This window comes from Silurus meridionalis, chromosome 24 (genome assembly GCF_014805685.1).
Source record: "Silurus meridionalis isolate SWU-2019-XX chromosome 24, ASM1480568v1, whole genome shotgun sequence".
Taxonomy (NCBI): Eukaryota; Metazoa; Chordata; class Actinopteri; order Siluriformes; family Siluridae; genus Silurus; species Silurus meridionalis.
In genome coordinates, this window is record NC_060907.1 from 9,432,994 (window position 1) to 9,721,351 (window position 288,358).

A 288,358-nucleotide genomic window follows, 5' to 3' on the forward strand; every position below is an offset into this window, starting at 1 on the left:
AAGGTGGAGTTGAACATGTGGTTGTTCCTGGTGATAAATTACCAAAGTTTAATGATAAATAATAGTAAAAATAAGTGTAACCACTGAGTAACTACTGTGATTTTCGAAAATGGTGGAGAGCGTACACTAATAAAGTATTCAAGCCAATTTTCAAAGACAAAAAATGAATCATTACAAAAGCTCCCAGATTTGTAATAAAAGCATTTTTTTTTCATATGAATGAAGCAGATCTCTTATTTTGTTGCTTATTCTATTTGATTGTGTAACATTTCTTAATAGAAAAAAGGTCATTGTTTTGCATGACATATTGCAGTTCATTAGAATAATATCTTCATTTTGTTTGTTCTTTGCTCTCAGTATTTCCATTTCTGAATCTTGTTTAAATAACAAGTGTTTTACTAGACACTGATTTTTTTTTAAAGCAAGAATTTTTTTTCTTGACGAGTTTTCTGTTTGTTGGTTATATATAATGTTCAAAAGCAATAATTGATAACAAGGTCCAGCAATACATTTGGACAATTTGTAAGTCATGACAGAGGCATCAGACAGGTGCTGTAACAAATAATAACAGAGAATAACTTGTCTCATGGATGTTCCACTATATTAAATGCAGAGGTTGAAAGTAATGAAGTACAAATGCTTTGTTACTGTACTTAAGTAGATTTTTCTGGTATCAGTACTTTACAGCACTATTTATTTTTCGGACTTTTTAATTCCACTCATTACACTTTTTACACAAATATCGGTACTTTCTACTTCTTACATTTTCAAACCAGACTCGTTACTTTAGTTTTAATTTATTTTCTTAACATGATCAAAATGTTTTCTTCTAATTGCACGGCTTTTTCAACTTACCACTGGCTATCACACACCACAGACGTGGGCTGGTTTATGAAGCTAACAAAGGCAGAAGGCATCAAGACGTCTGGCTAACGTGGATGAGACAGAGGGAGTCAGAGATGTAAACATGACTGAGAACAGAGACATTCCTGATCACCTGATCAACATCATCTTTTCTCTGCTAGTGTTCTTTCCAAACATTCACCAAATATTGGTGGCAAAACCTATCGAACTTGTATTTTTTATAAAGTTAAATGTTTTTACTCATGGTCCAAGCCTGTTCATGGCTCTCTAACACAGAAACCACCTCAAACCCTGACCATCTTTTCTTCTGGCACATTACTCTTGACAAATCACCTATTCGGAAGTTAAAAGCGAGATATGCTAGATATGCTGATTCTAAAACACATTAAGCACTTGCTTCAAATATCCTGAATTGTAATACATGATAGAAACACATAATAATGCAAAAGATTAAAAGGTAAAATGCGTCATAGTGAATGTGTGGTGTCCACTAGACACGGCAGGGGTTCCCTATTTACACTAATGCAGGGGTCACCAACCTTTTTTGAAACTGAGAGCTACTTCTTGGGTACCAATTAATGTGAAGGGCTACCATTTTGATACACACAGTTTTCAGTTTGATCTGAAATAACAAATTTGCTCAATTTACCTTTTATTATATGTTATTATTAATAATTAATGATATTCATCTATGTGAAGACACTGATCAGGTTAATGATTTTTCATAATAATTATCAACAATGATTTAACAAAGTAGGAAACAGCCATTTTTAGAAAAGACCTCATGTGGTCCTTGCGGGCTACCTGGTTGGTGACCCCTGATCTAATGGTTGACATTAATCACACTGGCAATCATCACTACTGTATTCTATTACTTACATGACATTTTAAACCAGTAACCCTGCTTATGAGAAAATGGTGTGATTATGTATTTGGTTGATGGTTCATGTATTGCTGATGAATTTAAAGTCAATTTAATACGGTTTATTGCATGTGAGGATTAGAAATGAGTTTATTAGAGGGACAGCCCATGTAGGATGTTTTGGAGACAAGGTGAGGGAGGCGAGATTAAGATGGTTTGGACATGTGCAGAGGAGGGACATGAGTTATATTGGTAGAAGAATGCTGAGGATGGAGCCACCAGGTAGGAGGAAAAGAGAAAGACCAAGAAGATGTAAGGATGTAAGGATTATTGTGGTTTTGTTTATGCACCATGACTCACAACAGGCTTCCAATCAAATAGCCTACAATTTACTTTCGTTTTCAACTGGCGGAACTGAAGGGGGAGCAGCAAACGGCCTGGTTAGACGTGCAGTCGTTTTTCAAGCCTGGGATATTTTGATAGCTATTTAATCCTGTTGTGTTCGAGTGTTCTGTATCGAAACCGCTGATGATAGTGTTTAAAGTGCTGTTGCTTCGCCTCAGATCGAGTTTCTCACGCTTTCTGTTCTGCTCCGGTGTCGGTCGGGTGTGTTGTGTGTGCGATACTAATAGGTGTAGGTGAAGCTGATTGAAGGCTAAAGCAGACATCATCATCATGCTGGAGGAATCTACATCGCACCCAGACTGGTTGAATGAAGAAGTCAAAACAGGGGTAAGAAGGTTTGAATCAGCTGTTAAATGGTTTTTATGGTTAAACGCATTTTTAATTGTTATTTAGTATGCAAAAATGAGGCAGGCTTCTAAACAGGTGTACCTCGCTTGTCTAGCTTGCTATTCATTTAATGTATCTATAATTATTATAATGTTATCTAAAATAATTGTGTTTTATTTTCAGACTACAATCATAGCTGTTACGTTTGAAGGCGGAGTTGTCGTCGGTTCAGACTCACGTGTGTCTGCTGGGTAGGAAGTTCATCCCAATCTGTTTAGCAACCTTAATAAGATCTGAGAGATTTATTTGAATGGGATTTAGTGATGCATGCATGCACTGGTGAAATTCTTGCTCTTTGGGATCTAGTTTTTCATTCAGTTCTGTCATGTGATGTCTCTGAACATTAGAAAAAGAAATCTATTTAATATATTTAACTTTACTGTCAAGTACAGAACGGTTACTGTATTTCTTTTTTTTATATATTACTTCTATTTTTATTTTTATTTGTAGGAGTCAGTGGTAAATCGAGTTATGAACAAACTTTCTCAGCTCCATGATAAGATCTACTGTGCTCTGTCCGGGTCAGCAGCTGATGCCCAGACCATCGCTGAGATAGTGAACTATCAACTGGATGTGCACAGGTACTGATCACCTCTTATACACTGTATCTCTAATATCCCTGGGCCTGACATACACACACTAAGTGTGTCTAAATATGTGTGAAATTCTAGCTACATGGACAAGTAATATGCTGTATTTTTGTGTGAACCTCGTATTATCTTGGGTCAAAGACTCTTGGAAGGTGCATTTAGGTAAAAGGGTGTAAAGCAAGAAAAAAATGTTCAAAAGGTGGCTTTTGTCTAAAATACTTCTAGTTATTAAATATGATACAGTGATATGGTTGAAATGAATTTGCTTGTCTCTTATATTTAGTTAGACTCTTAGTACAACAATGCTTGTATGCTCACAATGTCTTTTATGTGCATGCATCTACCATATTAATAGATATTTTTAGCAGGAGCTAAGTTAGAATTCTATGTTCATACCTTTGTAACTCTAATATATAATGCTTCTTAGATATTTTTTGCCAGATGGTCATACATTTGAATGGAGAAAGGTACTAATGATAAATTCCCAAAAAACGATTTTCTTTTGATAGATCTTTATGTAGTTTATTTGTGCTTATCTACTAATTATCAATTAATTGGTGAGTGGTAGCTCAGTGTTTAAGGTGCTGGGTTACTGATTGGAAGGTCATCCATGTTATCACCAAGCTGCCACTCTTGGGCCCTTAACTCTTTGTGCTCCAGGGGTGTCGTTTCAGGACCCTGCGCTCTGACCACAACTCATGAACAAGCTGGGATATGCAATGAAAGAATGTCACTGTGTTGTAATGTATATGTGACAAATAAACCCTATACTACTACTATTAATCATATTTGTGTGACAGTATTGAACTGGAAGAAGATCCCCTGGTTTGCTCAGCTGCCACATTAGTGAAAAACATTACCTACAAGTATAAAGAGGAACTATCTGCACATCTGATTGTTGCAGGTTGGGACAGGAGGAGTGGAGGACAGGTTAGTGACAAACTACTGACTTGAATGGTGCAGAAATATTAAAATTGTAGTAGGAATCTATGCTTAATATGCATACTAAGTCCCCAAATTGCTGGTGTGTTTATACATTTATAGGTGTACGTGACGTTGGATGGTCTACTGTCTCAGCAACCGTTTGCTATCGGTGGCTCTGGTAGTTCCTACATCTATGGGTTTGTTGACGCAGAATACCGGACAGGCATGACACGAAAAGAAAGTCAGAAGTTTGTTGTAGATGGTAATTTTTTTAACCTATACATCAAAAAGGAACAGAAAAGAGATATATACAGACTAGCTGATTTTTTAATTGTACATCTTTTCTGTTGTTTTTCCTAGCACTGACACTTGCTATGAACAGAGATGGTTCTAGTGGAGGCGTGGCTTACCTTGTTACCATTGATGAGAAGGGAGCAGAGGAGAAGTGCATTCTGGGAAATGAACTACCCAAATTTTTTGATGAATAAAATGGAGGGCACAGAAAAACAATGTTGCTTGAATTGTTAATCATTTATCTTTATTATTAAGCAAATCAGTGATGTCACAATTGTTAATATCTTTATTTCAATCCGACTGAACCTGGCAGTAACATTGAGTTGTTTAAAAACCCTAGCAATGCACTTAAACTTGGTCCACTAGTCAGAGCAACAAACACTACCATGTCAGTGTCACTGCTGCACTGGAAACCATAGCTGTATTTTCTGAAATTCAGCTATGGTCCTTTGACATAATACACTGGAAGTGTTTCATGTTGACAATAAGATTCATTAGATTCATAAGTGACAAATAAATGCAGCTTCAAAACAATGCATTTTTTTATATTTTTTCTTTATGAAGTTTTAAGTTTCATTATCCTTATGTTTAGATTCCTCATAACAAGATATAAGTCACAGAAGGCAATATTGTTTATATATGGCAATATCAAAGGATCTAGGTTTAGCTTCAGTAATTTGTATGTGTGAAGTTTCGCATTTTTGTTTCATGTCCTCTTGGGTTTTCCTGCTAAAAACATGCAAACAGTTGGATAAGCTATGATTAAATGCCCATGAGATTTAAGGAGTTTTTGTTTGTGCATGATGCCATACATTGCCCTGTTTCCAACCAAGTGTTCAAGGGATGAACCCTAACCACGTTAAAGCACTTACTGGGGATGAATAAACAAAGGGTGGGACATTAAAGTGTATGTGAAATTTGTGCACTCTCTGCACGTTTTTAGGCAAAAAAAGCTACTAAAGATGCAAAAATATATACCACTTCTGAGTGTGCAAGCATTATGATAAATAATTAGCAAAGGGAAAGACAACTCAAAAGTTTTAGTATCAATATATAACCACTTAACAAAATAAACATGCAAATAGAAAGAGGATTCAGAGTAACACAATATACACAAGGGACAAAAATGTTCATTAATATGATTGGAAGTGCAAAGTCATAATGCAAAAAAACAATGTACTGTGTCCAAAAATATTTCTTGAAAAAATTATGCTGTCACTGACCTACTGAACGGAAATGAATGCTGTGTTTAAAAGTGTTAATGAAAAAGTCTAATTGGTGCCTTTGAATGGATTCATCAGTTGCTAGGTAGAACTGAAATAAGCAGGATTTGCTCAGGTTTCCTACATTGATGCAAGTAAAAGGCCAAAGTTTGTCGCCTCCCCATGGTGAAAAAGTGAAATGATTTGATGAATATAGTAGTTTACCAACACGTTAAATCTGAATACTATATCTATATATTTTTATAATATATTTGTATAATATGTGCATTTCATTATTATAGTGACTTTATTGTAGGCTAACATTAAATGTAAACGTTTAATTATTTATGCTATTTAATTCTGAATTCAGACATCATTTGGAAAACCCCTAGTAAAGAAAGTGAAAATGAAAACAAACCTTTAGAAACATCAAGGGAAAGACTGGGGAATACATTCACTGCTGTTAAAATGCATGCAGGATAAATCGATTTACTCATAAACTTTGAATGTGAGGAGTTTCGCATTTTTGTTTCATGTCCTCTTGGGTTTTCCTGCTAAAACATGCAAACAGTTGGATAAGCTATGATTAAATGCCCATGAGATTTAAGGAGTTTTTGTTTGGGCATGATGCCATACATTGCCCTGTTTTCAACCTAGTGTTCAAGGGATGAACCCTAACCACGTTAAAGCACTTACTGTGGATGAATAAACAAATGGTGGGACATTAAAGTGTATGTGAAATTTGTGCACTCTCTGCACGTTTTTAGGCAAAAAAGCTACTAAAGATGCAAAAATATATACCACTTCTGAGTGTGCAAGCATTATGATAAATAATTAGCAAAGGGAAAGACAACCTAAAGTTTTAGCATCAATATATAACCACTTAACAAAATAAACATCCATATAGAAAGAGGATTCAGAGTAACACAATATACACAAGGGACAAACAAAATGTTCATTAATATGATTGGAAGTGCAAAGTCATAATGCAAAAAATAATGTACTGTGTCCAAAAATATTTCTGACCTGTCACTGACCTACTGAACGGAAATGAATGCTGTGTTAAAAGTGTGAATGAAAAAGTCTAATTGGTGCCTTTGAGTCGATTCATCAGTTGCTAGGTAGAACTGAAATGAGCAGGCTTTGCTCAGGTTTCCTACATTGATGCAAGTAAAAGGCCAAAGTTTGTCGCCTCCCCATGGTGAAAAAGTGAAATGATTTGATGAATATAGTAGTTTACCAACACGTTAAATCTGAATACTATATCTATATATTTTTATAATATATTTGTATAATATGTGCATTTCATTATTATAGTGACCTTTATTGTAGGCTAACATTAAATGTAAACGTTTAATTATTTATGCTATTTAATTCTGAATTCAGACATCATTTGGAAAACCCCTAGTAAAGAAAGTGAAAATGAAAACAAACCTTTAGAAACATCAAGGGAAAGACTGGGGAATACCTTCACTGCTGTTAAAATGCATGCAGGATAAATCGATTTACTCATAAACTTTGAATGTGAGACAGTTGAAAGCTGCTTTTTTATTGATTGTAAGATGTCCAAACTTCTGGTGTGTGTTCTTGCTGTGGTCACGGATTTGCTGGTGGTGTATGTGCTGGATTTGGCCAGCACACAGCTGAGAAGTGAAGAGAGGGGTTTAGATGGTGGAGATGCCTTGCTGAGGCAGTGGACTGAGGCTGTGCTGAGATGCTCACTGCTCTGCACAATCTTCTACTGGAGTGATGTTAGAGGGTCCCTGGTGAAGCGGTGGATTTTGGCTCACTGTTTTCTCAATCCTGTGTATGAAACAGGTCGTTTAACTGTGTTTGGTGGCTGGCCGCTGGAGAAGTTTGCTATGTGGCTGGTCGGCAGTGTGTCTGCTGCTTTGGGATGCCTGTTTTGGGAGACCCTCTTTCCAGAATCTAACGGGGAAAGCAGCAGCAAAGAAAACAAGCAGAAAGCTCGAGTGCTCTTCATGAGAGTGATCCGCCTCTACAAACCTGACTATCTGTTCTTAATCGGAGCATCTGTATTTCTAGCCTTAGCTGTCCTCTGTAAGTAATGAGTGAATCTCCTGTAAATGATGTTTGAATGAAACATACATGCTCAGCTAAGATGTTCTTGTGTTTTCAGGTGAGATGTTTATCCCACTATACACAGGAAAGCTGATTGATATCCTGCAGACTGAATACAGCTGGAATGAATTTTTTTCAACAATTATATTAATGACATTTTTCTCTTTTGGGAGGTCAGTAAATAACAAAACATTATGGATGTTTTTCAAGTTTTTAGATTCACCATTCCAAAACTAGTTTTCATTCATGCATTTACATTTCCTAATTGTATCTTAAACAGTGCTCTATTCCAGTGTTACTAGGATAAATATTATTTTAAAATCATAATGTTTCCTCCCCATCTTCAGTTCTTTCAGTGCAGGTTGTCGTGGAGGCCTGTTCATGTGTGCAATTGGCAGATTTAACTCCAGAGTGAAGCATCAACTCTTCAGCTGTTTGCTTAAACAGGAAATTGGCTTCTTTGAGACTACAAAAACAGGTAGACTATTGTGCATTTCCATCATGCATTTAACATGCAAACCCCCATAATATTTTTACAATATACAATTATTCTTTTTTTGTAATGTTTTTGGTTACACACTTAGTTGTGTGAAATAGCTACAGTTAGAACATAACTAATGGTACACTTGATTCTTTGAATGCCTTCAGGGTACTGACTTTTTTAAACTACATTTGTACCCTAGGTGACATCACATCCAGATTGTCCACAGACACCAATCTTATGGCACGAGCTGTTGCACTAAATGTGAACGTCCTTCTTCGGACCATGATTAAGACCCTGGGGATGCTGTACCTGATGTGTAGTCTCTCCTGGAAGCTCACTGTATTAATGCTGTTAGAGACACCTTTGACTGGACTGCTACAGAATATCTACGACACACACTACCAGGTACTGACCTAATAATTTAACATATATCTTTTCTCTTAGAGAAACTCTGGAGTATGAAACACCGTAAATTCAGCACTAAAGTTTTTGCTGTGTATGTGTGGAGCCATATCACTAAGACGTATTTTCGTAAGAGTCCCTACTTTATTCCTGGGTTCAGGTTACTAACTGCATTGATATTTGTTTGTTCTACAAGTAACTTGCTTGTTTTTTCTAACCCCCTAAATTAACCTAGATGTAAACATACTGTATGTGTGCCATTAGATGGACTAGTGACACTACAGTGCTATTAGATGGACTAGTGTATTCTTAACTTATGTCCATTGTTCCCAAAATAGGCTTCAGTTACACTATGACCCTGACCATGAAACAGCACAGACCGGCAATCTAACTCAATTTTGTCTCTCCTGAAGAGACTCTCAAAGATGGTGCAGGACTCCATCGCAAGAGCAAATGATGCTGCAGGAGAAGCTGTCTCAGGCATTAGGACAGTAAAGAGCTTTAACGCACTGCAGAGTGAGAAGTGTCGCTATGATCAGCGGCTGATGGACACACATAATATAAAGACTCGTCGGGGCACAGTCAGAGCAGTGTACCTGCTGGTTAGAAGGGTATGAGAGGAACTTCTTTCTTCTGTGATTTCTTTTTCAAAGCTAAATTTCACATTTCAGGAAGTGCTTTTTAGACTCCCAGCTATAATTCTTCATTTTGTGTGTTTCTGTGTGTTATTTATAGCTTACAGAGTTGGGTGTGAAGGTGGCTATGTTATACTACGGTCGCCTGTTTGTGACTTATGGACAGATGACAACAGGAAATCTGGTCTCATTTGTCCTCTACCAGACAAATCTTGCGCAAAGCATTAGGGTATGTGTACATTTGAAAGAGAATGTTATAAAATTACAGAGCTTTATAGACGAAGATCTCTCTTTTAGACTTTGATTTACATATTTGGAGACATGCTGAACTCTGTGGGTGCTGCTGGAAGGTGTTTGAGTACCTGGACCGCAAGCCTGAAGTGAGGACTGATGGGACCCTGGAGCCAAAGGATTTGAAGGGACACATCAACTTCCAGAACATCACCTTCTCTTATCCAACACGTCCTGACCGCAGTGTGCTGGAGGTGATTATTTCAACATTGCAACTCTAATAATTTGATGACACTTAAAAATAACAGTGAATTTTAATCAAGTCAAGTCAAGTGGCTTTTATTGTCATTTCTACTATACACAGTTGTACACGGTACACAGCATGGAGCTACAACACAACACAAAGCTACATAAAGTGCATCGAGTGCAACCTAGTACAAACAGTGCAGACAAACAACAGTACAGACAGACAGTGCAGACAGATAACACAAGACAAGACAAAAAAAACCCAAATATCACATGGACAAACACCTGATCAATGTTTTGTTCGTCATCAGAAATAACATTGTGCAAATCTATGTAAGATGGGTGGTGATTACTATGACTTATATTATGCATTCGTGCACCTGTTTTCATTCTAGTGGAAGATTGTGCTGCTTAAAGCTATTATGTTTCTAATTTGTAATTTTGTGAAATTTCATTAGTGTTTTTGGAGCTACAGAAAACTGGAAGCAGCATCTGCATCTACAAGAGAATGTACTGTAGTCTTGTGAAAATATAGATTAAAATGATTACTTTGTACATGTGCTTGATGTAGGACTTCAGTTTGGAGCTGAAACCTGGTAAAATGACTGCTCTGGTGGGAATTTCTGGTGGTGGGAAAAGCACTTGCGTCAGTCTGCTGCAGAGGTTTTACCAGCCACAGCATGGACAGATACTGCTAGATGAACATCCTCTGCAGAACTACCAACACAAATACCTGCACAGCAAGGTAATGTTGGATATTTATAGTAAGATCCTAAGTGTGTGTGATCACAGAGTTTGCATTGAAAATGATTTTCTTTTGCAGATTGTAGCAGTGGGCCAGGAGCCTGTTCTCTTCTCAGGTACCGTACATTACAATATTGCTTACGGACTGCCAGACTGTTCACTAGAGAGAATAAAGGAGGCAGCACGCAAAGCTAATGCACATGAATTCATCTGTCAGTTACCGAAAGGTTATGACACAGGTAAGATACACTAAAATGACGTTTAGTGTAGTCATGACCACATGAGTTAATTGTGCCTTGTGCATACAGTGTCTGTCAAATTTTGCCACACCTAGTCTTTTATTGTTTTTGAGAGACACATTTATTGTTCCAAACAAATGTATAAATGTTAAACTTTATTTGTATTGAAAAATCCCTTAGCATGAATAACAGCTTTACATGAGGACATTTGGTTTCTTCAAACATTCAGCTCAAATACTTTGTCATTCCTCTTATAAAACTCGCCAAAGTTGGCAAAGTTGGCAAAGTTGGCAGATGGAATTGCATTACGTTGAATTATGGAATGGTAGCCATGTTCGTTCAGTATTTCTTTCACCCAGAATAAGTTTTCAATATTCCCTGCTTCAAATCAACCCCAAACCATCAGACTTCCTCCTCCATGTTTTACTGTGGGTATAGGACAGTCTGCTAACATCTTCTCTACTGTTTTTCAGCTTAGTTACATTTGTCTTTAAGGGCCAAAAATGTCAAAATTTAACTCATCTCACCATCTCACTCATCTTCATTGACCAATTCTTGTGTTTTATCTTTTACCAAATTTATTGAATATAAACAAAAGGAACATGCATGAGTCTCAAAAACCATAACAGACTAGGAGTTTTCAAACTTTTGACAGGTTCTGTACAGTAAAAGATGACACTTGAAAAATACAATTCTTGGTTAAATGTTGTTTTGCAGACGTAGGTGAACGAGGAAGTCTTCTTGGTAGCAGTCAGAGGCAGCGCATCGCTATTGCCAGAGCTCTAATCAGAGAGCCACAGGTTATATTACTGGATGAGATCACAAGCTTTCTGGATCCTAAGAGTGAACAAACGGTACATATACACACATACAGTATACACACATAAATACAGACTGCATCCACAATAACACAAACAATAACGTCAAACCTTAAACCTTAAAATTTTTACTCAGGTTCAACAAGCCCTGGCCAACTGCCCCAACCAGACCTTACTGGTGATTGCACACAGGCTGAAGACCATTGAGAAGGCGGATCAGATTATTGTGATTGACCAGGGGGTTATTTTGGAGCAAGGCAGTCATGAGGAACTCATGAGGAAGGAAGGACATTACTACAAACTGAAAGAAAAACTCTTTACTGAAAATAACACCAACAACAGTAATGGCAACAATAACAACATAAATTGACAACTCAGTCCTCGATCAGGAGTAAATACCATAATAATATATTGCAATAGAAATTATTGATGATCCGTTTTATGTGTTCTCTGTTTGTTTGTTATCATTTATTTGACTATATGCACCATTAGATTTCTGTATTATTGTGTTCTAATTTTATTCTGCCAAACTGGCTACTGTAAAAGAATATGATGTTAATTGTTATGCATTGTAAATAGTGTAAATATGAAAATAAATATTGTTTAACTGGTCAATTATAACGATTGAACAAGACTGTATTAATGCCTCAGGAAACACAACCAAACGTCATCAGATTTGACAGTTTTCATGAATTTTTAATGAAGAATTTTTAATCTCAATTACTATCAACTTTATCGCATATACTAATGACATATGCAAGAAATTTTTTACTTTGTGCACTTTTTGAGAACATAGGCAAATAAATAGTAAAATAAGTATTTTTTACAAAATGTTTCTTTCTAAAATCAAATTATGATGTTGTGGAGTCATGCTAGTTTGATGTCAGCAATGTGTCCGTTACTAAAACTGCCCTCACGAGTATTAAATCTGCTCCTTATATAAAACTATTTGCTTCTGTTATTTCATATTTATTTTTAGAAGCAGCCTTTCAGAATAAAGACTTGTACAGCAAAAGGTCCAACTAATCTAAAGCAGCAACTACTACTACTTCTGTCTTCTGGTTGCATAATAATAATAATGAAACATTTGGGAGCTAGCCAGCTCTGGTATATCACGTGACTTTTAAGAAACAACCAGGTTGGCAACCTTGATTGAAATGGCATTTGGCAAGATTGATGTCATGGTGGCCATTTTGTGAAAGGAAAAAAAAATGGTTGAGAATAAGAAGTAATACAGGATTAGAAAATGAAACACATAAAATAAAATCGTAAATTTCTTTCTTTAATTTTACAAAGTATTACTTAGTACAAACATACTTTAAAATTATTATTAATATTTTTAAAAGTTTAAGCTTGGGGGAAGTCCCTGAATGTTTTCTATCTGCCAACATTCAGCTCTCAGATACCTCACTCCACCCCACCCTACTAAAACATCCTGGAGAGAAGGAGGGAAGTAAAAACTGCCTACAAACAAACCTGTTTCATTTTATAATGTCATACAAAGGTGTTCACTTTATTTTTCACCTTAATGTTATATGTATGTGTTTATATTTAAAAATCTATATGTTAATTTTCTTAATGAAATTGTCTTTAAAAAAAAGGTGGAAATCACTAAAGTTCAAGCCAATAAGTGACTGTCAAAATTCCTAACAATGTGACATACTTCAGATCAGTGTTGTTGTAAAACTTTATAACTGGTTAACCAAAAAACTGTATAGAGCAGTGCTGGATTTTGGATGATACCCCAACAACTCTCTGAGCCAGAGCAAGTAAGAAAGCTAATTTTGTTTAATAGAAAGCTGTGTTCAGGTTGGGGGCTAGACGGGCTGTCGTGTGGATCTCTGCTGCCATCATGAGGTCTATTTATGTAAAGCACGAACACATTTTGTTATGTTACAGCCTTATTCCAAAAAAATATTAAATTCATTATTTTCCTCAAAATTCTATAAACAATACCCCATAATAACAACATGATAAACATTTTCCGCAATCTTTGCAAATTGATTAAAAAAAATTACGTACATAAGTATTCACAGTTTTTGCTCAACACTTTGTTGAAGCACCTTTGGCACCAATTACATCCTTAAGTCTTTTTGAGTATGATGCTACAAATTTGACACCTATTTTTGGGCAGTTTTTCCCATTCTTCTTTGCAGAACCTCTCAAGCTCCATCAGGTTGGATGGGGAGCGTTGGTTCACAGCAATTTTCAGATCTTTCCAGAGATTTTCAATCGGGTTTAGTCTGGGCTCTGGCTGGACCACTCACGGACATTCACATAGTTGTCTTGTAGCCACTCCTTTGTAATATTGGCTGTGTGGTTGTTCTTCTGGAAGAGTCTCCTTTTTCCACATAGATACAATGGAGCTCTTACAGAGTGTCCATCGGGTTCTCAGTCACCTCCCTGACTAAGGCCCTTCTCCTCCAATTGCTCGGTTTGCCCGGGTGGTTTGATCGCAGAAGAGTCTTGCTGGTTCCAAAGTTCTTCAATTTAAGGATGATGGAGGCCACTGTGCTCATTGGGACCTTCAATGCTACAGAAATTTTTCTGTACACTTTCCCAGATCTGTGCTTCAATACAATCCTGTCTCAGAGGTCTACAGACAATTCCTTCAACATCATGGCTTAGTTTATGCACTGACATGCAATGTTAACTGTGGGGTCTCATATAGACAGGTGTTTGCCTTACCAAATCATGTCCAATTAACTAAATTTACCACAGGTGGACTCCAATCAAGTTGTAGAAAAATCTCAAGGATGATCAGTGGAAACAGGATGCACCTGAGCTAAATTTTAAGTGTCATTGCAAAGGCTGTGAATACTTATGTACAGGTGATTTTTTTTTATTATTATTTTTTTAGATTTTAAGCAAACTTCTTTTACGTTGTCATTATGGGGTATTGCATGTATAATGTTGAGGAAAAGATTGAATTTAATCAATGTTGGAATAAGGCTGTAACATAACAAAATGTGGAAAAAGGGAAGCGCTGTGAATCCTTTTCGGATGCACTGTATGTGAAAATAATATACAGTACATTCTTATGTGAGTTTTGCAATGTCTTTAAAACCTTAAAGTGTTTTTATTCATAAGTGATGGAAGGAAAAGAGTATTTAAAAAAAATGTAAATAGGATCAACTAGGATTATATCTGTTCAATGAGTTACATACGTAACCTAGAGACGTTCCCCTTTCAGGAACTCGAGCTGCATCAAAACGCTTTGAGAACGAGTGTCCATTCGTGCCACACTCACCAGTCCCTGCCTAGTGTGTGAGCACAACCAGAACACAGGACAGAGGAGCCGGGAGTGGATCTAAGGTTGAGGTCATAAAACCTGACCCAGACCCCCCTGGTGGTTGATGTTCGAGACCACCAAAGTGTTGTAATTTATGTGCCATGAGAGGTGTAGCTCGTTCCACAGACCTTGGGCGAAGTGGCCATTCATGACTGCTCCCCACCCTGTGAGGGATGCGTCTGTCATGAGCTTTACGCAACGACAAGGAGCTCCCAGAACGGGGCCTTGAGACAGGAATGTAGGTTCTTTCCACATATCTAAGGCTCGAAGGGATCGCCACGGGACCTTGATAGTACGGAGTGGATTGCCCTTTCAGGAGAACCCTTTGTCTCTGAGCCACCACTGGAGGGGTCTCATATGGAGGAGGCCAAGTGGAATCACATTGGACGCTGCCGCTAGGAGACCCAGCAGCCTCTGGAACTGCTTCACAGTGAGTGACTGGCCTTCGATCTGGGCGGGAGACAATTGTGCCCGCATCATGGTCGAGTCCCACACAACGCCCAAAAAGGTGGTTCTCTGTACTGGAAAAAGCACACTCTTCCCGTCATTTAGTCTTAACTCCAACTCCTTCATGTAGGCAAGAATGACATCTCGATGCCGGACTGCCTGATGCTCTGATTGAGCTAATATCAAACAATCATTGATATAGTTCAGAATGCGGATGCCCTGAAGCCTTAGTGGGGCTAAAGCCATGTTCATACACTTTGTGCAGGTGCGGGGTGAGAGTGCTAGGCCGAACAAGAGTACTCAATATTGGTAAGCTTAACCCCCAAAAGCAAACCTCAGGAACCTCCTGGGAAGGATGGCTATGTGGAAGTATGTGTCCCTTAGATCTATCATGACAAACTAGTTCTCGGACTTGATCTGAAACAAGACCTCTTTGAGGGTGTGCATCCTGAACCTGAGCCTCAGGAGTGAGCGCAGGAGCGCAGATCTAGGATCGTATGCAACCCCCCATCCTTATTCGGAACAACGAAGTACTGGCTGTAAAAGCCTGGCTCTCTGATTAAGGGAGAACCACCTCGAGGGCTCCTTTCCTTAGGAAAGCACGCACTTCCTGTTCCAGGACCAGAGCCTGCTCGGGTCCCACCAGAGTGGGACACATCCCTTTGAACCAGGGAGGAGAGGACCCAAACTGAATAGAGTAGCCCCTCTGTATTGTACGCAGGACCCACTAAGACACGTCTGGCAGGCTTTCCCAAGCTGCCAGTAAGTCTCTTAGGGGAACCTCGAGACTGGTCTCTGACCCTTCCAGAGCGGCTGGAGCAATGCCCTGCAGCCATTGAGGCCTCCTGAAAGGCCTCCTCCATCCGCTATGATCTTTCGGGCGGAGACATCTGCTGGAGGGAGGCTGCACCCTGAAGCACATTTTGTGGCAGAGCTAGCAGCCTGGCCTACTGGTGGTGCTGAGGAGGGACGGGCACCGTGTAGCGAGGCGTACACTGCCCTTCTCGTTATAAGGCGCTCTGATTCAGAAGTTACCGCTGAAACACCAGTTATTACTTTTTCGACTCCTGAAACTTGTCGACGACCGCACCCAAGGCTGACATGGACCGACCTACAGCCCACGCTGTTTCCTTGGTGGCCCTAAGGGTTAGGTTGGCAGCTAGACGTAACTTCTTGATATCGTCAGCCCCAGAGAGAATCCCTCTTCCATCTCTCGCAGCAAGTCGGCCTGGTATGCCTGCAACACACTTATCATGTGGAGGCAACCCGCGGCCTGATCTACTGCTACGTAAGCCTTGCCTACTAATGCCAAAGTGGCTCTCAACGGCTTAGTAGGCAATACCGGGGCCTTAAGCGATGATGCTACACCGGGGGAGAGATAGCCAGCTAGCATCTCATCCACCCGAGGCATCGCCCCCATAGTCACACTCCTTGAACCCTACTACAGCGAGGTTCATTGGGAAAAGGTATGGGCCATGTATGGGGTCTCCCAGGACCTGGACACCTCGGTGTGCAGGTCGGGAAAGAATGGCAGGCCCCGGCATGGAGGCTGTGATGCGGGGTGCAGGAAACTGGGCTTACTGGGTTTGCGCTGCTTCCGCTTTTTGTCCGGCCAAGCTTATTTCTAGCTTTGACATGGCCCGCATCACTACCTCCAGGTGCTCCTCGTACAGCACCTCCTTGGAGGAAGAAATATGGAGCACCCGGGCCGTAAGGGAGAGCGCTCTCCTTAAAGAGTCAACAATGAGTGAACAAAGAGTGAATAAAGAGAGAAAAATCATCTCCCTCGAGAGCCGACTGAGCATGCTCCACTCCCAATCAAACAACACATCTTTCATGTGTGTTTTCCCCCATTATGAAACAGGGGCAAGGAGGGACACACATACGGACATTGTCTTTGCTCTTAGCCATTGTCTGCACAGATTCACACACAAAGCGCTTACCTGAACAAGCAGAAGCTAGCGTCATGCCACTGCTTGAACATTTTGTATTTCATGGATTTCACACGTCATTCAGAGCGTCAGCAAACACGGAGGAGTGCCCAAAGTCTTGTGATGCAGCTTGAGTTTACGAAATGGGAATTTTGTATCAGTCTGCACTGCATCTGTCTGCTCAATGCCGCAAATGTAAATGTAAATGCACTGAAATCTGACACTTTTGTCTTAGGAAAACAACAATTGAAAGAAATATATTTTGGAAGATTTGTTCATCCCAACAGTAAAGATAGAGTAGGTTGTGGTGTGGAGAAAGAAAGTGATTCATGATCTATGATCCATAATCCAAAACATGCAAGCTCACCGGTCAAGCACAGTGGATGTAGTGTCCGGGCCTGAGCCTGCATCCAAAATGGGCTTACTAATCTTAATCAATATCTCACTAGTAGCAGTAGAATAAATTCACATTTTATCAGCCAATTTACAGAAAAATGCAGCCAATCTAAAGGAGCAAAACACACCGCCAACCCAACAAAGGACATTTGGTCACAAGACTAAATGAGCATACATATCAACTTCTGAAAAGAATTCGAAAGATAGCAACATCCCAAACACACAACCATAAGATGCTGCAGAAAAAGCCTATACAAGTGTCACAAGAAAATTGCACCAGTTTGGTGATTTATGGTATTATGTCCTTATCCAGAGCAACTTGCAGTTATACAGTTGAGCAATTAAGGGTTAAGGGCCTTGTTCAAAGAAAAATAAATTGGTGTTGCTAAGGTTTGAACTTATGACCTTCTGAGTAGCAATCCAACATCACATCCACTGAACTACCACTTCCCCAAACATTGTGATGAATTTACTGAGAAACTGGACTGATGCATTTGAGAAAAAGATATGCAAGCAAATATTAAGTGCTTTTTACTGTTACCTGTTTGTTTGAATACTTTTGCTTACCTACAGAGACAGATCTTGTCACATCAAAGCACAGTATAATTTTTTCTGTTCATATTGCAGTGATGTTAAGAAGCTAGGGGCAGAGCGGGCGGTCAGCCATGATACAGCATCCCTGGAACACAGAGGGTTAAGGGCCTTGCACAAGGGCCAAAGAGTGACGACACTTGGGCATGAATCCACAATCTTCTGATCAATAAACAAGAGGATTAACCACAGCTACCACATTAGGTAGTCTCCATACCAACGATGTCATGCAATAACATGCCTAACACATATAAATGTAAACATTGAGTTATGCTTTGCTTGTATTTCATTAGGACATTGTAATAAAGTAGCTTCAAAGAATTATATATATGAAGAATATCCATTTAAATTCATAAATATATCCCTATAAGTAAGGAAATTAGACCTGCAATTCTCAGACTCATTTTTTGAATTCAAGGCCAAATGTCTTCTGAGCATCGAAAAACTCATTTTCCCAATGATGAAGCATCACAGTGGCAACAAAATATGAATGGAAGGGCAGTCTTTTATATCCTTTATATCTTTTATATCTTCATAACTCCTCAAACCTCTTTCATATCCTTTCAGGAGATTCATTTCCTCTCCTCCCCTCTCCTCTCCTCTCCTCTCATCTCCTCTCAGTAACCATCCGTGAGCCACTGTTTGGTCTTCAGCTGTGTGATGGGAATGGATTATGCTTCAGAGATATCTGTAGTGTTTCTGCAGTGCCAGGGTGGAGCTCATACTCCCTTTAAAACAACAAGCAGAGCTCAGTCATGGAGCACCTGCTCTGACCCACACCTTCTTTCTCTTTTTTTCTTTCTTTCTTTTTCTCTCTCATGCATTTTTAATGTATTTACATTTCTTAACGTCTTAGAAAAAAAAACACTTGCAGCTGAGTATATTTATGTTGGGTCCCGAGACGTGACTGGAGTGTAGGAATGCACCAGGAAAGGCACTTATAAACCCTGGTAATATTTTAATACAAACCAGAAAAAATAAGCACAGCTCTGCATGGCCGCCTCAAAGCGCAGACTAATTCTGTTTTTATGAATGACTGTATTCATGCCTGGCCACGCCCTCTTCACCGCTTCACAGGGTCACTTCCCCACCCCTTTGGAATGCACTGGCCCGAATCCCGAACATAATTAGGCGGATATATGAAGATGGGCGGAGCCTGAGCGGGCCACGCGAGTTTGGCATAAATATAGTCTGAGCTATAAGGCACGCATGAGCACAGCTTTATACAGACAAAATCAAAGGAATACCAGGACACCTGAGGGTTTTTTTTATTGTTTCGTTGTGCTTTCTCCTTTCATTTATTTATTTATTTTTCATTCTGCGCTTTTTATAGTGCGTGTCTTGCGCTCTTTGGCTATTTATAACAGTTCACAGACAGAGCCTCTTGGGGCACCGTGTCCTGTTTGGATGATTCATGTCATTGTGTCAACTTAAATTTGCAATAATGAAGATATTGACCTATGTGGCTCTTTTAACATTTGCATCAGCGTGCATGGTAAGTTTTCAATGATCAGCAAATAAATAATAATTTGCATCAATTTATTATCTAAGTGAACTATGTATTTACTGTTTTGTACCTTATATTTCGTTTATGTTTATGATTTATCTTGTAATATCTAATTTTCAATGTCTTTTCACTTTTTATGTCAGAGCTCAGAGGAATCTCAAGCCTGCTTTTCATTCAATACAATCATATACAACTTAGTGTAACTAATTATTATTTTCTTGGATGGCAATAGATAGTAGTCAGGCTATATGATTTTTCCTGTCCAGGCCTCTAGAGGTTTTTCTAGTCTCCTTGTTTTTTGTTCCAAGTTTCCAAACCACCTCGGCTCTTGATTACATGAGGCTTGTTGAAAGCTTGTGGAAGATGTGGACATAGTCTCGCAGTCACAGGAATCTAGATCTTTCCAATAACTTTGATGTTCATTCACATTACAATTTTCCTCTTCTCAATTTTCACCCTATTACCAATTTGTTACTTCAAACCACAATCCATCGATGATTTGATCTAATTTCCCAGGTTAATGCCAGCTGCCCGGGTGTGTGTGAATGCCCTGCTATGCCGCCGATGTGTCCTGCTGGCGTCAGTCTGGTGTTTGATGGTTGCGGGTGCTGTAAAGTGTGTGCCGCCCAACTCAACCAGGACTGTAATACTTACAAACCCTGTGACCACCATAAGGGCTTGGAATGTAACTATGGCAATGATGTGATGTTGGGAGCAGGAATATGTCGAGGTGGGTAAAGTAAAACTATGAATATTTGGTTGTGTATGTGTCTGTTGTTCTAACTGGGAAGCGTGATGCTCTGGCTCTTTATTTAGAGTCAGGATATATTTATATGCTTTGGTCAGCCATGTTTTGAACAGGTTACACTGGGATAAATAACGACTGGTCTTATTTTTATCTGCAGACTCATTATTCATCCCAAATACACACACAGCAACAAAATTGCATATCTTGTTATTAGTGTCTTGGTAACCTAATAGTCCTAATTGTGTAAGAATAGTGTGGTAGGAGAGGCTCCAAACGGAAAAGAAGCACAACATGAGCCATGATGGACACTGAAAATATTTGGAAGCTGATGATGATCTTTTTTTATCGAGTCCCACCAGAGATGCATGGAAATGGAACTGCATTCTGGACAAGTTGGTGATGCCAGTCTATGCTATGAATAGACATCTTTTGATCACAGAGCGGATATTATATCTCTGTCTCCACCTCTTGTCACCCTCGTCAAACTTTTCCATGACATTTGACCTTTTAGTAACCTCCGACCCTTGCTTTGGGTTTGTTTTTTGCCATGCCAGTTGTGGTGTGAATGTGACTAAGATTGCTGCCATGTTTGCCTGTTGTTGGGGGAAGGACGGAGCCAACTGCTGTCATCCGAACCTTTGGAAAAATCGTAAACATTTCAGAATATGGAACTGCTGAATTAATGTCAGTGTCATCAGTAACAAGTATGTCAATGTCTGTGTGAGAAAAGTGGGCTTTTACAAGCAAATTAAACTGCTCATCATCATAAGAGCATATTTTTGTCCCTTGAGGCCTTGCTTTAGAGTTATGATGGTGTCAAGTCTTAAATAGTTTCTTATCCTCACAAGCTTGAAAGGGTTGGGCAACTGGAAGACATGTTGATATCTTAAGTAGAGTGTTGCCTTTGCATAAGCAGAGTTAATCTCTGTACAGGGAGTTCCCATTAAAATGGTCAGTTCTCACTGTATAATGCTTACAGAAATTTGCCTGATGATGCAAGCTAGGGGAATGCCTGGAATTAAATGTGGAGTTACTGTTACCACAACAGAGTTGACTATTTTTCCGTCCCAAAGTATTCCTCTTATACCAAAGAGATTGGCCAATTAATATGCTTTTTTTTTCGATTGAAGAAAATCACATCATTCAAATCTTTGTGTACAACATTACAATAGGAGAATTAATATAAATGTTAATATAACATGTTACAGATATACAGATAATGTTAGAGAAAATTATTACTTTCTAATCAATCAGAATCAAACATTGTGTTATATGTGTTAATACTATGCAACATTCCACATTATTTGAAGTCTTTATCCATCCTAATTATTATTATTTTTTTTTTTTCGTAGCCAAACTGGAAGGTCGCAGCTGTGAATACAATAGCCGAATGTACCAGAATGGTGAGAGTTTTCGTATGGGCTGCAAACACCAATGTACCTGCATAGATGGAGCGATGGGTTGTGGTCCTCTTTGTACAACGAGCCTGCCCCTGTCATCACCCTCCTGTCCCTATCCTCGACTTGTGCGGGTGCCCGGCCAATGCTGCTTTAGCGTGGACTGCCACAAAGGGGCAATAACACCGCTGATACCCCAGTGGAAAACAAAGCAGCAGGCTAATGATCCTCTTGACAAGAACGTGAATGTCCTGGGCAATGAGTTGTGGGAGAGGAGGACTGAATGGGAAGATGAACAAGGATATAAACACTTACCAAGTAAGAATTTAGATTCATTTATAAAATTGGGTCAAATGATGGGAAAGAGAAGGCATTTCATATTGGTCCAAATACTAGATTGAGTCTCGGCTTTTGTAGGGGAGTGCATTGAATCATTTCATGGATTTGTACACATCAAAGTTTCAAACCAAGATTGATTATTCAATTCTATGTCACTTAAGTGAACGCAGCCAGCAGTGACCTTTTTCACATATGAATCATCTCTAGTTAAATCCTGAATCTGTCTGGGGATTTGCTTTTCTATGTGTGTTTCTTCAAGTTTACCACTTCTGTCTCACCTCACAAACCCATTAATTGGAATGGCTATTCCAGATTGCAATGCTTATGCTCAGTGTTTCCAGGATAAGATTGAAATCCTCTATGAAACCACCAAAATAAAAATGAATGGATGAATACAAAAATTACACAGGTTCTCCTGCGTTTTTTGCAAAACAGCAGAATATAGAATTAATGTTTCTTTACTTTTGCTCTACACTGATCAAAAGCTTAGTTGCAGCCTTTTTATCAAATCTGCCAATCTACAATATATATTTCAGTCTTCTATGAGTCGTATTCGTTTTAATTTCCACTCCACATACCAAGAAGTTATTTCCTTTTCCACAGCAAGACCGCAACATTTCTTTTCCTTCCATTATAAAATTATATAAACCTTGAACCAGGAAGTAAAGTGACAGGTTGAAACATTTACATGATTCGACACCCAGCTTAGGAAACAGATCACTCTTGCACACAGGCCAGACCACCATTGAATTCGCTCTATATAAACCTTAAAACACTGATTTCAGGTGGACCAGAGCTCCATTCTGTGAGCCACACCCGGTCTAAAAACAGATTTCATGCTCAACCAAATGTTTCAATATCTGTGAAAATAACAAAGAATGCTTTTCCTAGTAATTGTACTGGTAAAAAGAATTATGTTGTCAAGTAGAAGTACCAAAAACGACTAATTACACCCTTAGACAAATTAAGTAATATAATGTTTTTGGTTCAGTTTGCACACTTTTTTTGTGCGGAAACAGAGTTTTTTTATTTTATTTAATTTTTTACCTCTTTAGAGCTGGAATCCCTTTAACCAATTGATCACCAACTGACCACATCCTTCTATGGATGTCCAATACCAGTCTAGTTACTCAGACAAAAATACATTATTATAGTTTATTACATTTTTTTATTTTTCTCTAACAAGTGCATTTTTTTTAATTCATGTCCAAGTTATTGTGCACACATGTAGTACATATAGGCTTTTGGTGGCTAATGATGATGAAGGTCTAATAAAGAACTCCTATGGCAAAAAAACTAAACTAAAAAGATTTCACAGGTGGTTTCTTTCTTTTTTTTGGGGGTATTTTACAATAAAGGGGTGATCAGAAATGGAAACTCACAAAAAATGCGAAAATCACAAAGAGTTCCATTTGGGCAGGAATCATGCTGCTCCATTCTTGCTCTATAAATACATTCGGTAGATAAGGAGGAAACACAGAATTGCGTATGTTGTGTCTACTATGCCCAAATTGCAACCAGTTTATATCAAATAATTGCAATGAAATCTAATATATTTTCTCAAACAGAGACAAAGTGCTAAGGATCTAGTTTTTCAGGCTGTATATGAACTGATATATACTCCAATTATGAATAACTCCATTATTAATTGCAGGGTTTTGTGAGTTTAAAGCCCAGTGTTGCCAAACTGTCACTGCTGTGCTCTTGGGCACCATTAACTCTCAACTGCTCAGTTGTATAAATGAGATAATTGCAAGGCGCACTGAATAAAGGCATCTGCTAAATGCTGTGTCATGAAATTAGCCCTTTGCTGAGCTCTTTGCACATAGTCACAATGAGCGGTGTTGAACAAATATATCAAATGTATGCTGTCAACTGAATAACACAAGTGTGGCAGCCTTTTGAATTTCTTTGGTTTTAGGCAATGATATTAATGTTGTTATTCAAGTCATCTCGCACTATTTATATGCATTCAGTATTTAAACATGAAACATTTTCCCCTATTTTTCTATCTTAGACCCATGGGCCATTGGTCGAACACGATGTGTGGTCCAGACAACTGATTGGTCTCCATGTTCAAGTAGTTGTGGCATGGGGATGTCTTCACGAGTAACCAACGACAACGCTCAGTGCAAGCTGGAGAGAGAAACTCGTCTATGCAACATACGACCCTGCAGCCCACTGGCTGCTGTTCCCAAGGTACAGTATATACGTAATTAGTGTTGCTTGAAAGCATCACTATTACAACCTTGCAAATTTTTCTGGACATAATTTTGGCGTGTAACTCGACCGGCAGTTTTAGTAATCACAAGTGAAATTTACACACCCTTTGAACATCTCCTTATTTTTGAAAATCTTCTGTTATAGGAAACCTTTCTTGTGCAGTGCATGCATTTTCCACCCTTTACTTATTTCATGCACACAGCTCAGATGTTTTTATTTTTCCCTGTGATAGTCTTATACAGTTCATATAATTCTTCAGCTGTGATTGAATGACTGTTCTCAGACAAATATAAATTTTGCTAATTGCAATAACGTGCCATGGTACAACACCATGGTACAACATGGTTAAGTGTACCATTTGTACCATTTTCACGTCGCTATAAAAGACTTATGATTACGTGAAATGTATGTAGCAATGTCTGTGTGTCATTTTTTGAAATCCAAGTCTGTTCTCTCAATTCTGTGTCCAAATATGTGACATAAATTGATCAGGATGAACAATGGATTTGGATCAACTAATTTAATAGTCGTCATATGAACACTTGCTTCCATATTTCTTCTCCTTTCTATCCACTTCCCTCCATTTTCTCTTTGTCTACAGAGAGGAAAAAAGTGTACGCGGATGCAGAAGTCACGGGAACCTGTTCACCTGTCCTACTCAGGCTGCCGTAGCGTTCAAGCTTACAAGTCAAACTACTGTGGCATGTGCTCTGATGGTCGGTGCTGTGTGCCACGACGCACTCGTACCGCCTCAGTCCCTTTTCAGTGCCCTGGTGGAGGGCGTTTCGACAAAGCAGTCATGCTCATCCTGTCCTGCAAGTGTGGACAAAACTGTGGGCATCTGAACGAAGCAGCCATGCCACCTCAGAAGTGGCTTTATGGAGACACACACAAGTTCATTGACTAAATTTTTGGCAAAGACTTTATAAGGTGTCATTTGACCATATCGTAACGACAGTGTACAACAAAACTGCGCTGAAATTAAAATAATATTTAAGTGTAGTTCACCACCCAGAACACTGCTGACTCCAGGCATTTACACAGATGATAGACCAGTTTTTTTTGCCTTGCTGGTGTGATTGAGAGTTCTGCTGGTCAGCAAGTATGAATGAATGCATTGGTTCATTGCATATATATTTTGTAGTTTATGTTCTTTCTGTAACACTGACTGCATCATGTGAATCCTGGTGAAAAAAAAAATAGCTGAAATTTGCACCATTTCTAGCAAGTTCAGGCGATTATTCTTGATAACTAATCTTTTTGTGTGAAATTATTAGTGAGGATTAGAAAGATTTTGTTTGACTTAAAAAGACAAAGTGACAAAGTGTCATTACATGAGAAATAAAATCAGCATCATGACATGCTGGTACGGGAAAATAATCAATGACAGGGTGGTATGATGCTACCCGACACAAAAGGGAGTTACTGTTACCCCAAAGTTAGCACTTAAATTATATATATTTTATCTTCTCTGCAACATCACATAGCACAAACTACAAACCCCCTGTGGCAGGAACATTAGAGACGATTACAAACCACTGACACTGGAGACTCCTTCCATAAAAGGTTTAATTGTTTCTTCCCAGTATCAAAAAGGAGTTTCTTTTAAGCTTTATTATTATGCTTAGATATTGTCAAAGCATCTGCCATACAAGTACTTGTGGAAGTTGTTACTGTATAAATTATAATGAGTGCATTTTATATAAACATCACAGCCAGAAATACATTCGAGGATGCCCTGATGGTAAAATTAGATTGCTAATCTAATCCACAAATTGCTTCCATTCGTATATGTTCAATGAATTAGTGAGAAATTTGTCATTTATATATCTAGCTACCCCGAAAATAACGTAAATTAATGGTGTACTCATCCTAACTATTTACAATACACAGGAGCACTCACTGTTACTTGCATTCATGATGGTCAATTTTGCACTGATGTCACATTTGATATTGGCAGGACTGATACAAGTCCTACAATTGTGTATTCATTTACTATAAATGTTAAAAGAATCTAATTGTTAGTTATTGCTCATTTTACATTTTTAATCTGGAGCAGCTAATGTTTTCAACATGTTTTTTTGCACTATTACTAAGACTCGCATTGTAACTGCAGTGAAACCATTAACAAAAAATGATTGAAAGTTGAAAAGAATAAAGAGTAATTACTGCCTCATAAATAACTGCCTTGTTGACTAACCATTAACACTGCTTATTTATAACATCTCTAGCTCCCTCTGCAGGCACAACTCTGCTACAAATTGAAACAGTTTAAAAGCACAGCAAGATAACCTTCAAAGGAGACGCAACAAGAATGAACAGACGAAAAACCATTGTTTATATATATATATATAAAAAAAGTTTTAATTCTCAAACCAATGAGCATCGACAATTAACAAGTGAAATTATAAAAGCACCCCCAGCACAGCAATAAAATAAACATGTTTTAAGATACACATAACAGAATTAATAGGAAGGTGAAAAAGGGGGTCTGTCAAATGATAAAATAAAATATGGAAACAGCTCTTCCATCATCCAAAGATGCCAAATGCACTACAATCTTTACTGGATTACAGGGAGAATTCATCTGGACTGCTCAACTGCAAAAGACAGACAGAAAGCAAGCAGAAATAAAGTTATTAAGAAGCAAATGGCATACTCATTCTGGCACTGGCAACATTTTCCTATGGTCTGCTTAAGTGTTTCCTAGAATTACAACCAAAACCAAAAGCAGCTTAGGGAAAAAATAATAATAATGCACCCACTGAATGTCCAGGTCATGCAGATTAGCTGTTAATATTTGTTAAGGAGGACATTGAGTTCTTACTGTATGAAGAAATGTCGATTTCCTCTGGCAGTTCGGCCACGTTCACTTCAAAACGGTCCTGGACATCATTAAGGATCTTGGCGTCTGCCTCATCTGATACAAAGGTGACTGCCAAACCCTTGGTCCCAAATCGACCAGCACGGGCCACCTGAAAAGAGGAAAGGAGCAAATGTATTACTTCAAAATCTCTGTTATTATAAAACTTTCTGAAAGGTTTTAATACAATCTGAAAAACCAGAATGTATTCCCAAATGCAGATATTTGATTGGAATTATTGGTAAAAAAAAAAAAGAAATTTTCCATCATTTGAAGGCCTGGCTGAACTGACAGTTACAGTACTCCTACTGCAGTAACTCAAAGCTTTGTAGATATTCACCCTGTGTAGGTAAGTGTCCGAGTCTTCGGGCATGTCGTAGTTGAAAACTATGTTGACACGCTCAATATCCATCCCCCTGCCAAACAGGTTAGTCGCCACCAGGATCCTCCTCTGGAAATCCTTGAACTGCTGATACCGTGACAACCTGTGGTAGAAACATCAATCACCCTGAGCTTAATTTTAAAACAAAACAATGGATATGGCATATGCAGAAAGGAAACCCGTACAGCCACCAATGCATTAAGGCTAATAATTAACAACTAGAAGTCTAACTCACCTCTCCTCCTGAACCATGCCTCTGTGAATGGCAATAGCAGGGAAGTTCTGCTCCACCAGCAGCTGAGAGAGCGCCACGCAGCGTGCTACTGACTTCACAAATATAACCACCTGCACACAAACACTCAGGATTTAAAACTGACCCTTTAAATTAATTCCAGGTTTATTTTTCTTTTTTTCCCCCAGTTTTGGTTCTGACAAAAATGTTCTGCACATCACAAATCATAAAATACTTTCTGGTTGGCATGCATGCAAAAAAAGATTTAGTTCAGGCATGTTCTGCAGACTTGAGACCCTTTTATCTATGAAATTTGCCTAAAAAGAAAGAACACACACCTGGTTGAACTCTAGGACATCCAGCAGGTCGAAGAGTTTGCGGTTTTTTTCGCTGTCCTTCAGTTTGCAGTAATACTGCTGCAGGCCGTGCAGAGTAAGCTTAGTCTCATCATCCACAAACACCTCCATAGGCTACAGGCATAAACACAGCAGCAAATCCTTAAACAAATGTATGACTCCAAAAGAGGTGAAAACATGCAAACACAAGCTACAAAAAAATGCATGGAGCTGCCTTAAATTGTTCCGAGTGAATGCACTCATACCAGCCTAGAAGAAAATAAATCTCAAGAGAAAATGTACATTTTGGAACGTGTTAATAATCATAAAAGATATGATCCATAATAGAGTTAACCGTGAATTTTACAAATAGCTAGGTTTGACTGTATTCACCAATATCCGATTAATCAACCGAAAAAACAAACATAACCTGTGTAAAATAGCAAAGTGAACGCTTGATCGGTCAACCTCTAATCCATAACTACCTCAAAAAAAAAAATCACAAACATGAAAACAGATCAGTGACTCACATCTTGCATGAACTTGCGACAGACAGGCCGGATCTCTTTGCTGAGTGTAGCGCTGAACATCATGCACTGCTTCTCATGGGGTGTCAGCCTAAAGATATCCTGCACATCCCGTCGCATGTCTGAGATACAAAAAAAAATTACATTTTAGAAAAGCACGGACATGTAAGAACCTGTATAACCCCAATCAAAACATTCTATCGACTCACCAAGCTGCTCGAGCATCTTGTCGCACTCATCCAGAACGAAATGCTTGATGTTTTTGAGGTTGAGGGTCTTGTTGCGAATGAGGGCAAGGATTCGGCCAGGTGTGCCCACTACGATGTGAGGGCAACTTTTCTTCAGCACGTCTTCGTCCTTCTTGATTGGCAGACCTCCGAAGAACACTGAGCACTTCACGGTGGACATGTATTTGGAGAAACGCTCGTACTCTTTGCTGATCTGGAAGGCGAGCTCACGAGTGTGGCACATAACCAGCACAGAGACCTGGTAGAAACAAGAGGATGGATGAAGATGAATACAAGATCTTAGCAAAAAGAACTGCAAGGAGACTCTCCTTATTTTCATCATTTTTAACCTCATTGGTGGAGTGCTAAGAGACATGGAAGTTCTCCACTGTGTCCTTGCCATGAATGCAGAATTTACTATATGTTTGCACACAAATCTCAAAAGTCAGCAAAATGCACACAAGAAACGTAATGTTCATTTAGTTTCACTGTATTGTGATTTTGTCAACGGCTTTTTTTAACAAACTGAAACGCAAATTCAAGTTCACGTCACCGGCCGCATTTTCTCTGTGTAAACTACTACTACACCTAGTTTTCCGTGAGCAGCTTATCGCTCACAAGATAAAAGATTATAAAGTTTTAAAGTTCTTAGTCATGACTCCGAGCCACTCATATTTTACTCAAGTCCTTCCCAAAGGGCCACTGAGTGCTGCAAAGGTTCTGAAGTTGTGCAAGAATATAAATAATTACATGAATTATTAGAAGAGAATTCAATTCTACTCAAGTTTCATTAAGCTATCTTCCTTATTGTTCATCATTTAAAATTTGTTATTCGAAATCAGCATAGTTTTACACATATTACAATATTTTTTTCCTGTTCTCCTGCTTACAAAAAGACTTCAAAGCTGCAAGGATTGCTAACAAGTGCCTCTTAGATTGTTATATCATTGGTGTGCAGTAAGAGTATAAAGCCAGTCTTTTTGCAAACACACGTCCTTGGACATTCCACTATTTCTACTTCAAGCATTAAACGAACAAATATCACATATATTTGATTCTGCAAGCAAGGAATAAAAACAAACTATGCATTTGTCCTGTACAGGCTACTCCAAACTGTACATCACATCTTCCTGTTTTTTTGTAAAACTAACTAATTTACCCCCCCCCCCCCCCCCCCCCCAAAAAAAAAGAAGAAAAACTCACCTGTCCATCCACGGGCTCAATTTGTTGTAGTGTGGCGAGCACAAACACCGCAGTCTTCCCCATACCGGACTTCGCCTGGCAAAGGATGTCCATGCCCAAAATGGCTTGCGGGATGCATTCATGTTGAACTGTAGAAAAGTCCAAAAACAGTGTTTCAAATCAGAACCTTGTCTGCCACATGCATACAGTAATCAACTACCATTCAAGACTAGGACACCTGGACACAAACATATTCCTGACCTTCAGATGGATGCTCAAAACCGCAGTCTACGATCGCACGGAGAAGCTCAGGTTTGAGCAGGAAGTCTCGGAAGCCGGAGCTGTGGATGGAGACGTAGGAACCCTTCACCTCCTTCTTTCCTGGAGCAACTGCACTCTCAGGAGCTCCCTGTGGCTCCTCGTCCTCTTCGTAATCGAGCAGCTCATTGTCAACATCGTTCTCGGCCATGGTTTCTTTAAGGCACAGACGTGAACGTCAGTCATTAACTTTCATTACAATGATATTCTTGTATAGCCTTCAAGTTTAGGATTGATTAAGTTGGATCATTTTAGCTATAAAACAACACGTGCACGTTTTTATTTATTTATGTATGTAATCGTTAATTTCCTTTACTAAGCAACAAAACAAAAGACACAATTATTCCCACAACAAAGAATGGCGGGTTAAACTGGTCTCCCAGATGTCCGGATCACAAATCACGACCTATTCCCTATACACGCACACTACATAGGGTATGAAATAATGGCCTCTGCAGCCTAGGTAGTGCGCCATATGCTCAACATGTAGCCATTTGTGATACAGTAACAGGAGCTCGCCATTCAATCTTTAGCGATTAACTCAATCTAAACGTTTATTATTTTTTAATCTAAGTAGCGTGTAAACATAACATTTACGTCATTTTACAATCATTTACTCATAATAACAAACCATAAACAACATAAACGTTAACCGCACTGTTGCTAAACACAAAGCTAGCTAACGCGCTAACGACAGAAATGCGTGGGTTTCTCTCAGTCTCACATGAATGCCTCAGTATACGGTGAAAACAAAACGGCCCCGCATTTATATCTGAATAAACAGCGCAATTATACCAGTCAAAATAATGATCTTGTTAGAATTTATATAACGAATAAAATGTGAATTTACCGTGGACTGTTCACAGACTGGAGCGGCTTTCTCTACAGGAGCTTCTCGTGCCTAGGCCTCAAATCTTATACTATTTCCCGGAAGTTCACGGCAACAATGTCCTCTAATTCTATTGGTCAGAATCAATGCCCGTTATCAACAACAAAGCAAAGACCGGCTATGATTGGCCGATTTAAATGCCAATCGTAAAAGAGGCGGAACTTTGCGAGATACGATTAAAACGTCCCACTTATTCTGACCACACGAGGGCGGTAGAGGGCCGTGTACCCTCTGGTTATACAATTTTCATTTTAGAAAGAGAATTAGAAAAATGAAAAAGGACCATTATTAATTTTTTTATTTTTTTTTGTAATAGAACCAAACTCCCAAAAAAAAAACCCAAGTAATTTTCCAGTCTTTTCGTGGATGCATGGAAAAGAAAATCAAAGGGAAACTAAAACAGAAAAAAAAGTATAATTGCAAAAGTGCAGAAGAAATCAAGCTGTTTTTTATTAAATATTACAATTTAAATCACTTGTAATGAGGTGATGATGAATTATTATAATGATTTTTCTTCTTCTTCTTCTTCTTCTTCTTATTATTATTATTATTAATATTATTATTACTATTATTATACTATGAACTATGATGGTGTCTACCCCTCTGCAAACCCACATTTCTCAGATACTGATATCTTCCACCTGTTAAATCTTACTAATTGTTAATTTAATAATGTAATAATATTACCTGTGTGCAATATTACCTGCAATACGTGCGTAACTAATTGCTAGTGGGTTTTTTTCTTATTTGCATTTATAGATTGTGTTGTGTGTATATACGGTATACTATAGTATGTGTCTATTCTTTTATATATTTGCATTTATTTTTTCTTTGCTGCTGTAACAGAGAAATTTACCCCCTGTGGGACGAATAAAGGTATATCCTATCTTATCTTATCTTTAGTTTGATTTAGATCTTTATATATATATATATATATATATATATATATATATATATATATATATATATATATATATATATATATAGAGAGAGAGAGAGAGAGAGAGAGAGAGAGAGAGAGAGAGAGATAGATAGATAGATAGATAGATAGATAGATAGATAGATAGATAGATAGATAGATAGATAGATAGATAGATAGATAGTGCCTGAAGGACCACAAATCCTGACAGCCATGATCCAAAGGAAGACTCTAGAAGAATTTATAAAAGAAAATATCATTTCATGGAATAATATTTTTGTAATAGTTTACATTTGATCAATTCCTATTCTTCAGTGCAAAGGGCCCATCACTGATCAGATTGTATTTGGGACCTGTGGAACCACTGGAGATTGTTGGACCAGTTTCAGTTCAGCAGTGACGTTAGACTAGTGTTTGTCGTTTTGTTAACAATTTTTACAAAACAGGCTAGAAAAGTAACACCTGTACACTGATATCACCATCACACACACACTGTCAGGGTGTATCTGTTAACAGTGTTTCATTTTTCCAAATATCTTGTCTGGTGTCATTGTGGTCCTCCTTCCATTATTACAGTGGAGTTACAGTGAATGTCCTGTATTGTAGCTGTTCCTGATACTGTACCTAATAGCAGAAAATATAGACATACATGACCTTACACTAAGTATTGCTCTTATCATAAGTAACATCTGCCCTTTTAAAAACTAATTAAAACATCTGGAATAGGGAAATGGAAGAACCATCTATTTGAGCCAACGTCATCTGCGCTCTCCTATTGGTTCAGACACATGCCAATCATATTGAGTTTAATTACGCCGTGACGCGCATGTCTGATTGATTTCTTTCATAATAAAAAAACAAGGAATGTGCATGTGTGAATTATGCAGTTTATTTAAAGATGTTGTTGTGTAGATTAATTATATTTAATAGCTGATTTGTGGGTTATGAAGTACATATTGTTTTTTGTCCAGTGAAGGAGGGTTTAAAAGGGGCGGGACTTGGGCGGCGCTGTTATCCTGTAGGCGTCTCCTTGAAGAGCGCAATCCTGGATGAAGATTCGGCTGCTTTGACAGCTCGCGTCGTCCTTGATTTCAGAATAACCCAGGATAATGGATGTTACACGCGGTTTCCTGCCTTAAAGCCTCTCACGCGGTTTCACGGCGCACACAAAGAGGCCTCTTTTTTCCGCTTCTTCTCCGCTGCTTTTGTAGTCCACCGTCCTCGATATGGCCCGTTTGAGCCGCTCGAATAATGGCACATGAATCCAGGTGGGCATCGTTCCTTCATTTCTATGCTTTTCATCGCTGTGTCATCACGTGTTTGTAACTGTTTTGTATGCAGATGTATAAAATGATACTATACAGATACATAGAGCTGAGTAGTAAGAATGAGATGTGGCCTTGGACAAAGCGAGATCACGTTCACATCATCTTGGAGAAGGTCCGTCTTGTTACCAGCATCTCATGATTCATTTGACAAAAAGGGGAAAAATGATCACCAGAGCCATATCATCACTGTTTAATCACAGGTTTCTATTGATTATATGGTTGTGGTGCTGATTTTTATTAATGTTATAGTGTGAAGATAAAAATCATCGCATGCGCAAACGAGGCCGGTCTCCATACCGGCCTTAATTTCATGACATTACACAACCACAACACTGCTGGATTTTGCCTACAGGAAAACACCATTATTTCACTTGGGGTCTGCGGGTAAATCAACTCGTTACCCCACACAGTAAGTCATTATAATGCATTATAAATCATATAATCAACCAATATTTGAATGCAAACCTTCTTCACTTCTTGTATTGTCTAAGTATTATACCACACTGTCTATAGAGATCAACATTACTGTCTCACCTGATTGAATCGATTCCCTAAACCTGGCCTTTTAAATAAGCCCAGCTGTGTGAGTTTGTTTCATTTGATTCATTTGAGTCTTCACTCTTTGTTGCCCAAGTTACAATTTGGACCCAAAGTCTAACTCAAATTAAGTGGAATATATTTTGACTCTCGCTAGTTATGAATTACAACTCGCATGGCTGATTCAACTCCGAAAGCAAAATGAGAATTTTACCTTTTTGACTCTCATCATTAAGCATCATCGTTCAGCAAAATCTTGCATGTCATACAATCGTGATTGACTCAATCACACTTCGCATTTCAGAGAGTTGAGATTGAGTCTGATTCTGTTTCCAAATGACACTATGATCATTTTTATTTTTCCAATATTTGATTTGATTGTCTTGGAGGAATCCTACATGTAGAGTGCAGAGCTGACAGCTGCTGTGACAATGGCTTTATTTGATCAGTATTCGTTATCTAACTCATACACAGGGCTCTGAGTTTGGCATTGTCTTAAAAGTGGCATTTGTTGAATCCCAGGGTTTTATAAATAAACATTGTCTATGAAATGTCTCTATTTTATAGCATTAAAACTTCTTTAGGTTATGGGATAATAATAAGTGCATTAAGTTTGTGCGTTTCTTTTGCTTTTGTTTCTTTAACTCGTTAGAAATGTGCTTGACTGACTCATAAGACGTGTTGTTAGAAAGAATTGATTTAATCACAAATCGTCCCCTCTAAACCACTATGGTAAGTATATGATATGCACAAACACTCTTAATGTTTCCTTTTTCAGGCCTAAAGGTCAAAGTTGAATGGTTCATGTGATAATGTGCTTTTTTCTAATGGGACACTTGCTGTGGTCTCATTTAATGCTTGTCCCAGTGGATATAAATTCTGGTCAATGTTGTGCTCTAGGTGGCTTCTTTCCATGGCCAAAGATGGCAAAAGTGCACACATCCTTCACTCCAGTAGAAGTACAGATACTTGTGTTTTAAAAGACTAAAAGTTCAAGTACTGACTAATTTTTTTACTCAAGTTAAAGTAAAGAAGTTTGGGCTCTGACATGTACTTAAGTAAAAAGTAACCATTACCTGTTTTAGTGTCATGCTGGTAACACATTAATAATTAATATAAAATATTTTAAATTTTGTTACCTAAAAAAAGTATCCAGGTTGAACATCCACTATATAGAACACAAGCAGAGAAAAGATGATGATGATCAGGTGATCAGGAACGTCTCTGTTCTCAGGCATGTTTACACCAGTGGTAGATTGAAAAAGCCGTGCAATGATAAGAAATGAGTCGATGGGCTGAAAATGGTACACAATGAAAAGCAAAAATATTGATCATGTCACTAAATAGATTAAAACTACAGTAATGAGCCTGGAAGTAGATATTTGTGTTAAATTGTAGAGTGAAAGTAAAAAGTTGTCAGAAAAATAAATAGTGAAGTAAATTACTGATACCAGAAGTACAGTTATGAAGTTTTTGTACTTTATTACTTCCCATGTCTGTCCATAGCGTCATGATCACCCTGTAGCTTTTTTTCGTGGAGAGAGAAACAGATCTCTGGTTTGCTAATTAGCCAAAATAGAAACTATGTCATAACCCGAAAGAGCTTCTCTTCCCATTGGCCTGCAGTCTCATCTTGGGAAACAGTTAAACAGATTAATGATCTTATTCCTGTAATTAAAGGGATGGACAGTCTAATCGCTGTTTTTTTTTTTTTTTTTTGCTTTTGAGTGGAGGCTTCTCTTGTGTGAGCAACAGTGCTAAATGAAATCACTGTGAGTAGATAAAAGTATTGGTAATATATGATGAGCAGAAATCAGACAGTGATTATTGAGAGAGACTTTGATCATTTTTGTAAATCACAAATAATCTGTTTAGATGAGGAAAATGGTGTTGCACAACAAGATCATAAAACAGACTGTCTTACCCAGATAAGGGTTTGCAATGCAAAGCCTCTTGGTGACGGAAGGCTGTTTTTGAATTTTAAATGCTTTTTTTAGACCTTAGTGGGCAGGAACATTCTGCTGCTTTTCCTCACTCATTTCCTTCTCATTAGGATTTGCATTCAGAATAATTCGGCACTGGAAGGCAGTAGTAATTATAGTAAGATTAATTTTTTCTTCACAATACCTTCTCTCTGCAAATAGAATGATAGAAAGAGGAAATTTTTTCACCTCCATACAAGCTGTAGGCTGAGAGGGATTAGACCAAAGCTTTTATGAGCTTCATAATCAATAAAAACGAGGTACCTTATACTGTTAATAAGTCAATAAAACCTCCATAATTTTCAACCTAATTTCTATCCACTGCATCTGTAATGTATATTTAGTTTCCAGTGAAAAGTCAACTTGACATAATTTGCTTTTCAGGATTAAGGGAAAAATCTGTCTACGTCAACAACGCCTATAATGGAAGGTCAGTAATTGGATTATGTCACCAAAAGTGTGAATATTGATGTGAAGTCAAAACGGTTACACTTTTATAATAAAGGCAAAAGTGTAAGTCAGGTTTAAAAAATGTCTTATCAAAGTTGTTTATACGTAGTTTTATATAACAGTCTATTAGTTGTGTGCAACTTGTTGGTGAGTAATAACTGGAATTTTTTTGACTCAGAAAGGATGAATAATACAGAATAACAAATGAATTATCATTAACAAAGACTTTGAGTAAAGGGTTTGTGAAGTTGTCTAATTAGAAAAGGGTAGCATTGTGTGCAAATGTTTCTCAACAAAATGCGACATCTGCCCTTCGACCTCCATTATAAGTGGTTTTAGAGTAATTGGGTTTTCTGTAAAAATGTATGTGGGTGGAAATTGCTGATGCATTAGATAGAGATAAAGTCATGAAAAATGCCAGAGTATAGATTTAATAACATTATGAGCTATATTGAACCACATTTTGAATAATTTAGTGTTTTTGTAAGCACGCATACAGCACGTCATACCCTGTAGTATTCATTTAAATCAAGCATTTAAACCTTTTATATTAAAGGAGCTGTTGTATCAAAGGTGTGACGTTTACAGGGATTGCAGAGTGTGAGTGAAAAATCAGGCATGAGAGTGGAATTCCACTGATACTGACCAACTGTTCTGAAATTATGTTTATCATGACTTCATAAACCTACTGAGTAAATCCTTCCTTTAAAATGAGGGTAGTAAGCTACTCTGCTCACATGGCTGGCTGGTGTGTGTGTGTGTGTGTGTGTGTGTGTGTGTGTGTGTGTGTGTGTGTGTGTGTGTGTGTGTGTGTGTGTGTGTGTGTGTGTGTGTGTGTGTGTTAGTGGGTCAGTTTGAACAAGGCCTTGTGTGTGACACCCGAGCTGGTGCTCCTGTCGCTGCAACACTGCATTCAGAATGAGAGGAGGATCATTTGCATCCCATCCCCTCTTTTCCTTTTTTTTCCACTGTCTCATTCGTTTTTTTCCCTCCTCCGTAGCTCTAACAGTCTCTGTAGCAATATTACCAGCTATATCTCCTTCTCCCTTTTTGAATCTCTGTGCATAAAAAATCAGTGAGTCACTAAAAGCAATGTATGACCTGACCTTGTAGCCTATCCCATGCTCCACCAAAGTTCGCCACTTTTCTTCTCTAGCTTCGTGCGCTGCTGCCATTACTGCACTGTTTTTCTTGCGAAGAAGTTACTTATGTTTTCCACTTTCCTTCCAAAGTCTGGCTACTGCTATTTATGGTATTTTACTGAGCTGAGTCACACTGGATTTAACATACCACAGCTGTGCTCCTAGTCCAGATGTCTGGATTTGTATTCTTCCTTCGGATAGTTTGTTGATTTTTTTTTTACACAGACAAACTAAAGAGTTGGCAGAAATTTTGTCCAGTAACACACAATGTAAGAAATGAAATAAGACCTTCACTCCATGCCCACTACTTATAAATGACGTATTGTATTTATCTTATTAAATATTACATTTTATGTTTTTTCTCTGGCCGATGCAGATATTTAGAATTAAGGGCAGCTGATGGCTGATATATGATGCAGATTTGTTTTGGCCGATTTTCTTTTTTTCTTCCTTTATCTTATAAAATCTAACTAACTAACTAATTAATAAGATGTGATACAGAACATTGCTTAAAAGAAACCTTTTTTGAACAATACAAGCCTCTCCAATTAGTGCACTTGTTAGCAGGTTTTGATCCTCGTGCCTACCTGTAGCCTAATCTACAGCTGGTTGAAGGATCACTAGCAACAGTTCCAAAAAGTTACAATCATTCTTTCTCCAAATTAGACACACCAAGTTGATGGTCGGCTGTCGGGGATTGTCAGGACGGTTTTGTGCGTCGGTTGGCTTTAGATATTTTCCACACTGTTGGCTCTGGTTGGAACGAGTCAGCTGTTTTTCAGTCGTTTCTGTATGTCATATAGGCGGCGGAGAAAGAGAACGGCGAGAAAGAATACTCTGAAAGAAACTCTGGCTAATTAGCTTAGTAAATAAGCACACAAGAAAAAATTGAAAAATGGACATGATTAAAAAAACTACACATATCTGTTAGTAACAATCGCAGCAAGTGGAAACACTGCTTGCTTTATATATTCACAGTTTTTATCTCTTCTCAAATTAAGCGAATTTCGAATTGCAGGATTCACACTACTGTCACCTGCTGGTATATGGAGCATTATGTTCCCTCACGCAAGCGCATAACAAAATAATCGGGCTAATTTGCTGTACAATTTTCCAAAGCCGCTTGATAAAAAAAATTTAAAAAATCGGCGTGTTAATCAGCCGGCCAATCAGTCGGTCGATCTATAGTAGTCAAGTTAATTTCAATTGCGCTTTTCACAACAGACATTGTCTCAAAGCAGTTTTACAGAATTTAACAGTGAAGGTGAACGATGTGTATTTATCCTGATGAGCAGCCGTGGTGACTGTGGAAAGGAAAAACTCCCTTAGATGTTATGAGGAAGAAACCTCTTGAGGAACCAGACTTAAAAGGGGAACCCATCCTCATTTGGGTGATATCAAGAGTGTGATTATAGTCTTTGAACAATACAGAACACTGGAGAGTAAGAACTAACATGAGCATTAGAATGTAAGATTATGAGTAATGTCTTTTCTACCGTCTTATACAGTTGTGTGTGTGTGTATGTATATGTGTGTATATATATATATATATATATATATATATATATATATATATATATATATATATATATATATATATATATATATAATATATATAATATCAAATTAATTAGTATTTAATTTATGGAATTAGTATAGTCTGTGTCAACCCTTTTTCGCCCATAAGCACAAAGTAAAAAAGTAAATCTCAGTGTCTTTTCTACATGAATAGGTGTTTGTATCATACCTCTAGACATATTGTGTTGCTCTACAATGAGTCATTTATCCCTCTGTGATTATGAACAGGGAGGACACAGTCATTATTTAAGAAGCAGGGTGGAGAGGAGGCTTACCTGGAGTTCAGGTTCCTATGGGAGTGACTTAGCTTCGTCATTAAACAGAACAAACGTAAAAAAATATTTCATTGCAGGCTGTGAAACTCCCTGGTGTACCTGGACTTATTGTGTGGTGCTTTCTAGGCGTGACTTAATTTTGTGTACAGTAGTTAGCATACCTAAAATCCCAGTGCATAATACAGGCTGCATTTTAATCTTTGTGTATGCCCAAGCATCTGTGTGTGTGTGTGTGTGTGTGTGTGTGTGTGTGTGTGTGTGTGTGTGTGTGTGTGTGTGTGTGTGTGTGTGTGTGTGTGTGTGTGTGTGTGTGCGCCAACTCCCTCATGGACTTAAGTCATTTTGTGAAAACCACATACACAAGCAAATATTAAAAGATGGTTTCCACAAATAGATTAAATTCTGTCTTAGACTAAATGAAGCTGTCTTTAGAGAAATGTTCTTTTAGTCTTAGTGTCAGGAAACCTGTCTGTCTGAGCTTTAGTTAACTGGGTTAGGGTTAGTATTGAGGTTTTTATATGTTGAATTAAAATTTTGTCCACTGTGTGCAGTTTCTGCTTTTCCCTATAAACATACAGAACATTTCGTTTCCTTTAGCATGTGAAATTTGTTCTACTTTGCAGCTCTTGTTAACTGTTAAACCTGATATGTTCCTCTGCTATTGCAGCTCATTAGCTTCAATGTCTAAAGTGTATGAGTCGCTTTTCAATCTGAAGTTTATGGTAACTCTACCATAAAATTTCTGTTTGTCATAACCATTCTGGACATTCGCTTCCTACTTCTCTTTTTAACACCAGAAATGTTGCTTGCTTTGTTTTTGCATCATTCAGTGAAATAACTGTTGTGTGTGAAAATCTGAGATCATTAGTTTCTGTAGTACTCAAACCAACGAGTTTCGCACCATTGACCATGCCGTTGCCACTGACATCACATTTTGTCTGCCCAAACAGTAACCGAAGCTCTTGATATGCGTCTGCATTGATTTCTGCCACATGATTAGCTGGTAAATGTGGTTTAAATGTCCCGCAGTAAATACTTCACAGCATCACAGCCGATATGAGTGTCCATGACCTTAAAGTGTGAAAAACCATTGACCTCTGGTTACATTTGTGTTGTGCAGAAAAAACAGAAATTCTGTCTCTAATATGGCAACCACAACTGAAAAACTATACAATTACTAACTTGCTCTGAATGTAACTTATCAGCTAAAACATGTTAGTTTTTTTTTTTAGGCTATGAAGATGTGAGGATAACAAAACCCTGACAAGGATATAGTGGTTACTGAGGATAAATAAAGAGTTAAATATATTCACTACTATTGATACTGATATATTCAATACTGATATTCAATACTCAGTTACCTTTTCCATAAATCTTGTAATAGTAGTTTTATAATTTAGACAAAACACTGTACATTTCTGTGTAGCATAGACTAAAGCTATAGGCTAGTCCACTATACAGCATGTTCTGTTTTCATACGAATGAATGCATGGGCATTTATTCAGCTATCTGCTTATAAGTGCACCAAGTTCATCACACATTAAGCTGTTTTGTGATTCAGTAGGCTCATCATAATGTGCTTAATGCAGGCCATTTACTCATGAAGTCCTTCAGATCTGTTTGGCATTTGTGTAGCCTACTGAAGCTATTGTGCACTAATGTAGTCAATGAGGAACATATGCTATTCAGGCAAAACAGCCAAGCTATTAACCTCTCATTTGTGCCTGTGTTTGTGCATGATTGTGAGCAACACAGATTTATCAGCCAGGTTATATACACTGGAAATGAGCTTTTATTCTGTACAGCAGGATCTCAGTGTGATGTAAACCTTCTTTTTGCATTTCTTAAATGTACAAACGATAATCACCAGGCCCAAGGAATGATGTCATTCAACATGTCTGACTGGACGCCATGGATTTGTTCTTTCTTGAAAAGAATGACTCTGAAATGCTTAACGCATTTAATAAAATAGTGCATACAATATGGCTGAATAACAAATACCTTATTTTGAATGAATAGATAATGTATTAGAAAATTATATTAAATAGTAGCTAATAGTTTGGCTTTTTGGAAATGGAACAGTAGGTAAGATTAGTAATGAAAATTTTTTACCAATGGGTTGTTGTTTTTTTCCAAGGTTTCCATGATTCAATAAAAAAAAACGTGAGTCGGGTTCTCGCCTACATCGGACTTATATCTAACTTGGATCACTTAAATCTAAATGCAGCTACAGATACAGGATTTTGGAGCACTGAACTGTATGTTGCAGTATGATCTGTGTTTCTGTTTATGCATTTTTGCTGGTGGACATTACAAGCTTTGTAATAAAGAGATGCAAGAAACACAATGCCATTATTGTGAAACTGAGGTACACACATGCGTGCAAACACACACACACACACACACTCTGTCTCTCTGTACCATCTCCCGACTCTCTAAAGCTCTCTCATATGACAGCCTTGCTTTAATGTCTTTCTTAGCTGTTTGTTGTCCTTTGTCTCTCTAGTCATTTACACAATCATCACCTTTAAAACATCAAATCAGTAATTATTTAGACTCAAGGCTTTACATGTGAATTTATCTTGAGTCCTCTGTGCTTAAATTAAAAAACAATGATTTTAGAGTTTACTCTAGTTGGCTGGTGAGTATGTGCCAACTTGATAGGATTTGTAAGATAAATTCATGAATGATTACAAGATTTATCTATGTTTTTAATGTTAACACTAATTTCTTTGTTTAGTGGTAGCAGTTAGGACCGTAACTATACTGCCGTTGCTTTAGATAACTATTCAGTATGACCTACACTTTTAATCATATGTTATGTCTAAATTTTTCTAATCTACATATGAAACATAATCAGCATTTCATCATAATTATAACAAAAAAAATTTATCTGCCGCTGATGTATTTTGTCAGCTAACACATGTTTGGCAAATGATGGGTCAGTCATGAACGTCATTTTGAGCGTTTCTTTAATGTGACTTGAGTCATCTTAAAGACTGATTTGCTGATTTACTACTGAAGGCGCATGAGCAAAGCATTACAAAATCTCTGTAGGTTATGTACAGGAAACAAAATTGAGTAGTTCATCTCATGAGTTCTTTGGTCAGAGTTGTTCATTCTTTTGTAATGTGACACCCATAGAAGCTACACCGTGCAATAGATCCAGTTTTATGGTCTGAAAAAAGAACTAATGGCACAGACCAGAAGAAATAAGATCATATCATAATTTGTCCTTAGCTGCATTGTCATATTTTCATTATTGGAACTATAGTCAAGGTTTGTGTATGTAAACATGTTGGAAAATGTTGAAAATGTTAACATTTTATTTAATTTTTGATCAAAGAAACTAAATTAATTAAATGCCTAAAAAAAGTGCCTAAAATGATCCGATCTTCCTATCGCTATTTGGTGTCTGATGCTTGTTTCATCAGATGATAATACAGATGCTCCCCACTTTACGAACTTTTGTGGATATGAACAAACCTGTCCTTAAAGTAAAATTTGTTGAATTTTGTTGAGTCGAAAAAATTCTAAACGGTGGAGAGCCGCCGCTAGCTAGTCGTCGACTGTAACGAGTCTGCATGATGCGCACTGGACTCGGGTGAATAGATTTTTTTACGTGAAATTTTTATTCATTTATTTTTGTATTACTTAATACAAAATATTGTATACAGTATTACAATTTGATTTAGTACTTTGTTTATTTGATAGTATTTATAGCTTTTGCATCATTTGTAGATATGCGTAGTCAATAACAAACACAGTAACAACTTACGAAAGACCGTTTAGAACTTAATCTGTACACATCTGGATACGGTACTACAGGTAAACTTTTAATGTTAAGATTGAAAAGTTCTCGCCTCAGTGTCTGATTTAAAGGGTCCGGTAATTCCACGTTATTTTCTGTTTTTAGCTTTTATATTAAACTGTTCTTTTTTTTTTTAGCTAGTTGTTAGAAATTATTTTTTGACAACTCAATGCTTTAAAATGGCACCACTGGAAATGCTTTAGGTCCAGACATGCACAGATTCATCACAATGCTTTTGTTATTGTTTTATAGCGATGGGAAGATCGGATCATTTTAGTGAATCGGTTCATTAAATCTTGTTCATCAAAATGAACAAAACTTTTTTGTAATTTAATTCATTTATTTCCTTTGATCAGAAATAAAATTAAAATAATATATTTTTTTATTTTTTATAAAAAAAAACATGAACTTTGACTATAGTACCAATAATGAAAATATGACAATGCAGCTAAGGACAAATTATGATAAACAAAATGAGTATCACCTCAAATCACCTCTCACATGAAAAACAATGAACGACTCGTACCAGAGGACTCATGTTTCCTGTACATAACCTACTGAAATTTTGCGATGCTTTGCTCATACGTGTCCAGTAGAAAATGAAGGGTCTTTGAGACTACTTATTTACATTAAAGAATATCGGTCATGAACGACCCATCACTAATTGTTTACTTCTTTGCAGGGCTGGTTCTAGACATTTGGAGGCCCTAGACAAATGTTATATTGGATGCGTAAATTGTATTTATTTGGTAAATACAACAGAATATTTTTTTTATTATTTTTAACTAAAAAGAGTGAGTATGAGTATGGCTATTATGGTATTGTTAACATTACTGGAATTTACCAGATATTCAGACAGTTGAGGTACTTTTCTGAGATAATAAACAATGCTCTAGCCTAGCTGCAATTGCTGTTTTATTTACAAACTTTTACTTTTTCTTGAGTATTTTTTTTTAAGTGGCACTGACATGAATTGGCAGAATAATTATTACATAGCTAACATAGCTGCATCACAAGCTTTGATTTCTTTGCATGCCTGTTTAGCTTCTCTCTTAGCAACCTCCAAGGGATGCATTCGTTTCAGCGCCACCAGGTCAGTATGCAGAAAAGTTGTATTTTGTTCATCACAGTACACAAACTCTTCATGCATTCGGTCGGTGGGGCTCGCATTTAAATGGTGACATTAACTGGTTCCACTTCAGGTGACTGACAGTTATTTATATCCAATGGACAATGAGTCTTATCTTATGCTGCCCATTATGATTGGAGAGCTACTGTATAGGTTTGTTTTGGTTATGGAGGCCCAATATCCAAGCTTGAGGCCCTAGGCAATTGCCTGCTCTACCTATAGCTATCGATGGCCCTGCTCCCTGGAAATAGTCTGTACCAACATAGCTAATGTAGATAAGTAATGGAAGTCTTTCTCTTACAAAAATATTTAAAAAAAAAGAAATTTTGTGGCATAAAAAATCATCCAGTTTTTTAAATGATGATAAACAGATTCACTAATAGGCTTCCATATGCAGTTTGACTTACTCTTTTCTTTGAACAATAGCAAAAATCAGTAATGATACAGACTCGCCCCATCTTGCCAATGTTAAAAGATGGGTAGTAAATGTGTTATTCCTGCTATTATAAAGTTTTAAAATAGGCAAAATTATTCAGCATAACAGCAACAACAAAATCTTTAGCCATTAAAAAGGCTACAATTACCATTGTAGGTTGATTTTTATTTTTATTTTTTATTTTTATTTTTATTTTTTCAAACCATGGTTATCCTTCAGAAAATTTCAGCCAGTAATAAGAAAATAGAATCGATCCTGGTTCAAAGACAGCAAATTTAATTTTCGTTCTGCATTGTGTTGTCCTTTTATGAGCCAATACACAAAAGCTAGCATGTGGCGCTGAGTCACTGGATGACATAACTTCCTTTGCATGACATACAAAAGCATGTAGCTTTCTTGTGGATTGACCTTAACCGTCCAAAGCTCTCTGTTGTGATACAGTACGTTTACTGACCTTTTTGTACCAGTGTAGTCGTTCAAAATGCATAGTGTAAACATATTTTAGTTCAGGAGACATAGTATAAATACAGGTTTGTTTCTATAAAAACAGACATGTTCTTTTATGCTAATAACATAAATGAAACATGACATTCCCACTGTAATCCTACCTTGTTTTGTAGATATCAAGGCTAAAGTCAAAGCTAAATCTTTTGTCTGGGCTTGTTGTAGCTAATGCTCTATGTGTTTGTGTTTTCAGTCCCAGGAGATTTGATGCATGTGCTTGTTAATGGCTCTCTTGACTGGGAGGCGCTATCCTAATGAATGCAGGCCTTGTTTCAACTGTGTGATTAAAATGTTTTTTTGTCTTAAGGGTTATTTTTCCTTTTAAAACAATAACTTGTGTATGTGATTATTATAATATTCGGTGTATTTTGTATCCGTGAGTGGATGTGTGTGTTTGAGAGAGTGATGGATGAGGGTGATTCCACTGATGTTCTCTGCCTGTATGGGTGCTTTGTTCTAAGATCAGGGTGTAAATGTAATTTTTGCACAGGTCAGGTAGCATGTGTTTGTTTATTATTAACCACACATATTGATATAGATTCCAGAAAAAAATTGTGAGAGGCTGAATGATTAAAATCACATTTGCTAATATTACATGCATAATGCAGCAGCACCCTGCAGGTGTGTGTGTGTGTGTGTGTGTGTGTGTGAGAGAGAGAGAGAGAGAGAGAAAGAGAGCGAGCGAGTGATAGTGCATGCATGTGTGCATGAGTGTGTCTGGGTTTCTATTCTGAGCAGAAAAAATATCTAGAGCATTTCCAGCCATGACATGCAAATTTTGTATGTAGAGTCATATATATACAAGTAAATATAAATCAAAGTTCAATTTTAATTCAATTCAGATTGCTTTATTGGCTTGACAAAAAATACATTTTATTGCCAAAGCATTAAGAACAACACAGAAATTGATTTCGAACATCTGAACATTTTAGAAAGTAGCGTATACAGTATATAGAAATAACAAAAATCAGTATTGGAACTAATCAAGAAGATATTAAATATATACAAAAATCCTTCTTTGTTAAATAAAATTATGTTGGTTAGTCTGTTTATCATTAGACGTAGATTGTCTGCCATACATGTCATTACGCTAGAAACAAAATCTTATTTGAATCTGATCTTTAATATAAAACTTTCTTTCGGCTTCTCCCATTAGGGGTCGCCACAGCGGATCATCTGTATTCATGATCCGCATGTTCGATTTGGCACATGTTTTTATGCTGGATGCCCTTCCTAACACAACCCTCCCCATTTATCCGGCTTGGGACCGGCACTAAGAGTGCACTGGCTTGTGCAACCGTAATATAACTTCATGTAAATTAAAGCGAGCACTTCTGTCACTGCTGCCTTTTAATGCTAATGAATATTTATCTTTGAATTTCTATCTTGAATATAGAAAATTTATGACTCAAATATATAGGGCATTTCTGACTCAGTGAGTCTACTTTCTCTGGATTTTTTCATTCATGAAAACATGTTCATTGAAATTCAAACTTCTATTTGGAATAAAATTTAATAAAAACTCTATTGACTCTTTTTCTCTTTACAGGCCCAGCCTATCCTTGAACACCAACTTTCCATACAAAGTTGTCTGCTTCTGTCGGATCAGCCGATTATAATCCCAGCTGTGTCAAACCGTCATCCATTGACAGAGACTGACCTTTGACCTGGACCCAGCCCCTGGGCTTTGTGGTCATGTCTAGCCCCAGCAGTAGTCCAGAGAGAGAGGAAGGGATCACCGGGTCAATTCAGATTGAGAACCTCGGCTCTCCAGCAGGTCAGGAGGCTGACCCGCTCTCTGTTGGCAGCCCTGTGCTAAGCCCAGACTCCAGTTCCCATGATGCCGCTCTCTCTGCACCAGCAGTCTCGCCTGCTGACTCGGAGAATCTCAGTCCAGACGAACTGGAGCTGCTGGCCAAATTGGAGGAACAGAATAGGTATGTGAGCCACACAGGAACAAACACACTCATATTTAAGTTAATTTAATTTTTAAGTATTTGAGGTATTATGGGTATTTTTTTTTTTTTTTTTTTTGCAATTCTGTATTTAAATATTATACAAATGTGCATTAATACAATATTGTTTGCAGAAGACAGAGATAGAGGCTTTATGCAAAACCATAAAAAACAAAACAATCATCATTTCCCAATATATGAAAATAAACCAAAAAAATTCCAGTCTAACATTCTGAAAGCAACACATACTAATACAGTTGTGTTCAAAATTATTCAACCCCCACTGAAATTGATTGTTTTGGTCGGTTTGACATTGATTCTGATCATTCAGTCATCCTGCTTACAATTAAATCAAAGAGGCACGTGTAGGTCAGACAAATATAACACAACATTTATAATGAAATAACCACAAATGTCTTTTCTGAGCTCACATCATTATCAGTTTTATTCAACCCCCAAGTGACATTCAATCTTAGTACTTAGTACAACATCCTTTTACAGTAATAACAGCTTTTAAACGTGAAGCATAGCTTGACACAAGTGTCTTGCAGCGATCTACGGGTCTCTTCGCCCATTCATCATGGGCAAAAGCCTCCAGTTCATTCACATTCTTAGGCTTGCACTGCAACTGCTTTCTTTAAGTCCCACCAGAGGTTCTCAATCGGATTTAAGTCTGGTGACTGCGATGGCCACTTCAAAATGTTCCAGCCTTTAATCTGCAACCATGCTCTAGTGGACTTGGAGGTATGCTTGGGATCATTGTCCTGTTGAAAGGTCCAACGCCTTCCAAGCCTCAGGTTTGTGACGGACTGCATCACATTGTCATCCAATATCTCCTGGTACTGAAGAGAATTCATGGTACCTTGCACACGCTGAAGCTTCCCAGTACCTGCAGAAGCAAAACAGCCCCAAAGCATGATTGACCCCCCGCCATGCTTCACAGTAGGCAAGGTGTTCTTTTCTTCATAGGCCTTGTTCTTCCTCCTCCAAACATAGCGTTGATCCATGGGCCCAAACAGTTCTAATTTTGTTTCATCAGTCCACAGAACACTATCCCAAAACTTCTGTGGTTTGTCCACATGACTTTTGGCATACTGCAGTCGACTCTTCTTATTCTTTGGGGACAGCAAGGGGGTGCGCCTGGGAGTTCTGGCATGGAGGCCTTCATTACGCAGGGTGCGCCGTATTGTCTGAGCAGAAACTTCAGTACCCACATCTGACAAATCTTTTCTCAGTTCCTCAGCAGTCACACGGGGACTTTTCTCCACTCTACGCTTCAGGTAGCGCACAGCAGTCAAGTCAGCATCTTCTTTCTGCCACGACCAGGTAGCGTTTCAACAGTGCCCTTTGCCTTGAATTTGCGAATGATGCTTCCTATGGTGTCTCTTGGTATGTTTAACATCTTTGCAATCTTCTTATTGCCCTTCCTGTGAAGAGTAATCACCTGTTCTCTTGTCTTCCTGGACCATTCTCTTGACCTCACCATGTTTGTAACCACACCAGTAAATGTCTAGAAGGAGCTGAGTATCACAGTCATTTTAAAGCTGCCTAATTGGTGCTTATTAGGCTTTATTGCTGCTCCCTGATATCCACAGGTGTTTTCAATACCTGATTGAAAACACTTCATTGAACCTCTGTTCTTCAGAGTGGTAGTCTTTAAGGGGTTGAATAATTATGTCAATGAAGAATTCACAAAAGAAACATTTACTACTGTATTACAAAACTAATTGATGTCATTTTAGTTGCATATGGTTCTTTAAGAAGTCCTTGTAGGATTTCATTCTGAATACAATTACAAATGTACACTAAATTCCCTAAAACCATTTACAGCATTGGGGGTTGAATCATTTTGAACACAACTGTATGTGTGGCAGCCTGAAAAATATATGTATATAATGTACAATTTTATATAGTTGTCTTCATGCTCAAATGTACAAAGAGCGATTACAGTTGTAATCGTAATATTAAAAAGAGCTATGAAAAACTGTTTGTAATATTTTCCCACATTTTTATCCCCCCAAACCATCAGCTAGCTTTCCCCTGTCATTTGACATTTACCAAATGGGGAGGCTAAAGTCAAACCTTGCCAAACATTTCCACTGACTCATGTAAAGTGAGCGGGCTGTATTTTTTTAAAATGCTTTTCAAGGTGCTTCCCAGGGCAGAGTAACACTCAGAGGAAAGTGCTGCTCACCACATGAAGTCATTGCACTGCTATTCCACATACATGAGGTCACAGATGCTCACGATTAGCTAACTCTGCAAGAATGAGAGCATATGCAATTCCAGAATAACACATTTTGGCAGGATGCTATAGGGTGAAGATGTTTCTGTTCAGAGCACTTTGGAGTTCTGAAAGCTATGTTTATCCTTGATCATTACTGTTCCTCACCTACAGTGGATTTATGATATATTCTTGCCTAGTAAAGCCTACATAAGATTAAAAACTTTGGTCAAAACCTAATTTGGTGAACTACAGTTAGCACCTGATAGTATGTTAAAACCTGTTTTAAAAATGTTACTATAATCGAAACGAAAACTCCTCAATGTTCTCAGGATAAAAACCTATATCAATGTCTTCTAACTCTAACCACAAAAACAAATGCACCAGTTTTCACAATCTGAGTTCAACAATAGGAGATAAATGTTCTGTGCCAAGGCTGAACTTTTGTTCTACTTTACCTACTTCTAGGCTCCTGGAGGCTGATTCCAAATCCATGCGCTCTATGAGCGGCTCTCGCAGGAACAGTGGCTCCTCGTTGGTGTCCAGCTCCTCGGCCTCGTCCAACCTCTCGCACCTGGAGGAGGACACCTGGATCCTTTGGGGACGCATTGTTAACGAGTGGGAAGAGTGGAGACGTAAGAAAGACAAATTACTCAAGGTGAGGACACGCATGCACACTAGAATTGAATAATTTGTATGGAATAGCCAGATTTTTATTTGCTTTACGTTTAGTGACTCGATATAATAATAAATAGTGAATCCAAAATTCTTCTGCTGAATCCATTCAAAGACATTTGACATTTTAAATACCCAGTATTCATGGGCAGGATTTATACTGGTTTTTGTGTAACTATATTATGCTTATTCTGTTATTTTTATTGTTTTTTTTTTTTACAGGAAATTACAGGAAAGTTTTCTAAATAATAAGATATTTTATATTCAGAATTTTTACTCTCTATCCTATCTGTTGGTCTTCCAGGAACTGATAAGAAAGGGGATCCCGCATCATTTCCGGGCGATTGTGTGGCAGCTGCTGGGCAACGCCACAGACATGCCAGTAAAGAACCAATACTCAGAGCTGCTGAAGATGTCTTCACCTTGCGAAAAGCTCATCCGCAGGGACATCGCCCGTACCTACCCTGAGCACGAGTTCTTCAAGGGGCAGGATAGTCTGGGCCAGGAGGTCCTCTTTAACGTCATGAAGGTGAAGGAGAGAGATGCTTGCACAGGATGAATATATTTATTTGTTGTAAAGGAAGAATGTTTACTGATCATAAATATCAAACAGCATAATGATAAAGCACAATGTATGTGTTTCTTGATAGCAATTTACTACTATTTGTGTGTGTGTGTGTGTGTGTGTGTGTGTGTGTGTGTGTGTGTGTGTGTGTGTGTGTGTGTGTGTGTGTGTGTGTGTTGCAGGCATACTCCCTCGTAGACCGAGAGGTAGGATACTGTCAGGGCAGTGCCTTTATCGTTGGGTTGCTGCTCATGCAGGTAAATCCAAATATAATGTTACATTTTCATATACACTTTCTTGATTACACATCAAGAATTCTGTAAATCTGCTTTGAGACAATGTCTGAAAAGCGCTATAGAAATACACTTGACTTGACTTGACATCACACTAAAATCACACTACACTACCATGAACTGTGTGTGTGTGTGTGTCTGATGTGCCTAGATGCCAGAGGAGGAGGCATTCTGTGTATTTGTGAGGCTGATGCAGGAATACAGACTTAGAGAGCTCTTTAAACCAAGCATGGCAGAGCTGGGCCTCTGCATATACCAGTTTGAATACCTGCTGCAGGTAAATGATTACTACATACGATAAGATAACTCCATATAAACATAACATGGTTTTTATTAAGTGATTAATCAAGGAAGGATCTAAAAAAAACAAACAAACAAAAAAAAAACAAGGACGAGCAAGAGAAATATTTTTCAATGCAACAATGAAGAAGAATGTGTAAAGCAGAACGATGAACGCGAAAACAGAGTAAGGAACAATGTGAATTATAAAGAAAAAATGGAAAGGGAAAGGATGAAAGTGTAAAGAAAGAAAAAACAGGGAATTCCTAACACTGTGAGTGAGAGCATAGACAGTGACTGGATCAAATAATAAATGCAACAATGACAATGCTCTGTATTGTGTATTTTTGACAAATTTTTGTAAATTTGACACAGCAATCCACACCAAAAACCCAGTCCACTGCTTGTGAAAACCCTAAAACAGTTTGATGGATGTATTGACTGAGAACATATTAGCTAACATATCTAGCTACCACAGTACTAAAGCAAAGAAAGCCTTTAAAGTACCTATTTGATTTAAGGATACTTTTGCAATCTACTGGATAAAGTTTACTAATAGGCTAGTGAATGTTTTGGCCAACTACCCATGTATACACAATTAAAAGCAAGCAGCTAGCAAGCTTTGGGCTACATTTTTCTATGAAATTAAATAAGTAATCACGTTTGCTAACAAGCTAGCTAACCTTGGGCTAGGTATCATATTTCATTAATCTAAATATATTATTAAATAAATGTATGCTAATACTATTCTATTAACAGATTCTGGTTTATGCATATTATTATTTAATTGTGTATTTGCCATTCGTTTATGTAAGAGTTGATTTCTGTACTTCACTTGCATCCAACAGACATTTGTTTAGTTTGTAGATAGAAAATGAACCAGTATTCATTTAGATTGGGTAAATATATTGATAAATGACCAAGTTTTTAAAAAGAAAACATTTGTGTGAAAGCTTTACAATAAAAAAAAAAAGAAAACACTGGTAAGCCACCAGGTGGCAGCAGATCTTCTGTTCAACTGAACACTTGATGTCATACATTTCTCTGGACAGTCTTTCTCTTCTGTCCTCTTATTTATTTATTTTTTCTCTTTATTTCTTTTTCATAACTGATCATTTTCCTGCAATTTTCTAACACAGTGTTTCTTTTATAACAGGAGCAGCTGCCGGAGTTAAATGTGCATTTTCGCTCACAGAGTTTCCACACCTCCATGTATGCTTCATCATGGTTCCTCACACTCTTCCTCACCTTTCTGCCTCTACCTATTGCCACACGTATTTTTGATATCTTCATGTATGAGGTACGGGTTTAGGTGTAGTAAAAGAATGCTTGTAATGAGTTAATTTTGAGTCTGTGAGTTAAAAAAAATTGTGTGAGAGGTTAAGTGTGTGGTAAAGTAATGTGTGTGTGTGTGTGTGTGTGTGTGTGTGTGTGTGTCTGTCTGTCTGTTGCAAAAATGAAAAAGTAAAGGTGTGTGTATGTGGGTTTGCTTTTGCTTGAGGCTAACAGTGTAAGTGTAGATTAATCAAAACCAGGATGAATTTCTGTTTTTACATATTTGGCTTTAAGAGCACATATATTGTGTTCACAGGGTCTGGAGATTATATTCCGAGTAGGAATGGCCATTCTACAGTACAACCAGACCGACCTCATACAGCTGGACATGGAGGGCATGTCACAGGTTAGAGAACAACATTGTTCCTTGTCTTTCTCTGGCACACACAAACTGTTTCCTACCAAGGTGCTACAGGTATTTACACATTTAAAAACACATAACAGTGTAATAGGAAGCATCATTTAGTAATATATTATACTTTGTGTGCATTGACATCTTGGGAACCTTTTATTATAAAATTAATACTCTCCTGGGCAAAAAATGGTCCAAGCTAAAAACATAAATAAATCGCAAATATGAACCGTATAATGGCTTTAACATCAAATTGTTATTCGCAAAATGAGCACGAATTAAACAAATGCACTCCTGGGACTTCATGTGACATTATAGGCTTGTGTTCCATTGGTGTATTGATCTGTTTGGGGAAATTCGCTTATCTAGTTTTCTTGTATTAAGGTAAAACCATAATAATGGCCGATGTAAAAATAATCCTCAAATACTGGGTAGAGAATGTTTTCCAAGAAAATATGTTTAAAAAAAAAAAGAGGGCCTGAGAACAAGCTAAAAAAAAATAGAATGGAGATTGTTTAGAATGGAAAGTGTTTGTTTTGTTTCTTGCAAATTCTCTGACAAACGATTTGTTGTTAAGGCCAATAAAAAAATTTCTATTTTGCCATTTTGGGCTTAGCCCATTTTTTTTTTCCAAACGTAGTTTTTGCTCCTAGATCCACTTTCATTGCCGTTTTAAAATAAATATATATTTATATTTATATATATTTATATTTCAATAAATATACCCAGTTTTTAACATGGGACGATAATTGAATCTGTAATAATGTGCCAGGTTATAAAGCATTAAAGCTGATAAACATAAGGCCATCATACCGTGTGTCAAGTATCTTTTTCTGATGCTTAGCAACCAAAGTTTACTGTCAATTTGGCAATATCCCATAAGCAAGAGTGCGGTTGTATTGAATGTAGGCACAGCAAGCATTTGGCTGTAGTTAATCACAGACCTGCTGATATTCAGTATAAGAGCATGAGTGCAAGTATTGCTTCAGAAGTTAGTATTGAGTAACTGATATTTTGGACACAATGTTAACACAGTGTTTTGAGTTTGTCTATAATAGTCACATACCACCACCTTAAAGCTTACAATAATATTTTTATTCAAAATGGATGGCGGAGATATGTATATATTCTTGTTTGCATTATTTTGGGGTTGGGTTTATATTTAATGTAATATTGCAAGTTTTGAATTGTAGCAATTTTTACTGCATCTGGAAAGTATTCAGACTTCCTTCACTTTTTTTATTTTGTTATGTTGCATCCTGATACTACAATCATTCATATTGATTTATTTTTCTCACGAATCTACACTCAGTACCCCACAATGACAAAGTGAATACAAAACTCTCTGCATGTCACCACTTTACTTTTTTTACTTTACCTAATTGTTGCTGAGATGTTTCTACAGTTTACCTGTGATACATTATATTGATTGAACATGATTTGGAAAGGCACACACCTCTCTGTAGAGGGGCTCACAGCTGACAATGCATATCAAATCAAAAACCATTAGCCTTTACACCCACTTATTATGGAATTGTCCTCTAATTAGAACTTATTGGTCAAGGTTTGTTGTTTTTATGAGCCGTATGTTTGGACTGGAGATACATATGGACCTTTTGTCTTTGATTTTCAGTCTCCCAGTCAGACACCTGCAGAACAAATTTAATAAGCGTTATTTTATATTCTAGCCTTTGCTGCTAGGAAAAAATATATTATTAACCTGGCTCAATGACAAACCCACATCTTTGTAAGGATGGCACAAGATTATTGGAGAAATGATTCCCTTAGAGTTCTTGACCTGTTACTCATCAGACTACTGAAGTTTGGACTCCATACCTCGATTATATTGATGTCTTTTTAAGTAATATTTTGAGTTTTGGCATGTAATTTTATTTTATTAATATATGTATGTATTTGTATATATGTGTGTGTGTGTGTGTGTGTGTGTGTGTGTGTGTGTGTGTGTGTGTGTGTGTGTGTGTGTGTGTGTGTGTGTGTGTGTGTGTGTATATATATATATATATATATATATATATATATATATATATATATATATATATATATATATATATATATATATGCATGTATAACTTTTTTTTTTTTCTTTCTCCCTTTTCGTCTTCTTTTTCACTAGCATTGTAAAATTGTAAACTGTTTAATAAAAATAAAAAATACAAGAAATTACGTCAAAGGAACTGCCTGCAAAGAGACAGAATTTTTGCAAAGCACAGATTTGTGCAAGGGTACAAAAATTGCTGCTGAACTAAAGATTCCCAAGAGCACAGTGTCTCCATAATTTTCCAAAGGAAAAACAGTGGCACAACCAAGACTTCTCACCCGGTAATCAGGAAGAAGGGCCTTAGTAAGAGATTCAACCAAGAACCCGATGGTCCCTGAAAAAAATAATTGGTAACTGATACTTGAATTGAATGAACATCAGGATGATAAGAGTCAGGCCACATCATATCAACCATATCAAGTCATTGATTATTTTTCTATAACATCATAGCTTCATTTATTCAATTTAATTAAGGATTTTGTTTACATTTATTTGGATTAAACTCAAATGTACTTATAATGTAAATTCACTCAGTGGTAACCTTCATTAATAAATACATTTTCTTAAATAGTAAAGGTGCTTTTTTTTTAATAATATTTACATATTTCTCAGTTTGCTAGTGCAGTACATCACATGTTACATGCTTATAAGCCATCTGTGGATTAGTTACAGTACAGGGGCTTTGCCAGATTTGAGCGCATGATGTAGCACAAATATTATGTTTCTGTTGCCTTACAGCACTTTCAGAAGGTTATCCCTCACCAGTTTGACAGCTGCCTGGATAAACTCATCCTCCGAGCCTATCAGATCAAATACAACCCTAAGAAGATGAAAAAGTGAGTCTGAGGAAAAAAAGATGAGCAACAAAACGCATCATTCTGCCCAACATGGGAAAGAAAAATCATTGCATATATTTAACCTTATAAGTGACCTCAACATTTACTTGATGCCATGGATACAAGTAGTTATTCCTTAAAAACTGATTGAGACCATAGTTTATCAGTTATAGTTTAGGATAAGTTTTTTAAATTGTTGGCATTACAGCAAAGAAAATGGCATGGCAATTAAAAGAAACGTGGTATATTGAATTTTTCCAATTGAATAATGGTCTGTTTGTTGATTACAGATTGGAAAAGGAGTATACCACCATCAAAAACAAAGAGATGGAGGAACAGATAGAAATCAAGGTGTGCAATAAGTATAAGCTACTTTAAGACATGCAAAAAAAAAAGGTTTAACAAAATTGCTAAAAATGTTCCTCTATTCCAAACAGCGTCTTCGCACTGAGAACAGACTGTTAAAACAGAGGATTGAGACACTGGAGAAGGTGAAAGCTTTTTTATTGAGCTTCTATGAGCTGTGACCAGTTAGTATGTAGACTGCAGTAGCTTGTGTGTGTGTGTGTGTGAGAGGGTGTGGTGTAAATTTATGTAATAATGAGAACAAATAGATTTGAATATTTTGTCAGTGTGAACAGAGCTAGCGATGGTTTTTCCTTAAAGAATCATATTCCTTTCTGTCTTGTCTCTTGTCATTTCTATCCTTTTCTTTTTTCTTTTTCTTTTATCATTATTATTATATATATTATTATTATTTTGTACATATATCCTGTTATTGGTATCTTGGTGTCTGTCTGTCTATGTTCCTGATTTCTACTCAACCTCCAATCCTACTTGCCTTTTTTTCCTGTCTATCTTTTATCAACTGTGTTATTATCTTTCTGTCTTCCTTCCCCTTTTTCTCTCCACTTTTCCACTTTTATCTCCGCTGTTGTGGTGTTGTAGGAGAGTGCCGCACTGGCAGACAGGTTGATCCAGGTAAAGTACTGTTAATGTTAAATTAGCAACTAACACCTCCATTCAATTCTTTCATTATATACTTTCTCTTCCTTGATTTCCCCTCAGGGACTTCGCAGCCTGCTTGCATGGGTTTGGATATGATTAGGTTAAAAAAGACCCCTTCGTGAATTATCTATGAAACTAAAATATATAAATATAAAATTCAAATAAATCTAGGTGTACAATAAGGTGTAAAATGAATGTCATGCATATAACTATCAATGTCCTGCAAATTAGATCTGCATAATCAGTTGTATTTCTTTTATTCACCTTACTTCAGAATTTGGTGACTTTTGAACTGCTCATTGTATTATGTAAATACACTCTTAAAAAAAAAATAAATTGTGTAATAATAGGAGACAATTTGTAGATTTTGAAGAATGTAATATGGGCTGCTTTTATGACATATTTTGCACCATGAAGAAAGAGGGGAAAAAAGACATCAAAAAAGAAAAGAAAAAACACATTCAACAAGAGTTTTAAAACACTTATTTAAGTTAATTATTAGTTTATTTCATACACTGTTTTTTTATATTAAAACCAGTTATTCATCAAATGGCATGTCTTATTACTGCCTCATACCATGTTTATTTTATTAAATAAAAAGCTTAATTTGTTAACAGGTCATAATAATAATTTAAGGGGTGGTGGTTAAGGTGCTGGGTGCTGCATCATAATTATATCAGTATTAGTTATAAGAATTTCACTGTGCTGTAATGTATATGTGACAAATAAAGGCAATTATTTTTCTACTGCATCCGTAAGTTTCCAATTCATTTCATTGGTTTTTAAACAGGCAGTTTGCTCGTCACACAGAATGTATTTAGTAGACATTCCCAGACACACTTTGCGTGATAAGCTGCAGACAATGTAAATCAAACGGTAATTTCCAACGCCCTGCCACATCAAGTTGTGCTTTTTTTTTTTTTTTTATGCTGCGCCTCCTGATGTACATCTAGCCTCAGTGTGTTTCCTGCCTCCCTCTTACATCCTTCCCCCTTTAATACCAAAGCTGCCCAGAAAAGGTTTTATGCATGAGAGAATGTGTGTTTTTTTATTTATTTATTTTTTTTTTGTTGATCAATATGTTTTGTTTTTTTACACTCATTACTGCATGCATTGTACATGACTGGAATGACAAAAAATATCTCTTATGATGGCCGCATTAAGCATTAACAGTTTAAGCACATATCTTCCACAGCCTTGCATGTTGAATGTGGAGTGTAGGGATGCATCAAGGTTTAATCTCAGGTTCACTAACATTTTCTTTTTGCTGTAACTAAATGTTACAGCTGAATGAAAGATTTTTACTATTGAATATGACCCGATATTTATTATCATTCAACCCCCAATCCCAGTCTTTTTATCACCTCTAGTGCCAGCAATGTAAATGACCACATCCTGAAGAATTCCTTCTGTCTGCTGTTTCAGGGTCAGGTAACGAGAGCGCAGGAAGCGGAGGAGAATTACGTGATCAAACGCGAATTAGCGGTGGTGCGGCAACAGTGCACGACAGCCAGCGAGAGCCTGGAGAGAGCACAGGATACGATACGGGAATTGCAGCAACACACAGTAAGTTTATCCAAGGTTTGCTTTTTTCACATTAATTAACATGACCAGTTTCGAGTTAGATTCTTAGACATCTTCTGTAGACATCCTCATAAAGGGCTATATTCAGAAAGGAGTTACGTGCATGTAGAACGTAGATTTCATACAAACAGTCTTTGACACTGTTGGGACTGATTGACTGATCTGATCAAAGTATGTCCAGGTAACATTGTTTTTGGCTTTACATTTCTATAAAAATGTGCACATGATGTAATGTCACAAATATACTTTTGACAAGGCACACATGTGCATTCAAAACCATTCCAGGTGACTACCTCATGAATCTGATGAGAGAATGCCATAACCGTGCAAAGCAGAAGGTGGTTACTTTGAATAATTAAAAATATAAAACATATTGTGGTTTGTTTAGCATGTTTTTGTTTATTACATAATTCCATATGTGTCCTTTCATAGTTTGGATGTCTATAGCATTTATGTACAATAAATAATTAATAAGGAGAAAGGGTGTCCAAACTTTTGACTGGTTTATGCAGAGTGTGAAAACACAACTTTCCCCACAAAAATATTAACATATTTTGGACTAATCCTCTAAATAATACTGATACCAAATGATCCCAATAATACTGCTTTCCCCAATTGGTTATCCGGAAAAGATAAATATACCCCAGATAAATGTGGCTTACTATTTTTTTTTCACTGATTCACAAGCCATGGGCATTTAAGTACATCATGAAATGTTAGCAGCTTATAAGGTGTCATTCTACAGAACAATGTCCAGAAAATAAGCTTCAGATTGTGGAGTCTAAATTATTTGAGGAATGATATTCAGTGCTATTAAAGATTTCAGCGACATTAGTGATTCTAATCACTGTCACAGTAATGATGTAATTTAGAACCACACAATGTTATACTGTTTTAGGTAAATAATTTTTCAAAAGATTGGTGTGTGTTATGTATCCTGACATAAAGTGGTGTTACTACAACCGGTTTTATTTTCTGATCCCTCCACCTAATCCTTTAATACCACAACAGGTTTTCAATGCTAACTGTTTTAGATATGTTAATTAATTATATGCATAACTGTCAGTAGGCATATTTAGCATTAAAATGAGTTCCTGTAATCGTTAAAAAAAGAAGTGTGGTATGTGCTCGTCAGTAAGAATTCACCCTCTGTTGAGAGTTCATGTTTTTACTGGTAATTTTACTCTGTATAATGTAGTGTGTTGTATTTTATAGTGCTGTTTTTTTATTTTTTTTATTTTTTCGAAACCTGGTCTATGCCTGTTTAGGAGATGTGCTATAAAACATGTACATATTTACTTCTTAACTTGTAAGTCAGTTTGACCACTTTTTTACACTTCATAAGTACAGTTGCAAGAGATGTGCGTCAACATAAGAGAAATGGTGTGAGTGAGATGTAAAACATTGCATTTTTAGGTGGGATGTCAGTGTGGCAAATTTGAAATAGCGTGTATTTAGTAAATAAGTGATTTGAGAAATGCAACTCTTGTGTTTAGAAGGAAATCTAAATGTTCCTGGAAATGGCAGATCTGGATCACCCTCATTGGGTGTTACAGTTGAAACCAACCTACTAAGATGCTATCGAAGTGTAAAGGAACTTACAGTCTAGCAATGACTGCTTCACCAAATATAATTGTGGCAGAGAATTCATTATAGTATCATTACAATAAGTTCCTAAATATAAAGAATAGGTGTTTGATATAATGTGTTTAATTCTTTCCTCATTAATTATAATGGGTCACAAAAGCATTTGATAAAAAAAAAAAAACCCTTTCACTGCCAGTGGTTGCTGGCTTGTTTGTAGGATGAATAACATGTTTAATTGAATATTTTTTTTGTAGATATGAAAAACTTTTCATACTGTTTGATAAAGCATTGTGTTCATCTTAAGTTCATCTCTGTTCATGTTCATGTCTGAGCGTTTGGTATATTTGATCTAAATCGGTTCATGGTGGGTTTTCACTCTGAGCAAAAGGGGGTTGTAGTGGTTAGGATGAAATGGTGCTTGTGTAGTGGCATGTGTGTGGTGCTGGTCTGTCAGACCCATGTCACACACTGACTCAGTCTTTTCTCACAAATCTCTTCTATTTAACATCGAATATGGACTTTCATTGATGTCTCATGTTCGGGGGCGGGGGTTTGTTTTTTACCACATTCTTCTTTCAGATAAAGTGTTAATTCCAGTGACACTGTGGTACCGCTAAACTTTTGACACCGCGCTGACAGGTAGGCCTGCACAGAAGATGTGACGGAGCATGTGTGTGAGAAAAAGCGAGATGACTGAAAGTAGAATGGTGAACTGAGTGGAAAACTGGAGGGATGCTAAGAATGAGAAGTTAAGCGCCGTGAGAATGCGTTGTATGCGCTAGGCCACAGCTTTCCCGCTAGGCCACAGCCTTACAGCAAGCACACCATGACCTCCACACACACACGCACACACTGAAACAAACACTGTTAGTTCTAAGGGAGATGAACATGGCTATGCAACCAGGGGTCTGGTTTACAAAATGTGTTATAATACAAAGATGATGGTGTGGCAGTTGAGCAAGTATCAGTTTGAACACCCGTACCAACAGTGATCTTCACACAATGTCATTTTCGGAAATTATGCTTGGCTGCGGGTTCTTGCGCTTGATTCGATTTGTACTTTCCACAAAACAGAGCCTTAAGTTCAACTGTCAGTGAGATAGATTAATTAAGTAAAGCCATTATGTATTTGTATAATGTAAAATTTGTATTATGTATAACCACAGTGGTGGATGAAGTACACAAACAATGTAGTTGAGTAAAAGTAGAGATACAGTAAATATGACTCCAGTAAAAGTTAAAGTGCTCCCTTTAAACTTTCACTTGATTAAAAGTATAAAAGTATTTGTATTCAAATGTACTCAAGTATCCAAGTACTATGATTTATTATGGCTATAATGTCTTATAATTTTTATCACACTCTTTGCCTAATCAACTCAGTTTATGTGAAAAGACTCTAATGTGACTCTCAGCACAAAGATCAATTAATAGAATGATATTAATGAGTCAAACACTGATTGATATTTATTACATTTATCATGATGCCAAAACCTGCTTTTTAATGACGTTAAAAAAATCGCACAAATAAGAACATGGGTCCTGTGGCAAATTAGAGTCAGGAGTTTCTTCCATCATTTATTACTCTTAATATGTTCTGCTTGATGTTGAACTGAAGGTGAACTGTATGTTCGTGCTAAGTAGATACCTCCAAGTGGAAATGGCGGTTCTAGCTTGAATGACGCCCTGGATGAACCACGCCATGACCCAATGTCTCCCCCATTATTTAGTTTCAGCTTTGAAAAGCTCCTATTTGATGAGTAAGACACATTCTCAAAGCAGTCCACAATAAATTTCTAAGAGCTCCATTCCATGTATAAATATCACCCTAAATGCATTTATTGCACAATTTATCAAACTCTCAGGACCAAGAACCAAACAACTCTTTCGACTAGTTAGGTTTTAAATTGTTTTGTTACAAGTCACATACATTATGATAAACTACATACTATAAATTATAATGTTATGCAGGCTAAAACAAATATTGTTGCTCTGAGTAAAAGCACAGCAGGCAACACAGCAAAACAGCATAAGTGTTATACGGTTATTAAACCATTTCATTAAATGCATTATCATATACTATCCTCATAACGAGATTGTGAGAGATAGAGCTGCATACACACCTTTATCTTTTGCTCGTTTCCCCTATACTTCATTCCTCTTTTTCTGAATTGTGCTCCTAAGAGTTTTGACCTTTTTTTTTTTTTTTTTGTCATCCATAATTAAAATTTGAGTTCAGCTCTCCTTACTGAGGTGACGTCACCCAACCCCTGTCTCTTCTTTCTGTGTATATGAGTGAGGGAACTTCTCTGGCGGTGGGTGCACACTCCGACTCTCGACCAGCTTCATTCACCGTGACAAGATATAATAATAGATGCAACCGTGCAAATGAGTGGTATATAAATAATAATTAAAAAAAAACAATATATTTTTTTTGTCTCCGTGGACCCCCTCCTAAAGGGCAAGATGCCTCCATGGGCGGCTGCCATGTCTCCTAAATGTGCCACTGTCAAGCAGCAATCAAAACAAGTTTAAAACATGCTCCTCTACCCTGATTGGTGACTTGTTGCGTGTTTAAAGAGTTAAGTTTTAATCCACTTAAATAAAAACGAACGACTGATTTTGTGAAATGTAGTTGAGTAAAAAGTGAGATATTTGACTTTGAAATTTAGTGAAGTTAAAAGTCTCTCCAAACGAAAATATTCGAGTGAAGTATAGATATGTGAAAAACTTAAATACAGTAACGAATTACATTTACTTGGTTACTGTTCACCACACACAAATAGGCAAAAAGATTTGTTTGCCTTATGCGAAGAAAGAAAACCAAACAGGCCTATGAATATTTATAGATAATCCTGAGAGCCAGTTCAGTATAAAATACTGTGAAATAGAGAGAATGTTGAAGTGGCTTAAAATACAAAATGAAAATGTAAAATTCATTTTCATTTTTCAAACTGCATGTTCATTCAGTTGCCTAATCAGCCAATCATGCGACAGCAGCACAGTGTATAAAATCATGTAGAAACAGTTAAATGTTTGCATCAAACTTCAGAATAAAAAAATGTGTGATTTTTAATGGTGCAGCTGTGGTGAGTATTTAAAAAAAACTGCTTATCTCCTGTAATTTTCACAAACAACCATCTTTACAGAGAATGGTGTAAAAATAAATAAATATATATATATATATTCTATCAAAGAAACAAAGAGTATTGCTGATGAGAGAGGCCAGAGGAGAAAAGAAAAAAAGGACAAAATCATCTAATAGTTCTTAACATGCCACAACCCCAAACAGTCCAAAAAACCCCAAAGGTTTAACTTTTTCAGATTAAGCATGTCAGTGTTTCTCTCCTTCTTCTTTCTAGTATACAGAGCAGTTTGTGAACGGGCTGCAGGCTCAGCTCGAACAGTCTCGCCTTCAGGAAGCGGAGCTCCTTGGTGCACTGAAGGAGATGCAGGACAAAGTACTGGACCTTGAGAAGGTCAGTATGTGTGTGTATATATGTAATAAACATAAACTATATAAATATAAACAAATATGACAAACTGTCATACCATATAACATTTTGTTTGTGTTTAAACTGACGTGTGTGTGTGTGTGTGTGTGTGTGTGTGTGTGTGTGTGTGTGTGTGTGTGTGTGTGTGTGTGTGTGTGTGTGTGTGTGTGTGTGTGTGTGTGTGTGTGTGTGTATAGAGGAGCAGCTCCCTGCCTGATGAGACGAACGTAGCGCAGCTGCAAGAGGAGCTAAAACAGGTCAAGATGAGAGAGTTGGAGACACTGCGTTCCTTTAGAGAGATGCAGGATATGGTCACTGAACTTAACCAGCGCTGGCAGGTAGCATAGCTTTAAAGGGACTATCATTTATATGTATGGCATTTGGCAGAAGACCTTATTCAGAGTGATTTACAACTGAACAGTTGAGGGTTAAGGGCACTGCTCAAAGGCCCAGCAGTGGCTGCGTGGTGGTGGGATCTGAACTTGTGAGCCTTCAGATCCAGTGTCTAATGCCTTACCCACTGAGGTACCACCTCCCACCTCAAGGCCCATATATGAGTCAAAACATTTAGATGTATGTTATCACTGCAGGAACCTTTTCAGGGAAGTTTTCAATGTCAACCAAAAGGTCAAATGGTTTAGTTTTGAGCTGGGGATCTAAGAGCGTTTAAATTTCTGCTCTAGAGTATGTACTTTACTAGAGATGAAGAACTACTGAAATATTGGTTAAACACAAACTTTACATTAAGATCAGCCTGGCATTACAACTGTAATTATATGGTAAGTGACTACTAATTAACATTATGATAAAATAATGATGAGCGTTCAAAGTTCTGATCATATAACGTTGGGGGCAAAAGCTTAAGTACAAATAAAAATTTATTACAGCTTTAATTAAAAAAGTGTACATGCCCCATGTGTCTCTTCACATAATGGGAAAATTCAAGCACTCAAAAAAAGTCCACAAGTGCAGTTCCTCCCAGGGAGCCCTTTCGAAACAGCCCTTTCGAAACAGTCCGCCAAGCATAAGTACTTCTTTGGTAAAATAAAAAATAATTTAAATTGATGAAATAAAATAAATAATATATATTTCCCATTTCTAAAACATTTGGGACTGTACAAAATGTAAATAAAAACAGAATGCAATGATTTGCAAATCTCATAAACCCATATTTTATTTACAATAGACCATGAAAACATATCAAATGTTTAAACTCGTTTAAGAAAAAAAAGGTGAATTGACGACTGGTAAGTAAGATGACTAGGTATACATAGATATTAGAGAGGCAGAGTCTCTCAGAAATAAATAGTTAATAAAGAGAGTTTTACCAATCTATAAAGGACTGTGTCTACAAATTGTGGAACAATTTTATAATTAGGTTCCTCAAAATAAAATTGGAAAACAGTTGAAAGTTTCATATTTACAGTACATAATATCATAAGTTTTAAAACATCTGGGGAAATCTCTCTGCACAAGGGACAAGGGCGATTTGAATGCCTGTAATCTTCAGCCTTTCAGTCGACGCTGCATTTAAAACGTCATGATTTTGTTACGGAAATCACTGGATGGACTCACTAACACCTCCTCAAATCAGTTTCTGTGAACACAGTTTGCCATGTAATCCACAAATTTAGGTTAAATATCTATCATGCAAAGAAGAAGGCATGCGTGATTATGATCCAAAAATGCCACCATCCTCTCTGGGCCAAAGCTCATTTAAAATATATTTAATATACATTCGAAAACTGTTCAGTGGTCAGACAAATCGAAATTTCTATTTATTTTTGGATCTCATGGAAACCAGTCCTCTGGACTAAAGAGGAGAGGAACCATTTGGCTTGTTAACAGTGCTTAATTCAAAAAGCTGCATCTCTGATGGTATGGGAGTGCATTAGTGCAATGGTGGAATTGGCAGCTTGCACATTTGGAAAGATTCCAATAATGCTAAATGGCATATCCATGTTTTAGAGCAACAAATGCTTCTTTCCAGAAAAGGAAGGCCTTGAATATTTCAGCAAGACAATACTGCATCATTACAATAGCATGACTTCCTAGTAGAAGAGTCCATGTGCTGAACTGACCTGCCTGCAGTCTAGACCTTTCACCATTTTAAAACATTTTGAGCAACATAAAACAAAAACCACAACAAAGAACACCCAAAACTGTTGAGCAGCTAGAATCCTGTATTAGACACATAAGGGACAACATTCCTCTCCCAAAACAACTAAGGAGATCAGAGCTGGTCTCCTAAGTTCCCAGATGTATACGGACAGAAGATGTGATGCCACACAATGGTAAACATGGCCCTTTCCCAACTTTTTTGAGACGTGTTTCAGCCATTAAGTTGAAAATGCAAGATATATAAGAGATATGTAAATCATTGCATTCAAATTTTTTACATTTTACAGTTTTCCAACTTTTTTAGAATTAGGGTTGTAAATGCTTCATGAAGAATTGCCAAATTAGGATTATATAGAAATACTGAAGGAACACCTCAAGAAAGAAAGTTTAAATGTTTCAGCAGGTTTTTCAATATTAAAATGATTCAAAAAATACTTCCAAATGTGTCTAAAATGTTATAAAGGCCACAAACTGAAATTAAGAGTTACCATCCACCTGCCACATTTAACAACATATGACCCAGTAAAAATCTGATAATAGCAAATAAAAGCTGAAAGAAATCTATTTGACCTAACACAGGAAATGCATGAGAAATTAGGTGAATTTGATGGTCCAAATCTGTCTAATTTACTAGATTAATAAAAAAAACCACCTAAAAGTGGACCAAACCCTGTATTTAAAATGAATCGCAAATACTCAAACGTGCTACAAATCTTAATGAAAAACCACTCAGCCAAACTCAGAATTATGCATTTAATAAATAAACAATTTCGAGGCTATTCCACAAGGCTAGTTGTCTTAACGGAGTTGTTACAGTATACAAATACCATATACGTGCTTCTTTACAGTGGTGAGAACAGAAAAGATTGTGGTTCTGCATAATTATGTGCAATATAATGGAATCGGTCCACATGCAATCCACATTGTGCTTGGCTGTGTTTACTCCTAATTTAAATGACTTCCTCTATCTGTCTTTCTCAGCACTACACATCACGTGGTGGCCACTGGAAAGAGTCTCCTAAGAAAAATGCCCTGAATGAAATGCAGGACAAGCTGATGAGCATGAGACTGAAAGAGGCTCATGCACAGGCTGAGGTCAAAGAGGTCAAACTTAAAAATGGGCAATTGGAGAGCCAGGTTAGAAAGACACACACATACACACACACAGTATCTTTATTCATTATGTCTTGTAGAAGGTCTTCACAAATACATGAATAATTATCAATGCAGCTAATTAATGCTAGTTTGACACCTACATTTTTACATTCAAATTAGGTGGACAATGTAGGAATTTCAGAGTCCCCTGCTTTTTAATGGACCCTGTTTATAAAAGAATGAAGAAATTAGACAAACTGACATAATCATACATAAAATTGTCATTGTACTTCTTTGCAGTCAATGACCCAAAAGCTTGAAACCCATAGACATCAACAGACAGTGGCATCCTTCCTTGGTAATTCTCTGTCAGGCCTTTACAGCAGCTGTCTTCACTTCCAGCTTGTTCATGGGGTGCTTTGTATTCAGTTTTGCTTTCAAAAAGCAAAAAAATAAATTTGCCTGCTCAGTTGGATATAGGTCAGATGATTGTTTGGCTATTTCATTTTTTTACCTTAAAAATGGCTTTAGGCTTGAACTGTGAAGCGCAATCAAATGAGTTTTTGCTAAATCTGAGAAGATAATATAGCTCTATACACTCATAACTCACATCAGCAATTAATACAAGTGAACCAGTTCCATTGGCAGCCATGTCTATGCAATTAAATATGGTGGTAAACTTCAGATCATGAGCAGTTCCTTCCCGTCTTCATATTCTAGCCTTCCTGTTTTTGAGGCTTACCAAAGGTTTACATCTTGTGGTAAACCTTCTGTGTTGACGCTGGTGAAGAATTCACTTGATTGTTGACTTTGACACAGATTTGCCAGCTTCCTGAATGGTTTTCTTGATCTAGCCAACTGTTCTGAAGAGGTTTGTTTTTACCAGAGGAAAAAAGGAAAAAAGTTAGTTTCCATGGTGTTCCAGTGTGTTCTTTCTTGTTGCTTGTACACATGCATTTTTGGGAGTGAAATAATTAGGGAATAAAACACCAACTAAACAACAGAACTGCTAAGCAGCCAATTAGCCGATTACTTTTGGTCTCTTTAAAAGAGAGGGCCATATTTAAAAGGTCTTTTCATTCATACAATGTCCACTCAATTTGGATGTAAATACACTTAAATTAGGGGTAATAATTAATAATATTTTCACATCCATTATTTCAACTCCACAATACAGTGGTAGACCGCACAAATAACAATAACTTCAACAAGTTAGTGTCCAGATATTTATGAAACAGAACTTCTTTTGTAAAATTTCAATTCCTTTAATATCCATCTTGAATTGTTATTTCTGTCCATCTTAGAAGACTAAATGCTTTGTTACATCATTGTTAAAAGGATTTTGCTAATATTTGGATCTAAAAATCATATTCTTGGAAAAATCAAAGTAATTAATAATACTGTCTAAATAAAGTCATAGCATTTATAGAATCAAATAGTAATGTTAGGCTTATGTTCGAAAGCCGTAAGTCTACAGCCATGTCCAAAAGTTTTAAGAATGATCGGGGGCACCACAGTGCAGAGCTGCTCAGGAATGGAAGCAGGTGGTTGTGAGTGCATCTGCATCTGAATCCCCTTTCTGATTGTTTGGGGCATCTGGAAAAAAGCTTGTCCAGAGAGGAAAACTTGAGCGCTACCATCAGTCCTGTGTCATGCCAACAGTGAAGCATCCTGAGACCATTCATGTGTGGGGGTGCTTCTTACCCAAGTAAATGGGCTCTCCCACAATTTTGCTTAAGAACACAGCCAGGAATAAAGAATGGTACAAAAATATCCAAGAACATTTTTGTGATTAACAAAGCCTTTTTCAGCCTAATGGAGCACCTTTTGATGTCATAATTTTTGGGTCAATGTTTAAAAAAACTCCCCAGACCTTAAACCCATTGAGAACTCGTGGTCAATTTTTAAGAGGCAGCTGGACAAACAAAAACCCACAAATTCTGACAATCTCCAAGTGTTGATTATGCAAGAATGGGCTTCCATCAGTCAAGATGTGGCCGAGAAGACGGCAAGCCAGGGAATATTACAGAAGTCTTGAAAAGGAGGGGTCAACACTGCAAATATTGGCTATATGCATAAACAATATGTAATTGTCAATAAAATACATTGACACTTATGAAATGCTTGTAATTATACTTCAGTATACCCTGACAAAAAGATCTAAAACTACTGAAGCAGCAGACTTCAAAATTAATATTTGTGTCATTCTTAAAACCTTTGGCCACGACTGTACACAGCTTATGTATATTACATTTTGAATGTAAATTTAGTTTTAGGTCATGTTAATAAAGATATAGGTAATAATGTTGTTTATAATAGTTTACTCCCAACATTTTGTACTTGGTACAACTTGTACATTATTGCTACATCAACATGTGTTTGAGAATGTCGTTAAAAAAACTGATAATACAATAATGTGGCTATAGTAATTTATAAGGCATTAGAGCATTTATAGAACTTTATAGTGCCATATTTATATGATATAAAAATATAATGCCATTGATAGTGTGGTATAGAAGTAAGTACAATTTTGGTGTTTTTTTTCCATAGCTTCATGATTCACATGAGCAATATTTTGTATGTGATTTCCAACTGTGAATATATGATGTGTTTTTGTTAAATGTAGAATCAGATCTATAGCAAGGCGATTACTCGCCACGAAAAGGAGAGCGCTACCCTGCAGGAGAGGCTGCAGAATGCTTTGTCACACAGCAAGAGCTTGCAGAGTCAGCTAAATGAAATGAAAAGGAAGCAGGCCGAGTTAGACTGTAAGGTACGGTGTACTAATTTCTTTATCACCCATGCGATCATGCATTTTGTGTATCCTTATTTTGATGTCTCTTTCATGCTGTACTTTTTGAGGTATTCATTTTATAACAATATCCTTATTGGTTGGTTTCTTTTTTTTTTTATAAATGTAATTGTACTCTACAGTATTCTACAGTACTCTACAGCACACATGCTTGTTCATAAAGCATGAAAATTTACCTTTTTTTACATTCAACCTTAAGTTGAACGGCATGTCTGCCATAGTATTGCTATCTCTTTGGTCATTGTGTGACTGCAATCCCTCTACTAAACTGAAACTAGTGAACTGAAACTAAAATATGTGTAATGTTATTTATTGTGTAAATGTTCCACTATATTACTACACTACATATATTTATAATTGCATGTGATATTATACAAGACTCATGGTCTTGGGCAGCTAACATAAACATCAGACCATGTTAAATGCCGATAAGATATTGTAGGAAAGGACTGGATCGATAAGCGTATCATTACATTTTGCATAACATATTGTATAGTATTCATGATGACATACAGCGAACAGTTTAACTGTGGCTGCATCATAATAACATTTTCCAGAATGCAGTACAGTTCTCAAATCAAATTTGGTCAGAATATGTTTTATTTGTTATAACAGCAGCTTTGACAATCGCAAATTAAATCCAAGGTTTAGATTGATAAACATGTTCTTGATGGCTCTATGTAGTTTCTTAGAAACAGAAAAACAGAAACCGAGAACAATGGTTTATACCTGCTATAAGCAATAAAAGGAACTTATTTGTCTGAGATGTTTTACAACATTTAAATGTACTGGTTTAAAGTAAAACATAACATCCTTTAATAATTAATCAATATTAGGGGGTGGAAGCTCAGTGGGTAAGATGTTGGACTTTATACCAGAACATTGTGAGTTCAAATCCCAGCACCACCAAGATGCTAGTGTTGGGCCCTTGAGCACTGCTGGGCCTTTGTGCACGGCCCTTATCCCTCAACTAAAGAAGATAATTGTAGGTTGCTCTGGTTAGGGGCCAAAAATCTAAGTAAAAAATTTAAAATTGCTGTGATATAATAGGAATAATACCTTAACCCTTGTACAAAAGTTAACAACGTTGGATGGGAACGGTAAGCTTCAGCACCACACACCACAATTTATTTATTGAAAATAAATTCTTTTATTCTGTTCTTAACTATAGTTACTAAATAATAAATAATTATTAATCAGTAATATTTAACTGAATAATATTATAGTTCTTATGATTATTCATTTAACTGGTTATAATCATATCAGCCATCAGTAACCATAGAGAATTTGTTTGTATGTTTTTAAACAAATAATAAATATAGTTCAATCATAATAAATTTGTTTGTTATATAGCTTCAACATACTGTATACAAGGCATTAATTCTGGCACTTAAGTACTTTTAAAGTAAAAGTACTTAGGACATTATAAAGTACCATAATTAAACAATAATATATAATAAAATTATAGTAAAGTATTGTGAATATTCACAATGCAGCATGCAGTATAGTCGACTCTATTAGCAAAAGCTTTAAAAACCATTAAAAACAAAATCAAGTGTAATAAAAGGTCAGTGTGTATGTGTGAGTTAAAAACAGAAAAGAACTGCTGTTTGACCTCTCTCTTAAAACATTTTTTCCTCTATCTTTATGGGTGTCTTGCACTCTGTTTCAGAGTAAAGAGGAGGTGATGGCAGTGCGTTTGAGGGAAGCAGACAGTATGGCAGCCATGGCTGAACTCCGGCAAAAAATAGCTGAGCTAGAATTGCAAGTATGTGCACAAATGTATGTGGGTGTGTGTGTGTGTGTGTGTGTGTGTGTGTGTGTGTGTGCGTGTGTGTGTGTGTGCGTGTGTGTGTGTGTGCGTGTGTGTGTGTGTGTGTACATTCTCTGATACACTGATATGTGCTGTACTGTTTGTCTGCTATATCTTTAAATGTGGTGTATCTGTGTGTCTCATTGAATGTTGTTTTGTAGAAAGAAGAAGGGCTAATACAAGGTCAGCTAAATCATTCTGACTCCAGGCAGTACATTGATCAGTTGAGGGAACAGATTGCTGAGCTTAAGAATGAGGTAAGGCTGACACCCACACACAAATTCTCACACACTCACAGACACTGTATTTACAGATTCTCTATGGAAAAAACAGGCATGTATTAGCATTTTTTTTTTCTCACCTACAATTCCTTGAAAAAGTTTTGTCCCCCTTCTTGATTTGCATATGACAGTGCATGTACTTCAATGTCAAAGCATTATTTATAATATTATATTATTTACATTATTTAAACTATTTTTATATAGATGTACAGTAAATGACTGCTACAATATAATATATAATATATTGTAGCAATATAAACATATATTAGGGCTGTCAAAATTAACGCGTTAATGCATTATTGCAATTTAATTTTAACGCCACTAATTTTATTAACGCACAATTAATACAGCGTGCATTTCTGTTTGACCCTTTTCATTAAAAATATAAATAAATATATAATTAAATATAAAAGAGGCAAAATTTAAACCTTCAATGCAACACACATTTATTCACTACTTTCCTTTCTCTAGATATAAAATAAACAAAAAAAATCTCTACTGAAAAACTATTCTAAACATTTGTTTTACTGATGCTCCACGTATCAAATCAATCACCAAAATCCGCTATGATGCACACAGCCGGCAATAAAACCCGTCTGGCAAGGCAAAAGTTTGGTTTGGTGTCCTGATGATTTACGTAATTTAAACACCATAATTACTATAAAACATTTACAAGAATTTTGTATTCATGCTCTGTTGAGTATAGTTTCATTAATAATAAACATACATTTGCCTAAAGCATCCATATTTGTCCATGCTCATGTTGATTAGAGTATAAAAATCTGAAAAGTACTAATTTAAGGTACATTTAGAACGGATAAAAATGTGCGAATAAGTTGCGATTATCACGAGTTAACTCATGACAATTATGCGATTAATCACGATTAAATATCAAAATCAAAAAGCTACTTAGATTTAATTGCTAGCTGATTTCTCTTCATAAGAAAAAGTCCAAACCTCACTAATATCAATTTTCAATTCAGGAAAACAAAAAAAACCTTGACATATGAGACATAGGGTTGACTAAGTAAATGAACTATTGTGTTAGGAAAGCTATATATCAATTATATATTTTATGTTAACATGGATACAAAGAAGCAGCAAAAAAGAAATACTCTTCACGAGCATGTAGTTAAAATCCCACAATGATTATGCATACCTGTTTTTTCCTACCTTCAATTCAAACACTTTATAATTGTGTTAATGTACTTATTATTGTTGATGGTTAGTCATTTCCAGGCATTAGCATGCTGGTGTATCTGTGGTGTGGAGAGCAGGGTAAATTCAACCAATCATCTGTCAATCTATTAACTTTACATCTGAGAAACAGAGTAGTAAAATAGCATCAAAAGCCACTGTACTGACCACACAACCTATTTCTCCCATTTATCTACTGTGCCATATACAAACAGAGGCACGCAGGGGGAGCTTTGATGCGTGTATGTGTGCGCGAGACGCTGATGTGCTGTTTTTACCCCCACACACATAGTCGTCTTTACATAGGCTGTGCTTGCTCATCCAGAGACGAGCCTTTCGTGACTGAGGGTGTGAGAGTATGTTGACATTCTCCATTTTCTTACTCTCCGTCCCTTCTTCTCTCCACTACTCTCGCTCTTAGTACTCGTCATCTTCCTTTTTGTTGGTTTTGCCACTCACCACTCTCTGTCTTTTTTTTAGTCACGTTATTTGAGCCCTACGGCCAGTGTTTACATACAAATCTAAGCTTTAGGAAATCGGGTAAAATTTTGCCAGCGCCACCAGAAGCAGTTTTTTCAAAACCACTCATTAATCAAGAATGTTCAATAATTAGTAAGAGAAATCGGATACAATAGTTAGGTCAAAGTTTATAACCAATAACAGCTGATTAACTAGATATTTAATATTTTCATGAAGCTCATAAAAAACTGGAGATTTAATGGAGAGGTCAAAGTAATTTCTGTTGCTGTTCATAATGGTTGATGTATGGTTGTTATAGTTGATACATTTTAATTATCATAATTGTTTTAGAAAATTTTAAATTGCTTTTTATTTGGTAGTTCTTCTCTTCAGGTAAATCTCGGTGGCCTGTTTCGTACGGGTTGTGCACTGACTTTTGCTTTGTGGTTTTCACTGAAAGCTCTGCGAGGAAGTGAGAGGCGGAGTTTGCAAAGATTGTAATCACAGGGAGCTTTTTCATTGGTTTACCACTGCTCCGCCCCCACTTGCAAATTGTCTGAGCTCTACTTGGGAATTCCATGACGTGATATCTGAGATTTTTTTTTTTTTGGGCTCCTTACCTGTACCATTCTCTCATGCAAAGTTCAATGAGTCAAAGTAAGAGAAATGAAATGAGACATAAAATTGTGGTCCACTCCAGTCACGCAAGGAAATCCTCTCACTACGCTTTTCACACACAGAATACATGTGACTACATGCATACTTAGCATACCACATAAAGATGTATGTGCATGTGAATCACTTTTTAAAAGATGATGGTTAGAGTCAGTTTAGTATTGTACAAATCTGCTTATGTAAACCCAATGCATTTAAAAAAAAAAAAAAAAAAAGTGTTATGTACACTAAATAAATAATGTTGCCCTGGGGAGGGATTTCCTTATACTTTTAATTATTATACATCATATTTGGACCACAGCTATGTTTCCACCAGCCCCTTTTTATTTACCAGAAGCAAATCAACCCATTTTATCTTGTCGTGATAGGTTTGTGGGTGGTTTTTTTTTTTTTTTGCTCTTACCTCACTTTTAGCAGCAATGCAGCCTAAATTCCTCATTTATGACACACATATTCCACCATGTGTATCGAACCAGTGCAGACCAGAATTCTCACAGAGGTTACAGAGCATCACAGCTGCAGAAAATGAAACATAAATAAAATGGTTGAATTAACTTTCTGTACAGTATATGTTTAAAAGCAGCTCTACTAGCACTACTACTCCTAAAACAACTACTACTAATAATAAGAATAGTAATAATAAACTCCTAGCTTCAGACAAAAGTGTACTATTAGGAAAACAAGCACTGTGTGCTTTTAAATTCAGATTAATTATGTGCTTGTGTCTTAGCCTGTAAATTCGCACATGTATTTTTTGTTGATGTTTGTTTTACTGCTTGCTACTGCTTGTTTAGCCTACGAGTTCATACATGTAATTGTTGTTGTTGTTCTTTAATATTGCTTGCTACTGAAGATTAAATGAAATAACCAAAATCCCAGCATATTTCAAGTTTGATTAATGTTTTTATGTGGGGTGAACATTTAAAAAAAAAAACGTTGAATGTGCATATTTTTGTATGTGTTAGTAGTTGGAATAGACCCATCCTTTGCTTAATGGACTGTTGCAAGAAAAAGAGAGGGGGAAAAAAAGCAACAATATACAATCTTTAAAAAATCTACAGTGTACTACAGCTGACTGAAAAGACCGCAATTCTAAATTAAGTAATATAAATGTAAAACTGGTTCCAGTAGACTACTATATATACTGTAATTGTCACAAAAAACAAAATGCTCAGAGGATAATATTAATTAAAAATTATATTGACTTCTGGGAATTCTTATAAAAGCCTAGGCTGTGGATTGTACCTCATAATTATTATTACATACTGAATGTTCAGCAGCTCCTCCAAGAGCTATACTGTCCAAAGGAGACACATGGTCAGGTTCAGATTTCAGATCCAGGTTAAATATCTATTTATCTTGTAAACTTAAACCTTGAAAACTAGCTAACACCTTCAATGTATTTTTTTTACCGAGGGGGCGATGTTTCTGTAGTTTTTTCTATAATGATTTTTTTCTTTATAACACTTCATTTCAGATAAGGCAGCTACGTGGTCAGCGGTCCAAATTTCAGAACTCTGGAGGCTCCGCCTATCAGGACCTGTGTTTGTCAAGCCCGGTTTCTGCAGAGGGAGACTACCTGAGTTCAGACGATGATCTGCTGCAAAGCCCGTTGCCTGGCACAGCGCTGTATTCCCACCACACCTCGACCCGCCTGGACAGCGAAGGCAGCACAGAGAGTGACGGAGACGAGAGGAACGAATCCCACACCACCCTCCCGTGTCAGGACACAGCACCCACCCAGCAGCAGCTTTATCCAGACATGGTGTACGCTGAGGCCCCAGAGAACTGAAGTGGGGCATTTGGTGCAGGAGGGTGAAGCAGATAGGACAAAAGTCATCAAAAGCATGGGGAGGTGAAACTCGGCACACATGCTGACACTCTCCCATGTTGATAGACCTAAAAGGCAAAACTCTGGGGTTAGTTCAAAAGGAGGACTCAATGTATATACAAAGTGGACCTAGACAGAGGTCATCCTTCAATCCCTTCCTGTGTCTCCATCCTTACATCTCTTTACCTTTTCCTCTGGAGTAGTGAAGGTAGACTTGTGCAAAACTGGTCCTGAAACGTCCAATAATACCCATCAGCATCGGCTTTAGACGCACATGATCACGCACATGCACACAAACACACTTCTAGTGTCTAGTGCCCTATTTTCATGACTATAATGCAGAAACAGAAGTAATATTGATGACATGATTGTGAAGACAGTTTGTGTGTGAATCAATACAATAGAAAAATCTTTCTTGGGTAAATTTTTCTATGAAAAGAAGTGCAGTGGTGTTTTTTATCATCTAGTACCCCTTTTTTTCAATGATGTGATGTGTAAATGATGCTCCGACATGTTGAGTTACATTTCATCGCCAAACCTAAGTTTTGTTCTGACATGTCGATTACTTGTAAAATGTATTTATTTTGTAGCTAGAAGGAGATACATTATATTGATGTGGGAGGCATTTACGTTGAAGTGGATCTTTTTTTCTGTTAAGGCAGTAAGCTACTGCATTAACATTAATGTTGAAGAGAGATGTTTTGAAAATACCACTGCATACATTTATTTTGGACCTGGCAAAACTAATGCCTAACCATTAGACAGAAATTAAATATATAAGGCCCTAGCTATTATCACATCCATGAGTTAGAACCCACAATAGCAATTATTTTAACTGCACTACCACTCTGAATGTGTAACATCAGTTCTTTGGGAGATGGATGATATAAATCGTAAATAAAAAGTGATCTAAATCACTTCAGGTAAGGGTGCAGAGAGGCTGAATGACCAATCCACAGTTGCAAGCCTCTGGTAGAAAAATAGTTGAAGTTAGATAAAAAGGTCAGGATCATTAAATATTGCAGCCTTGTCTGTACATAGAGTCTCTTGCCACAGGAGCGCACTTTTGACATATCTTGAAACACACTCCAATCACTTTATTTGAAGGAAGGGAAAAAGGACAGAAGCTTGACATAAACGTTTGTTGTATGTTAGTATGTTAATAGATGTTAATAGACACGTAGCTAAAAAAAAAACCTACAAGTATCTACTGTAGCTAATTTGTGTTTGTGTGTGTCTCAGTGCATTAAAAACAAGGACGGTAAAAGTTTATTTCAGTGCTGAAAAAGAACACAAAACTACAAAAACTATATCTTACACTTGCCAAATTGTACATGTTATTTATGTTTTTTTATTATTATTTATTATTTTTTTTATTATTATTATTTTATACATATATAGAGACCAACATACATATAAATACTCCTTGAAATTTTTATTCTGTGCCAAAAGTTAAAGCTGCAACATAATGGCATTTTAAGGTCTCCATGAAATGAGAAAATATCTAACGTGTGCTGCTAGTAATCCTTTTTTTTTATTTTTTTTTTTTTATATAAATTCCTTATAATTTCATATATGCACATTTTCTAACACTTCTAATCCCATGTAGTATCAGTGTGTTAATGCACACTATGTGAATACTTGAGGGTTACTTGAATTTGATGTTTTTTATATAATAGATCATTTTCCATGGCAAAATTAAGTTTCCTTAAGTGTAAAATAAACTGGTCAGCACTGGGTTTTTGATTTGGCATAGTGAATTATAATGTGTAAATACCACTTTTGTTTCTTAGGCCAAATTTTAAAACAATAAAATCTAATGAATGCCATGAAATAATTCCTTTTAAAAATATCTTGTTAGTTGTAGTTATGTACATTTCGATTTTTATCTTGGTTGTGTGAAATCAGGCCACAGCAACCATGTTTCTCATCGTGTTGACACTTGTGGTGATCTCTTTTTTATTTTTCTCTTCATTACTCATGCAGGTTCTGTGAGAATTTCTCTTGATAGTGCGTTTGTCAGTGATTTCAGCCCTGCCTTAGTTCATTTAATCTCAAATGTACTCCAACACATATCATGCTTGTCTTTGAACCAGATGTGGATATGAGTGGGTGTATAATTAAGGACAGATGCCTAGAAAGGTAAAAGGTTTTGTTCCGTATCTGTAAACAAAGCTCCTTTTTTTTTTTTTTTTTTTAAAACATATATATGTATGGTACATAACAGAGAGTGATGTGAGAGATGTATTTAATGTATATTATAAAGCAAACGATATTAAGAAATTATAAAGCCTGTTGTCAAAGAACAGCATGTCTATTTGTGAGCGGCAGATGTTTTACTTCTGTTTTGAAGAGGCTACAGGGTTTTTACATGGATGTGATGTTTGACAAGCAGCTAACATCATTCAGCTTGGATATTCGAATCATTTACCCTTTAAACATCTTTTAACCATCATATTCAGTATGGAACAAAAATCAGCACATGGCGAGAAGAATTACAACTAAATTTCTATACTCCATAAAACATGACCATATGGATTTTGGATAAAAGGATGTGCTTTTATTTTTGGCAACAGCAGGAAAACTATAAAAGCGCCAAAATTTATTCCTAGTATTACTAAACACCAACGTATCGTGAGACAAGCTGGTGGACTGGGTCTGAGGTTACATATCATTATCATCTCCCACTGTGTTGGTGTAAGGGACTTAATGTAGCATTTTTGAAAATTTCACAGGAAGTTGGGCTCATATCTTGGTCTTCTTACATCACAACATGTAACTGTTTTGTGGTTGATGTTTGCCTTCCAGAGAATGTTGACCAATCAGGGTGTATGTGTATGCATGTGTGTGTATGTGGAGAGACCTGTACAAATATCAGTTTAAGTCCAAGCAAGATAAATGTTTGGGTGGATAAATCTTGTCTTCATACATTAATATCCAAATTGGAAGGAGTATATATTGGATCATTTTCATGGACAGAACTTGCTGTTGGTTTATAGGCCAAACATGAACCAGAATGAACACCAAATGACCATGTACTTGTATATCAGTCAAAGTGTCATACACTATTTCCATGGTGCTCAAACGTGTCGTTTCTCAAACTATCCCACTTTAATTGTTTCACCTGCCATCACTGTGATACTGGAAGAATCTCTCCACTGTTTACATATATTTATGTTTGGTTCATTGCCTTTAATTTATTGCAATCATGGATTCAGTGAATCATGGTTGAACTTGTTTGGGGTTTCGAGACCCCTGTTCAGTGCCATAAAACTAATTTCATCAAGAGACTTATAACATATTTACATACCATGTATAACCCTTTTCAGATAATACTAATTCAAAATGCTTGTAAAAAGAGTGCCACTAAAGACTGCTACTGTTGCTGTTAAAGATGAAGTGAAATGGCAAGAACGTAGAGTCTATTGAGTGTCAGTCTGCATCAGTTGTCCACTTTGGTAATTCCCTTTGTTTCCAAAGACATTTTCTTCCTTTCCTCAGTATAAGGAAACATGGAAGCTACCTATTGTTTCTGACCCGTTGTGTTCCGAACCTGCCCTTCGTGTTCTTCTCAATCTTTATACATTTTAAACATTTTTCTTTCATGTGACAAAGTGTGGATGCTGTCAAAGTGGCTTGTAACGACCAGTGTGAGTTCCTTCCCTTGCTAGTCACCTTCATGACTTGCTTTTAGACTTCAACAGTATTAAAGAATAAACTGTCTGGGTTTTGTTTATGCCCTCCAAATCCGGTCTATTTACTCTTGAAGGTCAACAAATGTCTCGTCAAATATTACATAAATGAAATTCATAAAAATTATGATAATAAAAATATTTAATTACTGTGTTCTGTACTTTATGAATGATATGAACAAAAAAAGAATAAAAATTTACACTATTCTCAAAGTTCATATGCTGGATTATGTGGTGTCTTATTTAATTTTGAATTCTATCGCCCCGATATTAAATCTGTGAAGAAGACAATATTCAAGTGTGTGTGGTTTAAATCAATAATAATAATAATAATAATGAAAAACTAAACTAGTATTATTTTTTCAACCTGAGCTGAAAAAGCTTATGTATAACCCGACCTGTTAGTTGCCAAAGGTGTATATATTTTCAATACATTTAAAATGGTTGCCTTTTAGCTTTCCAGACTATATTAAGATGACCCAAATTTTGTCTAAAATCATTGCAGCTGCTCACATTGGTTTCACACTTTTGCAGCCGGTTTTCACAGCTCATCACCTTTTTTGTCTTGTCACATTATCTTCTTTCTCTTTCTGGTTTTCTTTCTCTTTCTCTGTCCATTCTTTCAGACGTATAGACTACCTTTAACACCACTTGTCACCTTTTACTAACCAAAGTAAAGCAGTTAATCCCCGGATGCTTTATGCATCATGCTTTGACTCACAACTTCTAAAACCCACAGCATTCTCACTCCAACACATAAAACAGGTGATATGAAATGCCTTATATAAAATACCACTCAAAATTTCTACCAAGTAATACTGCTGTATAGTGTCATACTTTTCTGTGTTTGTGGAGAGGTCTTGATTAATTCGATTTATTTTTGTCGCCTGTGATAATCCAAAACAGAGTCTGGGCTGAGACATTGACACATCAGTTTAATGCATCGCATTCTAAAACTAAACATAGAATATCAAACATTTTCTTCTTTTTTGTAGGCCATACACCAAACTTATCAGAGAGAGTACATAACACTTTAATTGAAAATCCAACCAACCACTCTCAAACCCTCGTGCCAAACTATAACCGATTGATAAGCACATGTAGCACAGACTGTGGCCTGAAACAAACACATACCACCTTCGAATCAAAATGAGCTTTATGTTGTTATTATTCGGGATCTGTGTATTCATTGTTTGTTTCTTCATTTGCTAACGTTGACGAGTTTATCATACCTTCAAATCTCTGCACAACGTGGCAACACTTTAACTGTGAAATCTACTTCATGGACAGTAATCCTCTAACCCTGTTCAGAAATTTCCACCGAAAGAACACATTAGGTCTAAGCTGACGTTATTTCTAGGCCAGCTTGGTTTTGGGGTTAGTGAGGTTGGAATGTAACACATTCAGATCAAGGGAGAGGATGCTCATATAATTTTAATGATATGTAAAGTAAAATCTGTTGTGATTCCCTACACTCTAAAAAAAGTAAAACAATAATGCTAATAATAATGCTAATAATAATAAATCACAAAATTCTAGTGGTCTTGAGGAAAAACTGAGACTGAACGACGGTCTAGTAAGCTATTATTTGGCTTTTATATTTATACAACTGGTGGCATGCATATGTGTGTGAACTGCAAACTTCTCTATGTTGACAGACAACTTCTTTTTTATTTGAAACACTTTACTGGTACTGTAATGGAAAGTCAGAAGCTTGGAGGCTCCATGTGATCCTGGGTGTGTGCATTTCTGTACAGTTGCAAGGCGTCTTTACCAAAGAAATCAGACCTATTTCTTTATTATAGCTTTCTCTCTCTCTGTGCCACATGTGCAGCTAATGGCTTCCCAGACCCTCGCGCTCATTTCTGACAAGCTAACGACAGGGTCAGCGGAAGTGACGCGGCTGCGGTCGCACAGCGCGAGCGCTTCCTCGCCTGGTTTCAGTTTTGTGCACACGCGCCAGGCGCTCTGATTTATTGTCGATGAGGCGCAGCGAGGAGCCTCCTGCTGCACCATCCTAATCATCATCATCATCATCATCATCATTTAATGACCAATTAATATCAATACTCACCCGGGAACTCACAGTAACATCTCCAAATCTCAACAGGTGAGTGCCAACTAACTCCAGAAGTCACTTCTTAGTATTTTAAATGAGAGTTATAGTCAAATTATTTGATTATTTCGTCATTGTCATAAAAATTAATTACAGTCAGGGTTAAAAGAGATGCACATTACAGCAGTATGTTTTAGCACTGGAGAACAAACATACATTTATTTGCATACTGTGTATTTCTGCAGAGGGGCTTGCACCTGCAAATTAAACCACAAAACAAACCAACAAAAAAACAAAACAAAATAAAACCCATACAACAAAAAAACCTTCACTTATTTAGCTCATTAAAATTATAATTTTTTTAATGTTAGTTAAAATAAAACCTATATTATTTTAGGCTCAATCTATTTCTAACATTGTTTTTCAATTTCTTATTTATAGATGCCTTTACAAAAATGTATTCATAAAGGGAAAAAAAAAACCAAACCCGTATTTGCATTTTAAATGACTCCGTTTTGGTTGAATTTTACGAAAACATGATTCACTTTACAACTGTTCTACAAGTACACTTTGTCTTAGTGGGTATACAAATTAATTTTATACAAAATGGTGCTCAAATATTTTAAATTAGATTTATTTGCAAACCACTTCCAAATCTCCTGCTTGGCTTTTTTTTTTTATGATTTTGCATTTCCCCCTTTTTTATTTTTTCCCCTCTGTATTCAAAGATCTTATCTTCCCTCTTGCTCAGGTGTTTCGTATGCTCATTATTGCACATCGATTGTGTTTTTTTTTTCTCACTTCTCACAGTTTGTCTGGGTATAACAGACAACCAAACGCAGACACATCCGCTGGAGCTCGAGGGGGAACTAAGGTGAGACAGCAGACGAAGACAAACTTTTAGCACACTGACAGCAGGTAACCACATAGTGGACGTTGTTTATTTTAAGCAGAGCTGAACAGATTTTTGGTTATGAGGAGCATTTGAAGTAGATAGAATTTGAATTAAATAAAGTGTAAAAAGAACCTGCTTTGGGCACTGAGGGCTAATACTGATCATTTTATTTAGTATTTTAGTAATTTCATATGATACTAAAAAAGTAAAGGGAAATCTTTTGGCTATTTTTGAAACAAAATTTCAATATTGTGAATACTTATGTCTAGCAAGACCTTATATTTAGGCCCTGCATGGTAATTCGCTGTATTGTAGAGGTTATCTGTTCTATTTTTGATTAAACATTTATTCAGCATTAATGTCTATTCTCAGTGTTCTCTATTTCACTTAACATTTAACAAACATATTTTTATCGTGAAAGTACATTCTTTTTATCATCACTGATATTTTCTGTTTTAAGTTATTTCCTCAATGTTAAATACCAGACAGTTGGGTCAAATGTCTTAAACTTGTCCCGAAAACTAGATCAGATTAATGACATGCTTATTTAAATAAGGCGTCTGATCAGCATTATTTTTTAGAATTATTATGATTATTAATATTCTGCATGCATTTTCATTTTTGTTTGTTTTTTTATTTAATCAGCTAGTTAAATATTAAGTGCAGACTCAGCACGGCATTCTGGAATTCAGTAAACTTGATCTCATGTACGAATTTGAACCAGCAAAGATGATTTGCTATGGATGGTTTGTGAATTTCATACAATTGCAGTTGTTAGTAAAACTACAAATGCTGACATCATGTTTAACCTAAATGTGTGTGACTTTTCATGTGATCTGATTCTGAGTTGTTTGGAAAAGAATTTCCAAACGTTAGACTTTATCGAGTTCTTTATAGAGTATTTACCGGGCATCGTAACAGTTTATAACGACTATTTGTATGTTAGAATTTTTAGGATAAATCTGCTGACTGAGAATTAAACAAAATATTTGGATTTTACAATTTACATTTACACTATTTAGTATACAATCTTATTCAGAATGACAAAAAGGAGTGCTTCATAGTTTCTATAATAATCAAATCTCTATGCCAGTTCAGTAGGTCAGGGACTGAAGATACCATGAAGCTGAATACCTATTAAGGGGAGGTTAGTACAGAATGAATAAAACATAAATGAAGGATAATTTTGCTCAATATGAGGAAACCAATACGAATAATTTCTATTGTAGATATTTCATGCATGCAGCACTTATAACACAGATGAAGAATATATAATATAATACAGTACAGTAATGGCATAGATGCAAGTGCCGTAAAGTGAGTTTAATAGCCCCACCTAGTGGTTAACAATCTTTTCTTGATTGTGGATTCATGTCTTTCCATAGAACTAAGTAATAATAAAGTGGAAGAGGGTCACAAAATGGAAAAACAAAAAACAATCTCTCTCGCTCATATATATATATACACACATATATTTATGCCATCATACTTGTGCGGTTGCATGTAATGTGGAACATCTGCAAGACATGTTGGATCTTGTTAGGATCTTACATTATAGCAGCATTTCTCTTTTAAATGTAATAAAAAATCCAGTTTGTCAAAAGCCCTCCAAAGTCAAAAAATGCATAGATTACAGTTTATATAATTGACCTCTCAATGATAAAATGCAGTGAGACTACAAACCTTTTCCTATGTACATACATTACTAAAGTACATACATGCACAATCAATTCATGCTGAGAGTCTGCCAAACAAATGTATTTAATAATATACAGATGATATACATATATTAGAATCAGTGTTTTAAAATTAAACCTAATTTGCCTTGTAGCTGGAACCAGAACTGCTGTTCTAGAAAATTAACAACTTTCTAATCACTCGGTATTATGTGCATTCTTCTTTTCCTATAAATCTCATTAGTTTGCATTTCCATCTTTCCTGGTGAGTGCCTCTCCTGTATTCCGTACATCATGCCTCGTTCTTTCCTGGTGAAAAAGCGTCGGAAGGGGGGCTCTCCCCTCCCTACAGACTGTATGCCATGTCTGGGTGTAATCAGCTGCACAGGCGCGGGAACTCAAGAAAAGCCAGAGCCCAATGTTGAGGCTTCATCTATACAGCAGATGAAGACGCAGCGAGACTGGACAACAGGTAAGCAAAAGACAGATGCTAACCGGACTTTAGTTGTATTTAATAATTTATTAAAATGAGTTATGATGTCCAAAGTCATTGTACAGATTGAAGAAACAAGTCAAACTAATTTGTACATTTTTCCCCCACATGCATTAACAGTTTGAATTATGTCACATGCATTGCCTTTGCAAAGGGTTTTACAATTAGCATACCTTATCTCTTTGCTTCACAGGTTTAAATGAATTTCCTTTATCGATTCCCTGGCATCAGATTCAAGCCAGCAACACAGAGGACAAACAGGACACGGGAAGCATTTTTAAGTCCAGCAGTAAAGACAGAGATTATTCAGTGATCAGCTCCTCTGTAATACGCTGTCATTTTTGTGGCAAGGTAAATAAAGCTGGACCCATTTAAACAGCAATTTGACAAAATAAAAGAAACTCCAAGACTGTTTAAATATATAATTAAAATGTATTTATTTCCTTTCAATTTATATTGATGCATCTTTTGTTGCTCGTTTTCTCTCCCTCTCTCGCAGAACTTCTCTTTCCTTTCTGAATTGGAGGTTCATTATTTCAAGTGTCGTGAAAGTCACAAGTCGCCCGTAGTCTGTATTAACAGCACCGAAGCCGTGACACCACACAGAACAAAGGTCATTATATATTGCTGAAATCTTGCATTGCTGTAATTTTTCCTTCTGAGAAGTCGTTTCATCAGTCTCGTTCTGAAAACAAAAATTGCACAAGGCCACTCTAAGAAACACAAATGACCATGGCAAAATCAGTTACCTCTAGCCTGCAAATTAGTTTCATATCATACACTGTAAGCATTAGATAAACGAGTTAAAAAAAAAAAAGGAGATTAGACTAAAAAAAAAAAACAAGTCTACATAATGTGTCGTGTCAGTAAAAGTGCTCCGGTGCTGCAGAAAATCTAACTCTGCGATTGTTTCAGGAGCGAACGTTCGAGTGTAAGGTGTGTGGGAAGCTGTTTAAACGCTCCTCCACTCTCTCAACACACTTGCTGATCCACTCAAACACAAGGCCGTACCCCTGCCAGTACTGCGGCAAAAGATTCCACCAGAAATCAGATATGAAGAAACACACCTTTATTCACACAGGTACAGTAAACAATTAATTTACATACTGACACATTTCTAGTGTTCCATACATGTATATAAAACACTCCTTTAATAGGAACACTTACACAGTCAGGAAATTTTATCCGATTAACCAGTCATTTGAACACAGTACAATGTATAAAGTCATGCATGTAAAGAGCTATTGAAATTAAAGCTACAGTCAGAGTTGGGCAAAGATACATAATTTATTTTACACTATTTCTTCGCAAACCTTTTATCAATTGGCCTATTTGATCTGTTCCTTCACCATTACACTAACTCAGTTGATCAAGTAAACAATGTTAGATAGCAACAGTTTTTCTCAAGCTGTCATACAATAAATCTCACATATGCAACCAGTTAACAGATCAAATATTCACATAAATTTCCCCGTGATCTCCCAGATAAAAGTTAGTTTTGAAGTAACCAACAGTTTAATGTTAACCAGTTTGCAAATGACTCATAATTGTATCCTTATTTACTTGGTGTTTGGTAACGAAGGGCAACTTTACATCAGTAACACTGACTCAATATCATATAATAAGTTATTCAGAAGAAAACAACTGACATCTGTATTCATAGCAACTAGTTTCCAACTAATTAATCATTTAATTGTTAATCATAAATATAATTTGTGTCAGGCAGTCATTTATACAATGTTATGCAAAATCATGATTCTACTAAACAGCTACTTTAATTAGGGTACAAACATTCTGCAATCAAATATTTATAAATCACTGGACACGTATTTAAAAGCTTACAGGCTGCACGTTTCTTACCTTTACCACGTTCTTCCATATGGATGAATTTTCTGTTCTGATCTCAGCAAGTCTGGGTAAACTGCTGAGTAGGCAACAATCAGAGGCTGTGTTTTTATGATGTGATCATGTCAATGACTTCAAAGTATTTTAGTTTGAAACTACATAAATACAATACACTATTTGAAATAGACATAAAATCCACACCCCTGACTACATTGGGCACAAGCTCTCAAAAACTGGACATTTGTAGATTTGAAAACCATTACCTGATCTTTTTCCTGTACCATTTTGGTGTAGCATGTGTCTATTGTAGCCCCGTATTCCTGTTCTTGAGTGGCATTAGTGGATCCTGGTGTGGTCTTCTGCAGTTGTAGCTTTACGTTTAAGCAACTTGTGCATTTTCAGATAAATTTCTCCTCACAATGATTGTAAAGATGGGTTATTTGAGTTACTGTAGCCTACAAGACATTTCCACTTTCAAAATCGTTGCTCGTTAAATGCTTTTTGTTTTCTACACAATTTTGCTGTGAGAATGCACAAACCAAAACCCACATTACCACTGTTACAGAAAATTATTTAACTGGTGTTTGATGCAAATCTTAACAACCTCCAATTTTGTATGAGCATAATTTTATGAATTGTGAAAGTGTAAAATGCATTGTATTCAGTGCTTGATTTGTGAATTATTGCATGTATTCTTATCTGTTTTTACGTAGGAGAGAAGCCACATGTATGCCGGGTGTGTGGCAAAGCCTTCAGCCAGAGCTCTAATCTAATCACACACAGCAGAAAGCACTACAGACCCTACAGCTGAGCGCATGTGTGCACACAATTCTCAGTTTCTCCTTGTAAATATCACACTTTGATGAACTTTCATAAACATTTAACAGAAGATAAAATGGGTCACAGATCACAGAAATTTATTGTATGTTTATTTTTTGTTATACACAACCATTCACAAGCATTGTGAGCCATTTTAGAACAGTGACACTTCAGGACACACATCAGGACTTCACTGCTGGGGAATCCACAGCTCCTCAAAATTCAACAATACATAGCTTTAGTTGAAATCTAAGAATTCTGAGAATATTTGGTACATAGTACAAGTTCAAAACAGAACTGGCGTGACCAAAAGAGGAAATGTCAGGTACTCACGATCAATACAGCCCTCTACACATGGCCCTTCAGAGGGCAAACACACCTCAGTGGCACACATAAAATAGATCTGAGGAAGGACAAAAATGCAACATTTGCTTTTTAAATATTTGAATGGCTCATTAAATTAACATACAAATATTCCAACAGTTTTAACATTGTTATTGAATTATAACACACCTTTCATACAGTTAAATTAAAAGGTTGTGTTGTGGGTCTTAAAACAAAGTTTCTTACAGATATAGAAAATAATCCTAGATCGTTATAAACCATGTTTAAATACATGCATTATCAGATAAATAGGTGCTGTACCATTAATAAACTTAGAAACTAGTAATAAAGATGGTATATGTAAATATAATATCTGTGAATCAGTACCATTTCTAATGCATGTATCTGTTTCATCGACTCTTTTCAAGACAGTTCAGTTTAACTGTAATTAAAGTGGTTGGGTTTTTACCTCTTCCTCCTCTCCACCCTCTCCCTCCTCCTTTACCACCTGCTCACCAGATGTAGCTTCCTTCCTATTTTTTTCCAAGAATTGGAAAGTACTGACGGTGAAGCGCCTCACGTGATTGGCCAGTCCTTCTGAGGGAGTGGGAGGGGGTTCATGGGATGGAGTGACATCAAGGGGGTTTGGGCATCTGTACAGGAGGAATTACACATGGTAACTTGGCTTTACAGTCTCATCATTCAAAGGCTTTTGAAGTCGAAGCAGTAAACCAAGTTAGAGATCTTACCCATCGTAGATAAGGACCCATGTTGAATGCGCCGAGCGAGGGTACGCCACACAGTATTGCACCAACAGCACTGCACTGGGGTCTAAAGGGTTCAGTAAACGAACCTCCAGGTAAAGGGGTTTTCCCAGCAGCTTGTGCAGGGGCCGGTGGTATTGCGGGTAGTAGCTACTATACTGCTTGTCTAGGAAGATATAAAAAATGTAAATAAACACTACAAACATTACACTTTGCAAACAATTTTGAACTCAAATTATAGAAAGTTTACAGTACAACTAAGTTTTTGAAACTTTATTACAATTAACTATAATCTTAACCCTAAATGGCCTAGTAAGAGCTACAGGTTTCTGAAATTCCAGTGTTCGAGCATTTGAATTGCATACCTTCACACTACCCTGGTGTCACTTTGTAATATACAGTATTGTAGTCAGTGATATTATACATTGGATAAATGTGCTTCAGATTCTGAAAAGATTCCGCACACCTACCATACAGATGGATCATTTCCCTATTTATACTGTACAACTGTGCTGTAATGTAAATACATGTATATCACTGTCTCACTCTTGTAGCAAAGCTAGTACGATTTCTAATTCAAACCAGTTAATATTTACAAAAGACTATTAAGCTTAAACTGTATTTGAAGGACTGCTAATGTTAGTAAATGAGAGACACTGGCCTTTTGCAATCCTGAGCTGAACCCCAAACACTCCATGGGCCTGAATGGATGGGCCGAGAGATGGGCTTTTAACCAGGTAACCCACGCTGGCCACAGTGCCAGGCAGATATCGGCACTCAATCAACAACCTGGAAAAAAAAAATAATAATAATATTTAAAAACTGCATTAATATGTATTTTTAGGTACAAGTATTTTTTGCAAGAACACAAAATTTCATAAATACCTAAATGGTGAATCTCTCGTTATGGTTCCATAGTTAAGCGTGACAGAGTGCAAAGTGTTCAAGATCTCCAGCATGTATATCACAGTGTTACCCACTTCCTAAAAACAATTTTGCACCATAAGAAACTTTTCACACCTCCCTGTGAAAAACAATAACTAGAGCAACCCAAAACAGGAAATGCTGAATACGGGTTTTGTTTAAATCAAGTGGATAGCATATTATTCATTCATATTTTATATATAGTCAATTAACAGCGCCATTAAACCTAATGGAAAACAATGGCACATACATATTTGTGAGTGCCACAGCCATCCAAAGGGATCTTAAAGAGGGCCAAGTCATCCACCACCCTCTGAGGAGTGCAGGAGCTGTTACCAGCTGCAACCAAGAGAGCAGGGGAAAGGGGTGGTTCTGTGAGCGACGCAGGGATGGAGAAGACGAAATGCCGATCAGCTGTGCATTCTGCCAAGTAAGGGGAAAAAAAAAAAAAAAAAAAAGGCAAAAAAAGTATTGAGAGCTGTCTATCTGAAACTCATGCAAAAAAACAAAAAAAACCCCTCACCATCCATAGAGTAGTAGCAGGTCTGAGTATCTGTGGAGTAACAGCAACCAAGCTCACGGCATTCAGCTGCTGAAACAGAGCTGGGCCCGCAGGCTAATCGATGTTCAAATGGCAGACTGCATTCTATAAGACATCAACAATGACTAATGTTTATGGAGAGCAATTAAAAACGGAATTTTAACAGTGAGATTAGCACAAACAACGCAATACATTCTGCCAAGCCTGGTAAAAAAAAAAAAAAGAAATACACAAAAAAGCAAAGTGATTTGTAACAAGAAACTAACAAAGCAAAAAATCCTGAAACATGACAAAGCCACAATCATGACACATACCTGTAGCAACATCAAATCAAAGCATAGAGTGTAGGTTCTTCCCCAACAACTCATGCTTGTTATGACTGGACATGGCATATGACCATTAAAGTGGAAAAGAATGACACAGCTATGAAAAACATTACACTTAGTTTGATGATACTTGTGTTACCGGAGAATTACCAAAGAAATGGTCACATGGTTATTCCGAACAAATGATTATCCTTTGCTCTAATAATACATCCCTAGATGTCTCAGAATGACACATTTAGTCAATCAACAATGTAATGTTTTGTAAGGATTGAACAAGAGATTTTGCTGTTATGTTTTTTTTATTAGAAATGTGAACTGCACATATTGTCCAGTTTAAAATCTGCTTTCATAGCAATGGCTTAGATTATATCCATTATATAAATGGAGGTTTAAAAAAAAAAAAAAAAAAAAAAAAAAAAAAAAAAAGGTTGCTGCTTCAGAGGTCATACCATGATTCATGGGTACTTGGCAGGACAGGAAGGCCTCAACTTTACGACCGTCTGCTGTCTGATACTTCAACACAATTCTGTACTGTCCAGCCTTTAAAGGTATAAAAAAAATAAACCGTATCTTTTACTTAGACAAATACAATTGTAATCATTATTTATTAAAGTATAGAGTTATACCACTTCACAGACCTGATATACCATGTGACAGGATGTGTAGGGCAGAAGAATGTTAATACCACCATTTTGGTTCTTCTTCATCAAATACCCACAGTGACTGGGGGCTTCGTCGAACAGCACTGCTTTGATATTTTCATTGATGCCACCGATTGGAGCTTATAAAAGGGGTGATAAAAAAACCTAGGTTGATTAAGTTTTAACAGAATTTGGAGAAACCTTTAATGCACGTCAGGTTTTTAAAGTTTTTATAGTAAATGCAACTAGTATCCAACCAACATGAAATGAATTAAAAAAATAAAAAAACAATAAAAAAGCTAAAAACAAATGCTTCAGTAACAAGATTTAACATAGGATATTCAAGTCAACACAAATTGCTAAACAAAATGCTCAAAAATCTAACTACAATCAAAAATGTAAAGATTATTACTCACACTGAACCATCAGTTCTGTGACTGGGCCAGAGGGTAATGTGACACTCATATCTTTAAAGTGGCATAACACTTGTGGTTGATGTACTTGAGAAGCCAGAGGTGTAGTTTGGGACATCCCGGTGAGCTTAGGTGGCCAGAAAGTTGGCATTGGGTTGTTGGACTGCTGGAAAGATGGGGGGGTCGGTTTAGGTGGGTACAGAAATTGATCATTGGGATTTGGGAAGCGGATAGATGGGTCTCTAGGTTTTGATGGGTTGGAATATGAGCCTAAGGGTTTTTCAGGATGGGAAAGCTGGATCTCATGACTGGCTGGTTGAGGACGTGTGAAAACAGGCTTGAGCATGAGACTGGTTGTTGTTGGGGAGGAAGCACTTATAGTAGGAGAGGGTGAAATGTAAGGACACTGGAGTTGTACAGCATGGTGTCTCTGTATCACAGGATCCCAGAACTTCAGCGAAAGGGAGAGTAATGAGGGACGCTGCAGAAGGGAAAGAAATTAATTTAGATACATTGAGCAAAGACATTCAGTACAATTAAATGTTCTAATAGTAGAAATAGTTACTCAGTCAATTAATCAATATGATAGCAATTTAATTCCTTGAAGGGTAATTGGATATTTCAAGATTTCTCAAACATTGCAAACATCCTGTGGGAATCTACAGAGAACCTTCAAACTTTTCCAAAGAACAACTTGAAAAACAATATAGGATTCTAGAGATCATTTCACTAAACTGTTCCAACAAACACAATGTTTTCTGCTTCACTGATTAAGAAATTAAGACGTGTGCAATAATAGCTACCAAACCATTTTCTTACCACAGTATATGAATGACAAGCAGGAAGAGGGGAGGAGAAAACCACACCCCTGCCTTTACGTTGCAGTGAGTACCCACAGTGCACCGGAGCAGAAGAAACAGGAACCCAAACTTTCCTCTTCATATCTATAGCCACACAGATTGAAGAACAGAAATCAGGTCTGTTTAAATATGGACACATGGTAACAGTATCTAGAGCATGTGCCATCATCCATGACAAATGAGTGCAGATCACATTGATAGTCTTATTATGAGAACTTGTTCAAACAAGTGAAAGCTAAATATATCAGATATGCAGGGGTATAGTAGCAAAGTCCAGCAGCAAAGTGCTGAAAACATAAAAACAAAAAAAACACAAAAAGCTACATAAGCACTACATAAAGTAATATATAATGTTCTTACTGCCAACACATTGAAATCAGGCCAGAGGCTTATCATTCAACCCAAATTATGGTTCAGCTGTATAAACCTGTGCAGGAAACTGGAGCTACACCCCAAATTTGTAATAAAAACCAATGTTAAAACTTCCTAGAAAGGTTCTCAGTAGAACTGCAATGTGTGATTCCTGAAAGAAAATATCCATTGGATTTTTATCATTCTTTTATCTATTTATGTACTAGAGCAGCATATCTAATCCATATTCACATTCCAGAAACACATTCATGTGGTTCTTGTCAGTATCTTTATTACAAACTCATATTGCGCTAATAACTAATAGTAAAAATAATTGCTTGGTCAGCAAGTTTTATATAAAAAAAAAAAATTTCTAATTAAAATGTATACAGATCATACTTAAATTATAAAAACACCCATCATTGAAGAGATCAGTCATTCAAGAAACCTAGATTAACAAGCACTCTACCTAGGATTAGATGCACCACACAACCATTCTAAGAGCACTTCATAATTGATGACTGAATGGAAGGATAAATCAAAAGACAAATCTGTTCACTTAACACTGGTGAAAACATTTGCAACATCCTGCATATAAATAGAACATTCTAAATACGAAAGCATTACACAGAAGAAACCACAGGTCATCCTACACTATACACCGAGTCAGACAGAACTGAATTATCACTAATTTATTGGCCTTAGAAAATATCCAAGTAATTTTTGGGTCAACTACACTTCCTGCTTGATGAGGTTAAGTGAGACTCCATAAATTCATTGGAAGCTTAAAGTAAAATCTTTGCTTACCTTTTATTTTAACAGATTTCATTTTTGCAGAGTGCAGAGATGCTCTCAAAAGATCCTTTTTGCAGGTAAGCACAGGAGACAACTGGGAGGAATCATTTGTTAGCACTGGAAACATATGCTGTTGAGGATTCTGGGGCACCTGAGGATGTTGAGGCACCTGGGGCACCTGAGGATTTTGGGGCACCTGGGGTGCTTGAGGCACCTGAGGCACCTGGGGCGCTTGGGGCACCTGGGGAGCTTGAGGCACCTGGGGAGCTTGAGGCATATGGGATACTTGAGGAGGTTGAGGCACCTGGTGGACCTGAGGATGTTGAAGCATCTGGGGCATCTGAGGCACCGATACTACATTATTGTAGTAAGGGTATATAGCATGAGGAAAATGTTGATAAGGTGGGTAAACCAAAGGCATGCTTACCTGCAAATGCTCAAAAGGTGGGAGCGTTTTTTCTGCACCCCCTGTTGTGGGCATTTCCGAAGAATGTGTAACAGGCACGTGTGAAATATCATATGACAATGATGTGTGCAGAGAAGCCTGAGCATTTACTCCTGTGCCATCAACTGGGGATGCTTGCTCAGCAGGAAGCATTATGCGATGTGCCATGGGCTGTACATTAGTGTTCATTTCAGGCAGGTGTGGTTTAGTGACAGAAGGGTTAAGAGGAATATACTGAGTCTTCAGTGGATGAAGTGGGTGAGGGAATGGTGCAGAGGGATTATACTGAGGGTAATGGGGAATATAGTGATGAGGCTGACAAGAGACCGTGTACATTTTCCCATCCAAGAGAAGCTTAAGAGTTGTGCCTCCATCCTGACAAAAATCAAAATGACAAATTAAGCGTTTGTGAACTTTAAATTCCATTTATATCAAATAAGGAAAACTAATCCTGTGTCACTACAGCTATTCTTGTGTTTAGTTCAGAATACTGGTATATTAATAACTGACAACTTTCCAAAAACTAATCACTTTAGGATGACCACTATTCTACTGCATTTACATTTAAAAGGCAATCGGTCTTTATATCCACTGTATAATCTGCAAAATATGTTGCATTTCATTAATTAAGAAAACTGCAGAGCCAAACCTTAACACACTTCACAGTGAAAGGAATAAAGAGAATCAGGTCTTCAGGTGCCGAGTCCATACGACACGCACATGTGTTGGATATAAGTGGGACCCACTCCTCATTTACTATGAAGCAAAACACGAAAAAACATGAAATGATGCATGTGAAATATATATGCCTAGTTTTAAACGTAAACAGCTAAAATCCATGGCAAATTTCCTTCACATAAGAACTTGACTCTTAAAATTTGTGTTTCTGTGCATTAAAGTTTTAATCGTGGTTGGTAGTGTCACAAGAAATGATACCACGTGCTATAAATATCAAAACACCTTGCCATCACTAAACCTTATGATTCTTCAGGGTGACACCACTTCACACACTGAATGCAGAAACGGTGTTATGTTATGACAGAAGCCATATAGTTATTTGTGCATGAATAACAAAGTGGCTAAACTTTAAACAAGATTTATCTAAAATTGGACAGATTAAAACACAGTCTCTCACCTTTGATCCTATACTTCTCTATATCTCTCCAAGACCCCTCTGTCCCTAGGGTTATCCCTAAGTATGAGCAGAAACCAGATGGCATGGCAGGAGCAGAAGCAGGAGGCATGGGGCAGGAAATATTCAAAGACATTCCCCACCACAGCAGCGGTAAAACATAACTTCCATTCTGATGAATCAGAGAAAGCAATTGTACAAAGAGTTGAATTTCATCTTCTTGGCAGATCTTTAAGCTAACATGGGCTTTGTAGCCTGGATATGAGAGGCTATCATAAAAATCCATAAATATGTACAGTACCTGCTGTAAGACATAGCAACCATTATATGGCACTACAAGAACTAATTCTCTCCATGTCGCCTTCACATTGTACCCACAGTTAGAGGGCAGGTGAAGTATTGACACAGGAGAAGCACCCTCTAAAATAAAGATTGTGAGACAGGTTTTATTCAGAATAAGTTTACACAATGCAAAAATGTTTTGCAGTCTACATGGCAGGCCAACCTCGGTTCACGAGAAGATGGACGTAGTTCAACCCTTTGGCTGTAAAGATTATAGCAGCTGAGGAACACTGCACCAGGGGTCTCATCTGTAACCATTCTGGAGTAATATGACTGGAAGAAAAATGAACATTTCCTTGGATGGATTGATCAGGAAATCCTAGAAAAAAAAGAACATTTGTGTTACAAGACCAATCCAGTGTGCATTAGTTTAACATGAGCTGTTATACTCTGTCAGGACCTTGAGAGTCAGACTGAAAGAGCTGTTCTGCATCAGTCTGGAATGGAGGCAACATGTAGATGTTGCTGGATGGAAGAAAGGAGCCTTTTGAGTTCTTTGTTGCTGTGTTTAATCTCTGCTCAGATCTTTCCAAGTTAATCACGTCCTCTCCTCTGGCTTTGCTTCCGTTTGGTAAATTCCTTCTTACCGGTAAGCTCTGGTTTGGGTCGAAAACCGAGCCATAGGTTGTTAAAAAGAGTGGTAGGGTCGCTGCTAAAAGAAGTATCGCTGTAATTCTTGACTGTAGTCGACAAGACATCGCCTGTGTTCTCACTCACGTGTGTGTATGAGCGCGCGACCAGCCGACTGTCCGAGTCTAATAACCTCAAACCACAAACTCACTTACACCTGCGTCTGTTCCTGACAATCAGCCGCGTCAATTACAGCGCCATCAGTGTGGAGGGAGACAAAGGCGGCCTATTTATGCGCCTTCGCCACTGGGTGTCGCTCCAAAGAGGAAGTCATCTAGAAATTTCAATAAAAAACGTTTCTTCAGCCTAAAATTGATAAGTCAAGAGTTCCTGCCAAAGGTATATATATATATATATATATATATATATATATATATATATATATATATATATATATATATATAAATACACAAAATAAAATAAATAAATAAATAAGGTAGAAAAATATTTCGTTGCTTTCTCTCTCTCTCTTTCTGTATATATATATATATATATATATATATATATATATATATATATATATATCATGTAAAGTATGAAGTATGAAAGTATGAAATGGGAAATTTCAATATTAAAATAAAATTTATATTGTGCCTCTCATTTTGAACTTAATAATATTCAAAATTAAATAAATAAACAGAATACAGATTACAGGTCATACAGTAATCTGCATAACTAATAACGTTTTATTTTTAAAGAACAATGAGAAACAATACAATTTATTGTTCAGTACAGTTCAAGCCCTCTATTCAGGCAGCTATTCAGTGATCACTAATGAGAGACATGAAGCATGTCCTTATTTTCCTAAAAGAGCTTTGCATTTAACCGTGAATAGTAAAAAACTATTAATTAAATGATAGTAAAGCACATTATTATAAACATTGCAGCTCTCGTCATACAGAAAGATCCATTTGAACACACAAGATACAAAATAACTAATAAATCCGTGAGCATGGACCACAAGCGGGCCCTTGTGGCCAGAACTCGTAATGACAACTACTTCATGTGCGAATCATATGCAAAACGGCTCACTTCACTAACTCATACATTGATATTTAATTCATTTGATTTAGGGCTAAAATATTTAGTGGGCGGGATTAATAGACTTATATCACTGCTATTCTATAGCTTTAAAATGTGCACATTTTGTGGGTTATTTAATTGGTTCTGGTCACGGTTTAATACTTCAGTGCTAGCGAGTCGATTTGAGGAATCGATTCACTTAAAAGAGTCGTTTTAAAAACGACTCTTGCGTGTGTGTGCGTGTGTGTGCGTGTGTGTGTGATTGGTTACAGTGTGTGAGAATTGACAATCAAACATCCGGTGATTAGCTATTCCATTAATGAAACAGGCAGTCTGTCTATCAGTACTCAATATATAATTAAAGCAGCAGTATGTAATCTATGTCGCTATGCTTCACTTCCTAAGCATAAAGCAACCTGGATGGATGGATGGATGAATGGATGGATGACTAAAAACACAGGAGGATACATCATTCAGAAATGACACTGCATCTTGGATCATACAAAAGGTAATAAAGGCTTTTGTATTCCTGATATTTTTTTGATGCATAGAAATGTAGGTTTGCAGAACATATTTTTTTTACAACCTTTAGAATTATGAGAAGCTTATTTAAAAAAAATCAGGATGTAAGTCATACTATAGCTTGGACATGACGTGACTGCCTGCGTACTTTAGTACTAAGTAGTATGGACTAAATCACATTGATGGCCAACCTATGTTAGAATAATCCTAGTGTTATTAGTCTTAGTGTTAATTATATGCTGTAACACACACAGCCTAATCTAAATGTGTTCAGGATGCGCACTTTTCCCATTCAAGGGAATCTGTAAATATTTATTTCATGTTTATCATCACCTGCAGGGCAGAAGTTTAGTGCACACTGTGTAGTAGAGAAGGATGCGGTTCGGGACAGAATGGGTGGGGTTTACAATGCAGCAAACGGGACGGGAGGGAGGAGAAGGACGGACACAGCGGTTGATGTAGAGAGATGCGAGTCTGAGATGTCGGATCCCTAACAAATAAAAAAACTAAAAAACAAGAAATACATTCAGTGCGTAAATCTTACTCAGGTAACGCTTTTGATCACGTTTGCTTTGATCTGTTGCCCAGTGGTGCGTTAGGAAGCAATTATGACGTCATTATGTGTGTTTTAACGCTTGATATGATTTCAAAGGCGTGCAAACTCGGGATAGCAGAGATGACTGAGCAGAAATATTATTGCCTAGGGTGATGATGGAATGACTTCAGTAATCCGTGTATAAAAAAAGATCTGCATGCAGTAGGAAGTCATATACCGTGACGTTGCACTAACGATGTGCGTGTCATGCATTTGGCTGTACACGTTATTAGCTTTTATAACGTGTTTCTGGTTGGATACTTGTTCTGTGCTTTTTCTGATTGTTCAAAAGCTGATTAAAAACAATGGTGCCATGTTTTGATGTGTCATTGGTTTGAAGAGAGCCACTGGAAACATATATATATATATATATATATATATATATATATATATATATATATATATATATATATATGTGTGTGTGTGTGTGTGTGTGTGTGTGTGTGTGTGTGTGTGTGTGTATGTATGTATGTGGTAAAAAAAAAAAAAAAAACACTTTTGATTGTGAAAAAAGTTATAATCATGGAAAAAATGGAATGACCCACCAGGTGCTGAAGAGGAGACAGGTTTAATGATAACAATATAGAAATGTCTATTTGTTTTAGACATTATTATTATTAACATGTTTTATTAATTGCAGGTGAAAACTCCGCTTCGTCCTTTAAGAGCATGTTGAAAGCTTTGATTGGACTTTGCACCCTCCATCTCACAACTATCTTTTTACTTTTTTGGGCCACTATTGATGATGTAAGTGTGTATTTATATATTTTAGATTATACATTCTCTATGGTTATTTCTATATAATGTACATTACATAAAAGTACATTACATAAAAGAGCTGTTGGTAATTTTTCATCTTGGAAGGCAACACAATGATAAATGTACACATCTTTTGTTAAACAGAATACTATACATAACAGGTTGCCTTTAAGGCAAAACAGAGGCTGAGCAGCTCAAAAGTCTGGGTTAGGGTTAAAACAAAGAATGCAGAGTGGTCTTAAATAAATCCAGATTACTTGGGATTTGTATATTTCTAATGTAATGTAAACTATATTTACAATTATATATACTCATGTTTTACATAGAAAGTTCAGATGGAGAAAAATTACAACTTTTTTTAATCCTAACTTTACTTTAATCAAAACAAAAATGTTGTTGTTATGATGGGATATTATCTGGTCATGTCTCCTTTTCTAGGCTTGGTGGTTCACAAGAACAATGTACACAGACCTGTGGGGGAGATGGGTGATGGAGAGAAATGATGATGTCTGGGTATACATGGACATTCCAACATCTTACCGCAAAGGTGAACCAAGCAAGAAGCTATTTTATACATGGAAGTATATATTTATTTGTCATTTAGAAATTTGCAGAATTCTGCAGAGTATCATATTAAACTAACAAAAACAAGGACCTTTTGCAGGAACTCTTGACTAATCAATTTTAGGCTAAAGAAAGCACCATTATTTTTTTATTGAATTTTCTAGATTACTTGCAAGCAGTACAGGCCTTTGCAGTGCTGGCCTGCCTCTTTGCAGTCATCTCCCTGTGTGTATTCCTATTCCAACTCTTCACACTGGGGAAAGGAAAGAGGTTCACAATCTCTGGAGTTCTGCAGCTCATGTCATGTGAGTATTCACAGACATGGCAGGTTTCAGGTTTAAAAGAAAAATAACTGTGTTTAGGAAAAGATTAGGGTGAATTGTATGATTGTGACACATCGATGGAGTGGCTTCAGGATAAGTCTGTGTTTTTTCTTGCTAACCCAGATTTAAGCATAGATTTTAAGCGTTTAAATAAACATCCCCTTTGTGGTGCTTCCTATCCACCCTAAAAGTGAAACAGGAACCTGCAGAAAGGAATAGGAGAAAAGTTCCAAGCTTATAGCATTTAAGCTTCCCTTAACACCAAAAACAATTTACAGTGTAATTACTCTCAAATGTGCTTTATGAATATTTGTTTTAAAAGGTGATATTAACTGTTTTATACCAATGTTTAGCAAATTTGTAGTTATTGTAAGTTACCATAGTTAGCATTTATACAACCACTGCCAAAAGGGCTGAAGGCTCAAACCTAACTTCTACACAGTTAAGTGGTAGCTCAGTCGTTAAACTGTTTGACTTCTGATCGAAAGGTCACAAATTCAAATCCCAGCACCACCAAGCCGCTACTGCTGGGTCCTTGAGTGAGGCCCTTAACCCTTAATTGCTCAGTTGTATAAATGACAGAAAAGGGGGCCTGGCAAATGCCATAAATGTAAGTTTCAATTATGCGGTTCATTGGGTCTTAATGACCATGCCTCAAGTTCTAGCACTTTTTGTCAGTTTGCCTTTTTGGGTCAATTTATATATATATATATATATATATATATATATATATATATATATATATATATATATATATATATATATATAAGAAACAAAAACATAAAAAATGTAATATATTTATATAACTGTTCTTTATTTTTTAGCTCTCTGTATTATGGTAGCCCTGGCAATCTACACCGATCACTTCCATGGAGGAGAGAAGGATGGCTGGTATGGCTGGTCGTATATTATGGCTTGGTTTGGCTGCCTGCTCACGCTAATCAACGGCGCCATCTACGTAATCCTGCGCAAGAGGGTGGATTAAAATTACAGTGCAAAAGTTAAAAGTAGTACGGGCTAGTTAGCAAAAGTAATCATGCTGATAGATTCTTGTGCTTTTCACTTGCTATTAATTATCCATTTGGAACAAGATTTTCTTTTTGTTTAGTTCCTGATTAAAAATATTTTTTTAACAGAAAAGCTGAATTGGCAGAAAAGAAAAAGATTAGTTAAAAATGAAGCAATTAAGATCTTCTGATAGAATTTTCAAAAGGTTCTATAATATAGTGTATAAAATACAGGTCAATGAACTCAAAAACCTACGCCCATGTACTATACTGGATTAACTGAAGTTCTTTTGATCAGGAGAGTGATTCAGGTATTTATTAGAAGATTTATGAAAAAAAAGGTGTATAGTAGTATGTGTTTTATATATAAAGTCACAGGTGTGTAAATATATAATATAAAGTAAAAATATATAGACAGACACTGTAAAAATATAATTTTGAAAGAATGCTAATGGAATATTTTAAAGAATGTTTGCTCAGATACACTGATTATTTGTAATTGTTTTGTCTCTGCATTCATTTTTGGTGTTCTTTTTGCCAAAGTATCACTGCACAAATCTGGGATCTCGACCAATATAAATCTAATTCGTCTATATTTATTTATAGTCTGGTGCTGTAATATTTTGTATCTTAACTGAAAATTGCAGTCAAGTATCTGCATTCATCAAACCATACAAAAGAAAGAACTGATGTGGCTCTGTAGTCACTGGACATGTTTTTATGAGAACCAATGTTATGAAAGCTCATTAAATGTTCATGTCGTTGTGTTATTACGCAGTAAATCTTGGTTACTGTAAAGAGGAATGTTGTACGGTTTATTTAATTTAAGTTGGAAATGATTATGCTAGTAAAGTCTATGGAGGAATTATAATAATGCTTACCGCTGATGCTCGGAAGAGGTTTCAAGAAATGCAGTTTACCAGGAGGTGATTAGACAAGGCATGGATGAGTGTCATGTTGAAAAAGTTTGATGATGTAGAATATGTAAATAAATCCATTTAAAACAACTTGCACAACACTCAAACATGATTCATTCTGGATTTTATTTACATCGAAATAAACAAGAGGTTTTTATGTAACATTAAATATTAAAAATGTAAAATTATTAAAGTGCTATGATCCAGAATTTAACTTAATGGAACAAAATATAAATGTCCTGTGATGGGTATGTTGTGTGTGTACATCACATTAGTCAATGTTATGAAATAAAATATTCTCATCAAATATAACAGGAGTCATCAAATGTAATATGAATGTTCAGGTATAGCTGTACCACAGCCTTATTACTATCATTCTGTAAGACTCCCTTCATGATGCACCAGGCAGTGGAAGTGAACAATAAGGAACTTCACATGGCTGTGTGTAAGTCTGAACTAAACCCCTTGACCAGAAGGGCTGATTCTTTCCTGCACAAGGAGATGTAAGAGGTGATTCTGTTCAGCAGACAGATGAGGCCTGCAGAGAGAGAGTCATTTAGTATATATGTTCCCACTTTTTACCCCCATAGTCAAAGAAAAACAATAATAATCTTCAACCTACTCACCACAGTTCTGTTTGAAGAGACTTGAGAGATTCAATGTCTTTTTCCTGACATGCCATCTAAAAAAAAAAAAACCGATTGGTTAGTTGAAAGTCTGAGGACCATGAAGAGTGCTTTATACCACCAACATATGTGGTGTGATAACACATGCACATTTCTTTGTGCTGGGTTTCTTAAAAAAATAAAGAATCATGATTATTAAGGTGTAGTATGTTACTGGTTGTAGTTACTACCCAATGACCACGAGGTGGCAGCTTGATAAAACAGCTAAGCAAATAAAAGCATCATGTCCACATATCACATACACTGAATTATCCACAGATGCAAATTATCATGCCTATTTGTCAGGAACCAGGCAATAGAACATACAATTAAGATACATGGTCTTTTAGGTTTTAAAACCCGAGCTGAGATTGCACATGCAAATAACTTACCACCACAGACTGCAGCAAGAGGAAGACGTCTTCTGCAAGGAAGTTAACTAAAAATGCAAAAACATAGTTCAGCCCCCAAACACCTCAGTAAATGTGTAAAAAATAAATAAATAAAAAAAAATTAATAAAATAAATCAATCCAAATAGAAATTTTAAGCTGAACTTCAGTCTTACCTTGACTGTGTGAGTCAAAAGACTCCCAGGCGTACCTCTCTAGTGTCTGTGCATGCTCAGGCAGCAGTTTCTGTGGAGGGGGCTGAAACAGATTTATATAAACCGTTTACATACTGTATATAGATACATACTGACAGTGAAAAATCAATTAACTCATTATGGATTATAACAAATAACATCACAATACTTATTTACAAAATTCACAATACTTATTTACTTCTGAGCCATAAAGCACTGAAATGGTTATATGATAGCAAAACAATGCAAATTAGGATCTAATACCAGCTAAAGTGACCAACGGTTATGAATCCATCTAATAGTATAAAGAAACAATGTTCATTTCTCTTAATCTTAAGAGCTTGGGCCTACCTCAAGCAACATGAGCAGAAGAACTCTGGAAATTTCACACTTTGCTACTATATCCAGAAACGCACCTGAGAAGGCAAATAAGAACATGAATTGTTGCAATGCAGCATGAAATACACATGACCTGCAGGCTTCCGTGTTGGTTCTGTCCCAATTTGTCTTTCATGAGACATTTTCACATCTTTGCTCATTTACAAATTTCTAGACCAGAACATATGCAGTTGAAACAAAGACCAGCAATGATTCGATTTTGAGCACAGACTCACCAATATAGCATACATATTATTATTATTATTCCCATATATTTATAATATTATCCATATATATATCCATTCAGGTTCTGCTACATTATTATGGCCTCATAAAACAATGTCCATCTAACATGACTGAAGTAGTTATGCTACTCTATAAAAGAGATGGGCTTACCGACAGGGGTATTTGTGCCAGGAAGCTGTAGCCCTCTCTCCTGGCACATAGCCTGCATTTCTGAAAAGACAGCCAGTGCGCCGTCATAATCACCTGTCAATCAAACATCACACGATTATCAGCTTCGAATTAAAATAAAAGGCAAATCTAAAAAAAAAAAAAAAAAATTAATGAGTGCTTGCAATCCTGTGTTATTATTTTTGTTGTCTAAGGTTGAGGTCTCGTGGTACTCACGGCTCAGTATTTTGCATGAAGCCATTTCTCCAAAAGACAATAGAGCCTCGATAGGCATCTGTGACTGAAGCTCTGCAGCTCTCTGAAAGTGGACAATAGCCTCTCCTGGCTTATTCATTTCCTGCACACAAACCATACACAAATTATGGACCTGCACATACAATCTAGAGCAAAACCAACTTACACAATTTTTCCAACTTATAATTCTTGCCTTTAGTGCTTTCCCAAGCTCCAAGGAGAGACTGGCAGCCATGACCGGCTGATTCATCTCAATATACACCTGCAAAAACATTACAGAATTGCCCTCAGAGACTAAAACTTCTCGTTCTCCCTGGTATAGTAGCTTAGAAACTCCAGCATATCTGTTTAAGGCTCTATTTGTATATTAAACAAAAGAAACAGATTGTGCAGGTTACTTTAATGGCAAAACTGTAGCAGTTGAGTGCAGCCTGAAGATGCTCATCAAATCCTGGTGCTTGCAGAGCTCGGATCTCCTGCTCAGAGGCTAGAAAGAGCCGGGCGGCATCGGTCAGAGCCAGAGCCTCCCCTGGGGCATTGAAGAGAGTCTGCTCACACCTAGAGGGAAGAGAATGAAATCTACACATCTGTCTTTTTTACACTATTATTCAGAAAATGTACAATAAAACTAAAAGCTTAATATTTGTCTTGCTCTTCCCTCATTTTCCAATCTTTTAGTAGCTTTATGTTTAGTAAACATTTGCATAAACCAGAATAAACTAAATAACTTTTTGCTTGATTTACTAAAGTTGAATTGTCTTGTGTCAGTCAGTCCAGCTGTGTGGCTTGTTTCGGCCTGCCCAACTATATTTCCTGTGTTAGTTTGTCCTGTGTCTGTGTTGTTCTGTCTAGCTGAGTGCCCTGTGTCAATCTATCCAGCTGTGTGCCCTGTCTCGGCCTGTCCAGCTGTGTGTGCCATGTCTTGGCTTATCCAGCTGTGTGCGCCCAGTCTCGACCTGTCCAGCTGTGTGCCCTGTGTCCATCTGCACTGTATCGGCCTTTCTAGTTGTGTGTCTTGCAACAGTTTGTCCAAAATAATTTGGACAATTTTCCAAGATAAAACATTGATCAGAATCAGATAATAAATAAAACAGAAATAACGTAAGTTATGTATTGTTTCTGTGCGGCCCGGTAACAAATGACCCATGGACCGGTGCCAGTCTGTGGCCCGGGGATTGGGGACCACTGTCCAGTGTCATCCTGTCCAACTGTGCGTCCTCTGACAGTATGTCCAGCTGTGTGTCCTGTCATCCTGTCCAACTGTGTGTCCTTTGTCAGTTTGTCCAGCTGTGTGTCCTGTCATCCTGTCCAACTGTATGCCATCCTGTGTCAATCTCTCCAGATGTGTGAGAATACTCACCGTGCCATGGCCAAATTACAGAAGGCTGCATACTGCAGACAGTCCTGCTGTTTCAGCTCTTTTGCCAACTGACCTGAACATAAAAACATTTTTTATTATTGTTTTGCTCAGTCAGCACCCCTACCTTCACTAGCATACCCATGAAATGATTTTAAAGAACACATGAAGCTGGTTAGCCCGTGTGTCTTACCAAACTGCTCACTGGCTTCTGCGACGTTTGGTTTCCTCAGAAAACGTCTTCGAGAAGAAAAAAAAACAAATAAATATCTCGTGACAAACGACGACGCGAAAAAATAGACAGCGCTAATTATTTGTAATGATCACAAATTATCATTTAAAACGATCATTTATAACTGGTTTGATAAAATATTAGCGATTATGCATTATTACAAATGAAAGTGTTAAACAGCGCATATTAGACAAACACAGAGCCTTACTTCTTCAGCTTGTTTGACACTATCCGATAACGCGTCAGGAAATCTCCCTCCGCCGCCATTGTTGGTACAGGGTAATAATTCCTAACGTCATGTGTTCCTATTGGCTACCGAGTCACGCTGCTGCATTGTGATTGGTTACAATCCGTGCCTCGCTCAGTGAACAGGAAACGGAACGAACTCTCTATATTCTTACGTCAGCAAAGCCGCCATATTACTAGAGGCAACTTTTACTTATAAAGACAATGGAGGTCTATGGAGAGATGCAGCTGTACCCTGATAAACCTGGCTTTAACTCGCTTCAGCATACAGGGATGAAGGGTAGAGGATAACGGTCCGGTGCAAAGTCAACAACCTGTCTCTGAAAGTGGATAAAGACAAAAGAGCTAGTTGTTGACACATTGTAATCAGTCCCTGCAGAACATCGTTTGCTCCTCTTTAGAGATTACCAAGAATACCAAATTCCTTGGTGTTTATCAGGCAGAGAGAACCTGGACCCACAACACCAGCTCCATAGCAAAGAAAGCCCATCAGCAAGTCTACATCTTAAGGAAGGCCCAGCTCCCACCACACATCCTCAAAACATTTTACAGAGGGACCATGGAGAGCATCCTGACCAACTGCATCACTGCCTGGCTTGGGAATTACACCATCCTAATTGCATGATCCTACAGCGGCTAGTGAGGGCAGCTGAAAGTATCATCAGGGTCTCTCTTCCCTCCATTATGGACATTTACCCCACACTCTACATCTGCAAATCCAGTAATGAGAGTGGTAAGGTAAAAAAAATCCCTGAGATAGGTATGAGGAAGAATCCTTGAGAGGAACCAGACTCAAAAGGGAACCCATCCTCATCTGGGTGGCACAGAATGTCCATTTTTTACAGTTCCATTATTGTTGAGGAGTGCTGTTTAGATGTAAAATGCAAAAATGTTCATTAAAGCTGCAATGCTAAGCCATTGTAGCAGACTGTTTATATTAATTACAGTCCAAATCCATCCCCATAGTTCTTGAGTAGCTCAGTAACGTTGTGGATTTTAAGGCTGTTCATGTGGAACCATCCTCAGCTGCACAGAGTGGTCTCCAAGAAAAGCTCCATCCAGAGGTAAGGTTTGGAGATGCACTGGTACCTCAGGAGAATGTTTAACTCAACAGATAAATTACATAAGTTAAAGACACTGTACAGTGTGATCAGGGTGTGAGTATGTACTCCAGCAATCCACTAGCAGAAGTAAACCACCCTTTCATTTATAGAACCTTATTTAAAACGGTAAATACGCCTGGGAAAGCCTGTTATTGGGTTAACTCCTTCCTTCCCCAAATTTGTCACACACATGCTCATAAGCCTGGCAAACCTACGTCTTTATATCCTAATACTGGGTGTGTATTGCACTGTACTAACCTGGGAGTTACGAATTGTGTAAATATCATGTTTTGTTAAACTTTTACTTCAGTTACATGTATTATCCATATCAAAATGACCTTAAGTTCAGACACAAAATATCTACAATTCATTCATTCATTCATTCATTCATTCATTCATTCACAGAAAATAGTGACAGACCATTATATCTATGGCATTTACATGTTTTTTATGCATACAGAAATACATTCTATGTACAAATTTGTTTGTTTATGCAAAAAACTGACAAGTATACACATCAACCTAATGTCTATCAAGCTTGCAAAGTTTTTTAATCTTTAAAAGATGCCTATTCGGTATATACAATATTTACATATTTAATCAAATATTGTTTTTTAAAAGTTTTCATAAACTGATTCTAATATCCCCTCCTCTACTGGTGCAGACTTGGCCTGAAAAAGAAACAAAGCAAACTGTTTAGAACAACCAGAACAACAAACTATTAACAATAAAATTACTTAATTTCGGATAAATCAGGACAGTTTCTCGTTTGTTTGTTTGTTCTTTGCAGATGATTACCCTGTTCTTTGCAGATTATAGATCTTATTATAGAAAAAGTTGTTCCATAAGACCACTATTCAAAGCACATGAACTCATCAGTGCATCATTTAACCACAGTTGAGGGTTGTTTGTTTGCATTAATTAAACCCTTTCCACATTTCCTCTCAATTAAATCAATTAAATGTAATTTAATTAAAATAAAATTTTCAACATCACTTTCTTTCTTTTTTTTAACACCTTTTTACACCTCAACAATTTTTCATATACAATAAAATATTCTTTTTCAACATTTTTGGTACAGCCTTTTGTTTATTGATGGCCACATTTCTTAAAACGATGCCACATGAATGATTAATTTAAAATTTTGGCATATACAGTACCCCTATTTAGAGATGCTTACAATTATCATTTTTACACAACTGAGCATTTAAAGATCCAGCAGGGGCAACTTCTGATAAATGATACAACATCTTAACAATTGAGCTACCAATTAAGTCATGTTGTTCCTATGAAACATTTCCACTGCAAGAGATTAATCATATACAACTATATATATAAATAAATATATATATATATATATGTATTCTTTTTTTAGATAGCTGCTGCAAAATGTATCCATTTCATCCACCTGAATTCAGACTCCATAAAGGGTATGCTAAGACATTCTGGCTTTTGATTGTACCTTTTTCTTTGAGGATTCGCTTTTTGTGCTCGCTCTCCTGACTTCATCAACTTTCAGCACATCATAAACGGAAACAGTTCTTTTGTCAAGTTCCTGGAAGAAAAATGTGGTAAAAAATGTTGATGAAATAATGAGAATGCTACACCTCATATTTTACAGGTATGATTAAATATTTGAAAATCATAGGTTATACATCTCTCTGAAATGTTTTGCTGATTCTAAATACAAAAATGTTCACTGTTTATTATCCCATGAACATCCCTTAAAAAAAAAACAAAAAAAAAAGAAATATAGAGAAAATATTTTCGAATTGAGACATTGAGCAATTCTTATATGTGCTTTGAGGTATTTTGAAAAGAAAAGTCTGCTCAGCAAAATAAAATAAAAAAAACAAGATGCTGGCTCAGTGGTTTGGTAAATGTGAATTCCTGTTTCCCGAAGCACAATAAAGGCAACTGAAAACTGTGGCTTTATATATTCATTTGGTGTGTTTTGAATGGTGATATTACTATGACATGCTAATTTGATTAATATGACATAGTTTTTGATTAAATCTGATATCTTGCAAATAGAGTGACTTTTCCATTGGCCAGAATTGTCCCAAGCAGTTGAGAAAAAAAAAAGATGAGTATGAAAATCCAAGGTAAAAGAGGCTCACCGTGTACACTGAATCATTCGTGGCTCCTTCCTTTGTTGTAACTGTATTCCTTTTTACTTTTTTAACCTTTTCATGATCTTCTTTACCTTTAGATGGCGAATGAGCCTAAAAGAGATATTGCAATTAACTATTTTATAAGGATGACAATTCTTTAGGAAACTGAAATACAGCATAAACATTATACAATCCTATCAAATTTTGTTTGCTTAGCATGACTAATTCGTAGGTTAATGCGGTAATGAGAAGGTGAGTGGGCTCTTGTTACTCATTATCACTGTCTACTACATTTTTACTGCTACAGGAAACATGTAGGACAGAGGAAGTTGTGTTTTTGTGGTTTCTCTGTGACATGCTGCATTAAAAGTAATGGTAAAAGTAATTCGACTTTGCATTGAGCTACATCACACTATCCTGCTGTTGATTATTTTCTTATACAGCATGTCCTAAAACATTTTAACAATTAGTGGTGTTTTAATAACAGGGCAATTGCCATCACTGAGGATTTGATTATTTCATAAAAATGATTACAAAAAGTAAGAATAAAATAACATTTAGTTTGGCTTTAAAGAGGAATAAAGTCAGTAGTTTCTGACTCTCAATATCACCTTGTACCACTTTAAAATAAAAACTGATCCAGTGATGCTGGAAAGCAGCAGGACAATGGACACAACCAGCAAAGGTGTGAAAGAGCTCCCTGTTTCTTGCAGATAACCCACATCTGAGAAAAGGAGTAAGAAAGACAGACAGAAAGTGATCAGTGACAAGTCAAGGAAGGCGTGTAGTTATCAGGATGTGATGAGATTGGCCCTTGGAAATGGTTCAACTTCAGAAAATTTCCATGTTGCTCAACAGGCCATGGCAATTAGTCAGCTGATTCACTTTCTGTTCTTTATAGAGCTTTTGTCTCCCAAGCAGAATATTATTAGCCCTTACATTCATCTATGTGTTTGTTGAAACCTCATGGAAAACTGATTTGGAAATAAAAAGGTGCTTAATCATACCTTTTCTTTTCAAATGCATAACTAATATATTGAGCACTCCATGTATGATAATATAATAGTATGTATCATAATAATATAATAGAATAACAACCTATTCATAGTAACTTGTAACAATTTAACCAAAGTGCTTTATAACTAAAACAATATCTGATACCATTATTATTATGGAAATGAGGCCAGGTGTTGTCTGAGGTGCACAACCACTTCTGCTTACTCACCTCGTACAAGGACAACCCAATAGTGCTTCTCATCCATGTACTCAAAGTAGTATTCTCCAGAGCATGACTTGTTAGCCATGCTAATATTTGCTGACAAACTTGTTTTTATTGGAGTAGGAGAAATATTTTGATTAGTGACGTGTTCCCATACTTGATGCCCGTCATGGTAACACTTAATTCTGCTCTTGCTGCTGTTAACTGGGATGGTGACTTCAAGCTGAAGGATGACTGGTTTTCCTGCCAGTGCCACGTTGGTTCGGTTCTTGACAGACATTTTGGCTGAAAGCGAGAGAACACAAAGAGATCCACTGATGGGGTGTTTGGAAGTTCAATAGTCCACTGGGATAACAGCAGTCTTTTTTGTTTTCCCACAAAATGAATGATATTTGAATATATATATATATATATATATTTGGTATAATTCTAGAGCTCACTCTAGATCAGTGCAAAATAATAATTTCTCAGTAAATGGTCATAATTAGACTGATTAGCTGAACCATTTGTGATGTTACAGGGTTTGAAAAAAGTTTTTAAGCTACTTTCTCTTCTAACAAGAATACTTTGGTCAGTCAGAATATACTAGAATATACAAACTAATAACTGGTGTTATTACAATAAGTGTAATATATATATATATATATATATATATATATATATATATATATATATATATATATATATATATATATATAATGCAATCAAACTGTAACAAGCAAACAAAGCATAGCTTATTATTGATCATAAGCATTCCAACTTTTCTATTTGTAAGGGTTAGGCAAGATACATTAAATGGACAAAAGTTTGTGGACACCTGCCTATAAGATTTTTGTTTTTTTTAACATCCCATTCCACATCTAGTTCCTATTTGTTGGTATAATAACCTCCTCTTCTGGAAGATGCTCCACTAGATTTTAGAGGAAATTTGTGATTCAGTAGATCAGTTAGTATATGTATGTACTGAGGAGGCCTGGGGTGCAGTCAGTTGTGGATTTCTGATGTTATCTTTTATAAAATCCAGTCTTATCACTTGAGGTAAAGGTCAGTTGTGCAATTTGATGACTTAAGCCTTTTGGTGTGTCTAACCATTGTCTGGTCTTAGACTTTTGTTGAAGTAATTTCTGTTTAAATCAGTTTCATGAGGTTTTGATTCTCTTTTTATTACATTCTCAACATTACAACATTTTCTGTTGCAGTCAATAAAGCCTGTAACAAATATATTCTGTGTATATAAACTGTGTACAATTTGTGAGCTGTTGTTTATATAAACAGAATACATTAAGTGTATGTTAGACAGTAAATAAAAGCACTTCAACATAATTTTTTGTGAAATTCATGTTTTCAAATGCAGTTATCAGCGAAAAATCCAGATTTTCATAATTTCAGTCTGTTTGACTGAAACCCGCCATTATGCCATCTGCAGGTTTTTTTGTAGACTTTCACACAAAGAGGAAACTCTCTGAGCTGACTAAATATGAGTGTGTGCTGGCATAAGAATGGTGAAATGCAGTGTTGTCCCATGCCAATGTCTGCATGTTTTCTTCCAGGCTTGAGTTTGCTATAGAATGAAACTACATAAGCCGATTAAGGATTTATGGTATTATATTTTTGCACACAGTGTACTGCTGGTGTCTGTCTGACTCAGAATGTTCACTGTAGCACTTTTTAGAGTTTTGATTTAGGTCCATATAGTATTTGTAACTTAATTAACCTCATTTAATTTGACATTCAAACACATTTGGATCTTAACGTAAATATAATCCGTTTTAAACAAAATATAAAAAATTTGCAGATCTAGTGGAGGTACTTTTTTTTCTGGTGATAGAAAGATAGGAAGATTACTTCCATGAAATGCATTTTATGTCAAAACAATAAGAAACAAATACAATGCTGTTGTGCCTATTTATGTGAAAAGTTTTAAAAACATGAACTTCATAAACAAGAATGTTTTAGGTCAATGTTAATTTAGGGTTTCTGATTAGGGCAAAAATACCATTATCATAATTCCCTAGTACAATATATTTTTCAGCAAAAAACTAATACTACACCAGAATTCTATGATATTTAATGTAAATGCTAAAGACCTCCAATCAGCTTCTGCAACATTTATCTAAGTTAGTATTATACCACTATTGACAAAACTGACATTTATTTACTTAATTTTAATCATTTTGCCCAGCAAAACACACACATCACTAAAAGGATAACAGAAAAAAGCAATATACATACCCACACTTTTATGACTGCAACACAAGAGAAAAATCCATAGCAGTCCAAATTGTGCTGTATGCATTTTCCTGTTCAAGTCACAACGCTTCTTATAGTCCCAGTTTTTGTATAACGTGCAAGAAATATTTCAAATGCCTAATCACAAGTTGCTTGTCAGACAGTCAACAGTTTGGGTAAAACAGTCTATTATCAAAGTAACATCAGAAGGACGTGACCATTAAAAGGAAGTTGTGTCATAACGCTTACAATTCTGGGGCTTAGTTTAGACTGACTCAGTCCAGAATTTCCCACTTCTCTTCTCATTGCTAACATCTCTTTACCTTAATCACAACACACAATACACACTAAGACATTAATTGTAAACAGCACACAGACTTTCTATTTCAGCTTAGGAAACTTTACTCTCTGAATGTCTCATAGAGTCTTTCTGAAGTTCCTCTTTTTCCCTTGTCATCATATAATCATGTTTTCTTTGTTCTGAAATTGTGGAGGTTAATATAAATATTCAGATTCTTGAAAACACTTTGTTTTCTGCTAATGATTTATAGACTCCCAACAGATATTCTTAAAATGGTTACATTTTGCAAATAGGGTTCAAAATGGTAAGGCAAAGTAATGTAATACGCTGTTCTAAATTCAACCACTAGGTGCCACCAGTAAGTTACCTCAGAAATGTTTTTACTCGTACAATAGTCCAAACAATTCGTGATTTAAGCAAGAAATGGGGGGGGGGACAAACAAACAAACAAACAAACAAACAAACAAACAAACCAACAAGCAAATAAATAAATACATTAACATGTTGGTACAATACCTACTATTTAATTGTAAGTGATTTGATTATCTTGATGTATTAGTAAATGTTATTATAGGAATATTAAGGATTATGTTTCTGAAGATAAAGATTGAAATCAAGATAAAGATCGAAATTAATAAATAAAATTCTGATGTTTTTATATTGCAATTCGCTATTGGTGCAAATGAATTTTATACCTAAAAGTTGTGGAACCTCTGCAGCACAAATTAGTTCCTGCTATTACGTATATTATAACAACTATATGCAGACATTCTTTAATCATTCTTTCTTTTTTTATAAAAAAAAAAAAGAATGCAGCTTGTCAAGTGAGATGCAAAGTCCCTTTGTCTCAAAGAATATACAATAGCAGAAAATCTCAGTTTGACAGATAGATACAACTATTATTGTTACTGCAGAACCCAGCCATTAGGGAGGCACAAGCCAGTGCATTCTTAGTGCCGGTCCCAAGCCCGGGTAAATGGGGAGGGTTGCGTTAGGAAGGGCATCCAGCGTAAAACGTGCCAAATCAAATATGCGGATCACAAATCAACAAAATTAAATATGCAAACTTGTTTAAATAATAAACAAACAAACAAAAACACATAAGGCTATGGGTAGCCAGTATGTGCGGTAACTGTTGAATAAATATCTAAATAGTGTAGGTAAATGGTGTGTTTTGTTATAATAGAAAAGTCTAATATGTATTTTTTTTAAATATTAAACATATTAGACTTTTCTATTATAACATAACGCACCATTTACCTATCATACTTACATAATAATATACACTTTTACACTTTTCCAGTGTAAATTACAATATAATTCAAATTACATTGTAATTTACACTGGAAAATTAACCCTTCAAAATAAAGCCTTGAACAGTGTTGTGTTAATAATTTATGCTTGGGCTACAAACGTGTCCAGAAAATATTACGGGTAAAATTACATAAAAACAGCTCAGGTATATCTATCATTCATGTATAGGTTTACGGCGAGTGCTCTTTTATGTCCACTATAATTTAATGGGAAATGTGCTTTATTCAGTAGAGGGAAACATTTTAAATTTCATGTTAGAGGTTAGCTTGAAACATGCTGGATTATTCCTTTAAGGTCAGAAGGTTGCTGTCCCTAGTTAATAAAGATATGATTAATTTTATATAATTTCTGCTTTGTAGAATTGTCGGCTTGTATTTCCTTTCTTTTAGTAAGAATTTATTGGCTCAGGCTGAAGTCATAATAAGGTAAGAACTGAGGAAATGGCTGTTATTTCTGCTTCGCAGGAAAGTAATGATTTCTATTATGAGGAGAGCAGCTATTTTAAGAAGTCATGCTATTCTAAAATCATATTGAGCTTGTTATAACAAGCTATTACACATACACATGGACGTTAGTTATCTGACTAACTTCCTATCGCCTGAGCACGCTGGAGCATAAGAAGGAATCCATTTGGGGTGATGAATGAGTCGTGCTTAATGAGAAACAGGTACGCATGCGTACTGCAGCCTAGCACTGAATAGATGGAAAGTAGCACAGAAGCCAAGACTGATCTCATAAATCCAGTGAAAACAGATCAGAGATAAAAGGAGAGAGAGTGAAAGAGAGAGAGTTAAAGAGAGGGGAACCGAAAGAGAAATAACATCTGGAAGTCAGAGACTTAAAAAATATTTCCAGTTTCATAATCTCTCTCTTTTCATCTACCTCTTGAGTTCGTAAAATGGGTTACATATGGATCCAATACACACCATTTAACACTACTGGTCCAACTCTGGAATGTTCTGAGACGCATCAGAAATTAAATTTGATTATATGAGACTTTTATAGGGCAGTGGTAATATACTGACTTATTAGATATAATAATCTATACAATACTTTTATTAGGAACAGAAAGTCTTTTTTTTGAACAACATAGACATTTTTACAGGCTTTTATAAACTTTAAATCGTATAAGAAAAACAGATTTGTTCTGTGCTTTACCAACCTGTCATTTGCTGGATTTTGAGTGTGTATTGTTTGGAGGAGGTGGGGTATTTGGGGGCAAGGGGTGTTTGTGGAGAAAGAGGGAGCTTGGTTAGGAGGGGCCAAAAGAAACAGTGGTAAAAGGTTCCCAGCTGGATTACAGAAGAGCGCGAGAGAGAGAGAGAGAGAAAGAGAGAGAGAGAAAGAGAGAGAGAGAGAGAGAGAGAGAGAGAGAGAGAGAGAGAGAGAGAGTGAGAAGGAGAGTTGCACATAGTTTAAAAAGTGTGAATTCTCTCTCTGTCCCAAATAAAAACAAGTGGGACGAAACTTGGATAGGTCTACCTATAAACACTGATACTCAGAAGAGAGGGAAGGGGAGGAACAACCAATAGATAGAAAAGGATTATGAAAAAGAAAAAGGAAAGCAGGAGCGAGTAAAACAAAAACATCTGTTAGTACATAAAAAGTTCTTGCAACAGGTGTAAGACAACCAGCATAAGAATACCATCACCTGCTAAAAGTGTAAGTGTAATGCTTCTCTGAATCAACAAAGATTTCTTTAAACATCTTAAATGCTTTTATACTATAGTTTATGGAAGTTGTTCAGTTTCCATAATTTTCTCCTTTATAACTTTAAATGTTATAAGTGCATGATGTTCATCTGGTTTAACTGTCAAGCGCTGATTAAATATTTAGTATGTAATATTTGACATCAGAGTCATGTGCATGGGTCCATCTGACGATTCTGTTAGGAAAGAAGATGATTAGGTCTAGTTCAGGAGCGGACTCTATATGGCATCTGTTTTGCTCATTGTAGCATTGCAGCTAATATTATATAGCACCAGCACTTGGAAAGGTCAGCTACTCAAACAGTTGTTAACGTTTGTGTTTTAATATTTGCGGACGTTTTTACATATGGTATTTGTCAAGAAAATATCTGTCCAGCGGAGAAACTCTGGCTTCTGTGTCACTCCAGATATTGTAAATGTGGGATTAAACAATTTGTGTGGACCAACATCTTCTAAACAGTCAACATTTTCAAACTATTCACCTGTAAAAGATGTTGCCTGTGAAATCTTAAAGCTTTATGTCTTGACTCACAGATGTTCTATTATCAACAAATTCAACCTTTACTAATAATGTTTTATTAGTGTCTTCAAATGGTGGTTTAATGGTAGGAATAAATTCATATTTGTTTTAAGACAGTATGATCCCATGAATCCTATGTACAACAGAACTATTGGAATTAACATTTTACACACTGATGTTTGTTCATCTTTAATTTCTGAATTATTCCAACTTGTCTAGTCTTCTTTGTTGACTTGAAGCTTTACCTCCTGCTGTGTCTTCATTCTGTTTTCAATTTCTCCAACTCAAACTGTGGCAGATCACAAATCCCAGGTTAAATTTGTTTCTATTCAATATCATTTACAAATTTAAGAGCTGAAAACCTAAGTACAAAAATCATGCTAATATTTATGTCAGGGAGGCTGCTGTGTTATAAGTTTGGTTACGCAGGTACACAAGTTGATATTTCGGGCTCTCCTTTCAGGTTATGCAAATTATCTGCATGTAGGTAATGCCTTCAGGGTTGCCAGATTTTTCTTATGCAAAAGTGCTAAAATGGTGTTTATTAATAGTGTCTAAAGAACATGCCTTTATATACAAACACTTACCTTTAAACCTCCCAAAAATAAGGGATAGAAAGTGCAGATGGAAGAAGGAATAGCTTTTTTTCTTTGTGAGGTCAAATGTGATTAGATGTAACATAAAATGAATAAACAATTAATAGATAAATCAATACAATTGTTGTATAAATCATACCAATAAAAGGTTATAAAATAAAGGATACTCTACGTATGATGTTATTGTTGTATAAATAGTAGAAAATGTCATTTAGCAATATGGATGAACCAATATTAAACAGATAATGTAACACATTTTGATCCACTGCAAGTTATTATTTTGCATTTTATTATTATTATTATTATTATTATTATTATTATTATTATTAGTAGTAGTAGTAGTAGTAGTAGTAGTAGTAGTAGTATTACAACAGATACTGACTCAAAGCTAATAGCAACTGTGTAAGATAACTGCTTGCAAGTCAGTGGACTCAATGTTGCTGCGTGTAGAAAAACTAAAAGATACTATAACTATGATAAAGATGCAGCTACTATATGCAAAATAAATATATAAATAAATAAATACTTTACTCACTTTACAAGGACAATCCTATTAATGAATTGATAGCGACATATGTATGCATTTAATATTAGCATTGAATGCCATTTATTTTTGTGTATTTACAACAGAAAACTACAATTTCAGCATGACATATTATGGTTACAATCTTATCGATATTGGCATTGGACTTAATACTGCTCATCTCTCAAGCTGATATATCTGCTAACTGAGACATGTCTTATTCATGCTTTACTCAAACTTTACTCATTTTTCATAAATTCCAGTGGAGTTACATTTGAGGTGTGAACATTAATTTGTCCAAATGTAATATTAAATCTTCATTGTGCACTTAAATTTGAATATGGTCCTTACCCATGAACATACTAATTCATTTAAAATGACTGCATAGATGTGCACGTGTGTAAAGGATTGTGTGTATAAGTAAAAGATTTTATATTTCATACTCAAAATTAATGCAATTATACTACCAGCTGCTCATGTTCATGGGACTCTCATGAATACCACCCCTGGAGTGAAAATGCTGATCAAGGAGCAGTTTAGGTCTTTTAATGAACACGAAATTACATATTTATTTTGAAAGTGATGGTGAGAGACAGAAGTGATACTGTGGTGTAATACAGTCTCCATATGGGCCCTTCTCTTTAAAAGTTTTGGAACGGGAGCCATTTAGAGAAATACCATGGCACTGACTCACTTAGTTTCAATTCAAAAGTTTCAAAAGTGCCAGTTACATTCCTCTACGAATACAGATTTATGTAAAGCTTTACCCTTTACAGCACATATCACTGATGTAATCAATAGTGAGCAATCTATGGGCTTAACCCTATCCTAAATAGAAAGGTGTAGTATTGTTGATTTTGCCTCTGAGTCAGCTCTTGCTGATGTTCAGAGCCAGGCTCTAAACATCTGGGACTTCTGAACAAAGGCTACTTTTCTCTGAAGCTTCAAATGAACTAATTAAGTTTCAGTTGAATAAGAGCGGTCACAAGACCATCATTCCTTTCTGCTTTTCTCATGCTTGTCTGTTCTGCCTTTGAAAACAAAAAAAAACCCCAAAATGTTTTATCCATGTTGTTTCATGTAAATAGAACAAAGAATTTCTCAGGAAACAACGACTTTTTGCATATACACAAAGTATTTTGCCTCTTTGTCTTTCTCTTACACATTTATCCAACAACCCAACATTAACAATCCCATATGCTGTCAAAAATAAAAATGATTTTTCTTGATTCACATGCATGTACACAGGCACTTCTGTAAACATGACATGGGGGTCTTATAAATTCTATTATATCCATATTTTTACTAATCATTTTTTACATTATTTATTTACCAGATAGCTCTTAGGGGGAGTTCTTAAAATGAAGTAAGGAGTTGCTGGTTGACACTGGTGGTCAGTGTTGGGCAGTAACGTGTTAGCGGTAATGCGTTACTTTTGACAGTAACTAATACTGTAACGCATTACTTTTAAAAATAAAGTAACTTCGTTACCGTAACCGTATGGTGCGTTACCCGTTCCTTTTTAAATGAATGAATTTCAGCTGAAGTGTAGACTACAGTCTAACCTGCTTACAGCAGTGTCGCATTGTAGGATTTGTGGATGAACCACTGTAAACACGAAGAAGACGCATTGCTGGATTGGTGGATGAACCACTGTAAACATGAAGAAGACGCGCTGTCGGCGTGTCTCAGTTTATTCAGGTCTGTGCGGCAGTAATGGCGAGTCGAGGCGAGAGCAAGACGAGTTTCTCAAAGTGGAAATATGCTCATTATTTCACTTTAGTTGAGCATAAAGACAAAAACTTTTGAGTCAAATGTAAGCTGTGTCTTTCTGGTTCGAAGCTCGTATCTACTGCGATAAACAGCAACTCCAATATGTCGAAGCTCCTCCAGGACCTCAATGCCTGAGGAGCTAGAAGCTAGAAGCTAACCCGGTGTTCTGTTCTACATTGTTGATAGTTTTCATACTTCAGCTGTGAAAGGAACATTTTTAAGAGCTCAACACAACAGCAGAAGCCACTTTAGTTTTTGATTCTGAATATATTATTCACCTTGTTTTGTTATTTATTTCAGAAATCTGTGTGATATATTCAGTTTGTGTTGGTCTGACTTTAATAAAATAGTGTTTAATAATGACTTTGTGTTTAAGTCAGTTTTGTGTTTGTATAGACCATAACGCATAAAAGGGCATTAATTGGAACATTAAAGAAGGTTCTTTAAAAAAGTAACTAAAAAGTTACTTTTAACAGTAACGCATTACTTTTTGGTGTAAGTAATTACCAAAGTAACTAAGTTACTTTTTGAATGAAGTAACGAGTAACTGTAACTAGTTACTATTTTTTAGTAACTAGCACAACACTGCTGGTGGTGTTTAAAAATGTTCTTGTTTTAAAATAAATACTTCCTGAAGTACATTGCAACAGCATGTGTATGAGAGAGAGAATTGAATGTAACGCTCACACTACCATTAAACGATGATAGTGCTGAAATGCTTTTAAGAAACTTGTCTCTGTTTGTTTATGCACCTTGTTGACAGTACAGCAGTTATAATTAGTTAATTAGCAGCATGGGGGTCACCAAAATATACATCACAGAGATGGGTTAAGAGCACACAATTTAGTCCTTTCCTCATTCACACTTGACGTTGACGGTAAGTCCCTAGAGACGAGCTGCTCTGTGAAGCTTGCCATGGAGGTCAATGAAGTTGGCTTATTAGCTCAGCTACACTTGCTTTTCATCTCCTTCTGTGCATCTGTAATCACTCTTCCTTTTTTTTTTCCTTATCGCTTCCTCTCGTTCTCTCTTTTTTCACTATCTATGACCGTTCTGCTACTTTCGGACCGAGGCACCGGCAGGTGCAAATCTGTTTTCTGTTAAACTTTTGAAATCCCCTTCTTCTCTCTCCAGGCCTCTGAGCAGTCATGCCCATTCCCATGGCAACAAGGACAGTAATGATGCTGGTTGTCATTTTGATGTTTTTGGCTTCGTCACGTGCTATGAGCAACGAGCTGGAAGATCATAGCACCTGGAACTATAGAGAAGGAGGTAAACTTTGGGGGAGAAAAAAACCAAAACATTTATTGCATGCAAAGTAAATAACTCAGTGGATTTTAAATAAAAGTCAAAATGAAAAGGTCACTGTCTTAATAAATATAAGTTCCTGAAGTTCCTGCCTGCATTTGCGTTAGTAAACATCTTTGCAGTGGGGTTGCATCATGCTGGCTTGTTTCCTCATACATTCTGCACATACTGTAAGGGTTAAAAATGGCAAAGAACTGAATTAGTGCTAAAAACAGTGTAATATGTCACTTTCCATTCAACACACATTCCTGCTGTTCTGCATGCACTGCATACATGTAATGCTGTAGTATTGTATATACATGTTGCACCAGAGTGGGGAACACACAATATTTCCTCTGACTTTACATGTCGCATGAATAGATTTAACTTCTTTAACATCTTTAAGCTTAAATACAACCAGTGCCAAATAATTAACTACACACACACTCTATCTAGAGATAACTCAAGTACAGTACATAATAATTATACATTATGTAATTTATTGCTCAACACAGAACTGTCTCAAAGTTTGAAAGTCAATGCTTCAGGGCAAAAATGCAAATTGCAGTGCAATCAATAGCAAATCAAATTACAATTACAAATGACTCTTTTTCATACCCTATTACAATCAGATTTTAATTACAAATGACTTCATGGTGCCTGCATCTTGTTTTTAATTGTGCAAGAGGTCAAACAAGGAGAGGTTGTTCTATTCTAACACACCCCAGGTATTTAACAAAACAATGACGTCCCTAATGCAAAATTTGTGACAGGCTGGAAAACCCATCACATGCTGAAATTTGACAATATTAAATTACATGAACTTACTATTACATGAAAACTAGAGGTGACATTCCCATTTCATAATTCCCACCCATCGCATAGTGATTAGACATAACCAAGTATGCTCTCTAACAATAGACAACATACACTTTTACAGTACCAAACATTATATTTACATTATAGAGTATATTAAGAGTCCTCTATATCTGAGCTATTTTTGCATTGTGTCAACTAAAATCTTAATCTGATTTTCGCCACACAAATAGGACTGGCCTACTGTGCAAAATCCCTGAAGCAGATTTAGATTCCTGAACTACGTTTTGGTTCGTTCATAATGCAAAAGCCCATAAAGAGAGTCAGAGCACATTACCCCCCAGACTTACATGGTCTCCACATTGATTACAGACTCCTGCGGATGACATTTAAATAGAAAATGGTTTAAATGGTATAGCCTTTGGTACATCTTATGGTCTGTTGGACTAAAAAGAAGGCACTGAAGGCACTCAGAGCCGAAGGTGTTAATAATAACAATAACAATAACAACAACAACAACAACAACAACAACAATAAGTAGTAGTAATAGTATTCATAGTAGTAGTATTTGTATTTGACAAAAAAATTGTCATGAGTTTAATTATAAGAAAAATGGCCTCTTAATGTGAAAGTGGACAATTCCAACAGTAATGTGACTATTAATAAGCAGCTTATTAATATTTTACATATTTTTCCCCACACATGGTTATCCTGCTTCCTCTTACTAATTTTTACTTTCATATAATGTTTAGCGTGACTGCATAAAAATTAAGCATAAAAATGATTAGGAATGCATGTAAATCCATTTTTAAGAAAGAAATTTAACAGAGACTCTGCTTAAAAAAAAGTGTTACATCTTTAACAGTTTGTAAAATACATCCTCACAAAACAAGAGCTAATTTGAATGACAGTATTAACAGTTTTTTTCTTTTGGTTCTATCCAGTCCTTAAAAGTTCAGTTTAATTAATAAAGTTATAATAACATCCGTCACAAATAGGGAACAGGTTACATTCAAAACACTAATAATATATTATTGACAATAACATATTTACAGTATTAATTTAATTGCCTGTAGATCAAATTGTGTCTTTTTTGCTGCAGTAAATGACGGTTGCCTAAAATTTCATTATTACTGGTCATTATCACTGGTTTCTGAAAGAATGATTTTTAATCTGTAAAACATCATTCTTTCAGAAACCAGCGATAATGTGGACAGACATTAATTCATTCCCCTGAAATGCAAACCATCTTCAGTAAACAAATCTTATACAATCCAGAGATTTAAATGTTTCTATTTAAAATAATTGAGTAGCCCTATGAGCTGGGAAAATTATTGAATTTGATCATTTATAAAGTAAAATAACCCTCCCAGAGATTCAGCAGATATTATAATGATATGTGATTGTACAGGACTGAAAATGACGTTGTTTTCTACTCACCATCTGACAGTTTCTACAGCCTTGCAGTCTAACAATAGTAGACGCAAATGAACCTGAGGATACAAGGACACCAATTTAATTTAATGATCTCATTATCTTCATGACCTTTGATTCAAGGTCACATGGTGTCTCACTCAACTCGTTAGTATTTAACTTCATTATATTTTTCTCTCTGTGTGGTTTCATGTTGTCCCCATAGTGGAGCATGTGAATGTGGCTAATGTTCGGAGTGTGACGAGAGTGCTGGACACATGGGGCAAGCGCATCTTTAACGAGATCAAGACGCTGCTGCACTCCCAGCCCAATACTCTCCTGCCTGACTACTCAAGGTATACTGCTGTGCTGGCACACTTACATTACATTTTTCATTACAGCATTATGACTCTCACAGGAACTCAGACTATGTCCTGGCTAAGCAGGGGACCAGTGACTGGCCAAAGCTGCATGTCTTGATAAATCAGTGGAGGTTATATTGGAGGATAATGCATCCTATGAGATGTGTAGTCTAGTAGCCTGGAGACTGTGAGATGAGAGCAGTCACACACGGTCATAAAAGAAGGATTTCGCAAGCATTGTTTGGATGCATAATTTGTCTTTCTAATGGGGATGCACTTGCAACCATTTCTGAATGGAAATGCACTTTTCTACATTGAGAGGATAAATGTTCTGCATAAAGGGATTAATTAACAACTGATTTTTTTACTTAATGTGCATTCAATCACACATCAATTAGGTTTGTTTGGCAGAGGTACCAGAACACACCATGTAAATATGTAGAATGTATTCAAGCTTTTACAAATGCTTCAACATCTATAATAACTTATAATAGCATATCATATTAATATCTTGAAAATTGGATACTGTATATATATATATATATATATATATATATATATATATATATATATAATTTTTTTTTTTTTCCTCTATTGGTCTATTGGAAAAACAGCTGCTAAATATGTTGCATATTTACGACATTATATGATACTAACAATATTTTTTTTAAGATGCCTTAAAAAATAGCATATTCACTAGGCAGAAGGTTTGCGAATATAATTATGACGAAATTTACAAAGCCTAAACAAAAACAGCCACCTGGATCTGTGTCTGTTTTCTTCTTTTCCACATTGACACATTATTTATTAACTCTTACAAATGATATAGTTTAGGAAGTAGACATAAAACTGAGGAATGTGAGGATGATTACTCCCACTAATGGCCCCAGGGATTGGAAGAAGTTAAATGTTTTGTGCAGGCTTTAGTCATATACACAATGGCGCTTATCACAAAGTCCCGACTGCTGCAAGTTATTACATGGCTGCCTGTTATTTGGAGACGTTGTATAATAAAAATCGACTCTTTTCTCTTGGAATTACAATTGAGTTAAAGAAAGCTATTTACAATAAAAATTAAATAACTGGCCTTTAAAAAAATAATGACAAAATTAATCTGTAACACTTTTACGAAACAAAATAAATCCGTAACAACGTCATAATTTTGATGTTGCTTATACAACAAAGTCTGTTTCTGTGTCTTTGCAAATATTAGCTGCAATTGTTAGCTGCAATACATGTAGCTCAGCTTTGCAGGTTGCTATGAAATCATGTATCTATTCTTTTTTTCTGTAGCTTAAACAAACCAGACCCTCAAACACACGCACACACACACACACACACACACACACACACATGCTACCTCATATAGATACTTATGTAAACTTTTTCTCACTATAATACGCATGCAGTGTTACCCACATACTGCCCACACTTTTTCCTTTGCTATCGACATGCACACACTCCCATAAATCCTCTCTCTCTCTCTCTCTCTCTCTCTCTCTCTCTCTCTCTCTCTCTCACACACACAAACACACACACACACACACACACACACACACACACACACACACACACAGTATATATATATATATATATATATATATATATATATATATATATATATATATATATATATATATATATACTGTATATATATATATATATATATATATATATATATATATATATATATATATATATATATATATATATATATAAGCACACCCCTCAATATCTGTAAAACTTTGTTCTATGGCTTCTCAGAGTACGTCCTCTCTCTGAGTCCCTCAACGATCTCTTCAGAGAAGTCTCCCACTTACAAAGGCGCATCACAGACCTCAACAATCGCCTAGCAACCTTGGAGCCCTTTCTCCGTCGTCATGGCTACTACAAGGAAGACAAGGAAGCCACCAGAGGAGCCCCCCAGAGCCTAAAAGGTGTAGGCACAAGTCTGGCACAGTACCCACCACGGAACAGGGTCCGAGTGGCCCGGCCAGTGAACAGGGTGGTTCAAACCAGGAGAGTGAGGCTGTACAAGGATGAAAACGGCAAGGTCAAAGTGCGGGAGATAGAAAGATAGACAGAAAGGAAAGGCCGACATGCATTATAGACAAAGATATTCATATTTTAGAACAATATAAATAATATGCAAATATTATTAATAATGTATGGAATATAATCAGTAAGCTGTCTGTGTTGAGTTGTTAACCTTGTATTAAGCTCATATAATGAGTCACGTACATCATATAAATTATACAGGAATATGTTCTCTCTGCTGGCTGTGCTAGTGTATGCTGAGATCTCAAAGGTCCAATCAGAGTTCTCTGGCAGAGGAAACTTTAAGCGGCTTTTACTGGACTGTAGCTAACACCTCCAGCATAAAAAACCTTGCCTACCCATTAACAGTCCCCTGGTGATTTCACTTTTTGGCCAAGTTAAGCTTAGTCTCAAAAACCTCAAAGATATACTTTTCATTGGTAAGTTAGTTTGGACTTCTGGGAAGAGGACTCATGCTAACCCCCAGGTGTCAGAGCTTTAGCTGAGTAATCTGCTTTTCAATAAACATGTCCTGAAACTCACTGAATGAGTGATTTTAATGGTTTTTATTGACTACATTAATTATGCAGTACAAAATCACCAACTCACAAGACATGTACAGTATTACTTCACAAAACAACTTGTTGAGTTGAATAAATAATTTACTAGTAAAGCAGAAAAGTAGTTTGTTTGTCGATAATCTGAATTAAATGCTTTACCCAGTATGTCTATGTTTTCTATAAAATGCTATAATTTCTACTTAAGCAGAAATAATTCAGCAGAAATGAAGTCAACTGAACTGTCATTTTATATAACTGAAGCAGACGTCGACCGATATGACATAATATGTACAAAGTTAGTTTCAAGATTTCTACAATTCCTGGACTGTTTTCATGATTCATGATTCATTACATATATAATATACATATATGATGCAAAACGCTAAATATAAGGGCTTGACATTTCAAATGTTTTTCTGAATGCTGACGTCTAAAGATGATGACAGATACTGATAACAATTATACAATTAATTTTTTTTACTATCTAAAATTAGATTAATTGTTAATTGTTAGCTAAACTTTTCCTGCCCTGTAATTTGTTGTAATAACATTTAGTATTTGTCATTTTGCTGTAAAAATGGTATACTAAAAAAATGAATAAAAATACACACACACACACACACACACACACACACACACACACACACACACAGTATATATATATATATATATATATATATATATATATATATATATATATATATATACCTTCACTTTTTACACTTGTGTAATACACATAATGTGCATACATAACATATAGTGTATGTATTGTAATAATATATTATTATTACAGAACTAATAAAAAGTTTGTTTAGAATAACAAATATTTACCTATGGATTTAATTTACTTTTTTAACATTAGAAACATTATTGAATACACTGAAAACGTTAATCTATAATGATGAAGTTCAAATTATTTTTGTAAATATACTAATATATACAAAAAGTTAAAATTCAGAACCTGTCAGGATCTTCATATTATGGAAGTTCTTCTCAGCAGCATAGATCAGAAAACTAAATATTAGGAAAAAAAGACTATATGGAGCCATATACGGAAAGGTTGCTACAGATAGCCTGCTCCACAAGCCATACTGCCTTAGAATGAGGCAAAGAAAGCATGACAAAGACCCAAAGCATACAGCCAAGACAACACAGGAGTGGATTTGGAACCGAGACACATACAGCCCAGACTTGGACCCAACAGAATATCTATGGAGAGACCTGAAGATGCCAGTCATTTTAATTAAATTATAATTAATTATTTAACACAATAATAAATACAAAAACAGAAGGCATTTATGTACTTTCCATAATCCCTTTATCCTTTGCATAGAGATAGTGTATGTATGTTATATTTAGGATTTCTAACTGTCGCACACCCATTCAGTGACGTAAAAATATCTGGCTTCTCATAATTGCATTTAAAATGAAGAATTAGGTGTCTTAAATCTTCTAAGCACTGTGTAAAAACTACACTATAATGTCCACACGGTGGCAGACTTGTGCCACTTTTTCAGGTGAACAAGTGTTGGAAACAAGTGTTTCCAATCTGAGAATCTGGTCAAATCAAATAACGACCAACTAATTTAATATAAGATTCACAGGTTAAGGATCAGACTGCATTCCAAATAAAAGGAAAAATGAGAGGAATACTGCAATTAATTAAGTACCTTTGATCCGCAACTTAAAAAAAAAAAAAACCTGAGCAATATGTGATCATATGCAAAAATGAATTACAAATTTGGTTAATCATACAAAAAAAAGTATGAAAATGTGAAAAAATAACACATGTAGAGGCGTGTAGAAAGAAACGTGTGAAACATAACATCTGAAGAGAATCATGAGGTAATATATTTTGTGTTTCTTGTAAATAAAACACACCATAGATAATACTGATATTTCCAATACATTTGGAAATATCCTCATTAGAATTCTGCATGTGTGAAGCGTTCAGATATGCACCTGCTCCGAGTTATGATCGGGTTATGTGAATTTTTCATATTCGGATTACTGCATGTATGTGGGTGTGTGTCTAGGGTGTATGATGCATTCATGTAAAATTATTACAGACCAGCAGATCCCTACAACCAGAATGACTTTCATTCTGTTTCTCATTTTACAGTATTTGCACATCAAAAGTAATGCATTGTGTATCATCAGTTAATACTTAAACAAGGTAATTTCATGAGCATCTGTCATGTGACATCCCATTATATTTGTTTTTCTCTTTTTCTTTATTGTAGGGTTCAGTGTATTGCTGTAGCACTGTAATGTAAATAGATGTGTTCAGGTGTGAGTATGATCGTGTGTGTCATGTACTATGTGTCCTCATTAAAACTTGAGCTCTAAAATGCTGTGCTCTGTCTCTACAGCAACACTCTTCCCTCTCTCCTCTCTTCCTCATCACTGCAACCATGATCTTCAGTTTCTAACTCTGCTCTTATTAAGAGCTCCTACACTGTATGGTCCCTCCATCCTTCTTTCCATCAGTAGTCTTCAACTCCATAATCTCCTCTGTTCCTCTTCATCCTTTCACCATAATCTTTGGCCAAGACATCTCCTCTTCCTCTTTGCATCTCCATCCTTCTCATCATTCTCCTTCTCTGTCTTTTCTCTGATGAGTGTGGGTGTTGAGCTCATGCTGCACTTGCCATTTCTGCATTGTGCGTTGATTCATTGTAGCATCCAATCCACCAGGACGTGAACACACCAGATCTCTCTCTCTCCATGTCTCCCACAGGTCTCTCTCTCAAAAGAGCCAGTTGCTAGGTAACAGTTAATTGTCAAGAAATAGTTACATGTGTTGCAGCGTATTCCAGGATTGGCTGTGTGTGTGTGTGTGTGTGTGTGTGTGTGTGTGTGTGTGTGTGTGTGTGTGTGTGTGTGTGAGGAGAAAGCAAGTGAATAGCTTCATGCGACGATGAACCTGCTACTATATTTTTAAGCCCAAACGACAATGATAACTGTAGGCACCCCTGAATATTTTATAGACATTCATATCGGGTGTGATGGCTCGTTTCCTGTCTCTAGGCTTTGCATAATTTCAACCAAATGAAATGTTTAAACCTGATATAAAATTTTTTTAATAATGTTTTCTCTCTTTTTTTTTTTCTTTTTACTACCAAGTCAACATTTGACATTGATGTCCTCCTATCTTGTGATGGTGCTGCAACATTTCCATGGAAACCACAGCAGATGTCAATCATATTGCTTTTCCCTACATCCCGAACATACGATTCAGTATCGGATTTTCTCCAAATCTATGCTATAAGTTGCATACTAGTTAGTATGGGAATATAGTATAGGTTTTGCTCACCCTCTCTCCGCTTCCATCTGTTTGCCACTTTAGACTGCATATTATTCAGAATAGTAGAATAACAGCACACTGAGATAATGGTAATCTGGAGCAACAGTGGGCACAGGCTCAGTGAAATTGGACAGTTGAGTATTGGAAAAAACATTGCCTTATCTAATCTTCAATTGTCTAGTTTGTGCCCACTGCAGCCTCCGGTTCTGTTCTTGGCTGACAGAAGTGGCATTCAGTGTGGCCTCCTGCTGTTGTAGCCCATCCTCCACGTTTCAATGTCCTGTGCATTTTTCAATATACAGTAGCTTTAATGTCAGTCTGGCCATTCATCAACAAGGCTGATAAAACTGGCACTTAATTAATGTTTTTTGTTTTTCTCACCAGTATGTGTAAACCCTAAAGGCTACAGTGTCATAGGAGATCAGAAGCTTTTAAAATACTTGAGTATTTCTGGAACAACAACCATGTTGGTTTTTTAACCTCATTTCAACGTTTGATGTGAATAGTAATGAATAATTGTTTAAATAAAGTGAATAGAAGTGAATAAAGTGAATAGTGAGTATAGTGCACTGATTAGTGCAGCAGTAGGGTATTGGTTTTCTTTTCTTTATCATGCATTTGTTTTGGTTGCATACTATTTAGAATGGCAGTTGGTTTGGTGTTGGATTAGCACACATTAAATACCTCTTCCGTGGACTGTATAATATGCCACTGTATGGTAGCATGCCACTGAATACTATTTAGTATAAAAGTACTGTATTTGTGTTCCATATTCTACCTTGCGTCTGGTTTTATGATATCTAGAATTGCATAAGTATTTCCAAAGGTTTTATACTGTATGATACCGTAATATTTAACATAACTAAACATGATATTTATTATAACTAAATGAGACATATAGCAACTGTGCAGTGTATTTAACTATATCCCAAGTTAACTGAATAAAATTACAGATTGGTAAAGAAAAGCACTCTTAAAAAACCATATATCAATGCAGTGTTTAATGCACACATTAATGCAGTGTGCCCCAAACTGCATTCTAAAATCTAAAAGGAAATACTGATGAATATTATATATTACGGTCAGTTTAGGATATAACAGAAAAAAGGAAGAAGTTGAAAACAAGAAACAAAATGTGGGATTTCTCCCTTTTATTTACTGTCAACACTGTTTTATACAAAGAGACAGAAGAATATATCTTAGCACTTATATTTCACACATACTGTGTCTGTATTCTCAATATCTTAAGTATTGTGAAATTTCCTGTTAAATTATTATTGTAATCTTAAACACAGGTAATCTCTCTCTATACAAAAAATGGATTAAGAGAAACCATTTGGTCATATTTACACAATCTGTACATTTGTAATTTGTTAGTAACATTTAAAGTAAGTGTCCAAAAAATAAACAAAGAAAAAAAGATAATTAGAAATATCACTTCATATGAAAGACAACAAAGGCGCATGTTTTATCCTTGCAATGTTGGGTCTACCCTTGGTCACATGATTTTTCTATATCTTAGATGGTGGTTATAAAACCTTCCTAACAAAAGACTATGCCAAATTACCCCATCTTATTATCTCCATATATTAAAAATTATGGAAAAGGGGACTTATTTATTTACAGCAGAACTTCAATGTATGTGCAGTGTGTCTCACACATACCCACACACAGAGGTAATCAAGCATGAGTTCAGGCACATGTATTCTACAAATACCTGTGACATACAATAGCAGAGAAGGGATTTGAGGAGCAAATGGAAAACAGGAACTGATAAGCCTATGCTCAATAACAATGTTGCACTCTCTGTGTGCAACAGTCAACTCCCAAGAATCATATACATGAGTAAAAATGATAACAGAGTGCAAAAATGAAATGTAGGCTACTATCTTTCACTCTCTCATGTGTACACTCCTGCCATAGTCTCTTGTGATCTCCACCTACATGCAGTGAACAACTCTGCTATCACAGAGCCTCCAGTGAATTGGTGTGAGTCCAAACTATAGGCTACGTTACAGGAAGAACGGCAGCTGTTTCTGAGGAAGAGCAAAGGCGAACCCTGTTCCTTGCCAGCTCAATTTCGTGCAAAAATAAGGAATTTGAACAGCTAATTCATTGAATTCCTTAGGACTGCTATCCCCATAGCTTAGGAGTTAGCCTGTGTGACTTCCTTTCTGAGAAACGGTCTGTTTCACTCTCACCCACTTACACAGATTTTCTCTGTCCTGTTCTCAAATATCCATCCCACATAAAACATCAAGAGTGACAGAAGAAGTGGCCACACTGCATAATTTTACACCAAACCTGCAAAATATCTGTCATTTAAGGAACATACTCAATTGAAGGAATCAATCAGATAAAAAGACTGTATAAAATAAAAATCACATTTTGCTAAGGGTCAAACATGCAATTTTTTTTTGCAATGATAGGTTAAGATTTAATTTCCTTACAGTGAAAAAAATTAGCCCTATAAACACAAGAACGAAAATAAACTTCTCAAGTTAAAACCCCACACAATAAATCAGATGACTGAAGACATGATAATGCTTTCTGTTTTACATCTATCAAGTTTTTTCATATCTATATTCCATAATGTCCATTCTCATTAGTGTATCCGCCCGTCATGCCAGACCGTACAGTCTGAATTCTGTGTGGCACTAACTGGTACAAATTAAGCAAAATAAACACACGTTTCTTTACATGAAAAAGAAAAACACAGAACGTGGTATTTGAATTATACATAATTTAAAAAGCTGGAATGCAAAATAGAAAGAAAGATGCATGCATGTATCTCACAATGTACTCACGGTTTCACAAACTCTCACACACTTAGCAAAAAAATCAATAAGGTGTGGCGATAAAAGTGGTATTTTCTTAAAGTCCACAAAATAGATATTTACACAGCAATTACTGATATAAACATTGTGCTTGAATTGGAGATCTGTTTGGCTGAGTATGTTTATAAAATGTGAATAAAGAAAATGTATATTTCACACACAAAAACAAACTCATATCGATCTTTATAGGTATATTTTAAAATAATTGGATGTCTGGGACTACCAGCAATGTAACATGTTCATTGGTGGAAGTAAAAAGTAAATATGGCACAGGTTAGTAATTATACAACTAAATTTTCCCAAGTGTATTTTTTCCTTGTAACAGAAAACAAAATAACCCAGTTCTTGGTTGTACAAGTGTCATTGGACTAATATATATAAATGATTAATTATATAATGTTTCATTTGATTACTATATTTTACTGCAACATATTTATTTGACAAATAAAAAATAAAAGCAAACATATATATATATATATATATATATATATATATATATATATATATATATATATATATATATATATATAAATGTTGCCTCCCAGAGATGGACAGGGTGACAGGACTTGTACATTCTTTATGATATTTTATGCATTTTTTTGGACAATTTGAATTGTTGAGAAAAATCTAATTTCATATCTAATTTAGTAAAACATCTTTCTAATGTTATATCTCTGCTGTATCCTCACTGTACACTGTGGAAAAAGGAATATTTACACTTATAAAATACAAGCAGATGCCAAGGAAAAGCTCTTTCATAATATCCTGTAACACCCATATCATTCTTGGCTAATGGTGCACAAAAAAGAAAGAGAAAAAAGGTAAACCAAAGACGGAAAATTCATGAATTAATTGAAGTTATTTAAAGTTAATTGAAGGCCAATATTTGATTTTAACACCCTGCAGCTCAATTAAAATACTAAAGACATGTATTTCTCCTGTCTGATTCTTACATCTAATAAATGCGTTAAATAAAACATTTGATCAGGTTTCATGAAGAGCTGTGCAAATTCAGTTCAAAACAAATTTTGGAAAACAATAATTCTAAATTACATCTGTGCAGCACAATCATCCAATTTATGATTGTGTTATGTCTCTGCACGTAATTGGACATTACACTTCCTTATCAGTTGCATTTATCATAAGTAATGACCCGAAATCATGAATACTCATCCAGTGACCAATCTGTGTGCAGTGACCAGAAAGCTGTCATAGCAACATGACCTGTATAATTAGAATTCTGGGACTTCTGCTAAGGCACGTAATGTGCTGTATACTAAACCAACGTTCTACTGACAATAATTGCAAAACTATAAAAAAAATGTAAAGCCATAAAAAGAGATCATAATAATTGTCCTTTAGCACAATATCTTGAGTACAATTGAAGTACCTTGCAAATCATGCCTTTTATGTATAATATTAGAGCACTCAATAAATGAAATAAATATGAATAATTAATAGTAAATAAAGCTGAAAGGAAAACAAGTTTGTCTACATTTTTCCCAGCTTGGCATTGTCCCTGGCGATCCTGGAGTTCCAGATCAGGGCAAAACGGCATGATGATGTAAGACAATGCAAGCTCAGTCAACAAATAGGATCAAATGACAACCCATGATGAAATAAGTATTCTATGCAAAGTAGTATGCTAACAAAGAATAGTAAACAGAGTACAAAGATATTACCGCATATAACATACAGAAATCAATCCCGAAATGAACATAATCATATCCAATAATATTATTGTTAACATGATTAATACAATTATTGTAAGGTTTACCCTGTTGTTTCTAGATTATAATTGATTTCTCTTTTCACGACACAGGTCTGTGTACTGGATCGGACATTGTGTTTTGGTATGAGAAGCAGAAAAACAGAAGGGATAATAAAAAGAGGAGAGGATAAAATAGAGGGAGATACTGAGGTTGTCACTATCTGGTCTGAGCTTTTGTCTTGTGAACAGGTCCTTTCTCTCTATTTACAGGGCTCCAACAGTGCATTGTCCACCTGTATCAAGATTAGATAAGTTCATCTTGCTTGCTTTCTTGGTTTTGAATGTGAAATTAGTAGACAAAGTAGACATGATCAGTTGGTCATTACCTTAATCTGGTGCCTCTTGCCTTTGATTTTCCATTTGTTTCTTTCTATTTTCTCTTTTTCTGCCTCTGTCTCTTACTCAACATAATCATCAGACATCAGATTCAATGCTGGAGAGCTTCTCGTATACATGTCCATTACTTGAGCCATTGAAAGGTCTCTGTGCTTGCCCCATTCCTAACCCTTCCCTTGCTGACAGCAGCTTGTTGTTGCCTGGTGCCCCTCCATGGTGGTTGCTTAGTGGCCCACCCAGGCACAGCTCCTTGGGAAAACGAGGTCCCACGTTGGATAAAACGCCAGCAGAGGCAGAGGCTGGCAAATAAGAAGTCACCCCCATGGAGCCACGGAAGTCTGCCCGGTTGTTGTTGTTGAGGAGCTGTTGCTGCTGTTGCGTCTGTTGCTGCTGCGGCTGTGCCTGCTGCTTTTTGATGTAGTACGATTTGGCGCCATGTAATAGGCACTGGTCATCGCCGAAGGTTGGGATGAATGGGTTCTGGTTCACCTTATCTGGGTAGAGAGATTTAGACAAGGAGTAAGTCCCAACCCCTCGGGTACCTCCCATACCTCCTCCCATCATGCCTCTATCCCTGTCCCTCATGTCTCTTTCGCCTACTGAGCGACGGTGCAACCCACCCTCACCCCCACGGAACAAGTTAAACGAGGATCCACCTCCCTTCCCTTGGTCCCCGGCACTAAAAAATGTAGTATCCCTCTCCCCTCCCATATACCTCTCAAACATCTGGGCATATGGGCTGGCACCTTCCGTGTAGCGATCTTTTTCTTTCAGACTCACACTACGGGGTTGAGGAAGCATAGATGCTCCTCCAAACCCTCCAGAGCTTCCCATCCTATTCGCCCCTTCTTTCTGCAGGTCTACGAATGTGTCATAGGAATGCTGTCTACGCAACACCCTGCCCCCTGGGCCAAACTTGCGCCTCTGCACCTGGGTTTGGGCCCCTCCACCTCCACCACCTCCCTTTCCACCTTCCAGGGGAAACTTGCCCCCTATCTGATCCAGGAGAAGGTGGTTGTCCTCACTGATGTCATACAAGTTGCCTGGCTTCTTGCATGAATCACATCGCTTGCAAGTGGCTGAGCTTGGCCGGCTGGAAGCTTGTCCACTACCCCCACCTCCTCCACTTGATCCCCCTACACCCCCTCCTCCCCCATGCATGCAAATGGGTTTGTTGCCTCCACTATGGCAGTTACGGCATTCCCAATCCCCTCCGGCCAAACCTCCCACCCCTCCAATGTTCTTTTCCCAGCATGCATGGCCCTGCTGCCCAGGAGATCCTCCCACTCCACCCTTACATTCTGTCTTCTTGGATTTACCTTTCAAGAAATCGTCCACAGGAACCAAACTAGTGCACGCTCCCCCGCCACCACCACTGCTGACTATGCCGCCACATCCGCCCCCACCCAGACCCCCTCCGCCACCCATTCCGGGGGCATCACTCAAATCCAAGTGCTCCCATTGAGATGCCCCTTCTTTGGATCGAAACTGGTCAATGTAGAAGTCCCTCATGTTATCTTTGTCACGGAACACATATGAGGAGTTGCCCCCTCTCAGGCTCTTGCGTTCCACAGGTGGGGTTGCTGAACGGTGCCCTTGTGTAACAGGATGATGGTGGTGGTGGTGGTGGATGGTATGGTGGGTGCGCCTCCGAAAGCCCAGCTCAATTTCATCCTGCTCCCGACGTGACTTGGCAGATGCTGGCCTTTTTTTCAGGCTGTCTCTGTACTGCTTGCGGCGCTTAGCATTGCCTTCGAGATTTCCATAGGTCACTGTGTGAGTGGAAATATCTGAAACATCAGAACGGATGTTTCCGTCGTCCCCTCCCGAGCCTGCCCCTCCTCCCCCACAGTACCTGTCATGTCCCGCAATAAACCCTGAACTGGACGCCCCACCCTTGAAGGAAAACTTCCCATATAGATCAGGCAGGCCAGACTTGAAGCTCGATTGGGTGGGATGACCTGCAATCAGGTCAAACTTTTCCCTGTTCCTGTGGGTCAGCGATTGGCGGGGCTGGGTAGTGAAAATAGGTGCTACCCCTCCCCCTAAACTGTCACAATCATACATCCCTCCCTCCAATGAGCTGGCACTGCCTAAGCTACGAGGTCGGTTAGGCAAGGGACCCGACATACCCAGAGCCAGTCCGGATCCCGTGCCCCCATGGTGGTGCAGGTAATGATCCTGGTACAGGTTACTGTCCTTCAGGTGCATGTTTCCAAAAGTCCTCTCCACATCACTCACATAGTCGCTGAACATATTATCTTCTGGCAGATATGGAGGTGGGGGCTTGCAGTCACTGTGGCCTGCCAGACTGCGTCGATGCTCACTAATGTCATAGACAGCTGATTCACGGTGGCCATAGTCCAGGGCACTGAGGGGGGAGCCATTGACCCCAGGCACAGAGGTCATGTTTTTGGCGGTGCGCAGCAAGCGAAGGATGTTAGAGTGGGTGTTGTTCATGTTCATGTTCATAGTGGCAGACGGAGAGTTGAGGCCTGATTTGTTCTCCTCGATCTGAACACCATGGATGCAGCTATAGATGCCCTGAAGAAAATAGAGAAACGTAAGAATAAATGACAGGGGGTAGAGGTAAAAATATATATATAATTCGCTGCATTTATGGTTAATTGTAAAATACAGAATCAAATATTTATACAGAATAATACAGCATCAGTATTTAATTTGTCCTTGCAAAATTAAAACAACATATTGAACAAAATAACATTGGCCTCATAACATTAAAGGATGAAATTGTGAATCATAGGTTCATTAAAGGTCTATACAACAGACTTTAAAACGTCAAATAAAGGCGGGGCTATTGTCAAATTCAGGGTGAAAGACAAAGTTTGTGGTGAAGGTGTGACTGATGGTGTTTTTGCAACAACTCAGGCTTTTATTGACAATCAATAGTACCAATCAATTAAAAAAATGTTAAAATTCAACTGACATCTTTGCATATTATAAGCATGTTCTCCTTAGTATTAGTCATGTCAAGATAACTAATTATTATTATGTGAAACATTATCTAAACCTTTTTAACTTAATCATGTGTCAATGTATTGCTTAAAAATGCCCATATCCAAATAAAAAATGCACTGTCAAATGAAAGAATAAGAATTTATATTTTTTACATGCTGTATATCAATTCTATCTATTTGCTATCATAATGTAAACCTTTTAAACTTTTATTATGTAAATACTGTATATATACAAGACTCCCACACTTTGTCACAGTGAGAGATATTATCATCAACAGTTTCTTGTCTGCCCTTTGGTCACTTTTTCTGTATCACCATATTTATCCATTGTTTTTATGCACTTCCTTTGTGCCAGTCATATATCCACTATACCCTATTGTTTTTGGTAACTCTTGCCAGCTTGGTACTTTATGCTAATTTATCTCCCAAACCTTTGGTTGTACTGCTACTGGCATATTCGCCATGCCTCTGATATTGTTTCTTTTTCCTGTTTCACTTCGAGAGGTGTCTATCTTTTATTTTATCACCTGTTAATCCCCCTTCCCACACATACATAGTTCTCTTTACTTTTGTGTTTCTTATCCTAAAGCTACTCTCTTACAGTGTCTCCCAACCATGTTCTTTTTGCTTTATACTTTAATATTTCAACATTTGATTATACGCTTCTCAAGACATACTTCAGTGTTTGTAATAAAGAAGCTGACTTTACAATGATATAAACCTTATATTTATAGAGACTGCTGGTCAAAGTTATGGGGACATCTGTTCTTTAAAAAAAACACAATGTTTTTTTAACTGTATTTATTTTACACTAACTGTGTTTTTCAGAGATTTTCTCAGAATTTTTTTTTTTTAGTCTTATTGATCAACCTTTTTTTTTTTTTAGTCTTATTGATCAACCTTTTTTTTTTTTTTACAAAGAAGATCATTTGGGTTAAAGTTGGTTGAATGAGATGGCCATTCTTTTACAGACAGTACTCATCCCTTTACACATATCTCTTGCACACCTTTGGGTTGTTTTTGGGATTGGCAAAAAAAAATAACACCCAGAAAGTTAAGAAAAATGCAAGTCCCCAGACTTTTAAGGAAAAGTATATAATATAAGTTACACAACTTAGTTAAAGGGACAACTTAATTGAATCAACTTGGTTTTAAATGACTTAAATATGATGAAATCAATTACAACCGATAAATGCTTGCTTAGCTTAGTGTTGATTGGGAAGCACTTTTACTCATATGGTTCTTCAGAGTTAGTTCCTTTTGCTAAAATTATTTGTTGTTTAAAATGACAGTTAAACTTTACACATGTGGGTACACACTCTGGGGAAGCCAGAAACAGAGGATTTGAGAGTCATTCTCAAATAGATACCATTTAGAAATGCATAGCCAATCTAATATATTTTCTATATATTACTATACACTATTAGAAATCAAGGTTCTTTGAATAACAGTAGGTCCCTCTTGTATGGTTCTTCAGATGATACCCTAATTGTTGCTAATTCATCCATCCAGGGATCCATCCAATGTAGCTAGGATTTAATTTAAAACTATATAGCATAGCATTTTTATTTTTGAGATCTCTTCCAACTAGTTTGGATGCAAATTTTGGTTACCCATCCATCCAGACAGCTTTTTATTTTAGGGAAGCGAATAAGGTATTAAACATGATTTTATAATTTACAACATAGTTATGGTTAAATAATTTCCAGTCTTGTTTTTTAGACTGCTACATCAGGGGCTTTCAAAAACAACTGTATTACAACAGTGCCCATTATTTAACTTGTAACCGGAAAAAGCAGACGGATTCATTCACCCTGCTAATGGAGAAGGTGACACCAGGCTTGCCCGAACACACGCCCATGAAGCAAAAGCGTAGCTGCCAGTAGAACAGGTGCTCAGCTATGAAGGTGATGAGTGACAGTGCCATGGCTGCCCCCAACATGTAGAAGACGCCGGCCATGTTGTCAACGTCCAGCTGGCTGCTCATCACCTCGTTCTTCTCGTTGTGGCAAATCCCAGTCAACCACAGTGCCTCCAGCTCCTCCATCTCACCTGTGGAGTAAAGAAGAAAGAGAAAGAGAGAGGAAGAGAAAGAGGGATAGAGACAAAATGTGTGCACAGAAGAAAAAAGGAATGGAAGGGGTGAAAGCAACAGAAAGATGAGGTAAGTATTGGGTTTTTTTTTTTGTATGAAAGTTTTGTATTAAAAGAGTGAATTAGGATTTTGAAGAGGGTAAAAAAAGGAATGTTATGGATAGAAGTAAATAATAGGACAATGGTGGTCGGTCAGAAGAGAGTTATTTTGGGTGAAGGACACAGAGAGGTTGGAGAGGAGTGGACAGAGAGAAATAGAGATGAGTAAGTGTTTGATGTCTTTGCCTTAAGTTAAAGTGCCTGTACTGTAGTTGAAAAAGTCTAGTAATCCAAGTTGAAGTGTGTGTGCACGTGTGGGACACATTGTACAGTACATGTGCCTAAACAGGACATGGAAGTGTTTAAATGCTTTTAAGAGTTTATTCAATTTGTGCATTAATGTTTTTTTCTATTGTGATTATGGATAATGCACTCGTTGTTCTTTTAAACGGTTTTGTGCAAATGCATCTTTGTATTTAGAACTTGATTTGTTTTGAAGCTGTCTGATGCAGAGTGTGGTAAACAAATTAGGCCCCTGAGACACACAACATTTGTCATCTTGCATTACTCTGGATGTTTTCCCATCGGAGTGCTTCCTTATTAATGATTGATTATAAGTGTCACTTGTGATTTAGGTTTTGGTGCTAAGGGTGACCTTAAAGTCTTTGCAGTCATCAAAGCAGGCACAAGATCATGGCCCCCATAACAAGATCTGTGCCATAAGATGATATCAATAAATTGTCACAATAGCCTTTTTTGAGAAAACAGAGGCTTTTTTGAAAAATAAATGTAGATTGGAGTGAAGAGTACTGCCTCTTTCAAAGTGTCCTCAAATTTAATAAACACTATGTACACATACATTATGTGTTCTAAGCAGATACAAATGAAAATATCTGTTTTATTTTACATTCTTGTTAAAAAGTAAATAAATAAATTAAATTTAAGGTTAAAAACATATAAGGATATATGAAACACCAAACGGTACAGGTATCAGGTATACAATATCATCAACATGTCCAGTATAATGTCAATATATACTTCATATATCACATCCACCCCTAGCTAGAGTTCATATATTGGCTCTTGTTCTTACAGTGACAAGCAGTGTTTTTCAATGCACATGCACACTGAAAAACAGAACCCGGTAAAACCAGAACTTTGTAAGTTTTTATAATGGTAAAAGCTACTGAATCACCATTTCATAGTATTGGGTTACAAGAAACATGACAAAAACGGAAAAGGAAGAAACAGAGGGTTTTCTGAGTCACTCTAAAAGATATTTAATTTAAAAATGTCTCTTGCGTAGGCTATCAAAATATATACTGAATATTGTACTATATTCTATTTAAAAAATAGTTTCTTTGAATATAGGTACTAAGTATTTCTTGTATAGTTCTTCAAATGATACCATCATTGCTGTTGCTAACTCGTCCATCTTGGAAAACCCTCAAAGAATAAATGTAAAACCATATAGCATAGCATATAACCATATAGGGTTTCCATGTTATAGAGCGCTTCCAACTGATTTCTTTTACTATACATACATTTAATAGTTTGCCAAAACAGGAACTGGCAAAAACAGACCTTGGGTAAAAGCTGCTGGATTATCATTTCATGCATGTCAAAAAACATATTAAAGTACCTGAATATTGACATTGTGGATTTGTCTGACTGAATTTTTGTTTTTAGACCCAGTCAAAAAGTGTCCCCAATCCCAACATTATTTCCTAAATGTATGATTTCAGTACTTTGTCCAGAGGTGTATGGCAATCTGCCACTGTTGGGCCCCTGAACAAGCCCCTTAACCATCTTTGCTCAGGGATGTTACAGTATATCTTGGGTGAACTTGTTCTTTGTCAATAATTTCTCAGCAAGATTGCATATGCAAAGAAAAGAACATTACTATAATGGATATGAGACACATAAAGGCTTCAACTTAAAAGAAAAAATAAACCTACACAATTGATGGAAGGGTGGAAGCCAGGAAAGAGTCTGATCTTTGATATCATGCCTAAAGAAAAACAGTCCACAAAGATGCTTGCAAAAGACATTCTGACATCCACAGACAGCTATTATTTTTTTACAGTGGCCTACTCAAAGAGAGTAGGAGAAAAGATCTGATAGGAGTTATAGGCTGTAGGACCTGAGACATTTCTTTCTGTCAGGGTATTGGTCTTGTCTGAGTAAAGAAGAAGCATGCTCCCATTAGTGGCCTGTTCCCTTTAGACAGAAATGAGTGTGTAGGAAAGCCAGAAAAAGCTGAGTAGAATTAGAAAGAAAGCACAAACATGCTTCCTGTGCAATTCTGCAACTACATCACACACATGAGATACCATCCCAAATTCACTTATAAAAACCCAGCCAATATACACCTATGACCTCAATCCTGGAACTTATCCCAATATTAGATAATGTCTAGTGGCTACAGAATAACATCGAACACACCCAAATACACCTACAGCAGACCTGACCCCAGAAGGGCAGCTGCTGCACTGCTAAGCCAACACATGTTATTAGTTGTGCATGGCTATATGGATGCATGAGTAAGCAATCACTCAAAGGTAGTCCAGGATCTAGGCCATGAATAATGTAAGCTGAATACTTTGTTTGGTTAATTTCAACACAATTGTCAGTACATGCACGGTGCCTGATTTGGAAATCTGTTCTCAAAATTGTTATGTGCTCACAATGGGACACAAGCACAGTTTTCAAGTAGATTCGAATTTGTTCAGAATGAGAATGTCATCAGCCAAGACTCATTTAATAAATATAACAGGAAGCAGTAGAAATGGCAAGGTATTACTAAATATTAAAAAGCTCAAAAAATATACTCAGCACCTTTTTGGTTTGATACTCATATACCTTTTGTTGTATTTTTTCCAGATTGAGCTTAACACAAGGTTATCGTTCTCTGTTCTTCTTATCTCTGATAGTTATGAAATTTGAAACAAAAGCTTTGTAGATACAGCATGATTCACATACAAAATCCCAAACAGAAATATGTGAAATGTAGCAGGGAGGACTCTGGAAAGAGATGTGACTGTACTCTGGTTTTACCAGAAAATTGCTGATAGCCATAGCATGGGTCAAATCACAGGCAGACAGGGTGGATGCATGCAATTCCATAACATAAAAATGACAAGTCAGGTTCAAGACCTGAGATTTTTTTTAATACACAGTGGAAAAACTGAAGTGAGAATTTAAAAAAATCATATCTTAAAATTACTGGGAAACATGACTGAGAAGATCAGAGGAAAAGCTTATATAAGGACATGCAGAATGAAGGGAATGAACAAATTAGACATGTGACCAAATAAGAAACTAAGTGAAGAGGGTCAAAAATGAGTGGAAGTAACATGGACATTGTCAGTTTCAAGTAATATTTCGAGGGTAAAATATAAATGTTAATAAGAACAAAGTGAAAACGACATGTTAGTTTGTTCAATGCCTGGAATATCAGCTATGCTTAAATCAATGGGTTTGCTGGTAACATTTCTGCCGCACAGTTATTAGTGTGTGTGTGTGTGTGTGTGTGTGTGTGTGTGTGTGTGTGTGTGTGTGTGTGTGTGTGTGTGTGTGTGTACATAATTAAAAACCAGTGAAAAAGTGCTTAAGTTGCTACAGTGATTTCTTTTAATATATATTTTACATTTAATAATAAATCAGTTGTTTACTAGGACTAAACAACTGAATTTTGAATAGCTGGTGTGTTTTCACACAACATACTTCAGTCAGAAAATCTATTTGTGAAGATGAAAAGATTACAATGTTGGTCTTGGGTCTTTTCAGGAAGAACTGGAAATTGGCTTGATGATTAGAAAGCTGGTCCACCTTAGATCTTTTTAGTATACAAAGAGAAACATTATTCATCTTAATTCCTAGACCTTTTAACTTTATATTTCAGAGTGAATATGATACCCGCCTTCAGAAGAACATTCTGCAGAAAATACTCTATTCTCTAATCTCTATACTACCTCCAAAGAATTTTAAATCGATATAAGAAAACTCTTGGATGAATTGTCTACATTTTCTTATATTTCTGCTTACAGTGAAGCAAAATAGTCTCCAAAAGAATCAACAAAAGCTAGAGTTATTATTGTCTGATTATCACTAAATCTATTAGTATTTATACATCATAAAAGGGTATGATGTGGTTCAGTAGCCAGGATTCACAACATGGTATATAGTGAGAAATAAATTATGAATATGAACTAGTAGTTCTCACCATCTCCAAACAACTGCAGAATAGCAAGGTCTACAGGTCTTTTCCAGCCAGAATCTTTCTGGATGGCGATGCCGTAGCCTGTGGTAGCGAAGATATAACCACTACCGATTGTCACAAGCTTGCAGCCCTCATCTCTGCCCGCCATGTAGTTCAGCACTGCGGCGTCATAGATAAATGCATCCAATTTTCTGTCAAGAAAAAAAAGAAGAAATGATCATCAATTTGGGCATTGATTGAAGCTAATGACTGCCAGCTTTATTTGGCAGCAGAAAATAAATTAAACTCCAGAAGTCAGGGAATTCTACAGTGGGTTTTTAAGCCTGTGACTAATCCGTGTGTACTTATTGCTTTTTTTTTTTACTGGTCAGGTTAGCGAATAGTAAGCTAAAAAAGTCCATGTACTTCGTTACTAATCAAAAGACTTCTTGCTGAGGCTGTGACTGGCCCTGTAGCAGTTGTGTGGGTTCTGAGCATGATGAGACATGTCCAAGCCACTGCAAGATACCTGACATCAGAAAGTGCAGTTTTGAATCAGCCATCATTTATTTGTTCAATTTATCTGGTAGCCATTTAAAAAAGCCTGACATTGATACTATGAATAGTCCAATGCTTTCAGTAACTATGAATTTTTTGATTGTTATATTTCATAAGTCATAGGTCTGACATTGGTTTAAATACATTTATATGTGTTACATTTTCTGATTGGCCGGAAAATGTGGAATCATTTTCTAATAGAGCAGCTGCAAAGCCAATCACACAGAAAATGTCTTAACTAATAGGCTAATGATTGGTTACTGTTGATATGGTGAAGCATTAAGGGAGGACACATTTATTTAGCATTTTCACAATCAAACAATCAAAAATAAAGCAGCAACTTTAGATTTTCCAATACAATAAAAGTTTAATGTTGTGTTGTGCTTGCAGTTAGAAGAAACTAATCAACTTGGGTTAACAGTAATTATTTTCTAATAACCGTATATTTCCTATGTTTTGTTAATTGTATAAAAAACATTTTTGTAAAAAAAAAAAAACAAAAAAAAAACTTTATTAAAATTATGTTAGTATTGGTTTTAATTTGACGTATAAGAGTGGAGGAAGGTGTACACAGGTGGACTATGTTCTATGTAGGAGATGGAACCTGAAAGAGAATGGAGACTGTAAGGTGTTGGCAGGGAACAGTGTAGCTAGACAACATCAGACGGTGGTCTGTAGGATGGCGTTGGAGTTGAAAAAGATGAGGAGAAAAGTGAGGACTATAAAAAATAAGGTGGTACAAACTAAAGGAAGAAGACTGTAGTGTGAGATTCAGGGAAGAGGTCAGACAGGGGCTCAATGTTGGTGAAGAGGTGCTGGATGATTGGGCAACTACTGCTGAAGTGATAAGGGAGAGAGCTAGAAAGGTATTTGGCATGACATCTGGAAATAGAAAGGAAGACAAAGAGACATGGTGGTGGAACAAGGAAGTGCAGGAGAGCAAAAGTAGCAAGAGGTTGGCGAAACAGAATTGGGATCGACGGAGAGACAAGAAAAATAGTCAAGAGTACAAGGAGATGCGGCAGCAGGTGAAGAGGGATGTGGCGAAAGCCAAGGCATGTGAGGAGTTGTATGAGAAGTTGGACACTAAGGAAGGAGACAATTATTTGTACCAATTGAAAAGGCAGAGGGATTGAGCTGGGAAGGATGTGCTGCAGGTTAGAGCAATAAAGGATGTAGATGGAAATGTGTTGACTAGTGAGAAGAGTGTGTTGAGAAAATGGAGGGAGTGTTTTGAGCTGCTGATAAATGAGGAAAATGAGAGAGAGAGAGAAGGTTGGATGATGTGGAGATGGTGCAGCAGGAAGTGGATAGAATTAGTAAGGAGGAAGTGAGAGCAGAGATTAAAAGGATAAAGAGTGGAAAGTCAGTTGGACCAGATGACATACCAGTAGTAGCATGGAGATGTTTAGGGGAGATGGCATTGGAGTTTTTAACCAGGTTGTTCAACAAGATTTGGGAAGGTGAGAGGATGCCTGAGGAATAAGGGAGATGTGCAGACTTGCATTAACTACAGGGTAAAAAAGTTGAACACTCACACCATGAAATTATGGGAAAGAGTAGTGGAAGCCAGGCTGAGGGAAGTAGTGACCATCTGTGAGCAACAGTATAGTTTCATGCTGAAGAAGAGCACTACGGATGCAATATTAGCTTTGAGAATGTTGATGGAGAAGTATCGAGAAGGTCAGAAAGAGTTGCATTGTGTTTTTGTGGATCTAGTGAAAGCATATGACACGGTGTGAAGAGAGGAGTTGTAATATTGTATGAGGAAGTAAGGTGTAGCAGAGAAGTATGTGAGGGTGGTGCAGGACATGTATGAGGGCAGTGTGACAGGGGTGAAGTGTGCAGTAGGAACGACAGACTGGTTCAAGGTGGAGGTGGGACTGCATCAAGGAACGCTTCTGAGCCCTTTTCTGTTTGCACTGGTGATGGACAGATTGACGGACGAGTCTCCATGGACTATGATGTTTGCAGATATTGTGATTTGTGGTGAGAGTAGAAAGCAGGTTGGGAAGAGCCTGGAAAGGTGGAGGTATGCACTGGAGAGAAGGGGAATGAAATTCAGTAGGAATAAAACAGACTACATGTGTGTGAATGAGAGGGAGGGCAGTGAAGTGGTGCAGTTGCAGGGAGAAGAGGTGGAGAAGGTGGAGGATTTCAGGTACCTGGGGTCAACAGTGCAAAGTAATAGAGAGTGTGTTAGAGAAGTGAAAAAAAGATTGCAGGCAGGATGGAGTGGGTGGAGAAGAGTGGCAGGAGTGATTTGTTATAGAAGAATATCTGCAAGAGTGAAAGGGAAAGTTTATAGGACTGTGGTGAGACCTGTAATGTTGTATAGTTTAGAGATAGTGACATTGACTAAAAGACAGGAGGTGGAGCTGGAGGTGGCAGAGCTGAAGATGCTGAGATTTTCATTGGGAGTGACAACGATGGACAGGATTAGAAACTAGTTTATTAAAGCAATAGCGCATGTATGACGTTTTGGAGACAAGGTGAGGGAGGCGAGATTGAGACGGTTTAGACATGTGCAGAGGAGGGACATGGGGTGTAAAGGAAGAAGAATGGTGAGGATGGAACCACCAGGATAAAGGAAAATAGACCAAGGTGGAGGTTTATGGATGTGGTGAGGAAAAAAACATGCAGGTAGTTGGTTTGAAAGGGGCAGATGTAGAGGACAGAGTAGTATGATCTGCCATGGTGACCCCTAATGGGAGCAGCTAAAAGAAGAAAAGAAGAAGAAGAAGAAGAAGAAGAAGAAGAAGAAGAAGAATGCTTTTCATTCCTTTTGTAACAACCAAATGAAAGTCACAGTGCACAATGTCTTTGATCATTATGCTCATTTTCCAACATCCTATTTTTTCCACTACTTTAATCTTCCTGTTTATTGTTTGAGACAAACAATACAATCAATATCGGAATTTTCTGGTGTGCTGTAACTGCAAACATTCCTTGTTGCATAACGTTAGATGTTGTACAGAACGCTAGACATAGATGTTGCAATAATTTTGACAAGGCTTGTGTCCTATTTGAATAGTAGTAAGGAAAATTTAGAACCATTTCTGCCTTTTTCATATAATAGTATAGTGTGTAAATGTGAATCTTACACCAATCATAAGTGGAATCTGGTAGATAAATTGTACAAACATTACGTGTGTGGTTTAGTCATTCCTAAACAAACTGCCGCAGGCTTCTCCATGTTGTTTCTATTAGAAGCTACGTGTCCACTGAGCACCCACTCACACACATTCATATCCTATCTGTCTCCCTCTCTCGTCTCTCTTCATCCCCAACACACTTGTGCTGCTTTTTTTAACCTCTTTCTCTCTTTTACCCTGTTTTTAAACTGTGCAGGGCCTCGTCTACATTTTTCTGGTGGAAGCTGGTCATGTAGCTGTGCATCTCTTTGTAGTTGTTCCTAATGTTCCTTTCCGTGCTGCCATTAGGAACCGTGCCAAAACGGAACGGTGGAGAAAAGTCATTCGGCCGTTGGAACTGTTGAGAAAAAGAGAGAGAGAGAGAGAGAAAGGTCAGTGTGAACATGGTGGTTAAACCTGCATTCATCCAGAAACACTACTGTACACAGTGTAATATCTTTTCAACAGTTGGGTGCAAAATAATTTAAAACCTCCCCCATAGCTGATTTACATACATGCAGCATCTTCAAATCACATGTTTTATGTTTTATCAAATACATTCTCAGTTAAAAAAGTATCAAAATGTTAGTAAAATACAGCACAAACTAAAAATGTAAAATAAAATCAAATTAAATATTTTTTTTTATAAATAAATGATTAACTGACTACCACAGATTCTTTGTCAGTTGTCAGTTCTGTTTTCTGTTTCCTGTTTTAGCAGCTGCAACCTAGTTCCCATTAGCCCAATAATTTCTCATTTATGTAAAGGCCAAGTGCAAAGCTACAAGAACATACTACACGTATAATGTATGCAGTAACAGCAATTAGCACAAGGAACTACTGGGGTATGTGGAACACATTGAGCAAGTCTAGGCACGTTAACTGAATCTGCCATGAAAAAAATAAACATGTGATGCATATTTACTAAACCGACCAAACAAAGTCAAAACAACATTTAGGGATGTTAATTCAAATGGCTTGAAAGTTTGACACAAGAACCATTAGGTTTGTTCAAGAAAAACCCTTATTGAGAATCATTAAATTTTTTATCACATTTTCTTCAAAAGATTTTGTTATGGTAGGGGTGAAATCAGAATTTGTGACTTTTGCATACTATCATGAAGCAATAGATGTTACTCGGACACCTCTATGAGTACTGCATACTGCTTAAAACTCCACAACTACACTGCTTTACATGTATAGGACAGGAAGAGCTGTATGATGTTATTACCTCAGCTAAATCAACATGTCTGTTAGATCCCATTCCAACTAAACTACTGAAAAAAGTATTACTGGTAAACCTCTTCTGAATATTATTAACTCCTCACTATCTTTAGGTCACATCCCTAAACCCCTCAAGTTAGCAGTTATTAAGCCTCTCATTAAGAAACCTAATTTGGATCCAAACACACTATCAAATTACAGACCCATTTCAAATCTCCCATTTATGTCTAAGATTTTAGAAAAGATTGTCTCTGCCCAGTTATGTTCCTACTTACAAGAGAACAATATCTTTGAAGAGTTTCATTCAGGTTTTAGGCCCCATCATAGCACAGAATCTGCTCTAGTTAAAATCACTAATGACCTGTTTTTAGCTTCGGAACAAGGCTACATCTCTCTGTTAGTTTTACTAGATCTTAATGCTGCATTCCACACTATAGATCATGATCTTCTGCTAAATCGCTTACAAATTACATTGGCATTTAGGGACAGGCATTAAGCTGGTTTCAATCCTACCTGTCTGATCGTTACCATTTTGAAGACTTAAATAGAGAGCTATCCAGGTTAATGCAAGTAAATTATGGGGTGCCACAAGGTTCAGTTCTAGGACCCCTGCTTTTCACAATATACCTGCTTCCCTTAGAAAATATTATTAAAAGGCTAATAATAGAAGGCATGGGATTAGCTTCCACTGTTATGCTGATGATACCCAGCTATATATCTCATTGAAACCAGACGATACAGCTTAATTGGCTCAGATAACTGAGAGTGTCAAAGAATTAAAAGATTGGATGACTCATAACTTTCTATTATTAAATTCTGATAAGACAGAGATTTTGCTCATCAGCCCAAAAACCAGTACACAGAAGCTCCAGCATTTTAACCTGCATTTAGAAGGATGTACTATAACTACTAGTTCAACAGTAAAAGACCTGGGAGTTATTTTAAACAGCAAATTGTCTTTTAAAAATAATATCAACCATCTTACAAAAACAGCCGCCTTCCACCTTAGAAATATTGCTAAGCTAAGAAACATATTGTCTATATCTGATGCAGAGAAGCTCGTCCAAGCATTCATGACCTCCAGACTGGACTATTGTAATGCATTACTAGGCAGTTGTCCTGCGACATTAGTAAACAAGCTACAGTTAGTACAGAATGCAGCAGCCAGAGTTCTCACAAGGTCAAGAAAATATGACCATATAACCCCAATCGTATCATCCCTACACTGGCTACCTGTTAAGTTTCGAATCGACTACAAACTACTGCTTCTTACTTACAAAACACTAAATGGTCTGGCTCCCATGTATCTCTCCAGTCTTCTAACACGCTACAATCCGTCACGCTCCTTGAGATCTCAAAACTCCGGACTTCTAGTAGCTCCTAGAAAGCAAAGTCCACTAAAGGTGGTAAAGCATTTTCACATTTAGCTCCTAAACTTTGGAATAGTCTTCCTGACAGTGTTCGGGGCTCAGACACACTCAGATTAAAAAGTATCTTTTTAGCAAAGCCTACACATAACACACATCACATCATAACTTTGTGCTCCATTACATCTGATCAAATGCCCATTATCAACTTGTGTTCGTTAATATCATGAACAGCAGCTATGCTAATTCCTTTCCACTGCTTCTCTTTCTCTACCCATCCAGAGGCATCCTGAGGTTGCGCCAGCCCCAGTCACGGCCCACCTTATAAAGATTGTGGACCTTTAAAGAAGTAGATGGCGATGCAAACATCCTGAACCATCTAGAGACATACCAGCGCCAATTGGATCCCACTTAATGTGGAGTTTGGACACTGGACCTCCTTAAGTGTTTAAAGGCTCTGGCATGGAGATGCTGGTGTTGGATCTATGATTATTGCAAATGTTGAGCTATTTTATGAGTTGCTCAGTAGCTCCTAGTTTTATAACCACAAATGACTGTAAATGACTGTAGAAAGAACATTACTCATAATGTTCATGTTAGTTCTTACTCTCCAGTGTTCTGTATTGTTTAAAGACTATAATCACACTCTTGATGTCACCCAAATGAGGATGGGTTTCCCTTTTGAGTCTCGTTCCTCTCAAGGTTTCTTCCTCATAACATCTAAGGGTGTTTTTCCTTGCCATAGTCGCCATGGCTGCTCATCAGGGATAAATGCATCATTCACCTTAAGTCTTAAAATTCTGTAAAACTGCTTTGAGACAATGTCTGTTGTGAAAAGCGCTTTAGAAATAAACTTGAATTGACTTGACTACTGCATGCACAAAGCTGTTAGCTGAAAACACGTAAAGTTACAATTTCCTGACCTTGATATACTATCAATACTATCAAGGTCCTTTAAGTTCACACAAATAATAAAATGATCTAGGGTGTTCCAGATCAAGTGCAATTAATGCCTTTTTATTTATTATAAGCTGCCGAATAATGATGCATGATATTAAATAAATCGAACTTGTATCAATTACTGCAAGATTTTTTTATTTAAGGGTATTTCTGCTGCTACATAAATACACTACACTTGTATTAGATATCAATTTCAGGGCTTGCTTTCTTCTCATTCATTATATTTAGACAAATAATTCTTATCTATGCTAGTTTTTCCCCCTTGCTTTTATGATATATTGTATTACAGCCAAAAGCACAACATTTCCTTCTTCAGTCTGCATTTTTAACCTGTGATTTATTTAAGGGTTAAAATGCAAGTACTTGTGCTGTACTTTAGCTTGTACTGAATAATTCTGGATGCTTCGGATGCTGCTAATCAAGAAAAATCTATCAACATCAAAATATTACAAACTATATATGGAGGTGATTTGCTAAATCTTAATGGGAGATCTAAAAACTACATCTAAATACAGCCCAAAGGCATTAAAATCATGTATACAGGCAAATCATAGAAGGCAAACAAACCAAGATTACTTTAGTATATTACATATGAAATATGTTGTGTGTATAAACATGTCATTGCCATTAACCATTATTAAATAGCCTTACATGTTAATATACCATTTGTACTTTTGATAGTCTATGAACATAAACAACTTTTTTTCATTTTCTGCTTTCAGCGCAGAGTTAATAAAGCCGCAGCCTCTATATAATCAACAACTTTCTTAGTGAAAACATCTGGTAGGGAAGAGCCATCTTCCCTGAGCCTCACAGCAAACAAGCTCTACTTCCACTAAGAAAAAACATTAAACAGAATGAGGAGCCAATATAACTGACAACCAAAGGTAAAGTAAGGTAAAACAAGGTACACCGAGGCTAAGGTAAATTAAATATAAGTATTGTCTTAAAGGTTTATTTTATGTCTCCTGGATCACTGTAAGTAGAAAAGCACAAATTTAAAAAAGGGCAAAAAATATATACAGTATATCACAAAAGTACACCCCTTAAATTTCAGCAACCATTTTAGTAGATCTTCTCAAGGGACAATACTATTGAAACGAAACGAAAGTAGTCAATGTGCACCTTGTATAGCAGTACAGATTTACTGTCCTCTAAAAATAACTCTTAACTCTAAATAACTGCCAACAAAATTAAGTACACCCTAAGTGAACATGTCAAAACTGTGTTCAAAGTGTCAATATTTTGTGTAGGCACTACTGTTATCCAGCACTGCTTTAATTTTCCTGGGCATGGACTTCATCAGAGCTCTACAAGTTGTTGCTGGGATCCTCTTCCAACCCTCCATAATGACATCACGGAGCTGCTGGATGTTAGACACATGGTGCTTCTCCACCTTCTGCTTGAGGATCCCCACATGTGCTCAAAAGGGTTCAGGTCTGGAGACATACCTAGACACTCCATCATCTTCACCTTCAGCAGGGCAGTTTTCATGTTGGTGGTGTGTTTGGGGTCATGTTGGAAAACTGCTGTTCGACCCAGTTTCTAAAAGGATGCATCAGAATGTCACAGTACATGTTGGAATCCATGTTTCCCACAAAGAACCAAAGCTCCCCATCACTAGCAGCATTTATGCAACCCCAGACCATGATGCTTCCACCACCATCCTTGACTGTAGGCAAGAAACAATTTTCTTGGTTCTCCTCACCAGGGTGTCGCCAAACATGCTGGACACTATCTGAGCCAAACAAGTTTATCTTAGTCCCATCCTACCACTGGGCATGGTTCCAGTACTTATGTTATGTTCTTGAACAGGTTGTCTTCAGCAAACTGTTTGCGGGCTTTCTTGTGAGCCAGCTTCAGAAGAGGCTTCTTTCTGGGACGACAGCCATGCAAACTGACTTGTTGCAGTGTGCAGCGTATGGTCTGAGCACTGACAAGTGGACCTTCTGCTTCTACAACCTCTAATGCAATGCTGCAGCACTCATGCGTCTGTTTTTTAAAGCAGCTTCTGCACCTGACTCACAACATGAGGACTCTTTGATAGCCCCTTGTGAGGCCTGTTAAGAGTGGAACTAATGAATCAGTGGACTAATGAATGTGGCTTGGCATGGTTAGGCGTCATACAGCTGTTATCACCTAGGGTGTACTTACATTTGTTGCCAGCTATTTTACCAATAATGCCTGTATGTTAAATAAATTTCAGAGGACAGTAAATCTGTACTGCTAAACCAGCTGCACATTGACTACACTAAAATATATCAGAATATATATATATATATATATATATATATATATATATATATATATATATATATATATATATATATATATATATATATATATCAATCAAAATATATACGTTTTATTTCTATAGTATTGTCCCTTGAAAAGATATACTAAAATGATTGCTGAAATGTCAAGTCAAATCAATTCAAGAAGCTTTATTGTCATTTCAACTATATATATATATATATATATATATATATATATATATATATATATATATATATATATATATATTAAACAGTACATAGTGAAATGAGACAACGATTCTCCAGAACCATTGTGCTACATAAAACAACATATAGCTACATCTCACCACACAACATACTGTACAGTTACATACAGAACACAGAGCTAAGGACTAAATTAAGTTGTCCTCGCCACATAAAGTGCATCGTGTGCAACCTAGTGCAAACAGTGCAGACAAAAGACGAAAAGTGCGAAAAGAGAACTGTAAACAAGAATGTACTTGTAAATATAAACACAAAGTGCTACACAAATTTTGTTGCAAATACAGGTGATGTAATAATAGAAATATTGAACTGTGTAGGCCTGTGTTCAAATGTCTTTCCCACAGTACTGATAGAAAACCCTTATCACCAGTAATCTGGGTTTTATAGGTAACTCCTGAGTACCTTTTTATCGCTGAGGCCAGACACCTGGTCAACGTACTCCTCTTGGATCATGAAGGCAGCCAGGTTGGCAGTGTAACTGGCCAGGAAGATGACAGCAAAGAAGGCCCACACTGATACCATTATCTTACTGGTGGTGCCTTTGGGGTTTTGTACAGGCACAGAGTTGTTGAAGACTAGACCCCAGAGCAGCCATATGGCCTTTCCAATTGTGAATGAGGGACCACCTGGCTCTGAAAACAGAGAACATGAAAAGAATTTAATGATAGGAAAAGAAACATGACCAAACATATGTAGGAAAGCCCACAGAGAGAGAAAGAGAGAGAGAGAGAGAGAGAGAGAGAGAGAGAGAGAGAGAGAGAGAGAGATGTAAAAGATGGTGAGCAGAAAAGCTAAGATTAAGGGTAACAATTAAAAAATTATCGAAGAAAGAGAAGCTTTTTATATGTAGATGCCAGCATAAGCATATTCAGAAGGCGCTGCAACAGTAATTTGAGGTGAAAAAGGCGTAATGCTCTCAGATGACTAGACTGAGAGACACAGAGGGACTCTACAGTATGTTATAGTTATGGAAAATTAGAATAGCTTTTAGCTTCAGCACAGTACAACAGGCTTATGTAATGGGGACATGTCATTAAACATGGGCCTGGGGGCGAGAAGAGAAATCAGTAGTCTGTATTCTCTCAGCTCCCAGCGATTACCTGAACACAGCACAGTGCAGCATTGTCAGTGGTTTGCTTTCAGCCTATATCTATTCAAATAAGTCTGAGTTGATTATAATAAGTTCTTCTGTCTGTTAAGATTTTATTCTTGTGAACCCAAAAAAATCCACTATAACAAAAGATTAGGGAGGTAATGCAGTGGTACCATCTGGAGCTGGATCTGTACTCTAAATCCAAAGCGGGTAGATGATTTATGTATTAAGGGATGGCAACTAAATGTACAAGTGTGACATTATTGTTATTTTTTTATTGCGTCCAGGCTAGGATCTAAAATGGGCATGGTCTAAAGGAGAAGGGTTATATATTTATTTATTCATTTTTATTTTATTACAAAAATGAAATATAAATTGTAACACTTCCGCTGGTAACAATGGAAAACACAATGTATAAAATACCAGCGCTATTTTTGTGTGTACCTGCTCATGACACTCAATGAATTAATTTATGAATGAAGTTAACTTTTTTTGTTTGCGTCCAATGATACCTTGACTTTTTATATTCACACTTTTGTTACACATTTTTTTGTTATAATTAAATTTTATCCAAGCTAACTTCTATGATTATTTGACTTACTGAGCTTATGAAATTTAAGGTATGGTAGGTGGGTATATTAAACATACAGAAAGTCTCTGCATTCACAGTATCCTAAAGAATGCATCATATAGAAAATACCAATGTTGCTGTATCATGTTATCATGTCACTTGCAAGCCAAATTGTGTTTGCAGAAAAGACACTGTTTCTTTCATATGTTGTAAAAGGGATACAGCCATAGAAGTGGACAATGCTCAATATGTAAAAAGAACAAAAGGCAAAATTAAATCCTATTTAAATAGCATGTTGATAGTAGTGGGCTTGTTACCTACTTAAATAAAAAAAACTGGCTTTTATACCTATTCTTTATATTTGTTATAATTGTTAATCCTTTTGTTTAATGACATTGTTGTACTGTATCTCACAATAGAGAGTACACCCCTAACATTTCACCATTTTAGTATATCTTCTCAAGGGACAATACTATAGAAACGAAACTTGAATATATTTTAGAGTAGTCAATGTGCAGCTTGTAAGCGACATGTTCTAATAACCATGTTCATGTTTTTGTCTGCTTGACAGGACCATACAAATTTGTGTATCTTGTATTAAAGCAGATAAAATGGTGCTTTAAGTACAATTCTCTCATACTGACCACTGGATGTTCAACATGGCACCCAATGAAGACCCTCTGATGATTTGCCTACAGTCAAGCGTGGTGGTGGTAGCATCATGGTCTGGGGCTGCATAAGTGCAATTGGTACTGGGAAGCTATAGTTCATTGAGGGAAACATAGATTCCAACATGTACAGACGCTCCTCACTTTACAAACTTTCACGGGTACGAAAAAATCTGAACTCAAAGTAAAATTTATTCAGAGTCAGGAAAAATTCTAAACGGAGAGGAGCTAATCTACCTAACGCTAGCTAATCATCGACTGCAACAAGTCTACATGATGCGCACTGGACTAGGGCGAATAAATTTTATGATTATTCCGATTTGTTTTAGTATATTTTATTGTTTATTTGATAGTATTTATAGCGTTTACATCATTAGGAGATGTGTAGTCAATAACGAACACAGTAACAACTTATAAACAAATTCATGGTACGAACGGTCATTGGGAACATAACTCGTTCGTAAGGTGACAGCATTTACTGTAACATTCTGAAGCAGAACATGATGCCCTCCCTTCAGAAACTGGGCTAAACGGCAGTTTTCCAACATGAAAACAACCCCAAACACAACGCCAAGATGACAACTGCCTTGCTGAAGGTGAAGATGATAAAGTGGCCAAGTATGTCTCCAGATCTAAACCTTATTGAGCCCCTGTAAGGCATCCTCAGGTTTGTGATGTCATTGCGGAGGGGTGAAAAGGATTCAGCAACAACCTGTGCAGCTCTGGTGAATTCCATGCACAGGAGGATTAAGGCAGTGCTAGATAACAATGGTGCTCACACTGAATATTGACACTTTGAACACAGTTTTGAGTTGTCACTTAGGGTGTACTCACATTTGTTGGCAGTTATTTAGACAATAATGGCAGCATATTGAGTTATTTTCAGAGGACAGTAAATCTGTATTGCTATACAAGCTGCACAATGACTAAAATATATAAAAATGCCTATAGTTTTGTCCCTTGAGAAGATATACTAAAAGGTTACTGAAATGTGAGGGGTGTACTCATTTTTGTGAGAAACTGTACATGTAGTAGGTATTTCATTAGAATTAATTTTATTACAATGAATCATTTTTAACCATCATGATATACGTCTAGTAATGCTGCTAGCTACTGTGTGTTTGTTTAGCTTTTTTAATATTAGCCTTTCTTTGGCATTACTAAATCCTTCTATCGCAATATGATGCACAGCTGCACCCACACACCTTTTCCTTTTCCAAACTGACCTCGGTTTATGTGTTAAATTATAATCTATACTTAATTTTACCAGCAAAGATAAAATCCCACTGTGATGATCAGTATAATGTGAAGAAACATGCATTTCCGACATAGATAGATTGCTTGTGAAATCCTGGTGATAATGTGTCAGGGTGTTTAATAGGTGTTCTCTCACCATATACACGCAAGCATGTGTCAGTGCATGCATACCTCGTCCATCTGCCAGACAGCGGTTATAGCCAACTGGACTGAAGTACTCAAAGACAAAGACGGCCACAGCAGATACGATCAGCAGCATCACAAACATCATCACCCACACATCAGCACTGAAAGGCTCTGTAAGAGCGAGCGAGAGAGAAAGAGAAAGAGAGAGAAAAAGAATGGAGACAGATATATGACAAGTTCTGACCCAGTATTACAGCTCCTCAGAAGGGCAGATTTCTTTGTCATGCAGGATCAGAAACATCAAGATGCGAAGATGCTTATTTGTCTGAGAAGATACTTGGAATGACAGAAGTAAAACAAGGACAGAATTTTGAAAAATAAATCTAAAACTATTAAAAGAATTAATAAAAATATATGAGTTCTTTAAATGCAGAAAGATAGTCAAATATCATTTAATAAAAGGTGTATGAAAAAAAAACTGAATTGAACAAATTTAAAAAAAAGAACTATAAAAAAAGGCACAATAATATACGTCAAATGATGCTATGAAATGTCCATGTGTAATCTGTCCAATGGAAGGTGCGGCATCACCGTCGGGGTAACATCACAACCAGGAAGCTATAAAAAGCACATGGAGGGAAGCCGGCACCATCTTCTGTTTGTTCATAAAGTGCTCTGTGTGTATTTTATGTCTATGTTTGTCGTTTGTCATTCTTTTGTGTAGCTTGCCTGGGAGCGGATCACGCTAAGTCTGTTCTCGAGCAGGTCGACTGCGAGCACTGCGCTCGCATGTCAATGAGATTGCTCCGCTCCTGATGGGCACTCTTTAAGGAGGGTGCCATTACTTCTCGCTAAGGCAGAGCGGCACAGCAGCTCCTGGGATTTGCAAATGGACTTTGCAGAGGGTTTCAAGATGGGCTTGTCCCTTTCTCAAACCTCACCTGCCTGGTCCAGCTCTCATTTGCAAGCTTCGGAAGTTTCTTCCCCCTGCGATGAGAGCATGCAGCTCTGCCTCTCTTCCTCTGAGGCGGTGGGGTTGGGTGGGGTGTCAGTGATTAGCGACACCAAGGTGTCTAGGTCCTAGGCAAAGCCTTTCTCGTCCCACCTTTTTAGCCCACGGCATTATATTCTAACGTCATGGGGCTGAAAGATTACGGTTGTGGAGTAATGCCCCATGTTGAAAAGACACTAGCCAGGCATCTCTCCCTGGGCATTGCGTCCTCACTAAAGACCCCGACATGACCCACCAAGCCCCTACATACTACGTCGGCACTGGTGGGTAAGGCATATGCTTGAGCAGGTCAGGACATTTTGGGGAATTGGCTGGAGGGCGTGTTGCACCGCATCATATGGTGCCTGCCTGGCCCCAGCACCCCAGGGACCTGGTAATTTAACTCTGCCTGGTACGTTAACTCTGCACATTTCGTTCCCTTTAACGTTAACGAAATGTTTTTCAGGGCACACCTAGCTCCAGTGAACTCCCTCCCAAGCATCGTAGCATCCTTTGAGGACACAGCATCGTAGCATCCTTCGAGCTGCACCGGGGGGTTCCCCCGCTCTAGGTGTACCAGAGGTCAGCCTCGAGAGACCGATACCCCTAAGAGACTACATGGCAGCCTGGAAAGTTCTGCCAGGCGTGTATTAGTGGGTCCTGCGTACTGTAGAGTAAGGCTATACAATTTAGTTTGGGTCTTGTCTGCCCCGTTTCGATGGGGTGTGTCCCAATCTGGTGGGAGACGAGCAGGTTCTGGTCATGAAACAGGAAGTCAGCACTCTCCTGAGGAAGGAGGCAATCGAGGTGGTCCCTTCATCAGACAGAGAGTATGGGTTCTACAGCCGGTTCTTCATAGTTCCCAAAAAGTACAGTGGGTTGTGTCCTATTCTAGATCTACGTCACTAATAAGACTCAGGTTCAAAATGCTGAACCTCAAGCAGATCGTGTCTCCTGGTGACAAAGTCAGAGGACTAGTTTGTTACGGTAGACCTAAAGGATGCATACTTTCATGTATCCATCCTCCCTTCTCACAGGAAGTCCCAGAGGTTCGCTTTCGTGGCCAAAGCTTACCAATATCAGGTTCTTCTTTTTGGTCTTGCCCTCTCACCACGCACCTTCACGAATTGAAGAGGTGGTTCTGGCTCCCCTGAGGCTTCAGGTCATCCGCATCCTAAACTATTTCGGTGATTGGTTGATATTAGAGCAGTTAGCGGTCTGGAATCAAGAATTCATTCCAACTCACATGAAGGAGCTGGGGTTTTGGCTGAACGCCAAGAAGAGTGTGCTTTTTCCCTTAAAGAGAACGACTTATCCCTGTGGCATTTTGGATTTGACCATATTGCACGCACAGCTTTCCCCTACCCACAGTTAAGTGTCCAAGGGACATCACATGGTGGAGTGGATTTAGGAGAAATTCGGCAAGGCCCAGGTGGATTTGTACGCGTCTTAAGAGATGTCGCACTGTCCCTTATGGTTCTCCCTGACTCCCCATGCCATGCCATGGCGCATACGTGGACGAGGCTGCACCTGTACGCCTTTAGCCTTTCCCTTTTGCTTGTCTGCTACGTCTCTCAGAGGAGGGGCCTCCCTGTAAATCAGCAAACTCTCAGCAGGTGGATTATTGATGACATTGTGTCTTCCTATGAGTCCTCTGGTTGCCTGCCCCTTTTGGGGTTAAATTGCACTCGACCCAGAGTGCCTCTAAGAAGCCTCCAAGGCTTGGTCCTCTGGAGTGTCTCTCCAAGACATTTGTGACGCTGCGGGCTGGTCCACCCCACTAACCTTTGTCAGGCTTCACAACCTCGGCTTCTGTGCCACTCCTGGCTCCTCTGTTCTTTGACCTAGTTGTGCCCATACACACTAGTCAGGGACTGGTTAGTCTGGCGGTATTGAACTCTCGTTCCCAAAGTGTTGCGACACAGCTTGAGTTCCTAAAAGGGAACGTCTCTAGGTTATGTATGTAACCCTGGTTCCCTGAGGAAATAAGACACAAGGGTCTTATCCATCAGAGCCACTCATATCCCAGGCATGTGGAACAGGGGTGCGGATCAATTGTCCAGGGAAACCCCATGTACAGGGAATGGAAGCCGCACACACAAGTGGTGGAGAAGATATGGCAGAGATATGGCTGGGCTGCCATAGATCTCTGCGCCTTGCGAGAAAACATTCAGTGTTTTTCAAAGGACATGCACCATTGGGTGTGGACGCTTTAGCCCACCCATGGCCGAACGTCCTTCTATGCATTCCCTCCACTGTGCTTGATTTCCCCTACTCTAGTCCGAGTCAGGGAACGGAGCTTGTCCACGCTGGGCATCCAGACACTGGGTCGCCGAGATAGTTCAACTGCTGTCAGATCAGGCGTAGCCGTGGTCCCAGGCTGACAGGATAGCTCTCTGGGCCAGGCCTGTGAAAGATGGAACTTGAGTGTGGCAGGTTTACCCCCATCAGTTGGACACATTATTCAGAGTGCCAGGGCCTCATCTACTTTATACATCACACTTTATAACAATAAATGGCAAGTCTTTAAAGAGTGGTGTGGCTTTTAATAAATATGTATATACTTTTGTATTCACTTTATGTAGCTTGAGCAAAGCTGTAGTGTCAGTTAAAGGGATGATAATTGATGGTTGAGATATGAGAGATGGTTTGCCAATATAATTGTCAAAACCATACAGACAGCAAAGGGTTCTAAAAAGGACAAATTCATTATTTTAGTTTTTAACTTTTACCTAACAAATAAAACCTCAAAAATCGAAATCAGTGACTTGATTATTATATTATCTCTTATCTTGTTGTTCCCATACTATATCCTCTGTACTTATACTGTATGTACTATAATTATTATTACTAATTTGTCTGGATGTCTCTGAAGATTTTCTATTATCTCAGTCAATCTCAATTCATTTGGCCTTTCCTACAACAGAGATTGAGGGTCTTGTAAATGAAGTGTGCTTGTTGAGGCATCAGAATAAGTGGTCTTATCTGAAATACCACTTCATTGCCTTACCGAGTGTTTATCTCTGGAAGAGAGAGAGAAAGAAGGTAGGCTCTTTGTTAATACATGTAGGTTATATTTGAAGTCACACAGGTTCTATGAATATACAAATCCGAACTGTCTAATCATAGTGTATTTGTCAGATTCTCTTTAAAATTGTTATAACACATTTCCAGCTACAGAACCTCATAATTAAAATTTGATGGTATAAAGAATTGTCACTTGTATGTTTCACATGTGTGTGTGTGTGTGTGTGTGTGTGTGTGTGTGTGTGTGTGTGTGTGTGTGTTTTATTCCCCACCTAGAAAGGCAGAAGGAGACACGGTGCCATTGCTACGTGAGACCATAACACTAATGCCTGTCTCTATGAAAGGGACAGAGAAGTCAATGACTTCTGACCTCTCCTCGTTGATGGTCAGAGAGCCCACTGCCATGTGAGCGTTCTTAAACACCACCTACAGAATGGGAGAGAGCAAAAGAGAGAGCCATACATTGAAAAAAAAAGCTGACACAGTTTACATGGAACAAACCCAGTAACAGAAAGTATTATAAGAAATGCAGTGCAGAGATGGAAGAAACAAATACACTTATATTACACAAAAAAGAAGAAGAAAAACAGACAAAAATTACCAAAGGTAAAGGGGAATTACTACTACTACAGTAGGTCACAGTGAAATTGTCACACCTCTTCTTTTTTTTTCAACTCGCCCTTCTTTTCTAGCCACGTTTTCCTTTCTCTAGACCTCTCTTTAGCTCAGGTATATTTAGCTTTAAATATCAGAGGCCTTGGGCTACACAGGAAAATGGGATGCAACACACTGAATTAATAAGGTGAATGCATGCTACAAAGATACTGCCCTGCCTCTCTTTGCCTTATCTTAACTAACACACTTTCCTTTTATCTCGCTGCTGCCATTCTCATTCCCATTAACTTAACTGATATTATCTTCTGCGTGAATTATGTGTTTATGTGCAAAAAAAACAGATAAGAGAAGTCTTCAGCCGTTCTGTACATCCTGTTATTAAGCAGCGAGCTGTTTAGCTGAAAGCAGCAGCCTACCCAAACACAATGTGACTGATGTGATGATAATTAACATGATTCTAAATGAAAAGGAGTTGGACAAATGTGCCACAATCATATAAACGACTGTGACTGCAATCTGCAACAGATATTGTTTCAAATCTGAATTAAAATACCAGCTGGACCTCCGCTTTGGCTGTCTCTCTCTATCTCTCCTTTTTTCTACGTCCATCTCACTAGCATTACTGCCTCTATGCCGTTGACTCACTCTCTCTTTTCCCCACACTCTTTTTTCCTCACAGTTTCATGACTGCTAAGTGACACATTACCAGCCTGAAAAACAATCACTTAATGTTCTATCAAAATGACATGCCAGTCAAAATAATGACCAATAAATGAATATTTAAGGGGTAAATAAAATGAATTAATACCATCTGCACTCAAGGAACTTCTTACAATCATGCATTAAATTGTATTGTCTTGTATTGTATTATTATTTACTCTTACTTTGCAGTAAATACCAAATTATTCAAATATTCTTATACATATGTGTCTCCTTTAACAAAGTCAGTCCCATGCACCCTTATTGACATCCAACATCCACATCAGTTCGTGCATCACAGCAATGCAAATTTTCCTTCGATGAAACACAGTGAGCATGCTGATCACCTCATTTCAAATAAAATTATTCTGATAGGCATTTCAACACAAATATTGGCTCACATGCATAAGCAAATCCAATATCATCCAATAGCATATTCTACATAACACCGGCATTCCATAATGGAGTGCCTCACTGTACTAGTGCTGATGAGCTCAGTAGCCATCTGACAAAATGTGCTTATTCAGTGAGCAGACGACACATTTTTGGAATCAATGACTTTATCGGGTCTTTTAATAAACATGTGGGAAGAAAGAGATGCAGAGAAAAGTGAAGTGGAAAACTGTAGACACTGCATGGAATAAATCTAAATCGACATTTAAAACCAAATACACTCTCTCTTCCTTCCTTAATGTGTTATATGAGCCATTCTCCAGTTTAAAGGAACAGTCTGCAAACTTAGCAAACTCTTTTTAATTTCTTATATCTTATTTTACTTAAATTTTACTGTGAACAACTTCAACCCAACAGTTTCCCTGTGGTATCAATAAAGTATTCTGATTCTAAAATCTGGCTCTCCAAAGCCAAGATTAAGACTATTCTTCCTGGACATTAATTATTTTCTTAGCTTACACCTTATGATCCCTTAGATGTTCTACAAAAACCTTAAATAAGATGCAATAAAGATAAAACCTTATAGAACTATGTCAGGAGCAACAGTGGAAACATTATTTCTAAGATGTACAATGTCTAAACAGTGCCAGAGATGGACCTTTCTGCATTGACAGGAAACATGATTGACTGCCCCATGGTCCTGGTTGGTTGGATCCTGGGGGTCCACGTACTTAGTTTTTTCTCCTGTTTCCAAACCATGGAGGGTTACAGAAACAGGAATTTCATCTCACTGCAGATTTAACAGCAGCTAGAACATGACAAAAATCTTTTTCCGAAACATTATGAAATGTTTTCTTTGAAATCACTGACTGCAACTTTAATATATAATCAACGTGTCTAGACACAAACGGCTATCCCTAGCCTATGCTGCAAGAGGTTTCTAGAACTATTTAACAAAGAGAAATGTCTTGCATTTGAAAAAAATAAAACACCTTACCTCGCCCACCATGCCATTCCATGTGCCATTGATCTTCTTGCCGTGTTTCCCGTTGGTCACTAGGTAGAGGTCGTAGGTGAACTTCACAGATTTAGCGATCTTTTTGAGGATGTCTATGCAGAAGCCCTTGCAGCAGCGCTTGATATAGATCCCTGAATCTCCTGTTTGGTTTCTGAAAATTTAAGAAGCATGTCATCTAACAAAGCTTTTGTAACATGATAATGATAAATTACAAAACATAAGGTAAATAAACATTAACATTGCTAAGAAATTACTTTCCAACAAATTCAGAGGTCCAGATTTTGGAGTTATTATGTCATAGTACATTTGTCTATAGGGCTCTTTCATGATGCTTTAATGGTAGTCTTTTCATAACTATAGACATGCTCATATTCCATTTAAACATCTATGTATCTACTATATGTTAGAAATGTTAGTTTTAGCCCTCAATGAGTGTTCTAACATTGGAAACTGAGACAGATCTTATTTCTGCAAATGGCCGGGGTATCTATTAAATACCTATTCATTATTCTGTTCATTATTCAGCTTCTTATAGGAAGGGTGGGAAATAGTAGACATAGTGTTTATTTGAATATGCTTTAAAACAGTTTTACATGATTTCTTTTTCAGTAAAGATTTGCCCAGAAACTCATAGCAGTAAAGCCTTTACAGATAAAGCCTTTCAATAAAGAAAACTGCAGAATGTCAAAACCTACATTCAGTAGTAAACTACATTGACATGCTGCTTACTGGGTTTTGAGCTGTTTCCGGCAGGGAACCGTGTTTCTCATGCAGGTGCCACTGAGGGGGTCCACATCCTCCACAATGACAAACGGGGCCTCCTCCAGTGTGACAATAGACAGGTGGTCGTCATCCCTTTCTTCTGCGTCTGAATATAGCTCAAAGCGTGGCCACACATGGTACTTCATGGTCAGTGAGCCATTCTCCCACTTACCCACCTGGGAAGGATGGAGACGAGACAAGAAGAAGGAAAGTGAGAGAGAGATTAAGGACAAGTGGGGATGAGGGAGATAAGAGAATCAGAAAGGTCAGAGCTGGATTAAAGTGAGTATGGCTGAATAAGGGGAAGTGGAAAGATAGAAAGGAGGCTGGGTAGGCTGCTTATGGTATTATGATGTCCGGTGATGTGATGTTTTTTTAAGAAGAAGCAATAACCCACAGTCCAGCTATGGTGCAATGTGATAAACTAACCAAAATAAATGTATCTAGAATTTTGCAATTGCAGGATTCAGCATATGGAAAAGCAATTAGCAACATTCTGCAGATTGAGCAAAGCAAAACATTTATTTGTTATAAAGTTAACTTGGGTTGACTTTGGAAATAGGTATCATCAGTTTTTAAGCTTAAGAATAGATGGTCAGTTTTATTTTTCGCTGATTCAAAATGTGATTTTTAACAAGAATGCATTCACTTAAAAAGCATACTACTGTGGCCATATAGGTCACTTCCTATATGCTATATAGCTTGGTTCTATGAATATTGCACTAGCCTGGGGCTACCAGTAAAATCAAAGTGACCAACAGCTAAATGAAAATGGGAACACTTATAAGAACCAGCGTAGCAGATTGAGGCAAAATATCACTGGTGTTATAAGTGGGGTTAGAGGACCCTCTAGAGACTGCAATAAAGAGGGCAAGGGGAGAAGAAAAGCATGGGAAAGAAATACTCACCCTGTCCCACTGTCTCTCCTTATCCAGCAAAATAATAACCAGCTTTGGGTGCATCTGGTAGCCATCCTCGCTGAAGGAAAGATTGCGCCCCTCAAATGTCACATTCATGAGGTATCTGAGGACACAATAATACAATAATGAAATTCACAGAGATACATAACCACATTACTGGGCTTTGGCTCCTTAACCAGTTACAGTATCATGACCATCCTATAAATATCTATCTATCTATCTATCTATCTATCTATCTATCTATCTATCTATCTATCTATCTATCTATCTATCTATCTATCTATCTATCTATATATATATATATACACACACACACACACACACACACACACACACACACACACACACACACACACTACAGGTGTCACTCGGGTCTTTGAAATAGCAGATTCATCACTGACAGGTTTGACAGATATGGAACTGCTGACCCCATGCTCACATAATGTTCAGTTCCCCTGCAGTAGTAAAGCCAGAAGGAATGGCACAACATCACTCACGATCAGAGCAAACAGCAGAAATGTCACCCCAACAGGGAAATGATTTAAAATGAATAAGAACAATAAGCACTTTGACTACTGATAAAAGTTGGTTAAAAACGTTTTGCAGAGTACATGCATCATTTCTACCCTGAAATAACCAAGATAATAATCCAGTATAAAGACTGAAAATTGAGACAGCAATATTAAAGGAACATAATCAGTTCCACTTGTCTCTGTGTGGTTATACACTTTGTGACACGCAGCCATTGACCCACTTTTGACAATGCCAGCGAATCAGTCTGTTCTCAGGTGTGTGTATGTGTGGGACGTACAGTTAGTAGTGCGCCCTGACATCGTCACTGTTTATTGTGGTGTATGCCGTAACAGCCAGATAATTTGCAATGCCTCTAAGATTCTCCTGCTTAATATACATGTCCATATGTTATATCTTTTTCTCTGTACTGTCAGATTTGTGTTGATCCCATTTGATAAATGACACTGGATAAGCTTATGCTTTAACATGTATTTCTTAACTCTCTGGTAATAAAGTTCAGTTGTGAAATTAGCATTTTATATTTTTGTCCCTGATATTGCTTGCACTGCTATTAAAGTGAATCTCTATCGCTATTTGTTGTTCTATAAGGCATCTTTAAAATCTCGGTTTGCAATTTTTTTATAGTACAAAGAGAATTCACACTTCAACTGGGAGAGAAAGCTATACATTAGATTACTGTTTCCTCGTTTCTAAATCATTTTGTCCATGCTAAAGCTGCCACACACTTTGAAGTAGATACTGATGTTACAGACAGACTGACAGGACTGCCACAGGTTATTGAGGCACATGTGCAATTTTTTAAAAGAATATCCATTATTCTGTTTATTTACTGTATTCCTGAATGAGGTGACTGAACCAGAGGACTGGGCTCCATTACTCCTATTGCACGCACAACACACTCAAACACACACACACACACACACACACACACACACACACACACACAGACACACACACACACACACACACGGTCCATTAAATGCTTTCCTTTCACTGCTCCCGCTTTACCTAATAAGACCTAGCTCTCTGCACCTGAACCATGCAATCTGTGCCCGCGCATCAATTCTTGCCCAGTCTAGCCACCTGTGAACACAGATGATGGTAAAAACCTTGAGGTAAGAGTAGCAACATTTACAAACGTTGCTAGATGAGACTGATTTCCCAGGTTGAGACACACACACACACACACACACACACATTAATTCAAAGTGGTTATGTTTTGTTTTGCATGTTAGCCTACACAATGTTTGTGAAACTTTCCTTTAAGAGGTCTTCTGTAAATAAACCACGTAAATACTGCGATTGGAAGGATCTGCTACAGAAGAAAAAATTGTTTAAAATGGAGATATCCAGGTCATATATTCAGCCTGGCAAACTTTTGCAAGCGTTCATTCTAGATCATACTGAAATGCCCAAAGATGCAATCTCCACCTTTGTGTCACATAAGTTAAATAGTTTCAATAAGCTAAGAAGGACAACTCCTGAGATTCTGAAAATTAAATAAGTCAATTATTTTAGTCAGTGGCCTCTCCTGCATATTCATTAGCCCCATTCTGTGTTTGGCCTTCAAGGCCAAAGCAGTTATCAGCATAGGTAATAAAACCTACCTGATTCTGACAGTACTGCTCTTAATGCTACCCAGCTTTACCTCAGCCCTGCTCTGAATGCAGTGCTGTTCCCCATACATGTCTGCAAAATGAACCTTAAGCTACTGAACTCACTGTTCCAAAGCATGCTGCTCAAACCTCCAGTCTAGAGGAGAAAAAAAGCAATGAAGGATGACAAAGCTGATAGATTCAAACTGGATGATAGGCAGAATGAAAAAAGAGGAAAGATGTTCCACAGAGACAGTTTTAACTTCTTGGGCAATGCATTACTCATTCTAGCAGGCTTATTTGGATAGCAATGTTTATAGTTCATATATTTCTGGTGAAGTATTTTAATTTAGAAAAGAGATTATTAACAAACAAATACTATATGGTCCAGGTTAAATAAACCTGGTATAAGACCACAAAGAGCTCTACTGGCACTTAGAAAATTCTGTAGGGCTGCAACTTGCTATTAAACATTCACATATCTGTTCTTGTGTTGCTGGAGGGATGTTCTTCACCACTATAGACCTGGCTCATGGCTATTGGCAGGGCAGTGTGAAGTAGTTGTCATTATTCAAGATTGTGCTTGCATCTCTAACTAGCTGTTCCAGTTTTATGTCATACTCTTTGCCATATATAATGCCCCACAATATTTAAAACTTCCTACATGATGTACAGCAAATATTACTCTTTTTATGCCTTAGATAAATTGCTACCATTGAGATTTGGTATTTGAGATTGTGAAACAACCGATTTCTTATAAAACAGATCTTGAGCAGGTACCAATAGTCCTCCAGTGTGGTGTAAATACAACATATACCATTTATCATAATGAAAAAAAAGAATATTAAAAAAAAAAATACCTTGCTGAACATTTGAATCACAATCCACCATTTATTGCAGTTCAGTATTAAGACCATTTTATTTTGTCTTTTTTTATGACATTTCTTCTGCTGCTTCTTAATTTTGCAGGATGAGAGTTTACAAATCCATACCCAGATAGGGATGAGCTTGAAAATGCATTCGTAGATGTTCTTTGCTCTGTACTTTTTAAAGTTACTTAAATTTAATAAGCAAGAAAATCCATTTGCCGTGTAAGCTAGTAAGTTTAGTTGTTAGTGAAGTTTTCACATGATTTGTTTTTCCTTTTTGTTTTTAAAGAAATTGTCTTTGCCTATGGATATAAGCACAGGTTTATACAAGTATGCCACACAGAGATAAACACCAGAAAAACTGCAAATAAAACTCTTAATCCATGATTATGTCAGAGATAAACATACTGTTTGAGACAAGGACCCTTTATGAAAATACCACATGATTTATGCCACTTAACCTGATCACACGTCTATTTATGATCATACAGTAATTATGAGTCTGTTATACCTCATCCTGGGAACCTAAGTGTTTTACTCCTGGAAGCGCATTATCAAGTGGGAATGCAAGCAGAGTTAGATGTCAATCACAACAACTCAAAGTACTATTATAATCAGATGCAACATAATATTTTGTACCAAACTGGATAACCTAATTAGAAAGACTTAATTAGTAGCAAAGATGTTCATAGAAATTCTTATGTGAGTCACTAGATACAACAGAGACAACTAAATTGTTTCAGTTAGGTACAGCCAGATATCACTGGCAAGTGTAAGGGAAAAGTGCTGGTGGATGCAAACACTGTATTTGCTGTACTTTTTTTAATTAACCTACTCATTTCACTTACCACCTAAAAATGAACTTTGGCAGCTGTTAAATTGACTTTTTAGCTGGCAAACCAAAACCCTAATGACCCTAATACAAACAGCACCAAATTCTGACTCTGTCAAGCGCTTCATCAATTGGAAGAATTCTTACATGGCCATCACAGTAAGGCCAGGCTGTGGCGCTAGGTTTATTACGTTCTGCCTGGTCAAGAATTACTTGTACCTCCTCACACCATTTCTATTTTAGAGTTTTTTTGAGGTATTTCCTGCAGAGTTCTGACAGCTTTTCAACCACATACAGCGGTCTGATGAAAATGAGTCTGCTCGTAAATTTTGCACAGCTGGAGATAGCGTTCATACTTTTAGGAACAATATGTAGTAGTCGTGATTTTGCTATGAGTTTAGAACACTTTTGTTTAATTAGCATATACAAGGGTTATGCATCACACAAATCTTTGTATAGTCAGGAAGTTATGATCATGCTTAATGCGATACTTTTATTTAGTATAATAAGAACTCTCCAGGGTTAATGGCTCCACGACTCTCTCACTACATACACATATGAATAAAACATTACTAGGTGTTAGACCTGGCTCTGTAGGTACCTTGTCGGCTAGGCGTTCTTTACTCCACATAGCACCTAAAAGCACCATATATAAAAAGCTAAAAGCATTTCAAATGTGTGTCAACAAGTTTGTGTCAATGCCAGTGTACTCTTCTCTGCTATCCTTCATACAACCCTCCCAAACCTGTTCTCCATCCGTAGGCTGCTATCTCCATGACAACACTCAGCCTCAGAAAAACGACTCACCATGCAAGAAATAACTCCAACTAGGGTGGGGGTGGGGGTGTTGGGGCAAACTAGAGAGAGCAAGAGAAAGTAAGCTAGAGCAAATGCATACTGAGTATGTGACATGCCTTATACATTTACAGTAGATTGCAGCAATAGTCCCATTACTCACTCCATGGAGATGTATCACACAGAAAGAAACAATTAGTCTCGAGTGCTGTAATGCACTGAGGGTGTGTTAGAATGCAGAACCACACAGCTACATTGAGTAACAAAGTCCAGGGCGACTAAGGCAGGGCTCTGCACCCAAACGCTTTACAAAGACCCTTGAGAATCACCAATGATTGTTGACTGCAGTGTGTAGGTGTGTGTGTGTATGTGTATGAGTATGTGTTATGATTGATACGCATATATCATGAGACAGAAAAAGAGATAGACAGAGAGCAAGAGAGAAAGAAAGAGAGAGAGAGAGAGACTCAGTGGCATATGAAATGTGTTTCCATGGTGCCCACAACCACAGTGATTTCCTAGCAATCTGCTGCGTTGCCATGGGAACTATAATCTCACCAAAAAGAGAGAGAGAGAAAAAGGGAGAGAAGAGAGAGAGAGAGAGGAGAGGTAGAGAGAAAGAGAGAGAGAGAGCGAGAGAGAGAGAGAGCATCTTTCTTGCCCAGACTGTTGCCCCCACAACCCTCCATCTGTCTTTCACTCCATTCATTTCTCTCTTTCTGTGCTTCCCTCGTCCGTCGTTCTCACACTTGTAATAGTGACATGAAACACGAGTAAGCTAATAAATCTCCCCCATATAAATACATGCCGATCAATGCATGAATAAGATAGAAGAGTTTGATGCTGCTTTGGACTAAGGTCTTAATTAACGTCATGTTTAGACTTGAGTTCATCTAATCATAAAATTTCAGTCTTGGCATATAAATTATAATCTTATAGATATTTGCTGCAAGTATTTAATCTGAAACTAAACTTTAACACACTCCTCTCCTCTGCTTTAAAAATCCATATCTACTCTCTAATCTAAATATATATACACTTTTTGTTTTACCTTTTAATGTAAGCTCAAAAATGGTAAAGATATTTCTTTATTAATACCAAAACGAGGCGTTTTGGCTGAGAAAGCGTGGCTAATCTTGAAGGGAATTAGGATAATGCTCTCATGCGGTCATGTTTTGCCATCAGAATGATAGGACAGCTAATCAGGATTTAGGTACATTTTCTTTTTAATTATATGTAAAACATATCAACACTGTTATAGCGCTAAGTGTGTGTGTGTGTGTGTGTGTGTGTGTGTGTGTGTGTGTGTGTGTGTGTGTGTGTGTGTGTGTGTGATGCCCACACAGCATTCTTTGGCATGCTCTAAACCACTTTCTTTAAAGATACTGTACATACATGAATAAACTCGGAAAGACACTTGTTTTGGTGTGGGTGGTTTAGCTTCTTTAAGCAATGGCTCAAGGCACTGTATATTGGAGACACATGTAAAGGATGAACACAGATCCACAGAGCACAAAACTGAGAGCAGAAGTTTACCCCATGGTGATTTTAAAAAAAGAACAAAAAACACTTTCTCAAAATGAAAAGGTTCTGTATCCTGAACAAGTAAAATACCGGTTAAAATCAACATTTGATTCTGACACTCTTATTTGCAGACACCCTGAGGAGGCAATTAGAAGGGTCAAATATTACACACACAAAAAAAGACCAAAAGCAAATCTGCTCAAAGGACATAATGGAAGCTGGAGGCAGATATGAAGGCTAAAGATAACATCCTATTTAAATATTACGTTTACAAAGGGAATTAGAACCTGATTACCAGTATGAACTGGTATAATTTTGTTTTTATTACTATTAAAATTTTAACATAATTGCAGATCTTTCGTTCCTTGTGATAAAGGAATATCTGTGAGATACAATGCATATAAATATTAAAATTCTTGTAAGAAATTAAAAGGTTCTGTTTCTTTGATTTAGTCCTAAGAGTATGCAAACTTTTGTGGTTGTCTGCACACACACACACACACACACACACACACACACACACACACACACACACAGACGCTGTGTAGACCGGCTGCAACAGCAAAACAAACACGTAACAAAGCACATACTGGGACATACAAACAAACACTCACACAGAAAAATGAGGAACACATAAACCCTATTCAATCCTGCCATCCTTCCCTCCCTCTGTGTCATGTTTACATACAACACTGATTTTCCTTCCTTTCCTTTGAACAACACTGCATGACAGAATGCTCCAGAAACTTAATGAAATTATGAAACGGCAGCACCGTTGTTCCTATTTGTCCTGGAAACTAATCTTTAAAAATGTGCATTTATGACAACTTATCCTACTGTGATCAAGCCATCATTTTTTTATACAATATACAGTTTATCAGTGCTATTCTTTTTATTCATTCTTTCATAGCTTCTTTTTTAGACACAAATCCCTGGATCTCTGCTGCATCAGATCACCTGGCCTCCACAATCAACTGGTCTAAATCCATTTGGGATGAACTGGATTGGAGAGTGAAGGAAAAGCAGCAAACAAGTACTTCGACAACTCTGGGAACTACTTCAAGATCTTTGGGAAACCATTCCAGGTGACTACCTCGTAAGGCTGACTGAGAGAATGTCAAGAGTGTGCACAAAGCTGTAATTAAAAGGTGCTACTTTGAGGAACTGAAAATATTAAAAATATGTTTTGGGTTATTTAATACATTTATGTTAACTACATAATTCCATATTCGTTCTTTCATCATCTCAATGTATTTAGTATTAATATAAGGAATAAAACAATATAACAATAAAAATTAAGAAAAGCCATTGAATTAGAAGGTGTGTCCAAACCTTTGACTGGTAGTATAGTTACATTTACATGTAAATGTAAATGTAGTATAGTTGCCTGTTAGTAACTAGCTCCATTTACCACAGGTTGAAAATTAGGTTTTTAGTGTTTGAGTTTGGATTTAATTATATTGTTGGAGATGTATACAGTAGCATTAAATCCTATTAAATATTTGGTTCATCCCTAATATTATCTGGCAACTGAAATGTGAGATGAAGTGCTAGCGGGTAACTGGGTATCTATCATATTTGAACTATTATATAAAATATTGGAGAATTAATCTGTAAACTGAACTAAAGTGGCACTAAGTGAGATTCTGTGTGCCAGTGTAAATTCTCTGTGATTGATCTGATCTACCATAGTTTTCTTTAGCACTAAATCATTAAGCTTTTAATTCACATAAATATTTGCTAAGGTAGTAATAAGGGATTTCAGTGTCTTGAGACTTCATTACAAATTATATAAAAAACACTTTTTTGTTAATTGGTGATGTTCGATGTTAGATAGCTAGTTAGCTATAAACACAGTTTCTAATCATACACACTGCCCTAAAATTTTGTATTATTATTATTATTATTATTACTTATTAGAAATATTGAAAAAGTTGCTTTATTAAAAGGGATGAAATGTGGATTCACTGGGGTGCTCAGCTTGTTCAAAAAGAGTTGAATCACATTTTAGAATTTAGCTCTACTTTCCCTGTAATTACTGCTCTAAGAAGAATGAACAGTTGCAGTCATCATTATTGTTTCATAATTGCAAACTGAAAGGATGTCAGATTGGCTTTAAATGACATGCTTTAGAGAGGTACATCTCTAAAGCATGTCTCACATGTTTGTCGATGAGCAATTGTTGCAAATTGTTTTATTCCTCATGAACCACAGCAATTTGACAACTATAATACATTTTTATTAATGAATGAGATAAATCTCTCTCACTTTCTTTCCCTCTCTTTTGATGCTCATGATGTTTGGTTTGTTACGAAAAAAACAAGAAGTACAAAGCACCCTGTCTGTCCTAAATAGCATAAATTGTACAAAGCTCTAACACTGAAGACTCCCTCCATAAATATAAACAAAAAAAATCATGTACTTTTTTATGTTCAATAAAAACATAATAAAATCTGTTTATTATCAACTTTAAATGATGTGGAATGTTCAACATACAATTCCCTATGAATGAACTATTAAAACATTTGAATTAAAGCCAGCACTGTTACTGCAGACATTCAGACTAGTCCTGTTACAGAACATAATCAACAGCTTCTAAAGTTCAATACCACATAGAGTAAAATGATGTATTTCATCATTTATAATGTCTTATAATTAAGACTTCTGACCAATCCAACCCTTCATTACAACAAACGTTTAGCTCAATTGACTGATCACTGAATCACTGTAACAAGCTTTGACAGTTAATCAGCACTTTTATATATACACCAATATAACAAAAGACTTAGTGTAACTAAAGACTTCAAATTAAAATGCTTCCTGATGTTGGTTTCTAAATACTTAAAGATTTCTAAATGTTTTAGATCACCACTAAACGCCTGCAATTACAGTGCTTAAAGCTGTACTGGAGTTCTTTTCTATACCCCTGTTTACACAGATGTATCTCCCCAAATGCCAAATTTAGCAGTGAATATATTAGAGGATTTATTTTGGAAGGTGGGGAGATTGGAGGGAGAGGATGAATAGTGCTTTAGAGTTGGGTGTGTTTAAGCAAAGAGCTCCCACACACAGCTTGTCTCTCTACTGGTGTCTGCCACAAAACAACTGCTCCTGCAAGATATGGTTGTTTTAATGAGAGAGAGAGATAGAGAGAGAGAGGGAAATGCAGCATGAGAGCAAGTAAATAAATGAAAGAGTGAAAAATGAAAGATGGTAAGATCAACAAATGGAACCAAAAGGAAAAACATGGAGAGAGAGAGAGAGAGAGAAAAAACAGGTAATATTTTAATGGGAGAAAATATACAAGTTCGACAAAAATTATACCTGTGATCTGTGATAACAGTTTTTATTGTAAACGGCAAATCACAATCAAGTCAGATTAAGAGTGACAATGTTTTTACAGTGTCTAATCCATTAAGTATAATTACTATTCAGCATATATGAAGCATATACTGTAGTACACTTAGAATGTGTGTATACTATATGTAATAATGATGTATAATGTGAGTCGAGGTGAGGTGTTACTGTACATTCTGTCAATAAACATTAAAATATATGGCTAGAGAATGTGACAACCAGTGCACTAGAACAATAAAAAACTGATGCAAGAGAAGGTATTCTATAGTATTCTATAAGCTAATACAGTAAATTAAAATAAAGTAGATTTAATGTCAAATTGTGTAGAAATGCACTACTCAGGAAAGCAAACCTGTTTGACAAAAGTCACTCTGTCTTGGCTAATTCAGGAGATTGTTCAGTTTAAATGTTTATTAGCAGGACTGATAATGAGCAACTGTGAAAAAAACAGGATTTCTTGTCTTTTTCAAAATAAAAAAGTGTTGATTTGGTCTGATAAATATACATATGCTGCAGATACAGATATAAAGGTTAGATAAAAAAATATATGGATGTTTTATTCTATATTCCTTATAGTTAATCTTCGATACAGGTTAATATTTTTTGTAGTAATTCAACATATGCTACAGATATGGTTTATTCAGATAAAATGCTTATATTTCCAGACACTTTGGAATACCTGGCAGGACCAAATATTCTGATCTTTCACTCCATGATCGAAGCAGCAGAGATGGTGCAGCAGAAACCCTCTGCCTGGAGAAATCTAGCAACTTTATCATGCTCTTCAGCAGAAGTAAGTGAAAATCACACAGCTGCACATTAGAAGCATCATTCAGTTTGCGTGACAAACAATTTAAACAGCACTCGCTGCAAAAGGCTGAAACAGACAGTCCTAAAAAACTAAAGTCTAACTAGTTCCTGTGTTTTTTTACTGTTTTGTATGCCTGTTATTGTTTCTGTTTATTGTGGTTATTTATTCATTGAATATGAATTCTCTTTTTTAATTATTGTAGAACTGAGCAGTAAAGAAGAAAGGACAGATAGAGTGTAGTAAGAATGTGGTGTCCTGAAGTTCAAGCCCCATTACCACCAAGCTGCCACTTTTGGGGCCCCTGAGCACTGCATTTAACAGTCCATGCTCCAGGGGCACTGTATCATGGCTGACCCCAGCTTCCTAACATCCTAACAAGAAAGAATTTCACTGTGCTTCAAAGTACATGTGAGAAGTACTGTATAAAACATCTTTCTTCTTTTTTTTATATACTATACACAAAGGAAGAGAGAGAAAAGAAAAACTGGAAAGAGATTGATCAAGAGGTCAAGGGCTAAAAAGATCGGTAAAAAGAAAAGAAACATAAAAGTGCAATGAGTGGATGAGAGATAAGAAAAAGATCGGAAAATAGAAAAAGTCTGATAAAAAAAAAGGCGAGTAAAGGGATGAAAGAAACTCAGTCTCCCTCTGCTGTACCGTTTTGTCTCTCTAATCCAGTTTCGCCCCAAGCACTCTATTACAGACACCATGGCAGAACAAATGGCCCTGCTAAAAGTGAGCTTTACAAAGCCTAAATGCTAATTAATAATTAGCAATCAATGCCCCTTCTGTGCTCTGTGTCAAGTATCAAAACAACGGAATGGGAAAGCTGCTCGATTGAAAGGTGGTTTTTCATGTGGCAATTAAAATGTGGGTGTTTATCAAATTACAAAAGCCAAGATAATAAGCAGACACGTCGCATGCTGTCAAAATGTCAAAAAGTTACTGAGAAAAGAAAAAAAGCCCCTCCCCCCCCCACCCTTCATCTATCCTGTCAATGTTTTTTAAGTGCCAGACATATTCAAATATATAAAAGCAAATCTCTTCCTAAACCTGACAGTAAAATATAATAGTGATCAGGATAACAACATTACAACTGTCTGGTTTATAATTCCATAAAATGAACGTGCTGTATTATACAAAATAAAACAGGTAAAAACTGGCACAGGATATTAGTAATAATAAGGTTAATATTAGTATATTAACATGCAATTAAATATATTAGTCTGAGTGCTGTAGACAGATCAGCTGATTTAATGGAAAGTATTGCAAAAAAATAATTGTTTTGAGTCATGCAAGCTGCTTTTCGGAGATATGGTAGCTCAGTGTATAAGGCTATAGGTTAATGATCAGAATGTTTAGTGGTTCAAGCTCTGGTTTTGCCAAGCTGAAACTCTTGGGGCCCTTGAGCAAGGCCCTTACTCCTTTGTGCTCCAGGGGTGCTGTATCATGGCTGACCCTGTGCTCCGACCCCAGCTTTCTACATGTTACAAGTATACATTTTTTATTTTCTATGAAAAAAAAATCACAGAAAAAACATTGAAGAGTAGATCTCAAAAATTTCATATATTTCTCCTGTTCACTGCATACAGCAGTTAAGAACTTGTTTCTCTTTTCACAAACGTGTTACAAATTGGATATGAAAATGAAGTCAGCGCAAATATCTGTAAGAAATCTGCTTCCTTTTTTATATAAAAGCTGACTGTAAAAGCCTTGTGAATCCTTGTTAGAGCATCATTAAAAGACCAAGCTGCAAGAGCTATAAAATTTCTTTCCCCCTCATATACTAATTTTGTATACTAGGTCAGATCTAGGTCTTAGTGTGGGTATGTAAAGATGCTGACTCTCATCATAATGGACACTAATCACCGGATTAATCACCAAGTGAGCAGAAAGACATTGTTAAAAATCCCAGCTGTCAGATATAAGTGGGAGATGAACTCATTCCAATTCACAGGTCAGATATATTCAAATACATGATTCCTCCAGCCATGTCGTTTGAACCCCCCAATGTGTTGTGCATGATACAGAATAATAGGCCATGTAACAGTAATAAAAGGAATGGTGGCTCCTGTCGAACACCCGAATGAAATAAAATGCTTCTTTTTGTGTGAATGCTGTCACTCCATTATTGCAAAGATTTTTTCCAGCACTGTGGTTATCTTAAAGTTCGTCTCACCTAGGTCTTTTTGATTTAGCTCATTTTCATCTTGTGTGTTCTCCTCACAATGTCCCCCACCACACCATTACACAACGGCTCAGCACTGCAACTTCGCATTCAATGCAGCCAATTCAGTAGCTCTCAGTCCTGCTGGCTGAAACGTGTTATACTTTATACTTTTTCTAGTATGACACCCCTTTTAACCAACAGGGTCCTGAAATAACCTCAGGCCCACGATAAATACGGCATCTTCGCTCCTAAGAAAACAAGAGTAATCCCAAATAGCAGTCAATGGACCTTTTGGTTGTAGTTCCAGTTCATTTTCCACACGAAGGGACTCCAATGAAAGGATTGGCATAATCGGTTCAGCGTGTAACAGCGCTATTAAAGTTAACATGGGAGGAGGGCCTGGGTTAAAATGGTCCCTTTGTCTGCTTGTCGCTCTGTTTAATCAGCTGTCAAAGAGAGATTACTGGCAATAATTGAAACCAAATTATTTACAAAAAGTCTCCATGAGAATGAGTTTTCCTGGTTTGTTAGCGATAATTACATAAAAAAATGGCAGACCATTACAAATAAGAATCATTTTCATTTTGACCCATCTTTGACAACAGACAAAAGAAAACAACAAAAAGCTGCACTGTATTGCTTCTGAGGATAATTGAAACACCAACATAACAGAGTATTGTTCTAATTCATTTTTATTAATATCTGTGTGTTTAGTTATGCTTCAAATGTAGCCCCTACTTCTAGATCAAACCCTGGAGCTTCTGAGGTACCCACACTACCTACTCTGCCTCCCCTAGCCATGCTAGCCACATCCTGTTTTAAGTACAGCAACAAATCTATGCATTGGAAACTGTAATATGCAGCATTTCTAATATTTTGTGCAGTTGAACAAGTCCTCAGGCTACTAAGTTGGTGAGAATATACCTGCAAATGGACCGACTGTTCGAACAAACATAATTTTCCAGATCACCAATAAACAAGAAAATGGATTTCTGGTGCCATTAAATTTTCTGTGCAAGTAAATTAGCTGCCCCTGATAGCACACTTAGTAAATCACAGCCTTAGTATCTCTCTCTCCCTCTATCTCTTATTCTTCGAATTGACTAAGACAAATTGTGTCCACCTAAGTGCTTCGAGGAGATGTGTGTGTATGCATGTGTTTGTGTGTGTGTGTGTTGTTTGAGTGTGTGGCGGAACACTATGTCCATTCTGTAATCATTATACTGACTATTAGTCCGAGCTAAAAGGCCAAACAGGGCAAGAGGAAAAAGGATAAGCACCACAGTATGGCTACCTTATTAAGTCCAGGTAATAGGTTTGTGTTTTGTCTTTGTGTTTGTGTGTGTGTTTGTGAGGTGACTCACCTCAGAACTTCATTGGGATTCCCCCCCTTGGGGCCTTTCTTTTCAGGTGCACCGTGGCAACCTGACTTCAACAGTGTGTGGGGGCCGCGGTCCAGCATCATGGTGGAGGTTGCCATGGCAATGATTGCCACAGCATCACGCACACGCGCCTCCAGTCCATAATCCCACTCATCATAAGATACCGAGATGAGACCTGTAAGAGAGTTATTAAAAAAAAATACCTTTTTATAACTTGTGGCACTTGTTCTTACTCTCTTGTTCCAAATTGTTAACTCTAAACTTGTTGCTCTAAATTCCATTTATTATGCTTTACCCCTGACCAAATCTTTTAAAACTATTTATTTAGACCTGTAGGAAAGACATTGGGCACGTTGTCAGCGTCTCCCGCTACCAGCGCTGGTACAATCCAGGTGTACCCGTATCCAGTGAGGCCAACTGAATGTGCCACCTCAAAAATGGTGGCGGCCTCTTCTTTAGTGCAGTAGAGCAGGATAACAGGGCTCTGGAGCTTCTTCAGCTGGTTCTGAATTTTTGAGTCGCCATCGTCCACTGACATATCAAGCAGCAACACCTCCTCCAGTTCCCATCCCACAAAGCTATTATCTATGGTACTCCGAATCTGTGGGTGAAATACATGGCAGCGCCTCTTTATCAATCTCACTTAGGCAAAATAGTTACACTTTAAATTGTTTATCGTTGATGTCTCATTCATTTATAAAAGACATAGAGTTACAAAAAAAAAAATACTCTAACAAAATAGAGTTTGTTTGATTGCCTCATTCATGAAACATTGAATTATGAGACTTTTAGGAGAACCATACCAAGACACAATGATCAGTGAGAGTAAACCTTCAGCAGAGCATTCTTTAAATTAAAAATATAGAACTTCTGTATTTTCACTATTTGGTATTATTTGACCATGATACAAAAGTTTTGGTAAAAGGCTCTGTACCATTACTTTAATAACAAATTAAATTATCATAGTGGGGTCCAAGAAACCTCATGGGCTAGTAATAAACAGCAAGAAATTCTCTTGATTTATTCATTAATTTGTATTGTATGTATTATTAATTTGTTTATTAGTTAGTTAGTTAGTTAGTTAGTTAGTTAGTTAGTTAGTTAGTTTGTTTTTTCAATGTTCCAATTTTTGTTTATTATAATATGAACACTATCAACTACTAATGTCAGATATCTTAAGGTTATTAAAATATTGAGTCATTCAATTTATTTGTTTTTATGTTTGCTTCATTAGTTTTTTGTTTTTGTTTTTTAATTATTTGTGACAGTTATATGGTGATCATTATCAACTCTTGCTATTTTTTATACTATAATTACTGTAGTTATAGTTCGTGTTTAATGTTTTTTTAAATAAAATAAACTTTCACCAATTTTTAAATCTAATGGCTAGTTACTTGAATATAAATGAATTTTATTTGTTTACATTTGGATTGTCAATATACACACACTGCATATACACACAAACAGATACACACTGTGGTAGGAATGTTAAATAAGTTTTATAAATATATCATTAATCAGCTAAAGTATGTATTAAATTATTATGACAGTATATAATTTTCTAGAGCTTGAAAATAAATCTGTGTAAAGTTTGTTTAACTAAAAGTATTGAGATTCCCTCATGCTAAGAAATATTTGCAGTAGCTAAATGCACTAGCCATCACTAAAATGTTTTTGTAATGAGATTGGCTGTCAGGAAGGCAAAAGCTTGCTTTATAGAAAAAAGCTAACCAGAAAAAAGGGTTTACAGTTGTTGGAATTCAAAAGTAAGATATGATCACCAAGTAGGATGAAACTGTACCTTTTCAGATGGTAGCTAATCATAATTTGGCTACTTCAGTAATACACAAAATAAAGTAAATTCAGATATTCTCACCCATGATATGAGCTCCTGACGAGAAAAGACCTTTTAAGAATTACTCTGAGCCATGATTATCAGTTGGAGGTTCATTCAAGGCATTAAATTTTATTGGAAATGACTGGCTTTCATTTCCACATGCTTCCACCATGACTCCAAATTGTATGCAATTTTCAATAAGTGGTAATAATCAACCTGTCAGACTACTTTCAGCTTTTTATAGTGTGCAGTTTTACACTCTGTGTCCTATCAAAATATAGCAACTATTTACTTCCCTACTGCCCTCCTCTCAAAAATAACAACCTTTTTTTCTGCTGTCTTAATTTATCCAGAAGTGAAATCCAGGTTTTACTGACGAAATACTGATGTAATTAGTCTCATGTTACTACTTATAACCAAATAATCATTTGTGAAAGAGAAACAATTATCATTTGTTTACAGACGGGGCATTAATACATGTAAACATCCCATATAGTCCCCTTTCTACATCCAAATTGCACCAAATCTTAAATTTCTCTAATTATGAACAAAAACAGCATTGTGAACTGCTACTAAGTAAAAAAAATGTTATTTTTTTGTGTAACACTTTAGTCAAAACTAAAATTTTCAAATAGTACATGTAGCGTGTTTCATTAAATTTGCACTACATTTGTTTAAATTAGTTTAAACTTTAAATTAAAATATCCAAAATACATTGTGTGGAAAATATGTTTGGATCATTAAAAGTATGATTAATTTTCAGTGTGAATTGTTTGGAATTCTTTTAAAGTATATAATCATAATCAGTATTACTATTTAAGAAGAAGAATTGTGTGAGAATCTCTGATGGGCAGGTGTGTATTACTGATATATATTTATTTTTTATTCATTGGCTGTGCTGCCCATGTGCAAATGATCATTTAGTTTTCCAAAATGGATGAGACAACTATGCACCACTATCAAAATGTTATGATAAGAATGCTGAGCCCCAAAGGCATACCTGGTTGTTTACTCAATGGTGGCATGAGATGGGGAAGTTTAGTTGTTTGCAACACTGGATGAAAAGATGGATGCTAGAAATGTATGAAAGAGTGTGTCTATGTATAAAATACTATGTATTTTTCAGTACTTCCATGGCTTAGCTTTATTGCTGCTAATAAACTCTTCTTTTTTGCCATCACAACCCCGAAAGGTTTTGACTTGATTTCTCTGTCTGTGTTGTTTTGTTTTAGCTCTCTTAATTATGAGCTACAGCTATGTTAGTCTCATATATTTAATTCTAAAAGTGTAAAATAAAAAAAACGAGGATTACACATTTCAGTTCATCTTTCTCACCCTGTTGACAAAGTCCTGGTACCCTGGGTAGTAGGTAGTGACGATGGAAAAGATGTACCAGTCGTACTCCTCCATAATGTTGAGCATGACGGACGCCTGCTGCTCAATAGACGGACCAAACTGGAAGAACATGGAGTTGTCATCCTGCCGAGCAAAAAAATAGACCTGATGTGAATACAAATGCACGAATATGAAATAAGCCATTTAGCGGGTGACTGCATACGAGAGGCCTCTTATTTATTATGCACTAATTGTTAATCAGTGTTGGAACAACACCACAAGCAGAAAGTCAGACATAAAACTCTGAGATGGCGTATCGTTATGACGTGCCAGCCAATGTAATACCACATACGTAATTCTTCACTTGATAGCAGTTCGATTGCTTGACTATGCACGTTTTTGTATCCAAAAGTAATATTTAGTTTTTGTTCCAGCAAATCGAAATGCCGTCAGCATGAGCCTGAGACCTTTTGTGCACAGAATATGTTGTAAATAGGCTTGTGTGCACAAAAGGGGGACTGTGTGTGTGTGTGTGTGTGTGTGTGTGTGTGTGTGTGTGTGTGTGTGTATGTGTGTGTGAGACTGTATGCTTGCAGCTGCATCCAAGTCAACTATCTACAATGCCTTATTCATGTATTTATGCATCAGTTTTGGATTTTGGCCAGTGAACAGTGTTCATGAGTAAAAAGTGGACAATTTAGGTGTGTGTGTGTGTGTGTGTGTGTGTGTGTGTGTGTGTACAAAATTGGCAGTATGCGTGTGTGATCATGACGCATGTTGAACTAACTCTCTTTTTCTGCATCTCTCTCTCGGGTCTCAGCCCTCTGCTCAGCATCAAAGCTCACTATTCTGGAGTGCGCCCCCCCGGGAACCGGACTCATGGACTCATCTGCTACGTTAATTCGGCTTTAATGAGATAAAAACCCTGACACGGTACGCACAGGTGGGGGCACAGCAGAAAAATCCCCATTACTAGCGTAACACCTACAGTGTTGAATTATCTCCGTACAGCACTCGTTTGTTTTAAGTAAGAAGTTTAAAGGAATTCTTAGGCGTGTTTATTACTTAATATTATTCTTTACCTACCCAATAGTTTATTACTCACTTTTCCAGAGAGTTTTCTCCTGACTGCGCATGTACTCTGCATAACATTCAGAAAAGGTGTAAGTAAGCGAAAGTTATTTTTCCTGCATTGTGTTTTAAGACATGTAATGTAACAATTGGAGCTTTATATGAACGTATATACAGTAAATGGTAATAAGTGTTTGGGCACTTCTGGATTTTATATTTAATATTTCAAACATCACTTTGAATTTATGCACCTATTGTCTTTGGACTCGGCACTATACATCATTGTAAAAACATGAATGGAACAATATATTAGGATGTATATAAGGAAAACTCATGGGCCAAGTTACTGTGATGATGATACTGGTGAGAAGGTAAACATTTCGATCACCGAGCACATAGCCACAATACAGCCTTTTAAAGGTTCTAGCCAATCTCCTGACTTTAATCACAGTGAAAAGTCCATCAGAGGGATTCTGGGGAACTTCTCTGGGTTTAATTTGATTGGCTAAACGAAACAGGCAAACATAATACTTCAAAAAGCTAATTACATCTTGCCATAGACATGTTACTAAGTATTAATGTTCCTATTTATATAATTTTTCCCTATACTTATTTCATCAATACAATTTTATATTTAGAAGCACACAGTCAATAATCAAAAGATATTATGTGTGTTAATTTATAAAAAGTGAAAATATGTGCTGGAAGTACATTATATGTACAAAGGTATTAGGACAGCATATGTAGTTCTTCCTTAAACTGTTACAACAAAGTTAGGGGTACACAATTGTATAGGACATCTTTGGGTGCAGTAGCATTACATTTTCCCCCTCACTTGAATCTGGAGACCCAAACCTGTACCACCTTTGGGATGAATTGGAACACTGACTGCACCCCAGGCCTCCTCACCCTGCCTCAGTACCTGACTTTACTAATGGCCTTTTGGCTGAATGAGCACAAATCTCCACAAGAACACTTCAAAATCTAGTAAAACATCTTCCGTAAGTGTGGAGGTTATTCTAACAGCAAACGGGGACCAAATGCAGAATAGGATGTACAAAAAGCACATACATGTACCAATCTTATGGCCAGGTGTCCACAAACCAAATACTTATTTACCTTCACTCTATTTTATAATTTATTAGCTCTCAATATAGGTGTACATTGTCAATGATAATGTATTTATCAAGTGTGGTTAGACTCTGGTAAGAGGATGACAAATCATTAGATAAGGTGTCTGGGAGAAGCAGATTGTACTAATTGTTTATTTATGGTTACCCAGAGGATGAGAAGGATTAACAACCAGACAAAGAAAAAAATCCTATAAAATGTGCAAAACAAATTATATATATATCTCCAAATAATATAGATTGTACATGCAATGTGAGGACAGAACACCTGTACACCACAATGTAGGCCAGTGACATGCAGAATATTCTGAGACTTTGATATAAGTAAATAATCATTTGGCTAATATGATATGAATGTGTTCCTCTTTGCTTGTATTAACACATTAACTGGTTAACTGTCTCTGCATATGTTATGGCGACCTCTTTTGCACATTGTCAGTTTCTGGACATTGAAACATACATTACAAAACAATACATTAATGCAGAGTGAGGAAGACATACAGAAGCACTCATTTGACGTCAGAACCTTTTCTCACTCTGAAATGCTGCATCACATTTATCTATCCTTTCCACATCTCAGATTACTCTCTATCCTTCTAGCCTCCAGCCTCTCACTCTTTTGCCAGTTTATGTTCAGTCTCTCCATCACTCGATGTTCCTCCAGCCCTACGTCTCCTGCACATTTAAACAATAATTGAATCTGCAGACCCTCTCCATTTATTCTCTTCAATGTTTAATTCACTGAAGTGGCCAGCCCTTCTCACTCCTTCCCCCAGCGGGCCTAGACAAACGCTGGCATGCTAATAGCCGCTGAAACCTTACTACTAATTCCTTGCTATTCTTTTCATTCCTCTAGCTCACTCTCTACTCCTAATAATCTTGCTGAAAGAAAGGGCTGCGAATGTCCCGCAGTGCAAGTATATAAGAACAGAGCAATTCTAATATCAGACTTAATAATGAGGCCCTTAAATAATTTTACCGGCAAGTCCCACTGCTGCTGGCCAGGGGGAAATCGAGCTAGGCCTGTGACGTCCATGAGCAAGTGAAGCAGAGTGCAGCATTAAAACAGACTGGAGAGGTTCAAGTATGAGAAATAGCGTCAATTCGGCAGCAAGGGGCTCTGGGTTTAAAAACACAAATGTGGTAAGAGAAGTTGTTGTGTAATGAGGGCAGTTTGGTGTTATGCGACATGTTGTTTCATCCAGCTCTATTACAGTTCTCAGCCTTGGAGGTGTAAGTAAATTGCAATGCTTGGTTCTAGAATACTGGCTAAGATGCTAGAACGTAATAAACTGCAGTAGCACAAGCACGCCTGGGGCACATTTTGTGCTGATGTGAACAAAACCACCATATTGTACACACTTCTACCATAACAATGCTGTTAGCACTGTTAGCACCTCCTATATCCAGTTAACTAGCTTACTTATTTAACTATTATTATTATAATTATCATTATCATTATTATTATTATTATTATTATTATTATTATTATTATTATTATTGTTATTATTATTGTTGTTGTTATAATAATAATAATAATAATAGTAATAATAATAATAATAATAATAATAATAACAATATATATATACTGTTAACAATCATTGCTGTTGTGCACTGTTTTATGCAGTTACATACAGTATGTAATATCAGGTGCCAAGAAGTGTTCAAATACAGATGTTTGCTTTGATGAAAAAAATGCCGGTGGCGCTCTGTCTGCCTTGTGGCTACTTCTGAGTGGATTACGTGTAAAATATTCACTGCTATTTGAAGCAATGAATAAAAGCGCTTGTGAACATAGCCAACCATAGTTCAACAGGGAAATTCAAAGACAAGATCCATTGTCTGTTTAAGTGGTTACAGTTGGAAGAATATGCACACAAAGTAGACTGTATCCAGCTAACTAGCTTGCATGTTTTGTCTGTAAATGAATATGTTTGTATGTCTGTATATGTTTTTACATGAACAACATGATTTTATAACATATCACATTTTCCTCAAATGTGTTTGTAACTGACTCTTAGCATTACTATCATACTGCTACTATCAAACCTTTACTAGATCAAGCTCTGCCTTCGTACTTAAACATGTAAAAATGATAAACAAAATCAATTTTGATGTTTGGATAGAATGAACAGCTAAACCTATTGAAACAACCAGAGTCACCAGAGACACAACCAATAGGAATTCATAAAATAATGCAAAGAATCTTTAAAAAATGGAAAATGAACGGACGGACATCTTTTTAATAATCATTTGCCAGAGTAAAGAATCTGATGGAGAAAATAATAGATTTAGCTCCCAGATTTAGAGAACACGGTATAGGTCCAGCAATACTGATTTCAAAATACTCATTCAAGTTGTCCCCTAGATGTAAATATAAATCAAGACTCTTTTTGTTCTGGCACCGAGGTGGTGGAATGAACTTCCCTTAGGTGTCCGAACAGCTGTGTCACTGCCTTATCTTCAAACTATGGGTGAAGACCTACCTCTTCCTGAAACACTTAACTAGAACTTATTTTTCCTGGTCTTCATGTATTTAAAAAAATGTCCTATAATTCCTCACAACAAAGTTTAGGCTGATGGTATCATAAGTTTGCAACCTAGTGAACCAGTGACCAGTGTTTATTTATATATATATATATATATATATATATATATATATATATATATATATATATATATATATATATATATATACACAACAAGTCATATTTTATGCAATTTATTTATTCGTGTGATCTACAACTTTAGGCCAAAAGCTGAGCTTTTTAAACTCAGCAAAACAGCAGAAAATAATTCAACATGCTGTCTGTCAAATCGGTGTATTATTCCCTTCAGCGGCTCTAAAGGCAGTCGGTACAGTCTCAGATGGGTGAAAACGAGACCTTCTGAGCTGAAGGTCAACCTCAGTGCTAACAATCATGACAACCGTGGGCTTGTTAAACCTGACTGCAACCATTAAGCTGGCCATAACACACAAAATAGGCAACAGGAGGTAATAACTCAGCCACCGCCTGCTGCACATCTAAACACCAAACACGAAAAAAATATAGATTATGGACATGGGACTAAGAATAGAATATTGACACTTAACACTGTATTGTTAAGAATAGGGTGAAGAATTGATAGACATCTGTAATTAAAATGTACATTCTTGGAAGCTTTCTTGAGAGGATCCTCATAGATTTCTTTTCATATACTCAGCATTATAATAATGTACAATCTTAAATCATTTACGGTTGTTAGTGAAAATTTGCACCACAGAATTATTGTACTAAGTATAGTGTGCTGAATCTGAGTAAAATCTTGTCAACAGGAATGAAAAGCTTCAGCTATGTCTGCTATAAATATGGTAACTATTACAATATAATTACTGGACATAAAATCATTAGTGGCACCTTGGGAATATGGGTAAGTGGTAGGGTAGGTCATCACATCAGTCCTCATTTTCATTTACCTCTTTTGAGTGACCAACAAAAACATAAAATCTGGCAAATGATAGTGGACAGATGTGAACCAATGTTCTTTGATTTGTTCTACCTTCCAGAGTTTCTGCAATTGTACAGCAAATTGCTCAGAGCTCTTAGTGCAAAAATTGGAACTGCAACAACTACTAAAAGTCTACTGGGGTAAGACTCATACTGCCCCATTGAAAGTGGTGCCAAATTGTATCTGGTAAAATACTCAGCAGGGGTATTTGTTTTATAGCAAATACTCAGAATTAAAACTAATACGTACAACAAAGATAAAGACAGTGCAAAAAAAAATTAAGTATGATGCACACAACCATTTCTATTGTAAGACGAATTGCGAAGATTAGGAGAGAGAAAGGATGATTACGGAGTAGATAATGTGCAGAAATATGTGTGCAACATAGTGACCTTGCGAAAGAAATGACTCCCATTTTCAGTGCCTGTATTCCTTATGCTAGATTCAGGTCTTGTTTTTGAGTATATGTCGTTTGCTTAAATTAAATATTATAAAATAGTAGATGCAATAACATTTTGCTGCTACCTGGCAACCCTGGTCAATGACGCACACTTGCTGCTAGACAGTATGCTGGTTGTTTGTATGGTCTTGTCCTTCACTTAGTCGTCTTAGGTTGTTGTCGGCTAAATGCCATAAATGTAAATGTAAATGTCAACTGCCTATTATGGATCTTCTAAAGATTCACTAGATAGTAGCTAATCAAATAAGTCAAGCGTGAAAGCCTCTCATCTCAATTTGTATTGTTATTACTGCCATCCTGACCCCCAAAAATCAATGATATTCTGACCATAAGGGTTAGAATGTAGAATTTTCGTATCTGAACTAAGGATCTGTTTTATCAATGTTATAATAAGTACTGGATATTAAGAGAATATCTTTATTATTTATACATAATATCATGTATTTTGTCATCCCCTTATTTATAGCTCTCATTGCTGTAGATCTGATTTAATACAAAATGCTACACATCATTACAATCTTGTTGGCAGACCCATTACAAATTTTTTTTGTGAGGAGAGAAAATATACATTATGAAGTATTAAGGTAAAGGTGTGCCGTAGCTTTGAACTTTTGCATAATAATTGCAGAGTATTCCTGGTTTAACCCCAATAACACCCAAACTAAACTTACACCCAATTGCATTTTTAACTCTCAAAGCAATATGAGGTCAGTTATTTCCTAATGTATCCAGTCATCATGTCAGATCACACTGGTGAGTTTCGAGTGCCCTTATGAAGGTACACCACCCCCACAATACATATTGGCTGGTTTTTAGTCATAGGCACACGATTTAATACGTCAGCATGAAGATAAACTCTGCTGATGACCATTACATAGCCATTATTCTATTTTGAACGACACTTCATCTGTCCGAGTTCATCCATCTTCACTCTTTTGAAAAGTGACAGACTCTACGCGCTTTATCATCCATCTGGCCATCCGCAGCCTCTCATTGTCGCTGCTTATCTCCGCATGCAGCATGTTGCATCGTCTAATCTTTCAATCATTTCTCACAGTCTTGTCACACCCCATTTGTTATCATTTTAAAAATTGATTACTTCTTTTCTCTCCGATCCGTTCTTTTTTTTTTTCGAGCCATTTTATAAGCTTTTGAGTCACCCCTTACGACTACATTATTCCTTCCTGATAACATTCTCAAATCCGGTCCCTCTTTGCATCTTTTTATTTTATTCTCTCACTTTTTTCTCAGTTCATCCTGCTTCTTCATAGCCTACCTTTTTTTTAAGAAGCTCCATCAATCTCTAATCAAACACATGCCGAATTAATTATGTGTCACATACGAAGCATAATTAACGCCAACGACCTCAATTCCCATTATACTACCCCATCCCTCCATTCTCTTTTAAATCAAATTTTTAAAGAAAGCTTGGCTTTGATTGAAACATGAAGCTATTTCCGTCCAGCAGAGATAATTCATTTTATTCTCTCTTTTTCTTTTTTCCCACTTTTCATGTTCCTTCTGGGTTGCATCCAAATATGCATACTTTTACTCCATAGTCTACTCTTCCAAGTTTCAAAATATGCCAAACTTGAAATGAGATTTTCTACAGAGCATGTTATTATTACACTTTTTTCATGTTGTAAATGGGACTGTTTCCCAAAAGAATTACAAAAGAGTATTGTTAATTTGTGGAATAAGCGACACACTGAACACTCTCTACGAGGTCATTTCATAATGCTTTTGGGATACTTGGCACAGTTTTGAATCTTTCAGATCATATAAACCATGTGTAACCGAAGTTGCATCTAGGTAAATATTTGGGAGATTAGCTAGCAACCTAGACATCAGGAGAAGAAACATACTTTGTTGATTGTGATAAGTAAGGAGTTTGTTAGTCAGGCTTGGTTACATTAAATTATTCTAACACACTTTATAATTAGCTGTAGATATCATAAATTGACAATAGCCTTAATCTGTAATACTACTACAAAGGCAGTAACTAATGAGATCTTCTGTACGAGGTGAGCATTTATGTTTATAAATGCACTCTGTAATTTACTATTGTTTTGCTAAAGCTAAAGATTGATCTTTATTCAGGGTGCTGACATTTACATAACCAATGTAATGCTATTACAAATGCATCATGTATTCGGTTTAAGAAAACATTTTTATATTTCTGGATTTAAATCACAGATTTATTTTCTAAAAAGCTATGGAAAGATGGACAAAGAGCCTTCAGTTCATTATTTTATTATTATTTTACTTTTATTATTCTTGCTCTCCTGAATGTAAATTGTGCAAATTGCAAAAAAAAGCCTTTATTAATAATTTTTTGCATCTAAATAAGCAAAATTTGCTCTGGTAATATAAGTCAAAATAAGTTCTTACTGTTTTGCACAGAGAAACATTCAGCAAATTACTGTTTAGTAAAGTTACCCTTATCTAATCTAGTATAATGCTTTAATAGGTGTCTTAAATTCAACAAAAGGCACAAAGAGAGTCTTACTGACTGATTGTCACTAAAGGTATGCATATTACACGTTTATATTATTTACAAAATATGCAATAAAACATTTTTAATATATTTTCAACACTTCAGGTCATATTTAAATAAATATATCAAATACTTAAAAAACTTTTTAAAAGTTTTTTCACAAGTAAATCATGTCTCAAATATACTTTTACTTAATGGCTACCGGGCACTTTATATAACACTCCTTATTATTGACCAGATGCTGGGGCTATTTCTTCTCTTTCTTTTTCTAAGCAGTTGGTCACCAGCCACAAATTAAGCTTTCTGCTGTATAATAAATCCTTTGAGGTGCTTCTACGAGTAGTTTCATCTTTCCGAATGCTGAAATATTGATAATGTTTCCATTCCGTGCCAAATGTGGAGAGAGAGAAAAAAAAACTACTAAATTCTCAATGAGATTCAGTCAGATATAATGCATAGCATCAGATATTTAGTCTGGGGGCTTGAATTATAATATCACTAACAACATCTGGGGAGCTAAACTGATTAGCTTTTCTCTAAGTGCAAAGGCAGATAAACAACAAGGGAAGAACAAGTAATCCAGCAAGAAAAATGACAAAAACATAGATAAAGGATCATTATAAAGAATTAAATCTTAATTTTTTTGGTGGCAGACAGTCCATTCAAATATTCGAGAAAAAGTTCTCCAGGCATTTCCCCACACAACAGCCTATAGAATTTAGTCAAAAAAGCATTAAAACATAAAACTTTAATTGAGTGGCAGTTTGGTGGGCAAAAAAAATGTTGAGCAGAAAGGCATTTCAGATAGCACAACACATTAGTCTTTCAGGTGTATGGGCTATAACAGTGGAAAACTACAATGGGAAAACTACCAATAATTCAAAAATCTACCTGAAGCTTCAGTAAGCACTGATCTGTTAAAGAAGACAGTAAAGACAAAGCAATGTACAGTAAGTTATAAATCCTGACCTCTGTTGTGGTTGATAATGGGCTTCAAAATGGATAAAAAAATTTGAATGGGGAAACAGGAATATGAAAAGTCAGAAAACAAATATCACCCATAGCCACCTTGGCAATGATTTGAAAACAGTCAGTTTAGTGTAGGTCAGCTAATGATGTTCAATAGCTTTACCATATTTTTTGATACTCTTAATGAAATAGGCGATTATTTCCATCTGAGCCACCGGCGATGACCTAAGTCATGTTCTATGTAGCAGTGACCTCATTTGCTGTCCTTTTTTTTTTTTGCCTGCATTTCTGAACTTCTGCAGCCTTAGGGGGCCTTATGGGGAAATGAGACCTGAGGCTCTCATCTTTCTGCCTTTCCTCTTTAATTCGTTGTTCTTCTCTTGCAAAAATGAGACCTACTCATTAATTGTTGAAAGTGGCTCCTCCATTATCATTCTCTGTTATTCTGTCTTATTCTGCCATCTCTCTGTTGTTCCCTCCTCTCACTTTGCTCAGTCTGTTCTTCTTGGTACTTTTCTGTTGTTCAACACCCAGCCCTTTTCACTGTCTTTTATCTTCATTTTTTTTATCATTGAAGTCACTACCTTTAGATAAAAGGGTTTCATCTTTTAAGTCCAACTTTTCCTTATCTGATTTTGCCTCTCACTAGTACTTTTTTGTTACCCTTATAAATGCCCCACTGATATGTTTGCTGCATTACTTACATCAATTTAGAGATAAACAGAGTAATTTCTTTTGGGAAAAGAGTGAATGTTTTCCTCCTGCAGTCTGCCGATGGAAAAATGTTTGTAGCAAGTTCCAATGAAATAATATGAATTCCGTCAGGCATGTTCCCTCAGCCAAAATCTGTAATACTGAGCAAATATTGTACATTTTTTTGTACATTGTACATTTTTAAATTTAAATTTTTTTTTCCTTTTGGATTAGCACATGGAAGGTAATGGAGTTATAAGTCACTGTAAATAGCATGGTTGTGGAAAAGATTTTGGCATTTGTTGTTGTCAAAGTTTCCCCCCAGTTAATATGTTGTATGGAGTAGAAAATTCTCTGACTAGCTTTAGTTGAACTCCAGAATTTATTGTAGTTGAATTTGCTTTAGTTTCTGCATCACATGAAGAGGTCGCAGCTATGCTTCCCTTGGCTCTCACACTACTTCTTGGCATTGAGTGAAGAGAGAATGTGGATTTCTTTTATTAAAAAACAAAACACACACTCTCGTTCCTTTTCTTTCTCTCTCTCTTTAATCCTTACTCCCAGTTGCCAAATTTAATCTTTTACTCCGAATGTGTGGTAACGTTACTTCTCGCTTTTTTATTATTAAATAAGTTATTAAAACCCAAGACATGGTCAAAGCAATTACTCTATATTAATGACTGAAATGCTAATGACATCCCCCTGTTTGCTAATACGCAAACATTTATATGGCTCACGGATTTGCAATTAATTTGCTGTGTTAAAAGCAAATGGAGTATGAATAATAGGAAGGCCAGGCTACCACATTAATACCTGTGCAAACATAGTTGCAGCTTCTCCCTCACTGCCCTGTTACAGTATGACACTGGTTCAGTACTTTTTTATTGCCTGCCCATTACAAATAGAATGTTAAACAGGCTGTCACTTACCAACCAATGGTATAAGGAGTAATTATAATTAACAATGTTCACATTTTGTCAAATCTGGACAAAAAAATATCTGGGGCGAAAAAAAGATGATTTCTGTTACCATTTTGCTGCTAAGGACTCCGTTTATGTTGACTTGACCACTTGGTTCTACCATAAATCACTAGAATATATAATGAAAGTATACCCCTTAATATTGCACCTTAGAAGGCCTGGTAAAGGCAAATCGATAAGGGCATCTAAAATACAGTATTAAATGCAGAGATGGCAAAAGTACACACATCCTTCACTTAAGTAGAAGTACAGATGTCAAGTTTTAAAAGACTGGTAAAAGCTAAAGTACTGATATACTTTTTTACTAAAGTGAGCTTGAGTAAAAAAGTAGCCATTACTACTATCTGTTTTAGTGTCATGCTGGTATCTTGACCTCACATCATATAAATATATTCATATAAAAATAACATTAAAATGTTGTTATCTACTGAATGTGTCCAGGCTGAAAAATCACCACATAGAACACAAGCAGAGAAAAGATGATGATGATCATGTGATCAGGAATCTCTCTGTTCTCATTCATGTTTATGTCGCTGACTGCCCCAAACTTCTTGTTGCCTTCTGCCTTGCTCATTGTTCGCTTCGTAAACTAGCCTACATCTGTGGTGTGTAAGAGCCAAAAAATGATTGAAAAAGCAGCACAATGACAAGAAATAGGTTGATAGGCTGAAAACGGTGCGGAATGAAAAGGAAAATCTATCATGTATTATGTCACAAAATAGATTAAAACTAATGTAATGAGTCTGGTTTGAAAATGTAAGAAGTAGAAAGTACAGATATTTGTGTTAAATTGTAATGAATGAAAGAAAAATGTCTGAAAAATAAATAGTGAAGTAAAGTACTGATACCAGAAAAATCTACCTAAGTATAGTAACAAAGCATTTGTACTTTATTCCTTTCCATCTCTGATTAAATGCAACCAGGAATATCATCAACAATCATCCATTCTACCACACATTTTCACTGTCCACTTTATGAATAACAATCAGGGGCTACAGGGTACTGAAAATGGACAGCTTTTGCAATCACAGATGCGCAAAATATTTACCTGGCTCATGCATTTGCGATTACTTTGTTGTGTTAAAACAAATGAAGGATGAATTTCCCGCACTAACATAGTGAGAGCTTCTCACTGTCCTGTTTGAAAGCAGTTTTTGCTTGCATTATCTTGACAAAAGGTCATACCGTGCATCCATAAACTTTTCACAGCGTTTCACTTCTTCCACATTTTGTTGTGTTACAGCATTATTCCAAAATGGATTAAATTCATTATTTTCCCCCAAAATTCTATAACAATACCACATAATGACAACATGATAGAGATTTGTTTAAGATATTTGCAAATTTATTACAAATTAAAAGAGAAAAAATTCATGTACATAATTATTCACAGCCATTGCTCAATACTTTGTTGAAGCACCTTTGGCACCAATTACAGCCTTAAGTCTTTTTGAGTTTGATGCTACAAGCACAACTCTTTTTGGGAAGTTTCTCTCATTCTCTTTTGCAGAACCTCTCAAGCTCCATTAGGTTGGATGGGGAGCATCAGTGCACAGCCATTTTCAGATCCCTCCAGTGATGTTACATCAGTTATAAGTGTAGGCTCTGGCTGGTCCACTCAAGAACATTCACAGAGTCTTCCTGTAGCCACTCCTTTGTTATCTTGGCTGTGTGCTTAGGGTCGTTGTCCTGTTGGAACAAGAACTATCACCCCAGTCTGAGGTCCAGAGTGCTCTGGAGCAAGTTTTCATCAAGGATGTCTCTGTAAGCAACTTTCATCTTTCCCTTGATCCTGACTGGTCTCCCAGTTCCTGCCACTGAAAAACATCCCCACAGCATGATGCTGCCACCACCATGCTTCACTGTAGGGATGGTTTTGACCAGGTTTCCTCCAGACCTGATGCTTGGCATTCAGGCCAAAGAGTTCATTCTTTGTTTCTCATAGTCTAAGAGTTTTTCAGGTGCCTTTTGGTGAACTCCAAATGGGCTATCATGTGCCTTTCACTGAGGAGTGTCTTCTGTCTGGGCACTCTACCATACAGGCCTGATTGGTGGAGTGCTGCAGAGATGGTTGTTCTTCTGGAAGGTTGTCCTCTCTTCAGAGAGAAACACTGGAGCTCTTTCAGAGTAACCATCGGGTTCTTGGTCACCTCCCTGACTTAGGCCCTTCTCCATGATGGTTTTGCTGGGCAGCCTGCTCTAGGAAGAGTCCTGGTGGTTCCAAACTTCTTCCATTAATGGATGATAGTGGGCATTGTACTCATTGGGACCTCCAATGCTGCAGAAAATTTTATGTACTATTCCCCAGACTCGATACAATCCTGTCTCAGAGATTTCCATACAATTCCTTGGACATCATAGCTTGGTCTGGGCTCTGACATGCACTGTTAACTGTGGTATATTATATAGACAGGTGTGTGCCTTTCCAAATCATGTCCAATAAACTGAATTCACCACAGATGGACTTCAATCAAGTTGCAGAAACATCTCTAGCATGATTCGTGGAAACAGAATGCATCTGACCTCAATTTTGAGTGTCATGGCAAAGGCTGTGAATACTTATGCACATGTGACTTCACATTGACATTATGGGGTAGTGTTTGTAGAATTTTGAGGGAAATAATGAATTAAATCAATTTTGGAATAAGGCTGTAACATAACAAAATGTGGAAAAAGTTAAGCACTTTTACTTTCCAGATGCACTATAATGTTTTCTGTGCAGGCTTCAATCGGTTTAAATAGCATACATACGTTCAGTGTATCCACAGCAGAATTCTATGATAATAGTGTTAAATATACCCTTGTGCAGAAGCATGTGTCATGCAAATTACCATGGTTACCCAGACTCCTCCATGTAAGCTTGTGTGCATGTGGATTGCAAAATAAAATAAGATATGCGTTTTTTTTTTTTTTACAACAATGTAAAATGTCACTTAGATAAAATGAACAGAAATGTAGAATGAAGAGTGTTGCTGAAATATTTGTCAGTTACCGCATATATAAAAAGGAACATAAAGTGTCTGAAATGATTTGCACTTTTATTTTTGTTATTAAGCTTACACAATTACATACACAATTTTACTGTTTTGTATCCTGTTAAATGTCTTGTCTTCTACTTTTTTTCTCTCGGGTATTTAAAGTTCATTTAACTATTATGTCACTTATTTCTTTTCTTAAATGAGAGCAGTAGGGGTGTTCTCTCATAACAGTACAGTACTCTGATGCAATAGCGGTTATGAGCTTTTAAGCAAGTATTTTGAGTGCACTATTTGGCGTCACACCCATTTGTTAAGAAATTAAGGAAGTGATGTGTGAACAGGATATTCATCTATTCAGTGTGTATTTTCACTGAGGGTTCTTTCAATAATAAGGACATTATCTCGTTAGTTTTGATTTGATGAAGTAAAAGGAGCTCTTGGAATCACGCTTTCCTGTTTATGTTATTGTATCACATTAAAACTTTGTACAGTAGAAATTAGTGTAAAAAAAGATGATCAGATTTAGTCATGAAGATTTCCTTTAGAAAGACGCTACACACCTGCATCCACCACACATGCACACAGATGTGCTTCCTCGCTGTGACATAGATAGATGAGTTTCAGTCAGAGTGAAATAGGCTGTAATAACACGGGAGCTGAAAACGCTTCATCTTCCAAAGACACACATGGTGAACGAGTAAACTTCATCTTTCACACCAAAGGCTACAGTTGCTTAGCATCCTAATGCTAAGGATTGCTAAGATTCTATGCCACAAACATACATAATACACATACACACACCTGCCACCGGCACAGCCTTTGTCATGTTTCCTGTGCTCACTCACTCATATTTTCTCTCTCTCTCTCTCTCTCTCTCTCTCTCTCTCTCTCTCTCTCTCTCTCTCTCGCTCTCTCTCTGTCACTTTCATTCTCTATCTCACACCCACCTAAGAAGTTTCCATTAGAGGCACCAATCTCGTGCCACCCTGATGATTAATACATGTGAATGTCACAACACTGTCTGAGCAATGCATAGCATCATCTCTGAACAAATAAGAAAAGTCTAAGGACCAAATGGATCTTCTTTAGTTCCAGCCTGAAAATGTGCTGTGATCACATACTAGGGGGGCCTCACACCCACAGTGACACTCTGACCCCACACAGAGGAACCACTATTGAAACATCAGTAGTGACCATTTCTTTCCAATGGGTCACTGCTCCCTGTTTCATTAGAAATTACTTGTGTTTTCAAGCAAGCTTGGACCTGTGCCCTGCTTGTTGTAAAGAGGAAACATCTCTGTACAATTTGGACAGTTTTTTTTTTTTTTATGAATGATTTTTGTTATTGAAACAGTGTTGCTGATGTAAAGTAGCTTTTCGTTACCAAACAACATTACAAATAAATTCAGATACAATTATGTCATTCGCAAACTGTAAAACATTAACTGTTGGTTACTTTAAAACTAACCTTCATCTGGGAGATCACAGGGAAATTTATGTGAATATTTAATCTATTAACTGGCTGCATATGTCAGATTTATTGTGTGACTCACAAGATAAGCTGTTGTTATCAAACATTGTTTACTTATTCAACTGAGTCAGCGTAATGGTGAAGGGATAAATCAAATACGCCAATTGATGGAAGGTTTGCAAATAAATTTCATGTTCCCTTTCAAAAGTATTTTTTTAGTATCTTTAAAATACAAAATACAGTAGTTTATTTTGATACATAATGTGGCTGTGTATTTTTGATACAATTAAAGTTAAGGTATTTGGTATTTTAATTTAAAATACATTTTGATGTATCTTTGACCAACCCTGTTCCTGCAGTACTGCTCACCTCGAGTCCAAATTTTCTCTGAGGTGGTTTGAAGTTGTCGCGTTAATTACGTCATCCGGTTTGGCGCTCCTATTGGATCTTGATTTGACTCACACTGTAGGAAAAGTTATACTGTAGGAAATTGTCTGAAATATTCTGATACTGTCAGAACTTCATCAGAGGAAAATAATGATTGCAATGGCTATTAATCAGCTGTCGGTGAATATGTCAAATTAAACCAAATCCAAGATCACACATTTTAGCCTAGAATTATAGGAATCTTTAAGGGTTTATAAAATTTGTCTCAGACTAGCAAATTGTGACCAAAATCACTTAGTGTACACCAAGCTTTAGTGGAATTTCTGTTAACTTATCAAAAGCAGTTTTGGATTTATCCGGTATGGTTAATGTTATGGTAAGGATGAATCTAGCAGTTAAAAGGGGTGAAATGGAACTGCCATTTGTGAGCACTACTATTCACAAGAGGGCTTCTCAGCCAGATAATCTATTGAATAAAAATTATTTTCTTTTTCTTGTCTGTATATAACTAGGTATTATTTACATTAGCCATTGTTTTGTACAATTTGATACAAAAGGGTCCACTGAATAAAATAAAATGATATATAATGGTAACAGGTGAGTTTTTGAAAACTGGCATATCAGCTTAGCTTTGTATACAGTATTCAAAGGTCAGTAAACCAACATTCTTTTTCAGTCTTTGTTAATCCTTCTATTAATATTTGTAAAAAAAAAAAAATACATATATATATATATATATATATATATATATATATATATATATATATATATATATATATATATATATATATATATATTTAAAAAGTAAAAAAAATGCATTGGTTGTTATATATATGTTAATATACTGTTATTATACACAGATATTAGTACTGATGACTCTTATAGCAGGTAGACATTGTGCATATGGTAAGCTTAACACTCTGTGACTTGTTTCACATATTACCATCTGATATCACACCAACACCCCAAAAATCTTTGATTTTAATAAGCTCTACTACTACATTTTGTCTTTGTGCTTTTTCAAAAGCTCTCTTTCTTTTATTTGCCCCCAACAGTTTCCCCCCAAATTCTTGAACCCTTGAAAGAATCTCAAAAGAAGGTTCTTTCATCCCTCCTTTATCCTTGTATGAATTTGTAATCAAAAGAGATCAATCTTCAAGACCCAAATTTTGCCTCAACATTATATGCTAATCATAAAAGGGGGCTCTCACATCTCCATGGCATGTTTGTGTCTCGTGCTCTTTTTGCTCATTCTGTTTGCTTTTTTACATTCTTGTGGCAAATGATGGAATTGAGGGGGGATGGTGAATCTTATTGGAACGCATGCCATTCACCTCTGTGTCAATACATCGGACATGTCAATCAAAGGCCTAGCATATGTGTGTGTGTGTGTGTGTGTGTGTGTGTGTGTGTGTGTGTGTGTGTGTGTGTGTGTGTAAGAGAGAGAGAGCGAGAGAGAGAGAGTGTGGGAGAGAGAGACAGTAAGGTGGAGTCAATATGTTCCAATGCCACTCGACCCATGGCTAATTAAATTCGCAGTGCTTTGGAGTTCATTAAGCTTGCTAGCAAAAGAGAGAATAAAAGCTATTAATCACTGACTGATATGAGCCACATCGGAGAAGCAACACACACAGACACACACACACACACACACACACAGAGAGAAATGGACACATTGTGTTTACAGCAGAGCATCATTAGGAAATTTTATCTGTATGTCTAGACTATGGGCTTGTGTAGTTAAATGTGTAGTCTTGTGATCTCTGGCAATATTAGACTGGAAAGAGAGAAGCAAACAAAAAAGACTAAGAACAACAAGAACAGTACTAACTTTGCTAGGAATTGTATACAGTGAGAGAGGACAGAGCAAGAGAAAACTGGAAAAAAAGAATGAGAGTATGAGCCAGTGCATATACACTAATAACAAAGTCTTTCTCTAAAGTCTCTCTCTCTCTCTTTCTCTCTCTCTCTCTCTCTATCTCTCTCACTCACTCAATACAGTATATATAGGCTCTCTGTCGCTGACCATCTTATGTGTATTGTATGACAAGAGACTGTATGAAGAGTAGGCAAGATTTAGAGGCTAGAATGTGCATTAGATAGCATTGAAAACAAAATGGTGGCTGTAATATGCATGTCCTGCTCCTTCATTAAAAAGTGATACTTGCTTTGTTAGTGGAAAAAGACAGGTCACTGTCTCAATGACTCTCCTGTCTGCTTTGACTAATGTTAACTCATCATGTACACATTATGCTTTAGTTTTCTCTCTACACCAAAAACAGCAGCCAGTCAAGATATGATTTTGATTGATTGTGAACTACATGAACATGTTTATGAAAATAGAGGAGATACACATGAGCTCCCATTCCATAGCATATAGTAGGCTATTAATAGCCTGCACACTATTACATTACTATTAAAGCTATTATGTTTACCCTACAGTTTGCTGTGGAAGTATGTAAGGGGCAGAAAGACATTTGGGATTTAGCCCACGCATTGCTCTGGCCTTTGCCTTGCTTGTTATGGAGAAAAGCACATGCACGGTAGCAGAATGTCCTGAAGACTACAAATTATTTACACCATTTGTTTTGTCAGATTATAAGACTGATTTTGAAACTGTTTAATATTTTATCGAATTCACACTTCAAGTTTATGGGTCTCTCACTATTCAGCTCGAGTGGAGCCTGGCTTTTACTGTCTGGGAGTGTTCCCAAGGTGACCAAGGATGCAAATTTTACTAAAACAATGATCTGTGTCTGATGTGAAATGTTTGCATATTCATTTACATGTCCACTTTACCTGATACTACTTTGATACTACTTACTAAGTTAAAGCCCCTCATAAGAAAAAAAAAGCATCTACATGTTATTGGGCTAATTAAAATCAGCAACATTATAACAATAAAGATTCAACTGTACGGTGGTCTGTTTTAACTGCTAATTTGTGAATTGAATAACCTGACTTTTGCATTTGAGGAAAAATGTTTCTAATCTTCCCACACTGTCAAAATAGACAGATAGCTCGATCATTTGGTCTCGATTAAGATAAAAGCATGTAATCCCCACACACACACACACACACACACAACACAGAACAATAGCTAAGGGGCTCTTCTGGTGTGATATTTGCCATTTAGTTCTGAAAGAGACAGATCCATTAAGTTTCATTAGCTTAATGAATCAGAGCTATTCACTAGGCGGTGAAACCAAGCGGCATAGTGAATGTGCAAAAATGTCCCCCAATTTTGAAAAGTTATGAAAATCTGAGTGTGCGTATGTGTGCGTGTGTGTGTGTGCTATTACCTGCGTTAATTTAGACTCTGGACTCTCTAGATATCTCTGATGTATGTGCCTAACGAGTGCCGCTGATTCTGTGTGTGTGTGTGTGTGTGTGTGTGTGTGTGTGTGTGTGTGTGTGTGTGTGTGTGTGTTTCTCTACCCCTTCATCTTAAACACACTCGTTTCTACTCCAGCTCACATTCCATCAACTTTTTCTCCCCGCCTGTTTTTTTCTTTCCCCAAACTCCTACACTTCTCTTTATTTCTCTTCTCATCTCTCACTCTTTAAAGCTTTTCTCTCTCACCCAATCCTCCCTCTGTCAGTTTTCTTCACTGAGCGTGTCTGTTGTACACACAGTCACTAACGTCCTTCTTACATCTGTTATCCACTGCTTCTCAGATTATTTTACCACTCCAGTTCCACCACTCTTCTTCTCTCCCTTTCTCACCTCTTCTCTGCCTATCTCTTTACAGAGACAATTATTTCTTTAAGTTTACTGTTGGTGAAGTTCACCTGTCTTCACATTTCTAAATCAAGATACTCCAGATGCTTTCTCGCTTCTGTTTAAAATGTGATGTTCTAACTGGTTGAAATGCTTCTTGACAAGCGACACTTGCACTCCCAACGAACAAGCAGAACATAAAAAGAGACTAAAACAAACAAAAAAGATTAAATATTCTATCCTGTACAGACTGTATTCATTTCTGGGAATGGTTTATAACCCTGACAAAACTCCTGCATCCAGAATTTCCGGGTTTTTATCTAAAAACCTATATGATTGCAACACCTGCCACTTTGCCACCTAACATCCAGTTATCCTTATTAAACAACAGCTATATTCCAACCAGGGCAGGGAAAAGGCAACATGTGCTTACTCTGAGACAGCTGCAATATTCAGTACAATGTACTGATACGCGTGTGGCAGTGTAATACACTAAGAGAAAAGTGCGTATACGTGACCTCACAGACACCCGCAATTGGCTAGTGTCACTGTGAGTGACAGGGGAGAGAGAGTATGCTATGCCTCCCACCCAGAGAACACAGATAATTTTGCCCTCTGGCTCCTGTATGGATGGCTGTAATATCATCAGTATTTGAACTTGCAGTCTTCCAAAAAATAAGGTTTCCTATTTCCAATCTATCAACTCATCTTGTTCAAGATTAATAAAGGTTGGAGTGATAAATTAATAAAGGGCACTAAGATTCTAAGTGGATAAAATACTGCATTTCTCTATTACTTCTCATCCTCCATTTAAATTTCTAATTCAAACATCTTATTATAAACCGCTGCACACATACATGCATGCACAAATATGCTGTTTGTATTCAGAAAGCATTGTTTCTAGGCATAGGGAAACTAGGCACTTGCCTAGGGCACAACCTGTTGGTGGGTGAGCGCTCTTTTAAATAATTTACCTGTTTTCCTGCTGAAGTTTAATATACAGTATATGTATACATACTTAAATTCAGGCAATATTGCAATGATTATTAAATATGTTTAACCATTTTTATGGACAATGAAAATGATTTGTATGGTGTAGGGGTGGAGCATTGTGGTTCAAATTGTTCAAATTGTATTTATGAAGAAAAAAAAAATTCACCTCACAAATTGCAGTAATACAAAAGTAACAGAGAAACAGTCTTATTAAAAAAAGTATGTTGGTTAGAGCAGGACACTGACATTTATCATCTAGATGAAAATAAAAGTACTATCTGAGTAATATCTTTAAATGACGAAACAGTCCCTATGCCCTATGGAAAACTAATGGCATCGAAAAAGACTAAAGTATGGTAATTGGCACTGTTTTAGTGACAAAAACACAAAGGAAACGATTAATACTTTTTCCTGACATGAAGAGAAAGTGCACCCAAGGGTCATCAAGAGGCACCCATAACACTATTCACACACACAAGTGTGTTAGGATTCCTAGAGAGAAAGAAAGAGAGAAAGAGAGAATGGGAGAAAGATGGGAGTAAATCATGAGAGATGTCTGATTCAAAGAGACATTCAGCGTTTCCGTGGCAACATGGTTTCCATCGTAACGGTCTCACTAAAGATGCCATTAGAGTGAAAAATATCCACTTGCACTCCGATGCACTGTATATACACACACAAACACACACACATGCACAAAAAATCAAGATTTCACATAGACTCAAATAAATACTCCATATTGGAATATTCAGCACAGAAACACACACAAACACACAGTGTTCTGCAGTTAGACTCTTTTTTTCTCCGAGAAGAACAAGCCTTTCAGCACATTAAACTGGACTAATAGTCTACAGCTAGCAGAAACATCAATATGGCTTTAGGAAAATAACTCATTTTTAAGCATATCCATCTGTATGTGTTCTGGTATGGGTGGGCATGCTTTCAGCTCTTTGCGGTAGCCCAATGTCCCTGTCATTATAGAAAAACATGGTTTGGGATCAGGATTAGATTAATAAAGAAATGGAGAGGTATTAGGGTAGGGTTACTGAGGTTAAGGATTAGGTTCAGGGGTCAGAGAGGTAAGAGGTAAGATGTGGTCAGAGCACAGGGTATGCTATGATACAACACCCCTGGAGCACAGAAAGTGAAAAGCCTTTTTCATTTGCCCAACAGGAGCTTGGTGACACTTTGGGCTTGAACCCCCACCTTTCTAATCAATAATATAGCATCTTACCCACTGAGCTACCACTTCCCCTGATTGATCTTAGTGGTAAAGATTAGAATGGGAGTTAGAAACATTAGGATTAGAGGTGTTATGTAATAGTTATGGATTTTATTTATTATTAATGAATAAGATTAGAGGTAAAGATTAGAACTAGGCTTTGCAGTTAGATGGATGGATTAGGATTAGGCATTAGTGAGGTAAGAAGTAATGATTAAGATTGGGGTTTATGAGGCTAGAGGTAATGATTATGATTGGGTTTTTGATGTTAGAGGTAAAGATTAGCATTTGGGTTTATAAGAGTTGAGGTTAAATTTAGGATTATGGGTCAGTGAGAGTAGAGGCAAGTATTAGGATTAGGAGTTAATGAGGTTAGATGTAAGGATTATCATTACTACTCAGCAAATCAGTGGTAAAGATTTTGATTCAGGGTTATTGAGGTAAGTTTAGGACTAGGTTAGGGTAAGTGATTCAAGTTTTACCCTGGATAAAAGATTTAACATTATTTAGCATAATGTGCAATTTATGAATTTAATGCATAACTTGATGATCCCACACATATACTTGATTAATAACCCATGTGTATTTATGTGTATGTGCGCACTGAACAGGTCCACTCAGTATATGCTGCTCACAAAACGATCTTATGTGTGTGTTTAGTTTTTCATGATTTATACTGCTGAACAAGCGACATACATACCTATTACACTGTGCTGCAAGATGTGCATAAATATTGTATTTTGTATAATATTTTATAACACCACAGAGGCTTTGTGGGTTTATTAGGTGTGTAATATAGAACTGTCTGGGGAAATATACATACACCTTGCTTAATGTGTGTTTGATGTGGGCATATGTGTGTGTATATAAAACAGAATGTCCACTCTTTATTTACTGCTCATCAAATGATCTTATGAGATACCTTAGTGTGTGTGCATGTATGCATGTGTGTGTGTGTGTGTGTGTGTGTGTGTGTGTGTGTGTGTGTGTGTGTGTGTGTGTGTGTGTGTGACATACTGCACAAGCACAAAAATGTGTTGTGTTCGTGGGTGATGACTCAGTAAGGGACAGAACAGAGCTCATGTCAAAACAACAGCTACGATACTGTTATGTCATCATGTCATGCCACTGTCCCTCACTCATCAAGACACCAAGCTCCTTTGCATATCACCATGGTCACAGGCCAGGGTCTCTCTCTCATCGTGACAACAAAAGCTCTACTGGTTCTATATTTAAATGGATATCAGGTTCTATATTTGAATTGAGGCTCCTTAGAACATTCCCGAGTCAAAGTGTGAAAACAGAGGCACCTCTACCTGACTGCCATATTACATAAAAAAGCAGTGATAAGATAAATAGGGAAATGTCGGAAGAACAAAGAAAGTACTCTTGGTTCTTAGTTATGGAGATATAATTAACAGGCATGCTTCTTTCCCTGTACTTAGACTATAACCTTTGTGATTCTTGCAGCGTTCATGTTTAAATAGAAGAAAGAAAGTAGCATGACCTTCTCTCAGTCTCAGGCGAGATCATTTTTTGATAAAATCGCTTAGTGTAGGCAGGGAGTTTATCAGGGTTACCTAACATATGCCACATACTACACCAAAGTATAATTATGGGCTATGAATGCAAAGATGACAGAGACAGAATTACTGTATCCCAGCTGCTGCTTGCACATCTTATCTTCCCCGATGTTTCCAAAGGTTGTACTCAGACACTCAATAGAGATCCCACATTTGAGACTCAATTCACGTTTGTACTCTTTCCAAAGGCTTAAATATGCAATGAAGGCCACTAAATACAGGGCAAAAGCATGATAGGAGGCAGAAAAATGTGAACCTAAATTGTAATATTTAATCTATCTATAACGTTGTTATGTTGGGACTTCTGTTTTTCTGTATTTCATCTCTATTATACATGAAAGCATGCTTCTAATGTGCCTTGCCAAAATTTAGAAATAAATCCATTCAAATGCATTTTTGTTTAAAATAAAGAACAGCAGCTGAAAATTGCAGTATGCTTCGCTAGCTACTAAGCAGGGCTGTAATAGTATGGGACAAATATAACAAATGAATAATATTACATTTTTATTCAATTTTTCTTTGATTTATAATAGCATTACTTTATTATAGCATTTTATTAATAGCATTTATATTTATATTATATATAATATATCTATTTACATGATTATACATCATACTATACAGTGTACATTGTATGGAATTTAATGTATTAGATTAAAATACAATATATTAAGATATATTCTACATATCTTTAGCATTGGCATTATGCTGTTTTATATTTTTTATATATATATATATATATATATATATATATATATATATATATATATATATATATATATATATATATATATGCTTTTATAGCATTATGTTTTAGACAATACTATACACAAAACCATATATGTTATAATATATATTTTATTATATTTATTACATATGTCATATTATATACCATACTATATGTAAAGAAGAGTCATAAGCATTATTCTGGGGTATACACAATGTGTGTGTGCGTGTGTTTGTGTGTGTGTGTGTGTGTGTGTGTGTGTGTGTGTGTGTGTGTGTGTGTGTGTGTGTGTGTGTGTGCATGCACGCATTCGCAGAGTTAATGTCTTCAGGAAAAGTATGCACTGGTGGCAGAGATCCTTCATATATCACACACACAGTTGAATCAACTAAGCCCACAGCTCTGATTGTGTGTGTGTGTGTGTGTGTGTGTGTGTGTGTGTGTGTGTGTGTGTGTGTGTGTGTGTGTGTGTGTGTGCATATCAGTGACTCTTACTCTCTTTTTATTCCTCGCACTTGTGTGTATTTGTGACAAATTTAGTACCTTAAAGTTAAGGTTCATCATGTAGTAAAGCATAGTGAGAAACTCCTCAAAACGCACACACTCTCTCACACACCTATAATGAGGCATAATTGCCGGTAATAAATGCACATCAACCGTACAAGCATACACTCCCACCCACAGAGACATATGGTCTGTACTGTAGTCTGCTGAACACACACACACTCTCACACACACACACACACACACACACACACACACACACACACACACACACACACACACACACACATACACACACACACACACACACACACACACACACACACACACACACACACACACATTTAAAATACAAAATGTTTACTGCTGATTTGGAACAAAGAACTGAGGTAACATGTTTAGGGGTGGAGGTATTTAGTGACCATGACAACCACTCAAGCAATTTTCCCATATTGCTGCCATTTTAATAATTAGCACAATAGACCAACATGGTTTCCAACTGTTGAGTACATTTTGTGTAGTTTGTTAAAATTATCTACACTGATTCTTGTACACTCACTGATTACATTCACCATACATTCTTGTACTCCTGCACACCTGCTCATTTATGCACTTATCCAATCAGCTAATTATGAGCACAATTCATCAAGAACACAGATACAAGTACAAACGCTTCAGGCTACGTCTACACTAATCTGGATACATTTGAAAATGGCATTTTTGTTTAGAAATGCTCTGCATCCAGACAATCGTCTTTAATCTTTTGCTCAAAGTTGCTAATCCACACTGAAACATCCTAAAGCACTTTCGCCTCTGTACTGTGTTTTTTGGCCTACGTCATTTCCGCCTGGCAATTATTTACTTACTGGCTCTTTGAGACTTTGCGGAAATATTGAGGACAGGCACCGCCATATGGCTTAAAATGCGTCATACTGTAGTTTTCAAAAGCATCCATTTTCACAATGCCGTTTTCAAATGTATCTACTCTATGCCTTCTCAGTGTGGATAGAAGGCCAAACCAGGGATAAAAATATGTAAATTTATTATAGTGGACATGGCCTTAGTTTAAATCAAACTTCAGAATGGATGATTTTAACTATCACATGGTTGTTGGTAACAGAGTTTGAGTATTTCATTAACTACTGACCTAATAGAAATTTTACACTTAAAGTTTACATGGAATGGTACCAAAAAAGTATATAATAAATAATAAGTGAGCAACATTTCAGTAGGTGGAAATAATTTGGTGTTAAAATTAAAATGGTCAGATTGGTTCAAGATGCCAGGAGGTAAATACAGTAAATCATCGGTCTTTCTAGCCGTGTTGACCAGAAAATCATCTCAACATGCAAAAAAACATCAAACCTTAAAGTAAATGTGCTACAGCAGCAGGAAACATATCAGGTTCCAGTCAAGTCATCCAAGAACAGAGAAAACTGGACATTGGATGAAAAAGAAAAAAAAATCCAGTCTTTATTTGTCCAGTTTTTATGGCCGATTAGATAACTGCATACATGTGTAGAAATCTTTTTTTTTAAGTTTTTTTTTTAAGTATCCATTTCCAAATACAGCGTCTACACCTTCTAAATGCTAAGAGAACAAGTTCATAGATAGGATTGAAAATTCTAAGTAAATAAACATGTCTCAGGTCTCACTGCTTCCGGGTTGGTTTCCGTATCATTACTGAGTACTAATTTGTGGGTGGGATATTGACAGTGACTTAAAATTGGAGATAATATGGGTCTGCTTCAAACCCAGGCCAGTACTGACTCGATCATCATGTCAATGAAAGGGTTTACTATGCGCACATACACACACGAATACACATGAACACACATGAACACACATGAACACACATACACACACACACACACACACACACACACACACACACACACACACACACACAGACAGAGGCCTTGTAATCATTGCCATGCTTGGTGTCTTCACTGCGCTTCCCTTTGATCTATCACACACACTCAAGACTCCTGTGATCTTTGAGAAAAGTGGCACACACACACACACACACACACACACACACACACACACACAGACACACACAGACACACAGACACACATTTCAACCCAGGAGTAAGCCACTCCTAAATACCATCAAAATTTGAATAACTGTGTGTAGTGTGTCTGTGTAAGGGGTACATTTTAAATACCAGTCAGTGAACAGGAAGGAAATACACTGGATCCAGAAGTTTTGTTAAAAAATTATAAAAAGTGAAATAAAGAGCATGTGCAAAGTCAGAATAAACATATGGTCCAACTCTGCTAAACACCTGGACACCAGACGGTATTTAAATATTTGGGAGAAAGAGCAAGAAATGGAGGGATAGAGGGATTAAAAAAAAGCAGGCGGAGGATGTAGAAATGGAGAAGAGCAATGCACGCAAGTGCTGACGGGAGGAGAGGAGACGGTAAAAAAGTGAGGAACGATAAAGTAAGAAAAGTTGCTAAAGTAGAGTGGCAAAGAAGAGAAAGAAAGAAGCAGAGCAGAGCAGAGAGAAAGAGACAGAGCAGAGGAGAGGAGGAATACAAAAAGGAGGTAGGAGACAAAGTGAGGAAAGGACAGAAGCAATAACGTGAGGCGATAGGGAGAGAGAAATAAAAAGAGGAGAGAAGCATACAGTAATAAAGAAAAGGAGTAATAAAGAGAAAAGGATATATAAAGGAGATGAGATGAGAGCATAAATAGAGGTTAAAGCAGAAGAAAAGAGAAGAAAGAGGAGGAGATAAAATGTGATGGCAGATGAGAGGCCAAGACAGAGAGAGAAAAGGAGAGACAGAGTGGAGAGAATGCGTGGGCTGCTTTCACATTTAAACAAGTCACAGAATTACTTAGCGCTGAAAGACATGGAGAGAACATGATCATATGTCTCTTCCTTCTCTAGCACTTATAGTTTAATCTCTCAGTAGGTTTGATTCCTCAGTGGAACAATCACACCAACATGAAATAAGAATGAGGAAAGAGAGTAAAGAACACAATAAAGCATACACATGTGGGGAAATAGAGAACGAGAGAAATAGAAGGAAGGAGGGAGGCATCAGACAGCATTTATCTCAAGAGTAACAGATTTTCCTACACACCACTAGTGGGCCTCTGACTAGCATAGCTATCTGTCTGATTTAGACCAAGTGTCATTTCGATTAGTCGCTAATTCACGCACAATTCCTAACAAATAGTCCGTTAAACACGGCCTGATAAATGGAATCTCAGAATCTGAAATCAAATCTGTAAGTGGTATTGGTTTGTGGGTCTTTTAAACCTGGAAATGCTTTTAACACACAAAGAAAAAATTCAAACTCGTGCATGCTAATCAAAGCTACTACCAAAGAAATTCTTTAAAAAAACCTTACTTTTTAATTTTGTTTTGTATTTTAAGGTAAACTTGCAATGATTAGTAGTTATGTCATTCAAATAGTGAACATTGTTGCTAGGCAATTAGAAAATATAGAAGCTAACCACACTACTTACACAGCTAATATAAAGACATTGTCTCTGTGGAAAACAAAAAAAAAATTCTAATATTGTTAATATTAAATTTTAATCCAATTAACACAAAAAGGGACCAATTCTATGTTCAATATTTTAATTTGAGAGATATTCCATATTTATTGAAAATTTTAAATGTTTATTATCAAATTCAAAAACTGTTATCATTATATAAATATTTATTATATAATATATTATAAAATATTATTTGTATATTTTTTGTATATAATCTGCAATTATACATTTGATATAACACACATATAATAGACATATAATTGCTCTGTGTGTGTGTGTGTGTGTGTGTGTGTGTGTGTGTGTGTGTGTGTGTGTGTGTGTGTGTGTGTCAGACTGCATGTCTCTGAACACACCACCCCATCTCATTACTCCACACCTCCGTGGCAACCATTTGAACCCGTGCAGTGACACTTGGCTGCAAGACAAGCGTCCCTGAGTAGCGCTCATTATGGGACAGAAGAATAAATCTCACCTCTTGCTGGTGGCCAAAGTATTATTGCATTCAATTGCCCCAACTGTGGAACAATAACTATGATCTAATATGAAGAGAATTATTATTGGCACTTTCTACCCAATAGCATAATCGCAGAGAGCAATACTTCTGTCAATATCTCTCAAGTGCACATGCACACACATATGCATACATACACTTCTCATTGAGCCAGGCGATGGGGAAATGCCAGTAGATTTGCCAGGGCATGAGAGAGTATGCTAATAAAATCCATGCTTGTGTGTTGAACATAACAATGCTTGTTGAAAAACACCTGAGTCTGGCTAGAGCTGTAATGTTGAGACATTCAGAAAATGGTTTTGCCTCAAGTCATAATACAATGAGCAATCTGTCCACCATTAGTCTCTATCACACCATTTTTTTTCTCTGTCTCTCTGGTGCATCCTGGGAATGTGAACAGATGGAGTGTGTGATGTGGTCAGAGAATGACCATTTGGTCCTTTGTATCTTTTTTTTCTTAAAGTCTTTTCTCATTATTTTCAGATTCACTGTAATCACCGATGGGTCTCATTGTCTAGTATATACTGTGAGTTCCCAGCTGAGAAAGAACATTATCAAGAGCATTTGTTGAATTCTATAAGCTATAAGAGGGTTGTACTGCGACATTTCTGCACTGTTCTGGAAAATGTGATATGAGTCACAGTAATCTTATAACATGACACAAAGTCAGGAAATACTAAATTCAGGATTTTGGCATCAGGAGGTTTGGGTATGTGTCATTCATATGGCATTCAAGTTGTGGGGAGAACACTGTTGCTAGTCAACTTCGAAATACAAAGAGCATAAAATCTAGGTCATAGGCTAACATTGTAAGTAGGCAGCATACAAACAGAAAAACTGAAAGTAAATTTGATTGTCATACATTGTAGATGGTCCTCAGTGGTGTTTTATAGCTCCTCCGTGGTGAACAATCTCAACAATTATGCATCTTTCTGCAGCTTTTCAAAGTCAGGAGTCAAAGTTGAAAGCATGCATTCTGGTTGCTAGATACAAACCAAAATCAATACTTTGATTTGCTTTACATAAATGTTAGTACAGAAGTTTATTAAGGTTTACGTTTTTTACATTTACATTTTACATTTCACCAAATGTTTAGAGCCAATTTCCTTTGCAGTAATATTATTAAACATCTGTATTGGTATTAAAACTTGCACTGTATAAGATAACTTGAGATTCTTACTACTGTGCTCTGTCATAGTTAAAAAGTTTAATGTTTTCATTATCTACAATGCTTTAGTTGGCTTCCATCTGAAATATAGCTTATATACTGTTTACATTATGGCTATCCATGCAAATTATATCACAGGCATTAAATAGTGTAGGTAGAAAGCACAGAAACATAACTTAAACAAATAAATGTGCTTCTGATATACATTAACATTGAATTGTACTATATTATGGCCATGAGATACTGTAGTCTGGTGTAAAATTAGTTTAAGAGAGTCACTAAATTAAATACATAGCCTATGTTAATGGAATTGTGTTATGTCAACAAGAGATCATTTTAAATATTGTGTAGGTTAAGTTTGAGCAGACTCCTTCTGCATCTCAAGAATATGAGATCAATATGGAATCAAAACCAAAAGGTTGAGAACCAGTGTATTGGCCTGACATTCAGAAAACCCTTGTCTAATTTATTCCAAGTTACACTCCAGTTCTGTCTAATGATTAATCTTCATTTTAATTTGTATGGTTAAATAAATCATACATACAGAATATTAGTACATACAATTTAACCAACTACCACTTAATGATCAATTACTTAATTGATCAGTTACTCAACTCTATCGCTTTAGCCAGTGACTAAAATGATGTACTCCAATATACTACCATTTTCTCCTACACAGAGCATTAAGCGTGAACTTCCTCATTTTGTTAAGTGGGATGGAGCCATTAAGGACAAATATATGTTTTCTAATGAGCTTACTTAGGATGTTTTGCAGAGTGTGGCACGGAGAATAAAGGTGTGTAAGTACACAGTGCACCGAGTGCTGCAACATCAGGAATAAAAGGCTTAAGTGCTCACACGCAGAACACAAACAAATAAAAACACTGAACTGCTATTGAAAGAGATGGAGCAGTATATCGTGGGGCAAACAAGGAATCAGTCTAACCAAACCAAAGGATGAGATGCACACACTACTGCTATTAATAACACTATTTTCAGAATATTTTGATAAACAGGTTGAAGACACAAGCGCTTTCAAAACTCAATTTCAACCCATTTCTGTAACATGGATTTGATCCAGTTTCATAACTTTGACTATAGAGCTTGCAGATTGCCACAGACTTCTACCCAGACCTTTCCTGGGCTGATGCTTGTGATCCATCTTGTAGAGACGAGTTATTGATGGGACTGCTTAAATTGGGGACAGTACAAATCAAATCACTGCACTCTGATATTGAATTCCAGGAACTAACTATTGCTGTTCAGCAGCTTTCATTTGGCTGTGCACCTGGTATTGATGGCATGCCGACCCAATCTTATAAATGTTTTTGTCAAGCACATGGAATGAATGAGATTTTTAAATGCTTATTTCGTGTTGCAAGACTACCTACTGGTGTCACAAGGGCAGTATTGCTTCTGCGTTCAAAATAGCCAGGAGACTGATGACGTTATTGTTTTCTAGACTACAAAACATCTGAAATGGCGTTCTATGAGAATATGAATTCAGGTAAATCTTATTTCCTCTGGTCTGTGACTGGATTGTTTAGTAGTGGATTTTATGAGGATTAAAATCTAATTATTTATCAGGATTTCTGTGTTGTGTACTTGAGGACTAAACTACAAAGTTGTTTTATATATATATATATATATATATATATATATATATATATATATATATATATATATATATATATATATATATATATATATTTCACCTAAGAACTGAAGGATGATTTCAGTTTTTGTGCTGTATGTATGTTGGACCCTTTTCTTCTACAAAATATGTAATGTTTTTAATGTACTTTTTTATTCTATTTTATCCCAAATATTTTATCCTAAATTACACAGAATACTACTAAGTAGTCGACAGCTTGGTTGCACTAGGATATGAACTCATGACATCATTAGATCATTAGCACAATGCTTTATCCATTGAGTCATGTCTGCTTATTTAAAAAAACATTTTTAAACCTGAATGGGTGGAGGTTGCTATACACATTATTGCTGATTGGTCATCACAAGCGTCACAGAATGACCAACTCCCTCAGAGATATTATCAAAACCACATCTTTATCTAATAACCATTTCCTATCTTTAATCAGAGGGTAAAAAGACATGCAACACATAATGTTTCCCCAATGCATTAATTTTGTACATAAGTGCAAACAACTGCTCCAATTCATTGGACAGATGAAGGTTCTTACTGTAGTTTTCTAAAGGGGCTCTACTTGAAATCACTTTGTAAGGAATTTGCAATTTCATGAAAAGGTTTCAGGGTATTCAGAGGAGACAGCGAATGTTACATCATCTTTATATGCAGATGATGTAGCAGTGATTAATGGCTCTTCACAGTTATTACTTTGTTGATGCTATCCTCACCTTAGATAAACTGAGGTAAGTGCTCAAGATTTATCACAGAACAGGAGCGAGGATTTTGATTTCACAAATTAATAACCAATTTACACTGAAGTAGAGTACAAATAATGAACATTAGGAATGTTTGGCAGTAGAGCTGAATATAATAATTTTCAAAATAGGCGGGGGGTGTAATGGGATAGGTATGCTCTGTGGACAGGTCTTATCAAGAGTCGTTTGTTTTATTCTGGAATGGACAACTGTTATGAAGTTTTGGCAATAAAGTGAAATTATAGTGCTTCAGGATTGCACATTGTGCTTTAGACAAAATGCGCAATGATAATGCAAAAGTTAATGAATTATTAAGAAATATAAAACACCAAAATACATTCAATTTTGCTCACCTTCGAATTACTCTGTTCCAAAATTAATACTTTATTTTCCTAAAGCTTCTGAAGTGTGTGTGTGGGTGTGTGTGTGTGTGTGTGTGTGTGTGTGTCTATACATCCTTTTTCACATGTCCTCTGCCTCTCCACCGTCACTGCCTAAAGCTCTTACCCCCCACCAAGTCCCTCAAAAAATACACAGTTTCTCAGCTGCATTTTCTCCATTCTCTCTCTCTCGCTCTCTCTCTCTCTCTCTCTTTCTCTCTCTTTCTTTCTCCCCTCAGCATCCTTATATATATATATATATATATATATATATATATATATATATATATATATATATATATATATATATATATATATATGTATGTGTGTGTGTGTGTGTGTGTGTGTGTGTGTGTGTGTGTGTGTGTGTGTGTATGTGTACATGTGTATATGTATGTGCCACTGGTTGCCATGGCAACCGATTCAGCCCACAGAGCTAGTGTGTGTGTGTGTCTCCGTGTGTGTGAGAGAGAGAGGCAGAGAGAGAGAGAGAGTGTGAGTGTGTGTAAGAGAGGGGGAGTGAGAGAGAGGTAATTATTAAGAAAAAGACAGGGTTGAAAACACTCCTCAATCCCCACTATTTAACCACCTCCTCCTGTGGCATGTCACAGGGATCCTCTTCAATCTTTCCCTCCCTCTCTTTCTCTCTCTCTCTCTCTCTCTCTCTCTCTCTCTCTTTTCTCCTTCTTCTTTTTGTTCACATGCTCACTCTCCATCTGCATCTCTCAACCGCAGCTACTTGCTTGTATGTTTTTTTCTAACTTTGTGCTCCTTTCGCTCAGCTTCCTGTTCCTCCTTCTCATCTCTCTTCCTCTGCATCTTTCTATGTCTCCGGATGATGACTCCAATGCCTGCTCAGGTTTTGCCTCCTTTCTGCTGCTGTTCCACAAAAATCTTCCTTTTGCAAACTTAAACATGTTGTAATTGCATGTTGAGAAGCTTCCTTTATTTCACACCCCCACACTTCATCTCGTTTCATAACACCCCCCTTCTTCTTTCTTATCCTTCTCTCGGCGTGTACAGTGTGCTTCTAATCTAGCCATCTCTGTCTCCAGATGGCATTTTTATCCATCCTCTTTCCCATTCTTCATATTCTCTATATCTTTTCGGGGCATTCATACGGCCAATCAACAGCAACTTGTTTTAATCTGTGAAATTTCATTCAATGAAAATACTTTGCACTGCTGAATGGATATGTTGAAGAAATTTAAATTGTAAAAGTGAAATAAATCCTTACTGTACATACACATATTTTTGAAAGAAAGTGAGGTATACATATACAACAAAAAAGACTTTAGATAGTAAAAGGAATATTTTTGGTAATGTATAATTCATAGTAATATTTGAACATCCTGTAGCTAATGTTACATATATATATTTATATAAAATAATAATAATTATATATATATATAACCCTAGATTTTTTTTTTTTGTAAAATCAGTTGTGTTAATCATTTATTCTAAAATGTTAAACTATTCTGTTTCTCACACTTGTGCAACTACACATAAACCATACATGTAATATACAGTATGCATTTAAATTTGTATAATGGCGAGTAATTAGTTTTTATAGGCTGCTGATTTTTCAGTAAGAATTGTAGTTCAAATTTGTGACTGTTCTACAGTATCCCAAAATAGCCATGATTCTGTATCACTTTGTGTATTTACACTTTGTGCAAATTTATTAGATTTAATTTAAATTATTTTCTATTAAACAAAATCTTGGTTGTGTCAATCAATAAAAGAAAGTTATTTAGCAACCAGGAGATTACTGGTGTGTGCTGTTCCTTCTCCATAACACGGTGAACGTAGGGCAGCATGTTTCTTGTCTCAGTGGGCCACTAGGCACATACATAAATAAATATGTATTCTTAACTTAATATTTACTAGTGGTCCACATGAACAGGCTTAAATTTTACCTACACAAATTCAACATCAAGCATAATTAACGGTATATGTCCCTTTCATGTTTCATATATTTTCCCTAATGAACTGCCTTTCTCACTTAGCAAAATGAGAATATATTTGTTGTTTTCAAAAATATCTTGATTCAAAATGTAGGAGCAAAATTAACTGGAAAAAATTATAAATGTGTATTCACCTAGACATTTCTGTTGTAATTTGAAACTGAACATGGATCTTATTTTTTAAATGTTGCCAAGCAAGTATTTTTCTTTAACAATTTTTTGTTAGGAAAAGCAGCCAACAAGCACACAGCATGCGTGGAAACTTCCTGAACACTGCTGGAAATGTGTCCCAGGCAGAAATATCATAAAACTGGTTAAGAAAATGCCAGGTATTACAAAACTGTACTCAAAGCTAGTTCGAAGAATCTGGCATAAAACAAGAGATAATTAAGGACGTAGAAAAGAATGAAGTAAAGACATTGGACCTTGTTTATCAGGGTGGATATAAACTAATTTATTCATTATCATTTGCAGAAGCATTTAGAAATTATTTGTGAAAAATTATTCTTAAAAATGCTGAGTTAGTTGGAAAAGATAATTGTATCCTATAAGGAATAATTTGATTGCCATGAGATGAGTGTAATCTTATATACAGTTCACACTGTCAAGATAAATAAAAAAATTGAATTAGTCTATAAATTACAATGAATTAGATAAGCAGATCAATAGGAAAAAATAATGTGACTGCATAAATAGAAGTAGAGTTATTGTGTGTCTGTAGTAACTTATGCGCTGCGGTAGCTGAGCTGCATTACTTTAGTAGGAGCATGCTGTACAGTATATACTGTACTGTGTTTAGGAACATCTGTTTACTAAATTGTCATATTTTGTTTACTCTTAATTTTACTAAAAGTATTAAAACATACAAGAAAAATATTACAAAAGGGAAAGATAGGCACCTTATATCACACCCTTAGTTTAGTTTTACAGCTGGTAATTTAGTGCTTTAAATTAAATAAATAAAAATTCTCGAATGTAAGAGAGCATGATAATAAGTAATAATACAAATGACAAACTAGCTAAATGCTAATTCCTAGATATTGCAATACAAAGAAAGTGTATGTGCAGTACTGACAAAATAAAAGTATCGAGTATTGTGCCACATTCTTGGTATACCATCTGTAGCTACACAGTCTCACCCCACATCGTCACATATCGACGTTGTGTTGCTACTGTATGAATATAAGATGGATGTCTTGAAGCTGTCTGATGCTAAAAAAATCACCTCATGTAGTTAGTGGTAAGTTGTCCAAAATTATTTGGTGGATGAAAAGAAAAAAAAATAATAATAAAAGGGTAAAGTGTAACAGCATCATTTGTTAATTTCCACAATTAGAAATATCTATAGGTGCTGCTTAGATCACTACAGATTTTGACTCAGTAGCTTGACAGTTGTTGAGAGAGATGATATCTGTATATGAAATCCAGCTCACTACAGAACTAAGAAAGCACTGATTTGACTTAATTTCTGGCAGCCATATTTGATTCATCTTCCGTATTCTCTTCTGTTCATTGGGCTCCTCTTTCTGCTCATTCTAGTGCTGTTGGAGCATCACAACAGCAGCAGCAGCCTTAATTCATTTGTTATGCAATTCCTCAACTGTATTTACAGAAAAACAGAATAGCATATGACAAAAGAAAACAACAAAAAACAATAACTTATTAATAATTCTATTTCCAGATTGTTGGAACTACATAATGGCATCATGTCCAGTGGTGTAAAAATGTAATTCTAAGCCTCTTATTGACAGAACCACTCCATTACACTAAGAATGAATGAATGAATGAATGAATGAATGAATGAATGAATGAATGAATGCAAAGGAATAGTCATCATTCATCACTGTGATTATGTAATGGTTAAGTGATCATGTGACTTTCCTATCTATATGAACTTAATCTTCTAGAATATTATAACCAGGGAACAATTCAATATATGACTCATGGTGTAATATTACTATAAGACTTCTTCCTTAAAAAAGAAAGGATTTTTTGCTGTAAGAGCAAAATGAAATTATAAAACAAATAACTGATGGATCATATATAAACTGGTAAAGACAATTTTGATCGCAGTTCAACTTTCTGTCATTTTTTTTTATTCTGCAGTAAAATAGGGTCAGAAGTACTGATGCTGGCACACAGAAAGATACTTTGGATCTATTTTAGTGTAGGATTATTATTTTCATGTCAGATTTATATCAGCTGCTCAAGTGACCAGAAGGTTGTGAGTTCAAACTCTTAGACTGCCTACAAAGGGTTCTTGAGCAAGACATTTTAAGCCTGCTCAGTTATATAGTGAAAAAGTGTATTTTAACAAGTTAATTCTTACAGAATATTATTTATACCTCAGTATTGTTGATTTCCCAAATCTGCCTGATCAGAAGAAATAACTTCTTATTCTCTTAAATAGCAGCTGTAACAGTAATGCTGGCTGTAAATTGAAACACAGGTTTATATGAATGTGCTCAATCTAATATGTTTTTTTTTTTTACTAATCTGAAATTTAGGTAATCTTTTATTTACAAGCCCATTTTGTTTCATTGAGAAACTTGGATGTTGTCAATTACTATATGTAGTCAAAATAGTTCTAAAATATGATGTGTAGCTCTAAAATAAATCTAAATATTTAATTGTTATCTGCAAATTGCAGTGAGATGTGCTGCTATAGAAAAATAATTAACTTGCTTCGCTTCAGGTCTTGTCAAACCACCCTGTTGTTGACTATTATTCTATAACTGCATGCTCTGTTATGGTTTATTTCCTACTTATTGCTATTGGAACACATCCAATTGGTTGGTCCAGTGATTTCTGAGCATTGCAATTTATCCTCACACTAAGACACTGGTGCTTTTCTCTTTTTTTGTACCGTGTTCCTTTTTTTTCTCCAGAATGACAAAACAACTGTATTTGACTCCCACTCTATCAGTTGGTGGCATTTGCTAAAAGTCTTGCTGACATTTCCTTTCTTTCGGCACTCCTTTCTCTCTCTGTCCCTGCTTCTATTCATTCCCTTGCTTTCTACAGGGTAAAAACCAATACCTGTTCTTTTAGTCTGGACTTCTCATTCTCTCTCTCTCTCTCTCTCTCCCTCTCTTTCTCTCTCTCTCTCTCTCTCTCTCTCTCTCTCTCTCTCTCTCTCTCTCTCTCGCTGTTCCCTGTTTACCACTTTGACTTTTTTCCCTTTTCTTCATTCTCTCGTGCTGTCGTTCATCAAAGTCTGTTGGTGCAAAAGGCAGCAGTGTACTGGTAATAGCAGAAGTGACAGGAATACTAATACTGAGCCCATGAGCCCAGTGCATTACTAGCTAACACAGCACCTCTTCAGCTTTCGACTTCAAAGTGCTTAGTTCAATCTGCTTTGAGCCATGTTACCCATGATCTCTAGACCAGATAAAAGAGTCTTTGACATGTAGGACACTGGGACACTTTATCAGATGACACTCACCAAAACTGGTGCAATAGTGCAATCACCTTGGTAATTGCTCTGAATAATACATTAGAGCATATATATCTAAAAATAGACAACAAAGTTTAGAAGGGAGAATCCAATGGTTAGAGAAAGAAAAATGAGATAGGACAGATAGAAAAATAGTAAGAGACCGAAGGGTCAAGAAAGAGAGATGCTACAGAGTGATATAGAAATCACTGTGACCCTGACCAGAGTAGAGAAGCTAGCAAAGAAGAAAAAAAAAGAAAAACAAAGAAATCTAAAATGACCAAAGACCAAGACATAAGTAAATTAACAACAAAAGAGAAAACAGCTAGAAGGAATACCAGAGACCATATGAGTGAGTGAACAAATCCAGACAGAAGAGTAAAAAAACAGATTTAGAGGAGGTTGCAGTCATCCTAAATCTGAGAGACTCCTTACTTCTATGTAGAGAGTCATTACTCCTATGTCTCATGCAGAATTAAATAATCACATCATTAGTTAATCATATTGATCATTGTAGTATTATAAGTATTTTTCACCACATTTGAGTATTCAGTATTTTCCAGAAAATTTGGAGTCAACACGGCAGTGTCTTTATGTAGCCATTCACTTTGCACAAAATAACAAATCATATATTCTCCAAATGGAACTTGGACCTGCATAATTAAGTGTCTCCATTATACATTCTTAACCCACTTCTTTCACCACATGTCTAAAAAATCTCAACATAACATTGGAGAAAGACCAAGAAAAATTCAAAAGAGGGCATTAAAAAAGAACGTGAGAGACCAAACATACAGAGACTTAAGGAAGAGAAAGGTTTGCCAGAAGATAGAGATGATGCTACATTCTCAGAAATAAAGACCTTTCCTTGCCGCTCTGATGGTACCATCAAGGTTAAATCCTTTTTACCTTTACTTTGAATATATTTTACCTGGGAATGTAAGTGTGGTTTAATAAATGGACCTTGAAATCCAATTATTTAACAAATTCTTTTTAAAGGTGCACTATGTTTGTGTTTCCATCTGAAAGATACATGCTAAAGGTACAAAAGATTAATTAACCTTGATGCTGAGTCACAACAAAAAGCACAGTTTGGTACCTTTATTTCTGAACAGCCCATGTAATATAAGGGATACTGAAAGAAACAGAAAGAGTCATGCTTGAGATGGGTTATTACCTTGGCAGCCATGATCATGGAGGAGCCTCCACGAATGCCCAGGATGGGGATGTGGGTCTGTGCGGAGATGAAGTCAAGGATCTGGGCAATGGCCTCGTGGTCGGAGTCATCTCCAAACACAACGCCCTGGAGCCAGTGGCGAGACATGAGTGCACATATGCGAGTGATAATGCTCTTTGGGTCTGTCTCATTCATTGTGACCAGGTCGAGCTTGGGTGCCAGGGGTACGTGCAGGAAGTCCTCCTTCTCTAAGCCCTCAGCCAGTGCCACCTCACTCGAGTTGCCCACAAGGACCACAGCAATGCTAAGGCCCTGTGCCAACTTGGGAACTGATGCCACCGGATTTGGTGGAGAGTAGTGAGGAGGCCCAATGATGTTGCCAGTGGCCACTCCCCCAGGCATGCCCCCACCGCCCCGCCGTGACTCGCAAACTGGGAAGAGGAGCAGCAACAGGATGAGCACAAAGGAGCAAAGAGGAAGTCTGGAAGGTGAAGGGGAGACGGAGAGCGAGGAGAGGGTACGGCGGAAGGAGGGAGAGAGGCCGAGGCTGACAAGCATGGCAGTGAAGTGAAGACGCAGTCCCTGGAGGAAGGGAGACAGGAAGAGAGTTTAGAAAAATGTGTCATATGCTTTCTTCTGTGCAGCCTTCAATACTAATTAATGGCATCTTTTGGACAAGGTCCATAGAAGCATTGAAAGCCTACAGTGAATTCTGTCATTCATGTTGCTGAATTTTGTAATTCAGTTTTTATTTATTTATATTTAGTTTTCCAAAACTCTACATTTAACATCTTCTTTACATCCTATCTTTGAAAGAATTCTCCAGCATTTTTTTCATAGACATCATTCATAGACATGCATTTTTTCATGTTTCATGTTCATGAGAAATTAAACATAAAAGTATTTACTTGAAAATCCTTTTTAATTTAAGTTTGAATGCAACGCATGAATTCTGTTAATAGAGTGCCTGATCTAAAACAACCCCAAACCTCCACCTCCATGTTTGACTGTGGCTGTGAAGCATCTCTGAATACATCTGATTTCTTGTTCCCCATCTTACATATGTTTTTCTGTTAGAGACATAAATGTCAAATTTGGACTAGAACTTCATTCTAGTAATTCACTGTCTGATTTTTATATAACTTTCCATTTTCCTGAAAGTTTTTGTGATACCCGTGTGCATTTTCTGTGAATATGCTACATTGGTTAACTAAATCTTCAGTAAATTTGGTTGCTGATCTTTTCTCAGTACAAAGAAAGGTACTTGTATTAGTGTAATCACACATAAATTACAACTGTTGGAGTTGAAAAGTAGGCTCAAAAAAATTGAATATACCTCTAAAGTATTTTTAATTTGTTTCAAACATACAATAAACACAAGAAAACTCATGTAAGTGCAGGACTTTAAATAAATCAAGACAGATATTTTTGCATAAGACATTTCTACTGTATAAGTTGCAGCTCTAGGGAGTCAAACCATTTTTATGAAGAATGAACAAAAAAACAATTTTTCACATGCCATTTAAGTAAACGGTGCATCTAATGAGTCAAAGCAAATTGTCACATTACTGTGCAAATTCCCCGGATGTAATACTTATATTTTATGCTTTGATGTACCACTTCTAAAAAAAAAAACAGGAATGTGCATATTGTTTTGTAAAGGTTGTAATGCACTGTATTGCAAAGAACAAACAAATCCTTCATGTAAATTCAACCTCAAGTTTCAGAGTGTCAGTGTTCTGAAGAAAAATCAAAGCATGCTCCGTTAACATAAAAGCCTTAAAGGAAATTGATTGTGAAGCACAATGAGCTTCGTTTTTGAAAGGACAGTGAAAAAGAGAGTGACAGATAGATGATACAAGATATTGACAGACATAGATAAATGGTGATGGAGAAAGAGAATGAGAGACAGCATGTGCACACTGAATGTGTTTAGACAGAATGAGACACCATTTGGTTGATCAGTTGACAGAATGGCACACTAGGATATTGTATCACAAAACCTTCACAATACATCAAAGTATTTAGTTTTGCATACAGCAGTAAAAATTTTAAACCATCTCTATCTATCTATCTATCTATCTATCTATCTATCTATCTATCTATCTATCTATCTATCTATCTATATATATATATATATATATATATATATATATATATGTGTGTGTGTGTGTGTGTGTGTGTGTGTGTGTAACTTTATAGGCTTTTGTAGGGTGTTATGGGTTTTTTGGTTTCTTGATTTTTGCTGTAATTGTAACACACAGCAGGGTAATCTAAAAATGACAGTTCCTTTAACATGCTTATAAAATCATACAGTGTTTGCAGGGAAATATGGAGTTAAATAAAAAAGCTGTTACAAGTATAGCTTTTGATGCCCTGGTTTGAAAACATGTTGGTTGAATGTAATAATCAACCTGCAATTTCTTTCTAAGGATCCAAAATTATTGCAATATCGATCAAATTTTATATATAACTAAATTGCACTGATACACACACACACTGTCCAATTAATTAAAAAATCTCCTGTATACATCCTCTGACCTTCTCCTGTTAGGAATCCACACCATCTCTCACTCACCACCATGATTCTGTCTTTCCTCCCCCTCCTTTTGCTCTCTCTCCATCTTTTTTTTCTATTCCAAATGCCTGAAGGAAACTTGTTATTGTTTACTGCCATTCTCATTAGCAGCAATGCAGAGGCAAACACTTAGTCACCAACAAATGTGCATGTGTGTGTGTGTGTGTGTGTGTGTGTGTGTGTGTGTGTGTGTGTTGATGGTATCCCTCTTGAGTCTCTTATGGGCTTGACACGGTGGCATTAAGTAGCAGTGCATGAGCCTGGTGCCTGATGTTAACACGCCGAACACTATACAGTGGATGAGAGGCCAGGGGGGGATTAACTCCAAAAGAAAGGCAGCTCTTACAGGATAATTATTGGAGGTTTGTCAGCGCTAATTGCAGGTACGCATGCTAATTGTGAATGCGCTTACTTCTGTTGAGACCAAAGACTGGAGCGAGGGAAGAGGGGAAGAGGAGAGCGAGTGGGAGGAATAGAACTGAGGAAGGAGATACAGAGAGAGAGAGAGAGAGAGAGAGAGAGAGAGAGAGAGAGAGAGAGAGAGAGAGAGTCATGAAGGTTAGCAAATAATAAAATGAACACATGTAGGGTCTAAATGTAAGTCACAAGACACAAAAAAGGTTGAAAGTATACACTGAGCATCAAAAAAGGACACCAAGGATGATTAATAATATATGTTCAATTAAACTAATCAGTTCATAACAAGCATGCATGTAGAAAATAAAATAAATAAAGCATGCTGGGAATACTGAGATATAGAAAGGACACATCAAACACAGACATTATAGGGAAAAAGGAGAAAATGGTAGTGAATGACAAGAAAAAGCAGAAAATGCAGAGAGATGCACCACTTGGTTTTGCCTTTCAGTTTAGCAGCAGTTTGTAACCATAGCAACCATTCAAATGAGCCTTCCTACACTCACTCTAATACATACACACACACACACACACACACACACACACACACACACACACACACACACACACACACCATACACGCAAGCTCCATATTGATACAGACATGCAGATTTTACAACCATAAGTCTCCTAGTAACAAAAACATACATGTAGGACAACATTTATAAGATACTGGGTGAATTAATTTGGTTTGTAAAGACCCCAGCCCCCAACCACACACACACACACACACACACACACACAAACACACACACACACACACACAGCCACACAAACACACACACACACACACACACACACACACACACACACACACACAGACACACAATCACACACAAAGTGTATACATCTACAAATAATTGTTAGAAAAGCTTCCTGCCGATGCAACACCATTTTCAGAAACACCCTCAAACTTGTACACAGAACCTTTCTTGTGATCATTCACACACACTCACACACTGTTGCCAGCTATTTTCAGGGTGAAATAGATCATGCATTCTCAAATGCTGAGAAACCTTCCGATGACGTCATGGGCTAAATTTACTGATTAGTTCAATAATCTTGATTATTTATAGTTTAGAGATGATAAAGACGGAAAAAAAAATTTACTTGTAAAGCAGGCAAGAGTAGATTTTTAAACAAAACAACTAATATGTGTATGCATGGGAAAAACCAAATTATAATATTAATACAATGACATTTTTCTTCAAGTGAAGCAAAAATATAATCAGATTTTTTTTCCAACATTTTTTTTCCATAAAATCTGATCACTATTGGTATACATAACGACAAGTTCATAACATGTATAATTTATCCTCTTCCAAGAGACGTGTTTGTTCAGTTCTTGGCTAGTACTTTGCAGGGTTACATTCAATTAAAAGAGTCTGCTTTAGATTAAAGCAAGTACGCCCGAGGTCCATTAAATGCATTGAAAAATGTAAGACACGACATTAAAAAGTACTCTTTTTTTGTGTTCAGATTAGTCTGATGCTTCAAGTTATGTAAGTTCAACATCCATTTATCTATTCCTAAGACCGCCGATGTTCTCACTCAGCACCTGCTGTGAATTATCACTGCTTAAATGTCACTGACAGAGTGGAGAAAACTGCCATAAATCTCTCTCACACACACACACACACACACACACACACACACACACACACACACACACACACACACACACATGCACGCACAAAAGCATGCTCTCCCTTGTAGCGGTCTTAGATCCCTTATAGCGGTCCTTCATGTTCCACTTGATGACACTCAATCATCTGGGATGCATTTGCACAGAGCCCACGGCCTAATTTCTCTGATTGGCTAAAGATGAGAAACCAGTTCCAACACTGAGACCTAATTGGCTGGGGATGAGAGATAGTCAAAGCCCTGAGGCTTCATTGGTTTCAGTGCTGGAAAGTTGGCCCAGAAGGGCAGGCCTAGGTCATTAGGGCCAGAAAATGACATTCGCAAGCGGTATTTATTTAACCAAACAGACAACATGACCATGCTAGCACATGCATGCACACACACACTCACAAACACTACTGGACCGTGCCAATGATGACGGAATGAAACACATCACAGTCATATGTCATTTTGTCTCTGTCATCAAACATTTTGAGCTGCATAATTTTGCTGCATAAAAGATTATTCTAATATCTAAAAACCTTTGCTATAATGTGCTTTTTTTTCCAAATAGTTTAAAAATGCTACTGATAAAACATGCAGTACTTACATATTGTATATATTTTACAAATTGATTTTACCGGCAATAATAAAGAGGCCAAATAAATCTATAGCAATTTATGTATTGTGGGTTTTCATAAAATGGCTCCTGAAGTACACTGAATTACTTCAGGAGCCATTTTATGAAAACCCACAGTACATAAATTGTGTTGTATTTAAAATTGCTAGGAATAAAAGATCTAGAGACTCAATAGAATATTTCTGGTGTACACAGATACAACGTCCTTAGGGAGAATATATAGACATGACCTCTTGGATTTTATCCTTTTATTGAAGCACATGAAAAGGCTGCATTTCATTTATGTGACCTAAAAGAACTCTACAACAAATTACATTTCAACCTTCAACACATCCTAAAAACTAAAAGTACAGTTAGTGGGTTTGGCTGATGTTTGCTGAAACTAGCTATTTTAAAAGTCTTTACATAGCCATGCACCTGACTACAGATATGTTGTGTATGCTAGAAGGCATGAGCATTACTGCTCTTCACCTACCTTACAGATAAGTATAACAACTCACTGGTTGAAAGTTAGTGGTCCACAGCATTTTTTTTTTTTTTGTATCTTATAAACAGAGTCTGGGATGTAGCATATATCTTATTGTAGCAGAGACCTCTTTAAAGAAGAGATTTCAGTCCCTTTATATATAAATGTCGTTTGATTTTTATTGTAAGTGACTAAGTAAACTAATCACAAAGTGCAGGGAAAAGTAAGGATTTTCTTTCTGGGTTGACTTCAGAAAAATGTTTTGACTAAAGGATATTAGGTGAAATGTTTTGGCATAGTTGATACATTAATTAAATACAAGTGAGCTACTGAGTCTTCTATGATATTAAGGAGAAACCTGTGAAGAATAGAATATTCTCTGTTTTATTTACACATATTGTAATGCGATAATGTGGCGGTTTTATTAATTGTGCTAAAACTTGGTTTAGTCTCTATGTTTTTGGCCAGATTTGAATACGATAGGTAAAACCTGATTAAAACAAAATACATAGTGAAATTAAAAAAAATAAAAGCAAGAGGCCCAAATCATCCAAGAGCAAATTGTTGGGTTTGTGTCAATTCATCAGTGAAGGCAACTGCACACTTTGCTTGTTTGTGTGTCAATTTAATATTTCTGATTACTCTGATGATCTCTGCATGTTGCGTTACGTCTGGAACAAACACAAGCATTTCTCCAGCAATCCCCGAACTCTATTCTTCCTGGCAAATCAATAAATTATGCATCAAACACAATGTTTGCACAAAAACCTACTGCAAGTTTTATCCAATCTCAAATTAGTTCAGCTACAGCTTGGGAGAAAAATCTCAGATTTTTAACAAGCTATATTTCGATTTATTTAGAATCAAATTCCTGAAGTAGAATAGATAGCAAAAACTTGTTGACGTTTTGTTGACGTACAAAACTGATTATGTTCGGAAATTAATGCATACACGCAGATACACATCCGTTTTGAAGTGGTGCAATAAGTTAGGTGGATTGGGGTGGCATGGTAATTCAGTCTGACACTGTGAAAGTGCTGTTGCATGCACACACATAAAAATATAATCTCTCTGTCTGTCTGTCTGTCTGTCTGTCTGACTCTGACTCTGACTCTGTCTCTCTCTCTCTCTCTCTCTCTCTCTCTCTCTCTCTCTCTCTCTCTTACACAAACACATTTACACACAGTACTGCTCATGGATACTTTAACATAATGCAGACCCATACATCAAGCTTGAGAAGTAGGTTTTTGGGTAAAGGACCTATTCCTCCTTCTAAGCCTTAGTGATGGCCTCCTTCTACATTTACCAATCAAATGGGATCACTCTTTCCCCAATGGTCATGGGTAATTAATTAGCAAGCTGCTCCTAGTTAAGTCCTAATGAACATCAACACATGGATATCGAGAGATACTGGTCTATTCCTAATTGCACTCTCCACCAAGAACAATGAGTATAGGGTGGACATGCCCTCTTAAATGACCAGGCTTTTGTGATATAAAAATGAAATCATGATCAATTGCATCAAAACCTTTTTGTCGCCCTTAATGTCAAATTACAACATGTAAAAAATAGGGTGAAAATATTTTAATTAGACCACTATTATATATCTTTTTGGGTTGGGTCTAATCAGTGAAACACATCATGACTTGACAATATTTTGCACTGTTTTTAAACAAATAATATTCTACATCCATCAAATTGTAAGGGTATCTCTTGTGCACAGCCTGCTGCAGATTTCAATTGGACTCGAATCTTGGCTTTGGCAAAGGTCATTCAAAAACTTTTAATTATGGAATTCCTTTGTTGATTTGGGTGTATGCTTTGGGTCAGTGTTGTGCTGAAAAGATGAAATTCCTTTTTATCTTCAGCTTACTTGCAGACACCTGAAGATTTTGTACCAAAATTAAATTGTATAGCTATTAATGTTACCATGCTCTTTAGTTCATGGGTATTCTGGACTTTTGGTGCCTGTTTTTAACAGAACCCTCTATTCTTGGTGATGTCACTTTAATGCTCCATTTTTTCCATTTGTTGATGATGGCCTGATGGTGTTCCACTAATGTTTTGGAAATTCTGATCATTGTGATTGCTTTGTAAGCTCTTTGCCAGCCATCACTTTAACAGTCAAATGAAACCTAGAAGAAAATCCTATAGATACTTTATTGTATTTGGACATGAGAATGAATGTGATTGATTAATTTTATTTAATTTTATTATTTAATATTATTATTATTATTATTATTATTATTATTATTATTATTATTATTATTATTATTATTATTATTATTATTATTAATATAGTAGTAGTAGTTGTTGTAATAGTAGTAGTAGAATTTCCTCAATTGTTTCTGTCTTTCATTTACTAGACTAATCTGTCTTTTAACTTGAGTTTGGGAGTCTGGTCACTCAGGGCCAGCAGACGAGGTGATGCAATAAGTGATCGTAACAGTAGTTTGCATTAGTTATTGAGTGATTGTAATATTAAGCTGGGATTTGTGGAAAAAAAAGTGATTATTTTCCCAATCATCTTTTCATATCTTACTTATTGTTCTTTTGATTAGAGGCCACGAAAGGAAGTTAATCATTTTCAGTTATTCAAATGTTACCCTGGGAAATATCTACATGAGTAATCACAATATTAAGTACATTTAAAGTTATACAATTGGCAGACAATTATTTTCAAAGAGACTTGAAAATGGGATGTAATGATGCACAGGTGAGGGTTAAGCACCTTGCTCAAGGGCCCACTAATCACTGGTTATTTTGCTTTTTAACCAGTGACCCATAATTTCAGTAAATAAAGTAAATAAAGTACTTTTGTACATAAAAAAATTGTTTATCACTGATCATAAGTTTGTTTCTGGGCTTTAAAGGTCTGAGCAAACTGTAGGAGATGATTAGAGATCCTAATGATTGTTGTGATAAAGACATGGTGACCAAATACAGTATGTTAGAACTTATTGGTGAGGGAAATAATGAAAGAATGATTGTTTTGAGAGATGAATACATGATCAAACGCTGACTTGGGAATGATGAATGTATGTAGTCTTTGAGAGATGAGGAAAGAGGGATTGAGACAACATGATTTCTGAGTAGCATTGAGACATGATAGAAGAGTGATTATGATTATGGGACATGATTAAAGAGGGACTGTAACACTGAAATATGATGAATTAGTGACTGTAAGAATGCTTTGAGGCATTTGGATTGTGGCTTGGTTTAAAACATCAAGAAAGAGTGACTGATTTAATACTTGGTGGTAGTGTAACTAAAACTGATTTTAAATTTGGTGAAAGAGCGATTGTAACATTCATTTTAGATTTGATGAGTGATTGTAACATCAGTGTGATACATTATCAAAAATTGAGATAAATAAAACAGTTAATTATATTAAGACATGGTGATTGTAACAATGTTTTGAGACATGATGGAGGAGTGATTACTGGTTAAAGATGTAATGAAAGTCTAAATGTAGCAGTGATTTCAGATGTAATAATAGTGATTGAGACTGTGGTTTTGGAAGGAAAAGTGACCGTAACCTTGGTATAAGGTGTAAAGAAAAGGCTGATTATACTTTTTTTAGTTGTGATGTCAGAGTGGAAGTAGTTGATACAAGTTTTTACATGGATAAACAAGTAATTATATCACTGGTGTGAAACAAATGAAAGATCATATTGTTGGTTTGGGATGTAAATTAATTAAATAAAGTTTATTGGGAATATAAATGATTGACACTTGTTTTGGATGTGTTGCTGGATAAATGCAATAACATAATATAAATTGTATATAAGGCACAATGTATAAAGTCTACCAAGAATCGCATACACCCTATATACACTCTAGCATAACAATCAATCTTATAATCTAAGTAACCCACAAATGATCCTTAATTAAACCCATGATTATACTCAAAAATCCTATATATAAAACAAGCAAGTTAATAATGGTGAGATTGTGTCATGGTATATGAGCACTGTCTATGGGACCAATGTCAAAATTAATGATGGTATGTGCCAAACTTTGAAAAGGTGCCTTAGGAAGTAAGTTGAAGCTCACTGACAGAAAGCAATGGACACTTGGGGCAGGAGAGTTTCTGAAAACCAGTGAAAATGAATCTACAAAATAGTAGCAGGAATCAGTTTTTCCCATATCGAATGTTACAGCCTGAACCAACACAGTATGTCATTAGTTCCCAAAGGGGACATATGATAGGCCTGCAGCTCCTCCATGACTTGTAGCTAGTGTTTCAATATATAAACAAAGTGTCATATTGCAATGCAAGGTATGGCTTCTGAACACTTTGCCTTTTCATGTTAGCAGGTTTTATACCACAGTTCTCTTTAAAGAGATATTTATTTAACATTGGAAGAGGCTCAAATGTCAGCAGTCAGGCGTAAAGCTGTTCCTTATTTTTTATTTGTTTTTTTTTTTTTTACCAATATGAGAACCAATATAACCAATTCTTGACAGCTGGCTTTTCTCATTATGTTTTGTTGAAAACATGGCCAACATTTTTAATTTAGCATTTTACAGTATTATAAATGTTAATTTCAAATATGTCCTGCCACGGTCAAGTTAAATCATTAATTTAATTAACAATACAATTGCAATTCAGTGTAGTAACAGTAACTCCACTTTAGGTAATCCCCTTTACACCAACTTATCTGTAATAATTTTTTCTATAAAAGCATGTGTATTTTCCTCGCATACAAATTCTCACGTCATCTTTACCACAGCCTCCTGTAAAATCCAAGTGCAGACCCTATTACTACTATGCCAATATTATTCATGCCAAATAATTATAATAAACGATTTATAAAGGACAGATAATAATTAGAATAAATTGGTATTGTTCTTTGTATATTTACATCTAAGTGAGAAAAAAAAATGCAGTAAAGTCAATAGCAAGCTGCCAAACCTTGTGATGGAGCTGTTCTTCATGAGGAAATGTCCAATAGCGATTTAAAAGCATTACAAGCAAAACACACTGCACCATTATTATAAAGGTTTAGAAAGACATTATAATAAACCACTGTCATAAAGAAAGTGTGTGAGCTGGCCATCATCCCTATGCATGAAACGAAGCCAATTTTTCCTCTAATTGTCATAAAGGTGGGAAGAGGTACACTCTAATGAACTGATAAACCATTACACAGGTGAGCTAACTGTGCCGACATATCTACATGGATATAAAGTGCTTTCTCTACAAAGCTTTTTTAAATCTATATTATTAGACTGAGTTAATAAGTAAATGCTATTATAAAAAATACCAGCACAACCTGTACAAAAGCACACACACAGTCTAACCTAAATCCCCTTAATTGGTTGGTCAATGTTGTTCTAGTCGCTTGGATGAGCCCAGTTGTTGTGGATAATGACCTTCGTGTCTATCAGTCCATCTCTCCTGCTGACACAGACACGTACTCCATCGATTAAGAGAGAACAGGCTATCTCGGTCTCTCACACAGAGACACAAACACAGAGAAGCTTACATGCATCATCACACGCCAAACAGTTTAACCTAATGAGGTAAACACCAGCAATGTCTGCTGTTCATTTAGCATTTTTACGGAACTCTTAGACCAGTGACTGGGCGCTGCGCAACAGAATTGGTGGATTGTTAATGAAGGAAAAATGTCAATTTTGGGTACTTACTACATTTAATGACATGTTAACCAAATTGCGTAATAAATTGAGCTTGATCATTGAAACACTAGACATTAACTCAGCATGCACACACAGTCTACCAAATATATATTTAACACGTCTGAGAAAAATGAGCAGACTTTAAATGACTGAATTATTCCTAAAGCCTGTGATGCTATTTTAAGGCCATGGATACCTTTAAGTGTTAACAAGGGCTGAGGGACTAGACCGATCTAAGGAAAGTGAGTGGACAGAGCAAATTGCTGGTATAACAAAGGATGAGCCCACTGGGATGTTTTAAAACAAATAATAAAGCCTTACACAGAATCCTAAAATGAACTAAAAAATCATATCTTCTCTTTGTTTGAAAAACTGTCAAATAGTTGCACACTTGCATTTTTTTTACTAATTGTAGGTAGTAGGGAAATGATTAACTAGCCCCAATGTATAAACAAAAATATTCATCAATTATTAATAATAATAATAATAATAATAATAATAATAATAATAATAATAATAATAATAATGGTGTGTAAATGCTGTTTCATTACCAACATTATTTCTGGGAATTCTAAACAAACTCTGGAAATTACAAAGCATTACATGCTGCATCACATGTTCTAGCATTTGTATATGATGCTTTAGGAAGCCATTATAATAAACCACTGTTGAATTTTTTTTTAAATGTCCTTAAGACAATAACTGGTCAGCCTTAACATTTACAACAAAGCAAGTGTTATATTTCCTGATTATAAACCTTAACATGGGACTTGTATATTGAAAACTGCCCTAAATATGAGCCTTGGGAAATGGCACTTCCCAAAAATCGACAGTTCTGTCTGAGCTAGGAAATAATCAAATCAAGTGCCATACACCGAATGTCAATGCAAATCCCAGGTTTGGCTTGATTGCACTGCAGAAAATGTCGTCTTTAATTGAGCTGCGTGTCACTTACAGCGGACAGATAAAAAAATATTTAATCTCATATCCTCATCCTCAAAATTCACAAACAAAATGTCTGACAAAATTCACCACAACGGTTAGTAACCAGAAATGGTTATGTCACACAAGGTCTCTGTGGTGTCCGCTGTTCTGTTGCCATGCCAACTGAACCTTCGTTGCCACGCCACCAGTTTCTCAGAGTAATGCTGTGGAAGATGTGAAAGACATTTTCACTCTCTTTTCCTTAATCCCTCTGGTATTGTCAATCAGTGGCAGGGTGTGACTGGCGGTTTTGCTGACCCTACTGAGCAAGGGCAAAACAAATCTGTCACCTTCTGTTAATAAACTAAGGCGAGTTTGAAGATAGAGACACATTATTAGTCCTTTTAGGCTGACTGATGAGTCGCTGCTCACATCTTCCACAGCAAATGAGTTTTATTAGTAAAAAAAAAAGAAAACAAGGGAGAAAAAGGCCAGTGAGGGTTTTGTTCATTTATTACATACTTATTTCTCCTTTCATTTTCTTCTTGTTAACCTACTTAGTTAAATTATATAGACAAGACTCTAGAGTCATTACTCAAGCCTGAAAAAAGCAGCAAGAGTAAGAGCAATTTTAGAAACATGATGTTTGGATTTTTATACACACACACAGATATTGGCTTACTGTTCTTATGAGGACCTCCATTGACAATTATTATTGCTAATATGCATACAGCAACAAATTTCTAATGCTAACCTCTAAACTCAAACTTTTTTAAGAAAAGTCTCTTTTTATTTTATATTTAACTATTTAACCAGCCAAATCTGGTCCCCACCTAGATGTGCCCATACACACACACACACACACACACACACACACACACACACACACACACACATATATCAACATATCATCAGACAAACAAACAATTACTGCAGCAAAATATGTTTGAAACGTATTGTACATATAAAAAAAAATCAATTCCTACCTTGAACATTGCCAGCCCAACTGCCATCCTCTATGCTCAACTCTGGCATGATGGTTTGAGCTGGGTCTCCTTTCTTCCTCTCATAGCCTCAGATAGAGGGATGACAAATGGATAAAGCAGCACAAGGGAAACCACAGAGGAAGAAGGGTTGGTATTAAAGTAAAAAAACAGCTTCTGTATGGACCCTGGATAGGTTTAGGCTTACTGTAGATCCAGGTTGATCCAGATCATTTGAGTCTAATGATCAATCAAGAAAATAGCTGCTTCCCCAACTCATAAATTAAAATCAGTAATAAATAAATAAAATATTAAACTACAAATGTCTGTTTCTTTTAGTAAAAAATACACATACAAAAATGCATCTAAAAGCCCTGGATAATGCTCCTGAGGCTTAAGTCTCTGGTGGCATGGTCTTCTTACAATAAAAAGAAAAGAAAAAACAACAACTAAATGATATGAGTCAACACTAGTGAGCTGAAAAACGAAGCAAGCAGCTGACAGTGAGATTTGTCCTTTTGGCTTCTTTTTTTTTTTGGTATCTAAAAAGATACTATTTTTGAAGAGAAAATATAGCCTTAGATCTTCATTGATGTAGGTCTCTAGCTGTCGGTCAGTTTTGTTTGACGATCCCCACCTGCATCCTTCTCTGTCTCCTTATTTCATCACTACAAGAAAGGCAAGAAAAAAGAAAAGCCATCATTTCTCACTTCTGGTGTTTCTGCAGGATATGTGTTCTGACCCGTATATGTTCGACAAGTTTAAACAAAAACTGGTAAATTTCTCTACTGACTAAACAAATCAGAGTACTTAATTGAAAGCAGTGCCCATCCTAAAGTCTTGCAAATAAAGAATGATGCGCAGTTGCACAGAATTATCTGTGGACATTTATCACAAGTGCATTCAACAGCAGTAGTGGGCTAGAAACCTTAAATCTACAATTTCATGCTTTATACCTAATCTCTTGTGAGTTTTTTGTTAGAAAAGCATGGATTGGTTTGCTTTAACAGCAGCTCCAACAGTAGATCAGACTGTAATTCAAATCACAGGTGTTTGTATTAGTGCACTTTGTTCTAGGATGTTGTTTCTATAGTAACAACTAATTTACAGGGAATTGTATGGTGGATGATCTACTTAAAGCCAAATAATACATAAGAAAAGGTGTTGTTTTCATACCAAAGGATAAACGGACAACAATTGATATGGTGGTGTCCATTGGTTATTGTTTGTGTGTCTGTACAAGTCTTCACAACAGAGGACTTTGCACTCTCTATTATCCTAACATTAACTTCAAAAGAGAAAGAAAAGAGGTGAAGGAATAACTTTTTATATTTGCTATAGAATAAGGGTTGGTTAACTGATCGTATGGACATTCCACAACATCTTAATATAACTTATTAAATATTAAATATATAAAAAAAAAGGAAACTATCAGAAGCACTGCATGCAAAGCACTGAAATAAAACGTTTTAAGGCATGATGGTATTGGAAAATATTAATATACAGTGCCATAATTATTTATAATTAAATGGAGGTCCATCACAGGTTTAATTGTAAACTGTAACTCTTCTCTTGCACATTATCTTTAAACTGGGTTAAAGCTGAAGTAGGCTAGATGCTTAAAATCCATGATATGTAAGGCAAACTGTCATGCATTTTCAGATTACTAGTTTGCATGCTTTTGTTTGGATTTTAGCAGGATGGCAGCTGAACAAAATTTAAGATGGCGTGTCTTGACTAGGGGTATTTAAAAATAGCATGGTGATAAATTATGTTGTTTAACAACTTCATTGCACACTCAAGCATTCCTTAAAACTTTGACAAATTCTGTTTGCTCGCTGATAGATTTGCATAACCATGCCCACACGCAGCGTAGTGTACGTGCACGCAAATAAGGTTTTTATGGGGGGGGGGGATTAACATCATCAAGCATTTAAAATCATTGATTGATTGGTGACCATAAGAATCGCTTTAGAATGACTGGGTGAGTGAAATTGATTAACAAGCAACTGACAACGGGTTTTACACTTTATATGTTTGAACAGCATGACATCATCATGTCTTCCTGTGCTACTCACCATTGCAACCTTTTCTGCAGTGTCTCACTGATTTCTGGGTGATGGACAAATGGGACAGAGAAAATACAAGAAACACAAGAAGATCTCCACTGACATGTCCATAGGGCCAAATCATGGGCTTTCCAACGATGTCCTTGAAATTCAAGAAAAATGTGAAGTAGAAAGTAGGAGCTGCAGTGATATACTATACAAGAATCTTGTTTTCGGTAAATCCAACTGGCTTGTAATGCTTTGATATGCCTGAAATGGCAAAAACGTTTTGAAAACCACAAAATGGACAAAAATGAGGGAGTACAAGCAAGAAATGGATGGAAGGGAGGGATGTGTTTTATAATCTTATCATTTAGTCCATTGTGATAATTAAAAAATGTTTGCGTTTGGTTTGAAATATAACTTCTTTGAGGCTATTTTGAAGACTTCCATTAATGTTTTTATTAAAATAGATAGATTTTTCCCTCCCTGCTTTATTAATTATAAGAAAATATTGTGTTTTTTTTAGTCTTGTGCAACCTATTTAGGGCAAGACCTTTATTTGAAATGCTACACTTATAAATGCTCACAGTAGAACAGGAAAAGTTTTGTAAGAATATAACTTCTTGGAAATCTCCAACTGAGCGAATTTGTGAATGAGTCAGAAAGCTGCCTTTAATTCTCTAATGGGTTTGTTCCTGTGCCATCTGGGAGTGTGGCGCTTTGGCGTGTCAGCTGATTTTGGGTGGCTGAGGGGTTGGGAAGGGGGGAGGGCAGTGGGAGTTTTTGAGGCGAGCGAAAGAGCGAGGGAGACGGTGAAAGGAGCGAGGGTGAGAAAGAGAGATGGATAATGACGAGGCCAGAGAAGTGCGAGCTCGTCCCTCAGGTGGTAGACGAGCCAAGATGTAGGAGGGAGAGAAAATAAAAATGAAGGAGTGACACATGAAAATTAAACACTCGATAAATAGGATCTATAATGTGGCAGCTTACATCCGTGGAATAAAAAGGCAGTGAAAGAGGAGAAAGGTGTGAAATATAAACCAGTGGGCAGAGATGAACTTCAAATCGTTTCAAAATAAGTTTGGGTTGGGGGTGATGATATAACAGTTTGACTGTGCTAGTTCAATCTTAAATAAGTCTATTGTTAAAATCTCTATGCTGATTCCCAGTATGACTGGTTTGTTTGATATATGCAAGAGTTTAAAAACAGGGCCGCCTACTTTATGAAAAACGTCAAGCAGAGAAAACCTGAAAAACTTAAAAACAATCGCTGACTGTAACTAATTATTTGTTCTAATAAAAGGTGAGATTAGCATATCAAATCTCCCTATTGCAAACATTTTAATGGGATGAAACAACGTAAACTAAGTGCGCAAACTGGTTCACGACCATAAACATTACCCAGTAGGTCCAATGTGTGCTTAATTCAGTGTAAGTGATGACAAAATTACATTCAACAAAGCAGATTTTTGTGTTTCGGAGTAAATGAATGCACCCGGAAATAAGAAGTCGAGCCTTGTTGTGTCTTATAGAGGTCTGCTGAATTAATGAACAAACTGCTTCACACTGCACCAACATCAAGCGCTTTTACTTCATGGGTGTGGTATTATCCCTTCGGGCCCCACACAGATATGAAAAAAAAAACATGTGGTGACTTTATTATGTCTGCATGTGTATTTCAGGAGAGACAGAATGGCATGCGACTGGATATCTCTGACTTGATAGACAACAGAAAAAATGGAGGGAGTTCGGAGGTGGAAAAGCAGCAAATGGGATGAAGGGATGACATAGGACGAGTGCCGAGACCCTTGTCGCCTTCGTCTGTTTGTTTAGTGTGTGCATGTGCAAGTGTATGTACGAGTGTGTGTCAATGTGTGTTTTGTGTACACATAAAGTAGAGGACACACAGGTACACACACAGACAAACAGGTCAGACAGACACTAAACAAGTTTGTTAAACCTACCTAGAGGAACTTTAAAGCATCCGGAAAAAAAGGAGTGATGTAGGACAGGTAGTGGAGGACCAAGGGAAGGAAAAAAGGAAAAGAGGGGAAAAAGAAGGGATGACAACTAAAAAAAGAGTAATGTGGGAGACTGTAGTTGCTGTTTTTTTTTTTTTGTTTTTTTTTTTAGGAATTCTGTCCAACTTTCATTCAGTGAATGCCAGAGTTTTTTTGTTGGAGGGGGCAGGATGGATGGAGAAAGGGATGGTCCGACCAGAGATGGGAAGGAGGGACTGATGGAGGAGTGAAGTCAAAGCGAAGTCAGAACCAAGGGCCACGGGAAAGCGAATGAAAGGAAAGAACGGAAAAAATACCCTCTCCCCTTCGTTCCCTGCTCCAGTGTGTGTCATAGGTAGATGAAATTGTATACCATGTAGATGGAGAAATAAATCAGGAGGCAAATGATAGAGAGCGCAAACAGGTGAAAAGAAGATGCGCCTCCCAGCACCACAATGAGGAAAAAAAAAAAAACAAAACGAAAGAAAAAAACGAATATCCCAGCGACTTCCGTTTTTCCCTCCTGTCCTCTCTATCTTTCTCTTCTTTAACTGGGGGGGTAGATCACAGAAGGTGAGGTCTGTCTCTCAGTTCCTTCCTCTTGTCCTCCTTGTTGAAATTCCTTCTTTCTGCCTTTCTTGTGCTTCCTTTTTTTCTCCCACTCTCTGGTGACTTCTTGAAACGGAGTCCTTCGTTTAAAGTGTGAAATAGCCCTTTTCCATGGACAGTGATTGAGGGAATGCACAGGGAAAACTGGCTGCAGAGGTGCTAGCAGTTGCACTGTCTGCCTATGAATGCCACAATCTGGTTCTGCTCTCTCTCTCTCTCTCTCTCTCTCTCTCTCTCTCTCTCTCTCTCTCTCTCTCTCCCGTTTTCTCACTCTGCATTTACTGGTAAAAAAAAAAGTGAAGCAGTGGAGGAGACAGAGTGAGGTGAGAAGAGAGAGCCCTCTACAGGAGAAATGTTTTTTTTTTGTATGAATTATTTTACTGTTACTCTTCATATTTCTCAATGGTTCTATAGATTATTAAGAGTTCTCAGCAAGCGAATCTTCTCTAAAATGCTTGTAGGGTTTGACATTAAAGCTATTAAGAGCTATTAAATATATAGTGCAATAAAGATTCTTTAACGAAACAACAGCGATGAATCCAGAGCAATTGTGAATGACCTGATATTTATCCAAATTTATTTCCTTAATTAGAGTTTTACTGAACAGGTGAGGCTTCTGTACTCTGTAATTATTTTCTTTCATACAACAAAAAATTATTTTACATTTTTTCTTCTGTTCTATTTTAGCTTGTATTCACTACCTTTACCATGTCTTGTCAGGGACTCTTTCAATCTTTTGATTCCTGACCTGACAATGTCCTTGCCTTGTCTTTTGATCCTTTTCTTCCCTGTCTTCCTCCCATCTTTAGTTGGACAGTTTGTCTCTTCCACTTATCTGCTCCTACTGTCAGAATGGAAAAAGGCAGGAAATGAAGTGTCAAAGATAAGGATAGATGAAGGATTATTGGAAACCATGTTCAAGAAAATCTTGGGATATTTATGGCTTATTTGTTAGTTGGTATGTACATAAAGTAGGCAAAAGACACTGGCCACTGTCTCTGTACTTCTCAGTCAAACTCTTGTTACCCTGTATCTTGAAAAAAAAAAATTACAATTTGAAGAACAGTGGTATGCTCCTGGATATTATAGATCATGCTGATTGATGATGCTTTGCAGCTAAATATAACCAGCAAAACCCATCAATTACTTGTGGCACATGGTCAATGGGTTCCAAAATCCATTCCTTGGGGACAGAGTTCATCTCCATTTGGTAATTTTCCTGCTCTAACCTTCTACAGCAAGGTATTTAACTGCTTAGTTCAATTACGGCTGAGCAGCAAAATCATCAAGCTGTGCTGAACTTTGACCTTTCAACAATGATGCAGTCACATCACAATATCCCTCTGTGACATTATCCTTAATATTTCAGAAACCCATCACCCAACACAGCTACCCAGTGAGTCTGAGCATGGGTATTAAACTAACAGTTTGTGTCTAATTTAAGAACAATAAAAAAAAATAAATTAATGATGACGATAACAATAATAATAATAATTATTATTATTATTATTATTATTATTATTATTATTATTATTATTATTATTATTATTATTATTATTATTATTATTATTATTATTCAATTTGTACCACAAAGCACCTGAAATCACAGAAAGGTTCAGTAGAAAGGTGAGATACGACAGGCCTGTCTGTGTTCCAGGTGAAACATCTGGCAGCACTGAATCCTTGCCAAAAAGCAGGTCACCTTCTCAAAGTTCCAGACCTGCTCTCTGTTCTGAGCAATGCCACTCTTCTATTGAGAAAAAATGTTCTTTAAACCAAACAATTAAGAGAGGTCCTGCTGATAAAGTCTCATATTAAATTAATTAATTTGGTCATTATTTAACCCAAGCAAATGGTCCAAATTAGCAGTATAGTACTGTATAATATATAACATATACTACTTAAGTATTCGTAGTATCATAACATGCGAGATACATAGTTATGTTATGTAATAGAAACAACTACTGTACATGGTTCATTGTTTAGGAACTTATTGTCACAATGAATAAGTCACAGTGCAGAGATAAATAGTTGCATGAACAGGATTAAACCGGAATTCACGTTAATTAAATTAATATTATATATACTAATTTATAGATATACTGATTTATATATATATTGATTATAAATATAATGATTTACTGACACCAAGTGGTAAATTCTGAGTATCACAAGGTTCAATAAATTGCAAAAAGGGGCTTTTGCGGACACCTAATGGCGAAACGCTTTAAAGTCACTGATCCTGAAATATGAGGAGCATACTGAGAATGAATAGCATGAACATGGTCCACAACGAACTGATGCCTCCTGTGTGCTTAGTTAGTGTCTAGGAAGAAAGACCCACTGAGTTAGGTTCTCTACTACTCTTGATCCCCCATTTTGTTGCTAGGATTTGGTAGGAGGCTAATAGAAGTTTAATTAGTTGAAAATGCTTCATGAAAAGAAATCTCTATCAAAATATCACCCTGTAACAGCTGCTGTAATGCCTTGGAATATTACCAAAAAAATTACAAAACTCTTACAAAATAAGTATGAGAAATTTTACACACATCAGAGGAAACAAACGATCTTTTAAAACTTGTCCCTGGTAGGTTACCTGTTATAAAAAAAAAAAATATGATTAAAAAAAAAAAAAAGGAATGCATGAAGCAGTTCTTTTACAGAAGATTTTATTTACCTTTTTCTCGTATGTGTACTTTACTGAAGTATTTCCATTTGGGAAGACTTTTACTTTAACTTTGCTACATTTCAAAGGCAAATATCTTAATTTTTACTCAACTACAATTTGCTAAACCAATCTTTTTTTTTTAATTACAAGCAGATAAAAACGTAACACCCATGGCCGTATTTGAGCAGGGTTTTTTTTTTTTTAATTTTCAAAGGTTTTGGGCTCATTATTATTTTAATAGATATCAATCAGCGTTTGACTCATGAATATCATTCTATTAATAGATTGGTGTCCTAAGAGTAACATTAGTCTTTTTACATAAACTGAGTTGGTTACGCAAGAGCTTCGTGACAAAAATTTAAATAGGAACATAATAGCTATAACAAATCATAGTACCGGTACTTTGGATACAGTACATCTGAAGGCAAATACTTTTATATTTTTACACATGTGAAAAAGTTTACAGGGACATTTTTACTAGAGTAATGTGTTGCCTATTGTCCCTTATAAAGTACATCTCTGTTTTTTTTTTTTTACATAGTCCACCACTTGAAATACATATTTGTGTCAATGGTATCCCCCTGCTTTTTTTCCCCTTTTTTTCTACTTCTCTTATATGGCATGGAGGGCCAAATCAAAGTTCACTACAGGCCTAGTTTGGGCATCTCTACTATAGTCCTTCTGTCAGCTTTAAGCAGTCTGCTCATTCTCCTTTTGACCTCTCTCACGAATAAGGAACTTCAAGCTTCAGATCTTTTGCATACTGGGTGTTTTTTGCTTTATTGCACTATTCTTAATCTGTTAAGCATGTAAAAAACCTGTTGCCCATCTGGATCCAACAATTATACCATGGTCAAAAGATTTTTCCTATTATGATGGTTGATTACCTAAAGCTGCTGATTTGTATCTGCAGGATTTTATGCATTGCTCTGCTGACACACAATGTGCTAATTGAATAATGAGTATGAATGTGTATTTAATTGACAGTTTGAGTGCTAATAGGTTATAATCAGATCGTGACTGTAGAGGTTTGTTCAGTTTCACCCTAAAAATGCACACTCAACCTACTTAAAGTAGAGCTTACACTTATGGGGTCATCGACCTGACAAATCTGGTTGATGAGGCATTTTTGGTCTTCTGTTCAGAACGTGCAGTGTTCATTTTTAAAGAGTAACCTTACCATTGAAGAGTTAGCTGGTCTTTATTCACACACTGCCTGGATAAAAAAGTTACCACCTGGTTTTAAAAGCAAATAGGTAAGAGCATTCCATTGGATTATTACTGCAGTGATGTGAATAACAATTTTCAGCTGTCAACAAGTTATTCAACTCGAAATGTTTCAGTGAGTTGTTTCTCATTTCTTAAATACCATGGCAAACAACCTGTTATGGTGCCTCTGGTGGTTGCTAACACCACCAACACACAACCTCTTGAATACCAAAGTAACCATGTAGCATCCCCTTAGCAATCACCTGGAACACCATACCAACCAAACAGGAGTACCCTGGGATCCAATAGAAAACAACAAATAAAGACATACAACATTCTAGCAACCACATGGAATCCCCTATATAAAAAACCCTAAGCAACCACTTGATGTGACAGGAAGATTGTAATTGTCAATATCTAGGGAAGGAGTCTCCGGTAACAATGTAAATCTCCATCTAGTCCACCGCATCACATCACGCTGCCCTCTACCCTGGAGTGTTAAATGATGCAAATCTCTGTCACGTGAGTCTTCCCAGAATCCAGGAGGAGTCTGTTTAAATCAATGAAAGCTTACATCGGTCTGCAGTGTTTATTTGGGTCGTGTTTCAGATCCAGTCCAAGGACTGGTTTGTCACGATAGATCTAAGGATGCATACTTCCACATAGCCATCCTTCACGCTCACAGAAGGTTCCTGAGCTTTGCTTTCGGTGGCGAAGCTTACCAATACCGGGTCCTCCTGTTCAGCCTAGCACTCTCACCCCGCACCTTCACAAAGTGCATGAATGCAGCTCTAGACCTGCTAAGGCTTCAGGGCATCCGCATTCTAAACTATATAGATGTTTGGTTGATATTAGCTCGATCAAAGCATCAGGCAGTCAGGCATCGAGATGTCATTCTCGCCTACATAAGGGAGCTGGGGTTAAGACTAAACGCCAGTAAGAGTGTGCTTTCTCCAGTACAGAGAACTACTTTCTTGGGCATAGTGTGGGACTTGAACATAATGAGGGCACAACTGTCTCCTGTTAGGCTCGAAGCTATCCTCACAATTGTCAAAAGAGTAAGAGAAGGCCAGTCACTCACTGTGAAGCAGTTCCAGAGGCTGCTTGGTCTCATGGCAGCAGCGTCCAATGTGATTCCACTTGGCCTCCTTAATATGAGACCTCTCCAGTGGTAGTTTAGAGACAGAGGGTTCTCCAGAAAGGGCAATCCACTCCGTACTGTCAAGGTCTCGCAGCGAGTCCTTCGAGACTTAGTTATGTGGAAAGAACCTGTCTCAAGGCCCCGTCCTGGGCGTTCCTTATCATTGCATAACGCTAATGACGGATGCTTCCCTCACGGGGTGGGGAGTGGTCATGAGTGGCTACTCCGCCCAAGGTCGGTGAAACAAGCTGCCTGGCACATTATCTGCCTGAAGATGATTACTGCATTTCTGGCTTTGAAACACTTCCTCCTGAACCTGAGGGATCGGCATGTGCTGGTCCGTACAGACAACACATCGGTGGTCTCGTACATCAACCACCAGGCCCGGGAAATGGAGGCTATACCCCGAGCTGGTGGAGCAGATATGGCAGAGATTTTACAGAGCCCAGGTAAATCTGGTTGCAACTCAGGAGACTTTGCATTGTCCCCTCTGGTTCTTTCTCTCTCACCCAGCCCTGGGCTGGACGCCATGGTGCAGACGTGGCAAAGGCTACACCTGTACGCCTTTAACCCCATTGCGCTGCTCCTTGGAGTTCTGGAGAGAATTCGCCAGGAAGGAGCCCGTTTCCACCTGGTGGCACCTCGTTGGCCGGGCAGACCATGGTTCATGGACCTGGTGCCCTTCCTCGAAATCTTTCCAGGAGGAATCTCCTTTCTCAGGCAGGGAGAACTCTGGTTCACCCCTGCCCAGAGGTATAGAGGCTATGGCTGTGGCCCCTGAGGGAACACAGTTTCTAGCAGCTGGTCTCTCTACTGAGGTAGTGGAGACCATCCTCTATTCCAGAGCTCCCTCTATTAGGAGGTCGTATGCCGCTAAATGGCACCTGTTCGCTATGTGTTGTGAGCACCACCAATTAGACCCAGTTAACTGCCTGGTTGGTTCAGTACTGGAGTTTTCTGCAAGAATTGTTTGCCACAGGGTTGGCTCCTTCAACCCTGAAGGTTTACGTGTCCACTATTGCGGACCCCGCCCCTAGGACAGTCGCTAGGTAAACATCCTTTGGTGACACGTTTCCTGCGCAGCACCCAGAGTGCCTTTGTGGGACTTGGCCATTGTGCTGGCAGCTCTATGAGTCCTTGGCCAAGGTGGCCCTTAGGTACCTGTCTATAATGACCGCTTTCCTTCTGGGAATATCGTCCCTGAAGAGGGTCAGGGACCTACAGGCTCTTTCTGTTGCCCCGTCTTTCCTGGAGTTTTCCCCTGGCATGGCCAGTGTCTTTCCTTACCCTAAATCAGGGTACGTACCTAAAGTGCCTGTGGCTCCCCCATGACCTGTCGTGCTGCAGGCATTCTGCCCTTCTTCTTTCCAAGCCCCCGACCAGAAGCAAAACCGGCTGTGTCCAGTGCAAGCGTTTTTTTACTTTATAAACATATGAAATATAGTCTGATCCCAAAATACAAACCTTAAATGCTTAAATATTTGTTTATACTGTACAATTCATTTTTTGAAATGTTACATTTTAAACAATAACTTACATTTTGTAATCAAGAACGCATAAATGTCTCAGGTAAATAACAAAAACTTTACTGGTATATGGCTTAAGCAAACTATTGAAATGAAATTTTTAAATACTAAAATAACACATGGAACCAAGTGCATCAAACTATTGTCAACGGAAGCGCATGACATCACCGGTGGGGGTGACGTAGTGACCAGGAAGCTATTAAAGCATTTGCAGTGGAGACGGTGCTAACTTTGTTGTTCAGGAAACGCTCTATGTATGTCTGTTGCTTCTGGAAAAGTGAGAAGATAAAAAGGTAAAAAGAAAATATGCACAGAATGTGTGGAAAATGTGCCCAGAATAAGCACCTTGTCCCATAAGAAAGCACTCTTTCAATCCCACTACATTAGAGTAGAAGTTAACATTGGGGCTGTAAACGTGGGCTGAAAAAGGATTATTTCATGATCTGGACAACTTGCTCTCAAGGGAGTATGCCCACGCATACCCACATTCCTTGCCGGTTCTGGCCCCGATTCTGCCAAGGCCGAGCATCGGTTAAGGTTGTGGGGTTCGCAAATGGAGCTGACAGAAGGAATGGAGACGAGCATGTCCCTTTCTCTTTTCTCACCTGCCAAATCCAGCACCTCCTCTCAGGGTTCGGAAGCCAGCTCTATAGTGTTTTTTCCCCCCTGTGGAGAGGAGGAAGAAAAGGGAGATGAGAGCCTCCACAGCCAGTCCAATTTGAGGAACTTTTGGAGGTAGCCCCAATGTTAACTTCTACTCTAAAGTAGTGGGATTGAAAGAGTGGTTTCTTATAGGACAAGGTGCTTATTCTGGGCATATTCTCCACACATTCTGTGCATATTCTGCACACATTGTGCTCGCATGTCTATGCAAATGATCCGCTTACTTGCGATTCTGGCTTCACTCTCTCTAAGGCTAGTTTCTGAGGCTCGAAAATGGACCTCGCAGAGGGTTTAAAGATGGGCTTGTCCCTGTCTCCTGCCTCACCTGCCAGGTTTAACTCCCATTCACATGCTCAGAAGCAAGCCTATTGTCAGTTTCTCTCCCATGCAATGAGAACATTCAGCACTGCCTCTCTTTTTCTGAGGAGGGGGGGGCACGGTTGGCACATCAATTCCTTAGAGATGCTGGCCATGTTTCTAGCATTGAAGCATTTCCTCCCAGACCTCAGAGATCACTACCTGTTGTTCTGTTCGGAGAACACCACGGTGGTCTTGTACATTACTCTATCAGAGGGGTCTGCGCTCACACCCCCAGTACAGGCTGGTGCACCAGATCCTCCTGTAGGCCTAAGGGAAGGCTCTGAAAGGAGCATACATCTCGGGTCACCTAACAAAGCAGCAGACATTCTGTCGAGATAGGGGTTTAGACTCATGAAATGGCGGCTCCATCCTCAGATGGTAGAGACTATTCTCCATTCCAAAGTGCCCTCCACAAGACAGTCATATGCCACAAGATGGCGCCTGTTTACTGTGTGGTGCGAGCAGCACCGATTGGATCCAGTTAACTGTTTGGTTCAGTGCTGGAATTTATTCAAGAACAGTCCACTAAAGGGTTGGCTCAGTCCACCCTCAATATCTACACGACCGGCATTTGGGCGTTTCATGCCCCCATGGCGGGGCAATCACTGGTCAGAGACCTGCTGTTGACGCATTTTCTCCATGGCACCCATAGGCTGAGGCGTCTGGTGTGACCTAGAGTGCCTGAGTAGGACCTGGCCATTGTGTTGGAGGCTTTATCTGAGCCCCCCTTTGAGCCATTGGCAGATCCTTTACCTTAGATCAGGTTATATCCACAAGGTGTCCTTAGTCATCCCACGACCTGTTAGGCTCAAGGCATTCTATCCTCCTCCTTTTTAGGCCCCAGACCAGGCGAACTGCTCATCTGCTATGGCCCTCTGAGTAGAGGCCTCCCTGCAGACAAGCAGATTTTGAACAGGTGGTCTTCCGATGCTATCACATCCTCCTTCAAGTCCTCTGGTCACCTCTCTCTGTTTGGGGTCAAAGTGCACTCGACCCGGCGTGTGGCAGCCTCTAAGGCTAGGTTCTATAGAGTGTACCTCCTGGTGTACCTGCAACGCTGCGGGCTGGTCCACCCTGCTGACCTTCATCAGGTTCTATAACCTCAAACTCAGTGCCACTCCAGGTGCCTTCGTCCTTTAACCTAGCTGTGCCCATACACACTATTCAGGGACTGGTCAGTCTGTCGGTATTAGACTCTCGTTCCCAAAGCGATGCAATGCAGTTCGAGTTGAAATGTTACATATGTAACCCTAGTTCCCTGAGGGCTTGGGTAAGTGCAACTCATTTGAAAAGTGGTCCTTCTGAGCTTGTTTTAACAGTTAGGCAGCTATAGCTAAAGTGCTGCCCCATGAAAAAAATGGATGAGCTGATTTCAGTTGTTCATTCCAGTTCATAACATTGGATATTGTCAGGGTGCGGTTAGTTGGACCCAAGTGCAGGACGCCAGCAAGGTATATATTTAAAGCCTAGCAGAACAAAAAGCAAAAAACCAAAGTGTCCGAAAATATATGACCACAGGCTGAATAGTCCACATATGAAAAAACACAAAACCAAAGTGTCCGAAAACTTACGACCACAGGCTGAATAGTCCACGTAGCTGAAAATGACCTACCTAAGTTTAAATGTTAACAGTTCCTGCAAAAAGTGGGCTGCCTACACAACTTTTATTTCATTTTTCTGAAATAAGCCACTTTGGGTTTTACTGTCAATCATTCAAAGTTTAACATGCTCAAAAACATAAGAAGTTATAGATGATGAAGTAGGACGCAGTACCTTGAATATATATTTCCTACATTTAACCTTTTTTTTATTATATATAAATACATGGTATCAGTCCTAGAGAAATCCAGAAAAGTACTGGGTTAAAAGCCACATGTCTCATGAGTTTATATATTACATTTTATGAAGATGTTATGACAAATAAGATGCCTACAAACATTTATCTAAGAGTATGTCTGATTTTTTTTCTTCCCCCCCCTCTGTTTGAGAGCCACCTGCTAAACCCAGCCATTCATACCATCTGCATTTTAATTAATGTCTGACCATTTAAACTATTGTTTTACATGTTTGGTTATTAATATTGATTTGGCATTCAAATTAATTGTCAGGTAGCCAGACAAGCTATTGTTTTACAGGCATGGCCATTTATATTGATGTCCAGCCATCCCAATACCAACAACACACACACACACACACACACACACACACATGCACTTTTCTCTTTTGAAACAAATGGGCAATAAAACGTATTACAGTGTATAAAACTGTAAAAGGAGGTATAACTCACAGATGTAAAATAGGCTCAGGTTTTTTTATCCCCATGCAGATCACTAGGTCACTGTTGTCACTCTGCCCCAAGAATATTTTCCTAATCCCTGCTTTGTGCAATCGCGGATAAAAAAATAAATACATTCGGATTGTACATTATTTTCTTTGTTTTCTTTCATTTTGAAAACAAAGCGCAGTTAGCACGAGCTGTTTTTGCAGGACCGAGAGCTGCCTCCACTTCCTGCCAGTTGCATCACTGTGCTGCACTCTTTAACCAATAAGAGCTTCTAAAGAGTAATAAAACTAAGAACTCACCCACATGGGGAAAAAAATCCACCAATATATCGTTACAATCCTGCACTCATTAACTTAACTTATCACTGTCCTCATGAACTGTCAGTTTTTGCATTTCAAAAAAACTTCTTTAACATTTTCATTATGGAGTATTGTTTGTAGAATTTTGAGGAAAATAATGAATGTAATCCATTTTGGAAGAAGGCTGTAACATAATAAAATGTAGAAAAAGTTAAGCTATGTGTATACTTTATGGATGCACTGTATATCACTCACAGGTAAAGAAAGCTCTTTAACGGGTAACTTTGCCATTTTGTCTCCTGAAAGGGCAGCACCAAGTGAGGCATAGAGCTTTATTTGCGAAGAGCCACTCTGGACCTTGCCATCAGCGGATGTCTTTACCGACATCTTCAACATCTCCCTGAGCAGCGTTGTGTGCCTCAAGATGATGACAATTGTCCTAGTGGTGAAGAAGTCTACAGTCTCCTGCCTCAATGACTATTGGTCCGTCGCACTTGTACTTCCAGAGGCTCATCATGGGGCAAATCAAGACCCAGCTTCCACCCTCACTGGACCCCATGCAGTTTGCATATTCCAAACCATTCCACGGATTATGCCATCTCCACAACCCTTAATCTGGCCCTCAACCACCTGGACAAAACTAAAAAGATGGTTGTTGACTTCAGGAGAACACAGAGCGACCATTCACCACTGATCATCGATGGATCCTATGTGGAGCTTGTCAAGAGCACCACATTCCTTGGTGTTCATCTTGCAGAGAACTTCAGTTGGTCGCTCAACACCAACTCCAACACCAAGAAAGCCCAGCAGCATCTCTACTTTCTGGGAAGGCTGAGGAAAGCCCATCTCCCTCCCTCCATCCTGAGAGCATCCTGAGCAGCTGCATCACTGGTTTGGGAACTGCACCATCTCGGGTCACAAGACTCTACAGAGTATAGTGAGGACAGCTGAGAGGATCATCCGAGTCTCTCTCACCTCTATCATGGACATTTACACCACACACTGCATCCACAAAGCCAACAGCATTGTGGACAACCCTACACAGCCTTCACACACACTCTTCACCCTCGTGCCATCAGGGAAGCGGTTGCGAAGCATTCGGGCCGTCACATACAGACTGTGTAACAGCTTTCTCCCTCAAGCCATCAGGCACATCAGGCACATCAGGCACACACACACACACACACACACACACACACACACACACACACACTTACACATCCATGTCTCTAATATGCCCCACCCATATTATATCATTTAATTTTCACAAACTGTTTAACATGCTGTTTACATGCTGTTTTTTGCACATATTTTTGACTGCTGCTACTGCTGTTTTATGCAAACCCTTTTGTTTACATTTTGTTAAATTACAAGGTACACTCCTGTTCTCTCCGCACAATGCACTGTATAATATACAGTAGGTTTACTGGCAGCGCTATTTTGTGTTTTGTGTATTTGTCCTACACTGTCCTGTCTGTCTGTCTTGCACTGTTAACACCAGGTTGCACACGGTGCACTTTATGTGGCGAGGACCCATATTAGTCAGCTCAGTGCTTTCTGTTATGTAGCTTTATGTTGTTAAATGTAGCACCAGGGTTCCGGAGGAACGTTGTCTCATTTCGCTGTGTACTGCCTCAGCTTTATATAGTTGAAATTACAAAAAAAGCTTCTTGACATGACTTGACTTGACTTGACTTGACTTGACTTGACTTGATTACAAAGGCCACATGGAACCTTATCTTATGGTCGTAAGCGTGAAGATAAGTTACAAAACCATATGCCTATTCTGAGCCATCACAAAGATATGAATTGTTCTCTTGGTGTCTTGAGTGTCAGCACATGGTGCTGTGTAGGCTCTGGGTAGTTCCACAGTGTGCAAGTTAGCTAGCTCGGACTCCCAGGCTTGTCATTGTACTAACATGCTCTCAGGGTGTATATTGTCACACAGCGGATCTTGAATTTCCAGGGATCTTGGATCTGTATACTTGCTTTAGTGGTAAAGGGTATAAGATGTCCGAAAGGGTTGTATTGTGTAGCCAGGACCTTGTACATATTTCACATTGTTGGTTCAGAGTAATCAATTTGACAATGTTTGTAACCAAAGCAGTCAGTAAGATAATTTCAACAAAGACCCAGAGCAGTCATTATGCCTACCGATGTAAGTCTATGCTCTGAAAGCCACAGTTCTGTGCTGGGCTTTGGCTTCAATAACTGCCCCACCTCTAGTTATTAAATCCACTTGAAGAGAGCAGACTGTGCATTCTGTCAATGAGATTATGGGCTTTCTCTGCAGAGTTAAGACTCTGCAAACAAATATCCACATAGAATGCCTGCTATACAGAGTTCCGAACATCTTTGTAATCTTCACTGCGGCCCTACATATCTTTGTAGTGCATATGTGGCACAACAAGGACTGCAAGTAGTCCCAGAGGGAAGAATCTGCCTTTCAAAGACACTTGGCTCAAATCCCCAATTCATTTCTCCTCAGATGAAGCGTAATAATGAACAATCTTGTGGCAGAAGCTGAATCTGGTGAAACGTTGCTTTAATGTCTCCACTGATAGTGCGAAGAACCCACTGTGATAAAGAAACACTGTTGTTTGTTAGGTGTCAGGGATCCACCTGCCACGCCCCCTTTGGTGGCTCTCTATGTCTCCGCTTTCCCTGGAGCTCCAGGCATAACCACGCACACCTGGAGCTTGTTGTCACTCATGCCTCTGCTCTCTCTGGAGCTCCAGGCGTAACTATGCACACCTGAAGCTCATCATCTCTCTACCCCGCTCCTACATAAACCTCTCTCTCACATGCACCCGCCGTTCGTTATTGAATGTGTTAGGTGTTATGTACTGCAGCATGGGTTCACTGTTGCATACAGTACTCTATGCAATCCGTTCCATTCGGGATCTACTATCCGGTACCGGCTGCGCTTCTCCTCCCGTGCATCTCGGATCCGCTACGCTTCTGACTTCGGAGTCTCGCAACCTAAGTGCATGCGTGCGTGCGTGCGTGCGTGCGTGCGTGCGTGCGTGCGTGCGTGCGTGCGTGTGAGTGTCTCTCTTCCTCAATCCTGTCATTAAACCTGAGCGAGGTGTAGTCCGGCTTCCGCCTCCTGTTTTACTCATACCCTGACAGAATAACAAACCTCTGAAAAGGAATATAAAAAAAAAAAAGAGAGAGAGAGAGAAGGAAAATGATCGGATTACCGCCGTGGCCCCGGCGCGAACCGAACTTTGGAGGTAGGATTCGGTCTGCCGCGATAAAACGACCACCAAGCTCCGCCTCGGGGAAAACCCGGATGTCCGCTGCCGTTTCACGCGGGTCATGCTTGGCGGCGCCACGCCCCTGTGATGACGTCATGGATTTCCCGGCTCGCATCTCGGGCGACAGGGCTGAGTGGGGCGGATTTATACGGAGCGTCAGTGGACACATGGACCTTTATTCCTCCTCTTACCCCACTGAAGCAGGTAAAATCGCGCTCCACATTTCTCTACTGTCTGGAGAATCCCTCTGTCTGGCCCGTGAGTTGTAAATTGCGAATTCGGTCTGTGCACCCGGTTTATCCGGCTTCTCACCAGGGAACTAGGGCTGAGTGGGGAGGATTTATACGGAGCGTCGGTGGACACATGGACCTTTATTCCTCCTCTTACCCCACTGAAGCAGGTAAAATCGCGCTCCACATTTCTCTACTGTTTGGAGAATCCCTCTCTCTGGCCCGTGAGTTGTGAATTGCGAATTCGGTCCGTGCACCCGGTTTATCCTGCTTCTCACCAGGATACTAGGGATGGTCACCGCGGATCTCCACCATCTCTCTCCCGCTTCCGAGAGCACGGATCCACTACAGTATTTCCCGGAGAGCTCGGCTCCGCTCCGGTGTGTCCCCGAGAGCACCTCTCCGCTCCAGAGTTTCCAGGAGAGCACCTCTCCGCTCCAGAGTTTCCAGGAGAGCTCCTTTCTGCTCTAGGGTTTCCGGGACAGCTCCGTTCCGCTCCAGAGTTTCCAGTACAGCTCCTTTCCGCTCCAGGGTTTCCGGGAAAGCTCCGTTCCGCTCAAGGGTTTCCGGGAAAGCTCCGTTCCGCTCCAGGGTTTTCAGAAAAGTTCCTTTCCACTCCAGGGTTTTCGGGAAAGCTCCGTTCCACTCCAGAGTTTCCAGGACAGCTCCTTTCCGCTCCAGTGTGTCCAGGAGAGCCCAGCTTTGCCTCTGGACCTCCATGAGAGCTCAGCTCCACTCCTAGACCTCCATGAGAGCTCAGCTCTGCTCCAGGACCTCCAGGAGAGCTCATCTCAGCTCCAGCATGTCTCCGGGAGCTCCTCTCAGCTCCAGCATATCTCCGGGAGCTCCTCTCAGCTCCAGCATGTCTCCGAGAGCTCCTCTCAGCTCCAAGGTCTCCAGGTGAGCTCAGTTCTGCTCCAAGGTCTCGAGGTGAGCTCAGTTCCGCTCCAGGACCTCCAGGACAGCTCCGTTCCGCCCCAGAGCTCCCCAGAACACTCAGCTCAGCCCCAACACCGCGAAAGGGACGTCGTATCGCCACCTGGCTGCAAAAGGGACATCGTACCGCCGCCTGGCCGCAAAGGGGACCTCGTGCCACCGCCCCCTTTGGTGGCTCTCTATGCCTCCGCTCTCCCTGGAGCTCCAGGCATAACCACGCACACCTGGAGCTCGTTGTCACTCATGCCTCTGCTCTCTCTGGAGCTCCAAGCATAACTATGCACACCTGAAACTCATCATCACTCCACCCCGCTCCTACATATTTGCTGAGGCAGTCCTTGTAGGCACTTGGTAGCTTAAATCTGTCAAGAAGCACTTGGTATTTAAACTGCTCAGTGAGAGCAGTTTAACTGCATGGCATGGCTGCTGCATGGCTACAAGCAGAGGTGGCAAAAGTACACACATCCATTACTTAAGTAGAAGTACAGATACTCATGTTTTAAAATACTCGGGTAAAAGTTGAAGTACTGATTATACATTTTTACTTAAGTGAAAGTAAAGAAGTCTTGGCTCTGTCATGTACTTAAGTAAAAAGTAGTTATTACTTCTACCTGTTTTAGCTGTTAACTGGACCTCACATCATTTTAATATTAGATAGATAGATAGATAGATAGATAGATAGATAGATAGATAGATAGATAGATAGATAGATAGATAGATAGATAGATAGAACAGTGCAGATAAATATGTAGCATATGTACAGCATGTGATATATATGTAAGCATATGTACAGTGATTAATTATAAAGGCTATAACAGTGCAGAGATGTGTGGACATCATTAAGAGCCTTTGCTATGTTTCCAAACGGACAGTTAATGAGGTAATACCGGAGAAAGTGCACCTCTTCAAGTCAAGAAGCTTTTATATATAATCATAGACATTTTACAGATTTGAATGATGTATTGTTTTTATCTGTACGATCAATAAAGACAGTAATTTATGTTTGTGTCGCCATTATGAGGGAAAAACCCAGAAAACGCCACCCAGAGGGTTAATTGTGTGAAACATGGCGGATTTGGTGTTTGATTTGAGACTTGGCGCAAAAATAAAACAAAAGTTTACTGATTAAAAATATTTTTATCTGGAGTTTTTTTATCTATTTTATATCTAAGTGAATAAAGTACGTCGTGGATAAATGTATTTTTTGCCGACGGTTTGAATTTTGCCTCTTTTATATGTATATGTATGTATATGTATTTTTTATATAAATGGTAAAAACAGAAATGCGCGCTGAAATGCGCGTTAATAAACAATTTAGTGCCGTTTACAATCATTTTAATTTTGACAGCGAAATATATATATATATATATATATATATATATATATATATATATATATATATATATATATATATATATATATTAATACCAAACGAATTAAAAATGTTGTTACCGAATGAATGTGTCCAGGCGGAACATCCACATATAAAACACAAACAGAGAAAAGATGATGATGATCATGAATGTGTCTGTTCTCAGTTATGTTTACATCACTGACTCCCTCTGTCTCATCCACGTTAACCCCAAACTTCCTATTGCCTTCTGCCTGCTGATTCTTAGCTTCATAAACTAGTCTACATCTGTGGTGAGTAAGAGTCAGGACTTTATACACCAGCGGATTGAAAAAAACGCACAATAACAGGAAATCGGTTGTTCGGCTGAAATCGGCACGCAGTAAAAATAAAACAAATATATTTCACCAAATCAATGGATTAAAACTAAAGTAACAAGCCGGTTTTAAATATGTAAGAAGTAAAAAGTACAGATATTTGTGTAAAAATTTAATGAGTAAAAGTAAAAAGTAAATAGTGGAGTAGAGTACTGACACCAAAAAAATCTTCTTAAGTATAGTAACAAAGTATTTGTACTTCGTTACTTCCCACCTCTGGTACAATCACATGCCAAATATGCAGCAAATGTCCTACACTGCTTCTGGGTGGAGATACTGAGCCCTTATCTGCATGTATCCCAGCCATATTCTGTAAAATGTATATGACAATTATTTTGTCTTATGTTAAATATAAATACATTAAAAAGGGGGGGTGCATAATTTGTATCATACCTCTATGGGCCTCCCTGCATTTTCAGTTTCTGTCACAGCAGAATTGGTCTCTTTATCCTTATCCTACAGTGGAATAATATTCAAAATTATAAAACTGCACGGACTGAAGCTAAATCTGATTACTACTCCAACGGAATTGCAGTTAGCAATGGGAACTCTAGGTATTTCTTTTTGGTGGTAAACAATATTCTGAAACCACCTGATTATTTGCCGTCTGATATGTATTCCACTGACCTATGTGATCGTTTTTTGACTTTCTTTGCATCTAAGGTTGAAAATGTACATCAGCAAATACTTATTGGTACTCTTCACAATGACTCCTCTCAGTTTATAATACACACACCTCCCAATTCTGTTTTCTCTAACTTTACACTACCTACTGCTTCAGAGATAATGGGTCTGATAGGTAAATCTAAATCTTCAACTTGTCAGTTAGACCCTCTACCAACTCCCTTAGTGAAAGCTTGTTTACCAGCTCTTTTGCCGTTGATTACAAAAATTGTTCATGCTTCACTTAGTTCTGGTCTTGTATCTCCATCTCTTAAATCTGCTATTATTACACCCATACTTAAGAAACCAGGAGGTGACCCATCAAATTTTGACAATTTCCGTCCAATTTCAAATTTACCATTTATCTCCAAGGTAGTGGAAAAGTGTATTGCAATTCAAATTCATGAACATCTCTCCAATAATAACTTGTATGAACAATTCCAATCTGGTTTTCGTCCCCACCACAGCACTGAGACTGCTCTTGTCAGAATAACCAATGATTTACTGTTGGCAGCCGACTCTGGGCTTTTAACTATACTTGTCCTCCTTGACTTGAGCGCTGCCTTTGATACTGTCTCACATAAGATACTTCTTGACAGGTTAGCTTCCATTGGTATTACTGGCACTGCTCTGTCTTGGTTTATGTCATATTTATCTGGACGCAGTCAGCGTATTAAATTAAAAAATTTTTGTTCAAGATTATCAACAGTCACAACTGGTGTACCCCAGGGCTCTGTATTGGGCCCGCTTCTTTTCATTATATATATATATGCTCCCTCTTGGTTACCTTTTAAGGAAATATGGTGTTAATTTTCACTGCTATGCGGATGACACCCAACTTTACCTGTCTGCCAAACCCACCGGTTCTTTTCCTCCACCATCCTTATCAAGTTGTCTATCTGAAATTAAAGATTGGCTTTCAGCGAACTTCTTAAAGGTAAATGGCAACAAAACTGAGGCTTTGCTGGTTGGCACTAAATCTGTTATGTCTAAACCTAACTGCTTCTCTCTCACCATTGATAATACCATAATCTGTCCTTCCTCTCAGGTTAAAAGCTTGGGTGTCATTATGGATAGTACACTATCTTTTGAAGCACAAATTAATAATATCACGCGGATTGCATACTTCCATCTGCGTAATATTAATCGTCTTCGTCCCTTTCTTTCAAATAATAATACTGCAGTTCTTATTCACGCACTAGTCACTTCACGTATAGACTACTGCAATGCACTTCTCACAGGTATTCCTTCCAAATTGCTGAATAAACTTCAGATGGTTTAGAATTCCGCAGCCTGTGTTCTCTCTAGAACACCTTATACAGCTCACATCTCTCCGGTTCTTCAGCAATTACACTGGCTTCCAGTAAAGTATAGAGTAGAATTTAAAATCTTGCTACTCACTTATAAGGCACTTCATAATCTTGCACCACAATATCCTACTCAACTTCTTCATGTTTACACTCCTTCACGTGCACTTAGATCTTCATCTTCAATTTCTCTTGTGGCACCTCGGATTCAACTGACTACCATGGGTGCCAGATCTTTTAGTTATGCTGCCCCCCGCCTATGGAACTCTCTTCCCCTTGATGTTCGCAATAGCGAGTGCTTGTTCACTTTTAAAAATCGTCTTAAGACATATCTTTTTATACAGGCCTTTTTATGAATTTTTTTATTGAGATTTAAATGAATTTTACATGCATATGCTGTTTCTCTGTTGTGTGTTCTGTTTTATGCAATGACCTGTATATTGTCTGTAAGGTGACCTTGGGTGTTTTGAAAGGCGCCATGAAATAAAATGCATTATTATTATTATATTATTATTATTATTATTATTATTATTATTATTAAATAAGAATGCTTGGTCTACCAGAAACCGAAACCGAAACCTAGAGATTTAAAGACAATAAGCACTTACAACTATGACTATGATGTTGCAGGAGGGTCCAATAATACAATGTGGCCATCAGCAACTGCAAGACAATTAAGCTAATACAATAATCAATGTATATTCACACAACTAACAAAGAAAGACATTAGCAGCATCTAAGACTACTAGAAATAAGATTACACTATATAGCAAATGCAGTAAATTAAGATAAGCATGCATAATGTGCAAGTGAAACAATGATTAAAAAATTAAATGTTTAAATGGTGACAGTGTTGATTTTTTTACAATATAAAACACTGCGAAACAATTAAATCATTAATAAATCACGAGTAATATGGTACACCTACATTTTACCAAGCCACTTTTGTTGGTTGCTGAGTCTGACGAACTGCCTCCTGGAATCCCATCGATGACAGGTCACCCTTTATTAAGGAACAGTGCGTGCTCCTCAGCAGGGTGAGGAAAGGTGGAGGTGGATGCTTTAGCCCTCTTTTTTTTGGCTACATAGAAAACTAAATTACACAAAATACTAAATTGCATGGTTTCAGTAACTGTTTAGTAAGTTTTGAAAATATTACTTTGTCGAGGAATGTTTTTATGCTTCATTTTGACCTGATAAAACAAGAAGCCTATATACAGTATTGTGCAAAATAATAGCAGTACAATGTGACTAACCAGAATAATCCAGGTTTTTAGTATATTTTTTATTGCTACGTGGCAAACAAGTTACCAGTAGGTGCAGTAGATTCTCAGAAAACAAACAAGACCCAGCATTCATGATATGCACGCTCGTAAGGCTGTGCAATTGGGCAATTAGTTGAAAGGGGTGTGTTAAAAAAAATAGCAATGTGGCATTCAATCACTGAGGTCATTTGTGAAAAAACAGGTGTGAATCAGGTGACCCCTTGGAGAGCAAAACCAGAGAGACGTGGAAGAAAACGGAAGAAAACCATCAAAATGGATCGAAGAATAACCAGAATGGCAAAGGCTCAGCCAATGATCAGCTCCAGGATGATCAAAGACAGTCTGGAGTTACCTGTAAGTACTGTGACAGTTAGAAGACGTCTGTGTAAAGCTAATCTATTTTCAAGAATCCCCCACAAAGCCCCTCTGTTAAAAAAAGGCATGTGCAGAAGAGGTTACAATTTGCCAAAGAACACATCAACTGGCTTAAAGAGAAATGGAGGAACATTTTGTGTACTGATGAGAGTAAAATTGTTCTTTTTGGGTCCAAGGGCCACAGACAGTTTGGAAAACGACCCCCAAACTCTGAATTCAAGCCACAGTACACAGTGAAGACAGTGAAGCATGGTGGTGCAAGCAACATGATATGGGCATGTTTCTCCTACTATGGTGTTGGGCCTATTTATCGCATACCAGGGATCATGGATCAGTTTGCATATGTCAAAATACTTGAAGAGGTCATGTTGCCTTATGCTGAAGACAAAACACACTAGTAAATGAGCAAAGTCTTGGTTCCAAACCAACAAAATTAATGTTATGGAGTGGCCAGCCCAATCCCCGGACCTTAATCCAATCGAGAACTTGTGGGGTGATATCAAAAATGCTGTTTCTGAAGCAAAACCAAGAAATGTAAATGAATTGTGGAATGTTGTTAAAGAATCATGGAGTGGAATAACAGCTTAGAGGTGCCACAAGTTGGTTGACTCCATGCCACACAGATGTGAAGCAGTTTTAAAAAACTGTGGTCATACAACTAAATATTAGTTTAGTGATTCACAGGATTGCTAAATCCTAGAAACAAAAATGTTTGTACAAAATAGTTTTGAGTTTGTACAGTCAACGGCATACACTGCTATTTTTTTGAACACACCCCTTTCAACTAATTGCCCAATTGCACAGCCTTAAGAGCGTGCATATCATGAATGCTGGGTCTTGTTTGTTTTCTGAGAATCTACTGCACCAACTGGTAAATTGTTTTGCCACGTAGCAATAAAAAATATACTAAAAACCTGGATTATTCTGGTTAGTCACATTGGACTGCTATTATTTTGAACAATACTGTGTATATATATATATATATATATATATATATATATATATATATATATATATATATATATATATATATATATATACAGTGTTGTGCTAGTTACTAAAAAATAGTAACTAGTTACAGTTACTCGTTACTTCATTCAAAAAGTAAATTAGTTACTTCGTTGATTACTTACACCAAAAAGTAATGCGTTACTGTTAAAAATAACTTTTCAGTTTCTTTACTTTTTTAAAGAACCTTCTTTATTCTTCCTATTAATGCCCTTTTATGCGTTATGGTCTATACAAACACAAAACTGACTTAAACACAGAGTAATTTTTAAACACTAGTTTATTTAAGTCAGACCAGCACAAACTGAATATATAACAAGGATTTCTGAAATAAATAACAAAACAAGCTGAATAATATATTCAGAATCAAAAACTAAAGTGGCTTCTGCTGTTGTGTTGAGCTCTTAAAAATGTTCCTTTCACAGCTGAAGTATGAAAACTATCAACAATGTAGAACAGAACACCGGGTTAGCTTCTAGCTTCTAGCTCCTTAGGCATGGAGGTCCTGGAGGAGCTTCGACAGATTGGAGTTGCTGTTTATCGCAGTAGATACGAGCTTCGAACCAGAAAGACACAGCTTACATTTGCCTTAAAAGTTTTTGTCTTTATACTTAACTAAAGTCAAATAATGAGCATATTTCCACTTTGAGAAACTCGTCTTGCTTTCACCTCGACTCGCCATTACTGCCGCACAGACCTGAATAAACGGAGACACGCCCACAGCGCATCTTTTTCGTGTTTACAGTGGTTCATCCACCAATCCTACAATGCGACACTGCTGTAAACAGGTTAGACTGTAGTCTACACTTCAGCCGAAATTCATTCATTAAAAAAGGAACGGGTAACGCACCATACGGTAACGGTAACGGAGTTTAATTTTTAAAAGTTACAGTATTAGTTACTGTAAAAAGTAACACTTATATATACATATATAAGTAAAATTGTAAAAAGTAATGCATTTACTCTGTCCATTAGTTTTTGCAAAGCCTACTATCTTTCTTTTGCTGATGCAGCAGCATTACATTTTATTTGTTATAATAGGCTTATATTTTTCATAAGCCATCATTACCTCCAACTCAGTTTCACTAAAGTATGTAGGTGTCTTTTTTTCTCCTTGTGTTTCCATGGTGACTCATGAAATCGGCGATCTATTCAAAATGTATTTTTGTACTTGCCAAGCGCGCATTAACTCTGGGTTACCAATAGGAGGTTGATTAACTCATAACAGGTGTTTTGGAACTGACATACATAGAGTAATCAAATTTGGGGTTTATCAACTGAGAGCTCAGGGTATATGCGAGGTAACTTAAACTTGCTTTCTGGAATACTCCCAAATCAGTTTAAATCAAAAAAACAAACCATAAATATAAATAATCACATAATAAAAAACTAAAATCTATATCATCTGAGATATATTAATATAATTATATATAATATTAGATCAAATTAAATCTTTAAAAACATCTTTTTTAATCATAATATTTCCTGAAATATATTATTAGTTTATAATAATAATAATAATAATAATAATAATAATAATAATAATAATGTATTTGGTTCATTCTTAGTATTTCTTTATTAGTATTATTTATGATATAAATAAGAAATAATGTATTAGTTGATTAGTTTAATTAATTGATATAACTTTTAAAACGTTATTTATTTAGTTATTTACAGTTTTATTAACCAGAGTTGATCGATAAATCTCGACATTAATTTCAAAATCTAACTCTATAAAAAAGTGCTGACACAGAGGTTAAGGCTCAGGGTTGCTGATTGGACATCTGGAAGTTCGAGCCTCAGCACTACCAAGCTGTCAAAGTTGGGCCCCTGAGCTCTTACTTATATTTTAAAATGACGATCCTTGGATGCCATTGCGAGTTCAGAGCAAAACTTGATCCAACAAAATATGTGTGAGACATTTTTTTACCCAGAAAGTAAATTTAGATAAACGCAAAATACATTAATTTTCTTTTAGCACAGTGAAATTCTTTCTGTGTACATCCCAGCTTGCTAGAAAGCTGCGGTCAGAGCACAGGGTCAGCCAGGATACAGTGTCCCTGGAGCACAGAGTGTTGAGGGCTTTGCTGTAGAACCCAACAATGGTCACTTGGCGATACCAGAACTCGAACCCTCAAAGTTACAATCAAACGCGGAGCCTTAAGCATTAAGCTACAAGTCATATCTAAGCACTAATTACCACTTGCACATATCTGTATATAATATAAGTTTTCATCACCAAGACAAATTGCTTGTGGGAGCAAATTTCGCATTAAAACGATTTTCCGAATTCTATAACTTGAGCCCACCACAGTTTGCTACATGTTGTAAATCAATGTAAAATGAGCACATGATCATTTACATTCCCCTTTAACTACTTTTGCATATTAATAGTGAAATCTGTGTGTGTGTGTGTGTGTGTGTGAGAGAGAGAGAGAGAGAGAGAGAGAGAGAGAGAGAGAGAGAGAGAGAAGGAGAGAGAGGGAGACAGAAAACCTTAATGATTAGCAAACAACGCCACCTCGTGGTCACGTGCTGCCACTTCAGCAGCTTTTACCTAATTTTCTCTCACAAAACGTTTTCCGCAAAATGTTCCTGCATGACAAACAGAGACATAAATAAAGACTATATAAGAGGAAAAAGACGATACGTGCCACGGATGAACATTTTGTCCTGTAGGCCGAAGACTTTAACAGACATGGCCAAAAGTTTGTGGACAACCCAGCATTTGTTTTGCTTATTGAAAGATTTATACAAATATACAGATAATATACAAAATAATCTCACAGTATAGTCAAATCTTCAAACTAGTAATAAGAAATCTTCTTTTTCTTTCGGCTACTCCCATTAGGGGTCGCCACAGCGGATCATCCGTCTCCATACCACCCTGTCCTCTACATCTGCCTCTTTCACACCAACTACCTGCATGTCTTCCCTCACCACATCCATGAACCTCCTCCTTGGTCTTCCTCTTTTCCTCCTTCCTGGTGGCTCCTTCCTCAGCATTCTCCTACCAATATAACTCATGTTCCTCCTCTGCACATGTCCAAACCATCTCAATCTCGCCTCCCTCACCTTGTCACCAAAACGTCCAACATGTGCTGTCCCTCTAATAAACTCATATTTAATCTTGTTCATCCTTGTCACTCCCAACGAAAACCTTAACATCTTCAGCTCTGCTACCTTCAGCTCCACCTCCTGTCTTTTACTCAATGCCACTGCCTCTAAACCATACAACATCGCAGGTCTCACCACAGACCTATAAACTTTCCCTTTTATTCTTGCAGATACTCTTCTATCACAAATCACTCTTGTCACTCTTCTCCACCCACTCCACCCTGCCTGCACTGTTTTCTTTACTTCCATAACACACTCTCCATTACTTTGCACTGTTGACCCCAGGTACCTGAACTTCACCACCTTCTCCACCTCTTCTCCCTGCAACCGCACCACTCCACTGCACTCCCTCTCATTTACGCACATGTAATCTGTCTTACTCCTACTGACTTTCATTCCCCTCCTCTCCAGCGCGTACCTCCACCTCTCCAGGCTCTTCTCAACCTGCTCACTACTCTAACCACAAATCACAATATCATCCGCAAACATCATAGTCCAGGGAGACTCCTGTCTGACCTCGTCCGTCAACCTGTCCATCACCACTGCAAACAGGAAAGGGCTCAGAGCCGATCCTTGATGCAGTCCAACCTTCACCTTGAACCAGTCTGTCGTTCCTACTGCACACTTCACTGCTGTCACACTGTCCTCATACATGTCCTGCACCACCCTCACATACTTCTCTGACACACCTGACTTCCTCATACAATACCACAACTCCTCTCTTGGCACCCTGTCGTACGCTTTCTCTAAATACACAAATACACAATGCAATTCCTTCTGTCCTTCTCTATACTTCTCCATCAGCATTCTCAAAGCAAATAAGGCATCTGTGGTGCTCTTCTTTGGGCATGAAACCATACTGTTGCTCACAGATGGTCACCTCTTCTCTTAACCTGGCTTCCACTACTCTTTCCCATAACTTCATAATGTGAATGATCAACTTAATTCCCCTGTAGTTACTGCAGGTCTGCACATCTCCCTTATGCTTAAAGATCGGAAGCTAGTAATAAGAAATAATGTCCAGAAATGAACTGTCCAATGGCATTAAATGGGATTTAAGGGCCATTATGGTCCTTGCTTAAGAGCCCCAAACGGCAGCTTCGTGGCGCTTGTATTTGAACTCATGACCGCCCTGTCAGTAGTCCAACATCTTAACTCCTGAGCTACTATTTCCCCAGTTGGTATTAAATAAAAAAGAATGTTAAGACTATTGTTTAATGAGAAGTGCAGCACCGGTTGAAACCCAAGTGTTGAAAAAGGCCCTCAATCCCCGTGGTATCATAGATGAATGCATACCTCCACCTCTCAACCTCTTCTCAACCTGCTCCCTACTCTCACCATAAATCACAATATCATCTGCAAACATCATAGTCCACAGAGACTCCTGTCTGACCTTGTCCATCAACCTGTCCATCACTACTGCAAACAAGAAAGGGCTCATAGCCGATCCTTGTTGCAGTCCCACCTTCACCTTGAACCAGTCTGTCGTTCCTACTGCACAAAACTTTTTTACTGCCATCTCTCCTAAACATCTCCACACTTCTACTGGTATGTCATCTGGTCCTAACAACTTTCCACTCTTCATCGCTGCTCTCACTTCCTCCTTATTAATCTGATCCACTTCCTGCTTCACCATTATCCACCCTTTTCTCTCTCACATTTTCCTCATTCATCAGCTGCTCCTAATACTCCCTCCATTTTCTTAACACACTTTCCTCACTAATAAAAACATTTCCATCTCCATCTTTTATTGCTTCAACTTGCAGCCTATCCTTCCTGGCTCTGTCCCTCTGTCCGGCCAATCGGTGCAAACACGATTGGAAAAATATGACTCCAGTAAAAGTGTCCCTTTAAACTTTCACTGGAGTAAAAGTATAAAATAAATGCCCTTCAAATGTTCTTTAGTATCTATGAGTAATAAGTAGCAAGTACTTATTAATTACTTTAATATGGCTATGTTTCTATTAATTTTTTCCATGTCTCTTGCTTAATCAACTCAGTTTATGTGAAAAGATGCTAATGTTACTCTTAGCACATTGATCTATTAATAGAATGATATAAGTCAAACACTGATATCTATTAGAATTATCATAAGCCCAAAACCTTCTTTTCAACTACAGTAATTCCCACTTTACCACGGTTTGAATCTCACACCCCCGGTTTATCACAGAACTGCATTTGCCACATAACCAATTTGTTTGGCAAATTTTCCTGGTCTCTCGCAGATAGCACGATAGACCGAAAAAAACTTAAGGAATTGTTTTTATAGAGTTTTTAGGTTGAAATATTTAAATTTCTTAATAAAAATATAATTAGAAAAGTAAAATGTAGTACAGTATTGTATACATAAAATAGCATTTTTGCGGTGGCATGAGTTTTTCATGGTTTTCCGTTTATCGCGGTTTTGTAACGTAACCAGCTTGATAAACGGGGTATTGCTGCACTTCAAAAAAAATTGTGCGAATAAGTCCACGGGTGTGTGGCAAGTTAGATTTAAGAGTTTGTTCCATCATTTATTCCTCTAAAAATTTTCTGTTTGCTGCAGAACTGTATGTTGGTACTAAAGTAGATACCACCAAGCAGCAATCAAAAGAAAACAGAGCACGAGCTCTACCCTATTTAAATTTTCATTTGGATTTAGCTCTCTTTACCAACATGACTTCACACAATCCCCACCTCTCCTTTCTGAGTGTATGAGTGAGGGAACTTCTCCAGGCAGTGGGTGCAAACTTTGAGTCCCGACCAGGTGACGTAACAAACATTTACACGACCGTGCAAATGAGCGGTGTTTTTTTAAAAAAAAAAAAAAAACAAAAAAAAAACACTTTAGTGGCCGCTCCATTGTGCCCCCAGGCAAGATGCTGTGCTATGCGGCTGCCCGTCGTCTAAACCTCAATCTGCCAAGCAGCAAAAAACTATAAAGGTAGCGGATGTAGGTAAGATGTGACCGAGAAAAGCATCTTGACATGAATCAAGAGTGAGTCAGACAGATGTGGCAGAGAGAATCTGGCCAAAATAAATTTTCCAAAATAAATCATAGTTCAGAATCAGATAAATATTTCTATTATAAATTATCAGATAACAGAAATAATGTAAGTTATGTATTCTCTCTGCAGCCCGATACCAATTGACCCAATACCAATAGACTCACGAACCAGTGCCTGTCCCAGGGGTTGGGGACCATTGTCGTAGATTGTAGGATTTGTGATTATATACACTACACAGGTCAATGAAGTTCAGTTACAGAAAAATTGCTGCTGAATTTCATCAAGATGCAATGACAAAGCTATCAGTCTAGCATCTGACACAGACTAGAAGTATAATGTTCTTTATTACATATTAATCTTATACATAAAAATTACAAATTCAAGTCACAGCAATTGTATTTTCCATTTTAAATACCTTTATTTGAAGGCTGTTCTTTGTGCGTCTGGTTACCAGACAGAACATTACAAAAGCAATAATGCCACCATTGTCTTTCCATGTAGCTTGATACCATGCTGTTTTATGGAACGTATGTGCAATGGATTGAACGTTATTTAAAAAAAAGAAAATCTTAAAAAAAAAAAAAAAAGTTTGGAACGGACAAAACACAAATGTATAAATATCTGACCTATTAGTTGAAACACTTAACTGTACAGTCATTCTACACATGAAAAATACCATTTGTGGCACAATTAAGACTTGTGCCAATACCCCTTTTTTCCTTAAAATAGCGTCAAATTACTGACTAGTGTGCAAGTCTGTTTCTGCAGGGTATGTCTATTTTCAACAAAGTATCCAAATTCAGGGACATTTTCTATCTAAACAAGTAGTTTGACTCATCATTAGCGGTTTAGTCTCTCCCACAGTTTGGATATTTCTGCCGACTACACCACATTTTTCCTTCGCTAACTAACACAAATCATGACATTAACTTATGACTGTGGGTTGATGACGTCGGTACACTGGGGGTCACAGAATGGCCCAAAGCGGCCGTACACGTCTTTGGCCCTGACAGCAAAGTAATACGTAGAACCAGAAACAAACTGGGTGAGAGTACAGGCCATGGGTAGTGGCAGTGCCTTCACTTCACCAATCTTCTTCCACAACGAGTGTGAGGGTGACTGTGTGGAGGATCCTGCTGATGCGCTCTGCTGGTCCTGGTGGTAGGCATACAGGTGGTAGCTGTCCACAGGTGCACAGTTTCGTTCAGTCTCTGACACACACCAGGAGAGCACAATGCCATTCTGACTCTGCACACGTGCAAGCTTTAGCTGAGGCTGCTGAGGAGGAGATGTATGCGCTGCCTCTGGGGGCAGACGAGCTGGTGGGGCCGGTGCTAATGGCAACGGAGGAAGTGAAGCTGTAGATGAAGAACTTGTGCGCGTTTTAGAAGGTGAATCCTGAAAAGATGAGAAATGGTGGAACGATTGCTTAGTACAAATTTACCAATACATTATTTATTTATTTATATATATATATATATATATATATATATATATATATATATATATATATATATATATATATAAAAATTTGGTTTTTACATATATAATTTCATTTAAAAAATAAAATAAAAAGGTCCATCCACTTACCACCGTGGGTCGATGCTGCACTGTTGAGCGACCTGCTGGGGGTAAAATGAATAAATAAAATTAATTAAGTAATAATCATAAAACAGGTTTAACTGCAAACATCAAAATAGACAATTTTCCTTAATCCTCTGGGGTCTGAGGGTGTTTTGAGGTCTGGAGAAGTTTTGACATGCCCTGACATTTGTGCTTTTTTCACTTGTTCATAAACATAAAATGGCTACACCAACACTGTATTAGCTCAAACTGGGCTACAATAATGTGAGCATCCTGCATGTACATGATCGTGCTTTTGAGAAAGCAAATGTATATGCATGGTTAGTGAAAACCTAAAATTTTTACGTTACTGAAATAAGACCATAAAACATACAGGACATTTGGTTACAAGACTTAAAACCTGGACATGATGAACTTAAGTTTTTGCTTTTGCTGTATGCGAGAAGTGAATAATCATGAATAATGTGGCGATTCAAACCTGAAGACGACAAAGACCCACATAATAAGCCTTTCAGTCAGGTATGTAACAGAAAATTGCTACAAGAAAGAATGAGAGGCCAAAATAAATGTATATACGTTTGTAATTTATTTAGTATACATTTAACTATCAGGCAAAATAACTTCAGACTCACTTGCAAGCACAGTTAAATCAGTTTATTGGGAACGAACAAACAAGAGAAGACATCAATGGGTGCAATATCCAAAATAGTTGCTGGAAACTTGATCTCCAAGGTTTTGAATGGAATAGGGTACAATCTTACAAAAGCTTTTTATTTCAGATTATTGCTGATCTATGGATCTCTCGCTCAAAGAATCCTAAAAAACATTTACTCCACTCTTTTAAAAAATGCTTCTCGAAGAGCAAATCATGATATTAGAATGATTTCTGTAGGATCATGTGACACTGAGGACTGAGTGCTGAAAATTTTGCTTTGATCACAGTAATAAGTTACATTTTAAGTGAGAGGGTGCAATCATTAACACAAAAACTTTTCACTTCATAGCACTGAGAACAGTTTTTACAACATGCAAATGTATAGACATGTTTTATGATATTTCTTTCAAGAAAAGTAAATTCGGCCTGGATATGAAAGCACTTTTAGTGCTACAGTTAAAGTAAATGAAACACCACCTAAGAACCAATCAGAATCTAGAAAGCTCTGTATACACCCTATGCATTAACTACTTGTTCACATAGAACACAGATTTAAACAGCTATACATCTTTGTGCCACTCTAAGAAACAGTTCCTTTTTAGCTGCACACACAAGTGAACACCACATGCCTGGCATTTCCAAGGAGTGTCCAGTCTTCTACCATCCCTAGCTTTGCAAAGCACACAGGTCCTGCGACCAGCAGTGGCACCTGAGGCCTGCTTAGCACCTGGAACTGGCACATGTTCAGCACTGGTCCCTTTTGGTGTTATTTTCTGTGACACACCACAGAGCTCTGCAATTAGTTCTTCCATAAACTCCTTGTGGTTCATGGTGCCATAAAGCTCTTTGTGTACAATGAAAGCATTGGTGGCAGCAATGTCCAAGAAGTGTAGAAATATCTTTCTGTACCACTTCATGGTTTTGTGCTGTGTACTGTAGTACTGTAACAGCTGATCAGACAGGTCAATGCCCCTCATGTGCTGGTTGTAGGCAGTCACAGGTGCAGGACATGGAATACTTTTTGTCTTCCATACATCTTGTGTTTTCACCTTCCTCTGTACAGTGTCTCCTGTATAGGCAGCATGGATGGTGGAGCAGACAGACACCTCTTGTGTGTCCATCCACTTCACAAACACAAGATGGCCATCTCGAATCCACCTGATTGATCCCCTCTCCGATTTTTGGGTGAGCGAGTTAGCTGCATTCCGAGGGCAATCCTTCCTTTTGTCTCTGTAGGTCCCACATGCACCAAACTTCAAAGCAAACAAGTCTGTTAAGAGCTTGGGACTAGTGTAAAAATTATCCATGTATACATGGTACCCAGAGCCCAAAACTGTATGGTCCAAAAGAGAGGTCACAGCATCATATGGCAGTCCATGGCCTGTGGGAAAGATCTTTTCTGTGTACAAAGCAAAATCTACAGTGTATCCATTTGATGAGTCCGCAAGAACAAACAACTTGAAGCTCCACCTGGTTGGCTTGGCTTTCATATACCGCGTCATTAGTTTGTTTGCTTTGCATGCCACCATTCTTTCATACACTGCCAAATTTTTTCTTGGATGATAGATGGCCTTACATGCATGCCGGATAGTGTCTATGAGGGGTCTGACTTTGAAAAGACTGTCATGCTCAGCTGTGCCCCGCTTTCTGTCATTGTCCTTGTCTGCATCTGGGTGACTCATGTGCAGATTCCATAAAATAGTGCGGTATCTGTCCCTTGACATGACTGTTGCAGGAAACGGAACAGAGAAAGGGCTGTCCTGCCGCCAGTAGTCTCTGATGGACCGCATCTTCACAGTGGCCATGTAGAAGAGTAGCCCAATATAGCAGTACAGCTCATTGATACCGACGTCTGTCCATTTATATTTGTGGCCCTTTGCATGTGCCCTGGCAGCCTGAGCATTGGTGTTTTTACACAAAGTTGACACAGCGGTTTCAGAAAAAAACATTTTGAAGAGACTCATGGGAGTATGTGCATCACATGGTTTTAACTGTGGTCCAGGTTCCTGTGCAGGCAGGAATTTCAGAGCCTGTGGAACCACATCATCATCAGTCTCTGTTTTCCATGACAGTGTGGGCTGCTTATTTGTTTTGGCTCTCTTTGCAACAGGTTCTTTTGCACAGTTATCCTCACATCTGAAATAAAAAAATAAATAGTAAGCATGCTGTTTACACAAAAACTACTTTATTATTAACATTGTGATGTGCACTATACTAATTAATTTATAGAAGGAAAAAAAAAAAAAAAAGAACACTACCACATAGCACACATTTTATCATACAATTAATAAATTAATGAAAATCTAGTGAATGCACACTAAGGTTCTGACTGGAGTTGAAAACTGATAAGCTAATAAATTGCATCACTGCTAAAAATGGATGCGCATACATGTGTCGATAGGTCACTTATTGAAGACATACAGATTTTATTTACACCTCAGACAGTCACGAACACCAATGTGTGGGAATTATATTCAAAACAATTACATCAGAGCAGAACAGTAGCTTTGTTGGTAAAAAAATGTCACCATTTGGGAAAATATAGTCTTAACATTGCAAAATGTAAAATATTTTTGAACAATGGTTAATTTTTGTAAAAGATATTGTAGTCTATTATACTTATGTTTCTATATAGCATAGGTTATATACATGCTTTGAACAACATTCAAAACTGCATGTGGCCTGTAAGTATGAAATGTCATATTTCAACAAATCTTTACTCTAATTAGCTGAATTTAGCCTGTTTGGAAAAAGTTTAAAAATTTAGCTTTTTCTATATAAATGTAACCGAGCAACATTTTCAAATCATGAAGGCAAGAATAAAAGGCTTACTCATCAGGAAATAGATCCTCTGCTGGGTCCAGACGCTCTTCAAAATGCAATTGTCCGTCATCTGATTCGCACTCTTCCTCTGAGAAGGCAAACTCTTCCTCAATTTCCAGAACAGTCCGAAGTGCTTCTTCACCCATGTAGTGTGCAATCATTCAAACGCGCAGAAAAAGTAGGTAAATTCCTGGATGAAGCTTGAAGTTTTATGCCATTTTTCAGGGGCGTGTACATGATTACCTGCCTCACCTCAAATCATTTCCATATGAACAACACTTGAGATCACATTAGCGATAATGTGGTGATACAGGAGAAACTGTACCTCTTACAACTTTTATACGGATAACAATTACAGAATATTTGTTTTCGATTTGATTTATTTAAAAAGTAGACATGAAGTATTTTTATACATATATTTAAGTCCGTGAGGCAAGTATTCACTGAGATTAAGGTCGCTTTATTTGTGGCTGAAGAGAGATGACCGAGACGGCAAAGAGCGCCCCCTGTCTGTTTATTTTACAAAATGCACAAAGTTTTGTTGTTTTTAGGAGTGTATACAAATAAAATTAGACACTTTACAGATTCGAATGATGTATTGCTCTTATCTGTATGATCAAAAAAAAAAAAAAGACAGTTATTTAAGGTTTTTATGGTGTTATGAGGAAAGAAAAAAGAAACTGCCCAAAACGCGCCTGTGCGTTTGTCGACCCCAGAGGTTTAAATGAAGTAATAGTAAGGATAAAAAAAAAAAAAAAAAATGGAAAAAGAAAATTAAATGAGCATCAACCTGAAGATAAAACTGAAGAGCAAAAAGAAACTAATCCATGTAAAAATAACTGCTTTTCTTTCCTTGTTTATTATTTTGGCACAAGTAAATTTAGAGAGAGATGGAGAAACTCACCAACAGAGGTAGAGCTCACTAGTGATGGGGGAGGCCCTGGTGGTCGCTGGGTATTGGTGGGAATGGTGGGAGCAGTAGCCTTCTGCACACCAGTAACTAGAAAACACGTAGCAGATGAGCAAGAATAAGGGAGTGAACGTCCATATGAGTAAGTAAACAAAGAGGGGAAAAGTGCACCAAGAGCTAAGTGGAGTTGTAATTTACCTTGCACATCATCATCATCCTCAGTTAGGTCAATGACCGAGCCCTTAGGACGAGGCTGTAAAGAAAACATTTAATAAATATTTGAAACCAGCAATGGGGCAAAATATTGCAATCTCTGCCATTCAATATCACCCTTAAAGTAACTGCTTTTGCTTTCCTATACACTTCATTAAGAGCTGAACAATTGTGTTTAAAAGTGAAAAAGAGAAAAAAGAAAAAACCCTGAATCAGATATTGTAATATACCATAAGTTCCGGACAATTAAGCGCACTTTAATATAAGCCGCACCCACTGAATTTTAAAAATGTTTTTTATTTTGAACATAAATACGCTGCACATGTCTATAAGCCGCAGATGCCTACATTGAAACAAATGAACTTTACACAGGCTTTTAAATGAAAGACAGTGCCTGTAACACAGCTTGTAACAAAACAGTAGCCTACCAAGAAAGTCACTGTCTTCATCCTCCTGCTCACTGAAACCGCTGAAGTCGTCATCTTCGGTGTCGGAGTTGAACAGCCCCAGAATTGCTTCATTCGAGGTTTTCTCAGGATTGTTTTCATTGTCGCTCTCATTTTCATCTGGGGGAAAAATCTCTGCTAAGCTCGTGCTGCCCTCCTCAACATGCAGCAGTCCAGCCTTTCGAAACCCGTTGATTATAGAAGATTTTTTGACAGCGCGCCACGCGGTCAGGATCCACTGGCAGATTTGACCATAAGTTGCTCTCTGCATGCGGTTCGTTTCAGTGAAGGATTTCTCCTCACTTGTCATCCAATCCTCCCACTGACCACGGAGCGCCACCTTAAATGCACGATTTACACTGATGTCGAGTGGCTGCAAATACTTTGTTGTGCCATGAGGAATCACAGCTGAGAGTGAGTTTGTCCTCTTGATGGCTTCTTTCACAGAATCTGTTATGTGGGCCCTCATGCTGTCCAAAACGAGCAATGCCTTGTTCCTGTGTGAAAATCCTCCCAGTCGCTTGCCGTAACACTGTGTCAGCCATTCATTCATTAGGCTTTCTGTCATCCATCCCTTCTTGTTGACTTTTACAACAATTGCTCTCGGGAGTTTATCTTCTGGCATCGTCATGCGTTTAAATATCACCATTGGTGGAAGCTTTTCTCCCGATGCCGTGCAGCTCAGAACACAGGTGAAGTGCATAGGTGTTAGAGTAACGACTGATTCGCCATCGCTGTAGACAGTCCGAGTGAGAGGCAGGTCGAACGTCAGAGGAACCTCATCCATGTTTATGATGTCGTGCGGGCCGATGGAATGCTCCGCTATCTTTGCATGAGTGAATTTGCTGAAGTTTGAAACCTTTTCCTCATAGTCGGGAGGGAGCTGCTGACACAGAGTCGTCCGTGCCCTGATGGACAGGCCTTTACGTCTCATAAATCTGAGACACCACGATGGTCCACCTCTAAAATCCTCAAACTTCATTGCGGTGGCGATCGCTTTGGCTTTCAGTCGGATCTGCACATTTGAAACACCTCGGCCGTCTGCTCTCTGCGCGTTGACCCAGTCTTCAAGCTCATTTTCTAGTTCGGGCCATCTGCTTTTCTTCCCTCTGAAAGCTTTTGTCGTCTTTTTGCACCGAATCAGTTCCTCATGCTGCTGTTTCCAACGTCTCATCATCGACTCATTAAGGCCAAGCTCCCGTGCAGCAGCTCTATTTCCTTTTTCAACAGCCAGATTGATCGCCATCAACTTGAAAGCTGCATCATATGCATTTCTTCGTGTCTTTGCCATGATGAGGGTGTGTACATGAAAAAAATCACTACCTTAATCAGAATGATTCAGTGGGAGCGCACTTTATTTAATATAAAAAGTTTTATTGGTTAACCTTAACCCGTTCGGCAATTTCATTGGTCTAATGTTACGGGGTTCTGTTTTTTTTGGCAGCATGTAGCTTGTGAAACTGGGAAAAACCCAGGAAAAATCCATAAATTAGCCGCTTTATTGTTTAAGTCGCAAGGTTAAAAACAAGCAAAAAAAAGTAGCGACTTATAGTCCGGAAATTATGGTACATATAATCCATTATAGCAGGGATGTCAAACTTAATCACATAAACTAAACTTTCTTTCGGCTTCTCCCGTTAGGGGTCGCCACAGCGGACCATCCGCATGTTTGATTTGGCACATGTTTTTATGCTGGATGCCCTTACTAACGCAACTCTCCCCAATTATCCGGGCTTGGGACCGGCACTAAGGCTTGTACAACCCTAATGGCAGGGGTTGGTTCCCTGACCGGGGATCAAACCCAGGCCGCAGTGTTGAAAGCGCCACATCCTAACCACTAGACCACCAGGGAACCTTCAAACTTAAATCACATTAGGGGCCAAAATCTTAAAAAAAAAAAAAACAGTCTAAGCTGCAGGCTAAGTTGTTTTAACATTTCTGGCTGTAGCTTAAGTAAACATTTCCTGCTGCAATTGCAGTCTGCTTTTTTTGTTGTTTTTCTTAAAGGGTACAATTAGCATACATAGCGCCACATTTGGTATCAAAAGGCAACTTATTTTATACTCCTTTACCACAGACACTGCCTCATAACACAATTCGCTTTCCTATCTTTCATTAAATTGTATTCCATCAGAGTCAAATTTTCTGTTCTTGGAAATTTTGGGGTTGTTGATCTTTCTAATCTCCGCTCGTTGAAAAAAAATTGGTGACAAACACTGTTTTAGAAACACTGCACTCTAGCGGCTGGATCGGAGATTAGTTTATGGGCAATGTGCACTTTAAATTAGTATAGACCTTATTTGAGACAATCCTGCGCATTTGAAATTCTCGTGCGCTACATGAAAATGGTGAGCCGGTCCTGATTTTGACACCAGTGCATTATAGCAATTTGATTTACGTAATCATTAACATCATGATACGGCAAAAACTTTAACGCACCAGCACTGGTATGCTTACCTGAGCAGATGATTTGGCTGGAGCAGAATGAATGGCTTGATTATCTGAAATGAAGAGCAAGATAGTGTATAGATGGAGAGAGAAACTGATAGATAGAATTGTCTTTTCCTTCTGCACATGCAAGCAGAATTCCAAAAGCACATGTAATAAAAATATGTTCTAATGAAATAACCCCATGTTAAAGATCACACACCTGTTTTGGATGCCGTTTCAGAGGCTGATGGTGGCCCAGCTGCCGCTGCTGCCGCTGAGCCTGTTGCAGCAGGACCCGTGCTCGCTGGGGACGATGAAGCTGTGGCCATTCCGACCACAGTGGCGCACTGCGCTGGGGCACGGGCTGTCGTCACAGAGATGCCAGCATTAGGAGAGTTCGCTGTACCTGTGCCACCCTGGTATATTGGCCTACTTGGTGGCATCTGTGTCACTGCTGAGGTCGCTGATGAGATCAAGGATGGGGGAGCGGATGAAGACGTGGTCACAACGCTTCCTGATGTCTTCTGCAGGATAAAAGTGGTAGCTGTCGTGGTCTTGGCCTTGCTAAGACTTGTAACTGTGCCCAAGGATGACACGGGAATCAGGCCAACTCCTCCAGCTAGGGTCCCACCTTGGCCATTAGCCATGGCCAGTGGCAACTGGATCAGCAAAGGCTGGATAGACATCGGCTGGCCAGCTGATGTTACGGTGCTAGTAGTCATGGCCCCAGTGTTTGGGCGTTGCTGCAACAGTAGAGTACTTGCCTGGCCACTCAGAGAGGAGCTGGAGGAGGAGGGTGTGGAGTTTGTCGTTGTGGTTATAAGCTGAAGAATGGGCGCAGGTGTGGCCACTGCCGAGGAAGTCGGTGTACTTGGAGTGGAATGAGGTTTGGGTTGAGTCGGGGTAGCTAAAAGACACAAAGGTTTTTAAACTTTAAAAAAATCTAATCTGACAGTTTTAAAGCTAACATCAACAGTTAGCTAACATTCATCAACAGTTTTTCACTTACCAGTAGAATTGGATCCTGCAGAAAGAGTGGATGGCTTAGGGTCCAGTGTGGTCCTTACATTGCTGTAATGAACCAAACAATTGTTATATATTACAATGCGCTATTCAATGGCAAACAAATGTGGGTATAAACACACCTTATTACATAGGACCGTGCCATTGGTTAGTTTTCTTTATATGAATATACACTTTTTTCCAGGTTGAAAATACAAAATCAGCCAGCCACCATAATGCCTGTTCAGCACACACACAAATGTACGTGTGTGTGTGTGTGTGTGTGTGTGTATGTATGTATGTATGTATGTATGTATGTATGTATGTATATATATATATATATATATATATATATATATATATATATATATATATATATATATATATATATATATATATATATATATATATATATATATAATCTTGATCCTGTTAAAGATATCACCAGCAGGTGGCGCAAAGGGACACGCAGCTGGTAAAGATTGTTTGTATTAAACCACAATCAGAGCTGTCTCAACAAGAGGTACATTTGTTTGCATTTTTTTGGCCTGTGATTTAACCAATTTATTATTTTAATTTTTAATATTTTTTTGGGGTTTACATTTATGTAGCATTTATGTAAATAGTATTTTCTGATTTGAAGAATGCTGTTACTGCTTCTATCTTTTAAGAGAAAAAAAAATTGCAAGTTAAAAAAAAATATTTTAGTCAAATAAATTGTTTGGTTGTGTTCAGTTCCATGGAAACAAGAAATGACAGGCTAAGTATATTTCAATTATTCCAAGTTTTTCCAACTTTCTGCTTGCCAGTGTATTTCTAGATGAGTAACAAGTAATTCACAGAAGCCCCAAGAAGCAGTATGATTTTTTCCCCCTCCAAGAACAACCACTGTAATATTACGAAACATGGTGTCATTTTATTAGCAAAAAGAATAACATGGATTTAAAAGCCTTATGGTAATTTCTAACAGTGCTCTAATAGGCAGCGGTTTATGGTGAAAAATCATGAAAGTCCACAACTTGTACACCATCTGTGATGTGTATTCCCTTGGCAAATGTCTGCACACTGAAGTTTAACTGGTTAATTTAAGTCACTTTCAGCAGCACTTGTCCCAAGCTAAAAACTTGGTCTTTAAACATTGCGTTTCCCTCCCCCGCAAACTTTTACATTTCCCGCTGACACCAAACATCATTTTCAGTTTCATAGATCACAATGTCAAAGTTAGAACACTCTTGGCTTTATTGCTCAGACTGCGATAGCCTGAGGACAACAGCATGTCTGACACCTCTAGCTATTCTTAATTAGCAAAAATGCAATGAAACGCTCACCGTTGCATTGTCGGGACTGTCGTGGGTGTGAGAGTAGGCTTAGCAGCAGCCTATTAGAGAAAGAAAAAAGCAAATATGTATTTCCATTAAAGAAATTGCACAGTTAGTCCATTTTTAAATGTTCTTGCTGTTTAAAAAAAAAAAAAAAAAATATTCAAGTTTAAATGATTTGACTGCAATCTTTCTGCTCACCTCTTGGACTTTCTTGAAATTCTCAGATGCCTGGTTAGCAGCTCCAAACTTCTTGGTAAGTCGTGCAATCTTACTCTGAAACCAGTGAAAAGATTTGTTACTGACAAGACTACAGCATTTCAATCTTCTTTTAAAACACTGATTTAATTATTTTGGTTTAAATATTTAGTTTTAATGTTTCTGTCTTGAACACAAGGTGATTAAACACAGATGCCTTCTACAGTATTATGCATTTACTGTGGTGATACTCAAATACTTTATATAGTACAGTCTCCAAGATTAGGGCTTCAAAGTTACAGGATCATTTATAAACTACAATTTTTAAAATTGTAGTGTAAAATTTTTTTCACTTTTTTTTTTGAACGTTTGGGGTCACCCTCACAATTTTTCTGAAAGAAAGCGGATTAGCTTCAGCTCTCCTTATTCTTCACATTTCTCAAGTGGTGAATTATGCTCATTTTAGACCTGCAATAATGTTAAAGCTTTTGGGTAGACAGAACAAATTTTGATTATTCATCATATTGTAGAACAAATGTGTTCATTCCATTTCCCCAATTACGGGGAGAATGTATTTGTCTCCATCTCAAAGTCTGTCAACATCTAACAAATGTTCCTAATATGCATCAAGTGCAAATTGAGCCTTTGACGTAATCATTTACATTAAAACCATATAAAAAGACCCCTGGTTAAAATAATCAAAATGTATGCAAGAGCACCACAAAACATTCATATAAATAGAGTAGCCTTCAAAACTCATTTAATAAAAAAATAATAATAAACCTTGAAATTTGGCATGGAAGCTAATGGCTATGACATTTTTCCATTTTAGAAATAAGCTTCATCCACTCATATGGCATGGCATGGTCAAGCAGCCCAAACGCACTAGTTTAAAGAGAGAAAACACATACTTTTGGAGGTTTATGGCTATGTGTCAGTAATGAGATCATACAGCCTGTCGATTAGGACTCACCTGCAGGGTGTGTTGAACAGTTTTCTGCTGTTTGGTGGCAGCATCAATCTTTTCCATTCGGTCCTTTAGCTCTTGTAAATTACAATCAAACACGGTCATCTGCAGCATACGCAAGCGCTCCTCCACCAACTGCTGCACCACCTGGGAGAAAGAAGAAAAAAACAATCAAGATTGAAGTATAAACAAATGACTCACCTGCTCTCCACCTCTCCATATAAACACACAAAACTGTGTTTAACAGTTTTCAAAATCTTTATCTCAAGGGATAGAACAAAGAAATATGTATTTAAGATAAAACAAAAACTAACCTTTTCTAGTTTCAGACGGCTCCCTGCGTTGGCTGTAATCTTCAACTCCAGTTGAGCCTCCAGCTGAACTCCCTCCACCCTTGCTCTCTTTCCATCTCTCTCCTCCTTGGGCTCCCCAGCTTTCCCCTCAACTGGTGACAAGGATCTCTTTTTACCAGTAGTGCAGGTGCCTGTTTATAGAGGGGGGGCAGAAGGTTTAGGCTTGAGAATCCTGCACTATACATATGTGCATACACAGAAGCTATCCAGTACAGGCAGTCCCCTACATACAATTAATATATATGTTACGACAACTCAATCGTAAGTCAAAAAAATTTATATTTATTTTAACTTTTTTTGGATTTATAATTTTTATTTTCTGCTCTAAACTGATTGCTTTCCTTAAAGCATCACAATGTAATTTTTTTCAAGAAATGATGCCTTAATGATGCCTGTTAAACATTTTGCTCCAATTCACCCCAATTACACATTTTTTAAAAAGAAAACAAAAATAGCCACACTCCCTTCACAATAACACACTCAACAGGCAATGTGATCGACAATTATGCACAATTAAGTGATTACGACTCCTCGTTGTGACTGCATGAAAACTCAATTTATAAAGCCTTGTGCAACCTGTGCTTCTTCACCAAGCAGATGTTTAATTGACCACTGATTCAACTAATGCGCTAAACAGCATTCCCCAAAACCCCTGCTGATAGTGAGATTTAAAATCAATCCTACATCTTAAACTCCTAGCAAAACACCACTTGCAGGTATGAAATTAGTACCTTATAATTCATCCAAAGAGTAGCTTGTGTTAAAGCATCCCACATGTTTGAGACTTGAAAGCATTTCAGTATCACATCCTGAGCTATTAAATGGTCAGACATGATACTCCATTACTGTCCTAATCACAGGAGGAAAAAAAAAAAAAAAAAAAGTTGACACTACATTAAAAATTATACAAAATGTTCCACGTGCAAAAGCACTCCCTCTTGCCCAAGAACTGGTGCATACAATTGCAAAACATCTCTGCACAGCCGTGCAAGCGGAACTACCTGCAGTTCAACATTGATTTTCATTCCTCAATGTGTTTTTTTATTTTTTATTTTTATTATTTAAGTACCACCTGCAGGTACTCTAAAAATATGATTAGGTTTTTCACTAGTCACAAATAGGCACTAATTACCTGTGCCATCTGCCACATTACACCCTCTCTCTCCCTCTTTATTCTCCTCTTTCTCAGGATCCACATCCATCTTCTCCTCGTTTTTGTCTTTTGCCTCATCTTGTTCACCCTGACCTTCATCTTCCTCACTGAGGCAGAGAAAGCCCTCTTTCACTTCCGGGTCACACTCCAGGCTGGCGGCCGGAGAGCCGGAAGGAGATGAGGAGAAGATGCTCTTACTGCTTTTCTCCTCTGCAGAACCGTTGTCGAGGGAAGTGCTGTCTGAATCCACGGGTAGCTCGCCATTCAGCACCTGGACTGTGGTAGACTTTTTGTGCTCGATCTTCTTATCAGACCCTGATGGAGAACCAGGATGTGCAGACTTGACGATCTAGAATTTAAAAAAAGCAAAGAAATTAATTTTTATATATATATATATATATAAAAAGAGAGAGCGAGAGAGAGAGAGAGCGCTTTGTGTTTAAGGTTCTTTGCATGACTCACTTCTAACTTGTCAGCTTTCACTTCTTCTGCCTTCTTGTCATCCTTCCGGTCTTGTTCTCCCTTTTTGTCTTCACCTTTGCTTTTTTCTGAGCATTTCTTCAATGAAGGCGAAGAGTTTTGAGCATCTCTGACTGACGGAGAGGGCGACCGTGAGAGCGATGGTATTGGGGAAGAACGCGACAAGGGCAAGACAGGAGATTTTGTCCCACTCTCCTTGTCCTTCTCCTTTCCCTTAAGTCCATCCTCACCATGTGTTCCGTTCACCAGCGGTGTCTGGGGCTGTGAAGAAGAGTTGGGGTTCGCAGTCACCAACGTGTTGTGAAGCACTTCCAGCTGCTGACGGTCGCTCATCTTCATGGTTTTTCGAGCGCGGAAAATCTTCTTCTGAGGCTCTTCAGGAACAGCAACTTCCATCTTTTCACCTGGTTAAACTAAAGCCACAGTTCAACAATTAGTTCAGGTCAGTTGATCAACGTCATTAAATAGTGAAGCATGTTCAATAATTCTTAAATAAACGGATAAAACCTGAAGCAGCTACGTCTACTTTATTTGACCAAGACAATTATCTTGATGAACACTAGGTGGCACTCTGTACCCAACATGACCGTCAAGGACGCCACTTGCGTCCTTTAACACAATAAATCTATAGCTGCCTTTGTCTCAATACCACTGATAAGCGGGTCTTCACTAAAAGGACACAATGAAGTCCTTAAAATGCAGTACAACCCAAGAAACTAAAAAGGAAAAAAAAAAAAATCTACATAGATTTCTACACATAAGCAAGTCTGCTTACACTGCCATCTTGAGCAAACCTCCAGAGAATTTAAACGAGTCTGAAGACAGCAGTTAAATTTAGTTAAGTCCTAAACAAACTAATCCACTTTCTCAGTCAATTTAGAATACCTAGTACACTTCCTCTACTGAGACAGAGCAAAATGCTTCTGTTAGGAAAAAACAGGAGGGGTGAAAACCCAGCACTGTGTCTCCTCCCCCTTCAACCTCACTGGTCAGAGGCACAACCAATGAGGACAACAGGATACAGAGTCTGCTAGCGACAACAGTGGCTGATTAGGTAATGCTCTCATCTTTTATCAAGTTTCAAGTTTTGATTCTGATCGCGTTTTAATTTGTCCGTCTCAATCGCATAGCACAAGGTGATCCAAATCCACAAAGTAAACTGAAACAGGGTTGCAAGACTCACCGATTTTTCTTAATCTCGGTGTAGAAACTACATTTGTTTAAATTAAACATAACAAAAGGAGCATAAAGCTCAGAAGAGGGAGCGAAAAGGGGAAAAAAAAAAAAAAACAATTTTTAAATAGTTTCTTACCTGATCACTGTGTTCCTCTGTACCTCCCTGTTCATGAGGGGATTCGCCCACACAATTTTACAGGACCCTATGGACAAAGAAACCACAAAAACAATTAGCAAAGCTGACCTTTGGGTACAATTGCGTACCAATAACTGCATTATTTTCTTTTAATGAGGTGCCATGATGGGGAACTGCTGACGAGTTTCTAATCCCCCAGCACTTCAGACCCAAGCGCAGAGTCACATACGGAGTTTAGACTCAGCAATAATGCGTTTCTAACTCCGTCCACTATAAATAATGTTTGTACGTTGAGTGACCCTACAGCTAGCGAACATTAAAACATTTAACCCGTTAGCCTTTATCACCGCGTTTGGGACTCGCAGCTAAAAATGACCTACCTACATTTAAATGTTAAAAGTTCCTGAGAAAAGTGGGCTACATACACAATTTAAATCTCTTTGGGCTTTACTGTTAATCATTCAAAGTTAATATTGCACTAAATGATTAGGTACATGAAATAAATTTATATATATAAATAGATGAAATCAGTCCTGGAGCAATCCAGACAAGTACTGGTTTAAAAGTCACATGTCTCACATATTTTAAATTTCAAGTCAAGAGGCTTTTGTCATTTCTACTATACACTTTGGCACACAGTAAAAACGAGACAACATTCCTCCAGAACCCTGGTGCTACACTAAACAACAGAGCTACAACACCACAAAGCTACATAAAGAGCATTGGGTGCAACCTAGTGCAAACAAATTTTATGAAAAATGAAATGCCTACAAAAATGTATCTGATCAATTTCTTCCGCCCCCTGTTTGAGAGCCACCTGAATCTAGCAGCTGTTTGTGCAGAACTGAGAGCTACATCCACTTCCTGCCAGGTCTGTCACAGTGCACATGCTCCTTTCTTTGACCACCAAGAGTTTCTGTAGAATAATAAAACTAAGAACTTGCCCACGTGGGGAATAAAATCCTCCCATATATCGTTAGAATCCTGCACTCATTGGCTACATATTCCATCAATCATTTTGGTTCCATAACACTACTGGCTGGAAATAAAAAGGTTTAAAATGAGAGGGGGTGCATTTTTAAAAAAAAAAAAAAAAGGGGTCACCACCACACCTGCAGAGTGAGTGGCTGCTCAGGCCCAAGATTCCGCCTTTCTTTCACTGTTTTTTTATAGTGGGTGGTCTCATTTGTTTTGCAACACTATTTTGCCAACCATTTTTGTTTTTTTTGGGGGTTTTTTTTTTACGCAAAAGTTATTCTAAAACACAAACAATACACCCACAGAAGTACTGTGAAACAAAAGAATGACCATATAAATTGACACTATTGCTTCGTTTGACCAAAAATGCTTTAAATGTATACTTAAACCAGGATGTGTTTGTGACTCGTTATTACATATAGTGCTAAATATCTTTAAACTTTTTAAATGCAGACTATTGTTTACAATTTTACCCCAGTCAAAGTTATATATCGTTACACAGATTGACACAATCGATAATTAAGAGATTTTTATAGCATGATCATATGTCGACCAGAACTGCAGAATCTCCACAATGTTCTTTTTGAGATCCTGTTTTTGCATAAATTCAATGTATTACAATACCCTTGTGTCTGGAAATCATGCCACTTTTGTTCCCGTGTTGGCCGTTTTAAAATTCTGCTTGTGCTGCTTACCCCCAAACGCAGGCGAAATCACAAGTCCCCCCCGACCCGGTCATAATCTCGAACGGTTCGATAGCCTGGAACGCCCAAACTAGCTGTTGCATTGCTGCTGCTGCACTGCTGCAGTTCTGCTACTGCGCATGGTCTGCTCCCTAAATATAGCAACATCTCCTTCTCAGCCACATGCACAGCGCCTCATGCTTCCTGTCAAACTGTTCATATTCCACCTACAAGACGGAATAACCGGTGACCATGACAACAGGTCTGAAAACGTAGTTCTATGACTGCTGCTGTGAGCAACAAGGTTGGAATCAGACAAGCAAGAAAAATAAATAAAAGAAAAAAAAAACGAAATTAATTAATAAATGCGCAGAAGTGATCTCTTGGATGCAAAGCCTTAAGAACAAATAATTGTCATGCCATTTTGTACTGTATGTAAGCAAACACACATTTGCACCTAGGGACATCTGAACGATACTACAACCAGAGGAAAATCAGCTACCGCACGGAAGGTTGCTCGGTAATCCAATGCGCACAACGTGTGAGAACCAAATAATTGCAAATATTTTCCTTAATCAGCACAACAAACCTAAATTGCATAAAAAGCCAGCATATTCCCCAATTCTCCCATTTGTTCTGACACACAGAAGGCACTTAAAAAGGGAAGCAAGGCACAAGAGAAAATACAAGGGTTAGTTTGAACTAGATTCTTTCTTCCACCCTGTATTTCCTCGATCTGAGATCCAGCATTAGTCTGGAGGATGAAACAAAAAGGCTGCTAAGCTGGTAGCATGATCTTCATAACAAATGTTGTGCATGCTGTTGGCTCTTCATACCTTTTTCTCTTCGAGCCAGGCACCTATACAAAGAGGCAGGTAGATTTGACCGAATTCAGCAGCGGGAAATAAAATTAGCTCATGCCAATTGATTCAGACACTTGTGATGCACATACTTTCTTGCTAGCAATTACAAAAGTGCTAGAATGTTTTACTTTGAATGCAATCAATGCAAGCTTTGTCGTTCTTCCACATACACGGTATACAAAAGACCGAAAATGGCGTTAAACAGCAAAAGTACGTGGTACAAGAGAGACTAGCTATGTGGCTGAAAGACTGTCCTAATATCTTGAGCAAGATTTGTAGTTAATAAATAGAAAATAGAATCATCCCAAAGAGAAATTGTCAGGAAGCCAAAATCAGAGCTAAGAGTCAGCCATGATACAGCGCTCTTGCAGCAGATGGGGTTAAGTGCCTCGCTCAAGGGCCCAACAGTGTCAGCTTCGCTACTTTATGATTAGAATCCCAGAGCTCAAACCACTGAACCATCACGGCCGTAATTAGGAATAAGAGGTAGTGGTGAAGGGTGGGGTGTTTGTTCATAGCTTATGTAGTTTGGACTCATTTGTTTCCCCTCGTAAAGAAATCAAGGTGTTTCCAAGGTGTTACAGTCTTGATATCAACACAACCCCTAAATTTGAGAAATTTCTCCTTTACAATTAATATTTAATCGAATTTAAAGCATAAAAAGTATTACAATCTAGAGCCCATCCCCCACTGCATGCAGCAACCACAGACTGGTCCAGCTACACTAAGACTGTACCATTGTCAATTGAGAGGGGTGATTAGTGACAACTTAAACTCGGAGCACGCATGTAATTTACAGCCTGCTCTTCTTACGGAAAGCAAAAAGCATGTAAATGCAACCTGTAAAATAAGAAAGATGACGTATGAGCATTCAAACACTGGGAAAAAAAAATTTGTACCCCAGCATTTGAACAATCACATTTTACTTCTCATGCAATAGATTGCCATGATCAGATGGAAGTAATGGGAGCACGAAAGTTATTTCTCCTGACCGTGAAGTACTTTTATTGAGACGCGAGTGAGAAACGGAGGTGGAGCAGATCTAGCAACATGCTCCTGCATGATGTGTATTAAAAGCTCCTTGCAAATTCCAGACCCTGTGGAAACATCAACCTGGTTGAACTGCGAATATAAGACAACACAACTCACAAATGACTGGACCATGTACAATAACAGTAAAAAAAAAAAAAAAAGCAGTAGACCACACGTGGAAAGTTGTGGCGCAATTAACAGGTATTTATTGTATCTGTAAAATACATTTTAATCTACAAAAAAAAAAAAAAAAAAAAAAAAAAAAAAAAAAAAAAGGTGAAATCCATCCCCTCCCCCGTCACTGCACCGAGTGGAACTTGACAGCAGGCCATGGATCGTACCACTTTTACAAAGGACAGGGTGCTCTGCTTCAACAGAAGGTTGATCACAAAAACACAGTATAGCTACTGTGTAGCTGGAAACGTAGCCCATAATGTATCTATGGACAATTTGGATTGGTAAACAATGTACTACGCATGTTTCCTCTCCTTAAAATACAAGTTCTAGCAATTTCACAAGGGCCGTACAAACAATTCAAAATACAAATCAAAAATGTCTTTCACTCTGTGGTTACAACTAGCTTTATGGCTCGTGCATTCGCAAGGTAGTGAGCAAACTTCTTTTGGACCCGAATAGCTAATCTCACTCTCACACACACACACACACACACACACACACACACACACACACACACACAGAGGGAACCAAACAAGTGACCAGCACTATGTTCCTGGGTGGAGCAGGAGGTGTTCAGGAGACTTCATTAACACCACCTGTAGAAATTTGTTACAACACATGTAGAGTACATCAGATAAAGAATGCCGCTAATTAAAAATTGCGATAGCAAGCTTTATACTAGAAGTTTAAGAAATATATAAAATAAACGATAATATAAAATGTTCAGGTCCATCAAAGTGAAACGGCTCCCCTCCCCCACCACCATTCAGAGAGAGTGGAAAATTACAGCCACACATAGGCTGTACCATTTTGCATCAGAGGGTTGTTCAACTGCAACACTCTGCAGTAACACAAGGGGGAGCAGGACAAACCAAGAGCACAGTGTCCAAGAAAGGTCACAAAAATGCACCCCCAGCCCAATTACTAAAGTAAATAACCTGTGTTTCAAGTTCATTATGGTGCCGAATAGCAAGACGTAACCGTTTATAATACAAGGTGTTTGGCAAGGACCTTAATAAAACCCTCGAAAAGTCCCAGAGGAAAAAAAAAAAAAAAAAAAAAAGTAGTGGTGTGTGCTTTAGTTCCTCAGATCCATGAAATATAACACGCACACAAAGAAAATTAACTGAGGGTTGGGCATGAACAAGCAAATACCATGTTACAGGGTGGAGCACATAGTGCAGTGGTAATACAGTGGTAAACAACTGTTTTCACTGTTAGGGAAATCCCTCACAAATGCATGCACTATGTTCTTAAATAAAAAAATCAAAAAGTTCAAATGCCTGAAATGTGTTAATCTTCATATTAAAAAAAAAAAAAAAAAAAAAAAAAACCCCACAAGGAGAACCACTGAAACGGATCCCCTCCTCCTAATGCGGCACAAAGAGAGTGGAAAGTTACAGCTAGGCACGGATCATACCACTTTCACGACAGAGAGCAATCCAAGCAGTGTTCTGCTCTGCCTTGACACAAGAGGGAGCTTAACAGAAAAGGCCCCCCCAAGTTTATATTTAGGTTATTAACACTTCAGTGAAAAGAGGTGTCTGCTACTATGGAGCTGCCTATTTATCCCCATGTGTGTGTTACTATGGAACAGTACATCAAGATTACCTTGATGTGGATGCCAGGACCTATTTTTGACAAACCAGCCGAAGGTGAGGTCCTACTCGCAACATTGAAAAGCAAACAAAAAAGAAATTAAAGAACATTGTAGGGTGTAAAAGTGTTGTAACTGGAGCGCTCTTAACTTGCGCGCACACGTGAGAGAATCAGTAGTAGATGAAAACCAAACACCACACCATGTCACTAGGTGGAGACGATTGTGTTCTGGTGTGACCATGAACACCATGTCACGTTGTGACGATGCAGTTAAGGCGCCATCACATCGTACCAGAAAGAAACTGCCCAAATGAGGTCTCTGCTCTGAAACTCTGACCCTTCAGACAAACATTCAAAAGAAACAAAATGTCTCTAAACGAAAATTGTAAATCAGTAATCAATGACATGATTGTGAAAAGCAGAACGCAGTCCCATCCCCCCACTTCTGTACACAATGGAAAATTACAGCCAGGCACAGATCGTACCACTTTTCCCAATGCAGAGGGGTGCTCTCTGCTGTGCAGCTATGTCACAACAAGAGGGAGCATGACCATTTCATTTCCAGGTGATTACTTTTATCATCTGTGATAATTACTAAACCATGTTATTAGCACAATGTTTAGGACGATCATTGTAAACAAATATATATCTCTCATGGGAAGGAAAAAAGTCGGTAAATTAAAATCTCCACTTGAAAATCAATCAAGAAAACCAACAAAAACTACGACTGCAAATTCTCACTGTAGTTTGCCCCAATGAGTTGCT

At 37.3% G+C, this 288,358-nt stretch overlaps 14 protein-coding genes across 32 annotated transcripts in view; 8 read left to right on the plus strand and 6 right to left on the minus strand.

Moving 5' to 3' along the window:
* psmb12 (proteasome 20S subunit beta 12) overlaps window positions 1-216 on the plus strand; it is a 7,189-nt gene extending 6,973 nt beyond the window's left edge. The window contains exon 6 of the mRNA XM_046837087.1: window positions 1-216. This exon is cut by the window's left edge and continues 66 nt beyond it. Within this exon, the coding sequence (XP_046693043.1) occupies window positions 1-62 (62 nt within the window). The 3' untranslated portion in view covers window positions 63-216.
* Window positions 217-2,122: 1,906 nt separating this feature from the next.
* Window positions 2,123-4,542, plus strand: psmb9a (proteasome 20S subunit beta 9a). The gene is made up of 5 exons (XM_046837739.1): window positions 2,123-2,458; window positions 2,642-2,710; window positions 2,969-3,099; window positions 3,909-4,294; window positions 4,393-4,542. The coding sequence occupies exons 1-4, from the start codon at window positions 2,402-2,404 to the stop codon at window positions 4,060-4,062; spliced, it is 411 nt and encodes a 136-aa protein (XP_046693695.1). The 5' UTR covers window positions 2,123-2,401; the 3' UTR covers window positions 4,063-4,294; window positions 4,393-4,542.
* A 2,369-nt stretch (window positions 4,543-6,911) lies between these two features.
* tap2a (transporter associated with antigen processing, subunit type a) lies at window positions 6,912-12,027 on the plus strand. The gene is given in 12 exon segments (XM_046837738.1): window positions 6,912-7,589; window positions 7,669-7,783; window positions 7,958-8,088; window positions 8,294-8,499; window positions 8,910-9,107; window positions 9,232-9,360; window positions 9,429-9,477; window positions 9,480-9,616; window positions 10,180-10,353; window positions 10,432-10,591; window positions 11,309-11,445; window positions 11,546-12,027. Coding segments are annotated over 12 exon segments (2,169 nt in total). The 5' UTR covers window positions 6,912-7,090; the 3' UTR covers window positions 11,780-12,027.
* Window positions 12,028-19,241: 7,214 nt separating this feature from the next.
* On the plus strand, window positions 19,242-26,459 carry LOC124378279 (CCN family member 1-like). Its single transcript, XM_046837858.1, has 5 exons — window positions 19,242-19,561; window positions 20,090-20,303; window positions 21,674-22,036; window positions 24,075-24,256; window positions 24,882-26,459. Exons 1-5 carry the CDS (start codon window positions 19,481-19,483, stop codon window positions 25,185-25,187), a joined length of 1,146 nt encoding a protein of 381 aa, XP_046693814.1. The 5' UTR covers window positions 19,242-19,480; the 3' UTR covers window positions 25,188-26,459.
* Window positions 26,460-26,626: 167 nt separating this feature from the next.
* On the minus strand, window positions 26,627-31,328 carry ddx39aa (DEAD (Asp-Glu-Ala-Asp) box polypeptide 39Aa). Its single transcript, XM_046837857.1, has 10 exons — window positions 31,197-31,328; window positions 30,290-30,502; window positions 30,050-30,177; window positions 28,829-29,105; window positions 28,623-28,741; window positions 28,096-28,227; window positions 27,761-27,870; window positions 27,484-27,628; window positions 27,108-27,255; window positions 26,627-26,880 (listed from the first exon to the last, which is right to left on the minus strand). Exons 2-10 carry the CDS (start codon window positions 30,495-30,497, stop codon window positions 26,864-26,866), a joined length of 1,284 nt encoding a protein of 427 aa, XP_046693813.1. The 5' UTR covers window positions 30,498-30,502; window positions 31,197-31,328; the 3' UTR covers window positions 26,627-26,863.
* Window positions 31,329-33,161: 1,833 nt separating this feature from the next.
* On the plus strand, window positions 33,162-79,763 carry evi5l (ecotropic viral integration site 5 like). 3 transcript variants are annotated; one of them, XM_046837539.1, is made up of 20 exons: window positions 33,162-33,422; window positions 46,876-47,263; window positions 49,974-50,163; window positions 50,485-50,709; window positions 50,928-51,002; window positions 51,190-51,315; window positions 52,474-52,617; window positions 52,909-52,998; window positions 55,802-55,899; window positions 56,190-56,250; window positions 56,337-56,390; window positions 56,848-56,880; window positions 58,333-58,473; window positions 63,438-63,554; window positions 63,767-63,826; window positions 66,672-66,827; window positions 69,412-69,558; window positions 71,270-71,365; window positions 71,572-71,667; window positions 75,500-79,763. In XM_046837539.1, the coding sequence occupies exons 2-20, from the start codon at window positions 47,022-47,024 to the stop codon at window positions 75,812-75,814; spliced, it is 2,466 nt and encodes an 821-aa protein (XP_046693495.1). In that variant the 5' UTR covers window positions 33,162-33,422; window positions 46,876-47,021; the 3' UTR covers window positions 75,815-79,763. The 3 variants fall into 3 exon arrangements, with proteins under 3 accessions (XP_046693495.1, XP_046693492.1, XP_046693494.1); XM_046837536.1 differs by having other exon boundaries at window positions 33,163-33,422; window positions 63,767-63,907; XM_046837538.1 differs by lacking the exon at window positions 56,848-56,880 and having other exon boundaries at window positions 33,164-33,422; window positions 63,767-63,907.
* Window positions 79,764-81,418: 1,655 nt separating this feature from the next.
* On the plus strand, window positions 81,419-87,426 carry LOC124378553 (zinc finger protein Gfi-1b-like). Of its 2 annotated transcripts, none has more exons than XM_046838276.1 (7): window positions 81,419-81,655; window positions 82,412-82,519; window positions 84,417-84,644; window positions 84,859-85,016; window positions 85,165-85,278; window positions 85,581-85,746; window positions 87,224-87,426. In XM_046838276.1, exons 3-7 carry the CDS (start codon window positions 84,467-84,469, stop codon window positions 87,319-87,321), a joined length of 714 nt encoding a protein of 237 aa, XP_046694232.1. In that variant the 5' UTR covers window positions 81,419-81,655; window positions 82,412-82,519; window positions 84,417-84,466; the 3' UTR covers window positions 87,322-87,426. The 2 variants fall into 2 exon arrangements, with proteins under 2 accessions (XP_046694232.1, XP_046694231.1); XM_046838275.1 differs by having other exon boundaries at window positions 82,412-82,475.
* LOC124378552 lies at window positions 87,418-96,032 on the minus strand. 4 transcript variants are annotated; one of them, XM_046838273.1, is made up of 19 exons: window positions 95,588-96,031; window positions 95,351-95,506; window positions 95,147-95,265; window positions 94,849-95,017; window positions 94,363-94,469; window positions 93,696-94,088; window positions 93,281-93,581; window positions 92,082-92,206; window positions 91,266-91,743; window positions 90,847-90,989; window positions 90,658-90,748; window positions 89,865-89,987; window positions 89,592-89,764; window positions 89,303-89,400; window positions 89,079-89,206; window positions 88,403-88,583; window positions 88,123-88,306; window positions 87,663-87,732; window positions 87,418-87,543 (listed from the first exon to the last, which is right to left on the minus strand). In XM_046838273.1, exons 1-19 carry the CDS (start codon window positions 95,883-95,885, stop codon window positions 87,512-87,514), a joined length of 3,369 nt encoding a protein of 1,122 aa, XP_046694229.1. In that variant the 5' UTR covers window positions 95,886-96,031; the 3' UTR covers window positions 87,418-87,511. The 4 variants fall into 4 exon arrangements, with proteins under 4 accessions (XP_046694229.1, XP_046694228.1, XP_046694227.1 ...); XM_046838272.1 differs by having other exon boundaries at window positions 93,281-93,608; window positions 95,588-96,030; XM_046838271.1 differs by having other exon boundaries at window positions 87,418-87,540; window positions 93,281-94,088; window positions 95,588-96,032.
* A 1,056-nt stretch (window positions 96,033-97,088) lies between these two features.
* Window positions 97,089-101,617, plus strand: emp1 (epithelial membrane protein 1). 2 transcript variants are annotated; one of them, XM_046838253.1, is made up of 5 exons: window positions 97,089-97,348; window positions 98,598-98,704; window positions 99,155-99,263; window positions 99,445-99,585; window positions 100,428-101,617. In XM_046838253.1, the coding sequence occupies exons 2-5, from the start codon at window positions 98,627-98,629 to the stop codon at window positions 100,586-100,588; spliced, it is 489 nt and encodes a 162-aa protein (XP_046694209.1). In that variant the 5' UTR covers window positions 97,089-97,348; window positions 98,598-98,626; the 3' UTR covers window positions 100,589-101,617. The 2 variants fall into 2 exon arrangements, with proteins under 2 accessions (XP_046694209.1, XP_046694208.1); XM_046838252.1 differs by lacking the exon at window positions 97,089-97,348 and adding an exon at window positions 97,783-97,910.
* A 17-nt stretch (window positions 101,618-101,634) lies between these two features.
* f8a (coagulation factor VIII associated) lies at window positions 101,635-105,733 on the minus strand. The gene is made up of 12 exons (XM_046838251.1): window positions 105,600-105,733; window positions 105,353-105,399; window positions 105,163-105,235; window positions 104,201-104,360; window positions 103,996-104,064; window positions 103,785-103,905; window positions 103,551-103,643; window positions 103,128-103,192; window positions 102,759-102,840; window positions 102,585-102,631; window positions 102,154-102,209; window positions 101,635-102,065 (listed from the first exon to the last, which is right to left on the minus strand). The coding sequence occupies exons 1-12, from the start codon at window positions 105,656-105,658 to the stop codon at window positions 101,984-101,986; spliced, it is 954 nt and encodes a 317-aa protein (XP_046694207.1). The 5' UTR covers window positions 105,659-105,733; the 3' UTR covers window positions 101,635-101,983.
* A 1,438-nt stretch (window positions 105,734-107,171) lies between these two features.
* On the minus strand, window positions 107,172-112,517 carry si:ch211-243a20.4. The gene is made up of 6 exons (XM_046837634.1): window positions 112,306-112,517; window positions 110,080-110,358; window positions 109,466-109,578; window positions 108,861-108,965; window positions 108,203-108,295; window positions 107,172-107,411 (listed from the first exon to the last, which is right to left on the minus strand). Exons 1-6 carry the CDS (start codon window positions 112,367-112,369, stop codon window positions 107,355-107,357), a joined length of 711 nt encoding a protein of 236 aa, XP_046693590.1. The 5' UTR covers window positions 112,370-112,517; the 3' UTR covers window positions 107,172-107,354.
* Window positions 112,518-115,275: 2,758 nt separating this feature from the next.
* Window positions 115,276-125,495, plus strand: si:ch211-243a20.3 (uncharacterized protein LOC100151507 homolog). Its single transcript, XM_046837623.1, has 4 exons — window positions 115,276-115,579; window positions 120,173-120,310; window positions 122,781-122,910; window positions 124,681-125,495. Exons 2-4 carry the CDS (start codon window positions 120,187-120,189, stop codon window positions 124,994-124,996), a joined length of 570 nt encoding a protein of 189 aa, XP_046693579.1. The 5' UTR covers window positions 115,276-115,579; window positions 120,173-120,186; the 3' UTR covers window positions 124,997-125,495.
* Window positions 125,496-129,954: 4,459 nt separating this feature from the next.
* Window positions 129,955-239,586, minus strand: grin2bb (glutamate receptor, ionotropic, N-methyl D-aspartate 2B, genome duplicate b). Of its 5 annotated transcripts, none has more exons than XM_046837513.1 (18): window positions 238,746-239,586; window positions 236,812-236,944; window positions 234,737-235,401; window positions 221,457-222,038; window positions 182,020-182,163; window positions 179,178-179,448; window positions 178,830-179,022; window positions 164,967-165,081; window positions 164,026-164,234; window positions 163,276-163,447; window positions 160,844-160,997; window positions 156,599-156,724; window positions 153,241-153,470; window positions 146,966-147,126; window positions 143,101-143,288; window positions 138,556-138,794; window positions 135,084-136,308; window positions 129,955-134,258 (listed from the first exon to the last, which is right to left on the minus strand). In XM_046837513.1, exons 3-18 carry the CDS (start codon window positions 234,761-234,763, stop codon window positions 133,843-133,845), a joined length of 4,452 nt encoding a protein of 1,483 aa, XP_046693469.1. In that variant the 5' UTR covers window positions 234,764-235,401; window positions 236,812-236,944; window positions 238,746-239,586; the 3' UTR covers window positions 129,955-133,842. The 5 variants fall into 5 exon arrangements, with proteins under 5 accessions (XP_046693469.1, XP_046693470.1, XP_046693466.1 ...); XM_046837514.1 differs by having other exon boundaries at window positions 135,897-136,308; window positions 238,746-239,585; XM_046837510.1 differs by having other exon boundaries at window positions 129,955-136,308.
* Window positions 239,587-266,741: 27,155 nt separating this feature from the next.
* Window positions 266,742-288,358, minus strand: part of LOC124377897 (activating transcription factor 7 interacting protein) — a 43,926-nt gene continuing 22,309 nt past the window's right edge. For 4 of the 8 annotated variants that reach the window (XM_046837266.1, XM_046837262.1, XM_046837263.1 and 1 more), the window contains 14 exons: window positions 282,262-282,328; window positions 280,932-281,362; window positions 280,449-280,818; window positions 279,278-279,447; window positions 278,970-279,110; window positions 278,000-278,074; window positions 277,808-277,857; window positions 276,487-276,548; window positions 275,698-276,384; window positions 275,505-275,548; window positions 272,587-272,641; window positions 272,383-272,478; window positions 271,488-271,614; window positions 268,640-270,791 (listed from right to left, as the gene is read on the minus strand). In XM_046837266.1, coding sequence (XP_046693222.1) covers window positions 269,216-270,791; window positions 271,488-271,614; window positions 272,383-272,478; window positions 272,587-272,641; window positions 275,505-275,548; window positions 275,698-276,384; window positions 276,487-276,548; window positions 277,808-277,857; window positions 278,000-278,074; window positions 278,970-279,110; window positions 279,278-279,447; window positions 280,449-280,818; window positions 280,932-281,345 — 3,867 coding nt within the window. In that variant the 5' untranslated portion in view covers window positions 281,346-281,362; window positions 282,262-282,328 and the 3' untranslated portion in view covers window positions 268,640-269,215. Of the gene's footprint in view, window positions 267,815-268,006; window positions 268,042-268,639; window positions 270,792-271,487; window positions 271,615-272,382; window positions 272,479-272,586; window positions 272,642-273,029; window positions 274,330-275,504; window positions 275,549-275,697; window positions 276,385-276,486; window positions 276,549-277,807; window positions 277,858-277,999; window positions 278,075-278,969; window positions 279,111-279,277; window positions 279,448-280,448; window positions 280,819-280,931; window positions 281,363-281,724; window positions 281,862-282,261; window positions 282,329-288,358 lie in introns of those variants that run through there. The other 4 variants (XM_046837270.1, XM_046837269.1, XM_046837267.1 and 1 more) reach the window with 4 other exon arrangements.

Excerpts from the sequence above, each read along its gene's own strand:
- evi5l (XM_046837536.1), top strand. The coding sequence starts at position 47,022 with ATGTCTAGCCCCAGCAGTAGTCCAGAGAGAGAGGAAGGGATCACCGGG. Across the intron at positions 47,264-49,973 it reads AAATTGGAGGAACAGAATAG|GCTCCTGGAGGCTGATTCCA; the intron begins GTATGTGAGCCA and ends ACCTACTTCTAG. Across the intron at positions 55,900-56,189 it reads AACCCTAAGAAGATGAAAAA|ATTGGAAAAGGAGTATACCA; the intron begins GTGAGTCTGAGG and ends TGTTGATTACAG.
- emp1 (XM_046838253.1), top strand. The coding sequence starts at position 98,627 with ATGTTGAAAGCTTTGATTGGACTTTGCACCCTCCATCTCACAACTATC. Across the intron at positions 98,705-99,154 it reads TTTGGGCCACTATTGATGAT|GCTTGGTGGTTCACAAGAAC; the intron begins GTAAGTGTGTAT and ends CTCCTTTTCTAG. Across the intron at positions 99,586-100,427 it reads AGTTCTGCAGCTCATGTCAT|CTCTCTGTATTATGGTAGCC; the intron begins GTGAGTATTCAC and ends TTTATTTTTTAG.
- si:ch211-243a20.4 (XM_046837634.1), bottom strand. The coding sequence starts at position 112,369 with ATGCATACAGCACAATTTGGACTGCTATGGATTTTTCTCTTGTGTTGC. Across the intron at positions 109,579-110,079 it reads TTGGGTTGTCCTTGTACGAG|ATGTGGGTTATCTGCAAGAA; the intron begins GTGAGTAAGCAG and ends TCCTTTTCTCAG. Across the intron at positions 108,296-108,860 it reads CGAATGATTCAGTGTACACG|GAACTTGACAAAAGAACTGT; the intron begins GTGAGCCTCTTT and ends TTTTTCTTCCAG.
- LOC124378279 (XM_046837858.1), top strand. The coding sequence starts at position 19,481 with ATGTCATTGTGTCAACTTAAATTTGCAATAATGAAGATATTGACCTAT. Across the intron at positions 19,562-20,089 it reads CATTTGCATCAGCGTGCATG|GTTAATGCCAGCTGCCCGGG; the intron begins GTAAGTTTTCAA and ends CTAATTTCCCAG. Across the intron at positions 24,257-24,881 it reads CACTGGCTGCTGTTCCCAAG|AGAGGAAAAAAGTGTACGCG; the intron begins GTACAGTATATA and ends CTTTGTCTACAG.
- ddx39aa (XM_046837857.1), bottom strand. The coding sequence starts at position 30,497 with ATGGCCGAGAACGATGTTGACAATGAGCTGCTCGATTACGAAGAGGAC. Across the intron at positions 27,629-27,760 it reads GGCATGGTTCAGGAGGAGAG|GTTGTCACGGTATCAGCAGT; the intron begins GTGAGTTAGACT and ends TTTCTACCACAG. Across the intron at positions 27,256-27,483 it reads CGGACACTTACCTACACAGG|GTGGCCCGTGCTGGTCGATT; the intron begins GTGAATATCTAC and ends TCCTCTTTTCAG.
- si:ch211-243a20.3 (XM_046837623.1), top strand. The coding sequence starts at position 120,187 with ATGCCCATTCCCATGGCAACAAGGACAGTAATGATGCTGGTTGTCATT. Across the intron at positions 120,311-122,780 it reads CTGGAACTATAGAGAAGGAG|TGGAGCATGTGAATGTGGCT; the intron begins GTAAACTTTGGG and ends TTGTCCCCATAG. Across the intron at positions 122,911-124,680 it reads CTCCTGCCTGACTACTCAAG|AGTACGTCCTCTCTCTGAGT; the intron begins GTATACTGCTGT and ends ATGGCTTCTCAG.
- LOC124378553 (XM_046838276.1), top strand. The coding sequence starts at position 84,467 with ATGCCTCGTTCTTTCCTGGTGAAAAAGCGTCGGAAGGGGGGCTCTCCC. Across the intron at positions 84,645-84,858 it reads GCAGCGAGACTGGACAACAG|GTTTAAATGAATTTCCTTTA; the intron begins GTAAGCAAAAGA and ends TTTGCTTCACAG. Across the intron at positions 85,279-85,580 it reads TGACACCACACAGAACAAAG|GAGCGAACGTTCGAGTGTAA; the intron begins GTCATTATATAT and ends CGATTGTTTCAG.
- psmb9a (XM_046837739.1), top strand. The coding sequence starts at position 2,402 with ATGCTGGAGGAATCTACATCGCACCCAGACTGGTTGAATGAAGAAGTC. Across the intron at positions 2,459-2,641 it reads ATGAAGAAGTCAAAACAGGG|ACTACAATCATAGCTGTTAC; the intron begins GTAAGAAGGTTT and ends TTTTATTTTCAG. Across the intron at positions 2,711-2,968 it reads ACTCACGTGTGTCTGCTGGG|GAGTCAGTGGTAAATCGAGT; the intron begins TAGGAAGTTCAT and ends TTTTATTTGTAG.
- grin2bb (XM_046837511.1), bottom strand. The coding sequence starts at position 234,763 with ATGGCAGTTGGGCTGGCAATGTTCAAG. Across the intron at positions 179,449-182,019 it reads ACCAGGACTTTGTCAACAGG|ATTCGGAGTACCATAGATAA; the intron begins GTGAGAAAGATG and ends TTTCACCCACAG. Across the intron at positions 147,127-153,240 it reads CTGGCCTCAGCGATAAAAAG|TTCCAACGGCCGAATGACTT; the intron begins GTACTCAGGAGT and ends TTTTCTCAACAG.
- f8a (XM_046838251.1), bottom strand. The coding sequence starts at position 105,658 with ATGGCGGCGGAGGGAGATTTCCTGACGCGTTATCGGATAGTGTCAAAC. Across the intron at positions 104,065-104,200 it reads GCTACAGTTTTGCCATTAAA|GTGTATATTGAGATGAATCA; the intron begins GTAACCTGCACA and ends ATGTTTTTGCAG. Across the intron at positions 103,193-103,550 it reads TGGCACAAATACCCCTGTCG|GTGCGTTTCTGGATATAGTA; the intron begins GTAAGCCCATCT and ends TTGCCTTCTCAG.
- LOC124378552 (XM_046838270.1), bottom strand. The coding sequence starts at position 95,885 with ATGTCTTGTCGACTACAGTCAAGAATTACAGCGATACTTCTTTTAGCA. Across the intron at positions 95,266-95,350 it reads CCATCTTCTCGTGAACCGAG|AGGGTGCTTCTCCTGTGTCA; the intron begins GTTGGCCTGCCA and ends TCTTTATTTTAG. Across the intron at positions 87,544-87,662 it reads TGTAGAGGGCTGTATTGATC|GAGCTGTGGATTCCCCAGCA; the intron begins GTGAGTACCTGA and ends TTGAATTTTGAG.